The sequence below is a fragment of the Narcine bancroftii genome, chromosome 13 (assembly GCF_036971445.1).
Source record: "Narcine bancroftii isolate sNarBan1 chromosome 13, sNarBan1.hap1, whole genome shotgun sequence".
Classification (NCBI taxonomy): Eukaryota; Metazoa; Chordata; class Chondrichthyes; order Torpediniformes; family Narcinidae; genus Narcine; species Narcine bancroftii.
The window spans coordinates 19,765,921-20,054,278 of NC_091481.1; the positions used below are offsets into that span (position 1 = coordinate 19,765,921).

The following is a 288,358-nucleotide window of genomic DNA, read 5'->3' on the forward strand; positions in this document are numbered from 1 at the left end:
GTGAGGGGGATGTCTTTACTTTTAATATGATTATTTAATTGCATTGCATGTCTGATCAGAAAGAAAGTCCCATTGTCAAGTATTAGCACTGTTTTCCTTGATGAATATCCCTGCTCAGCAGCACCAGTAAATAAATAGAGTGGAATATCTGAAGCACAAAATGAATAGAATCCCACGGATGAGGATGTCATCCTGGCACCTGAAATATCACGATTAATTTAATCAGACAGTTATTACTTTAAAACATGTCTCAGAGTGACACATTTTTGATAGAAACTGCTCTCCTGGAAGCTGCATATACAACATTTGTTTTGAGACCTCCAACTTCGCTTTTCAAGATGCCAGAATTCAGGCACTTAGGCATTTATTATTTCAAAAAATAGCATCGCAAAATAAATGAGCTACTTGCTATTTTAAGATCCCAATCCAAGATTGATTACTACTTTAGTGAAGATTTCAAAATGCACACTGTGGTTAGTTTGCAAGATTGTAGGCATGTTTTGACTAGGAATTCGTATGTTCCTACTTTAGAGACAAATTGTAGTCATATCACTCCAATACCAATAATCATGTAGAAGCTTATTATTGTAGAAATACTGTGCACCTGTTCCCTTCCACTTATGCTTGTTTCCTGCAAGTTCCTGCAGCAAATGCAGTGCAGCCAATTCCTACCAGCCTCCTTGATTTCTTGCTGCCATATTTTGTCAAGGAGCCAGTCATTTTCACAGAATGGAGCTTCCAAGAAAATGAAGCTGATGGTTCAAATCATATGAGATCCCATCGAGGTGGAGGTGTTTCATCTCCAACATGCAAGGTAGTTTTGAGAGTCTGGCACCTTATTTACACCCCAAAAGGTAAGGGGGAAAAAAAAGTGTGTTTACATAGCACTGCTCATCGCCCAGAACATCTCTCTTGGGTGTGTTCGCACTGCTGCCTTGAAGAACATATATAGTGGCATCTAATTTCCATGAAGACAATGTCTAAGGAATGAAGAAAAATTGATTTTTAAGTTGGCTGTATTTGGTTAAGGGGGAACAATTCCAGTGTGTTGGAGAACCAGCTCTCCACAAACCCCCACCCCTCCCCCACCTCAATGCAAAACAAAACAGATGGAGGGAATAGATAGTGCAATTAATCTAAGTCAGGTTCTAACAACTCAGGCACATGGGTGAAGTGGTGCAACCTGCTGCCACACATTATCCATGTGAGCCATCTGCACTGCATACACTGTCTGTTGACTGCAGGCTTGACCAGGGGCCCAGTATCATGATTGCATGTTACCACTTTAATGCAGTGTGGTGGTACACCATCGGCCTACTGCAGGAAGCAACCTCTGTACTTGCAGGTGTGTAAGGGGACAGGACAACACCTGACCGGCAGCCAATCAGTCGGCCTGAATGGATCAAACCCCACCCGGTCAGGTGTCAATCACCCTCTGGGATCTAAGCCTTTGCCGGCCTCCCGAGGCCTCACACTGAGTTGGTGCAGCCACAGCCAGCCTGGCTCTGTGGAGGATTTTGTGGATTAAAGCCTGTTGTACAGTCTTTACCTTGTGTGTGTCTGATTCTGTCTAACAGTGCACCACATGCAGTTAGCAGTTTTTTTTTAACTGGTGGTAAGATTTTTCTCTTTGGTATTAAGAGTGTAGATTCATTTAAAGTTGTTATTTTAAATCATCCAGCAACAAAATAGACCCTTTGGCCTCCCAAGAGCATGCAGACCTATCAAACACCTATTTAAATTCATCCAGTTTTAGATTCTTATCACATTCATATTATCTCCTCCCAGATTACGTTACACACACGCACACACATTCGCAGGCACCAATTGATCTACAAGCCCACCTCCTTTGACATGTGGGGGTAAATTAGAGCACCCTGAGAAAAACCACACAGCCATGAGGAGATCGTGCAAACTCCACACAAAAGGCACATGATGAGATCGTGCAAACTCAACATAGAAGGCACCAGAGGCCAGGATTGAACTAAATCACCTGTGACTCAACTAACTGTGCCATTGCACTGCCCCCAAATCTGTGGGTCTTTCTTTTTCTTTTGAATATTTTATTTTTGATTTTACAGACTCATTTAAAACACAGGAGACGATTTGTCCCTTTAACAGACTATAATACACTGAGTCTTTTCCCCCCCCTCACCCTTCACCCCTCACCCCTTTCCCACCCCAAAACGATAAATCACCAAACATACTAATTTCAAAAGAGAATAAAACACAACAAAATAACAATGGTCTTTCTTAATCTTGTAGTTTATATACATAATGGTAAGCAAGTGTGGATTTCCAGTCACTTAGGTTAGGGGATAGAAATGGGTCATTGAATTTCCATCCATTGGGAACAACATGTAGCTGATGAAGATCTACAGCACGAAGATCCTTCCATGCAGAGCTGTTAATGATGCAGGGAAGGTCAGTGAGCTGCTCACATGACTCCAGATCTTACCGTACTAATGAACTTCCATCATCTCACCTATAGTGCACACTAGGCATTGACCACTCTCTGTGTAATAAATAGTTCTCTCACAAATATCCTTTAAACCTCTACCCCACCCCCCTCCCCCACCCCCCACATTAAATCAATGCCTTTTAATATTTGACATTTCCACCCTGGAGGTAAAGATTCTGACCATCTACCCTCTCTATGACTCTCATAGAGTTGTATTCTTCTATCAGGTCTCCCTTCAGCCTCCAGAGAAAACAATCCAACTTACTCTTACCTTTCCTGATAACTAACAAGCTTTAAACTAGGCAGCATCCTGGTGAAGCTCTTCTGCATGCTTTCCAAGGCAATCACATCCTTCCTGCAATTGGCAAGCAAATGTATGCATAATATATTCCAAATAAGATCTAATTAAAGTTTTATACAGCTGCAACTGCAAAAGCAAGTTCACCCTATGCCTTCTTTACAGCTGGCGGTGGTGAGGGCTTAACTAGCAGATTCAAATGTTTCAAGGAGTTACAACCCTGGACACACATTAATATTCTCGCTGATGTCCAAGTTCACTAAACTACATATACCTAGAGAATGTAGATAGAACTACTGAGGGTTAAAACAAACATTAGCTGCCAGCCCAACGTTCACCCGCAGCGCACAAATTAAATAAGTTGTCCAGCTACAGGTTAACGTGTACAAGTTAAATTAGGAGAACCATGATGGTCCCTCAGGTATGCACCAAAATCGAGACTCCCACCCATATGACACACAAATCACGAATGGTACTCCAGCACTGTCTGCAGATCTCAGCCGGGCATGGACTCGGGGTAAAGAAAGTCAAACACGTGTTGCTTTTTATACTTCTGGGGATTGAGTTTGCCCCAGGGATCAAGTCATATGACTTCAGATGAGGAGGATGACCAATTGGAAGGTGGCTTAGTCTGTGGATGGGTCTGATTTTGATTGACATGAACAAGTAAGCTTTCGCTTATTACCTCCAACCAGTGAGGCATTTCCTGTTTGACCAGTGAGGTGACCCTCCGTGTTACACTACCCTATCAACTTGTGTTGCCAGGAAGCTGGGAATTTGCACAACAAGATCCTCCCATAGAGCAATGCCCCTGAAGGTCCGGCATTTTCTGAACACCTGCCTTTTGTATTTGATCTCCCAAAGTTCAGCACCTTACACATGTCGGAATGAATTAGCCCACTCGAATTTTCATCTAAATAATTTATATACTGCATATATAATCAACAATAGAGGTCCCTGCTCTGATCCCTGCAGAATATCACAGGTCACAGACTTCCAATAAGAATTACATCCATCCACCTCAACACTCTGCTTTTTATGGCTAACCAAATTTGAACTAATCTTCCAAGTGTCAGTGTGGATTCCTCCATGCCATAGTCAAGTCAAGTCAAGTTCATTACCATCTGATTGTACAAGTACAAGCCGACGAAATAGTGATCTCTGGAAAACATGCAGACACTCAACCAAATGTAGCACACATACATATAGACACACAGTACATACAGTATACAGGACAAGTATTTCATGGTCCTCTGTATTGACCTCTGATCAGTTACTTTGCAGCAACCGTACCACACTGTGATGCAGTCGACCGAAATGCTCTCAATAGAGCTCCTATAGAAGGTGGCCATTATGGTGGCCAGTATTCTTTCCCACTTCAGTCTTCTCAGGAAGTTCAGTTGTTGCTGTTGTGCCTTCTTGACAAGTGAGGAGATGTTTGAATGTCCATGATGGGTCACTAGTTAATTGAACACCAAGGAACTTGGTGCTCTCCACTCTCTCTTCTATAGAGTTGTTGATGTGTAGTGGAGGGCAGTTGTCCCTGTCTTCCTGAAGTCCATGATCATCTCCTTCATCTTGTTCACATTGAGGTTCCTGTTGTTATTGTGGCACCCATTCATGAGATTTTCCACCTCTTCTCTGTGGTGGGACCCATCATTGTTCCTGATGAGACCAACTACTGTTGTGTCATCTGCAAATATTGTTGGAGCTGGATCTAGAAATGCAGTCATTGGTCAGTAGCATGAACAGGAGCAGGCTTAATCTTCTGGATCAGGCAAGCATGAGGGCTCTTGATGAAAGGTTTACCATAGTTTCTCTCTCAAAAGCAATAAAACCATGGAGCATCTCACCAATCAACCCTTGGGATACTGGAAGCAGAGTGTAGAAATTATAATGCTGTGGATTCTGGAAATCTGAATTGAAAACAAAAGTTACCTGCCAGGCCTGTTGAATGTTTCCAGTAAGTGATATTTTTATTACGAGGAAATCTGAATTGAATGTTAAACAAAAGTTCCATACTTACTCCTGTGTATATTCCTCAGATAATAAGCTTTAATGCACTGGGTCATGGGTTACTAATGTCAGAAAAGAAACCTTCTTCCGAACCTCTGAAACATTGCTATGATTGTGTCACAGTGGTTTGGAAACCAAACCACAAACCCAAAGGTGATGAGTTCAAATTCCAGCATTCAAGTGACAGAATTGAATTAATTAAGTTTAGTAATTTAAGGAGTGGCCCAGGGAAAAAAAGCTGCCATTGTTTGCCGAAGCAGCAAAGGTTGATGAGTGACTTTCAGGAAACAAAATGTTTCCCCTCTATTGGGGATACATTTAACTTCAGCCCCATGGTGAGTGGTTGACTCCAACTGTACTTTGCAATGTAATTTCAGGTCAATTTTATGTTTAAATAAACGGTGATGCAATGTGATTGGTCTCGGTGATTTATGCAGAATGCTCAAAGGATACATGAGCCTCCATTTTTAACTCCAAGATGGTTTGTGAGGGGGGCCTTTGTGTCAGGTTTAAGTGAAGAAATTAAGAAATTCAACGACTGGGCCAGAAAATAGGCCTGGACCACTTTAAATCCTTTACAATTATTAACAGGCACTGGGCTATTTTCCAGTTGAGTGTTGAGGAGCAGGGGGTTGTTGGTGCCAGAAAGAGGCTATGGAGGCATTTCGAGAGAAGCAGGGAGAGCAGCACTGAGAGAAGCAGAGAAGGGCTTGGGCCCGAACCATTGGTTATACCCCACCATTTTGTTTGGGCGCCTGGCTACATTCTTTTCATACCTTGATGAAGAACTCAGGCCTGAAATGTCAGTTATGTATCTTTATCTTTCCTGTATAATGTACACTGACCAGCTGAGTTTCTCCAGCATTGCGTTTTTACTGGAAGGTCAGGTTTCTGCTTTTGATGCAATAGGAGCTCTGGTATCAAATTGTACTATTCCATCCATGTGTGATCATGGTTCATGGTTCAAAGTTCTGGCCTACATCATTTGCTTAGTGAGAAACTTAAAATATGCCATGAATTGAAGTGAACATTCAGCAGTGCGTTATCTTCTTTCCTTTCCTTCTTCTGGGCCATTCAAATGCTGATGACACAAAGATAAACAGGGGAATAAATTGTGAAGGGACATTGGGAGGTTTTGGATATAGATGGGTTAAATGAGCAATAATGTGGGAATTTGTGAAAGCAACCATTTTGGCAAGTGTAATAAGAAAGTGGTGAGAGATTGAAAAATGCAGGAATTTGGGTGGCCACCATGGATAATGTCCAATCGGGCAATGTGTACATATCAGTATGTGATTGGAAAAGATAACGGAATATTACCTTTTATTGTGACATTGATTGAGCAGAGAAGTGATTCACTTATAAAGTATATTGGTGAGAGAGGACAGTATTGGCCACCTTATTTAAGGAAGGATGTGTGGTTCAAAGACACTTTTCTGGACTGTTATCTGGAGTAAGAAGTGTTTGTGCAATGAGGAAGACTTAAACAGGTTAGTTTTAATTCTTCTGGAGTGAGAAATGACCCATCTGTCATCCCCTTTTCCCAACGACCCTCACCCCCCTCCTTCTCCCCCAACTCCTACACCCCCAATTTAGGCCCCTTTTTAACCAATTTTTTTCCCCTCCCCCTCCTGGTTGCATCTGCAGGCTCTTGACCTGAAATATCAATGTCCTATTCCTGTCTCCAAGAGTCTCAGTGCAGCAGGTACATACAAGAAATTTCACCTTGTGGGAGAAACTTAAACTAAGGGTAAAAACAAGGGGATTGTTGATTTCAGAAGAAACAATGTCTTCTCTCTCGGAAGACCCAGAGTCTTTGGAATTCACCTTCTCAAGTGAATATTTTGAAGTTGGAAGGTAAAGGTTATCACAATTAGATGGGAATTCAGATTCATGTTGCACTCAGATCAGCCATGGTCTTTCTGAGCAGCAGATGTAGCTCAAAGGCCAAGTGGCCAACCAACCTCTGTTCTTAATTCTTAAGCTTGAATGCTTTGAGAAGCACGTAGACTAATTTGGCATCTTGGTCTAATTCTATTCAAATACTTAAAAATGGGGTTATCAGGAATATGATTGTAGAATGTAGCGTAGTTGCCAGTATTAGACAACACTACTTGGAGGAATGAATTTCTACGAAGCGACATCTCTGCTAATTTGGAAAGTTTCTGATGAATTGTACTGGTAAAATCAAAGCAAACCTGGAGATAGACAGTCGAAGAAGTTGGTAGAAAGCTACTGCTAAACTAGTGAAAATCAGGCAAGTAATGGGAGCTCTTGGTTAATATATCACATTTAATGAGATTTAGTTTGTAAAGAATTTGTAAACAACAATGTTTGTCATGAATCCTCAGTGGAAAAGAGTAAGATAAAACTCCTCCATTGTCAATCACAGGAATGTTCAACACAGATCTGAAGGAAGAATATTTTACAATGCTCAACATTCCATGAATAATCTTACAAAAATTCAACATTCATTATCAATCCATTACTCCTCCAAAGATAAATGCAACATCTTTTTTTACATTGAGTTTTCTCGATGTGTTATTTTGTATCTGAGGGCTTTTCTGTTCTTAGAAAATTAATTGTCCATGCCACCATGCATATTCACACATTTTGATCAGATTAAACTAGCAAGAAAGCAAGGATGCAATGCTATAAATTAATCCTTGAATGTTTTCAAATAATACTGCTAAGCATAGTTCAATTAGAATTATCTTTATTTTGCTTGTAAGCAAACAGAACCTACTGTGAAAATATTAATTCAGGAAATTCATGAATGCAATACAATGAAACAAATTTGAACTGTCACTTTAAATTCCTTTCCCTTTTATTTTAATGACGCTTGTTTTCAGTTTGTTAATATTAAAAAGAAAAAAAATTACAAACATTCATTATGTATTTTTCTATATAATAACTTAAATGGAAACGATTTCCAGTTTGTGGTTCTGCATTGTGAATGAACTAAATTGTCCTGGAAATATGCTTATGTTTAACTTTTTCTGATGGGGAAGACCACAAATATTGACTGTCTGCAGACTGGAGGTGCCCCCGCCTCCCCCACTCTCCAAGAAATATTAGGCATTTAAATGCCTCCTGATGAATTTGAAATGAGTATTTAAAACTCATTCAGATATATTTAAATTATTTTTAAAAATTGTGAAAAAACTAAGAGTAAAGACCTTGAAGTGAGGTAAACTAATCCAAACCCTGATTCGCCTTTAACCTTTTCCACAGATTGGTGACTCCATTCCAATGAGGAGGTCGTTGCCTCTCAGAGTTGTCCACAGATATTCAAAAGAAGGAGCTGGCCAATCATCAGTTCAAGTCAATCCAATGGCTGCTCACACTTTAGGGCAGCAGGGTTAACATAAACGTTAGTGGAATGTTATTATAGCACCCGCGACTCAGGTTTGAATCTGGTGTTATCTCTAAAGAGTTTGACGCATTCCCCGTGACCAGCGTGGATTTTCTCTGGGTGCTGCAGTTTCCTCCATTCTCCAAAATGGACAGGGTTGCAGGTTCATTGGGTGTAATTGGGTGGCACGAGTTTCCTTAGAGATAACACCAGATTCAAACCTGAGTCGCGGGTGCTATAATAGCATTCCACTAACGTCTATGTTAACCCTGCTGCCCTAAAGTGTGAGCAGCCATTGGATTGACTTGAATTGATGATTGGCCAGCTCCTTCTTTTGAATATCTGTGGACAACTCTGAGAGACAACGACCTCTTCATTGGAATTGGCCAGAATTGGTTTCTACCATGCGATAAAAAAATTTTTTTTTAATTGAATGATCTATAAGATGGAATGCTTTCTTTAATTTCATGTTTGAACTGCTAACTTATGGTATGTCTTGTTGGATTATCATAATGAGAAAATATCTTGATCAACCAGATGAAATTCATCCATTGGTGAAATAAAACATCAAATTGTGTCGACAAAGGGCATTTTACTCTCAAAATTCAATTGTGCAGAAAGATATTTCCCTGCACTTTCAGAGCAGGAACAAGAAGTTCATTTCCAATTTTCTCGAATTATTGGCACTGCTTCAGCCAAGAACAGCCTGGTCCACAGTAACTCTGTGTGATAGTACAGACCTATCACCAATGTATATAGTTACAGTATCTAGAGTGTAATGACTGTGCTTACAGCAATTGGCTGAGAGCTAAGCCACGCCTACAGTCTGGGCCTTATAGGGTTGTGTCCCTAGCCAGGTCGGATCATTCCGGACTGGTCGGCCACCTGTGAAGAGCTCCTGTCTTTTGCTAATAAAAGCCTTGGTTTGGATCAACAAGTCTTTGGTTCTTTCGACGAGCTCTACACTCTGCAACTGCGCTGAGGGCATTTCTGGTATATATGATTCAGCTGCTTCAGGGATAAATGCTGAGTCACTGCAAGAGTTAGTCTGCCAGTAGAATCAATCAATGTTTATTATATTCCCAGAAAGTTTGTTAACAAGTGAGCACTGCACCAAAAGTAACAGCAATGCCCCAATTATATCAGTTGTGTTTTCAAACCAAGATGTAATAATATCATCTTTATTAACACTATGTTAGCCATTGAAATTCATTTAAGTCGATCAATGTTGAAAGGTTGGTCATGTTCCACTTTAACACAAGCCTCCCAGTCAGATTTGTTTGATTAAAATTTGCCTGTCACTGCAACAGGTCCATGACAGATGCCATCTCAGAGAACCTGCACTCTACCCTGGAATAGTGGACAACAAGGACACTTGGACTACAGCTCTGCCTTCAACACTATAATCCCCAAAAAAGTCAGACCCAAATCCAGGACATAGTTAAAACACAAAGACGCTGGTAGAACTCAGCAGGTCATGAAGCATCCATAGGAGGTAATGATAAAAAATCTCTCTGCCTGAGCCATTCTTCAAAGTATGAGCAAAAGGCAAGCAGGTGCCTGAATAAAAAGACTGGGCAAGGAGAGAAGAAAGGGCAGAAGACCATAATTGGAGACAGATGGGAGGACAGATTATCCATGGCCAATTCCCCAGGATATAACTATCAGGATCTCCCCTCTCCATTCTGCAACCAAATCTTTGAGTCTCTGGCCTGTAGACCACAAGCAGTGAGAATTGGTGACAACAGCTCCTCCATGATAATCCTGAACACCAGTTCCTACAATGCTACATGCTCTGCCCCTTGCTAGATTCCCTATACATTCAATACAGTGTGGCCAAACACCACTCTAATCCCATCAACATTTGCAGATGACACCACTGCTGTAGGAGAACGTCAAACAACAATGAGATAGAGTATAGGAAGGAGAAAGAGTCAGGTGCCATGGCATCAGGCTAACAACCTCTCCCTCAGTGTCGGCAATGCAGGAGCTGGTCATTGGCATATCGATGGTGCTGACGTGGAAATGGTGGAAAGTCAAGTCCTTAGAATTAAATATCATCAATAACCAGCCATGCTAATATTACAATTAAGAAAGTGAACCAAAGACTCTACTTTCTTGGCAGCCTGAGGAAATTCCCTGAGGTCTCTTACCAACATTTGGAGATGCACCAGAGAGAGTATCCTGTCCGAGTGGATCACGGCTTTCCTGCTGTTGTTTGACACTTAATTGGATCTCTCACTGGCAAAAGATGATAACCATGGATTGTTTCTTTTAACTGTACTTTTCTCTATATCCTACCTTACTTGACTTATTTTAACACCACCCCCTACACTGTGACCTTATTTATTTGTTGGTTATTGTGCTACCTGCTGTATGAGTTCACTGACCTGAAGGTTTTTTTCACTGTATCTTTGTCCATGAAATAAGAAAACAATTCAATTTAATTCAATTTACAAGCACATTTTTCTTGCAGTCTCATCTGGAATATTATTAGACAGGATTTCTTTTCAATTTGTCCTGTCCACTAGCCCTCTCCACCCAATTGCAGCATGTGATCAATTAACCTACGCACCCTGTACCATCTGTGGAATGTGGGAGCAAACCCACGCAGACACAGGGAGAACATACAAACTTCTTACAGACAGCGCAGGATTCAAACCTGGATCACTGCATTCTAACCGCGCTGTACTAACCCCTACAGTAACTGTGCCACCCTTTTGAATGTTTTGAGACTGTAGAATAAATATTAATGCTATGGAACAAGCATGAATTAGGAAACAAAAGAATGATAAATACCAGCTGATATGGGGAATGAGACACATTGGACTAGAAATTATTGCATGCAGAAAAATGAGTTACCCACTCAAGTTACAAGGAAAGAGCACTGTAAGGGTGATCCACTCTAGGTACAACCATCAAGTGATGAAAAAGAATCCTTATGTACAACATCTACCACCTGCATTGAATTCGCCCATCGTTATTGAATGAAGATCTACCGGGACCAATGCCTGAAGAGGGCGCATAAAATCAGTGAACTGGTGCGGACTTGAAAGGCCAACATGGCCTGTTTCCGCTCCGTAAATGGTTATATGGTTATGTGCATTGAAATACTCTTATACATTTGGAAAACTCAGGCCTTCATAATTACATCATGAAGAGTGTTACTAAAAAATAAGTAAAGAAATCTCTGGCCCCACTGAGACTTCTTCAAGCATTTCCTCTCAAAGATGATGTATGATTATGAGAGCTAATTGTCATATACCTAAGTACATTGTACAGGTGAACTGAAATTCTTACCTGCTGCCGCCAAACACCAAGACACACGAACAAAAATGATCACCATGTGCCATGAGACAGATAAGGTGACAATAAATATTATATTTAATCTGCCAAAGAAAAATTGAAGACATTCTACCCATGCCACAAAATAAAATAGGAGCCTTTACTGTCACCTTCATAGCCAGTTTCAGTAGTATGTTCCGCATGGTGGTTCAGGGAAGAGTCTTTTCAGATAAATTGCATTCCTTAATTTTCTAATTAAGATTTTAGTTCACTAAAAATCAAAAGCATCAATATCAAAGTGACATTGTATTTTAATTCAGGTTTTATTTGCTAAGTTGTATTGGTTTCCAGTCTGAATTAGTTTTCCCTCAGAAGGGAATATTAAGACACTTACCCTTCATCAGTTTTACTAAATTTAAATATAAACTTTATTTTAAAGCATTTAATAATTTTCTGCAGTGAAAGATGGAAGCAAATTTTTTCAGAATTTTAAACTGTTTTCCATTCATTCTGCATTTCTTTTCCCTTATGTAATTCTCACCACTCTCTTTTCCAGAGCTCCATCATCTTCCCAGCCTCTCTCATTATTTTCTTGCATCTCGGACGTGGCTGCTATAGACTAGTTCGCAGGTGTCCTTGAAAAATGCACTCTTCCCAATGGGCTTCCGACTGTGCTCACAGGATAGCAAGAGTTGGAGTGGTGGCGTCGTACTGGCAGAACTAAAGGTTCTCTCTTGAACACAAACATTCCTGAGTGCATGAAAGAAGGAAGATAGGGTACACTCTTCATAGCAGGGCTAGGCATTGTGTTGGGGGGGTGGGGTGGGGGGGGGGGGGAAGCTGGAGTTAAAATAGAAGTAGAGTTAGGCCATCATAGCTAATGAAAATCATAATTTTGCATTCCTTGTGTTGGATCACTCCAAGTCCGTTGGGGCTATCAAGAATAGGAAATTCAAAGGCTTCACTGTGCAATTGTCATGCAATATCAATTTACTAACTTAGGTTTATGTCTTTGCCTGCAATCTGCCTTCCTTAAAACTATGCCAGGTTTCACCAACTGCTTCAAGTGACAAAGGTCTTGAGCTATGATTTCCGGCTCACGCTATCATTTAGCTTTATGCTGAACCATAATGCTATTCTCCCAGAAGCTATGGAAAGTCAAGTCCACAAGCAGGGTGACTGGAGGCAGTAACCCAGAGAATAATTAGCTCAAGAATCCAAAGAATTGTGGCAGTCAGCCATTTTTCAAAACTATCAGTTAAGTTCGTTCATATTGAATGCAAAATCATTTCATCCCATACGTTTCCCATTTATAAGGATTAAAAATTCATCTGAGAAATGAAACTGCTCTTAAGAGGGAAGATTGTGATGTAATATTTTTGATGTACAATCTGCACTAATTTAATTGCTCCTGGTGTTGAAAGGGAAAGAAAATATATTTTAGGAAAGGAAAACAAAATAAATAATTCCAATCATTAGGGGGTTTGAGGTACAGAAGAGAACATGCTGTCCTTTCTCCTCAGGCATTGGCACTTAAATTCCTCTCGGCTGAAGAGAAGACAGCATTTTTTTTCTGCAGCCTGTCAACATTCTACACAAAATGAACTTAGAGAGTATCAGTAAAACTGCCTGTGGCTGGCTGGGAAAGTAAAAAAAAAGACTCAAATGATTGCATCAGAATTGCTGCATTTTTCACTGTTTGATCTGAAATACTGAAATTGGTGAAAGCTGTAATCACGTGACAATGAGAAGCTGGAAGTACTCAGCGGATAATGAAGCGTCCATGGGTAGGAATGGTCAGTCAATATTTCGGGTGGGAAGCACTGAACAAGGCTAAAGTAGGAAGGAGTGGTATCAAGGATCGAACAAAGGAGAGAGTAGGGAAGAAATGTTGGGGGCCTAGGGTAAGAACAGATAGGATATAAGACAAAAGGTGGGAGTAGTGAAGAGACAGGTAGAGGGAGAGTCCACGGTGAGGCTGGGGTGAGGGGGGGAGCAGTTTGAAAGTCTTCCTGAGAATATGGCGACAGGGCCAGAGGGCAGTTTCTGCCCATGGCCGCTTCGCCCTGACCTGTTTGAGTTGCTCCAGCTTCTCATTGTTTGCTTCCCTAATTCCAGCATCTGCAATTTCAGAGCATCTTTTCTGCATGACTCCACTGCAAAATCTTAAGGCATGCCGACTTTGAAGAAGATTTCCTCCTCTCTCAGAAGCGAGTTCTGTGAAGTTTTCTCGCTCTGCACTTCTCCTGCTTTTTCAACTGCCCTCTGGCTCTGCAGCCACATGATAGCGCCGTGGATGACAATTCTCCTTCACCTTTCTGCTAATTGAGAGGGGACATGTTTTAACATTGTCACGTGATTACAGCTTTCACCAATTTCAGTAGCTGAGGTTCAGCACAAAGTTCAGCGATTGAGAGCAAGGGTGGATTATACTGACCTAAATAATTAACAATAGCTCTAACATTCTCTATTGTACATTGATGGTTATTTAAAAGCTGTTTTTGACTTTGGCAGGAAATGCAAACCAACTGTCAGTTTCTTCAAAGATTTTTGTAAAAGATCAAAATAACCCCAGAAGTTATTTGTTTTCATTGATGAACAGAACCATAGCACAACTACAGTTCAAACCTCTCTTTTACACAGTGATATTCACCCACCATTTGTCACAGTGGTGAACCAATTATATTTGACACGATGGTGGGATTTGATCTGCGTGACGTCAAACAGTTGCACAATGAGTTTGACTGTAAACCTGGTGATAAGGAAGTCTTAAAGACTAACAATCTACTTGGTGAAAACCAAAACAAATGAAATTAATCAGCTCTTACAATTAATAAAGATTGAGTTAAAGAGAGAGCAGCTTTGAGGAACTGAAGAGGTAGGATTGGACAGAAAAATCATGTATTCTTAAATAGCTACTCTCTGATTTTAAATACTCTTCCATGAAAATAATATAGCTCATGAATTTGTGGAATTTATGAATTCATATATCTACAAATTTTAAAAATAACGTTGAAATGTATCTCAAGTATCTCTAAATGCAACAATGGAGATGCTTCATTAATTCATATGTTTTGGACTTGTCAGGGTCTTGAGAAATATTGGAATGAAGTATTTCAAACTTTCTATGAACTTTTTAAACCTAATCCCTTAACTGCTTTATTTGGTATTGTTGGACATAACTTTAACAGCATCTGATCTTCATGCATTAGCTTTTCTTTCTCTATGGCTGGGCGGACGGTGTTGCTCAGATGGAGCCTTGTTACCCTGCCTACTCATGTTCAATGGCTATGTGACATCATGTCATGTGAGACGATTAGTGCTAAATTTCCGATTTGAATTCAAATTTTCAAACACTGTGGGGACCATTTTTGAATTACCTTCATAATCTTGGTTTGATATGAAGGTAAAATGAGGTAATTTATCATTCTGATAAGAAATCTGTCCTTTTTTTCTGGCAAAACAGCTTCTTTATTGGTTGTGGGTCTAGATTTTCTTTTTATAATAAAATATGAATACAATGTAATTTGTATGGTTAAAATATGGGATACCTTGGATGAAATAATATGGTTTAAGTGTAATATATCTTCCTGACTTTTAACATATAACCTTATGCACTCTGTAATTTTTTGATGTGAAATTTCATTGTTAATAAAAATATTTTATTCCAACCTCAGATAAATGAATAACCTCTGAGGTAAGATATGTGGCATTGTGGTTTAAATGCTGAATATGAATATGATATAATTGTTTTGAACTTTATATGACTATATTCCAGGAAAAAGTACCTAAAAGACACCAACCTAACTGAGGATAGAAACATAGAAGATAGGAGCACGAGTAGGTCATTCAGCCCTTCGAGCCTGCTCTGCCATTCAATGAGATCATGGCTGATCTTAAAGTTTAGTACCCCGAACCCGCCTTCTTTCTATAACCCCTAATTCCCTTAGACTGAAGAAATATATCTAATTCCCTTTTAAATATATTCCAGTGAACCTGCCTCTACTGCTCTCTGTGGCAATGGATTCCACAGATTCACCACCCTCTGGGTAAAGAAATTCCTCCTCATCTCGGTTCTAAATGGTTTGGCTATTATCCTCAAACCATGGCCCCGGGTTCTGGACTCCCCCACCATCGGAAACATCCCTTCCACATCCATTCTGTCCAGTCCTGCCAGAATTTTATATGTCTCTATGAGATCCCCTCTCAATCTTCTAAACTCCAGCGAGTACAATCCCAATTTGCGCAATCTTTCCTCATAAGTTATTCCTGCCATTCCAGGTATCAGCCTGGTGAATCGCCTCTGCACTCACTCCATTGCAAGAACATCCTTCCTTAGATAAGGTGACCTAAACTGCACACAATACTCCAGGTACTGCAGCAGTTCAGTTGAAAAAGCCTTCAGATGACAAAAGGAATGCTTCATTCAGAAATAAAAAGCTGGTCAACTATGGACTGTAGAAGGGCAGATAATGTGGTATCATGATGTCACAGCACAGATATGGCGACAAAATTCTTCCATGTCACACATTCTATAGATAAATCAAATTCATATTCATTTTCATGAGTAACCCAAGGCTGAAATGGCTTTGTTCTCTGTACTGCTAAACTGAAATCTAAATTGCAATCATGAAGCAGATTGATCCTATTTCAGTGCACTGACTAAATGGAGGGCAATTTCAGTCCGATAAACTGGTTGCTATAATTAGGCATTGAAAGAAACCAACGATTCACTTTCCGAATGAAATTCTGCAAAGTGGCCAATTACCTTATTGAGTAAAAATGAAGCAGTCCATAGAAAACCGAAGGGAATTGGTTTCAAAATCCCACTCTTTGCTGTTAAGTGTCTCCGAGTATCCAAACTGGAGAAGTAAAAAATTAGATGTATCCAACTATTCAAAGTCCATAACATTCAGTATATTAAGGGTAAAGACCGAACATTCCATGGACAAATAAGTTACCAGCATCTTTTTTAGAATCATTGCGTTGTTTGGGGGCTATAGGCACTGATTTGTTTCCAATGTGGTGTCCAATATGTGCCTGTGTATTTGTAAGATGAGAGTCAGTTTCCGTTACACTAGGATGGTTGTTAAAATGTACATTACGAGGTATGCAGATATACAGCATAGACAGATTTTGACATCAATCATCTTGCAACGGTTCCAAATTGGAGTTCAATATTGTAACTGATTTAACCGTGCACAGCTAACCATTCAAAAACACAATACTTTGATAAGGGCTCAAGCTCAAAATGCCAGTTATGTACCTTTACCTTTGCTTTATGAAGGACACTGTTTGACCTGCTAAGTTTCTCCAACATTGTGTTTTTGTTTCAACCACAGTGTCTTAAGACTTTCATATATTACTACTTACAATAGCAGGAATTGTCTTCAACCAGGACCACTGAAAGGGATTATCAGCTACCTGTACTTCACGAGAGGATTGATTTTTTTTTAATGCTGAGTACTGTTCTGATCCAACTGGTGCTTCCAAGTTGATTTGAAGTTTGCAGGGATAAATTTCTCAGGAGTTGAAGGTGTTTGTTTTGAGTTTAAGCATTTTGTAATGACTGGTTTCTTCCAAACAACAATGTAAAAGCAGTTCTTCCCTCTTAGGAGTGCAGTATATTAATGAGAATGCCTAGATTTCATGTTGATCAGGACAACCCTTTAGAAGAGGAGACAGGAAAGGAATATGGCCCATTGGGGAGGACATATCAACCTCAGGGAACCACTCTCCTGCCAGAACTTAAAGAAAGCAACCATGCTGCAGTAACCATGGTCCCAACTGAGGTATGATCCAGACATTTGCTTTATCTGCAGTAACTAGGAGACCTGCTTTGCTAAGCAGTAGCATGTTTTGATCATCACAGAATTACACTCTAAGGACAATGTACAAGCTCCTCCATCACAACCCCTGGAGATAACCTGTATCGGCAGCCGGACACTTCCACACAGGTGTGGCACCATGGTACTTAGGGTCCTTGGAGCATTATCTCCATCAAGTTTCAGGACACCAGTTGCAGGGACTTCTTCTGGTGATCACGGCTTACTGCCCCCACAAATCAATGCTTCTCCAAGTAGAAAGAATCTTTGAAAGTACAGGTGGCCTGGTTAGCATAGCAGTTTAATTTTAAAAAAAATGTTAGACATACAGCACAGTAACAGGCCAATTCGGCCCTACGGGTCCGTGCCATCCAATTTACACCCCATTAATCTACACCCTTGTACGATTTTAAAGGTTGGGAGAAAACCGTAGCCCCTCCCCAGGGAAAACCCACACCGACACGGGGAGAACATACAAGCTCTTTACAGGCAGTGCGGGATTTGAACCAGGTCCGGTCCCGATTGCTAGTGCTGCAAAGGCGTTGCGCTAACCATTATGTCAACTGTGCCACCCTACTGCAACACTGTTACAGCACCAGCGATCGGGACCAGGGTTCAAATCCCGTACTGTCTGTCAGGAGATTGTACATTCCCCCACCCCCCCCCCCCCCCAACCGTGTCTGCAGGGGTTTCCTTCTGGTGCTCTGGTTTCCTCCCACTCTTCAAAATGTATCAGGGTTGTAGGTCAATAGGGTGTAATTGGGTGGCACGGGCTCAAGGGACGAAAGGGCCTGTAAGCATGGTGTATGTCTAAATATCTTACAAAAAATTAAAATGTTAAAATATTTAAAAAGTACCAAGGACAGAGAATGTAAGGTGGGTGGAGTCAAAGTCCATCGCAAAGAGTAGCTCATTTGCAACCCCTTTGACTAAGTCCTGAAAAACTCAACTGCCCAATTGGGTCTGCTGCAGTTTGCAATTGAGTAAATGTGAGGGGATAGGCCTTGTGAAATCTCCCGCAAGAGAAATGCCTTCCAAAATAAAATCCCACAACCACATCAGAAAAATTCAGTTAGTGATCCTCTGAAAATGTAGAAACAGATCAAACGGAGAGAAAAATCTACCTTTAGTCAGTATTTTTCTCTATCCCTCTTTCTTTTTCTCCGTCTGTCTGTCTGTCTGTCTCTCTCTCCATCTGAGTTTCTCGACTGTCAACATGATAATATAAGCTGATAATTGAAGGGACCACTAGGTCTCAGTTCCAGATGGTAGGCCTGAGAGTATTTATAACCAGAACAAATGATTTGTGATCACTCCAAACCCCTCAGAAACAATCATTTTCAACACCTTTTGACATATTTATGCTTAAAGCAGCAAATTGTTCTACATGCGGCAAGTTCAGAAATCTGTGGGATTTGTCACAGGATGTTGTTCTGCATCAAATCACTTGTCCTATTTATAATCTGTGAGACAAAGTATGGAAAAAAGTGAAAAGTAAACTAGGTGCTAAACCATTAGTAATGATTTCAAGTTGCCACTGGACAAAAATAGAAGTGCACAGCTAAATGTGTAATGTAAGCAGGCCACCATTTGTTGCCTAAGGAGCTATAATAATGCTTACACACAACTAAATATTTGTATCTAGATGAGTCCTTTCTTCTCTTTTTCACTGATCACAAACATATGGGCAATCGGCCTCTTTAAAATTAGACTTTAAAGAGCATTGTTTCGAATTCAATGCAAGTTAAATTATATTTTCAATATGGATTATCAGAACTAGTGAAAATGTTGGACGAAAGCTGCCAGTTCCTCAAACTAGCAATGTAACTTCCTGGACAGGTACTTCTCCTTATTCTCCAACATCAAATTTTGGGAGGCTTGAATTAAAATATTATTTTATTTTGCTATGGCATCTTCTGTTGAAGGAGCCACAAAATAACATTTAAAAATCTACTGCTACTTCAGCCTGCTGGAAAGATTAGTTAGTGATGAGTAAAAAAGGTACAATTTGTTCAAAATGGCAACATCTAGATAACGAAGTATTTTGTGTAGATGTTCAGTACTGGACTGATAGGTAATGTCAATCCCAAGTGTCTGCCAGCTTTGCTGCACTTTGGACCCAGGTGCAGTTCCTTTTCAATCAGATTCCAGTTAGCCATTACAGGATATAATTAAGCAATTAAGAATTAAATGCTGAAAGGAAGATGTTTTCTGGTATTAATTGATGTTTACTTGGAACATAATCATACATGTTAATATGCAGTTTAATTTCCTTCCCACAGAATACTTCCAGATATTTTGATTAGACTTTATTTTAACTAAGACCCAGTTAATTACACAATTACAAATATGGAGATCATCATCTTAAGTACTCATCTGTAAATCCCCAAGGACTAATCCAAGGTTATCATTCTCTCAGCCGGTGATATGTTTTACTCACTGGCCATAATTCTGGAATTAGATAGGCTGTCTTTATTCTCAATCACTGATTTCTACACGGAACAGCACCTGTCTCTTTAACGGACCAAGATCAAGATTCAATTTATTGTCATTGTAATAAGACAGTGTCATATTACATGAAAATATTTTTGCCTGCTGTAAGGCAGACAGATTCGCCATTGGCAGAAATCGCCTGAAGCCCCTCTCACAACCAGAGAGAGAGAAGCAAAAGAGAGTTCCAACCCCCCCCACCCCCCGCCCTGTATATTTGCCTCCAGCACTCAAGCAGCCTCCGCAGCCTCACAGAGACCAGTCCAAACCATTGACGACCTAAGCTCCAGATCTGAACCTCTGACACAGTCAGGAACCCTACAGAGCCTTCGACGCCCCCTTGCATCTCGGTTCCAATACCTGGTACCAGTTCAGCCAGTTTCAAGCCAGCCTCCTGCAGTTCTGCAGTCCAGCACGAGTGTCCTGACAGCAGCCTCCAGCAGCCCACTTCCTCCGCGGGTTCCCCACCTCAAGTCACCAGCAACCTGCAGCATGAATTTGTCTTTCAGCCGCAGAGCCCCGTCACTGGTCTGCCACCATGGTCGCTGTCCCATGGGTCGTCTCCCCTGCTTTTTCTCCTCAGATGGAGAGTGGTCTTCCCTGTTTTCTGGTGCCCTGCACTAGTCTTTCACTTCCCCCGAGTCTGCAACCCATCATGACTGCTACCAATCAAAGGCACAACCATCTTGGGTGCAGACCCCATGGTCACGGATTTTAAATAAAACTACCATCTGCTTCTTTAATGGACCATCCAATGCCTGTGCAGAGCTGACGGCAGTTGTCTGGGCGGTTACACCCCGCGAGAGTGCTCCTTGCAAGTCTGCATCAGCGGCAGTGCTGCCATTACAGCCGCTCCGGCAGTTCCACCATTTTCAAAGATCCCTTGTGTTTCGAAGCTCCCATGTGTATCAAACCTCCTCCCATGTGTATCAAACCTCCTCCTATGTGTATTGAACCTCCCATGTGTATCAAACTTCCTCCCATGTATCAAACCTCCACCTATGATTATTGAACGTCCCATGTGTATCAAACTTCCCATGTGTACAAAACCTCCTCCCATGTGTATCAAACCTCCTCCCATGTGTATCAAACCTCCTCCCATGTGTATCAAACCTCCTCCCATGTGTATCAAACCTCCTCCCATGTGTATCAAAGCTCCCATGTGTATCAAACCTCCTCCTATGTGTATTGAACCTCCCATATGTATCAAACTTCCTCCCATGTGTATGAACCTCCCATGTGTATCGAAGCTCCTCCCATGTATCAAACCTCCACCTATGAGTATTGAACCTCCCATGTGTATCAAACCCCATGCGTATCAAACCTCCTCCCATGTGTATCAAACCTCCTCCCATTTGTATCAAAGCTCCCATGTGTATCAAACCTCCTCCCATGTGTATCAAAGCTCCCATGTGTTTCAAACCTCCTCCCTTGTGTATCAAAGCTCCTCCCATGTGTATCGAACCCCTTCCCATGATTAATGACATTTATGAAAGTACAGAAGAGATATATGACACATTCTACTCATCTAAGTGTGTAGACAGATAGCAGTCATGGACATGTTTATAAATTTGAATATGTTCATCTCCTTATTTGCAATAATTTTTATTTATATACAGATTTAATATGTAAAACAACTATTTTCTATTAATAATGATAGTTTATTATCAATGCAAGCAGATTTCATTTTATTTGCTTATCTGCTGAATTTTTACTGCACCTTTGGATACATTTAGTCCACACATGCTCATTAATATATCAATAAAGCATTTCCCTGTGATAGCTCAGAGAGTACTCAAAGAAATTCCTTCTGAATAAGATCTAAATAAATGATGCCATTCTAAAGAATAGTCTGAACTGTCCATGGCCAATGTAAATAGGAAGGCAAGTCAAATGCTTCTATAGAACCCATGTCTACAAATGGTACTTCAGTGTTTGTTGGGATCTTAGAATGTAATGAATTGCTCATTGTAGCTCTTCATAACATAGAGGTCAATTTTTTAAAAATATCTTCAGTACTAGTGAGTTTTCACTGGGAAGAACACTGTGCACTTCGTCACAAGGTAAAAGAACAGATAGATGTAGGCCATTTGGCCCATCGATTCCGCTCGGCAAATCCACCCTGAGCTAAACTGCTTTCTCATCTAGTTCCGAGTTCCAGCCTTTCCCCCATACCACTTGATACCCTGACTAATTAGATACCTATCAATCCCCCCCCCCCCCCCACTTATATTCTCCCAATGATCGGGCCTCCACAGCTTTATGCGGCATCGAATTCCACAAATCCACGACCCTCTGACTAAAGAAATCTCTCCTCCTGTAGTTAGGCTTAGTTTCTTCTCCTCTGTAACAACTTGCCATGAGGCTGTCTGACTTGCACAGTACTTGGCTTCAGAATACACTGTTCACCCAGAGCAAGCAGCAGAAATAAATCAGCAGGTAGACGTCAAACACCAGGCTTTTCAGATGCGCCGACTTGGATTATGGAGCCAAAGATTTGTCCTTTGACAAAGCAGGCGATCAAATTACTTCTTTTAAGATTATACAATGCAGCATAATTAAAATGCGTGCTAGGTATTTAACATAGGTACTCACTTGTCTCTGGCAACATCAGCATTTTAAGCCTGTGTTCATAATGTTTAAGAATAATTTTGTAGTTTGATTTCTCTCCTCCCATCCTATCAAACTTGACTGTTTCAGTTGAACCAGGGCACAATTTGAATTTATACTTCAACCTCTTGAAAGTCAACAACCAAGGGAGGTGAGGGGAGGGTGGGGGGTTGGGGTGGAGAAAACCTGGCAAAATACTTTGCAAATAAGCCAGTTTTTAAAATCCCCACTTGTAAGCATTTGAATTCTAAAGTTAAATGCCTTAGGCTCCACCATATCATAACAGAAGTTAACACTATCTTGGAATAACAAGAACAGGGATTTATATGAATGAATTGAGCATTCTGCAGTTTTATTTCGGCTGGACGTCGCTTCAGCCAAGTTCGGTCACATTGGTGTTTCCAACCATGCAATGTCCCTATTGTGGACTGCTTTCTGTAGGCTCTCTGTTTATGGGGGTGGAAGGGATTGGAAGGTAAATCCAATATGCTTGTGATGATGTCTCATCATTATGCCCCCTCCCCTCGATTTCTATTTTAAAGTGTGACCCTGATGCTGAAGATCAGCATGAATGGTCGACCTGAAGCCAATGTGAAGGAGTGAAATTCAACTGTGTCTATCTTAGAGAAGCAGATGTCTACGCAACACCTTCCTCTAAGTGCCAGTGGTCTGTCATTTGCCATGGATGCAGTGTGACCTGCTGAGTTTTCTGTGCACGGGTACTGGTTCTCCAACAACTGCAGACTTCGTGTTTGCCTTCTCTTTGCTACGGTGGATTTGCTGAGAGTGTTTGGAGAATGATGCAAGAATCAGATTTATTGTCAGCGTACATACATGGCATCACATACAAACCTGAGATTCCTTTTCCCTGCGGGCGCAGCAGAATTACCGCAAAAATAAACTGTACAGAGCGTAAACATATAAACAAATAAAAGAACTGTAAACTGATAACGAATGTAAACAAACTGTGCAATACAGAGAGAACAAACAAAATCAATAAAGTGCATAAGTAAGACTCCTTAAATGAGTCTCTGATTGAGTTTGTCATTGAGGACTCTGATGGTGGAAGGGTTCCTGAACCTTGTGACACCTATGCCTCTTTCCTGATGGCAGCAGCAAGAACAGAGTGTGTGCTGGGAGGTGTGGGTCTTTGATGATTTCTGCTTCCCTCCAGCAGCAGCGTTCCCTGTAGATGTGCTCAATAGAGAGGAAGCTTTTGCCTGTAATGTTCCGGTCTGTGTCCACCATCTTTTGGAGGGCTTTATGGTCAGGTGTTCCCATACCAGATCCTAATGCAGTCGGTCAGCACACTTCGTACCACACATCCGCAGATGTTTGCCAGGATTTTTGATGTCATACCAAGCCTCCGCAAACTCCCGAGGAAGTAGAGGTGCTGACGTGCTTTCTTCACGATGCCATTGGTGTGTTGGGTCCAGTAAAGATCCTCTGCGATAGTGAAGTCTTTGTCGTGGTTCATCCCCAGCAGCAATTTAGAAGAGATCTCTCTGATTTACCTTGAAGAGGGTCTCAAGCCTGTCGGTTATGTATCTTGATCTTTGCTACATAAGGATACTGTTTGACCTACTGAGTTCTCCAGCATTTCTGTGTTTTTACTTCATCCACAGGGTCTGCAGACTTTCGTGTTTTATTTTCTGATTCCCGAGTGGTTCCCGAGGATGCACGCTGAAACAGACATCTAGTGCTTCTGGAAGATCATCAGCTCTGTGAAAGACTTGTTGCTGTGCTGAAAGTATTGGTGGTCCAGCGCAGTGAGTTGACAGTGAGGGAATGCTGCCGATCGCACATTCCAGCGACCGTTTGAGGCTTTGTGCAGCAATTGCAAAGTCTTTGTAGTAGAATAATGTACAGTGACAACATGACTCTAAGAATGTGAAAAGACTTTGTAAACATTTTATTGTGAATAACGTTTGAACTTTAAAAAAAGGAGAGAGTCTTTTGCCCAGAGCAGGAAAGTCTTTAGCCGAGAGCAGAAAACTAGAGGAGATAATGTGAACAGGAAGCTCAGGGGTAACTTTTTTACATAGAGGGTGGGTGGGAGTATGGAATAGAAGGGTGGGCAGAGGAAGTGGTTGAGGCAGATACAGTTGCAATGTTTAGGAGAAAAATTGAGTGGATACATGGATATGTTAGTTATAGAGGAATATGGGTCAAACACATCCAGGTGGGACTAGTGTGGGGTGGGAAGTTTTAGTAAGTGTGGGGAAATTACTCAGAAGAGCCTGTTTCCACCATATATGATTCTATGAATCTATTCAGAACACTTAAGAAAAGATATCCAGATATTTCTTCCACTGAACCATGTGTGCTCTCCCTTTACAAATCAAGCATGATGCAGCTTGCACCAAGTCTTTCTCACATCTTCAACAAGGAGTAGATGGAGGGACTCAGAGGGCCAGACAGCATCTGTGGGAGGAAATGGTCAGTCAACTTTTCAAGACCCTTTAAAGGTGCTGAAACGCTGACTGGCCATTTCTCTCCATGGGTGCTGCCACACCCACGGAGTCCCTCCAGCTTCTCCTTTGTTCTCTCAAGATCCCGGCATCTGAGTTTTTGCATTTTCTCTGGATCATCTTCATTTCGCTCATGGTGTGTTTTTCTTCATTCCTACATTTGAAAAAGATTTTATTGGGTTTTGCATACTTTGGGTATGATGGCAGGGAATAAATAGAACAGTGCTCCCTTTTACCTTTCACAACAGTTCCTTGAAGTGAGAAAGTGAGCAAACTGATGAAACATTTTGGAAAGAGGTGTTTAAATGCCAATGCACAGGATAAAAAAAAAACTCCAGAGGGTTGTTAACTCGGTCGGCAACATCACAGGCACCAGACTTCACTCCATCAAGGACATTTCCAAGAGGCGGTGTCTTAGGGATGCAGGCCATGCTCTCTTCACTCTGCTACCATAAGGGAAAAGGTACAGGAGCCTAAAGACGAGCACTCAGCGGCACAAGGACAGCTTCTTCCCCGCTGCCATCAGATTCCTGAATGATCAATGAAGCAAAGACACTGCCTGACTTTGACTTTTCATGCACTATTTTCTTTCATTGTTGTAAGGTGGTGTATAAGAATGTTAGCAACGTGATGCAGCCGCAAAACAACGAATTTTGTGATTTGTTCATGACAAAAAAAAATTCTGATTCTGAAATGTTCAAACTCCATGCCTGTTCAGGGAAGTGATTTTAGGAAAATGTGTTAGGCAATTTTCTAACTCAGTCAAGCCAGATAACCAAATAGCTACTGAAACAAACTATCCTCCAGTTCCAAGCATAAATTTAACAACATGTTTCGGAGAATTTCGCATTCTTGCTCTCACTCCCCACTGTGTGCTTTTTCCATTTTCCATGATGGAAAAATAAATGACTTGTAAATAATTTAGCTGTCAAACATGCTCACGGTAGATTCTGCCATTCATAAAGCAGATTGACTTGTAATTATTTGGCTAACAAAAGTCATAATTATTGTTGCAACCTAGGGAAGCAAGAGCTTCGAGCTGTTGCCCACGCCAAGTTGTAAAGTACAGCACTCTGTGAAACATGGACATGGACCTATTATCTATCTTCTGCTGACAGATGATTAGCTCTGGGAAATGTATCAGCTGCAGAAATCACAGCAGTTTAAAAAAATGGATGCATTGAAATTTACATGAAATTATTTTTTTAAAATATGCAAAATCAACAATTTCATTGGATAATGTTGAATTTTATTCTGTGGATTAATTTGTACTTTTTAATGTTAATATAAGGAAGTAATTCTGGGAATAACAATTGATACCTACTTGTAGTTGTTAGAAAGTCCTTGTGCAAATATCGTCTGAGTGCTAAACTGCAGTAATTAATTCAAGACAAAATGTCAGTCTTTATTGAACAGCCATCATTGAAGATGGTGAACATAATCATGGCCAAGATCAATTGTTTACTGTGTCTCTGATCTTTTGTCAGGGGAGGGTCCAAAATCAGATGTGAATTGGCATTTGTCTCTATGAACTCTTCAATACAGTGTTTCTTATTCCTTGTACGTTTCTTGATTCTTATTGTTTTTCATTGAATCTGATTAATAAACAGGCTCCTCTATGTCAGTTTTCAGGAAGAAAGGAACTGGAATGTCTATAGCCCTTTTTCCACTGGCACCTTGTCCCAGGAATTAACAGCCAATTTACTTGTTAAGGGTCCAGTGAAAAGCAATTCAATCAGCACACTGGCGTCAAATCACGCTGGGGATTGACGGCCTCGACCCCTACTCAAATCCCCGGCATCAGCTGATGCCGGCGTGCTGATTAAACCAGCATAAAAAGGACAAGTTGCATCCCTGGACTATTGTTGAAGGTAGACGCTCCTATCCCCAGGGATAATTTGTTTTCAGTGTCCCGGTTAAAAGTGACCCAGTGGAAACAGTAAAAACAGCTTCTTTAACCGGGGACACTGCACAGCCAATTAACCGGGATGCCAGTTGAAAAGGGGCTAATGTCACAACTTTAGCACTGAGAGTAATGATTGAGACATCGAAGAATACTCGGTAAATCCACTATGTCCTGCAGTAACCTAGATGTCAGAATTAATCAGCTCCCCGATTCTGACACAGATTGCAGTTTTAAACAACGGAAACAGGGGCCTCTGAGTTGAAAAAAAGGGAAGAGGTGAAACTAGGGCATTCAGAACAAAATGAAACATGAACTGCTGGCCAGGAAAATGCACAGCAGTGTGGAACACCAAATGCTGGTCAATAGAGGAATTAAGGGATATGAAGGCAGCCTGATAGAATGAGGTCAAACTGTTCTTTCCAGTAACTTTAAAAAAAAATGCTTATTCATACAATTCCAATTAAAACAACAACCAGTACCAGAATTTTTTGCACTTCTCAAAATCAGAAAACATCTCAAGATTCTTCAAGGAACATTATTGAGCAAGAAAAAAGATTTCAGGGTCATGTATGGAAATGTTAGGGAAGTGACAAAAACCTCGGATGGAGATGTAAGATTTTGGGAGCTTTGTAAAGGGAGGAGGAGATTAAGTTTTGTGACATAAATTCCAGAGTTCAGAGACTTGGCAGCTAAAAGCTTAACAACTGAATGTGGAGAGATTGAGCTGAAGACTGACCAAGTGCCAAATTAGTGGAGCATTTTATCTCAAATGGTTGGTGTGATGCGCAAAAGTTCAATGGTACCTTTCAGAAGTGATCATACCACTCAGAATAATCCAGACACACTGATGTAGCTGCTGCTATTGTTTAGTTGAGAATGATTGCCTTCAATAAAGGATACTCTCTTGATAGCTCTACCTTTCTATACTGGCACTTTAACCCAGTAATTAACCATCAATCTATCAGTTAACGTGTAAACCAGCATGCAGCAGTCAGCTCACCCCGGGGATGAACCGTCTAGGGAGGGTGTATCATCACTGATTCATTTTGAATCAGCGTACTGGTTTACCCAGTGTGAAAGGAGCAGGGGATATGCAGGATGTCACCATTGGAGGATAGGGGCCCCTTTGCTCTGGGATGCCGGGTGGTGAGTGTGAAAGGGCACAGAGAACCGGATAACATTAGTCCAGTGTGAACACCAAATGCGTTATTTTGAAGTGGTTTGTTGAACCGTCAATTTACAAGTTAGCCAATGTGAAAAAGGGGTTTTATTTGCCTTTTCAAACAATATTACAAAAGGATGGTTGGATAGTTTTGTTTTGTTTAGTTTATATAGCACATTTAAAACAACTCACATTAACCAAGGTGTTGTACAGATCATAAATTACATCTTAACTTAAGCAGTTAAGTTAACTTAAAGTGCAGTATAAAATGGGTACCCAGGGTTCAGGATTGTACATACAACAAGGTAACAATCAACAATCACCTCAAAACACTTGTTACATTTGCAGTCAGAAAGCAGGTCAAGTAACTTAATGTAACTTAAAAATGAACAGCACATTGAAAGAGGATCTCATGTTGATGGAGAATTGAATGAAGGAGGCCATAAGTTGATTCTAGTGGTGGTAGAGACATGGATGAATGTTTCTGCAGCAAATAAATGGAGACAATTGAGGAAGCAGGTCGTATTGTAAAGGTGAAAATGAGCTGCTTTTGCAACAGCTTATCTAAGCTCACAGGCAGTCTCCTGTTCCATTTCAGTTAATTTCCAAGCAGGTTGGACTCTCCTGAATTGCGCACAGCTTTGTTAGATGTTTAAAGTTTTTAGTAGAATGATCGTTGGAATGTGAAGGTGCACAAAATTTCACTTCAGTGGAAGATCTAAGGTGTTGGTCAGTTAGATGGGGTGTTAATAACATTTTTTTTCTCTTTTTTGACTATTCCAAATTGACGAGAAATGTTCAATATGTTATAATGTTATACATTGTATTATGTATTGCAATATTTTGATGTTTCTGATTTTACTATTCAATTCTCCTCGTATTGTTTACATAATATATTTAATAAAATAGATTGAAAAGGAAAGAAAGGAAGATCTGAGGTGCATAGATGTTCACTCAATGATTCACTCAATGCATCAAAGTCCAGGGTATCTTGCTAGAAGAGGTCAAGGAGGAAGATGAGAAGATCTCTTTCCAAGTGAAGGGGTTATCTTCATGAATAGGTTCACTGCAATCTGTCCTGTCTTGCACAGTCTTGCGAATGGACTGGTTTGCTTGGAAGAGAAGTAGGAAGATGAAGGAGATATTTGCTGTGATGGCACGGTTAATCCAGCTGAGTTAATTCTATCATTCACAGCTGAGAGGAGATAGTTTTCACACATCTGCACCACCGCCTGAACAGTTTCCCAGCCTATGTTGATAAATGACATTACTTTTTTTTAATCATGAATTTTCTATGATCTAGGTGGGGCTAACAAAGCTAACACTTATTACCCATTCTTAGTTGCCCTTGAGAAGACAGTGATGAGTTGCCTTCTTGACCTGTTGCAGTCCTTCTAGTAAAGGCAGTTAGAGAGTCAGGGAACTACCAGTAACCACAAAGACAAGCTGAGGGAACGATAGGCTATAATACACAGAACAACCTTGCTTGCCCGGATCCCAGGATAGGAATGGCGGCAAGGGACGCTTTATGGCCCAGGACCATGGGGGTAGGAGTTATAGGGTATGAGTCATCCGTGGGTGGGCTAGCTCCATATATGCAACCAACGATGATAACTATATACAATGGAGGAAACATATCACCACAGAGAGTTCCAACATTTAGGGCCAGCAATGATGAAGGGCTGGTGACATATTTCTAAATCATGTTGGCATGTGATTTGGAAGGACTGCGTTCACAAATGTCTTTCTTGGTAGACATAGCTCACAGGTTGTGAGATGCTATTGAATTCAACTAGATCAATGAATGTCATTCATTTATAGATGACATACACTCAAGTCATTGTATTCCATTAGTGGTGGGGTGAGTGGGTTGTGCGGGAAATAAAGCAGAAGCATATAATGTAAATGATGAGAGAAGAAAGAATTCTGAGACATAATTCTCAAATGTGTTCTCCAAACATAACAATTAAGTGGGAAAGCCAACAAATATAGCCTATCGTTCCCTCAGCTTGTCTTTGTGGTTACTGGTAGTGCCCTGACAGCAATTGTGTGCTACCCTGTCCTGCAAAAGCCAGAGAGAATGTTAATGAATCTACCACCATGTGACTGGGATGTTGAACAGATGGATGAGGGTGTAAACTGTGAGATGTGAATGATGTACTAGAGCATCTATTCTTAACCTTTTTTTTTTGGCTATGGCCCCCTTAGCCCTCTCCTCAAATTTAATGAGCCCACCCCCTACCCTGTGAAGCAGTCAGGTTTAGTCAGTTTCCTCACTACTTCTTTCCTGCACACTATACACCTTGCCCCCCCCCCCCCACCGCATTCAGTCCATTCCCTCTCCCTTAAATGTGCTGTGGTCCCAGGGGACTGTGCGGCTTCTGTTGAGAATGGCTATATTAAGGGTAACTGCCTGAAGGTGCATGAATGTTGGGTCAAAGCAGAAACTCGTAGGGATTGGATGAATTCTAATGCTGCATCTATTGATCTTTATCATTAACTTCTCCCAAATAAACCTCCCTAAATTTTTAATTTTGGTCCTAATTATCCACCTAAATTTCTATTTCAAGCTTCAAATTGTCCTTTTTCTTCTGATTATTGGAAGCCTCTGCTTGTCTTGAAATTAATCTTGCAACATATTACCTTCTGATCTGGACTGACTCTGAATTACATGGACACGTAATCTCTGAATCTCACCAAAGATGGGCCAAGTTAACATATGGAACATTACAATGACAAATAATTGGCACAAGCAGATCAACGTTTGTATTTCTGTTAAAAAAAAAACAAAGAACATAAGTTCACGAACGTATTTGCTGTTAGATCGGAATCCTCCTCCCCGGCAAAACAAAGGTTCTCAAATTTGCTATTTACTGTTGCTTGACTGGAATAGTGAGGTCAATGTCTTGGTTGTTCTTTGAATCAAGAGTGTATAACAGGATGGCCAGTCATTCTCAATAAATGTTGCTTTTCAATTTGGGTTCAAAGCAAACAAATTGGACAAATTCTATCTCTGAATCACCTTACATTCGCCTTTGGAAAGCTAAATGCCAAACTGCTCAAAATAATTCTCTTGATATTATTGCCCTGAATCAGCATAAAAATCTTTTTTTTTTCTTGATATTTGTTTCCTGGAGTAGGATTAAGCTTTGTGGCTCTTTTGCTGCCATGCCTTGTCAGCTAAAAAGCAATTAACAAATCCAAGTGTTCCCCATGGAGAGCAACTGAGTTTTCGTTCAATGTTTCGTTCCTTGTGATACCTTGATCTTCCGGTCTTTATTGGTGGCCATTTTACGACTTTTTGCCAGGAAGAAATGCCATGTGTTAATCAATGTGGGTCTTCATATGAACTCAGGAGAATGAGCTTTGTTCATACCTATCTCTGATTACAAAAGAGTGAACATTTTGTTTACTCTCTGACACATTCATCATCTGATCATTTTGGGAAGATGTATCCCATGGATTCTTACAGAATACACCAAAACCCTGGAGAAACTCAGCAGGTTGCACAGCACCCATGGCAATGTTTCTCGACCTTTTTCTTCCACTCACATACCACTTTAAGTAGATCCTTACTAACCACATGAGTGGGAGGGCAGAAGAGAAAAAATGCTGAGAATTGATATCAGTGAGGGTAGCTCAGGCCCAAATATTTAGTTACCCTTTACTTCCTGTAGAAGCTGTGTGACCTTCTGAGTTCCTCCAGTGCTTTTATACATTGCCCTACAGTCCCAGACTTTCCTGTTCAACTCCATAGATTCTTCGACTTTGGTTTGATTGACACCAAATTTGAGAAATGAAATGTAATTCACTGTCACTACCATATAATGTGTGAGAATCTATAGAGGGCAGGATGCAGAGACACAGCACTTCCCCGTGGAGTCCATCTGCCCAATCAGATTGCCATTGGCTCCATACAGGCTTTAAATGGCCTGTTAAAGGAGCAGATGGTGATTAATTTTAAAATCCCACTGTAACAGGGTCTGGGCCCAAGATGATGACGCTTATGTAGGGCAACAGTCACAAGGGATTTTGGACTCCAGGGAAGCAGAGGACTGGTGTAGGACTCCAGAAAATTGGGAGACCACCCCCCCCCCCCCCACACCCCAGTTTGAGAGGGAAATACATAGGAGATGATTCATAAGACAGTGACCACGGCAGTGGAGCAGCGAGGGTTTCTAAGCTGAGGAACACTCGAGACGAGAAACCCACATGGGTTGCAGGCTGCTGACAACTGTGGTTCAGGGACTCGCACCAGACTGCGAGCTGCTGGAGACTGGCTCGACACCAGCTGAAGGGGCATTAGGAATCAGAATTGGGATGTGAGAGGGTGCCCGAGGTTTGGATCTGAAGCTCAGGTTGTTGATGGTTTGGTCTGAAGGCTGCGGAGGTTATGGGAATATTAGAGGTGAATCCATGGGCACACATTGACTCTGGGGGGGGAAGGGGGGGGCTCTCATTTCCTTTTATTTCACTGGCTATTGGGGGGGGGGCGCTGGGCAATTTCTGCTGATGCCGCATCTTTATCTGCCTTACAGTAGACTACATGAAATTTTCTCCATTTTATTGCATGACAAATGTGATAGCACAGATTCTATCACCAAGGTGTATATGTACAGATGGGAGTGTAGGATGACTGTGATTGGCTGAGAGCGTAGCCACACCTACTGGCAGGTCTTAAAGGATTGCTCCTAGCCAGACCAGGTCATTCTGGACTGGTCGACCTACTTGTGATACGCTCCAGTCTTTTCGTTAATAAAAGCCTTGGTTTGGATCAACAAGTCTTTGGTCCTTTCGATGCGCTCTACAATTTTATTAACTAAAAGACCGTATCACAAGTAGGTCGACCAGCCCAGAATGACCTGGTCTGGCTAGGAGCAATCCTTTAAGACCTGCCAGTAGGTGTGGCTACGCTCTCAGCCAATCACAGTCATCCTACACTACCATCTGTAGATAGACACATTGGTGATAGAATCTGTACGATCCCAACAATAAAAAAGTTCTTCCATATTACAGTTTCCATATATGAGTTATTACAATTTAATTTTAGACAATGGAATATCTATTAGTGGTAACTCCCTGAAAATAAAAATAAAGATTTAATTACAGAATTACAGTTTTAAATGCCAATTGTAAAATATTCACTTGAAAACCAGTTGATGTATTTTCTCTAAATAGTGAATAAAACTCATAGCCCATCTTCTTAAATAGAATTAAATGAAGAGCTAGTGAGGTGGTATGTAAACCTGTAGACCTTTAAGTTGTTTAATATGGAGAGTTGCCAAATCCTCGCACTTTGCACTGAAATTATATTATCCCAGCAGTAGGTGAGCCCTCAACGTGTACATATAATGATCACATAATAGCTATTGTTACAAATTAACGGGTTAAAAATAAACGATTGTAAAATAGCTGGAGCATCACACAAAGATATTAAGAATATCACTTATGCTGTCGGCTTTATTTTCAGATGTTCTGCTGGAAAACTCCAATGATCCTCTCTCTAATCCTGATCCAAAGACCAGAAGAAAATTGAGAGGCCTACCTGGTGTGTTTGTTCCACTAGTTAATTATTTTCTTTCCTTGGATCACTATGTTTTCTTCCCTTACTGGAAAACGCTCAATCCAGCAGTTCTAGAATCTTTCTCCCATAGAAACGATAAGCTGCTTCAGCTATGTAAGATTATCAAAGGTCCAAGATATTGCCCTGGAAATGTATCCTGTTTAAGGGCCATTCTATTGATCATGAGAGTGAAAATGCCATCAAAACCATTTGCCATGCATTTAAAATATTCCATTCAGTATTTCTGTACACGCTACATACATTTGCACATCAGTGCACCTTTCGATCCCTGTGCACAGTACAAACAGTGGCTATCACATGATAACGATTCGTGTGTTTTGAGTACACACTGTGGTGCGCTGTTCGCCAGAATCAGACGCACACAAAGATAAAGACTGTACGACAGGCTTGAATCCACAAAGACTTCCACAGAGCCAGGCTGGCTGTGGCTGCAGCAACTCTGAGTGAGGCCTCTGGAGGCCGGCGCAGGCTTGTATCCCGGAGGGTGATTGACGCCCGACCGGGTGGGGCTTGATCCATTCAGGCTGACTGATTGACAGCCTGTCCCCTTACACTCCTGCAGGTACAGAGGTTGCCCCCTGCAGTAGGCCGGTGGTCTATACTTGCATAGGAAATTGGACGAAGTGGTGGAAGCAAGCTCGACATCAGCTCAGCAAAGTGTCATCGGGTGTTTGTCCAGGCTGTAGACTCATGTAGTTGGGCAGGCAAACATTTGGAGATGCAAGAAGAAAGTTCTGAATAATACCGATAGGCTGCCTGACATTCTTCTTCATCAGTAAAAAGTTAGGGTTTTAGTTTTGAGTATTCCCTATCAGGGAAGATGGAGAAGGACCCCAGGCAGGAAGGCTCAGGCTCCAGAAAATGATACTTTCTCAGCCTATCTCAGTATGTTGCTTCAGGACCTAAGGTTTTTCAGGTGACAGAGTTCTGGCACTTTGAGCCGGCAGAGTTCCAGCCACTCACATTTCTCTGACACCTTTATCTGCAGTGCAGGTCAGTACTGCTCCAAAACTCTGCATCTCTGGATTGTACTGAAAAATGTGGTTGACATCACCAACGTGTTTCCCTTGACAGCTCACAACAATATACAAATCACCACAGGCATTCTAATTTAAGAAGGTTTCTTGCCAGGAATGTGATGCCTTCGACAAGGATGTGGTCTTCTTGAATATTTAGTGACTGCTTCCTATTAGTAAAACCTAGGGTATCTGGCACCTTTTTGAATTGGTAGATGCCAGATAAGTGCATTTTCCAGTTGCTTGAGACTTATGCTTAAAATGCCTAACTAATAAACCTGCAATAAGAATAAACATTTTAAAAGACAAAAGATAAAAATACTCCTCTATACTTAGACTGAACAAACTTCACTTGTATGAATATATAAACCTTAAAGAATTTTACTTTATTTTCAGTCACATTCTTTGACAACATTTAACCGGCGCTGCATCTGCAGGTTCCTCCCCTTCCACAGAGCCACCAAAAAGATCAAAAATAGATCATTAACCCCCTTCCTTCCATCAAATTTACAGATAAAGCCTTGAAGCAGGGATAAAGAGACAGTTTGAGGGTCACCCCAATGGTGAACGTCATCAACCCGCTCTTCATCCTGGGCGTCGTCATTGCTGTTTCACACAACTTTATTCAAACAGCTGCTCGAACTTTATTCAAACAGCTGCTCAAAGAACAACCAAGGCACTCCACTGGCTGAATATTTGCTCCCATCTTCACTAAGTTATCTGTATTACTTCAGAGGATATTTACTTGTACAAATTTAAACTTTATATATATTTTTACCTATTATTTTATTCTTATTTATTTTGATTTTTTAAATTTATTTTCCTTGATTACTTGAGGCTGCTGGTTGCTTGAATTCTGTCCGGATACCAAGGGTTTTACTGTATATAGCAATCTGAGTTCAACTTGTCAAAACAAAAATCTTTATCAACTGGGAGGATTATCATTCTATTGACATAATAGTTGTATGTGACCACCAGTAAAAAATCAATACATAGAGGCTTTCATCCAAGTTGTTTATTCATCCTTGTTTTATCTGCAGTACCTAATGAACCCTTATCTAAGGGTCTTTACTCCTGGTCGATCAGAACACAATTAGAAGGAAAGTCCCTGGGCTGTAGGGAGCAAAGAGGTTGTGACAGTTTTTCATAATCCAATGCCACTGCTTGAACTAACTGATCTAAGGCTACCTTGGTCATCAGAGAGGGCTCACACTTCCTTGTCCAGCCACAGACTTGTTAATCATATGGATATACACTTGCTGGATTCATGTTATAGCTCTGAGGTTCATATTCGTTTCCATTCCATCAACATATCTTATAACAGGCCACAGTCTTGGTCCAAACACAACTATCATCTAGGGTTGAGAGTGACAAGTAACTGATGAGTTCGCTGCAGCCTTCTACCCAAAATTCAATTACACTGGCATTGTGCATTGTTATATCAGAAAGATCCAGACATCACTGAAATCCAGAAATGCTGCAGTGCTTGCTTTAAGAGCTGGTCATCGAAAGATTTTAAACAGCTCTTCAATGCTTCCTCTGCATCTGAGGGCAACAGGTCTTGTCTGCTCTCACACCTGCAAGATGGATTCCAAATCACACAGTATACTTATCTGCAAGTGTGTTTTTCTTCTGCTGTGTGTTCTTGTGAATTTATTCAATATGTTAGAACAGTCCAGATTCGGGGGGTTTTCTCTACATTGAAAGCATGCAAACCTCGCCACCTCCCAACTCAATCATGTTCTCTTGAAGTCAAAGCATTGAATTCCTGTTGAGAATGCTGGAGAGAGTAGAGTTTTTTAAATAGATTTTATATCAATGTGGGGCCTAATACATTGGTGTACATCAGTGGTTTTCAACTTTTTCTTTCCACTCACATACCACTTTAAACAGTCCCTTTGCCATTGGTGCTATGTGATTAGTAAGGATTACTTAAGATGATATGTGAATGGGAAGGGAAGGTTGAGAATCACTGCTCTAGACCCAACTTTTACTGAAATATTTTCCTTGAGAAAAATTGTCATTGGTCCATTTCCTTTGGAGTTATGAAACCGTGCACATAACAAGTCAATGACGTATGATTAAATCAGTGGTTTTCACACTTTTTCTTTTCACTTACATACCACCTTAAGTAATCCATGACTAATCACAGAACATCTACCACATAGGGATTGCGTGCGAGTGGAAAGAAAAAGTGTAAAAAGTTGTAAACGATCTTCTTTACAATAATGACGTGAATAAATAGTTCTTGTTTAAAATCACTCTTTGTTCAGTTTTACTATTCAAAAGAGGGTGCGCAAAATCATTGAGGACCCCTTCCATCCCACACACAGCATCGTTCAGCTGCTCCCATTGAGAGAGAGGTATAGGAGTATCAAGCCAGCACTGCCAGGCTGAGGAACAGCTTCATCCCAAGGCCAGTGAGAATGGTGAATGACCAAAGGAACCACTCACACTAACCATCTGAAACTCTCATATTCTTTTTTTTTTTTTTTAAATTTTTTATTTTTCACACCATAAATCACAATAGCCATGATATACACTTTTTCTTTTCCACACATTTACAGTGACTTTTTCTCCCTCCCCCCTCCCTCCTCCCAAGCCACCCCCCCCTCTCATCCATTTTAGGTATACAATCTAGGTTGCATTAATTGAGACTCTCATATTCTTGAAACGATATATATTTGTTTATTTATTTGTAAAGATGAATACTTGTCCTGTATGGATATTGTTCGTCTATATGTGTGTTATGTCTGGTACTGTGTCTGCGTGTTTTGCACCGAGGATCATAGAACTTGTGCAACCAGATGATAATAAACTTGACTATTTGTTAAGCATTACTAAAAGATGTTTCTTTGACCATGAAGTGAAATTATCACTTATGCCTGTTTAGCTGGGCAGAAGGAATTTAACGTGAGTGAAAGCTTTAATTTAGAACAGCGGTTTTCAAAATTTCCTTTCCAACAACATACCTCGCTACTAATCACAGAGCACCTATGGCATAGGAGGTATGTGAGTGGAAGGAAAAAGTTTGAAAACCACTGATTTAGAGCATCTTTAGTGACTACAAATCTGCTGGATTGAGTTTATTTCAGTCAAGAGAAGTCCAGTGAAGCCTCTTTCAGAGAAAATCAGCAGTTTATGGGAAGGAAATCTTTTATCATGGAGAAATAAATATAGAATACTGCATTATTTTGTTTGCAGCACTGGAAGGATCATTTGCCAATTCATCAACAACAGTAAACCACTTCAGGGGGAAGAGTTTTCCCCTCTCATAGTCTCGGGGTCATGCAGCCCATTAGTTCATGTACTAAGGTGGTAGAGGTAGAGATTATCACTTGTGAAATATTGGAAGAGCTGAAGAATGACCTTAGTCGAGGCAAATGCCTGATAGCTGGCACAGACATGGAAATTCTGGTCAAATACTCCTTGATACAATCGTTTCCAAAGGACTACACAGCATTCGGGTATATCATTCCATCCACATTCCTTTTGTATTCAACGACATCACTCACAACCAGAAACTCATCCATCTCCAAACAGAATTCTGGTTGCAAGTCCAAATTCATTGCACAGACTGGCATTTTTCTCCAAGTGTCGATGCCGTTCTTCAAAAAGCAAAAGCACCCAATTGGCATCTCACCCTGATTAAAGCTTATGTAAATAATACCACTCTCACCTATGTGTAAGGGGGTTGTGGGACCAATACCTGCTCTAGTGATCTGAGCACAAAATCTTCAGTGGAGAAGTAAGGAAGATATTTTATTTTAAATATCAAACAGCGAGAAGTTGATTATGATGCCCTATCCTCACTTAGTTGTCGATACACCACGAAAATTAAAACAGAAAACTTGGTCATTATCAGATTTGTGCCTGTGAGATGTTACAGCGCACAAATTTGATGCTACTTATGGAATAGCAGTAAACACATTTCAGAATACCTAATTGGCTGTCAAGTTCTTTGAGGAATTCAAAGGAAATGAGAAATACATATTTCTTTTGTTTCACCTGCTCCCCAATCCTCTCGAACCTCATTAAGAAACTTTATCCCAATCTCATGACAGTTGAAGAAATGTATTTTATTAACTGCTATTGTATCCTAATTCATGAACAACACCATACAAATAAAAATAATCTACCAGTTACCTTCACTTTTATAATTCAAATCATCTATGAACTTAAATATGGTCCACTTATTTCAATATTTTAAATACCCCAATCAATTCAGAATTATATTAAAAAATAGCCAATGTTCCAGATCTATTATGGAAACTTAGGGTGTTCAAGCTGAACATCCTTCTTAAGATCTTCTTATGAACGATGATTAAAAAGGTTAATTTTAGTATCCTTTTAATTCACAAGGAACAAGAATAAATAAGATAATTAAATATTAAAAAAAATAAGATAATGAAATTTTAACACAAATATAATGATTGAGGTCAAGAGAACGATTTTCTGGGCTGCATCAACCATAAGAGAAGCATTAAGTTTTCAACAGGGAACATTGGGTTCAATATAGTGTGCAAACTGAAATAGCAGATTAAATTAGCACAAAAGAGCTTTTCCGTCCAATAATTTATCCCAACTCAGAATGCAGATGGTCCTACAAACATTTCATCCCACAAGACTTCCTCAACTCGTTAACAATGATTGAGAGGTGAGCTTATTTATAAAATGACTCCTCAGTCTAACGCTCTGTAAGATCACAGCAAAATATACTGTAGTGTCATTGACATCTCCTGACCTGTCTCATTGTCATTACTATTTGAACCAGTAATCTGGAGAATAATATAGTTTTATGTATTTGAGCTTTTTTAATTTTTGTTTTGTTTATTAATCTTGGAAGTTTTAGCATCAGGCATTCACAATTTGGTTCAAGTCCTGAGTTTAGTTCTCATGAGAACTTCAATCTCATTCTTCCTTATACTTTTGGATATATTTGACCTTTAGATGTTTAATTTGTTCCCTTAAGTGAAATAATTGATATGGTTGCAGTTGCCGCATGGTAGAGCATTCTATGTGAGAAGAACTAGTGTAACCTTCTTCGTGACAGTTCTAATCTGAAGATTATGTGGGCGCCATTGGTGCAAACTCAGTGGGCTATAGAAGTAATCATATGTTAGGTCTCCTCGCCAAACTTAATGATAATCTTCAAGATCTGGAATTGGTTCCAAAATTTATTTTCCTTGCCATTTCTGCAGTCAGATTGGGTGCCCTATGTATGTACCATGATGGAAGTTGATTGGATCTGTGAAGTGAGGGAAAATCCCAAGGGAAAACTTGGAGTGAGGATGCTCAGAAACTCTATCTCCTATGTTTTGTGATAATCCCACTGTTATCTTAGATTGCCAGGAGTAATATTGCAGCTGGAATCAGGTCAAGATTGCCAAATGGTCAGGCACAGTTTGCGCAATGCAGCTAAAGGGATGGCCAGTTTGAAGATGCCAGAATGGGTTGGAAAGGTTAAAGATTGTTTCATGATCCCAGGGAGCAATTTTGATCACCCAAGCATTCCAGTAAAGTTTTTGAACCTTGGGCAATTTGATATGTTTGAATTTATGGCTAAATCATGATTTTGGACTCCTATACATGTAGCTCTTCCACAAACTTAATTTCATTCGACTGAATCAGGAATGATGCTAATTCAGCCAGATTTTTACCATTTTAACAAATTCCAAATGTCCCATGAATAGATGGCAACCCCTGCCATATCCAATGTTTATAAGACAGTGGGGGAGGAAAATACAGAGCTATCCTGTGTAGTCACATTGTTCCCACCAGATGAGGGTGGTTTACATTTAGATTTCAATCATTTGTGGAATGAATTGGGCATATGATGTGGTGCCTTGCCATTACATGAGCTGCTGGTTCACTGCACCAATGACTCGAGCTCAGTCCTGACTTCCTGTTCTCCATTTGACTCTGTGGAGCATCAGTCTCCTGCGTGCATGTTGGGAGGTTAAATGATGGCTTAATTGCTTCAAGCACATGGTTGGAGGGGAGTTGAAGTGGATATTGGGAAATAAAGTGGGATTATTATAATTGTAAGTGTCGGATGGCCAGCATGGATTTGATGGTTCAAAGTAACTGTTTCTGTTCTTGAGGGCCATCATGCCATGGATGGATTTTATCTGAAATAATCCATGCTGCACAGTACAGGCTCCTGTTTAATTGGCCAAAAAAAACCAAACACAGGTAGATGATACAATTCAGAATAACAAATCAATCTCATCTTTGAGAGGGATAAAATTGTGCAGAATCAACACACACAAATGAACAGATGAAGTGGGGATGGAGAAATTTTTAAAGGCCTTTAAAATTATTCCAAAATGAGTTGTACTTGTAAGCATTAACCTCTTGCATACATCATTTTATCTTGTGGCAGTGACCTGGTAATATTACTAAATTGGCTGAAGTGAAGATAATGGTAGTTCTCAAGGCCTTTAGGATAAAAGACACCTTTCATGTCACAAGCACTAACTTTGAAACAACATATTGATCTCCCTGATGGCCTCCACTCGCAGATAAAGTGTTTGTTTGTGCTATTCCAGCCTTAGCCCTCCAACGCTGGTCCTTAGTGCAGACTGCCCTTCTCTGGAAAGGAAGCAACTGATTGTGATGGTTTTGAGATAGAGGGCACAAAGAGTAAAGGGTACATTAGCGCTGTAAATATATATCATTCCCACTGGATATTGAAGAGGATGAGAATAGTACTGAAACATTTCCCTCAACCGTCCACCAGAATGTTGTTAGATACATTTAGTTTCATCTGTTGATTTACTCTGCCAAAGAAGTCTGAGGTTTCAGAAAGTAGCAATCAATACCATATAATTTATCTCCATTCCAAGACAATTGACAGTTATTTTCATTGCTTACCTTGGCACTTTTCATACAATAGATATCTTCCGCATCTGAGTGTATGTGTATAGAGCTGCCTTCATTTTCTTTCTATAAATCTTCTTGTACTTTGCTTGTTGGTTGTGACTTCACCCTTTAAAGAGTAATTTAATGTTCCCTCATGCTGAGACCAATAATGTGGAGGGTTTCTTTTTAAAAATTTGCTTTTTAGGATCTCCTTTCTTTCTCAATAGACACTTAAATTTGATCTCAAAGCAGTGTGAGTAGCTGGACTAATTATACTATGTGTACCTATTGATACAGATAGATTTTGTAAATTATTGTGAATCTAGATGAATTCTCCTTGATGCCTCAATTGTAACATATGATTTTGTGAAGGAAATTAATTGTGCAAATAAGTAGAAATAAAAACTATTTTAATATACTCATTGTCCTGAGAAGAAATCACATGCTGATACATTAGTGTTAAGATTGGCCATGCATGGAAGTGCCCCTTTAAGTGGTCATAAGAAAATTTTCTTTGTTATTCATTATCAGTATCTGAGCTTAAGTGCATCTTTAGTCCAACGCTTTTCATTGAGTCCAATATTTCTGCCATTTTTTTTAGATTCCACAGTGATGTGTGTTGAATTATAGTTTGCTCAGCTAATATTTCTTGCATTTTCTGAACTGGAAGAGATTTCAGAAAGAAATGGTAAAGAAATGAAATGGGGAACTCCCACATCTACAGTGCCTTGATTACACCTCTTCCCACCCTCTCCCCCTGCAAGGATTCCATTCCATTCTATCAATTTCTCCATCTCCGTCACATCTGCACTCAGGTTGAGGACTTCCATGTCTGATCATCAGTGATGTCCTCCTTCTTCAAACAAAGTGGCTTTCCCGCTACCACCATCAACTCGGCGTTCACCTGAGTATCCTCCATTACCCGCACACCTGCCCTGACCCCTCCATCCCCACATGCAACAAGGAAAAGATTCCCCTCTCCTACCACCCCACTGCTCCTCCTCCACCATTTCTGCTACCTATTATGTGAGCCCACCGCTAGACATATTCCCCTCTCCTCCCATTGGCTACCCATTCCAATTCTCCACCTTATTCTTTTGCTGACATATCAGTCCATGGTCTCATGCGCTGCTGGGCTGAAACTACCTGCAAATTGGAGGAACAACACTTCATCTTTCGACTGGGCTCACTCCAACTGGATGTCATTAATATCAACTTCTCTGGCTTTCGTTAACCCTCCCCCCCCACCCCAACCATCACTTTCTCATAGCTCTGTCTCACACAGCCATTATAAAGTCTTACCCTGTCCCTTATCATATCCAATTAACTCCCTTTACTGGTCTGGATTCCTCCCCCATTGTTTGAATTCTGAGACTTTCTGAGATTTCCTGCTTCTGGCTTATTCTGCTTATCCCTTGAAGGAGCTCAGGCCCAAAAGCTCAGGAATATATCTTTACCTCCTATGGACACTAAAAGAGCAGCTCAGCTCCTCCAGCATTTTGATGTGGTTTTACTACAATCACAGCTTCTGCAGACTTTCGTGTTTCAACTATTCCTATTCTTCCAGAATTAAGATTCAAGATTATTTTATTGACATGTAATAAAACAGGTATAAAATTACATGAAATTTATTTTAGTCTGCCACAAGGCAGAAAGATTCACCATCAGCAGAAATTGTCAGAGAAAGAGAAGCAAAATTAAGTTCCTGGAGAGTCACCGAGTGACTGTGGATTCACCTCTAGTGCTCCTGCAGCCTTTACAGCCACACAGACTCCAGGCCAAACCATCGGCATTCCGAGCTCCAGACCTGAACCACCGATTTGATCAAAAAAACATCAGCACCCTCGGCACTCTCTCGCATCCCAGTCCCGATACCCAATACCTGGGTGTGCTTGTGCATGAATGACAAAAGGTTGATTTGCAGGTGCAGCAGGTTATTAAGAAGGCAACTGGAGGAGTCACGTGATGGAGTAGTGGCCGGAAGGAGAATACCAGCCCTCTCCAGAAAATAAGGAAAAAAGTAAAGAAAAAGCAAAGCCCCAGACACACAAACCATAACAAATAAAAAATAAAGGTGTGGAGGAAATGGCACCAAAGAAAGAAAAGCCAAAAACAACAGGAAGAAAAGAAGAAGGAAAGACACCAGAAGAGAAAGGTGAAGACCTTACCTGTGCGAAGAAGCAGGGACCCACCGTGGAAAGAGGAGCCCACTCCCTGAGGTCAGTGGAAACCCCTCAGGGTTGCAACCCACTGAATGCAGGACTACAAAGATGGCTCATGGAGCCAAACAGAGGTGCACAACCGCGCATGACAAAGACAACACCGACAGGAGGGGGGACCAGCTGTGGAGTGCACAGCTTGAGTAGCTGAGAAAGACCCGACAGCAGGGCTCCCAGTGGGAAGATATAGAAAGTAACGGGAACGGGAGGGAGGAGAATGAAAAAAGGAAATCAGAGACACAGCAGATGACCAGCCCGGAAGAAGAGGACCAACATCAAGACACCATAAAAAAAAACCCAGAAAACTGAGATAAACAGCCCAACAAGAAACTCAGAAGAGACGCAGATACAAGGAAGAGAGGACACATATGGTAGAGGACACAGGCCCTGGAGCGGACACAGGGGAAGAGGAGGGAGAACATCAAGCTCTGCACAGAGAAATAGAAGATAAAGGGAATGGACTGTACATAAATTTTAAAAAAATTCAAGAATATATGGAAGCAGTAAAAGAATGGCAGACACAAGAATTTAATGAAATAAAAAGAAGAATAAAATGTACAGAAGAAAATGTGAGTACATTAGAGATGGTCATGACAGAAATAGGGAAAAGAGTAGACAAGGTGGAAGAATGAGAAACAGCCGTAGAAATGGAAGTGAACGACTTAGAAAGAGAATTGGAAGAAACTGATAAAAATGTTAAAGAAACAAGCTCAGAAGATGGATATAATGGAAAACTATAATAGGAGAAACAATATAAAGATAGTGGGCCTTGAGGAAGATGAAGAAGGCAAAGATATGAAAGAATTTATAAAGGAATGGATCCCCAGGGTCCTAGGAATGCCAGAAATACAGGAAGGAATGGAAATAGAAAGGGCACACAGAACATTAGCCTCAAAAGCACAGCCACAACAAAAACCAACATCCATTCTAGTAAAATTCCTGAGATATACGACAAGAGAAAATATATTGGAGAAGGCAATGAAAAAAAGGAGAGAAGACAAAAAGCCACTGGAATACAAAGATTAAAAAAAAAATTTCTACCCAGACACAAGTTTTGAGCTCCAGAAGAAGGGAAAGGAGTTTAACACAGCAAAATCGATCCTATGGAAGAAAGGCTATAAATTTATGTTAAGATATCCAGTGGTGCTTAAAATAGTTATCCCGGGGCAGCAAAGCAGACTGTTCTCAGATCCGGAGAAAGCACGAGAATTTGCAGAACGCCTGAAGAGATGTAACAAGAACAAGAATGACGACAAACTTCATATAAAGAAGAAATATAATGTATAAGTCAGAACTAATAAGGGGAAGAAAGGGAAGAAAGGAAGTAGAATTAAGAGGGTGAGCTTTGTTATATGTGAAGATAAAAGTCTTTTCTGGAGGGGGCTGGGTGGGAGAGAATAACAGTCACTGTGAAATCAGTTGACGCTTGGGAGCAGGTTCGTAATCCAAATGGAGAGGGGAGTTCTGGTTGCCCGGCAAGGGACAAGGGGCAGCTTAGAGAGGGGGGGGGGGTCATTTGGGATTAAGGGAATTTTAGATGTGGGAATAGTGGAAGTGTTGTCTTACAGTGCGTTCAAAAAAAGAAAACAAATGGATATGGGGGAAAGGTGGAGATGAAGAAGCAGAAATGAGAGGTAAACAAAGTATGAAATGGCCATGTTGAACTATATGACTATAAATATTAACAGAATACATAACCAAATCAAAAGGAAGAGGCTGTTAAATTTACTGAAGAAAGAAAAAATTGATATAGCATTCATGCAGGAAACACATCTAACTGAAGTGGAACATTATAAATTAAGGAGAGAGTGGGTAGGGCACGTAACAGCAGCATCATATAATTCAAAAGCCAGAGGAGTAGCTATATTAATCAATAAAAATGTACCAATCAAAATAGAGGAGGAAATAATAGATCCAGCAGGGAGGTATGCAATGATAAAGTGTCAGATATATTCAGAATTTTGGAATTTGCTCAATGTATACACACCTAATGAAGAGGACCAAAAATTTATGCAAGATATCTTTTTAAAGATTGCAGATACGCAGGGGAATATACTGATTGGAGGGAACTTTAACCTTAATTTGGACTCAAAGATGGATAAAACTGGACAAAAGACTAGCAGAAAGAACAAAGTAACCAAATTTATGGTTAAATCAATGCAGGAAATGCAACTTTTGGATATATGGAGTAGACAGCACCCAAAGGAGAAGGAACACTCATATTATTTGGGTAGACATAAAACATACTCAAGGATAGACCTATTCCTGTTGTCAGCCCACATCCAAGGGAGAGTTAGAAAAATGGAATGTAAAGCTAGATTGTTATCGGATCACTCACCCCTGTTATTAGCAATGGAGCTGGAGGACATCCCACCAAGAACGTATAGATGGAGATTAAACTCCATGCTACTTAAAAGACAGGATTTTAGAGAATTAATTGAGCGACAAATTAAAATGTACTTTGAAATAAATATGGAATCAGTGAAAGATAAATTTATACTATGGGATGCAATGAAAGCATTCATCAGAGGGCAGATAATAAGTTATGTAACTAAGATGAAGAAGGACTACAATCGGGAAATAGAACAGCTGAAAACGGAAATAGCAAGTACTGAAAAATAATTAGCACAAGGGAAGATACAACAAAAAGAAGAGAATTGGCAGACAAAAAAATAAAATACGAAACACTACAAATATATAAAGTGGAGAAGAACATAATGAAGACAAAACAGAAGTATTATGAGCAAGGAGAAAAAAACACACAAAATACTAGCTTGGCAGCTTAGGACAGAACAACTAAAAGAACGGTATTGGCATCAAGGAAAAAGGACAAACAAGTTACATATAACCCAACGGAGATCAATGAAAACTTCAAGGAATTCTACGAGCAACTATATCGAACTGAGAACGAAGGGAAAGAAGACAAAATAGATGAGTTTCTAGCTAAAATTGAACTACCAAAATTGCAAGGAGAAGCAAAATAAATTAATAAAATTATTTGAAATAGAGGAAATACAGGATATATTAATAAAACTACCGAACAATAAAATGCTGGGAGAGGACAGACACCCAACAGAATTCTATAAAACATTTAAAGACTTATTAATTCCTCCTATCCTGGAAGTAATGAACCAGATTGAAGAAACACAAAACATACCAGATTCATGCAAAACAGCAATAATTACAGTAATACCAAAGATGGGAACAGATCCACTAACACTAGCATCGTATAGACCAATATCTCTACTTAACACAGATTATAAGATAATAGCTAAACTATGAGCAAACAGATTGGCTGACTGTGTACCAAAAATAGCAAAACTAGATCAAACTGGGTTTATTAAGAAAAGACAAACAACAGACAATATCTGTAAGTTCATTAACTTATTCCATGCAGTACAAGGAAACAAGAAGCCAACAGTGGCGGTTGCCTTAGACGCAGAGAAAGCCTTTGACAGAGTAGAATGGAATTATTTATTCAAAGTACTACAGAGGTTCAACCTACCAGAGAAATATATTAAGTGGATTAAAGCATTATATAAGGGACCATTGGCGAAGGTGACAGTAAATGGATATATATCAAACCAATTTAAATTAAGCAGATCAACTAGGCAGGGATGTCCACTATCTCCCTCACTGTTCGCGTTAGCTATAGAACCACTGGCAGAACTGATAAGAACAGAAAATAAAATAAGAGGGATAAAAATAAAAGAGAAGGAATATAAAATCAGTCTATTTGCAGATGACATCATAGTATACTTAACAGAACAAGAAATATCAATAAAAGAATTACATAAGAAATTGAAGGAATATGGAGAAGTATCAGGGTACAAGATCAACGCAAATAAAAGTGAAGCGATGCCAATGAATAATGCGAATTTCACAATGTTTAAGAAAGAATCACCATTTAGATAGCAAACACAAGCAATCTGATACCTAGGTATACAACTAGATAATAATCTAGGCCATCTATACAAACTAAATTATCAGCCATTAATGAAGAAATTACAAGACGACTTAGAACATTGGAAATATTTACCACTAACACTGATAGGAAGGGTAAATTGCATTAAAATGAATATCTTCCCAAGAATAAAATACCTATTCCAATCGTTACCAATTCACCTAACAGAGAAATTCTTCAAGGAGCTAAAGAAAATAATAAGGAAATTCTTATGGAAAGGGAGGAAACTGAGGATAGCGCTAGATAAATTAACAGAATGGTACAAACAAGGGGGCTTTCAGCTACCAAACTTTAAAAATTATTATAGAGCAGCACAATTAAGATACCTATCAGATTTTTATCAAACAAGTGAAAAACCAGATTGGACCAGATTCGAGCTAGATAAAATAGGGGAGAAGGTACCTATATTCACTGAACATATACTATATAAGTGGGATGAAAAGCTGGTGCAACATAAGAATTCACCAGTTCTGCACCATCTGCTCAACATTTGGAAGAAGATTCACGTAGAAAGGAATAAAACAAATTATCAACTACCAGAATTAATATTGACGCAAAATCAACTAATCCCTTTCACAATAGATTACCTTTCCTTTAGAGAATGGGAGAGAAAAGGGATCAAAACAATAGAAAATTGTTTTTTAGGAAATAAATTATTATCTTTGAACAAATGAAGGACAAATATGGCATGACTCATGGTACAATGTTTGCATACCACCAACTGGAAACCTACTTGAAGGACAAATTGGGAAGCAGGCTGAGGTTACCAGAAGGAAGAAATTTTGAATATGTGATTACAGACACAATGATAATTAAAAGATTTATAACAAACATGTACATCAAACTGCAAGAGAAAGAGAACGAGGAAACAAGCTGTAAACCCAAACAAAAATGGGAACAAGATCTAAACATAAAGATAAAGAATGAAACATGGGAAAAGCTATGCTCCGGAACTATGAGAAATACAATAAACATGAGGTTACGCATGATACAATATAATTGGTTACACAGGATATACACCACGTCCTAAAAGTTAAATAAATGGGACCCAACAGTATCAGACAGATGTTTTTGCTGTAAGAAGGAAATGTGAACAACAGTACATAAAATTTGGGCATGTGAGAAAGTGGAAAAGTTTTGGGAGGATCTAAATCAGGTATTAAATAAAATCACAAAAAATAACATACCAAAAAATCCAGAGATCTTTCTTCTAAGTAATATAAGAAATAAAGAACTTGGACTCGATTTGGATGGAGCACAAAAAAGATTTATTATGATAGCCTTAGATGTACCAAAAAAATTATTATGTCAACCTGGAAATTAGAAGATAGCCTGAGAATACAGCAATGGTACATAGAAATGAATAAACATATTCCATTGGAAAAAATAACATATAATTTAAGAAATAACATCATAGTATTCGAACAAATTTGGGAACCGTACATGGAACACAACAGAGAAGTCCTACCGCGGAACTCCACCACTTAAAATGACAGAAGGAGAAGAAGACGAAATGAACTGACCCAGTGTGTAAAAGTAGATGACACAAATTTCTTGTTTATTTTCATTGTGTGACGACATTGTTTAATGGGTTTAATGTATCGTATATGTTGAACATTGAGTGGGTGGGGAGGGGGGTGAAGGAGGGAGGGAAGGGAGGGGGGAAAAGGGGAGAAAATGACAACTTGTATATTCAAGAGGGAAATATTGTGTGTATTTTGGTCAGTATGGTTCTTAGTGTGAAAAATTTAAAAAAATTCAAAAAAGAAGGCAACTGGAATGTTGGCCTTCACTGCTAGAGAGATTGCATTTAGGAGCAGGGAAGTTATGCTGCAATTGTACAAGGTACTGCAGAAGCCGCATCTGGAGAACTGCGTGCAATTCTGGTCTCCTTACTGATAGAAGCGTATAAAATCAGGAAAGGCATGGTTAAGATAGAGGTAGGTAAGTTATTCCCATTGGTGGGGGAGACTAGAACTAGAGGTTATAACCTCAAGATCTAAGGTAGTAGACAGAAAGTGAGGAGGAGCTGCTTTTCCCAGAGGGAGGTGAACCTGTGGAATTTGCTGCCCTTTGAAGCAGTAATGGCTACCTCAGTGAATATATTTAAGACAAGGTTGGACAGATTGTTACCTAGTAGGGAAATGAAGGGATATGGGAAAAAGGCAGGAAGGTGGAGATGATCCTATCATCAGATCAGCCATGATCTCATTGAATAACAGAGCAGGATTGACAAGCCGGATAACCTTCTCTTGCTCCTATTTCTTATGTTCTTATGTTCTAAAATGATTTTTTTCAGCTTGTAGAGTCTCCTCTGGTGCCTCCTTTAATTTGTATAGGACGTGGATATCTGGTGGCCTTCCTACTGTAGCCTCTTGCCTCACCTTCCTGCTCAAAGAAGGGAAGTATTCTGCTTCCTGGACTGATGTAAGGTGATAAATCCATTTCTTGTTAGTTCAGATAAATGCTATGGGTATGACAGCAGTAACCAGGTGGACTTTAGAAAGAGTGTCAGGCAGTAGAGTCCTAATGATGTGTTTTGCAGAGACTTGGAGAATGATGGGGTAGGGTGGGAAGCCAGAGATAATTAGGAAGCAAAATAAATTAGGTTAAAATTCAAAAAGTATCTCATTGACTATTAAGCATTTGGAATATCCTGAGGATGTGACAGGCAATGACGTAGAGAAGAGAGGTAGATGGTGAGAGGGGAATTTTAGCACTTACTCTCTCTGCTATTTCACACTTCAAGCTGAACAGTAAAGCCCTTATGTTGCCCACAAATGTTGTCTCATTTCCCCACTATCCCTCAGACAAGTTGACAATGGATAACACAGGTCATGCGGACACTCATCATCTTAATCCATTGGGAGACAAGGATTCTTATCTCCCATGTGTCTTTGTCCCATGTGATTTGCATTCTGTCCATCTGCACTGTCTATTTTATGGCCTGGTTCTAGTGCCCCTCGAATATTATGCTGCACCCCTGACTGAGATGTTTTCAGTGACCCAGTCAGATTTCTAAAAATCAATAATTCTAACCTGGAAGTCTTTTACTGGAATGATAATACTTTAGTTGAAAGAGAGTGAGGCATGTGTATTCTGGCTACAAATAGCTATTTCTGACCCAGTTTGTACCTCAATCACTTTGAAGCCTTGCAAAGCTATTCTGTTGAAAATATGTCTCACTTTAAACAAGTGAGTTTCTGTTTATATGGAGGATTGATTTGGTCTGGATCCATATGACAGTGGGGGGGGGGGGGGGGGGGTGGATTAAATTGATGCCAGATTAATTTGACTGAAAAGCATAAGATTACAATCATTCAAAAAATCCTTATTTTATAATGATAATAGAACATGTACTTAGATGATACCTTAGACATTTTATTGATGGTATGGAGAGACATTTGAGAAGCATTGGATGAGTACTTCTAATCCAAGTGCCTTAGTGGCAAGTGGTTACGTTGAAATGTTCTTGAAAAACTGAAGCTGTTTGTGGATTGTTTCGGTCTATATATAGAATAATTGACGACATTTTACAGTTTAGCCAGTAAATTTGGGTTTGTGACAGTTTTATTTAAAAGTGCACCATAAATAAACTTTGACATTTGATCGCTACAATTGTCATAAACATTATTAGTATTGCTCAATAAGACACTATGCTTCGGAATTTATTTGATTTACTATGTCAAGCTTTATGCTTTAGAATGGACTTTTGCTTACAAATCTCAGGGTGTATGATCTATATCTATATGATTCAGAGAACACTGAACCATAATATATCACGGTATAAATATTTTAAGCACATTCTCCTATAAATTATTGTAGCAGACACCACTAAACAGAGCCTACCTTTTTGGAGCCTACTGTGTGAGGTACAAGTTTATCCCAGTTAAGTGATTCCAAAAATTGCAAGAACTTATGGACTGGAACTTATTGGCTATTGCCAGCAGAGGTGTGTCAAGCTGCCAGCATTTTTACCACATTAGTGCCAGCAAGTCTGGGATTCCTCTGCAAAGTTAACAGCATCCATCAATGAATGAACCAAATGACCTGGGCTGAATTTGTGTACAAGGGCAATTGTAAGCCTAACTTTCCTGATTCAGGGCAAAAATCCTAGGACTAAATAATTAGGCATCGAGTTTTAATTCTTTAAGCATGGACAATCGTGAAATATTTCAATGTAAATTTCAATAATGAAATTGTTTCTGTTGTCTGGAACAGAAGATGTGTTACATCAATGAGCATCAGTAAATGTGGAAAGTATTACAACTCGTATACTTCCAGATCAAGTGAAGTATCATTAAGTTTTTGTTATAATTATCCAACCATAGTCTGTCTCATGAAGTAGTACAGTGCAGGAGTCTACATCAGGGCCTTTGAAGACCATATAGTCTCACTACTCCAACCTTTCACTTATTTCTGGATTTTTTTTTCACTTTCGGGTATACGTCACATTGTTTGACAAGTACATTCAATCTGTCTCTTCCAAAACATCAAGCAGTGGATTTGAAATTTCAACTGTTTGTTCCTGCACATATCACTTTTCCGCAAATTCTTTTCTGTTGAAAACTATTCCGCTCCATCATGTCCTCAAACTACAGGCTTATAAGAGATATAAAAATACTGGAAATGCTCAGTAGGTCAGGCAGCATCTGCGAAGAGAGGAACAGGGGTACATTGCAGCCCTTTTACCTTTAAGCAGAATACCAACTTCTGCTCAAGTTTTCAACATCCACTGCGTCAAAGGAAATTCACTTGAGCATTTTCACTATTAATAACTTTCAACAACACAACTTAAATATTTGGAAGGATGATTATACCTGAGCTGTGTCGATAAGCTGTGCAGTATGTTTGATGATCAGTCAGTACTTATGTAACTTCTTCATTATGCCTGTTGCCTACTCTAGTTAGTTTCAGAAAGCATGTGCTCACTACACAGGCCCTGAAGTTTAGAAAAGGCAGCATTGATTCTGGCCAACATGTTCAAGGGAAACAATCCACTCCTTATTTTATTTTTTGCTTTCTAAATAAACAGCATGCCTTCTCGCTCAACATTAAATGGGACCTTTTTCCTTTGTTTACAAACACACAAGGCAGAGATCTAATTTGCACCAAAAAAGCTTAATTTCATCTCTATGCATGACGTCATTGTGGTAAAAATGGCACTCAGCTTTTCTGGCTCTTTTTCCCTCTCAACAAAGAGCTTTGCCAAATGATTTGATTCATAAAGATAATGCCCCTTTAAGTAACATTTCCAGCAGAGAAAGTACTTTTTTACCCACACGGCAATCAATTACAGTTGCGTGTTTGTACTGCTATTTTCTTTGCGTCTATGTTCCAATCGTCAAACACCAACCTCACATACAAGGCTGTTAGTGTTAAAAATATGCATTTGCATAACATGCTTTTGCTTCTAAAATAGTTGCATATTTATGCCCTTTTATATTTTCTTGGTGGCTATAGCATTCTCATCTTAATGCTGCTTTCTGCAAGATACTCAATTTTATATTATAAAATAGATTCTAATAGTTGATCAGACAGGAAAATAGAGATTTCCTTATCTCATTGCACCTCTGAACACACAGAACCATTTTGTAATTAATGAATGCTTCATTAATAAAAGGGGTTATCATTGTTGAGATACAATGGAACAATCACAGTTGGGTGTTCCGTTTATTGAGTCAGGAATAGTTCCAATGGGAATATTCTGAATGTATTGCAGTTAGGTGGGTGAGTTTTGTTCACTCATGCCTCAACGTGAAAGGGTAAAGAGATGAGGCATAAATTAGATGGATAAAAAACACTCTGAAGTAAAATGACCATTGCCAGTTTTAATTAGCCCCTGATTAAATGCTTGACGATCCCATCAAAAAATGCATAGGCTAAGGTATCCTTGTATCTTCAAGGATCGTAAGGAAAGTTAGAGCTGTTGCTTCAACTAAATATAGAATTATCAAATCAAAGGGACCAATGAAAGACAATCAGAAACCATGACAACCTACATATCATCCTATACCTTCTTTTCCCCCAATAGAAATGTGCTGTGGCTGCACTGTGCACCAGCCTCAAAATCACTGCAGTTCATCACCTGGTTTAATCCAGGGGCAACTCCCAAGCCCATAGCCTCTGCCAGCAAGAAAATCAATGTGTGCAGGATTATGGGACACACAATCACTAAGACAGGGGGAGTTCTGACTCAGAAAGACATTGCTATTGCTCCAGTGTCACTGGATCTCCACAATCTTGAGAGAGGATCTTACCACAGACTATGAAAAGGAGGTTCACTGCCGCAACCTCAAGGGTAAATAGAGATGGACAATAAATAGTGTGAATAGAGAGCGTATGTAATGGGAATGAATGGACATCAGAATCATGTTTATTGTCATGAACGTGTCACAAAATTTGAAATCACATGTCAATGAGAGTGCAAAGAGATTTTGGACAGTTTTTCTTTTTATAAATAATTTACCATGCATCGGGGTGATGCGGTTCGCATTGTGGTTAGTACAATGCTGTAGCAGCACTGGCGACCTGGTTTCGAATCCAGCACTGTCTGTAAGGAGTTTGCATGTTTTACCTGTGTCTGAGTGGGTTTCCTATTGGTGCTCCAGTTTCCTTCCACCATTCAAAAGGTCCCGGGGTTGTAGGTTAATTGGGCGGCATGGGGTCACGCTATACGTAACAATGTACATTGATGGAAATGTATGGATGAGAAAAGACTTCGAAAAGTTTTCTTTTTTTTTGTAAATAACATTGCAAATAAAGTTTATTTTTGGAAAAAAATGTGTCTCAAACTGGAGTAAAAAATATATTATTCTCTTGCTCTATGTCTGTCCAGACAAAAGGGGAATTAATTTTCTACTGAACTGGGACCCCTGTGCAGCACTGTAGGAATGCAGCCCTGTTGGAGAAATCACCCTTGGGATGTGACATTTGCTCAATAAGGTCAATGTGTAGGACCCCAGGTATCATTCACAAAGGGGGCAAAGGAGTTCTTCCAGTGTTTATCTCTCAGCTCTTTATCTCATTCATCAACATTTATCAAATGTCAAATTAGCAACATTTATCTCTCAGCAATCGCCCAAAGTCAAAGAAAATTCCAATCAGGACTATTTTATTACTTTTAAAATGTTTTGAGGTAGCTATGGAACCAAAAGCCATGACAGCTGCCTAATTTGCCCAGTTCAGAAATATTAATGTTATGCATGTGACCATCCTCCCGTCCTGGGTTGTAAAAAACTGAATTAGCATCACACAGCATGGAGTTTTTGGCTATGTTTGCTATGTGAAGATAAGCAAAGTTGTCAGTGTCATTACAGTTCTAAATAGGTAGCCAATATGTATGGCTTTGTGCTCTAAACATTCAAATGGCTGTAAAAATACTCCGTAACTTGAGCACCCATTGGTTTGGAAATCAGCCTCACTGTGGAAAAGATATATGCCATAAGAATCATTTGGATCATCTTGCCCTGTAAACATTTTTCATATTTTAAAAACATTTTTAAATTTAGACATGCAGCATGGTAACAGCCCGTGCCACCCAATTACATCTAATCAAACTGCAACGCCTGGTACGTTTTGAACAGTGGGAGGAAACTGGAGCCCCAAGGGAAAACCATGCAGACATGGGGAGACCGTACAAACTCCTTACAAAACAGTGCAAAATTCGAACGCCGGTCCCGATTGCTGGTGCTCCAATGGCGTTGCCGTAACCACTATGCCAACTCTGGTGCCCTGACTGAAGGATCTACCAAACTCATCGGGGAGGAGGATGATAGGAAAACACACACCAACAGGCTTAGAGGCAGTTTCCTCCCCACAGTCATCAGGATCCTTGAATGAACTTCACAACCATACAATCACACTGCCCTTGCTTGACACCCATTGATTCTTCTTTTCATCCTTTACTTTGTAAACAGTGCTCTTTACACAGGTGAATGAATGTTGGGAGTTAACTTGCTGGACAGCTTGCAGAAAAACCTTTCAAACTCTTCTGGGTAGAATAAATAAATTTAATTTGGTACAGTCACAAATTTGTACAGTGAGTGTTTTCTTCTTTGCTGTTGGTGCCATAATATTGCATTTTATTGCCTTGAAACTCCCTCCACCAACCCTGCCCCCAACAAAGCAGCATTTCCTCTGAACAGCACGAGAGCATGCCCACAACAGTTTTGATAAAATGGCCTTTTTAAAGATTATTTTAAACCCATTCCCTCAACTGCTTTATTTGATATTGCTGGAGAGAATGACATAACTCTTAACGGCATCTGAGCTACATGTATTGCTTTTGGCTTATGGTTATGGCTAAGCGGGCAGCGTTGCTCAGATGGAGGGGCGTTGCCTCACCTACTCATGCTCAATGTTTAAATTTAAAGAAGATTAGATGCTCAATTTCTGATTTGAATTCAAAATTTCAAACACTGTGGGGACCCTTTTTTGAATTACTTTCATAATCTTTGATTTGTTATGAAGGCTAATGAAGTCATTTATCATTCTGATAAGAATTCTGTCTATTTTTTTGGCCAATCAGCTTCTTTCTTGGTAGTGGGTTTAGATTTTTTTAATAATAAAATATTAATACAAAACTATTTGATTGAATGAAAATGTGGGGTACCTTGGATGAAATAAAATGATTTAAGTGTAATGTATCTTTCTGACTTCTAATATAACCGTATTCACTCTGTAATTTTTGATGTTAATAAAAAAATATTGGAAAAAAAAAGACGAGGTGGCTGGGGTGACCCTCACTCCACCCTATTCCCCCACTCCACTGCTCCCTTCAACTCAGAAGAAATGCAAGGGGTTGTTATTGGTTACTTTTGCCGACTTCCACAAAGCATCCACTGTGAGAAATGGGCAGCTTCTTCATTTTAAATGAAACAGCAGTTTTAATTCCAATGAGTTAATGACTAGAATCTGAAGTTCATTTTTTTTTGTTACTTTAATGGTTACGTCTTTGAAATATAATTGTTTCTTTTACAATTTGATATAAACTGTTTATTTTAGCCAATATGAAATTAATATTGATCAAAGTCCTGAAAATTCAATATTAATACAACATAAATAACCACAGCTGCGAAAATGTATACCATGTAATTTGTCACTCTTCATGTACAAACTAGGTTCCCATTCTTCTCTTTACCATACATTTCATTAAACAGCATGACTTACAATGCCACTTAAGTTTTATTTCTAAATCCATAGATTTAGAGGTCAGGAGGAGTTTCATTTTCTGTATCACTTGAGACTCTCATTTGACGTAATATATTTATAAAGCAGGAGCATATTTGTAAAACTAATTAGGTTCGTAATAAGCAGTAACAACTTCCAATAATTTAGTACTTTTAACATAGCAACATGGCCCCAGCAGGAATAGCAGTATAGACTTTAATTTGCCGGCATTCTAGCTTCTTAGTTGTGAACGTTTGGAAATTAAAAACAATTACATTCTGAACTAACAGGGTGCAATAATTTTGGTAATATGTAATCATGATCAGTGTACTTTCTTTTATGAAGTGTTATGATTTGTATCTCTGACTACAGTTTCCCACAACCCGTTCTGGTTTTCTGTTATATTCTTAAAGATGAAGTATTGGGCAAAGATGTTCCATTTGCCACTGAAGAAGAAATTAATCCTTTCCAAGAGATATTAATTCTGGTTGTAGAATATGACAAAAATGAAACATTTATATTCCTCCTGCTAATATATTATTTTGCATACTTTTTGGCTGCAGCGAGCTGGGTTGCCTGCTGTCCATATTCACCGCCTGTGGTGCCCACCATTCTGTATCACCCTACTTTTGATGAGATAGTTGTCACAGAGTCATACCACAAAGTAGAGTGTACACACACCGAAGTGCTGGGGAAACTCAGCATCTATGGGAAGCAAAAGTTAACCAACGTTTTGGGCCTGAGCCCTTCATCAAGGTATGAGCAAAGGGAAGGCAGGCCCCTGAATAAAAGTAGGGGGGTGGGGTTGGGGGGTGGGGAGATGAGAAGAGGGAAGGAGGAGCACAGGCCAACATGCAATGTCAGAGGTCGATATGGGTGGGAGGAGAAAAAAGACAGGTGCTTCTTCGGAGGAGCTGGCTCTCTGAATGGAGAGGGTCAAGGTAGGGAGCTTGAGGAAAGGAGGGGGGGATAGAGAAAGAGAGAGGCAAACACAGGGGTGAGCCCTAATAGAAACTTGAGTTGATGTTAATGCTGCCTGGTTGGAGAGTGTCCAGATGGAATATTAGGTGTTTTTCCTTCACTTTGTAGTTGTGTCATCAATGACTTGCAAGTCTGAGGTCAGTCATCCGGGAATGCCCTGACACCATTGTGAGAGAGTGACATTGTCAAAGGGCTTCCAACTATTTATAAATGCTTCTCACAATCAAAATCTGCTAAAAAAAAAAGACAAAACCAGGGAGTCCCCACATTACAAACAAGATCTGTTCCCACATCTGTCTTTGTCGAATTTGTAGATAAGTCAAAGCAGGTACATAGGGTCCTTATTTAGCATCAGTTAAATGTTTGCCTTAGTACTGTAAAAAAAATGTAAAGAAACAGTTCTTAAAACAGTTTAGAGAGAGAAAAAAAAGAAAAAAAGATAATGATTAAAAGTTAACACTTACTCTCGTTCCTTCAATGCCTTGCATATGAGAAGGAGCATTCGTGAGGTAACATTATGTGCAGGCGTGAATTGGGGGCAGAATTTGTTCATAAGTACAAGTTATCCCTAAGTTGGATGTTCGTAACCCAGCGACTCCCTGTAATACAAAATGTAAACATGATACATAAAAAAAAGCAAAATAAATAAATGTAATTAAAATTGCTTAATAAAGTGCAAGCAAATATCTGCAACTGTTAAGGTAATATAAAATAAGTAGTGTTTTCTCAGGGCGGATGATCCATTCCTTTGCTGAGTTCAGTGACAGTAGTCTGGGGGGCTTGTATAGACTGATAATGGCAGTTTTCTTCATGTGGAAGTTAGAGGCAAACTGACCAGCAGCCAACACCCCGAGGAAATGACGTGGTCCTTGTCGAGCAGTGAGCAGCGGAAAGGATTACGTAATTCAGGAGAATCAACATCTCTGAAGATCTGTTCTGGGGTCTCCATGCAAGAAGAAGAAATGCAACCACAAAGAAGGCTCACCAGTGAAGAGTTTGGTATGTTAGAATATTGTGTTCAGTCCTGGTCACCTCATTACTGGAAAGATGTTTGAAGCTATGGAGAGGGTGGAGAGGAGATTTACCAGGATGTTTCCTGGATTGGAAAATACGTCTTATGAGGCAAAGTTAGCTGAGCTGGGACTTTTCTCTTTTGAATGTAGAAGGATGAGATGTGATTTAATGGAGGACTACAAAATGATGAGAGGCATAGAGAAGGTAGACAGTCGGCATCTCTTCCTAGGGCAGGAGTAGCAAACACCAGAGGACATCTGTATAGAGTGAAAGAAGGCAAGTTTAGGGATACACCAGGGATAAGTTCTTTGCACAGAGAGTTGTAGATAACTAGATTGCTTTGCTAGGGGTGGTGATGGAAGGTGGAACAATAGGGGTATTTAAGAGACTCTTAGGTACATGAATGAAAGAAAAATAGAGGATTATGAGGTAGGGAGGGTTTCCTTTTTTGAGGGAGAGGTAGGTCGGCTGAAGGGGCTGTACTGTGCTGTAATGTCCTATGTTCTATGTCACCAAAGACTCATGCAAATTTCTACGGGGTTTTTTTGTGGAGGACCCTTCTGACAGGTTGCATCACTCTCTGGTACGGAGGTGCCAATGCGCAGGACAGGTTAAAAAGCTACAGAGAGTTGTAAACTCGGCCAGCGCCATCATGGGCATCAGTCTTCACTTCATCAAGGACAGGTTAAGAAAGCAGCCTCTATCCTCAAGGACCCTCACCACTGAGGCCATGCCCTCTTCGCACTGCTACTATCGGGAAGGAAGTGCAAACACCCAGCAGCACGAGGACAGCTTCTTCCCCCCCCTCTGCCATCAGATTTCTGAATGGACACTGAACCACAGACACTTACTTACTTTCTCTTCTTTTGCACTAGTATATTTTTATTTTTAAATGTAATTTATAGCAATATTTGCTATACCACCAATCAACAAATTTCCCGATGTGTTCATGACAAAAATTCTGATTCTGAAACACCGATTAAAGTAATTTTACAACCTTGCTGTCTTTAGTCTTAGTTAAATTATTCATTTTTAAGTAATACATGGTATGGCCTGGTGTAAATATATTTAAAATGTCAATATTTATAAATTGTCAGGACTGTGACTGAATCTATAAGAATCTCTGATAGTTGTTTATGGCAATTTCCTCCCATTACAGTTTTGGAAATAATCTATCAGCTATTCCATTCAATTTAAATAATCTGATATGAAAATTCTAACTTGAAAGTTTTATTCTGCTGTTTGAGAAAAGCAGCCATGATTCTTCAGTGATCTTTTTGCTAATTGTACTGAAGAAAAAAAAAAAAGACTGTATCCTTCATCTACAGATGATGAATTAGAAATCGCCAGCTTTGTAGTCAAAAGCAATGAGTGCATTCTTTAAAGAATCTTTGGTAGTGGAGTGTTATACTAGAAGAACGAACCAGTTTTATTTTGACAGCTCAACCATACCTATAAAACCTTTCACATTGACAGTATATCCCAAGGATTATTTGAATTAATGGAATCAGAAGCAGAATTTATTGTTCATGAACATTGTTTTACGACAGCATCACGGTGCAAATATTTCTATAAATCACATTTCAAACTAAATAAAAATAGCACAAGAAAAAGACGAGTGAGGTAGTGCCTGTTGTTCATTCAGAAATCCAATGGCAGAGGGGAAGAAGCTGTCCTTGTGCCTCTTTGCCCTGATGGTAGCAGAGTGAAGAGGGCATGGCCTGGGTAGTGCGGGCCATTGAGGACAAAGACTGTTCTCTTAAGACACTATCTCTTGAGATGTCCTTAATGGAGTGACCACTGGAGCCCGTGATGTTGCAGGCCAAGTTATCAACCCTCTGGAGGTTTTTCTGTCCTGAGCATTGGCACCTCCTTACCAGACAGTGATGCAACCAGACAGAATGCTCTCCATAGTACACCAATAGATGTTTTTGCGATTCTTTGATGGCATATAAAATCTCCTCAAACTCCTCTCAAAGTAAAGCTGCATCTGAGCCATCTTCATGATTGACATGGAGGCTCCAGGAACTAGTCTCAGAAAAGTTGATGTTCTTAATCCTCTCCATGCCTGACCCCTCGATGAGGACTGGTTCATGTTCTTCTGATTTCTTCCTGAAGTCCACAATCATCTCCTTGGTTTCGCTAACGTTGAGTACAAGGTTGTTGTTGTGAATAATATTGAAGTGCCATTACTGTAATTAGGAAGTTAGTGTGACAGCTAATTAACGCACATCAAAACCCAGAAAGCAGCAAGTGAATAAACATCCAACTCATTTGGTGGGAAAGGTTGAGTTAACAGTGAGATCTAGAATACTGGGCATTGGTAAAACATATCAATCACAGTCAGTAGCCCTTTTTCACACTGGCTAACCTGTAAATTGTCCGTTCAGTGAACCAGTTTAAAAAAGTGTTCTTGCCGTTCAGACTGGACCTCTGTTAACCAGTTCTCTGCGTCCTTTCACCCTCACCACCAGGAATTCCCAGGGAGAGGGGCACCTATCCTCCACTGGTAATGTCTGAGTGATGCATCTGCTAATTATTTAAACAAAATTAATCATGCCTGATTAAAATATAATTAAGCATTATGTACAGCACAGTATGAACCCTTCAGCCCCTGTTGTTGTGCCAACCTATATAAACCTTTATAAATTTATAAAAGACCATGGGAAACTCAGGGATGAAATACACACATCAAGCAATGGCAGATGTGCCCTCCCAGAATTCCATGCGGCAGAGAAAAGCCTCCATGAGTTCTCCATGCCTACAGCCCTTTCTCTGCCACATGCAATTCTGGGAGGTCAGGTCTGCCATCACTCAATGCGTGTAACTTATCCCAGACTTTCCCAAGGTTTTTATAAATTATGCGACTACTTGTTTTATTGCTGCTACCACATTCCCATGGACTTTTATAAATTGTTTTATACTGTGCTGTACTGAACATGAAACTTAATTATGTTATAATTAGGCATGATTTATTTAGTTTAAATACAAGATCATAAAACATTGATCAGGATTTAGTAAACTGAATGCAAAGTTTATACATTCCTTTTAATCTTTGGTTTTCTTCATGTTCCTTCACTCACGCAAAAACATCACTACTTTGTTCCTGGATAGTCCAGGGGGTTTAATGGATGAGGAGAGAATCAATTGGAAATCTTCCAGCTGAAGGGAGGGGAAAGAAAATCGTCACAGTTTGTACCAATGGATAGTCACACTGAGCTAATCAGCACATAACTGTCTGATGACCCTGGGATGATACTACCTACCTTGGTAGTCCACCCCTGCCGTGATTTGATGCCTGTGTGGTGATTAAGAAGCTTTCACACTGGACCCTTAACCTGTAATATTGGCCGTTAATTACTAGGACAAAGTGCCAGTGAGAAATGGGCTAGTGAAGTTCTCAGGGAAGTGCAAAATGAGATTATATGCTCTTGTCTGTATTAGAGTTTAGAGCTGTCCTCTTCCACACAGGAGAATGTTCTACCAACTGAGTGAAAAAAAAAATACATCTAAATTTGGCATGAACAGAGGTAACCATATGTAATTATTGTAACTTCGTTCAGTTGCACTGAATATTATTCTTTATTCTTGAATGCGGAATAATATTTTTCTGATGTATGGCCTGCTAATTTGATAATATAATTCTCACCAAAAATAAGGCAAATAGTGGAATATGATATATCCAGTGATCTTGTCAAGCAGTGGGAGCACTTTATTCAATCTTTAGATTAGCTATATTTGTCTTGATACTGAATAGCATTCAATCATAATTCATAACACTTACAGATACAACTGAAGAATATATAAAACTTAAGAATAGATGTAGAGTTAAAATTCAGAATAAACAAAGCAAGTTAAAATTGCGATTCAAATACACTGCAGTCACTGTTGAATCAGGATTAATTTTTTTATATATGTTAGAAAATCGTCTAACTCTTCTTATATTGGATAGGTTCTCAGGTTCTAAGTCGCAGTAAACAGCTCCCAATTGATGAAGAAAAACTGATGCCAAAAGTCAGTGAAAAGATTGAAGATTATGGTTTGAACTGACCCTGTGACTTGAGTGGACAAATGCAATTGCCATGGTAAAATCAATTCTCAATCAGTCCGCTAACTCGAGAGGCAAAATACTGAAACAAGGCATTGAAATGAAAGGATCTCTTCAATTTTTCCTGTTCTCTTAGCTGCCATTTGGGCAACTGAATGGGCAACATAAGCGTATACAGAGCCGTTGTCATACCCACACTCCTGTTCGGCTCCGAATCATGGGTCCTCTACCGGCACCACCTACGGCTCCTAGAACGCTTCCACCAGCGTTGTCTCCGCTCCATCCTCAACATCCATTGGAGCGCTTTCATCCCTAACGTCGAAGTACTCGAGATGGCAGAAGTCGACAGCATCGAGTCCACGCTGCTGAAGATCCAGCTGCGCTGGATGGGTCACGTCTCCAGAATGGAGGACCATCGCCTTCCCAAGTTATATGGCGAGCTCTCCACTGGCCACCGTGACAGAGGTGCACCAAAGAAAAGGTACAAGGATTGCCTAAAGAAATCTCTTGGTGCCTGCCACATTGACCACCGCCAGTGGGCTGATAACGCCTCAAACCGTGCATCTTGGCGCCTCACAGTTTGGCGGGCAGCAACCTCCTTTGAAGAAGACCGCAGAGCCCACCTCACTGACAAAAGGCAAAGGAGGAAAAACCCAACACCCAACCCCAACCCACCAATTTTCCCCTGCAACCGCTGCAATCGTGTCTGCCTGTCCCGCATCGGACTTGTCAGCCACAAACGAGCCTGCAGCTGACGTGGACTTTCTACCCCCTCCATAAATCTTCGTCCGCGAAGCCAAGCCAAAGAGCTGCCATTTGGAATGCCCCACCTTGATAATGTCCATGAGTTGAAGCAACAAATGATAAGTGAGGGTTAATGGTGGAAACTCTTATCAAAGTGATATTATTTCACCATCCTCTGGTTATTGACTATTAATAATAACACAAATACTTTCTGTAAAAACACAGAAACATTTTTGTGTGGAGAAGCCATGTAAGCGCTTGTTTTAAAGCATTTGATTACAGATAGTTTTTTTGTTTAAGTATCTGCAAGAATATTTTGAGTTAGTATGAGTAACATCATTTTTCCTCCCTTGAATGTCAGGTACTTACTGAGACTAACATTATAGTTTATGCCAGTCATCAAACAAGGGTGATCATTGTTAGAATTGCCCTGACAGATCAATTACATGTAAAACTTGTGTATGGCCCGAAACCTGCTGACGCCTAACAGCCTCAGACTATTTTTTTATAGCTGGTTCCGCACTCTCTTTGTCATGTAGCCATGTCAGTGTTGAGTCATCAGATTGCTCCTACTTCAAGCACATCCCTTCATGTTGATCTGACATCATCCTCACAGCGGGGTGCTGAATCAGATCAGTGCCTCCAGTCAAGTACTCAGAAGCAGCATTCATGCCTTGATGTAAAATAGTCATAGGGAGCTCAAAGGATCATCTGACTCAGCATCAAACAGGTCCTTCTTTCACATGGATGGGATACATTTATCATCAGGTGGGGGTTTAATGGATGAGGAGAGAATCAGTTGGAAATCTTCCAGCTGAAGGGAGGGGAAAGAAAATCGTCACCGTTTGTACCAATGTGAAAGTTAATTGGCACATATCACAGTTTGTTTACCAGATATACTTGACTGTAGACTTTCATGGATCGTATCTGGATATCGAGTGAAGCACAAAAGTCTGCAGATGCTGTGACTGTGGTAAAAAGAAAAGACACAGATATGCTGGAGAAACTCAGCCAGTCTCGCAGCGTTCATAGCAGTTAAAGCTATATTACCAACATATTGAGTTTGAGCCCTTCTTCAAGGAATAACCTACAAATCCCCTGTGTTTTTGGAGAGTGGGAGGAAACTGAAGCATGTGGAACAGTGGTCCTCGTCCATTTTTTCCCCATGCTATAGGTATTCTAGGGTAAGTAAGGAACTACTTTAGATGAAATGTGCGTAGGGGGGGGTGGGGGGGAAATGATGAATACCACAATGATCAGGAGGAAACCCATGCAGACATCCGGAGAATATACAAACTCCTTACTGACAGTGCCAGATTCAGACCACTTCACAGCACAAACTGCTAAGCTAACTGTGCCCCATTATGATATTATTTTGGTGAGTTTCAACAGTCCTGTCATAATTTCTATAAAATCAGGTCTGAAAGGAAAACAATTCTCACAGCTATGCTTATTGAATTTCTATTAGTCTTTTTAAAGCAACATTAGGTGCACAACTGAGCCCTTTTTTTTTCTATTTTTGGCCAAGCAGGTAAAAATAGACCAGTCCCTCTTAATTTACTGGGAGCAGGCAGTGTGCAATGGCACCAATTTGACAACTCAATTTTATAGGACTTGCCTGCGCACCAACACATTTTCAGAATTAAGTGCTTCATTGGATCCATTTTGCAGAAAGTAGCTCAGCAAGATTGAGTTTATAAGCTTGGACTGAGTTAAAGCTTGATGGAAGTTTGTCTTACATCTTCTTGTGCTACATTAACAGAAATATAACACGATGTTGGCAAAGTCAATAGGAGGCTACAGTTTTACGCAGTCGTGATAATTTACCTGGGATTTCACTGATTTGCTGTTTTCCCAGATCTGTTCAAAAACACTGATGTAAAAGTCTTTATTCCATCATCTTCCCCTCATTCCACCATTGATGGACAAGTAATCAGCTATTTTAGCCCCAGTCTCCTCATTTCCCCTTTTTTTAATTTTGAATTTCACAGTAGAAGGCCATTTTGACCCATGAAAACCACGTCAATTAACCATAGGTTTATTTGGAGGGTGGGAGGAAACCGGAGCACCCGGAGAAAACCCATGCAAGCAATGGAGGAGAATGTACGAGCATCTTATGGACAGCACCAGATTCGAACTCGGATCGCTGGCTCTGTGAGAACGTTGCACTAACCTTGCCCTCTTCAGCAGCTTCCCTAAAACTTACCTTTTGTTTTAAGTTTTAAATTTAAATTTTTAGTCATCAATTTCTTTTTAAACTATTTTAATTGATTTAGTAGAGAGAAATATTATGTTTTATACTGTCTACATATTAGATACATAACTTCAAGAGAATGCAATACAGAATATAAATCATGTGATTTATACATTGTCTTGTACACAATGCTCAAATAAAATGGAAATTCCCTTATGGAAACTTCACCTCATATTCTAATATTATGACATATTCATTGTTGGTTATCTCATTGGACTAATCTCTTCTGCTTATAAAGGAAAATAGAAAAAAAGAAAAAGAAAAATCCCCACCCCCCATTCTAATCCTACCCTTCCCACTAAACACAGTCACCTGCAAATAATATGTAAAGAATCGAGTCGCGGCTCCTGGACATCGGACAAGACACCCCCCAGAACACCCCAGCCCATGTATTCAAATTATAATAGTCATCCATAAATGGGCTCCCTATCTTGTCAAATTCCTGATCTCTGTAACGTTATATTTTATCAAAACTCAAGCAAGACATAATATCTTGCTCCCATTGCATATGAATTTGTGCTAAGCTCTCGTTCCATTTCATCAAAATTGCTTGACTGGCCATCACTGAAGTAAATTCTACTATTCTTCATTGAATTAACTTCAAGGAAATATTCTCCCCTTGAGAATAACCAAACAAAGCAATAAAAGGGCACAGTTCCAATTTAATCCGAAGAATCTCTCATAAAGTTCTGAAGAATTGTTCCCAAAATTCTTTTAGTTTTGGACATTCCCAAAACGTATGAATCAGAGAGGCCTCAAAGATTTTACATTTATCACATAACGTCAGAATAAAAACGAGGTAGTTTAACTTAGGACATATGTACCACTTTAAATTGTAATAAACAATGTTGTGCACAGAATGAGGTATTATTAATCAGATCGAGCGTGGTAGCCCAGTCTTCGTCTCGAATTGATATATTCAAATCTCATTCCCATTCATTTTTAATTCCACTCCCTGAACATGTTCTTAGATTCATCAAGTTATAATAAATAGCTGCTATCAATCCCCCATGAGAAAATTAAATCAAGGATATTGGTTTTGGGAATTCAATGAAAATTAGAAAGTTTGGACTGAGCTAAATGCCTACTTTATAGGTATCTAAAAAAAAAATGCCTATTAGGAAGCTTGAATTTAACTGTTATATGTCATTGATTTCTAATTATTAATTTTGTGCTCGACCTGCCTTGCTTTTCCCTGCTAAAAGACACCAATAAATGGAAGTTTGCTGTTGTGTTGCTAGCCATGCTATTTTCTAATGTGCTCACGTTTAAAAACAAGCCAACTCAATAGGAAGGTGTAGAAACCATTAAACAGTGGCATTAAATGCAAAGAGGGATTTCAAAGGGAAAGGAAAATAAAAATCAATTTGGGTCTTAATAGTTCTTTTCCATCATATTCATTGTACTTTTGGACTTCAATAATGGGATGTTGAGACTTCAGGAGTTGTACACAAGAGCTTATTTCAAAGGGATTCATTGATCGTTCTTCATTTTCAGTCAGAACCTATGCACAATTCACCCTGAACTGCTTGTTGACCTCTTTAGTTCCTCAGCTGTTCAGAAAAGTCCCTCAAGCATCAGTAAGCTGAAAGTAGGCTTTACTTAAAAACGCGAGGCTGGAGAAACTCGGCAGGTCAAAGTGTGTACTTTATATAGCAAAGATAAAGATACATGACCAACGTTTTGGGCTTGACCCCTTCATCGAGGTCTGAGCAAAATGTAGGCGGGGGGGCAAACAAAATGGTGAGGGGGCAAGAGGAGGAGTACAGTCACACAGGCAGGAGGTAATAGATGGATAAGGCACATCAGAAAATGAGGGGGGGAGGATGGTTCTGTGAAGGAGAGAGGAAGAGGTGGAGAGCTGGAGGAAAGAAGACAGGGATGGAGAAGAGAGGGAGAACAGGGAGTGGGCTAGCAGAAACCAGAAAAGTAGCCATCAAGTTGGAGAGTGCCAAGATGTAAAATTAGGTGTTGCTCCACCAATTTATGGGCGCAGAATTGAAATGATTGGCCACTGAGAGATCCCTGCAATTGATGTGGACAGAGCAAAGGTTCTCAGCAAAGTGATCTCTCAGTCTGCATCTAGCCTCTCAGATGTAGAGAAGGACCCACCGGGGGAGCACAGGATGTAGTAGTCGACTCCAATAGGTTCACAAGCAATGATGGTGAGGAAGGAATTGTGGCTATTTGGAATGGTAGTGAGGGAGGAGATACTTCCTGTGGCTGCAGGGGAAGGTGCCAAGGGGGCGATCAATAGGAAGGGATGAGTGGACGAGTGAGTCACCGAGAGAGCAATCCCTAAGGCGAAGAGGGGAGAAGAGGAAAAGATGTAAAGTGCACTGTTTGACCTGCTGAGTTTCTCCAGCATTCTGGTTTTACTTCAATCATGGTGTCTGTAGACTATCATGATTTACTTGTTCACTTTTTTTGGAGTTTGCTAAACCAGCTAGATCTTAGTTACATCCAAACCGGCTGGGAAATTCAACTCAAGAATATTATTTTACATAATTTCTAAGTTTAAATTTATTTGTCACATTATACCTGTCAAGGTGAGAGGGAGGCTTCTGTGAGCAAACCAGTAGATCCACGGAAAATGCAGAGCATGTAGTTTCAGTGAGTTTTTAAAAAATATATATATATATATAAATTAGTCCAAAGCAACGGAAGTATGAGATGGTTGGGTTCATTTAGGAAGTTGATATCTGGCTGTATTTAAACTTGATGATGCACTGTTTCCTATCCTGAGCCTTCTTCCCGATGGGAGAAGGGAGAAAAGAGTGTGTCCAGGGTGTGATGAGTCCTTCAGTGTGTAGGCTGGCTTTCCTAAACAGAAAGAAATCTAGAAGGAGGAAAGGAGAGAAGTTTGTATGATGTCCTGAACTATATTCACCACCTTCTGCAGTCTTCCTCTGATCTTGAGTAGAGTATTTCCCATACCACACTGTGATGTATCCAGCAAGTATGCTTTCACTGGTGCACCAGTAGAATTCATTGGGGCCTTCCGAACATCCATTGACTTTGAAGAAAGTTGGGGTGTTGGTGTGTTTTCTTGATCACTGCATCAACATGTTTGGTTCAGGTCATTGAGTGGAAATGTTTACACCCAAGAACTCGAAGCTGTCTACTCTCTCTTCACTTAAGCAACCTCGATGTTGACAGGCATGTAATCTCTACACCCCCCCTCTCTCCTGAACCCGTTGATTGACATTGAGAGAGAGAGAGAGAATCATCTTGGCATCAGCCTTTCAATCACCTTTCTATTTTCCATCTCATCATTATTAAAAAACACTGGAAAACAATTACTTTTTGAAAAGGTTGGCTTCCTGAAAAAATTGCGGACTATGATAAACAACTTCAAGCTGTACACAAAGATAATTTCAGATTTGCTGAATCACGTAGAAGTTGGAGAAACACTAAATTAACTTTAACTTTTATTGAATTTAGCATGATTAATTGTATAATGATGTTGACACATTGTATCAGTTCAACTGACCTAAAAATGTTTTGCTGTTGATTTTTGTTCGTATTCAGCATCTGATGTCTCTTGTGTCAGTGTCCAACAATAGTTGGCCAGCATTGATGGATTCTATTTGCCCTGATAGTGTTTTTCCATGGCCTGGTGAAAACTTTCACCTTGTTCATCACTGACTGAACCAAGATCGGCAGGGAAGATGTCCAAGTCCGGACGCAGAAAATGAATTTTCAATGACATGTGGCACTTTGTGGTTTTGTATGCTTGAAGTAAACTCAAAATATGATGGGAAATCCAAAAATTGGCTATATCTTAAAAGAAAACGGTACATGATAGGAATTTTTTAAGGTGATTTTCGTGATACAGCAGCCCAAAATCAATAAAATACACCCAAAAGTGTTCAGGAAGCAAATTCTTTGTTGACCAGTGTTATTGAGTGCCACTGACAGATTCAATATATTGGTTTATGCATTATTAATCAAGGACAGAACTTGTTTCAGAAGTTCCCATAAAGTTGCGTGACCGTACATTTATTACAAAATCTGGGGAAAAAAAATGGAATTCATTCATTCAAAACATAGAGTTAAAAAATATGAAAGGTATGTTCAGTTAATGAAAAATGTTGCAGTTGATTTGCATTAAGAAATGGTGTCTGATCTGTGACAGCTAAATTAGTGTTTAAAAAGGGAGAAGGAGGCAATTACTGGAGACATGCGCACTAAAGCATTGAAAAGTGTTCACGTTGCACATAGAAGCAGACATTTAATCCTAGTGTCACTAGTCTGCAATCTGCCTTATGTTTATTTCAGGGATATTCCACATTGATAGTAAGCAGGAAGCCCATTCAGAGAGGAACTCAAATAAAAAAACCTCTGTGAAGAGAGAGAGAGACAGAGAGAGCGAGAGAAAACCAGTGTCTACTGGAACCTTAGTGACATCTATTGACAGATTAATAAACTGCACCTTCTCTTTTTTTGATGACGATTCTCATAAAACTTGTGGAAAATGACACAAAGGGACCGTAAGAAAAGTATTAAGCATTCTATTTCACTTGAGAAGTTGTTGGGGAACCATTAGAATCAGGGTCATCCTGTATATTTTGCTCCTTTCTCTGGCAATTTGTTCATTACATGTGGACACAATCCTTTACAAATTGCCCAGAGAAAGGAGCGAAATATCCAAGGTGACCCTCATTCCAATGCTTTTCAACACATCAGATGTGGACACAATCCTTTATGGATCTCAAATGAAATAGAACACGAGTGTGGTAACCAAATGAGTAGAATATAGCCAGGCCTGCACCACACACAGCAACTTTGGAGCAATTCATGAAAATGGAACGCTGGTCCCACACTCCCAGTTTCTCTCATCCACTCCATCCAGTGATTGGGACATCATGTTCCAGGTATCTTCAAATTACACAGGACAACAATGTTTTTCCTGGAAAAAAAAATTGGGGGTTACAATAATATGAGCTGAACACAAAGGTAACTTCAGATTTGCTCTATTGTGTAGGAAGTTGGAGAAACGTTAAATTAACTTTTATTGAATTAAGCATGTTTAATTGCATAATGATGTTGACACATTGCCTTAGTTCAACTGACCTAAAAATGTTTTGCCACTGATTTTCAATTGTACACAGCATCCGATGTCTCTTGTGTCAGTGTCCAATAATAGTCGGCCAGCATTGATGGATTCCATTTGCCCTGATATTGCTTTTCCATGGTCACAATGTACCGGTGAAAGCTTTCACCGTGTTCATCACTGACTGCACCATTATCAGCAGGGAAAAAGTCCCAGTGCAAATGCAGAACATGAATTCTCAATGACACGCTGCTCTTTGTGGTTTTGTATGATTGAAGTAGACTTAAAATATGACAGGAAATCACAAGAATAGGTTGTATCTAAAAAATGGTACAAGATAGGCAATTTTAGTCCATAATCCATAAAATACACCCAAAGGTGTTCAGGAAGCACATTCTCCAATGCAATCAAACACAAAGTATTGGAGTGGCCAGTTGCCAAAAAAAAGTTTTTGCTGCAAAGGTTCCTCAAACTGATCCTGCAGTCCTCTCAATCCCTGGACAGGCGTTGGATTCCAGTAGGGTTCAGTGATGCTGTTCATGTACAGGGAGACTTTGACTAGTGATAGCCTGCCATTGTGATCCCTCCTATGCTTGCACCCCTTCTGAAGGATTCAGATGAAGGCAAAGGAGAGAAGGCAGCCCATCCTGACTTCAGGTTTGATCAGGAAACTTTCCATTTCCCACCTGGCATTTTGAATTGTATCAATGCAGAGCAGTTCTATTCAATTACAGATTCCTCCACAAAGCCCATTTTGAAGAATTTGTCATGTAGGTGTGCGATATTCTATCAAAAGCTAAGTTCAGCAACCAAGTATCCATCATCCCCCCCCCAACCTGCAGAGAGGCGAATGGATTCCCAAATCTGTCCGGTATGACACAGGTGAAGGCCCTGTCCAAATGCATAAATTAGAGAATAACACAAGAGTAAATGTAAAGAATGCACAGCAGAAGTCTGAGAATCAGGACTGTTCAGATATTGGGTTGATCTGGATTTTTTGCAATATTCCGGATTCTTGGGCAGTATTTTTAAAATTCAAATTTAAGGCAGAGATGACAGGTACGTTTTGATAGTTTATTCATTAGCAAATACAGCATGCTTCACTTATCAAAATGAGCAGTTTAAAAAATATAAAGTCAACAAGTGTGGTCACTTGTTGCTGCTGTGTACATCTGTGGTGCTTTCGCATGCTTACATGAACACAAAAACTTGCTAAATTTTTTTTAAAGTTTGACAGTTTTTGAAAAGTCCCAATTCGCGGGAGTTTCGCATTTCTGGCACCTAGAATTTTGGACTTCTTACTGTACCTACCCAATGAGAGAACCGAAACTTACAGATGTTCATTACCTACAAAAAATGATGGATAAGTAAGTAAAACAATATTAATATAAAGATATAGAAATGTAAATTGTCCTTCACAATCATTGCTTTCAATTTTCCCTACTTAGTTTGCTCATTCTTTCCAGTATAAAGCAGATGCAAAATTTAATCAGTTTTTTTCATATTTTGGGATATATTATATCACTTGACAGAAGCAAAATGTGTATATTTAATTTCTGTAACATCATTAGATCAGGAAAATCATTCGCCATGACAACAATAAAAGGCTCAAACTGAGAAATAGCACATTTTATTCATGGATATAAAGCATTTTACAACATAACTGTAAGCAAACATCATTGCCTTGTAAATCTAAAGAAGACTTGGATGTAAAAGAATCTCAATTAATTAATTTGCAATAAATGTAGCATAAACCCATATAAATGCATATCCTGGATTGTAATTTTTAGAGGGAATGTAGAAGAATCTCATTACAAAAATAGATGGATTGTACAGCCTTTAAAGACAAATGAAAAATACCAACCATGCCCCAAGGTTGGTGTAGTAGTTTGCGCAACGCGTTTACAGCGTCAGCGACCGGGACCAGAGTTCGAATCCTGCTCTGTCTGTAAGGAGTTTCTACGTGTCTGTGTGGGTTTTCCCCAGGGGCTCCGGTTTCCTTGCACTGGTCAAAAAACGTACAGGGGTTGTAGGTTAATTGGGTGTAATTGGGCAGCTCTGGCTTGTGGGCTGAAAGGGCCTGATACTGTGCTGTATGTCTAAATTTAAACCTCCAATTTTTTTTTTGAAGATCTGGTCTCTCCAAGATATAACACTAAGTTTAACAAATCACAAATCTAGTCCCATTAATATAAGGTAATTAAACAGTTGTTATAAAATCTTTAATTCATAAATCTCAGAGAAATGGTATCTAAATTCTATGCATTATTGAGAAATTAGGGGGAAGTCACAGGTAAACTGAAATTATCAAACCTTATCTGGCTGCCTTTCCTCAAACAAGAGATGTTGACACAAAATGTAAACAAACACTTCCAGATTAACACTGTTACTCACTTTCACAATGCATGAGGACTCCAGCTAATTGAGGTATAAATTCACAGGTTAAAACTCAAAGAACTGTGGCGGTGATAATTTGAAATAATATGGAAAATGCTGGAAGCACTCATGAAGTCAGGCCATGTCTGTGGTAAGAGAGAGCCTTTGACCTAACACGTTGCTATTTCCGTAGATGTTATCTGACCTGCTAAATATTCTCATCTTTATCTGGATTTATTGTAAGTTCACTCATATATTTCATAAACCTACCATGTATAATTAAGAAATGGTCTTCAACAGTTCATGAAAAGTCGACAAAAAAAAATGCTGCCTATTGCGCAGAGTGCACGAGTGCTCATTTTCCCTTGAGAAACAACAAACAACTCATTATTCCATAGCGTTATTTATATGGAGGAAGACAAAACTGATTCAGAGAGCAACATGATAGGCAGCAGATGCTGCGAATGTTGTAAAAACATCAAAATGCTGGAGGAATTCAGCTGGTCTATTCAGCTGAGACAAAGTTATATTGCTGACGTCTCAGGCCTCTTCAAGGAAAACAAAATCCAAAAAGGCGGAAAGCAGTCTATATCTGAAAGTATCAGAATTCAAATCCAGGCCAACAAAATATGTTAATCAGAGAGCAGCCTTTGATGGGAAATGAGATAATGGGGAAGATGAAAGTGGGAAGATACTCCTGAAAGTAGATTTTTATAGCTTGGGGAGTAGCATTAATGTTGGTTTAGAGGAAGGGATCAAAACAAGAGATCACTAAGAGAGGGAAAAAGCCATGGAAGGAATTAACGGCAAATAATGAGAATTTTGAAGACAATAATCTGGACCCTGTAATGAACCAGTAAAGCCTGGGAAAAGAAAGGTGATGGGCATGTGAAAGTCAAGAGAGCCTATTAAGTAAATTGTGAGTCTCCTAGGATACACGAGGAGGAGAAAAGCATTGACCTGGAATTTGTGGTGGTAATGATGGCATCTTCAATGTTCAATACATTAATCTGTGAAACTGACAGTAGCTTCTGGCATCTGAACATATACAGTGAACAGAGAAATCGATAAGCTGTTGTGTGTAATACCTGCATGTCTAGAGCATTCACAGTTTGACATGAACTTTGACTTTTCCCAAACTATTCTCATTTTGAAATCCTTTGATATTTCTAATGCTTGTTTAATGAGGTGCGCAATAGAAATGTTCGTGGAGTACTTAAACACAATGACTGCTGAACAACTTCATGGCTCTGAAAAGCTGCTTTTATTTTCTAGATTATCTTCCACCCAGATACTGTTTAATATTTCAATAAAAATAGATATGAAATGCTGTTAAACTACTGTTTTCATTTTACAACTTTTTAAATCAATCTTGAAGTTATTATTTTCATTTTATGACTTATTCCTTCAAAGTAATTCACATATACCATATATGCTGGCACACAAGACAAAATGTGCATAAGACCACCCCTTGGATTTTCACCTGAAATGTAGGTTTTGAGCTATTTTCACTGTATAAGACGACCCCAAGTCTTAACACTGACCAGTGAAGTGTTGCTACTAGGCACATTTAATATACTAATTCACAATATTTTAAAAGCAAATTACCCAGTAAAAGACTTTTTCTTTCTAAATATTTTAATGAATTTTGAATTTTGCATAAGTAAACAGATATATACAGTAAATTTGTAAAATACACAACTGAGATGTCAAATATATAGAAATCAACAGTTATCTAATTTGTAAAGTACATCTATAAAGAAACAAAATATCTTACAATTTTATTCTGAATGTTGTATTTTATTTTTCCCTCCAGCTTGAACCCATTACCAAGTTGAAGTGCTATAATTAAAGTATGCCTGTATCTACAACCCGGTAAAGGTTTACATTTTATTAGCATATTTTAAAATAAACCACCGTCATCTCTTTTAACAGGACAGTTAAACCCTGTACAGAGCCGACAGCAGCCAAACAAGGATGATGGATCCCACAGTTAATAATCTTCGCTGTTTGAAGGTTTAAACTTTACACTTGGCATGGGAGAGCACTGAGACATTGGTGTTAAGGTTCAGATTTTATACTTGATATTGGGGGGGGGGGGGAGCACTGAGGCTTCACTGTCAAGGTTCAGATTTTAAACTTGATGTGGGAGAGAGCACTGAGACTCCACTTTTAAGGTTCAGATTTTAAACTTGATGCGGGGTGGGGGGGGGGGAGCACTCAGACTTCACTGTCAAGGTTCAGATTTTAAACTTGATGTGGGAGAGAACACTGAGACTCCACTTTTAAGGTTCAGATTTTAAACTTGATGTGGGGAGAGCACTGAGACTTCACTGTCAAGGTTCGGACTTTATACTTGACGTGGGAGAGCACTGAGACTTTGCTGTTAAGCTTTGGACTTTATAGTTGATGTGGGGGGGGGGGAGCACTGAGACTTCAATGTTAAGATTTAGACTTTATACTCGGCGTATAAGACAACCCCCAGTTTTGGGGTGATATTTTTAATGTTCAAGGACTGTCTAATATGCCAACATATATGGTATTCAGAACCATAAGACTAATTCCTGCTGCCAAGCACATCACAATCACCAAAAGCTGTAACATCAGAAGCAACAGATTTAGAAAGCTTGCAAACATTTCCGTAAAGCACCATATTTTGTTAAGATAAAATCAGTATTAGCCACAGAAAGTTGACTGATAAATAAAGTATTTGCAGAAAGCAGAGAAACACCTGGAAGAACTGTGTTTTTTATTCAGCACCTTAATTGGAGCATTCCAAATTGTGTTTTGAGCGATAAGACAGGGCCCCCACAACCCAAGAGCCTGGATGTTCTTCACTATCAGAGCTCCATGCTGTTGGAAGGGTCCTTGATTTAACTGGTTTCCCTGTCAGCAGATGACTAAGTTCTTTGAGCATTTACGTTTGGACCAATCCTGATATGAGAATGGTACATGCAGTACCAAGCTGTCTTTCAACACTGAAATGTCACGCAAGTTCCCTTTCTGAATAGATGCGGAGAAGATTTACAAGGATGCTGCTGGGACTTGAGGAGCCGAGTTACAGGGAAAGATTAAATAGTTTAGAACTTCATTCTCTGGTCCATAGCGAGAATGAGGGAGAATTTGATGGACGCTTACAAATTTATAAGGGGTATAGACAGCAGGTCTTTTCCACTGAGGTTAGGTAAATAAAAAGTGGAAGTCATGGGTTAAGGGTGAAGGGTGAATAATATGAGAGACTTCTTCATGCAGTGAATGATGAGAGTGTAGAGTGAGGTGCCAGCTGGAGAGGTGAATGCAGGCTCAATTTTGACATTTGAGAATATTTTGGATAGGTATGCATAGGAGGGGTATGGAGGGCTCTGATCTCTTTGGCATGAGGCAGAATAATACTTTGGCAAAGACTTGATTTGCTGAAAGGCCTGTTTCTGTGCTTCAGTGTTCTATGGTTCTGTTCATTGAAATTTGAATAGGAGGAATTTCCCACTTTATTTCTGATCTGTGCCATGATTCCTAACATGGGATAATTGAATATTAACATTAGAAAAATAAATAATAAGAAAAGTTTTGGAATTTCCAGCATAAACATTTCACACATTGGTGAACATAATTTACTGTGGAAAACTCAAAATTCAAATGAAAGAGCAACAAATGGACAAGTTGATGACAAAAAGAAGAATCACTGAGCATTTTAAATCTTCATATTATTTTCCTTTGTTATTATTTCCACACAGGAATAAAGTATCAGGCATCCGGCAAAGTATTCCGAGTCACACTCCCACACTCACATGTCTGTCCACGGCCTTATGTACTATCCCACCCTGACCACCTGTCAAATTGGAGGAACAACACCTTGTCTGGGCACTCTCCAGCCAGATGACATTAACGTCGACTTCTCTGCTTTCTGCTAACCTGCTCACCCCCATCCCCTCCTCCTTTCCAGTTTTTCCAGTTCTTCCCTCCCTTCCCCTCTCCACCCACCCATCCATCCCTCTTCCCCTGATCATCTCCTGCCTTTGCCACCCCCCCTTTCCCCTCCCTATCCTTTTGTTCAGATGCCTGCCGACACATCTTTCATACCTTGATGAAGGTCGGTTAGGTATTTTTACCCTTGCTACATACTCTTTGACCAGATGAGTTTCTCCAGCATTTTGTTTTATTTTACCCTAAAATAACAAATACTCTTCTGAGAAATCCCCAGTTCAACAAAGAAGCGAAAATTATTCTGAAAGTGAAAGCAAACTTTATTTGGCAATGTTACAGAATATCTATGTCTTTATTTCCATTGCCAATTACTTGACAGCAGATGAACATTTAACATCTGATACTTAATGAGAAATGGATGTTTTTATGGAGTAATTATGAACGAATGATTCAAATGAATCTTTATTTTACATGTACAAATGTGTAAAGATTACCACAGTATTTAATAATAAAAGTGCCAAACAAGTTAACAACAGGGACACTGGAAAAATAAACAACAATAATTTTTTTTTTCTTTTTTATGCTTATTAATATGTTCATGGTCTGCCTACTGACTGTCTTTAAGTCAGCAGGTCGCAAGTACTTTTGACAATCAGGTCCTTCCTGGGGACATTCTTAGATTTCTGTTCTGTTATTTTGCTGAGAGTTTGAAAACAAATCAGATGTTTTGAAGGGCAAGTCCTAGAGCAAATGCAAATGCAGGGGTTTTTTCTTGTTTCAAGAGTACAAAAGCATCCACTCTCGTGGTGGAAGCGAAACTCAAAAAATATTCAACGTCATGAAGGCAGTTTCAGGTGGCCAAAATACCCCGATGTAAAGCCACATATCCTACCCCTATGCGGCTGTCGGGAGGCCACCTGAAAGCGGAGAACTCAGCCAGGAGGAGCACTTACCTAAACCTCTTCCTGTAGGTATAATCTCTGGCTCCGAGAATCCCCTGTTGCACCTGAAAGCAGCAGTGGGACTACAGCCACAGTCTACAGAAACCGACGTTCGCTCGGATGTGGCTCTTCTTCAGTTGGCACATTCAGGTTACAGAAAGGGGTCTTCTCTGTGGCCACCTGAACGTCCCAGCTGCACTCCCCCAGCCGCGTCTGCCGGCACATTATCTGCATCTGAGCACCTGAAAGCGGCTTGAGGTTAAACAGCAAAACTGCAAAGATTCATCAGCAATAAATGAAGTTTTATTGCCACATATCCTGTTCAGGATGAACAGGCATGGCCCGATTGCCAATGGCCTTCAATGGGATTTGGTGATCAACGTTCAACAATGAAAGGGGTCTCCAATTTCTGATATGCTCCTTCTGCCTGTAGATGAAGGTGATGTTGCCCTTCTTTGTTGATTTGCTGCCAGCTATAAGCACAGCAATGTGTACTTCCAGCAACTCTGGGGCCATCCAGTCCCACAGAGCCAAGTGCAACGCATTTGATAAGCCCTCTTTTTCAGGAGTTTCATTCAAGTGAAAGGAACAAATGGAGACAGTCCGCTCCTCCAGGTCAGCGACTCATCCAAGCTCTCACACTTTCTGTCATCTAAGATCTCCATGATAGAGGACAGGAAGTTCTGGGTGGCTTTATGTTCACGCAGACCGACATAGATCCGTCTACAAGGACATAGGTGAGTTGTCCTCTTCCTTAAGGCTGTGGATCACATCCCTGACAGAAAGTCAAAGGTATCATTACAAAGCCAGCATTGATTACAGACAAATGGTCTGCTGAAGAAACTTAATTTTATTTCCTGATTTACCTGATTTCCGACAAGAAGCTAGGCTCATTCCTCTCCCTGGCCCAAGGATATTGCACTCACTTATATTTTTCCACATTCGCTTCATCGATCAGATAACACACTACCAAAATAAATCATCTTTGCTACCCCACTGCATTGCCTCAGAGTCATATTGTGTTATGCTACTTGGGAAGCACCTTAATTATTAGCTTAATTGGTCATTTCCTATGACCACTAAACTCCATCTGCCATTTCATTTAATTGATCCAGACCCCCTGAACACCCATAAATCTTCTTTATCCTTGTCATTTGGTCACCATGCAGGCATCATTAAAAATATTATAATCCTGTACAAAAATTCATCTCTTTAATGTCATTCCTCCAGTGGACTATCTGTATAAATTAATGGCACAGCGAGTAAGATTTTTAACAGGTCGATGTACCATCAATAATTCATAAAAGACTGGAACATTATCAAACAACCATCCACCTCCTTGACTGATCGGAGCAAAAGGAAAGGGGTAGTCTGCAGGGGATTATGGGTAGGATCAGTCTTGGAAGGTGTATCCAGTCGATAGCAGCCAATCACAGTGTAACAGTGGTTTACTACGCAGAAGCTGGACAAATATCAGGTCAAGGGCAGGGTGAACCTTTAGAGTAGTTATCAGGCCTATCTTGCCAGCTTTACAGTAATTTGGAGTAAACAGAAAGAGTATCAAGGGGTTGGTTCCATCAGGAACATTTAATGTTGGACCCTCAGTCGTATGTTGGGATTTTTGTTTGTGATTCCCCCTACTGAATAATGCAAGTCACCTGGTTTCCCAAAATAGCTGGATAACTAAATTATGAAGCTCTGTGTTGAAGACTGAATTTTCCAAACTATGGTCACGTCTGAGGATGATTCCGGAATAAAAAATCTGTGCTCAGCACATTGGTAATCAGCTTTCCATTTGTGAGAGTAACTTTATATGTCCAAGGCCATTTGAGAAACAGAAACCTTTGGATTACCCTTACACTTGGTTAACCAGTATACTAGGCTGAGCCTTTTAGCTCAAATTAGTTACGTTAGAAACCTTGGTGTGTGAATCTTTTAGATCGGAGATGGAGATGATATCAGTAAAGTTATTTAGCAGTCATTGAAATGAAAGGCACATATCTGACTGCAGAGTTTTGGCAAAGGGTTGAGTTCCTAAGTCTAACCTAAAGGACATAGGTGGGACTAGAGTCGATTGCTGCAAAAGATATTATGGAAGATATATTGGTTAAATATAGATGACTGTGCAGCTCCATAGGCTACAGGGACACTGGAGACGAATCCAGGAATATTCAGTGACTCTGAAGGGGCTCTCTTTTATGTCTCTTTCTCTCGCACTGTAATGGGAGCCGGGCGACGCTAATGGCAACTCTTTGTATGCCTTACCGCAGGCAGAAGGCAATTTCGTGAAAAATGACATGTTCAGTAATGGTACATGACAATAAAGGAATCTTGACTTACAATGGAAAAATTGTTTCAACAAAAGGGAAGTGAAAGGCATCTTTTTCTGAACAGAGGGTAGTGGGTATATGGGACATGCTTCCTAAAGAAGCTGCAGGGGCTGATATAATTATGATATTTAAAAGATATTGAGCCAGTTACATGGATAAGAATATGGGCCAAATGCATCAAATGGAACTTGTCTAGGTGAGCAGCTTGGTAAACTTTACTGATTTGAGTTGTTCTATGTGTTGCTGTATCTTGCCTACCTGTGGCTTGTAAAAGCAATAAGAATTGCAGCACATTTCTATATTACAATAAACTCTCCACTCATGCTCATTCTTGACTAATTGTGCTGAGCAGAAATTTGCTGATTTTTTAAAAACTAGACTGAGAAGGGGTGCACAGTAAGAATGCTTCATTCTACTTGAGGAACCAATTGGAGGAAGATTTAGTTAATTAAAATAAAAAGGAGTTCTCATAAAGACAAACTGCTTTATTAGATATTAAGCCAGTCAAGATCATTCTGCTGTGCAGTAACATTGAAAAGGCTGGCCATTACTTGAGCAGTACCCTCTACCTTAAGATCGGCCTACCAAAGTTTCTGCCAATTGGGCGTGTTCAATGCATGTGCTCAACTGAGGGTGGATAAGAAATGCCAGAGATTTTTGACATCAGTCCATCAATAAAATCAATGTGGGAGAGGAGGAGAATCCCTGCAGAATTTGCATGGTCTCGTTTAAATTTCTATTCCTCATTACATCATGTCACGATAAGCTCTTTGAATTTACCTGTAAAACATTAAAAAATCAAATATCAAAACATGGTGACTAAGATAAACAATCTTTCATTAAGATTATTCAGTTAACATAATACTAAATATATCAATAGAGTTCTAAATGTAATTCAAATTCAAATGTTTTCCATGGTCATTTAATGAAATATAACATTTTTAATTTATAAAGAAGTTGTCTTAATGTGTCCTGTATATTATAGAACATCCAGTTCTTTGTTCCTTGGACTTCTTCAGTTTTCACAAAATATTTTGCAGATAATCAGTATGTACATCCAAAAAGTACATAATTAATGCTCTCAGTTATGTCTTTCCTGAATTGTTCTCTCCTTGTCATCTTCACCGCCTCAGTCCATCAATACAGTTCAACCTACAAGAAGAAAATAACTTAGGAAATAAAAGCAAGAGTTGCTCTTTCAGACTGTTCCACGTCCTCTCAATACCATTTTTCTGCTCCATCCCTGTATCTTTTGAATACTTCACCATCCAGAAATTTACTGTATCATAATACTCTTTCTGACATTTTGCTGGCCATTCTTTTCGCTTGCTTAAACTCTCTTTGGGTTTCTCTGTGTCCTTTTCACTCAACCTCTGATTGTTGACTAACTTGAAAATATTACATTTGGTAGGGAAGCAACTGGAGAGGAAACTCAGAGATGATATTAATGCACATTCAAGTGATGGAGGTGGATGATGGGGGGTGGTGCAGGAAACTTTATCTACGTGGACTTTAGGAAGCCATTTGACAAGGTCCATCATGATAGTTACATTTAGAAGGTAATAATGCAAGGGATTCATTGATGAATTGATGGATTAGGTTAAGAATAGAAGAGAAGGAGTTGTGGTGAAAGGTATTCTGTTTAGATCAATGTCTTCTCGAAAGTAGCCATGTAAATACATGGGGTGGTTAATGCCGGCCTTCATTGGGGCAATGAGTACAAGTAGAAGAAGCTTATTTTGTAGCTATTTAAAACTTTGGTTACACTACTCTTGGAATATTGGTTGCTCCATTACAGGAAGGGTGTGAAGGCTTTGGAAAGCATACAGAAGAGGTTTACCAAGATGTTGCCTGGATTAGAAGGGATAGGCTACGGTGGGGAATTTGGAGAAACATGATTGTTTTCTCTGGCACATTGAAGGCAGAGGGGAAACCCAATGGAGGTTTATAAAATGAGGAGAAGCATGAATGTAGCAGACAGTCGGAAGCTTTTCTTGCAAGGGAAGTATGTGACATAACTCGATTGATTTAAGGGAGATGTGGAAGGGTCACGTTTTTACATAGAGAGTGGGATGTGCATTGTTCCTGGGCTTTGGCTTGAAGTGAAGGTTGAGCTTGCAGCGAACCAGCCGGTGGTCAGTGTGGCATTCCGCGCTAGGCATGACCCTGGTGTGGAGCACATCTTGTTTGTCACTTTCTCGCACCAGGATGTAGTCCAGCAGGTGCCAGTGTTTGGATCGGGGATGCATCCAGGTGGTCTTAAGGCTGTCCCTCTGCTGAAAAAGGGTGTTTGTAATGACAAGCCGCTGTTCTGCGCAGAGCTCCAACAGGAGGCGCCCATTGTGGTTGCACTTGCCGACGCCATGCTTGCCCAGGATTCCTGGCCAGGTTTCTGAGTCTTTGCCGACACGAGCATTGAAGTCGCCCAGGATGACAACCTTGTCGGCTGTAGGGGTACGTTGGATGAGGTTGCGCAGGTCGGTGTAGAACTTGTTCTTTTCTGCTGGTTCCGCCTGGAGGGTTGGAGCTTAGACACTGATGAGGGTGATGTGACGCTTGTTTTGAAGTGGGAGTCGCATGGACATGATTCGGTCCGAGAGGCCTGTCGGAAGGTTTTCGAGTTTGGAGGCAATGAAGCTCTTGACCATGAAGCCTACACCAGATAGGCGTCGTTCATCCGAAGGCTTTCCAGACCAGTAGAGTGTGTAGCCCGCGCCGCGTTCTTGGAGGCTGCCTACATCTGCCAGGCGGACTTCACTGAGAGCGGCTATGTCGATGTCAAGTCTGAGGAGTTCATGTGCAATGAGGGCAGACCGACGTTCAGGTCGGTGGCTGTCAGCCTTGTCTAGCATGGTTCTGATGTTCCAGCATGCTAGCTTGAGTTTGTGACCCCAGAAAGAGGTTCAATGTTGGAAACCTGCAGTCAGACGAAGCGAGAGGAAACTTCCAGGCAAACCTCAAAGCAAAGCTCGACGTTGCAACCCGCCTCACGGACCCGTCCCCTGAAACCCTCTGGGATCAGTTGAAGACTACCATACTGCAATCCACTGAAGAGGTACTGGGCTTCTCCTCCAGGAAAAACAAGGACTGGTTTGACGAAAACAGCCAGGAAATCCAGGAGCTGCTGGCAAAGAAGCGAGCTGCCCACCAGGCTCACCTTACAAAACCGTCCTGTCCAGAGAAGAAACAAGCCTTCCGTCGCGCATGCAGCCATCTTCAGCGCAAACTCCGGGAGATACAAAATGAGTGGTGGACTAGCCTCGCCAAACGAACACAGCTCAGCGCGGACATTGGCGACTTCAGGGGTTTCTACGAGGCTCTAAAGGCTGTGTACGGCCCCTCACCCCAAGTCCAAAGCCCGCTGCGCAGCTCAGACGGCAAAGTCCTCCTCAGCGACAAGATCTCCATCCTCAACCGATGGTCAGAACACTTCCAATCTCTTTTCAGTGCCAACCGCTCAGTCCAAGATTCCGCCCTGCTCCAGCTCCCTCAACAGCCTCTAAGGCTAGAGCTGGATGAGGTTCCCACCCTGGATGAGACATATAAGGCAATCGAACAACTGAAAAGTGGCAAAGCAGCAGGTATGGATGGAATCCCCCCAGAAGTCTGGAAGGCTGGCGGCAAAACTCTGCATGCCAAACTGCATGAGTTTTTCAGGCTTTGTTGGGACCAAGGTAAACTGCCTCAGGATCTTCGTGATGCCACCATCATCACCCTGTACAAAAACAAAGGCGAGAAATCAGACTGCTCAAACTACAGGGGAATCACGTTGCTCTCCATTGCAGGCAAAATCTTCGCTAGGATTCTACTAAATAGAATAATACCTAGTGTCGCCGAGAATATTCTCCCAGAATCACAGTGCGGCTTTCGCGCAAACAGAGGAACCACTGACATGGTCTTTGCCCTCAGACAGCTCCAAGAAAAGTGCAGAGAACAAAACAAAGGACTCTACATCACCTTTGTTGACCTCACCAAAGCCTTCGACACCGTGAGCAGGAAAGGGCTTTGGCAAATACTAGAGCACATCGGATGTCCCCCAAAGTTCCTCAACATGATTATCCAACTGCACGAAAACCAACAAGGTCGGGTCAGATACAGCAATGAGCTCTCTGAACCCTTCTCCATTAACAATGGCGTGAAGCAAGGCTGTGTTCTCGCACCAACCCTCTTTTCAATCTTCTTCAGCATGATGCTGAACCAAGCCATGAAAGACCCCAACAATGAAGACGCTGTTTACATCCGGTACCGCACAGATGGCAGTCTCTTCAATCTGAGGCGCCTGCAAGCTCACACCAAGACACAAGAGAAACTTGTCCATGAACTACTCTTTGCAGATGATGCCGCTTTAGTTGCCCATTCAGAGCCAGCTCTTCAGCGCTTGACGTCCTGCTTTGCGGAAACTGCCAAAATGTTTGGCCTGGAAGTCAGCCTGAAGAAAACTGAGGTCCTCCATCAGCCAGCTCCCCACCATGACTACCAGCCCCCCCACATCTCCATCGGGCACACAAAACTCAAAACGGTCAACCAGTTTACCTATCTCGGCTGCACCATTTCATCAGATGCAAGGATCGACAATGAGATAGACAACAGACTCGCCAAGGCAAATAGCGCCTTTGGAAGACTACACAAAAGAGTCTGGAAAAACAACCAACTGAAAAACCTCACAAAGATAAGCGTATACAGAGCCGTTGTCATACCCACACTCCTGTTCGGCTCCGAATCATGGGTCCTCTACCGGCACCACCTACGGCTCCTAGAACGCTTCCACCAGCGTTGTCTCCGCTCCATCCTCAACATCCATTGGAGCGCTTTCATCCCTAACGTCGAAGTACTCGAGATGGCAGAGGTCGACAGCATCGAGTCCACGCTGCTGAAGATCCAGCTGCGCTGGGTGGGTCACGTCTCCAGAATGGAGGACCATCGCCTTCCCAAGATCGTGTTATATGGCGAGCTCTCCACTGGCCACCGTGACAGAGGTGCACCAAAGAAAAGGTACAAGGACTGCCTAAAGAAATCTCTTGGTGCCTGCCACATTGACCACCGCCAGTGGGCTGATAACGCCTCAAACCGTGCATCTTGGCGCCTCACAGTTTGGCGGGCAGCAACCTCCTTTGAAGAAGACCGCAGAGCCCACCTCACTGACAAAAGGCAAAGGAGGAAAAACCCAACACCCAACCCCAACCAACCAATTTTCCCTTGCAACCGCTGCAATCGTGTCTGCCTGTCCCGCATCGGACTTGTCAGTCACAAACGAGCCTGCAGCTGACGTGGACTTTTTACCCCCTCCATAAATCTTCGTCCGCGAAGCCAAGCCAAAGAAGAAAGAAAAAGAAGATGTGCATGGAATGAACTGCTGAGGTAATGATGGAAGCCGATGTGGTAGCAACATTCAAGAGTCTTCTAGATCGACACATGGATATGCAAGGAATCAAAGGAAGTGCACGATGTGAAAGCAGCAGGGTTTTTAATTTAATTTGATCATCATGTTTGGTGCAGACATTGCGGGCTGAAGTGTCTGTTCTGTTGTTGCACTGTTTTGTGTTGTTTTATTTTATTTACAACATTGTAGAAGCTGAGTTCAGCTATTTTAACCCGTGCCAGTATATTGTATTTAATTAACCTACATGCCCGCATGTTTTGGAGGGTGGGAGGAAACAGAAGCACCCACAGAAAACCCACATAGACACAGGTAGAACATACACACACCTTACAGACAGCATCAGATTTGAACCTGCGTCGTTGACACTATAATAGCCTTGTGCTAACTGCTGCTCTAACCATCCACCCCACTAGTTTCTATGTAGAAGAAGGCTATTAGGCCAATCATGTCTATTCCAACATACAGAGCAATCCCATTCCCCTGCTAATGGCTCCTGAAGCTTAGTCTCCCTGTAAATCCATTCATTCTCTAGTACACTTGGATCCAGGGTAATTTAATTTAGCCAATTAACTTGATCAACCCACACATCTTTGAGATGTGGGACAAATTGCAAACCCACACAATCACAGGGAGAATGTACAAACTCGATACAGACAGCACCAGAACTCAGGACTGGACATGAACCCATGGAGTTGTTAAGAAAGAGCTGTATCATTGTGGACTGCTCTTAAAATAGATCATTTATCAAAGAATTGTATGTGAGAACCATGACCAGGGCAAAAGCAAGAGTGTCACACTTAATGATCTGTACTTTGAAAAATACACAGTGTTGTAAGTAATAGAAAGCAGGAAATATAATTCTAAAGAAGGTGCAGTTTTTGTCGAAAGGAACTTTGTGATGGTTGCCTGCCGAGTTGTGTGAATTAGCTTAGCCAAACCATTTGTGCAATATGTTCATGGGAGTTTCCTCTACATATGGTTTAAGATACCAAGTGAAATAGATTCCATGCTAAATTAAATGACAAGTGAGAACAATTTAGATAGAAGAATAAATGAAGTTAATTTTCAGACTTTGTTTTTGTAATCTGCACTGATCACATTAGAGTGTTTACATCCAGGAAGTACCTAAAGTGGTCATTTCAAAATGAGATGTTTGCTGCAAATATAAAATCAATCATATCAGAATAAGGCCAGATGAGACCAAATAAGCTATTTTTGTTTTTACAATGGAAACAAAAACACTACTTTGCAACTTAAATTTTTACATCTGCAATGTAATGGTGATTTTATTGACATGCTCGGACGAAAATGAAAGAACAATCAGTCGTTGTTTAGCCCTGCATCTTGCACTCATAACATGTCCAGTACAGGTAGAGCATGTCTCCAAACTTTTCATAAAACTGGCTCCATTTGCCGTTAAGACTTTAATCATCCTCAACGTGCCAGATGTGAATTGGAGACGAACAAACACAGTACAGATGTTTATAGTTACCTCACACTGTCTGGATTTGGTTTATTCAAATAAATAAAGCCAATAACTCAAACTAGCCTGACTGAGAGGCCAGGTAGATTCCAGTGGTTACTTAGTAGATGATGTTGGCCATGGGCTGTGAAGGCCATGCCAGAGTTCAGTCCTCAATGTTTGACTCATGCAGTAGAATATTACATTTTTACCAAGGGATTGGACTTCACCCTCTTTGGCAGAGTTCTAACGACAACTCAGATCTCCCAAAAGTACATTAAAGTAATACTCCGACAAGGATACATGTGCCAAAAGAGGATCTCTGCATTTCCCAATGAGAACTGGTTGCAGGGCTACCACTGAAATGTTGACTGCTGGGAAGGCAGTCAAACCCTCAAGAACCTCTCTCTATGGTGGCCATAAATCTCTGACAGAAAGTCCTGCCTTGGAGATAAAGGAAGACAGGTGTTGGAGGTGGGAGGTGGCGGTGGGTGAGGGGGGGGGGTGCTTGAGGAACAGCAGTTTCCAGTGTGCATAGTCCCACCCTTACATTATCCAATGTTCTATGAGAAGCGCTGATTCACCAACCTATCACAAACCACAGCCACTGAAAGATACCACATTGAGGCTTTTGCTGGTATAGTGAGAAATAACTCGGAGGAGTGCTGTGGAGACATGTCAAGGGAAGAACATACAAACTCCTGGCAGACAACACTGCTATAATGGCATTGTCTTAATCACCCCACTAATTATGCCACTACCTGCCTCTTGCACTTCCTCTATCAGCTCACCCTCATGTCTCCTTTACATCATTACCCTCTGCCTTAAAAGTATGCCCTCTAATTTCAGACTCCCCCATCCTGGGAAAAAAGACTGTGAAAGTCCATCTTATCCATGCCCCTCTTACTTTGGTTAACCTCAACAATGTCATCACTCCAGGGAAAACAGTCCTGACCTATCCTGTCCCTCCTTATCACTCAAGCCCTCCAGACCTAGCAACACCATTGTGAATGATAAAAGTTATCACAGACCCTCAACGAAGTAAAATGACACAAACGTGTTTTAGGGGCCCTGCCTGCGTGGAGGAATTGGGATATTAAATAAATAATCAAAATGGTCCTTGGCTTTTTCGATATATATATATACACACACACACACACACACACACACACACACACACACACACACACACACACACACACACACACACACACACACACACACACACACACACACACACACACACACACATAGATATATATATATATATATATATATAATTGCCCCAAGAGTGATGCAGTTCGCACAACACTGTCACAGCGCCAGCGACCGGGGTTTGAATCCAGCTCTGTCTTTAATGAATTTGTTCCCTTGGGTGGTCTAGTTTCCTCCCATCATTCAAAAATGTATCGGGGGTGTAGGTTAATTGGGTTTAATTGGGTGGCACGTTTTTCGTGGGTCAAAAGGGCCTGTTACTGTGCTTTATGTCTAAACTTATATTTAATTTTTATATATATATAACATGCAGATTGAACAATAACTTACAGTGTGTGTGAATACACATCCCACTCTCTAGTAACCAGTTGCATAATTGTATAATTTGTACCTGGTGACTATTTTTGAGAGAACTAAATCCAATTGTCATTTTGTCACAAGTCAGTTGTGTCATAATTGTCTCAAGTTTTCTGTACATAATAGAAGTAATTAAATAATATCTGAAAGACTCACTTATTTCAGTTCTGGGTTACTCAAAAAGAAGTAAAACATTGCATAGATCAGAAACTATATTTATTGTCATGTATTAATCAGAAATTTAATATTACACAAAATTATCTTTAGTCTACCACAAGGCAGGCAAAGTTTTGCCATTAACATTGCCCGGCACCCCTTACAGGCAGAGAAAGAGAAGCAAAAGAGAGTTCCCCTAGCGTCACTGAGTGTCCATGGATTCCCTTCCAGCGCTCCCGTGTCCTCTGTAGCTGAGCAAGACTCCAGTTCAGTTCATTTCAAACCATTGGCAAACCGAAACCCAGGTCCAAACCTCTGACAAGATGAAGAAGCCCTTTGGGAGCCATCCTTGCCTTCAGCAGACTCCTGAATCCCATTTTCAATACTGGTTTTCATAAGCCAGTGTCCAGCAGCTGACAACCTGGTATGAGACCTTTGACCGCAAGTTGTCGGCGGTCAGCTGCCTGCGTGGGTGGCACTCCTGTAAGCCATTAACCACCCACAACCTGTGTGTGTGTCCTCAACCACAGAGCCCCTCGCTGGCCTGCCCCCGTGATCACCGGCCTTAGGGTCATCTCTGCTTCTCCTTCTCAACAGGGGGCATTCTCCCCTTTACTGGTGCCCTGCGCCAGTCCACTCCTCCTCCGGAGTCGGCAACCCTCATGGCCGCTGCCAAACACAGGCACCATCTTGGGCCTATACTGCTTGGTCGCTGGATTCTATATAAAACTCCATTGGCTCCTTTAACAGGCCACTTAAAGCCTTTTGCGGCTATCAGCAGCCGGACATTTTTGGGGAGCACTGTTCCCCACTCTCCCCCCCTGGGTCCGCACCAGCAGCTGTGCGACCATTACAACAGCTCTGTGACACCACCATTGTAATATAACCTTGGATTACTGATCTGATAATTAACATCATTTGATTTATTGTATTCACCAATTAAAACACAGCATGAAATATTATTATGGTATCATCCGTGGATTTTAAAAAGGACATTGTCCAATGAAAGGAAGCATTGATGAGAACTGAATTTTCTGCTTTACCTTATTTGCACTGAACAAGACAGGAGGCCAAACTCAGGGGTGCATTATCACACGGTGTCACAATGCATTATTTTCCAGATTTGTCAGGCTTCCCCATGGACTGCAATGCTTTTTGTTCTTTATAGGCCTTATCAGCCAACATATGTTTTTAATCTTTCATTACAAATTAAAAGCAACATGTTTCCCACTCTGCTACTGAGGATATGGTTTGTGGTACTTTTTGTCCGCACCCAGGATGCAAGGTAAAGAAAGCTTGCTTTGCCATTTCACGGGCAGATTTCGGCATAGTGACCAATTGTTTCACTGGAAACTAAAAGACAGGGCAGAGCTGGTGAAAATCAAAGAAAAAAAAAATTCTTTCTGATGAAGAGAGGCAAACACCCAGTTTTCCATCTATTGCAAGAAACTCTGAAGCAGTATTTCCTCTCTTCCAAAACATCAGCTATATATATATATCTTTGTCTCCTATGGATGTGGAAAAGACCGGCTGAGTTGCTTCAACATTTTGGTGTTTCTACTACAATCACAGCATCTGCAGACTTTCGCGTTTCACTCTTTCCTCTCTTTTTCTGCAGGGATAATTTGACCATCATATATCATTGCAGTTGTTCTTTACTACAAAAAAATACCTGTCTGACCACAGCAAGTAAGAATTTCAGTGCAAAAAACCATAGAACTTTACAGCGTAGAAAAAAGGTCCTTTGGCCTATCTAATCTGTGGTGAACTATTGTTCTGCCTACTCCCACTGACCTGAACCCAGTCCGTTGTACTCATGTGTATGACAATAAACTCATCATTATTATCATTACCATTAAAGCTCTATTACAGATAAAAACTGAGATGGATGTAGAGGTGATTCAAATTGACAGCAATAGTCTGAGAGACCTTGAAGTAACAATTCATGAAATAAAGGAGTAATCTGAATTATATTTTGGAGGAAGAATTTTACGAGTATTTTTACAAATTAGATATCTCTAATATCTTTCTTCACCAGGTTCAAACCAAGGCACACCTGCCTCCAGCTAATTTTACTGCAAAGTTGTTGTCAGGGAAAGAGAAAAATCAATGAAACATGTCACATGGTGCTCTACCCTTGCTCTCCCAGACAACTTGCACTGCTAACATTGCCAATGGCTATAACCTGGAGTCAGTACTGCGCAATTGCTCAGCAAAAGGAGATGTAAGGCGCTCCTTCCATCCAATAACCTACAGGTCACCCTTGGGCAAGGTGCAGTGCCTGCTTAGCCTCCCAGTCAGGGTCACATGAAGCTAAGGATTGCAGACGGTAGATAGTTTATACAAGCAGATTCTACAAATTGGAATTGATAGTTGTTAAACTAAAAATGCTATGTAGATGAATCTGCTGATCTATGGCCAGGGTTACCCATCCAGCATGGACACTGCAACTGAAGAAGTCAACAGGAAACCACATCAGTATTTTTTCCCTTGTAAAATCACGAACTCAACATCGACTACGGTCTCAGCTCAAAGATGGAGCTGTCACCGAAGGAGAACAGGGGAGGTAACAACTACAATTCGGAGGGTCGGAGATCGTGATGGATGGAGAGACCTGACCATCCACACTGAACAGCAAGGCACCTGAATGAATGAATGAATGAATGAATGAATGGCTATAAAAGTCACATGCATTCCCCTCCCTCCCCAGTGAAACTGCTCAACCGGATGAGTTCCAACAGCAGATTTGTTTTTTACCATGCAAGTTACAATGGGCCTAGGCCAATCTGTTAGTCAATTCACTGGGTGACCAAGGTAGGTATCTCTAAAATTAGCCATACTTGTTCAATTATTGTTTTTTTGGAATATATCAATTCATCCTCTTTCTCATTGAAGCCTATGGCAAAACACTGCAATTTAACTGAATAGAAACAATCCCCAGGTCTAATGCAACATTTTATGGACCTGGATTTGATTTATTGATTTTTTTCCATTGTCAGCATTTAAATAAATCTATTTTTAGACATTCATATTCAGATTTATTGTCAGAGTATTGTCAGGCTGCCATCTGCAATGTTTCGGCAGTTAGGAACCAGTGCATTGTGGAGCGAATATCCTGATAACCCAATTACTTTCCAAAGTGTCGAATGCATTGCTCCTTTCAAATGTGATCTTTGGCACCTGCTTGAATCAACCTTGGACTGGCAATATACCATCAGCTGACATTGCCGCTTCCCTGTAGTTATTGGTGGCATTTGGGAGAAGCCATCTCTGTGAAGCCAATTACATCCTGCCCACATTCTAACAGAGATCTCAAAATTTGCCAGCTCTATTGTGAATTTGTTACGCATGCGGTTTTACTCATATCATCTCTTCCAATCAGCGGTGTCTACAACTTCTAGTATTTTGTTGGTCTGTCCTTTTAGAAGAAAGGATTTATTTTACTGCAGTCAGTGAGAGCAGCACACCAGTGATGTGTGGGCTTAAATGCAGTGTGATATATTTGACTCTAAATACCTATGAATCGCTTTAAAGATGAACGTCTGTTCTAGATAATAACTACATTGTTCAGTATGTCATTTTTCTCTGCAGAAATGAGCACCTTATGTTTAATCCGTTGCCTCAACTGTTTATAAAATTGCCAGCATCTGGATTCAGAAGTGGTAAACTCTTCATCACTGATAACTCTTCAAAATCAGCTGGAGGAAGACGAACCAGTGACTGTCGGCTAATGGTAGGACTGCAGCATTCTAATACTCATTAGATTAGGCAGACCAGCAATGCTCATCGTACACATAAAATGGTATATGGGACAGGCTGTTTTAATATCTGTATTCATCTATCCATCAGTTTCTGCTAATAACATTCAAGTCAACTGAAACCTTTATCTCAGAGAGCTAAGGTTCTCTGAATCACACACACACACACACACACACACACACACACACACACACACACACACACACACACACACACACACACACACAGACACACAAACACACACACACCTCTGCAAAGCCAACTGAATAGATTGCTAGGCATTACTCGTTCTCTCTTGGAAACCAGTAGAAAGTTTTTGAATCGTTAGTGCGGAGATACATACTTGATAACTAAGTGGGGGGTGGTGGTCATACTCTAAAGTCATATAATCTTCAGGCAGTGCTCGTTGGTTGGAAATTTCACAGGGGGGTTAGGATTTATTAGTGTGAAGCCTAACTTAGATACTGAGTGGATTTGCATCTTTCTTTGCTAGTTCACCCTGCAGAAACACTTTCAATTTACAGATATGAAGAAACAACAGCTAAAGTCAAGCTCCAGCTTTCAGCATTCATGCATAGGTCTCCTGTCGAGGCCTGGCTGTATTTTGTCCACAGTGGCATGTGATGCCATAAATTAATGATTTTTACCAGCAAGATGACCGTGACATTTTCAAATGAAGAAATGAGAGTGCAGGCTTGCCCTAAAGAACTTTTATAAATAATGATTTTTAATTTTACCTTTTTTCCACAGTGTTAGGGGGAAACCATATGTAGTTCACAATGACATTCTATGTGTGTGGATATTATTAAAATATCTGGCTTTAATGTACAGGCGTGTGGAAAGCTGAACAGAATTAGTGATTCCTTTCTTGTAAGATATTGGGTTTTAGATGCTTATTTATCATTGAGAGATATGGTCTAAAATTCTAGTGCGTCATTTTCAAGTTCAAGTTCATTATCATCAAACAATTGTAAAATACAATTGGATGAAACGGCGTCCTTCGGTACTCAGTGTAAAAACAGATACACAGACAGAGCACATACATTTACATGGGAGTGACATGCAGTATGTATATAAAAATGAATAAATATTGTTAACTAATAGTAGATTCTTAGGGGGATTGGATGAGCAACCTGAACAATTCATCAGTCATTCAGTATTCTCACTGCCTGTGGGGAGAAGCTGTTTCTCAGACTGGTCGTTCTGGCTCTGATGCTCCTGACGGGAGTAGCTGAAAGATGCTGTGCGGGGTGGAAGGGGCCCTCGATGATTTTGCGCACACTCTTCAGACAACAATCCCGGTAGACCACAGCGATGGGGAGGAGGGAGACCCCCCCCCCAGTGATCCTCTCTGCCAAGGATAATGACTGTGAATTTGGAGCTTTTCTCCCAAGATACTCTGAATTCTGTGCTCGGAAGACGAAGGTAAAGGAATCTCCTGCAGCAATGCTCAAATCTCCCTTTGGATCCTTGGTCATCAGCCCTTTGGAGACAGCTGTCCTCTCTCTCTGTCATGACCAGAAACGTTTCTCTTCAAGCAGTGATTGTGAGGCAGGTCAGAATTAAAATGCATCTTTATTCATTTATTCATTTTCATTGGGCAGAACTGAAATATTCAAATTCAGCAACTGAATCAGTATCGGTAGCAACAAATAATTTATTACTTTAATAATTCTGAAATGAACGAACCAACAAAGAAGTGAACCATTTACGAAAAGATTTGCACAGACACTTGCCAAGTCTTAAACTTAAAAAACTGTGTTGCAATCTGTTCCGACGAATGTGCAAGATGCGACTCATCATAGACCAGAGGCACCTCCTAGGAATGATTGAAGAATACCAAAGATCCTTTTATTATTGCAACAGTTATTATGGCGATAATTCATTTAAATTCAAATTATTTTACTTAATAAAATAGAAGGATGTTTCTGAATATTATATGGAAAACACTCAGTGGAAAATCTACAGGAGTTTAGCTTGTCCATGGGAAAAGCATATGTAATAAATTCTGTATCCCACTGCTTTCTGTTGTGTATTGTCTATTTTTATCATTGCTGTCGAATGTAATGATTAATACAACTCTGATCAACCTGCAGACCAGCTGAGCCAACACAAAGTAGACGTGAGTTCTAAAACTGGCTCCAAGCCCGCAACCATGTCATTACGCAATACTGGATATTAATTCATTATGAACGAGAAATCTCGGGCAATAGATTAAACGTGGTTGAAAAAGTTTTTTCTTCTTCTTTCAGTCGAGGTTCCAGTGCTCGCTAAAAGCCATTAAAATTCGGACAGCCAATCTAACAGCAGCATCTTCCTATTTATAGAACACATTTATCAATGGAAAATGTTCCAAGGTGCATGAAGTAAAACGTGAAAGTCTGCGGGCACCGTGGTTGAAATAAAAACACTGTGCTGGAGAAACTCAGCAGGTCAAATAGTGCACTTTATAAAGCAAAGTTAAAGATACAGAACCAACCTTGTGGACTTGAGCTCTTCATCCTTGATTATTTATCTTTATCTTTGCTCTATGAAATACACCTGCTGAGTTCTCCAGCATTGTGTTGTTATTTTTATTCCAAGGAACATCATGGGAGTGTTATCAAATAATATTAGGAACATCAAGGTACACGAAGAGAACAGGAAGCCTGGAGGATTTTTTAAAAATGGTTGTTTTACAATATAAAAGTGAGTTTATAAAGAAAAGGTTTTAGTGAGGGAATTCTGGATGTTTTAGCCACGTCAGTTATGTTTGACAATAGTGGTGCGATTAAGTTCAGGGCTAGTTACAGTGGCAGCATTACGGAATGCGGACGCGTCAATAAGTTGCTGGGCAGTGGAGTTTGTGGAGACGGGGAGGGAAGGGGACACAGAGCAAATTGCAAACTTCCATATTTCCTCAGAGTGTTGACAGAGTAGATGAAGTGATCATGCTTTCCCTGGCTGCAATGTTCCCTCTCATTTTTAGTAGTAAGTGTGCATAAAAATCTTTAAGTTGTGCATCTTTTTTCCCCGTGACAGAAGTGTGCGTGCACTGAATGCTTGTGCAAATGTAACTTGAAATTTTTTTTCAAGATCACTTTGGCACAGCCTGTCTCTCGTGGCTAATAAAACTGTATTGGCATGTTTTAATCTACTACAAGGATGATTACTTAATTGTTTAATCACCTAACTAGTTAACAGAAACAGTTAGCTAAGAGATTATTTTCAATAAGACTAAATTTTAATGACTACATTATTTTAGATAACTAACCTTTTGTGGACACATTAATTTCCTTTGTGCGCTGGTTGCAAAATGCGCATGAGCGCGCATACCTTAGAGGGAACAGTGTCTGGCTGGCTATTCTGAATCAGGAATCACAGTCTCAGACCTTCAAGTCTGCGAAATTTCTTCACCCAGAGGGCAGGTTTTTGTATTCTCTGCCAAACAGAACAGTGGAGTCTCATTTATCTAGTACATCCAAGGTAGAGATCTTTTAGAGCAGTGGTTCTCAACTTTTTTCTTTCCACTCACATACCACTTTAAGTATTCCCTATGCCAGAGATGCTCTGTGATTAAAAAGGCATTGCTTAAGATGGTATGTGGGTGGAAAGAAAAAGTTTGAAAACCACTGTTTTAATTGTACCTAATTGGCTCATTATGTGCACGGTTTCATAACTCCAAAGGAAATGGGCCAGTGACAATTTTTCTCAAGCAAAATATTTCAGTAACAATTGGGTCAAGAGCAGTGATTCTCAACCTTCCCTTCCCACTCACATCCCACCTTAACCAGACCCTTACTAATCACAGAGCACCAGTGGCACAGGGATTACTTAAAGTGAGCAGAAAGAAAAAGGTTGAGAACCACTGTTTTAGATTATAAGAAAATCGGAGGATTTGTGATTAGTACTAATAAGGTGCAATATCAATGTGGTTTTATTGGCCAGTAGAGCAGGCAGGTGGAATTAAATATTTTTGCCCATGTTTCATTTTCTGCGTTCTTATTTTTATCTAAAACAACAATGACAATTTTAAAATCAAGCTGACATTTAATTAGGAGACAATACATTGCATCAAGAATGGGTTAGTTGGGGAAACTTGGAACACCGTAGATTTTGCTTAAGGCTGAGGTGCAGAACTAACAAACAAGGCAGCGCGTTCTGGGCACACTATATTTATCCAGCCCAAACTTAAAACCATCAATAGTCAGCACTAGTAGGGAAGATCCTGAAGTATCTCATTGGCATCACCACCTCTCCCAACTTGTTAACGTCTCATTGGAGAGATGTCATCCTGAAACGTAGAGTTGAATCATAAAATCTAACAAGCTGACAGCTCTTGCTCCCGTCTTGAGTAAATTAAAAAGAACTTTCACTTCATTTTGCTCCGCTGACCTTATCACGGGCAGTTTGGAGATGTCTAATAATGGGTCCTAATGAACAAGAAGCCAAAAAAAAATAGATGGAATTAGGTTTAAATTTCACGGAAACGTAACACTGCTTCCATAAACTGTGCCCATCTGCACAGAGCACATGAGATGTTCCATTACATTTAATAATCAATATTACAATTTTAAATGCAATGTCAGCCACAGATCTGTTGCTTTGTGCACTGGTCCTTATCACCAGAAGGAGATATTCATGTTTTCCAATTATATTTTGACAACAAAAATGTAGAATGGAGGGCAAGATATTTACCATCTGTTAGACAAGCTGCAAAATTATAGGATTATCATTTTCTGAAATAGTCACCGATTCATATAGCACGGAAATAGGGCCTTCAGCTCAGTAAGTCCATGTCGACCATTTATCCACTCATTTATGCCTATCCGATTTAATTGTCGGACTCATTGTTTGATTTAAATTATATCCAGCTGTGTTAGCATTTTTTTGAGTATGTCAACACTGTGGCGGAAAAGGTGTGCCACTCATTATGTATGCTGGCTACACAAGCACAGTGCTGACATGGCCAACATTTCAGTGTGAGAAAGGCTATGATCAGCCTGACACTGACTCATGCGAATCGGCCTGAGGAAGCGGCAAATGAAAAGGCAGACGCTGTTCAATTCATTGCGGGCTACTGAGGTCAGACCTGGACCTTAGAGGCTGAAGTGGATCTTAGAGGCTGATGGACTGATGACTTCCGAAAGGGCCAGTAACCTCTGGAGATAACCTTCCGAAGTAGGGAATGATGTTCTGCCCCAAAGAGTGCTGGGCACAAACTCCATTCTCCCTCCCTTCCCTTTCCCTGTGTCTTCTTTCCTCCAGCTCTCCACCCCCTTATTCCTTCTCTATTGACAGAACCATCCCTCCCTCCTCCCCCTGCTTTCTGGTGCACTTTCCCTCCCTTATCCACCTATTACCTCCTGCCTTTGGAACCGTACTCCTCCCCCTCCCCCTCCCCCTCCCATTTTGTTTGGGAACCTGTTGGCATTTTCTCATGGCTTGATGAAGGCCTCAGGCCTGAATCATTGGTTATATATCTTTATCTTTGCTATTTTAAAATACACTGTTTGATCTGCTGAGTTAATGAATAAGAATTTAGAAAAGAGAAGGGTGATGAGTTAACTGTAAGATCATTAAGGTTTTGAAAGAGTAGAAATAGATTTTCTGTGTTTTGATGGAGACCAAAACATGGGGGCCAAAATTTCAAAGAGGAGCTGGATGACTGAAAACCCTGGCAAAATTTCTACGATGTGTGGTGAAAAGTGTGCTGACCGGCTGCATAACGGCCTGGAATGTGGGACACCAGTACCCCTGATCGTAAAACCCTGCAAAGGGTAGTGGAAACAGTCCAGGAACGCTGCTGTCGGAGGGCAGCAGCAATCATCCAGGGATTCACACCACCCAGCAATAGCTCTGTTCTCACTGCAGCCATTGGGAAAGAGGGAGAGCTGCCACAAGACACATAGCACCAGGTTCAGGAACAGCTGCTACCCCTCCGCCATCAGACTCCTCAACAACAAACTCAACCAGGGACTCATTTAAGGCTCTTACTTTTGCATATTATTGATTTTCTTTTCCTCAACAGTCAGTTTGTTATTAGATTTAGTGTGTAAAAGTAGATGACACATTTTTCTTGTTTGTTTTTCCCTTGTGTGAAGACGTTGTTTTATGGTTTTATTGTATTGTACATGTTGAATATTTATTGGTTTTGGAGGGGGGTGGGAAGGGGGGAGGGAGGGAAGGGGGGCAGAAAGGGGGAAAATGTCACTGTGTATATTTAATGAGAAACGTTTGTACATATTTTGGTTAATATGGTTCATAGCGTGAGAAATAAATTTTTTAAAAAGTCAGTTTGTTTACATTTCATTATTTGTTTCTGTGTACATCTAGTACAGTTTATTTTTGCACTGCTAATAAGGTGTAATTCTCCCTCACCTGCAGATTAACAATGAATCTCAGGGTTGTATGTGATGGCATGTATGTACTCTGACAATTTATCTGAAATCTGAGCAAATGATGGCATATTCCAAAAATTTAATCTGGCAGGAATGCAAAGAGTTGGTAAAATGATGGACCTCATGAACACAAGGAGTAGTTGAGGGGCGAGCAATACATGTTGGGGGAAGGCACAGAAGGTGTGACGACTGAACTGGGAGGACACGTGCCTTGTGGCCTGTGCTGTGCCAAGTGTTTTTTTTAAAAACATTACCAATAAAAGAAAAGCACAAATCCTGGCATCTTGTAACATTAATCTCTGGAAAACCCCACTACTGCACAATAACATCAATGAACCTGATATTCTGAGAGCTGTAGCATTAGCCCATTAGTGAGATTCTTGTTAAATAGGCATATATAAACCGTTTTCAGCCTCATTTTCTGAAGCGATATTGAAATTTGATTAATGTAAACTTAACTGAAAACAAAAACCAACTCAATTTACTGAGTTTCAACAGATTAAAGAGCATTTGGCAGAATTTTAGCCTGAATCAGATATTGTATATTCATAATACAAGCTATTATTTCAGTGGTGTACTGAGTCGCCCTTAGATAGCCAGAGGTGCTGGCTTTTAAATGAGATCTTAAATCAAGAACTTGTGTGCTTGTTAATAAGATCCTTTGAAATGTTTTAAAGAGAACAGGCCATTCTGTAGTCCTGGCTGCACAGATTCTCTAACCAAGCCAATCAAGATATATCTGCTGTTATTCATCTCATTTGCTTTCGATCAGATCTTGCTGCAGGCAAACACTACTGCACTGCATAACAGTTAGGGAGGGCTACGACCAACACACGAGGCTTTTACCTGACCTTGCCTCATAAAACCAATTTAAGAGGCCAGGACGTATTACCGACGCAGATGATGCAGGTCCGAGATAAAGTCATGGAGCAGATCGACCATGAAGCCTTTTGCTGTCATTGTTCATTTTCTTGTCAACTGGACAGCAGGAAACTCAATTTGGAGGCATTTTAAAATTCCCTCGTTAATTGCTGGAATGAAAGGATGGTCTTGTGAAAAATAATTGAATTATTGGAATTTTAAATTTAGATATACAGAACGGTAATGCCCCCTTCCTACCCACAAACCCGTGCCCCCAAACTCCCCAATTAACCTAAAACCCCTGTACATTCTTGATGAGTAGAGGAAACTGGAGTACTCAGAGGAAATCCATGCAAGCTCGAGGACAATGTACAAACTCCTTACAGGATTTAAACCTGGGTCGCTGGTGCCATCTCACTGACTCTACACAAAGCCCTGGGACACCAGGTCACCAAAGATGCATACATCAGGATCAGCATTTAACCCCATCAGCCTTTAAAATTGATCCGCGAACTCCAGGACCTGGGACTCCACACTCCACTGTGTAACTGGATCCTGGATTTCCTCATCTCCAGACCACAATCAGTGAGGATTGGCAAGAACATCTCCTCCACGATCTCCATCAGTACCGGAGCACCACAGGGCTGTATTCTTAGACCCCTGCTCTACTCACTACACCTATGACTGCGTGGCTCGGTAGGCGATGAATCAGCACACAGAAGGAAGTTTGAGAAATTGACTGAATGGTGCACCAGCAACAACCTTGCACTCAGTGTTACCAAACCAAGGAGACGATTGTTGACTTCAGGAAGGGAAAATAAGAAGTGTACGATCACTGGCAGATCAGAGGTGAAGAGGGTGAGGACATTTAAGTTATTGTGGATTACTATCTCAGAGGATCTTTCAACACACCAACTTCATCATGAAGAAAGCACATCAGCACCTGTACTTCCTCAGGAGTTTGCAGAGGTTTGGTGTTTGCTAGGGCTTCTAAATTTCTTGATGTGTGGTGGAAAGTGTGCTGACCAACTGCTATAGGGACACCAATACCCCTGAGAGCAAAACCCTGCGAAAGGTAATGGACACAGCCCAGGACATCACAGGCAAAACTCTCTGCACCATCTTCTGGGAATGCTACAATCGGAGAGCAGCAGCAATCATCAAGGATCCACGTCACCCAGCACACACTTTATTCTTGCTGCTGCCATCAGGAAAGAGGTTATAGATGCCACATGACTTGCACCACCAGGTTCAGGAACAGCTGCTACCCCTCCGCCATCAGTCACCTCTCAATCAGGGACTCATTTAAAGACTCCTAACCATGACTTGAATGGGGAAGTCAACAGAGGTGGAGTTCCCATAAACTTCTGCCCCCTGCCCTTGGTGATGAGGTGCAGTTGGAATAGTCAAGGAGAGTAACAGAATGTATTTGGTTGATTGTTGACTTTCAGTGCTCAGTCCATACATCAGCTTTTGTTGGTAAAACTTTTTTCTACACTCATTTTATTTGGTTCAGTCATTCCTGACACTGGTTTCCTTTTGACTGGAGATAGATACCCTTCAACTGGGCACATAATGGTTTTCCTGGTGACTATTTTATTTACATTTTGACTGTCTCCTGATTCAGTCTGAATCATCTTTTATGAAATGCACTGGGCAGCTGTGCTCTGAAACACAGGGCATGTCTGCCACCATGTGGTCATTGGGGGATGTTGCAGTTTTCCAATGCAGAGCCTATTTTCATGGTCTTGCTATGAATATCTTCACAGTTCTTTTATCGACTAGTAACTTTAAAAAAAAAATAAAGAATTGTCTTTTCAGTAGCAGAAGTTCCAAACAGCAAATCTGGCTATGGTGATAATTAGTGTTCAAAAACTGCCTGTGTCATGAGGTTTAGAAAAAACATTGATAGTTACATTTGTATTCTTTGGCTTGGCTTCGCGGACAAAGATTAAGGTAATGTCCACGTCAGCTGCAGGCTCGTTTGTGGCTGACAAGTCCGATGCGGGACAGGCAGACACGGTTGCAGCGGAAAATTGGTGGGTTGGGGTTGGGTGTTGGGTTTTTCCTCCTTTGCCTTTTGTCAGTGAGGTGGGCTCTGCGGTCTTCTTCAAAGGAGGTTGCTGCCCGCCGAACTGTGAGGCGTCAAGATGCACGGTTTGAGGCGAGATCAGCCCACTGGCGGTGGTCAATGTGGCAGGCACCAAGAGATTTCTTTAGGCAGTCCTTGTACCTCTACAAGGTACAGAGGTACCCATGGATATACAGCAAGATCAAAATGAACTTATGGTGCTTTTTTTGTTTCAGACCTGGTAGATGGTCACTTAGGAATCTCCAAAGATAGGAGAAAGACTGCTCACATTCAGTGTGTGGTAACAACTTGTGAGAGTGCTGGGTGCGGAGATGATCAGTGATATTTTAAAGGACTATGGGAATGGTGCGAGTGGCAGGTGCTCTCTGGAATGCTCCCAGACACTTGGCACTGATGGGCCAAATGGCTTTCACCTGTTCTGTGGTGATTCCACGGCATTACCATTTCCAGCAGGGTTCTGCATTCCGTCAGTCAGTGAACTTTTCCAATTGCAGGGCGCCAGGCGAGTTCCATCGAGGTGATCTCCAGGGCGTCAGGAGGGCTCTGTTGTGTTTTGTTTCGTATTGCAGGACCATTTCACGTACATCTCACCTCATCATCTTGCATTTGTCCAATCAAGATGATATCTTCTATCTTAACCAGAGTCTTGAGCTTCGCTTGCTCAGTTTAACGGCTCGCCTTGTTAAGGATCAGAGTCTTTGCTCCTGTTGCCTCTATTTTCTGTAACTTAGATTTCAGATTTATTGTAGAGCACGTACATCAAATACCACCCTGATTCATCATTTTCTTGTGGGTGTGGCAGAATTATCCCTAACTGGTAGTGCAAAAATAAATTGTAAACAGTGTAAACATGTAAGTAAAAGAACTGTAAACAGATAATGAATGTAAACAAACTGACTGTGCCATACAGAGAGGACAAAGAAAAATCAATCAATAAAGTGCACAAGAGTCCTTAAAAGAGTCCCTGATTGACTTTGTGGTTGAGGATTCTGATGGTAAGAGGGGTAGCAGCCGTACCTGAACCTGGTGGTGCGAGTCTTGTAGCACCTGTTCCTCTGCCCTGATGGCTCTTCAGTGCCAAGTGTCTGGGAGCATTCCAGAGAGCACCTGCCACCCACACCATTCCCATAGTCCTTTAAAATATCACTGATCATCTCGGCACCCAGCACTCTCACAAGTTGTTACCACACACTGAATGTGAGCAGTCTTTCTCCTATCTTTGGAGATTCCTAAGTGACCACCTACCAGGTCTGAAACAAAAAAAGCACCATAAATTCTTGTTTTATTTTGTCCTTAAACTAGTCATTTTAGCCATTGTTGCTAATACTTTTCGAAGATCATCAATGCCCTTAACTAGGTTTTATATGTATTCTTGTCAAATGCTTTCTTAAAATCTAGGCGTGCAACATTCACTGCACTCCCTTCACTGATCCTCTTTGCTCGTCTGTCAAAAGGTTCAGTCAAACAAGATGAACGTGCGAACTTCCCCACTTTATCACGTCTTGTCTCATTTTTTTTCCCATTCCACTATTACTTTCATGAAGTAGATCCTGGCTTTGAAAGTAATCCTAACTTATGAACTACAGTATACATATTAAAGGGTGGCACAGTTAGCTCAGTGCTGTCACAGTACCACCGATTGGGACTGGGGTTCAAATCCAGCAGTCTGTCAGGCGTTTGTACATTTTCCGCATGTCTGTAGGGGTATCCTCTGGGTGTTCCAGTTTCCCACCTGCCTCCACCAATCAAAACAAAGCAGGCACTACAGGCTCATGGGCCAAAAAGGCCTGTTATTGTGTTGTATGTCTAAATTTAAATTGTATAATAAACATAATTATAGTGAGAACCAAATATTAAAGCTAACTCAAAATCTATGGGAATCGCATTGTAAACCTTGTAAAATAATTTGATGCATAATGGGAGCAGAGTCGAGTCCTCGGTCACGCTGACCTTTCTCCCCATTAAAGATGGATTTTGCAAGATCTCTGCCATGGCAACATTAGGGCAACTCCGTTTAGAGGTTCATCATAAACACAACCGATGTTTGATCATACTCAAGACTGAAAGTTGAATCAATTTTACCTGTAATTTGAGATTTCATCTTCACATTTATGGTAATCCAAGAACCTACACTGATATAGATCTAAAATGTCAGAGGACAGAAGTGAAACAAGGAGCAGTAATTGGATCCACCTCTCGAGTTTGTTGCAGAATCCAATAGAATGTCAAGGTTTCATGTGTTCTTATCAGGAGTCACATTGTCTGGGGGTGGGGGGTGGGTTGGTTTGATGCTCCCACCACAAATCAATATCAACAGAACTTGCAGTCGTAACCAACAACCAGACACAGAAGTTTCTTGTGCCTGATAAACAACCTGACCCCTCGTCACAAGAAGACCACTTAGCTGGTTAAAGCAGTGCCATCTGTCAAAGGGTCTCAAGAGAACAAGGCCTTCAGTTCACATTTCCACTCTGGGAATTATAGGCCTGTAAGTCTAAAGCTAGAAGGACTTTAATTAGTGCTTTGGTTGCCACATCATCAATGGGAGAGGAAAATGATTGTGGATAACTACTAGAGGCTTACCTCCGGAAACTAATACAGGACTAAAAGGGCGTAACAAAAAGCTTGCAGGCACTAGCTGGAGAATCTCCCAGGTCCTGCAATGTCCAGAGGAGGCAAAGATACATAGCAACGTTTTGGGTCTGAGCTAAAGGGAGCGAGCAGAACACAGTGTGTGAATGTCAAATGAAATTCAGGAGGGAAGATGTCATTCAACACAAAGATTTCAGTCCCTAATTGTATTCAATTTCCACTTGCGTGGAACTCCGAGTTGGCAGATGTGGATCAGAGATCGCACTCCCTCATGAAGCAACCACAAAATGCAAGGAAAATGTCAGACATCACTCACGTTCCCCCACACCTTAATGAAGGGTTCAAGCCAGAATAGAGTGCTCACAACATCAGATTCCCAGAACAGCCATTCTTATCATAGCTCTGTGGTAGGAACAGATTACCAGGCAGAAACGGATTCTTGTTATTCTCAAAGCCACGTTGAAAAAAAATGCAACATTCCCATTGACCACTTACCAAGGAGCATTCGGGAAAGGACCAATAACTTTCAAGTCCACATGCTGGACAGAAGCTGTTCTTAATAGGCAGAACGAAATGACTCAGCCCCGACCTGGTTAGGTACCTGGAGTTCACAGGAGAGCTGATATTGGCCTCAGTCATCTCAGATCCCACAGCACCCATCGAAAGGAGTGTCTACTTAGGCTTGGTCAGTCATCTCGCAACACAGAACACCACAGGCTGTTAGTGCAATGCCAGGAATCGGGACTGAAACCTGGGTTCGCATCCTGTACTGTCTGAAAGGAGTTGGTACATTCTCCCCGTGTCTGCATGGGGGGGGGGGGGGGTGGAGGGGGGAGGGGCTCCAGTTTCCTCCCACCATTCATGATGTAGGTTCATTGGGCAGTATGGGCTAATGGGCCAAAATGGCTTGTTAATGTGCTGTACAACTAAATTTAAAAAAAAAATTGATTTGAAAATTGAAAAAAAAATTTAAAAGACCAGAAAATGGGTTCAGTTCAGGAAATATGGCTGAAGTATAGAGATCAAAGTCTCTCCCCTGTGGAATGCAGTTGGCAAATGAAGGCCTTTCAAATCTTGCTTCTGAAGTTAAAGGTCCTTGGGATTCAACAGGCATATGTTAATATTTTAGGCAGTTATCATGTAGAATAGGGTGAAATCCTATCTCTTTGTCTTTCTGGATTATATTACAGAGATACTGCCTCATTTAAAAAAAACACAAAAAAAAATGTAGTGTAGTGTGTCCAAACTAATGTTTCCCATTACATAAAATCTAATAAGGATAGAAAATTCACAAGAACAGCGTAACCAGATACAAGGGTCAATGTCATTACACAAATGTTGTCTTGATGTTGATGCACCATCATTCTGGAGGGAATTCCAAGCATCTGAAGTATTACAAAATGTTTTCTTTTATTGACAACTTGTTCAGATAAAATAGGCGAAAGTACCTATCTATGACAGGTAGAAATGAGCAGTGAGCTCATTTTAGAATAGAAACGGGTTAAGAAATGATGGCTCCTCATGTAAACAAATCACATTGGCAAATTGCGTAACATCAAAAAAAAAGATCATTCTGCATCGGCCCCTCTCAAAATATACAAGAAAAAATATTAAATCATGGGTCAAAGGTCTTCATGAATAGCATCATCTGCTAACACTTCAGGCTCGTTCTTGGTCTCTTCGACTACAAAAAGAGAAATAAAATAAATGATCAGAAGGAAACAATCCTCATTAACATAGCCATGATATATATTTGGAAAATGATGTTTCTCCAAAATAATTAAAGGACATTTTGACTTTATGCTGCACAACTTTTACTTCATCCTAATTTGATTTTAAAGTCAATGCAAAAATCTTATTTGAACCACCCTGTAAAACAAAATAAGATTTTGCTTACATTAAAAAAAAAATTAAGGTTCCAATTATATTTCTACAAGAAGGTAACACATGCCTTTTTAGACGGTGGAACGGGCTGCAGTATTACTCTTCCTTCCCAGCTAAATCCAGTGGGATCTCGATCTTTATAGATCATACAATTCCCTTTGTTCAACATAATGTTGTCTCAAACAAATGGTTGCTCTGTTATTGTAAGAGGGAAATTATATAATAAATTGGTGGTGTTTGCTAATGTACATGCTCTAAATATGCTTGACATTGGATCTTTTGAAAGTTTTTTTTCCCCCACTCTTACCTGATTTAAGTCTTTATTCATTAATGATGGAGGGAGACTTTAATTGCTGTTTAGTCTCGGTTTTAGATCATTCTCCTGAACTAGCCACTTTGAATGAATAAAAATGTTTTGTTCAATCTTTTTTATTAAAATGTGGTATTATTGATGTCTGGGTTTTTTACCCTATCCAGTAGACAGGGAATATTCACTATTATCTTCTGTTCATCATACATATTGACAGATTGCTTATTTTTTAATTGACACTCAAATTATCCCCATTAACTAGTTCTTGTGAATACAAAAATATAGTTATTTCTGATCATGCTCCTGTGTTACTATCTTTAAATTTCCAGGTCTTCCTCAAATAAATAGTTCATCTTTGCTATCTGATAAGGAATCTTTAAAACATTTTTGGAGGAACAAATTACTCTCTTTTTTTGTAAAAATACTGTGGAAGAAACTTCTGGTCTTATTGTATGGGACACTTTTATTTGGGGACAAATCATTTCTTATACCGCACGACTCTGTGGGTTTCCTCCAGGGGCTCTGGTTTTCTCCCGCCATTTGGAATGTATCGGGGTATAGGCTAATTGGGTGGAAAATGGGCGGCACGGACTCAGGAGCCAAAATGGCCTGTTACCGTGCTGTATTTCTAAATTTAAAATTAAAATTCAATCAAGCTTTGAAATCACCACATGAATCACACAGTTAACCATCTCTCTTTGTGAACTACAAAATGCCCTGGATTCTTGCACAAGTTCTTGCACAGTTAGTGCAACACCATTACAGCAGAAGTGACCTTGGATCAAATCCAGCACTGTCTGTAAGGAGTCCACACATTCTCCCCATGATGCATAGGTTTCCTCCGGCTGCTCCTGTTGCCCCCACTTCCCACCCTTCAAAACGTCCAGGGGTTGTAGGTTAATTAGGGTATTTGGGTGGCATGGGTTCGTGGGCCAGAAGGGCCTGTTACTGAGCTCTTTGTGTAAATTAAAATTAAAAGATTTAACAAAGATGTTTCTGGATCAGGTTTAAACTGACGCTGATTGTTAATGTCCGTGCTGAGGAAATCTTTGTCTACAGATTCTCATAGAGAGCTCTGTAGCAGACAACAGGCACAGAATCACCGTCTCCGAGTAATTCTGGATTTCCATGGCTGTACAAGGCCAGGGAAATCCCAACGATGCCGACACTAAGAAGGATGTTTCTCCGTAATATTTAGTCCATCGATCAGTTCTGCTGTTATTCTCTGTAGGATTGTGGTTGGAATTTTGGGCTATTTGCTTTCCTACTAAAAAAAAATGCCAAGAAATTCCATCTGCACAACCTTACATTTGAAATAAAGTGGACGGATTTCAAGCTTAATTTTAATCCCTTCATGGAGAGATATCAGTGTTAATCCCCACTTTCTACGGCACAGCTACCTGTGCATTGATACATTCACAGCAAGTACACTCGAGTTCACAGTGGTGGTGAATGCCAAGTATATAACCCAAGGTGGTCTATGGCCAAATAACTGGGACGAAATTAAAATGAGCCAATAATTTCCAATCTTAAAAGTTTTTTCCAGGATTGAAGTAATTAACATTGTGACTGCATTGAACACCAGCAAATGGTTTTAAAAGTGAGATAAGTTTTCATTGAATCGTCGGTGAAAAGAGTTTCTGCTCTGTTCATTCTTGCGACGCAGCAGGATTGTGTAAACTTCCATAGTAGTTAACAGGGCAACACCTGAAGCAAATGGAATTAACACTCCTTAGCATACCTGGTGCTTTTATTTCTACACAGACTCCGTCGTGGTCTTCATGACCTGCTGTGCAGACACATTTAAAGCTGCCTTCTGTATTAACACAGTCTTCATTTTCACGTATACACACTTTACCAGGAAGGCTGCATTCATTTATATCTAAAGAAAAGAAAATATTTCACTTTGGCTCAAACAAACTACTACTTCTTAAAGGCCCTGTAGCTATTTTATGGTGCTTAATTATCCAAAGGGAACAGAACTGAAATGTATTACATTTAGATTTATCAAGATTCATATCTTGACAAGGCTTGCTTCTCATTCCCATGAGAAGGGGAAAGTGAGAACAATAGATTGTTGATTAATAGTGTAACTACAGGCCTCATCAGGGTTCCCAGATAACTAACCATTGGATTTCAATAATTATGCTGGGTAACCTTTTTGTACAATTATGGTAATGAGGTTTAACGAAAAGCAGAGATTGTCAGTGGCTCATGATCATTGCCAAGTCCCCAACTTCCTTGGTTATTCGTTGGTATTTGATAATTAGACAAATACAAAGTGCATTTATCTGTACTATACAATGCACAAAATATAGTTTTAGTGAAATCACCAAAACTGGTCCAGAATTATATTTACATCTAATCAGCAATTTCCATTTAAAAACATTGGGTAACACAGTTCCAAGAGGCTACACGCTGGAATAATACACAACAATATTATTCATCCCCCTACAAGACGACTATTACAAGATCAGTTAGCGCCCATTCATATCTGAGAAAATGATTGAGAGCATCCTGCAAATTTCAAGGTGAGGAAGTCCCACACAGCTGGTCAGAGTGGAGTTCCTGGATTTTGCCTCAGTGATGAAGGAACAAGGAGAGATTTCCAAATCAGGCTTGTATGTGACCTGGAAGTGAAATTTGCCTCTGTTTTGGATTCCTTCTACCTGGTAGAGGTTTCATGTTTGGAGCTGCTGTTAAACAAGCCTCCATCAGTTCCTGCAGGGAACCCTATACATTTAATCATTTTACCAATCGACTTTCCTTAGCCAAGCGAATGAACAGAGAGGTCAGAAGCCAATAACAACTGCCAACATTAAATCTATGGGTAAACTTCAGTACTTCCTCAGAATTGTCATTTGAGCTCTAAAACTATAGACACTTACAGTCTACTTAATCTCTCAATGGCAATAAATCCAATTCTTATTCCCTCGAATTCGAGGCACATTTGTAAGGAGAAGGTGGCAATGAAGAATATTTTTCACTCCATACATTTTGACATCCTACAGTAGGCTAAAGCAAGGAAGGGTAAACATCCAAACACAGGAAAATAAGTTTGGTGTGATATTGCATGCATTCAAATGGATCCTTGCCGTCATACTGGCCAAGCTTTGGATCAATGGTTTCTTTATTGGCCAGCAGGAACTGACCATGAGGTACTCGACCTGTATTATTAAACTGTTAACCAATAAGACCCTCCATTACTTTCAGAGTCAAATTAAAAAAAATACAAATGGTCCTCCGTTGCTTTCCCCTCAGTTTGCAAGCTGCCTGTGAGAATGGCCTTGGATCTAGAGTAGGAGATTTTTCCTTGTGTACTTGGTCTGAAAAAACAAGTCGACATCATTCACATCTGACCTCGCAGGACATCAGCACCTACCGACACATTTTTGTCCTTCCCTAGAGTATCCGGTAGTACAGTTGACACATTTTTCTGAGCCTTCACCAGTACACATATCGCAGGAATTATGACAAGCTGAAAAGTGCAATGAAAAAAAAAACACTTAAGGATTACAGGATATTTTAAATATGCCTCATAATAGCAGTGGTACATGCCTGGAGGCATTAAAAAAGCCCTTGCAAAACACCAGCTATGATTTTTTTTAAAAAAGAAATCTGCATTTTGCTTGAATGGCTCATTTTGTTTCTTCCCAAATTAAAACAAAACCTCTCTGATGAATTAATCTCCAATTGGGAGTAAAGAGAGTAAAAGATGGCACATAATAATTCAGAACATTAGGGAGCATTTAAAGTCTATGGTTGGGCTTTGAGACAGAGATTCAGTAAAACCCCAGTATCTTGCACCTCTGGGGATTGGTAGATGTCGAATAAGTGAATTTGCTGGTTGCTTGGGATTGCATGTTGCATGCATTGGCTAACTGACCACAAAGGGTGGGTGGTGGGTGGGGGGAGGGGGGGAAAGAGGGTGCTGGGGAAGGTGCCAAATTTAAACCTGTATTTTTTACCTATTTACTTTCTGTGAGGTTTTGTTTTGCCAGTTGCTTGAATTCCAGATAGTGGGGACGTTACTGAATTTAACCAGTTGCTCTAGGGGTCATGTAGTCCAAAATCTTGGAAATCTAAACTCCAAAACATTTGCTCAACACTGTATTTTGCAGTTATGTAAATCTTTTGACTTTGTGGGGTTGAAGACTATTCTCCTCCACAGGAGTTATACATTTCAGATTTAGTGTGACTATAGGTAGCTTATGCTGCATTTTATAAATTATTAAAACAAGTTGCCATTTACAGTCAAGTACTTCCAGAGGTGAGAAGAACATCACCATAATTCAAGATCTGTGTTCACTCCTATGGATTCTTCTAAATTTAATTTTCTGGCTTAGATGCTTTAGAATACCACCAGTTCCAAATATTTCGATTAGAATAATCTTCACATCTGGTTGCCATCAAAATTTAAAAACAAAACATGCAGGTGTACATATTTTTGTTATCTTCTCTGCTCCAATTTTGCAACCTCATCTAAATGACAAGTCGATCATGTTCACATGGTTATTCTTCACAGAAAGCCCGAACCAATTGGCACCCAGTCCACAAATAACCTGTACTTTTCTTCTCCTCTAACCCCAGTTTCCTCATGACTCGTATTGTAATTAGAAGGTCATCATTATTCCGGAGGCAAAATGTAGCGCAGTTTATCAGAGAAGTGGACGCTCAAAAGTTGTGAGCAAAGAAAATAGACATACCTTCACAGGAATAAGATCCTTCCACGTTTGAACAATACTCGTGCTGTTTACAAGGCAAAATTTCTGCTGTACATTCATTGACATCTGGACAAAATTGGGAACAGTAGATAAGATAGTAATTGATCATCTAATGAAAACTTCAGATACTGGAAATCTGAAATCAAAACCTAAAGATGGAACAGAGTTAACATTTAAGGCAGATGACCCTCAAACAAAATTTGGGAAAACAGCCACATTTAAGGGGGGAGAGATGGATTGAACAAAAAATAAAACAAAAGCACAAATTAGTGTCAAGTTGGAGAGGATGCTGAAGCCATGTTGACGGAAGCTCACCGAAAGGCAAAGAAGTAAATAGAGGGGAGGACAGAGCAGAAAATTCAAATGGAGAACGGAAGTGGCAAAATCTGAAATTAATGAGGATTCTGGGGAGCAGGGGGGAGGGGGGGAGAAAATAATAACTAAATCAGAGGTTTGGAAAACTGAGTCACATCACAACAGACCAAAGATCAAAAAACCAAATGCTGTAGATGCCAGATATCTGAAATAAAAACTGTACTAACTGGAAGTCCTCAGCAGGGCTGGTGACACACACACATATAGAGGAATCAAGCCAATGTCCCAGATTGATGGCCAACCAAACCCTTAGGTGATTGCCAATAACTGTCAAGTTGTACATCCCAGTATTATACAGTAGGGAAACAGGCCCTTCATCTCAGCTCATCCATACTGACCAAGGTGCTCTCTCAAGTTACTCCTATTTGATTTTCCTCTTTGCAAGTGTTTTTTATATTTAAAAAAACATCTCCTGCTCCCATTTACACCTCTTTCAGACAGATTATCTGGCATTAAACTTTCAGAATGACCTCTACATTCAACACCAAATCTGTGTCGTCATCATTTCTCACTCCTGTTCTGCTTCCCATTCCACCCTCTTCCCTCCGTTTAAATGCATGCATTTCTAAAATATTCCCAATCTGAAGAAAGTTCAGCCTTAAACATTACCCCTGTTCATCTCTCCACAGAGACAATCTGACCTGCAAGTATTCTCAGCATTTATTTTTTTTAGGCCAAATACCAGAGTAATGGTGTCCAATATTCAATTTGACAAAAATCTACACTGGGCAAAAGGCAAAGCAGATAACCCACTTTAACCCCATTATAAGCATGATTAGAGCAGGGTACTCTGTAACAAATACCACAATTAATCTTTCTCGTGGGCATTTTTAAAAAATGCACTTCCTAGTGGGCACAAACCCAAATGTGAACGTGACTTCATTGTCTCTAAATTTTCTACTTTCTGAGGCTTATGCAGACCTTTGTAAAATTACAGTTGGGGCAGGATTAGCTTTAAGGTTCATATGTTGAATTCAATACTTCATTTTACCTTATTATTGACTCAAGCACACAGGATGTGCACGTGAAGCTGAATGCATTTTGCATCCCACTTAAACCATATTGAAATGAATTAAAATATTTAATTGGGATTTTCTCAGAGCTCTTGCCATGGATGTGTAAAGAGCAAGTAAAATGTCAATACTGATCTTATATGTGACAAGCTGTATTCAATTTCAATGTTACTTAATTGGCAATTTTTCAGAAACCTTGCCCAATATTCCATACAAAGTGCAACTAAACAAAGGAGATCACAACGCTTGAAAAGATTTAATTGTTCCCTCCATCAAGTCTCCAATAAGCCATCATTCCATCAAGGACATCTACAATATGCGGTATCTTAAGAAAGTAGCCTCTATCCTCAAGGATCCCCAGTACTCAGTTACCATCAGGAAAAAGGAACAAGAGCCTGAAGACTAGCACAAGGACAGCTTCTTCCCCTTTGCCACCAGATTCCTGAATGAACAATGAAATATAGACCCCTTACTTTGTTTATTTCTTGCACTATTTTTTATTTATTTTGTAAGGCAGTTTATACAAATGTTTGCATTGTGATGCTGTCGCAACTAATTTTGTAACAGGTTCATGACAATACTTTCGGATTCTGAAAAGACGGGCAGACCAGGCAGGTATTTTGCTGGGGGGGTGGGGTGAGGGGGAGGAGAATCATGAAACAATGCTCAACAGAAGTTTATCTTGTTATTGGGTTTGATACAAAAGTCCAAAATTACTTCTTAAATTCTTCATTACACTAAATATTATGACTGTTAGAGGTCTAATTTAAGAGAACATTTGTTATTTAGAACCTCTCTTCAGCCATCTGCTGACAGGAAAATGGTAATGGAACTATTTCCCAATCAGTTCATTTAACTCGATGTGAAAAATTTATCGTCATACAATGACTAATGCCTCTGTACTTTGTAAAGTTCTTATTTGCTGCCTGTGTATGCGCAGTACAAATGAGGTAATTGACTCAGGCACCAGTCATAATACTCCATGCCGCTATTAATGAAAGTATTGGGTGGAGAGTGGAAAGAAGATGACATTCGCTTGCAGGTTTTACTGAAAGTTTAATAAATTGTGTGAAAGGGTTAGTCAGAAAGGACAAATTTGTGGATTATAGAAACTCATAGAACCTGCCAGCGGGAATTTTAGTGATTGAATTTTTTAGAATTTACAATGAGAGGTAAGAGAGGAATAATCAGGCCTCATCATCAGCACTGAAGAACTTCAGCTGCCTGTGATCTGATGAGGAAAAAAAGGCCGTTGAAAGGAACATACCAGTCAGTATTCCATGCACTGTAACACAGATGTGCTTACCAACACAGATGACTCCATCCTCACCAGTGCCACTTGCTACCCAGCCACTTGCGCATTCACTGCAGTTGCGGATCGATGGACCAGTGCATATTTTGCAGGCAGGATGACAGGCTAGGCAGGGAAAAATAATTGTTAGACAATCAACTGCAACCCCACTAATTCTTTGGTGAAAAACTACTTGCTATTGTTGCACATCTTTGTTACCTCGTTGGTTTGGAGCTACAACAGTGCAGTATAGGAGGCTGTTTGGTCCTTGTCTGCATCTAAAGCCTCTTCCCTTTGTAAGGTAAAACATCATGAGATGGGAATGTGTAAGGAGTTACCCTGTACAGGGCTGTAACAAGATGTGAATGCATCCTTGTACTTACAAGATAAGAGAGACATTGATGGATTGAGAGGCAGGAAGCTAGCAGGGAAAGGATAGCAACAGTTTTAGTCATTGGACAAGTAATGATATGATGATGTTCTAAGCACGTATCCAAGGGTATAAAAAAATCACCATTTTGCTGATAACGGCAGAATGCATTCTCCGACTAACATGGTTAGTTGCAAGTGTTACAATCCGGTAATAAAGAACAAAGAACCCTGATTTCGACTCAGTCTGGTGTTTGTCTCACTCATTCATGAACAAAGCAGACCTAACACCTTGCAGGCATTCCCAACATCAGCTTATGGAAAGGCTTTTGACATTCAAAGTTTTCTCAGGACCATTGACTGGGAAGGAGAAGCGTGAAAGAGGTGACCTGGTCTTGTCGGGAGCCAGCTGGAGGAAAAGTGCTTTAAAGAGCAATTAAGGGTTAAACAGTAAATTGATTGATGGGAGTTAGTAATTGAGATAATTGGCAGGAACAATTCAAAGGGAGGGGAAGCTAAAGGCATAGCAAGTGAGGAGCGGAGCTTTGACTCCAGAGGGTGAGGAAGAGCTTGATCCCGCAAAGGTAAGGCCGATGTTTATTTAACTGATTTAATTAACTTAGGGGTGGGTAATGGAGGCAGTGGTTAGGGCAGTCCAGAGTTCTGTTTGTAGGGTGTGCTCCTGATGACTGCAAAAAGTGCATCCAACTGCAAGTCCTGAAAAACCGAGTTAGGGACCTGGAGCTGGATAAACTTTGGATCTTAAGGGAGGCAGGGATAGTGATGAACAGGAGTGTCAGGGAGGCAGGAAACTGAGTGATTGTCAGGAGAGGGAAGATGCAAACTGTACAGAGCATGCCTGTGGGCATTTCCCTCAACAAGTATACTGTTTTTGATATTGTTGGGCGGGGAGAAAATGACCTCCCAAGGACAAGTAAGTCAAGGTGGTCACATCTGCAGCACAGAGGCTGGCACCCTGGCACAGAAGGGAAGGGAGAAGAGGAGAGTGAAGGTGACTGGGGACTTGTTGTTCTGTGAACAAGATGGAGTCTCCCGGATGGTATGCTGTCTCCCAGGTGCCAGGGACGTCTCTGATCAAGTTCATGGTATTCTGGAGGGGGAGGGGGAGGGGGAGCAGCGGATGTTGTGGTCCATGTGGGGACCAATGACATAGATAAGAGTAAGGATGAGGTCCTGAAGAGGGAATATAGGAATGCTAAAAAGCAGGACCTCTGGGGAAGTGATCTCAGGATTGCTGCCTGTCCCAAAGAGGGTAGGAACAGGAAATTGTGGCAGATGAATATGTTGCTGAAGAGATGTAACAGGGGTTCAGATTTTTGGATCATTGGGATTTCTTCTCGGGAAGGTCTGATCTGTATAAAAAGGAGAGGCTGCACGTGAACTTGAGGGGGACCAATGTCCTGGCAGGCAGGTTTGCTAGAGCTGTTAGGGGGGATTTAAACAAGTTTGATGGTGTGGTGGGGAGGAGGGGAGAAAGAGAGGATCAGAATGTGAATGCAGAGATTAAGGTAGAAGGACGAACGCATGATACTATGTGCTCTGAGCTGGTGAGGAAGGACAGGCAAGGGACAAAACAGTTAGAGGGGTTGAAATGTGTCTATTTCAATGCTAGGATTATTAGGGACAAAGGAGATGAACAAGAGCATGGATCAGTAGGTGGAACTACGTTTTGTGGCCTTTACTGAAACTTGGCTGGAGGAAGGGCAAGATTGACTGATGCAGGTACCTGGGTTTGAGTTTTAAAAAGAATAGGATGGGAGTTAGTTAAAGAGGGGGGCATTACTGGTCAGGGATAGTATAACGGTTATTGAAAGGGAGGACACTGCAGAGGGAGTGTCCACGGAGTCGATGTGGGTGGAAGTCAGAAATAGGAAGGGACCTATCACTGCTGGGAGTAGTCTATAGGCCTCCTAAATAGCCCTTGGGACCCTGAGGAGCAGATAAAGCAGGCGCAGGAAATGCAGGACTGTAGATATGGGTGATTTCAACTTCCTGAATATGACTGGCATCTACTGACTGCAAGAGGGATTGATGGGGCTGAATTTGTCAGGATTCCTGATACAGTAGGTGGGCCGGCCAACTAGAAGAGAGGCCCTACTGGATCTGGTTCTGGGGAATGAACCTGGTCAGGTGGCGGACCTCTCAATGGGGGAAACATTTTGGCGAGAGTAACCACAGCTGCCTCAGCTTCAACATAACTATGGGAAAGTATATATAAACAGTCAAACTGGGAAACTCTAACTGGGGAAGGGATAATTACCAAGTGAGGAGGCAGGGACTAGCAAGAATAAAGTTGAGGATGAAATCACAGAAGTGGAAGTAGTTTAGGGACAACTCGTCCAAGGTTCAAGATAGGTTTGTCCCACTGGGATAAGGAAAAGATGGCAAGAAAAGGGAACATGGGCTGATGAAGCATATGAGGCAACTACTCAAGAGGAAGAAAGTAATAGGAGGGCTCTTGAGAAGTATATGGTAGCCAGGAAGGAGCTTAAGAAAGGACTTGGGATAGCTCAAAGGGAGCAAGAGAAGGCCTTGGCATGTAGGATTAAGAACAACCCCCCCCCCCCCCAAGGCTTTCCATGCATGTGTGAAAAACAGAATGAAGGTGGGGCCGCTAAAGGATAATGGAGGCAACATGTGCCTGGAGGAGGCAGAGGAGGTGGTGGGGGGGGTGTCCTTAAATGAATACTTTGTCAGTATTCACAAAAGAAAGGCACCTTGATCACGGAGAAGTCGAAAATGAACAGGCCTATGTGCTGGACAATGTGGAGATTAAGGAAGAAATGTTGGATCTTCTTTAAGAATATCAAGATTGACAAGTCCCCAGGGCCGGATGTGATATACCCCAGGTTGCTGTGGGAAATGTGGGCAGTAGCTATGATCTTTGATACCTTTTTGGCCACAGGGGATGTGGCGAAGGATTGGAAAATGGCAAATGTAGTCCCCTTGCTTAAAAAAGGTAATGGAGAATCCTGGGAATTATAGACCGATGAGTTGTAAGTTAGTGGTGTGTAAACTAATGGAGAGTATTCTTATGGATAGGATATGAACATTTGGAGAAGTACAATCTACACAAGGATAGTCAGCATAGCTTTGTGAAGGGAAAGTTGTGAGTTTAATTGAGTTTTTTGAGGAGATAACAAAAGAAATTGATGTGGTCTATGTGGATTTTACCAAGACATTATTATCTGTTCTGGGACCCCTGATCTTTGTGATTTTTATAAATGACCTGGATGAAGAGAGGATGATTGGGTCAGTAATTTTATGGATGACATGAGGTTGGAGGAGTTGTGATGGAGCTGAAGGTTGTCAAAGGTTACAAGATCATCTAGACAGGATGAAGGGCTGGCAGATGGGTTTCAATCTGGCTAAGTGAGGAGGTGTATATTGGAAGGATAAACCATAAGACTGAGTATAGGGTTAATGGTCACTTAAGAATGTGGATGAACAAAGGGACTCAAGGTTTCCACGCAGGCTGACAGGATAGTTAACAAAGCCTATGGGATGCTGGGATACATTAATGGGGGATTGAATTCAGGAGTAGAGAGGTTATGTTACAATTCTACAAATCTTTGGTAAGACCACACAGAGTATTAGGAACAGTTCAAGATGCAGCAAAGGAGGACAAAGGGATTAATCAACAGAGCAAAAATAAATTACGAAAGTAAGCTTGCAGCAAACATAAAAACCAACTGCAAAAGCTTTTATAGATATGTCGAGAGGAAAAGATTGGTGAAATCCAGAGTAGGTCCCTTGCAGACAGAATCAGGGGAATATATAATGGGGAATAAGGAAATGGCAGACCAAAGAAATTCTTACTTTAGTTCTGTTTTCACAAGAGAGGATACAAATAACCTCCCAAGGATGTTGGGAAACAGAGACTAATGCAAGGGAGGAGCTGAAAGAAATCAGTATCTCTAAGGACGTGGTCTTGGGGAAATTGAAGGGATTGAAGGCCGATAAATCCCAAGGGCCTGATAATCTACATCCTAGGGTACTTAAAGAAGTGGATATTCAAATAGCAGATGCTTTTCCAGAACTCTATAGACTCAGGATCAGTACCCATGGATTGGAGGGTAGCTAATGTTACCCCACTATTTAAAAAGGGAGGTAGAGAAAAATCGGGGAATTATAGGCCGGTGAGCCTTACAACAGTAGTGGGCAAAATGATGGAATCCATTATTAAGGATGTAATAGCGGAGCATATGACTAGCAGAGAAGGGATCGGACAGAGTCAACATGGATTTACAAAAGGTAAATCGTGCTTGACAAATCTATTGGAATTCTTTGAGATGGTGACAGGTGAAATAGATGGGGGAAGAGCCAGTGGATGTTGTGTACCTGGATTTCCAAAAGGCCTTCGATAAGGTCCCACATAAACGACTGGCATGCAAAATCAAGGCTCATGGGATTGGGGGCAAGGTATTGATGTGGATTGAGAACTGGCTGGCAGATAGAAGACAGAGCATTGGGATAAACGGCTCATTTTCTGAGTGGCAGGCGGTGACCAGTGGGGTGCCACAGGGATCTGTACTGGGACCCCAGCTGTTCACAATTTACATTAATGATCTAGATGAGGGGATTGGATGTAATATCTCCAAATTTGCAGACGACACTAAGCTAGGAGGGGTTGTGTGTACTGAAGAGGGGGTCAGGAAGCTCCAGTGTGATTTGGATAAATTGGGGGACTGGGCAGATACATGGCAAATGCACTACAATGTGCATAAATGTGAGGTTATCCACTTTGGTAATACAAACCGGAGGGCAGATTACTATTTGAATGGCAATAGATTGGGAGATGGGGAAGTGCAGAGAGACCTATGGGTTCTTGTGCACCAGTCACTGAAGGTGAGCAGGCGGTTAAAAAGGCAAATGATATGTTGGCCTTCATATCAAGAGGCTTTGAGTATAGGAATAAGGATACCTTACTGCAGCTGTACAGAGCCTTGGTGAGACCACACCTGGAGTATTGTGTGCAGTTTTGGTCGCCTTATCTGAGGAAGGGTGCTCTTGCAATGGAGGGAGTACAAAGGCGATTCACCAGGCTGATACCTGGAATGGCAGGAATAACTTATGAGGAAATATTCCACAATCTGGAATTGTACTTGCTGGAGTTTAGAAGATTGAGAGGGGATCTCATAGAGACATTTAAAATTCTGGCAGGACTGGATAGAATGGACGTGGAAGGGATGTTTCCAATGGTGGGGGAGTCCAGAACCCGGGGCCATGGTTCAAGGATAAAAGGCAAACCATTTAGAACCGAGATGGAGGAATTTCTTTACCCAGAGGGTGGTGAATCTGTGGAATTCATTGCCACAGAGACCAGTAGAAGCAGGTTCATTGAATATATTTAAGAGGGAATTATTATATTTCTTCAGTATAAGGGAATTGGGGGTTACGGAGAAAAGGAGGGGACGGGGTACTGAACTTTAAGATCAGCCATGATCTCATTGAATGGTGGAGCAGGCTCGAAGGGCCGAATGACCTACTCCTGCTCCTATCTTCTATGTTTCTATGTTCAGTTCTGGTCACCTCATTAAGGAGAGGGTACAGAGGAGATTGACCAGGATGTTGCCTGGATTAGGGAAACCAGTCTTATGAGGCAAGGTTAGCAGAGCTGAGACTTTTCACTTTGGAGCTTAGAAGGCTAAAAGAAGACTTGATTGAGATCTACAAGATTATGAGAGGCATGGATAGGGTGGACAACCTGCATCTGTTTCCTAGGGCAGGATCAGCATACACCAGAGGACATCTGTACAAAGTTAAGGGAAGTTTACGTGAGACATCAGGGCAAGTTTAAAATAAATAAATAAATAAATAAAAATAAACACAGTTGTGGATGCCTGGAATGCCTTGCCAGTGATGGTTGTGGAAGCTGAAATATTTAAGAGACTCTTAGACACATGGTTGAAAAAGAGAGGGTTATGGGTTAGGGAGGATTTTGTACTTTTTTTTTTTAAAAGGAATGGGATATGGGTCAATACAACATTGAGGGCTGAAGGGCCTGTACTGCACTGAATTGTTCTATGTTTGATTCTGTTCAAAACAAGCTCCTACTCCTAATAATGGCCTGTACTTTCTAACTGTTTCTATCCTTCCCATTTGTTTAGAAATTTCAGATCTTTGTAAACTGTATCTGCAGGAGTTTGTGTTTTCCGCATGAGATTCCTCAGGGTGTTCGCATTTCCTCCAATAACAGAGTTAGTCTGTTAATTAGTCACATGGGAGTATTTGGGACCACAGGATTGCGAGCTGGAAGGGCCTGTTGCCGTGCTGTGTCTCTAATTTCTAACCTAAATGGTCAGGATCCCATTTCTGCACTCAGGCCCTCATTTTGCATGAACTGGCTACGTTTACCTGGATATTAACTGATGGCATATCTTGTGTGGGGAGCGCAATGCAGTGCTAGAGACCTGGGTTTGAATCCAGTGCTGTCAAGAGTTTGTATGTTCACCCCGTGTCTGCATGGATTTTGCTCAAAGTGATCCGGTTCTCTCCCACCCTCAAACATATGGCGATTGTAGGTTGATTGGTATATTTGGACACCCATAAGGGCCTGTCACCATGCTCTAAATCCAACTTAATTTAGAAAATATAGTGATTAATTATGAGACAATTTAGGCTACTCAGTCATGAAAGAGAACCAGATCATTAGTGAAGAATGTTACCTGTGCAGAGCGAATGGGTTTCATTCTGGAATTCACTGTAGTAGCCATCAGCACAGTCCAGACATTCTGCTCCCTTGTACTCCTTTGTACAGCTACACAAGCCATCACCTTCCCGTGTACCATCACCATTGCAGGTACCATGCCCACTGCAGGGCCTGTCCGCTGCACCAGGACATCCTGAAATTGTTCAACATAATTAAACACAGGATGTCACTTTGACAACATAATCACTGGATATACCTGCCCTAAATGTTGACCTTTCCTCAAAGAAAATATTGTGGTGACCCATTTAACTACTTCTGAATGATGCCAATTATCTCATGCAAGTTTGCAAAAGGATTAGTGGCTACGAATATGAATGTAGAAGATGTGATAACTTCATCCCCAAACATGTATCAACCATAATTAAATAATCAAAAGGAGAAACTCTGGATGTTACATTCACACCAAAGCCAACCAACTCAATTTTCATTGCTGGAAAATGTGAAGTTATGCACTTGGGAATCAGGAATTCAAACAACAGATTCTTAAATGGAGAAAGATTGTAGATGAGTGAAATGGAGAGAAATCATCAGGTTCTTGTACATAAATTCCAAGATCTTAGCAGGCATATAACAAAAGGGCAAACAGGCAATAGCCTTTATTGCACCAAGGTTAAGTTTAGAAACTGTATAGACTTGTTACAATAGTAGAGGGTAATAGCGAGACCATACCTGCCAGACTCTGCAAAATTGTGGAGCTTTATTTAAGGGAGGATATGCTGTCATTGGAGGAAGATTGAAAGAGATTCACGTGGGTGAATCCAGAGACAAGGTGGTTGTCCCATCGCAAGCAGCTGAGATACAAATTAGAATTAGGGTAACCTGGATTTTAGGGGACAGGTACACGATCCTTTATCCAGACATCTAAAATCAGGAAAGCTCCAAAATCCGGTAAGTGGGGAGGGAGGCGGCCGAGGGACCGGCGCTTGGGGGTTGGGGGGGGGGGGGGGGAGGCGGCCAAGGGAGCGGTGCTTGGGTGGGGGGGGGGGGGGGGAGGGGAGGCGGCCAAGGGAGCTAACCCCTGAAGAATTGGGAAAGCTCACTTGTCCCATCAAATCAACATTGGTCAACTAAACAGCAACAAGCAGATACATCTGTGGAGTCATTAAGTTTTACAGAATAGAAACAGGCCCTTCACTCCAACATTCCCATGCTAACTCACTGTTCATCTAAGCTCGTCCCACTTACATAATATTTGGCCAACATCCCTCTAAATCTTTTCTATCCACGGACTTGTTTAAAATGACTTGTAAATGCAACTTTAAAACGTGCTCCTTTATTCACCTTTACATCTCTCCACTCTCACCTCAAACCTGTACAGACTTTTTTCAGGCCCCGCACCCTGTTTTTTTTTTTGGGGGGGGGGGTGTAACTGACTTTTTTTTTAAAATACCCTCATGATTTTATACAACTCTACAAGGTTCCCCTCAGCCTCCTTCACTCCAAGGAAAACTGTTCTACTTCATCCAATTTCCTCATCACTCAAGCCCTCCAATCCAAGTAATATTCTCCTGAATCTCTTCTGTACATTTTCAAGCTTAATAACATTCTTCCAACAACTGAGATAACAGAACTGTGCATAATATTCCAAGTGTGGTTTCACGACATTTTGTACAGTTAAAACATGATGTTCCAGCTCCCGTATTCAATGTCCGGACCAATGAAGATGAGCATACCAAATCTATTCTTCACCACCCTGTCTTTTTCATGGCACAATGCACTTAACATAGAACACAACAGCACAATACAGGCACTTCGGCCCCAGTGTTGCACAGACCTATATATTCCTACCAGAAAGTTACTAAACCTTTCCTACCCTGTAACCCTATATTTTTCTTTCATCTTTGTGTTTGTCTAAGAGTCTCTTAAATGCCCTGAATGCTTCAGCCTCCTCCACCACCACGTGCCCCCCCCCACCCCGGCAAGGCATTCCAGGCACCCACAATTCTCTGTGGGTGGGGTGGGGAAAATGGAACATACCCCCCATCATGTTCCCCCCTAAACCTTCCCCCTTCACTTTGTACAGGAAGGCTAAAAGAAGACATGAGGTTGCTTTGGCAGACAATGTGAAAGAAATTCCCAAGGGTTTCTTCAGGTATATTAAAAGCAAAAGGGAGAAAATTGGTCCTCTTGAAGATTAAAGTGGTCAGCTATGCATGGAAGCAAAAAAGATAGGGGAAGATATTAATTATTTTTCCATCAATATTTACTCAGGAAACTGGCAGAGAGAGTCAAGGAGAGTTAGGAAAAGAAGCAGTGAGGCTATGGAACCGATAAAGATTGACGAGATGGTTGCTGGCTTGAAGCAAATATGGGTTGATAAATCCCTAGGGCCTGAAAAGATATTCCCTCTGACCTTGAGGGAGGCTAGTATAGAAATTGCAGGGGGTCTGGCAGAAATTTTTAATATGCCCTTAGCCAGGGGTGTGGTATCAGAGGATTGGAGAGTAGCTTATATTGTTTTATTGGTTAAAAAATGTACCATTGTTCAAAAAAAAAAATCTACTTGTTCCCCAAGGACTCGATGTCCAACCACATCTTTCGTTTACTAAGTACTGCTCTGGTTTAACCCACCAAAATGCAACACCTCATACTTGTCAGAATTAAATTCCATACAACAATCCTTGGCCCACTTACCTAGTCATTTTGATAATCTTCACTGTGCACTAAATCACCTATCTTGCTGTCATCCGTAAACTCACTCACCATGCCAACTACACTGTCATTCAAGTTAATAAGTGGTGGACAAACACCAGCAGATGGAGCACTGATCTATGCTGAACATCACAGGACATAGGCCTTCAATCTGTGTAACAACCCTCCCCCATCACGCTCTGGTTCCTTCCACCAAGCCAATTCTGTATCCAAATGGCTTGCAGATTGCAAGAGCCCATGTAATATGACCTTCCAGATAGCAGCTGATGTTAACATTTCATTTCAGAAGTTGATTCCCAATCTCTTTTATATTTTATTTACATTTAGCCTGTTAATAATTTTATTTTAGCTAGACTAACAAGTGGAAGTAGCTCTACCTGAATCTCAATTTGGGAAAATATTACAATGAAGTTCTAGAATAAAATTTTAGCCGGCTGCTGCAGTTGATCTGAACGCAAGAGAGATTTAATTGACACGAGTACAATTGTCAGTGAATAAGAACTGTGACATGATCCAGATAAACTTATATCGGTGTCTCAGGAAAAAGTTTTTGCTTTCGCCACATCGATAGCCAGACGAGTAATTTTATTGAAATGGAAAGATGACTAATCCCCTACTCATAAACCGTGGTTATATTATGTAATGTCCCATTTAAATTTAGAGAAAAATTAAATATTAAAGATAGAAAATTTCAATTTATGAAAATGTGGGGCTCATTCTTTGAATTTTTTAATAAATGGAAGAATTAATAATTATTATATGTTCCAGTGGTTGTTTGGCTATTCTCTGGAGGTTGCCAGAGGTTCCACATTATTGATTTTATTCTTCTTTTATTCATTCAAAAGGAAATCTTGATGACAGGGAGGGGTTAGATTAGAGTTAGCTTTAGTTTTTAGGTTTTTTTAAAATTCATGCTGTTTCAATAAATGGGTTGAGCATAGTTGTATGGATCAATTTGAGGTATTATGAGCATTACTGTAGTTTTTATTTTTTCATTAGCTTTTCTTGTGTCTGTTTAATACAAGTTAATTATTTAATTGTCAATTTTATATTATGTCAATAAAAATATTTTAAAAAGAAAGAACTGTTACATGGATTCAAAGAACTCCAAAAGCTAATATCATTTTCCTTTCCCAAATTCATACTGACGCTCTTCGACCCTCTTTCTTTTCTTGGTATTCTGTATTCTAAACATGCTTACCATCATTGTTTAACTATTACAACTACTGGAACTGAATATACAACCTTTACTCTGGTCAGAAAGTGCCATGTTTTGCATGCATCTCAAGAGAAGCCCTGACAAAGTTATATACAACGGGGCAGCATGGTTGGCATAGCAGTCAGCCCAATGCCTTTACAGTAACAGCAATTGGGACCGGGGTTTGTATCCCATGCAGCCTGCAAGGAATTTGTACATTCACCTTGTGACTGCGCGTGCTTTTTTTTTTCCAGGGGGGCTTCGGTATCTTCCCACCCTTCAAAAACTTACTGGTTAAAAAATGTACCATTGTTCAAAAAAAAAATGCACTTGTTCCCCAAGGACTCAATGTACTGGGGTGAAGGTTAATGGGGTGTAAATTGGCCAGCATGGACTCGTAGGGCTGAAATGGCCTATTACCATGCTGTATGTTTAAATTAACAAGTCCTATAAAAGTAAGGAGGCTGGTACGTTCAAAACAAAAATACAAAATAAACCCTTTACCTCAATGTAAAAACAAGCATTCTTTCATTTTTAAGTGTACACATTGATATCAGATTAAGTGCATGCGGGGACACTGCACATTCATTACATACCAACACAGTCGATACCATAGCTCCCAGCTGGACAACAAACTTTAATAGTGTCCACACAGAACCAGTGGAAGAAATCAGAATGATCTTTCTGCCTGCAATGAAAGTAAAGAATTTTACAGGCATGTATTGATAGAAATGTAAACTGATCTTGTTGTTAAAACATCACAGCTTAGAAACTCTTTGGCACAATGTGACAATGAATGGCAAGTTGCTCCAAAATTCCATTCCACCCCTTCCCAATATGGTTACAAATGTCTCTCTTTCAACTGTTAGCACAATTCCCTTTTGAAAATTATTTCACCACTCCTTTTTACTCTCCATTTCCCACCATAGTAATAAAACTGGCATAATCACTTGCATGCAACAATGGGTCAGAATGAGCTGATGGCTAGCCAGCAATTCCAAGCATGCAGGCCACCCTGATGCCAATTTCTAGGCCCATGTACTGCAGCACAGAATGAGATCAAGTTGAACTCCAGGACTCTTGGATTCTTGCTCCCCTGCCAAGCTTGACAGTGAATTGGGTGGCCAACCTGGATTGAAAAGTGCAGGTCATGGCTTTGATGACTAAATTTCAATTCTTGGAGAATTTAGAAAAAAAAGTTAAAAGATCATTTTCAGAGCAGTGAAACCGTCAGGGGAGGAACTGTGGCCTCAAAGTCTAACACTGAGATCAAGTCACATCTTGTGGAGTGCTGCACTTCACAGAATAGCTGCAGTAATGACTCCAAGCTACATTCGATGATGGGGGTGGAATGAAAGGATAGCACAGGGGTGGGTGGGGCTGCGAGGGCCGCTGACAAGGAGTTGACCAGATTGAACACTTGACCAATGTTACCAACAGTCCCATCAGAACAAAAAGCCTGGACCAAAAAAAATCTATTCTATTTGATGCAATGTAAATCAAATTGCTTTTGAGTTCTAATATATTGTGGATCTGGCTAATTTCAAGTGGAGGGAACAATCTTCAAATCTAAACATTGTCAAAATGAATTTCAAAGGATTTAATAATGTATTGAATTCTTGCAACTCAGATAGTTCAGAACTACAAACAACGATATCAGCCAAAATAGCTGATCATTAGATTGATCCAATGAGTTTCTCATGCAGATTGTTTGCTGTTGCAGCTAGAAGTAAAGATCGACTCCATGTGCAGGTCAGCAAAACATGACAATCAGGTCAGGAGATTACACTGCTCATTTGTTTTAAGATACACATCATTCTTCTTCCTAGAAATAGTATATAACTCTAGCTGGAAAGTAACCAAAGAAAAGGCCAGGCCAAGGCAGGAATATTTTTGTGCACTTGCGTATTTGGAACATGATTCACAGAGTCGTAATATATTTTTTCAAAATCTTTTAGAATTAGGATTAAAAATATTGACATTCTGAGTGTGCCAAACACAGAGGCACAATTATAAAGCAGAGAGACAGGGAGGAAGGAGAGAAACAAAGGGGCCATATCAAAGATTGTGGAATCTGAAGTAGTGCCAACAGAGCAAATCCACCAGTTCCTACATTGTTTAGGAATAAAGACAAAAAGGAGTGAATCAGATCCATCAATTCTTATATTTTATTAAATTCAGATATAGTAAGAAGGACAAAAGGGAGTAAATGAGAAAGTCACTTACATTGTAAACCACCAACGCTCAATGTGTTCTTCATTGGTTTCCACCATGAGATTACATTCAAATTCAGAATTCTCACACAGGGATTCCATAATTTCAACAAGACGAGTCTCACTACATTAAAAAAAAATTCCTGTTTTACTCAATTAAAATTTTAAAATCGAGCATCACTTTAAAATTCACTGATGCAGACACTATAACTCCATAAATTATGTAATAACCCTTTGAGAGGGCAAGCAGTAAAATATTTTGTTTGCATATCTTTTAATCTACAATAACTCAAGGCGCAACACAGTTGGAGTAGCGGTTAACACAACACCTTTACAGCCCCAGTGATTGGGACTGGGGTTGTCTGTGAGGTGTTTGTACTTTCTCCACATGTTTTCCTAAGGGGCTCTGGATTCCCCCCCCACCCCCCCCACCATTCAAAACGTACCAGGATCAATCGAGTGTATTTGTGCAGCACAGATTCATGGGCTGAAATAGCCTGTTATCATGCTGTATGTCTAAAATTAAGTGAAACAAGTCCCACTCTCTGTTAACAACAATGAGCTATGTAAGAATAATCAGTAACCTACACAATAGATCGCTTCACAAGGGACAATTTTCAAAGGTGATATTTCAGAATTAATTCAGGTAGCAAGTTTCCAATAGTTGGCTAGGCAGCTGTGTGGGCTTACTCATCAAATCCAATATTTATTACACTAATTACGGTCACTCAAAGCAATAAATATCTTCCTGAATCCATGATCTATTCTAAAAATGTAATCTCTGTTATTCACAATATTTTTTTTTCTCCCACTGATTGGCTGTTCTTTAACTTACCTGGAGTTAGCTGACAACAACCACTGCTAATGTAAAACTTCCCACACTCAATATAAATTCCTCAATATTTGAGACAAAATGCTATTTTGTTTGCTGGATGCTGATAAACAGGGAGCTACCCCTTCAGTTCTCTCCATGCTCCTGGCCTGAATTTTATCAGCCGCCCTGATCCTTAATTCAGGATCATAGTGAAGAGAAAAATCAGCACCAAGTTCATCTTTTGTCCCACTCATAATACTCTATTACCAAAACATCTTTCTTCCTTACATACTAAAAACCTTTATATTAAAAAAAACGTCCTTACTCACTATGAACTTCTGTCATAAAATGTTAGGTGAACACTTGTGCTCCAGGACACATCTTCAATATTTTAAATAAAAATCACTTTTCAACTTTCAAAATGCTAATATTCCAAATTCTTATCCTTCATTTCTCAGCATTCCAGGAATAAATCTGATCAACTTCACGGATCCCCCTCATGTAAAGGGATCTTTGTTAGAAAGAGACTAGAAGTAGGCTGTGATGTTCAGATTTGATTAACCAGCAAATCAAAAGGACAGTCAACCAATCAACTCCAGTTGGCACCGTGCACACAGACTTTTGATAGGTTTTGATGAGTGAAAACACAGGGCATCCCATCAAAATTAATTTTGATGTCTCCCAAGCCATAGTATTTCTACCATAGTAGCTCAGCCAATTTTCCACTCAGATTACAGATTAGGAGATGGTGCAAAATTTGTATTCTCTGGGGTGCCTTTCATCATTTTCTGGGGCAATAACAAGAACAATTTTCTTTCTTATTGGCTTCTCTCTAGGGTTATGATGGTGGGAGAAGGGGAAAGGTGAGCAGACAGGTGTAGTGAACTGTCCAGGCATCAGGAGCATTAAGAACGCTTGCTAAATCAACTTCTCCTGTTTCTCAACTTTGAATGCCCATAAGTAATGCAAAAGGTCAATGCCCTCTAAAAGAATTACTACAAACTGCATACACACCTGATTTCATATTTTGACAAATATCTTTCTTCCCAGTCGGTATTTCCACCACCAAAATTCTTTCTGGATGTGTTTTCAACACCCTAAATTTGAAAAATAATTTTGAAAACTTTCAGTGCTCTTGCTATGGATTTTAACCATACAGCATCAGACAGAAAAGAGTTCAAGAAATCCTGCTTTCTAGTTTATGAGCATACATTGTGATTGAATCAAATTCCTCACTCAGGCAGATAATTTTGAAAGCTAATCAACTCTGAGTTCAATACCTCTGCAATTTATGCCGAATTTGAGAAAAACCTATACATTTTATTTTTCAATTGCAAAGGACATGTAAAAATGTAAATGTAAACAGCTGAAAACATGCCCAAAAATGGGATCAAAATATTATATTTAAAGATTTTCACCCCTCTTCACGTTCATACACTGGACATGATAGATTATAATTCAATTATCATAATCATCAGGTATAATTACTTTCTACTGCCCACTGACATTTATTTCCCTGCTTCAAATTAGTCTGCATTTCGACTACAAAGTTTAAAATGCTCAATAAACTAATGGAAGCCAGAATTTCAAAATTTCACAAAACATGTTGAATTCAAAACTTCTGCAATATAATAAATTACACTTTAAAAAAAACACAAAAAAATGCTCACGTCTATTTCAAGTAGTATTAATTATTCAACATTTGGCCTCTTCAACACCTATATATAGAGTCCTACCTCTGAACAAATATTAGCAGGCTAATTTTGGTTCAAACAAAAGTTATTTGTTTACCCTGGAAACACAAACGCTCACCAACATTGATTTTTAAACTATTCTACTTAAGCAAATTAGTTTCGAAGATTAATTGACACGTACTCACAACTACAGTAACGGCTGACACTATATAAGGAAACAGACGTGCATAAAGTATTTTTGGTGTTCAGTTAACTGTAGCCTTCAACATGTGAAATATGGAATGACAGAAGAAGACAAAATGAACTGACCCAGTGTGTAAAAGTAGAAGACACAAATTTCTTGTTTATTTTCATTGTGTGATGACATTGTCTAATGGGTTTAATGTATCATATATGTTGAACATGAAGGGAGGGGTGGTGAAGGGAGGGGTGGTGAAGGGAGGGGTGGTGAAGGGAGGGGTGGTGAAGGGAGGGGTGGTGAAGGGAGGGGTGGTGAAGGGAGGGGTGGTGAAGGGAGGGGTGGTGAAGGGAGGGGTGGTGAAGGGAGGGGTGGTGAAGGGAGGGGTGGTGAAGGGAGGGGTGGTGAAGGGAGGGGTGGTGGAGGGAGGGGTGGAGGAGGGAGGGGTGGAGGAGGGAGGGGTGGAGGAGGGAGGGGTGGAGGAGGGAGGGGTGGAGGAGGGAGGGGTGGAGGAGGGAGGGGTGGAGGAGGGAGGGGTGGAGGAGGGAGGGGTGGAGGAGGGAGGGGTGGAGGAGGGAGGGGTGGAGGAGGGAGGGGTGGAGGAGGGAGGGGTGGAGGAGGGAGGGGTGGAGGAGGGAGGGGTGGAGGAGGGAGGGGTGGAGGAGGGAGGGGTGGAGGAGGGAGGGGTGGAGGAGGGAGGGGTGGTGGAGGGAGGGGTGGTGGAGGGAGGGGTGGTGGAGGGAGGGGTGGTGGAGGGAGGGGTGGTGGAGGGAGGGGTGGTGGAGGGAGGGGTGGTGGAGGGAGGGGTGGTGGAGGGAGGGGTGGTGGAGGGAGGGGTGGTGGAGGGAGGGGTGGTGGAGGGAGGGGTGGTGGAGGGAGGGGTGGTGGAGGGAGGGGTGGTGGAGGGAGGGGTGGTGGAGGGAGGGGTGGTGGAGGGAGGGGTGGTGGAGGGAGGGGTGGTGGAGGGAGGGGTGGTGGAGGGAGGGGTGGTGGAGGGAGGGGTGGTGGAGGGAGGGGTGGTGGAGGGAGGGGTGGTGGAGGGAGGGGTGGTGGAGGGAGGGGTGGTGGAGGGAGGGGTGGTGGAGGGAGGGGTGGTGGAGGGAGGGGTGGTGGAGGGAGGGGTGGTGGAGGGAGGGGTGGTGGAGGGAGGGGTGGTGGAGGGAGGGGTGGTGGAGGGAGGGGTGGTGGAGGGAGGGGTGGTGGAGGGAGGGGTGGTGGAGGGAGGGGTGGTGGAGGGAGGGGTGGTGGAGGGAGGGGTGGTGGAGGGAGGGGTGGTGGAGGGAGGGGTGGTGGAGGGAGGGGTGGTGGAGGGAGGGGTGGTGGAGGGAGGGGTGGTGGAGGGAGGGGTGGTGGAGGGAGGGGTGGTGGAGGGAGGGGTGGTGGAGGGAGGGGTGGTGGAGGGAGGGGTGGTGGAGGGAGGGGTGGTGGAGGGAGGGGTGGTGGAGGGAGGGGTGGTGGAGGGAGGGGTGGTGGAGGGAGGGGTGGTGGAGGGAGGGGTGGTGGAGGGAGGGGTGGTGGAGGGAGGGGTGGTGGAGGGAGGGGTGGTGGAGGGAGGGGTGGTGGAGGGAGGGGTGGTGGAGGGAGGGGTGGTGGAGGGAGGGGTGGTGGAGGGAGGGGTGGTGGAGGGAGGGGTGGTGGAGGGAGGGGTGGTGGAGGGAGGGGTGGTGGAGGGAGGGGTGGTGGAGGGAGGGGTGGTGGAGGGAGGGGTGGTGGAGGGAGGGGTGGTGGAGGGAGGGGTGGTGGAGGGAGGGGTGGTGGAGGGAGGGGTGGTGGAGGGAGGGGTGGTGGAGGGAGGGGTGGTGGAGGGAGGGGTGGTGGAGGGAGGGGTGGTGGAGGGAGGGGTGGTGGAGGGAGGGGTGGTGGAGGGAGGGGTGGTGGAGGGAGGGGTGGTGGAGGGAGGGGTGGTGGAGGGAGGGGTGGTGGAGGGAGGGGTGGTGGAGGGAGGGGTGGTGGAGGGAGGGGTGGTGGAGGGAGGGGTGGTGGAGGGAGGGGTGGTGGAGGGAGGGGTGGTGGAGGGAGGGGTGGTGGAGGGAGGGGTGGTGGAGGGAGGGGTGGTGGAGGGAGGGGTGGTGGAGGGAGGGGTGGTGGAGGGAGGGGTGGTGGAGGGAGGGGTGGTGGAGGGAGGGGTGGTGGAGGGAGGGGTGGTGGAGGGAGGGGTGGTGGAGGGAGGGGTGGTGGAGGGAGGGGTGGTGGAGGGAGGGGTGGTGGAGGGAGGGGTGGTGGAGGGAGGGGTGGTGGAGGGAGGGGTGGTGGAGGGAGGGGTGGTGGAGGGAGGGGTGGTGGAGGGAGGGGTGGTGGAGGGAGGGGTGGTGGAGGGAGGGGTGGTGGAGGGAGGGGTGGTGGAGGGAGGGGTGGTGGAGGGAGGGGTGGTGGAGGGAGGGGTGGTGGAGGGAGGGGTGGTGGAGGGAGGGGTGGTGGAGGGAGGGGTGGTGGAGGGAGGGGTGGTGGAGGGAGGGGTGGTGGAGGGAGGGGTGGTGGAGGGAGGGGTGGTGGAGGGAGGGGTGGTGGAGGGAGGGGTGGTGGAGGGAGGGGTGGTGGAGGGAGGGGTGGTGGAGGGAGGGGTGGTGGAGGGAGGGGTGGTGGAGGGAGGGGTGGTGGAGGGAGGGGTGGTGGAGGGAGGGGTGGTGGAGGGAGGGGTGGTGGAGGGAGGGGTGGTGGAGGGAGGGGTGGTGGAGGGAGGGGTGGTGGAGGGAGGGGTGGTGGAGGGAGGGGTGGTGGAGGGAGGGGTGGTGGAGGGAGGGGTGGTGGAGGGAGGGGTGGTGGAGGGAGGGGTGGTGAAGGGAGGGGTGGTGAAGGGAGGGGTGGTGAAGGGAGGGGTGGTGAAGGGAGGGGTGGTGAAGATGACACTGTATATTCAAGAGGGAAATGCTTGTGTGTATTTTGGTCAGTATGATTCATAGTGTGAAAAATATTTTTAAAAAATGTGAAATATGGTATCAAAACAAATTAGGGACCCAGAGATGTTACAGGTAAATCACAGAGAACCTTGGTCGGGCCTTTTCTGACATTCATCCAATGTACATTTCAACTGCATTTACCCAGCTTGATTCCTTAGTTCTCCACTAATCTTCTAGTTAAAACATCCATTAATCTTATAGTTTGGAAAAAAAAAACCCCAGCATTTTAAAAAGTTCCAAGCTTTCACCATCTCGGAGAAGTGATTCTTACAATATTACCTCCAAAACCCTATCGGCTCACTTGTTGCCCCCCCATCCATATCCCCCCCCATCCCCCCATCCCAGCATCCCCCCATTCCAGCATAGGTGACTGTTTCTCCAGCACCCAGGAGAGTTCTGCATTACAATTAACGTCTTCAATACAAGGATTTCCCTCCAGTGTTTCTGCTTAATTCTGCAGTTGTGAAATTACATGTTCAATAAAGTCAAATGCTCTCATGGACTAATGAAACAATTTAAATGCTGGAACCATGAAGTCACTACTGGAAGAGGTCTTCTCTCTAGGAGGCCCAACTGCCTGATACTGACCCAACTGCTGAGACAGAAAAAGAGGATCACTACTGACCTTTAAGAAGTTGCTCACTATTCTTTGACATGTCGAGCACCCCAATTTGTCACTGCCTGATGAAAGGCAACACAATAGCAGCAATGCAGCCAGGGCGAAAGGGAGACCTTTGCAATCCATGTTATGTGCCCAAATAGACATTAAATACAAACTAAGTCGCAGACCGTGAGGTGCCACAAAGCCAATGCAAGAGGCTGTAACGTTGAGCTATACTGCTGAAGTTGGGGCTCTTCTTGTCCAATGCCAGTGCTGAGAACGAGTCGGCTACTGCTGCAGTCCCCGGTCCGTCCTCCACTGACAGGTGGCCGCCCCCGTGTCTCCAGGTGAGCCCGAGCCCTCACAACATCGCCGCCCGCAGGACAGGTACCAGCGGTTCGCCTCCGGCTCAATCCCGGATATCCTCTAGGTCCCGCCTCCCGCCCCCCCCTGCCGGCCAACCGTCCGGCCCATTGGTTGAGGCGGCTGTCCGTCAACGCAACCGCCAACCAGGGCTCGACACGCCGAGAGCGGTCGCTCACCCACGTGGAGCCCGGCGAGCTCCGCTGGACGGGGGCCTGGGTGTTGCATGCGGATAGGAATGGAAGCAATCTGAGCTGGGCGCATGAATGAGCGTCATCTCCAGCTTCTCCCGTCTGTCCCCATCGTGAATGCAGAATCCTGGGCCGGGCAAACGTGCCCACACGTGCTCAGGGCCGACCCCCCCCCCCCCCCTCCCCACCCTTGGACGCTGCAAGACCGGAGGAGTATTGTGTTTTTACTACAATAACAGCGTCTGCAGACGTTGGCGCTTCACTCAGATTAATGCAGGGAGCAATTATACATTAATAGGCACGTCTACAGTATGCATCAGGGCATACAATCTAGCATTAATGGAGTAACGAGCCTTTCCATGAATTCAAGCAAAACATCAATCCATGCTTGCTTTCATATGCAGAAACGCATCAGTACACAGACATCATACATCCAGACATGAGCTAACAGCACCAATGCACTGACAGACAGAGCAAGGGCAGACTTTTACAGACATCTATAAATGCATGGGTTAACAGCAGTTATCATACATCCAGACACGAGCTAACAGCATCAATGCACTGACAGACAGAGCAAGGGCAGACTTTTACAGACATCTATAAATGCATGGGTTAACAGCAGTTATCATACATCCAGACACGAGCTAACAGCACCAATGCACTGACAGAGCAAGGGCAGACTTTTACAGACATCTATAAATGCATGGGTTAACAGCAGTTATCATACATCCAGACATGAGCTAACAGCATCAATGCACTGACAGACAGAGCAAGGGCAGACTTTTACAGACATCTATAAATGCATGGGTTAACAGCAGTTATCATACATCCAGACACGAGCTAACAGCACCAATGCACTGACAGACAGAGCAAGGGCAGACTTTTACAGACATCTATAAATGCATGGGTTAACAGCAGTTATCATACATCCAGACACGAGCTAACAGCACCAATGCACTGACAGACAGAGCAAGGGCAGACTTTTACAGACATCTATAAATGCATGGGTTAACAGCAGTTATCATACATCCAGACACGAGCTAACAGCACCAATGCACTGACAGACAGAGCAAGGGCAGACTTTTACAGACATCTATAAATGCATGGGTTAACAGCAGTTATCATACATCCAGACATGAGCTAACAGCATCAATGCACTGACAGACAGAGCAAGGGCAGACTTTTAATCATGAATGCTCAGTCTCCTTCTCTATTTCACAGTAGCCATATCCTGTGGAGTCTCCTTTGAACTGGATGTTGTTGAGCGGCTTCCGCTGTGTGCTGGCGTGAAATTCAAGGTTCTGACCCTCGATTTTTGTTGGACACTCCTCTCCTCCAACAGGGACCCCCCGAGCGTCTGTGCCATCAGCCGGTTTGGGCGAAGGTGCTGGGAGGGCTGCAGCCAGCCACTTCAAGGCTGATTGCGGAGTGCAGGCGGTGTTTGTGATTGCTGAAGCATGCAGTGGTGGAGCCGATCGATGCAGAGGGAACTGCTGGTCCTCGTTCTTGTGGCTGGTATCCACTTGTTCACCTGTCCTTTTACTAAAGTGGAAGAAAGCTTCAACTTGCAGGCGACACACGACTTACTGTACCATCGCTTCCACCTGGACAAGGTACTTGGGTCACCTGTTTACAAAAACCCCCAAAATAGACTATTCACAATGAAGGAAATAGTTCAACATCTCTTCCCACCCTCAGTTTAGTATCCATATATTTCATCACTGTACATTGTTACATCACTTTCTATTTGGCACCACTGTCGTTACTGTTACTCCCCTGTTTTTGGGGGGAAGGTGGGGGGCATTGATTGTGCCAAGCCTCAGTGCATCCCTCAGCACCTACTCCTGCTGCCTGGAATGTGCCAAGTGGCGGCATTCCCTCACTGACATCTCCAGGTGTTGAAAGACCAACAGGTTTCAGGCAAACCAAAATTGAGGGTCTTCCAGCAGTGCATCACTGGGAACTTTTTTTAAAACCAAAAAAAATAGACTTTATTCCCAATAAATTATTTACAAAAGGAAAACTCCCACCCTTAATCTCCAGGAACTCCTGTGGTTGCAGTGTACGACTTCAAATGGTTCTTCATTTTACTTTGTCTTCATAATCAAGATATAACTGGCATTTACCCCCTTTGCATTTCAGTACGATCATCATCAGTTCCCTGGCGTGGTTCCAAGGACCTTTGTGGGACCGCTTTTTATTTCATTGCTGTCTGCGCCAGCCGCTTCTGTCTTCTCAGTTCTTAACATGTCCAAGTTTTACTCACAGCTTCTAGGTATGACTGGATTATTTAAGTTAAATTGTATCACAGTTGGTTGAGAAGCCTGTGGGTGGAGTACATTGTGATCATTATTTGCATAAAACCTGATCAAGAAATATTTTTATAGATCACATGTACGTTAATACAACTGAGGTTTTATTTTAATTTGCTACTTGGTGTAAATTGCAGTTATTCTGCCATTTTTGGAGTCATCAAGTCCATCTCACTCCTTTGTAATTGACACTTTATGGAGTGTCACTAGTTTTATTCATACAATGTCTGCATTCTCCTTCTATCCAGATTATTGTTAAGGTTGACAAATCATTGGATGGTAATGTTATCACTCTGTGTGTTGCATGTGAATAGAACTGTTAAGTTTGGTGCATTAATACCAGCAATCTGAAAACTGCACATTAATGGAGACCAACTTCACCCGTCCGTCTGTCATATGATCTTCCATTTTGAATTAGAAATAATTCTATTTATAGTTTATTTGGCTTATAACATAGCCTAAAATTTAACCTGGTTATGTATATTGGCACAAATAATGAAAGATAGTATTTTGAAGTGTGCCATCTCTGTGAGATAATTCATGGTAATTTTGGTGTGAAATTTGATATTGCACATTTTTGGACATGTGCAGATGTCTTCAAATAGGGAAATCTGTAAGTCACTGGTTGTTGAGCAGCGTCGACTGTGGCTATTGAAGCCGATCCTGGAATGGCAGGCTCTGCCACTCAGTTGTTGCATGTGTAAGCTGGAGTGGCCACTCCAATATGCAAGTTGGGGCAGAGTTGGCATGGAGATCCATCTGTTGTCCATGCAGTGGGACCCCCCCTCCCCCCCATGCTAATGACGTCCAAAGAAACAATGAAAGTCGATGCAGTTTGGTGCCAGCATCGTGCTGTGTGCAGCAGTCAGCCACCTTCGGGACTTCGACTCCGGGTTTTTCCTCAGGATTTACTCCCAAAGTCTTTCCCAGGAGTGGGTATAGCCACAAAGCAGTGGAGGTTTGAAATCAGAGTTTTCCTTCTCCAAGGTGTTATTGTCCGTGGTTAACAAGCTTAATCTTCCCGAAGCAACTGGTTTCAAAGTGCCAGTGGCCTGCCTTTGCTTTTTCTCCTGTTAGTGAGAACCGCTCTTCTGGGCATAAGAACTATGCCATACGTGAAGGCCAGGAGTTAGACTTGGTTGTCAGAGGCTGTTTACAACGCGCACACCATGAAGAGTATTTGTGTAGCAGTGGGAGCTCGTTCTCATTATCACCCTTCAGCTATGACAATCTTTGGAGTCAAGAAGCCATTATGAGACTGAAAAACAAGAATAAAACAGTAAAAGACATTGTCTGAATCTTAAGATTACCAAAACATCAAAAAGAAGAAAGGGCCTACTGGTGAACTCAGTAATCGCAAAGGAACTGGTAGGCCAAGAAAGACCTCCACTACTGATGACACATTATAATGAAGAAAAATCCTGAAACACCTGTCTGACAGATCAGAAATACTCTTCAGGAGGCAGGTGTAGATATGTCAATGACTCCTGTCCTCAGGATACTTCATGAAACAAAAAACGGAGGCTACACTGCAAGATGTCAAGCCACAGAAAGGACGGCCAGATTACTGTTTGCCAAGAAGAATTTAGAAGAGTCTGCAGAATTCTGGGAAAGGGTCTTGTGGACAGATGAGACCAGAATTAACCTGTATCAGAATGTTGGCAAGAGAAAAGTGTGGAGATGTCAAGAACTGCCCAAGATCCAAAGCATACTACTTTTGTCATACTCTGTATTTCTGTTCCTGGAGTATTCCAAGTACAGTAGTCATTGCCACATCCACACCTACCTCTTGAAAAATGTTTCTGATCTGTCAGACATATGTTTGGGGATTTTTCTTCACTATGATGGAATACCAGTCCCTTTGCAATTACTGAGCTCACTAGTATGCCCTTTCTTCTTAATGATGTTCCAAATAGTTGATTTTGGTCATCCTAAGTTTGGGTGATGTCTTACTGTTTCATTCTTGATTTCAGCCTCATAATGTCTTCTTTGCCTTTCATTGGCATGACTCTGGTCCTCACGTAGATTCCTACAGAATCCAAAGGTAATCTCAAGCTTTGAAGCAACCCTAGTCCTCTTATACCTGCATCAATGAAGCAATTAAACATACCTTGTTACTCATATCTGTGAAGCCAAATGTCCCAAACATTATGGTCCCCTGAAATGAGGGGACTCTATATAAAAAGAATTGTAATTTCTACATGGTCAAACCAAACTATATACAAATAATAGAATAAAATCTGGAATGTTGTCTCATTCTGCCGTTAGTTTAGCAAAAATGGCCTGCTGAGTTTCTCCAGCATTTTTTTTCACATCAACTACGTTGTCTGCAGACTTTCATGTTTTACTCCCGTGGGGTGGAATTTGTTGAAATGCGTCCAAGAGAGCTTTTTGACACGTTGAAGGACTTCTGTCTTGAAAAGGTGGCCAGACCTAAATCATTGACTGGCCATTTTTCTCCATGGCTGCTTCCCGATCTGCTGAGTATCTCCAATTTCTCATAGTTTGTGCTACTTTTAATTTTATTTACTTTCTCCTCTGTTTTAAATAGTTAGAGGATGCCTTGGACTTTCTGTGATTTATGCACTCTGGAAGTTTCAGAATGAAGTCCGGAAACAATTTGGCACAACAGTAGCCATTTTTAACTGTTGGATCTCAGCCACTCAATTTCATCTTCTCTTTTACTGCACAAGAACTCTCCCAAATATACTTGCATTGCCAATTGGTAAGTGCAACTTTGCCATTCATTCCTTGCTTATTTTGGGGGAAATGGGCCCTTTTGCTACAGCATACAATAAATTTAAAATATGTTAATATGTTTCATATTTAGAGGTTAATAAAGTCCAGAAAATAGAATGAATTTCTGTATTTCAGTTACTGCTATTTTATTTTACTAAATGTGAGAACTTTTATGACATTTTTGTTTTAATGCAATAACAGTGGGGGTAGAAATGCTATTATATCTAGTAATTTCAAAATTAAAAAAAATTAGGACAGAAAATAATGAAATGTATGAAATTTTTTTAAGACATGTGGTGTAAATCTTATCGAATCCTTGGCAGAACCAGTGAGGTGACGAGGCACTGAAAGCTCAAATTGAATAACTTTGTCATCTTCCGTTTACCTCGAAATTGAACCATTGTGATGGTCAGAATTCAGTTGATTCTAAAACTAGTCAGACACATTTTGAAGCTTCCTTTGAATGACATTTTCCACTACCCCATATTTTTATGCACATTTTTCTGTTCCAAAAATGATTCAACTCACCCCCCAACACAAATATCAATTTATGACATTTTCCAAACTGAGCATCACTAGACTCTTGAATTTAGATTGTAACTGTGACAAATAATTAAGAAGTGAATTAAGAAATAAGGTAATTTTACACAGAGTCTTGTTTTAGTTCACTTGTCATGTTATACCTCTTTTAGTGAGGTTCCCTCTGTGAGCAAACTAACAGATTTTCTCCAGCTTTCATACAGCCATATATAGAGCATAATTTATAGAGTATATAGTTGCACTAAAAGGACTATAGCAAGCTCTCCACTGGCCACCGAGACAGGTGCACCAAAGAAGAGGTACAAGGACTGCTTAAAGAAATCTCTTGGAGCCTGCCACATTGACCACCGCCAGTGGGCTGATATCTCCTCCAACCGTGCATCTTTGCGCCTCACAGTTCGGCGGGCAGCAACCTCCTTTGAAGAAGACCGCAGAGCCCACCTCACTGACAAAAGACAAAGGAGGAAAAACCCAACACACAACCAACCAATTTTCCCTTGCAACCGCTGCAACCGTGTCTGCCTGTCCCGCGTCAGACTTGTCAGTCACCAACGAGCCTGCAGCAGACGTGGACATACCCTTCCATACGCCAAGCCAAAGAGAAGAGAAAAGGAAAGATTAATTAGCACCAAATAAGGACAGCATGATAGCAGTGTTTTGGGGATCATTCAGGAGCCTGATGCTTATTAGTGCCCACTTTCACACTCTTTAGCCTTCTCCCCAATGGGAGAGGTCGGAAGAGAATGTCTCCGGAGTGTGATGGGTCCTTCAGTATGTTTGATGCCTTTCCTAGGCAGTGGGAGATCTACATAGAGTCCATGGAGGGAGAGAGGTTCATGTTATGTTCTGAGTTGCATTCACTGGCTCTGTAACATTAGCTGACAGTGAATTTCAACCGATATACTGTATTATTTACATAAACTACTCAATGGCTTGGCTTGTATTTATGAGGAAACCTTTCACTACTTCCCAAAGCACCATGTGAACAAAAAAGTACCTTTTGGAGGTGCAGCAATGGTTGTCAGTTAGCAATAGCCTATTATTCAAGATTTAAGATTCCACTTATTGACATCTGGACAAAATAGACAAAAAGTTTCCTTTGTTTGCCCTGTAAAGGAACAAAAGAGTTCAACAACTATTCCAATATCACTTGAAACAAACTAAGAAGCAAAAGAGAGCAATCGAGTGTCCCTGGATCTCACTGCCTCCTGTAATGCTGCCACGTCCAGCGACCTTGTAACCTAGCCATACAACATTGTTCAGCTTATGATATCCCAAATCACACCTCATTGACTCCTGGTAATGAATCCCTGAAGTGTTAGGAAGTGGCACAGGAGGCCTGTGCCTTTGCAGAGCCGGTACCTGATTCTTGGTTGCCATTAGATGGTCACTAGCCATCTCACCTACAATCTAGTGAGAGGCTTTCAGCCAATGAATCCCGAGCTGCATTTAGCTGTAACCTGTTGCTACTGAGAGAAGTCTACCTGTCACATCATTCCTGCAGCTCGGCACTGGCTGACCTAGTCACTGATGCGGTTTTCCTCCTCTGTCGGGTTCCCTTCAGGCCTTCTGCTTCTAGCTTTCTAGGTGGTGGTGGTGGGGGTTTCCTGCTCTGATCCTCCACTTTTCTACCTCCTGCACCCCTTGATGTCTGGCTGTTAACTATGGGTTTTGCAATCTTGTAGACAGAACCCCAAGGACATTGGTGGAAATAAAATCACCATCAACCTCACTCTACTGGCAATGAAACCTCCACTGGGACCATCGGGAATTACAGCAGGCAGTAGAACCCTGTGGAAAACCCCCGCTTGCCCTGTTCTAGGCAATTCAATCTCCACTGGGGCCATCGTGCATGTCAAGCAGGTAGTAGGACTCTGTGGAAAACTCCTGTTGGCCCTGCCCCAACCAGTTAAACCTCTACTGGGACCATTGTGCATGAGGTGGGTAGTAGGACCCTGTAGGAAAATGCAGAAGTGAGTTTCAGTAATCATTTTAGTGCTATTGGTTCAGTCAACAGTCACAAAAACAAACAGGAGAAATTATGTCTAGAAGATAATGGATAGAGTCTTGGATGAATATTTCATCTAAATGTTAATGTTATAAGTTGTGTTGATCAAACACTTCTGACTACTCCAGAGTCAATCCAGGTTCTGCACACAGATGCAGTCATGAAGCATGAACCTACATCTTCTGAATCAGAGATGAGTGCTGCAGCTGAGCCAAGAAGGTAGCGAGAGAATATACAGTGCGTGAAATAAGGAAACTCTGCTAACTTCATTATATTTTTAAATAATGATACACAAGTAATTTACTTCCAGGAAAAACACTTGAAACTTTATTTTAGCATAATCTATGAAGAGGAGATGAATTTGTATATTTCATCTTTTCTGAGTGAAACATGGAAGACTGCAGATTTTACCTGGCTGCTTTTATCGCTTGGACCTTGAAGGTTATATCTTTACCTCCCATGAATGCTGCGTGACCTGCTGAGTTCCTCCAGCATTTATGTGTTTTTTCACATATGTTTATTTTTTGACTTTTCCTCCAGTTCTCTTGGCATTTACTGCCTGGATGCAGCAAGACCTTGGTAAATTTATCTGGCTTTCTGCTCTGTCCATCATTGTGTTTCGATCTGAGCTTTCCATATTCTTGGGTCTCATGCTCCTGTTATCATTAATCAGCCGACGTATTTCACTTCTCAGAAGTCTATGCCATGCAATTCCAGCTGGTTTGGTGTGGCTGGGTAAGTAACATATAGTTTGTTTTCAGAAAACAATGTGATTGTAAACACTTGTTATTTCATCATTCGACAAGTTCATTAAGCATTCCTGTACATTTCTTTTTCAGCCTTAACCATGTCAGTGGATTCTATATTTTGGGGACGACTCCTCTGGCCTGAGGGGGAAGTACTTTGGTACAACACAGTCTTGAACAAGAGTTCCAAATGGGGATTATCCTTTTCACAGTCTTCAGATTACAACAGGAAAATTCAGAGCATATTCTGAGAAAACTTGAAAATGTGATTGATTTATATAATTTGAAAAGTACATTCCATCTAAATATTAGCCTAAATATAGGATATATTTTATTGTTTCAATCTAATCAATGGCTGTGAATTTGTAATGGCACTTTTGTTCATCCAATATATCATTATAAATTGATAGGAAAATCAGTAGCAGTAACAACAATTGATCACAAAAAGAATCCATGTGACCTAGAATTATTTCAATATTGGGAGTTCTACGAAAATATATAAACCACAGAACAGGGATGACATCAGGTTATATGTTCAATTAGATTATTATTCTTTGACATCCATTATTTCTATATTGTATTCAATTCATAATTTTTTCCAAATAATTTTTTGAGGATCATCAAGAAATACAAAACTATTGGTGGGTGGGGGGGAAACGTGAGAGTAGATTGTCTAACTGTACAGGTATGCCGTGGTTGTTATTGTTGAGAGTTATTTTAGGCCGTGGTTGTTATTTGTTGGGAGTTATTTTAGGACATTTGGTAAGCAATCCATGATTTACCATACACTTAAATTAGCAGGTCAGAAATCTCAAGTGCACGATTTCTTATAGATGAGACTCTATGCTTAGTGGTAGTATATGTCCTTTGAAAAGCTGCATTATTTCTTACTGTGGAGGGCAGATTCATTGAGTGATCATGCTTTTTACATTGCAGTTCTTTCCCCCCCCCCCCGCCAAAAAAAAATTAGCGGAACGCGTTAAACATAGACCTTTCACCTCGCATATGGTTGAAATCTTATTGTACTTGATTTTACAAACTAATTGAGGCCTTCTGGCTCTGTGCTTGCACATCATAACATGTTATTTGTCACTCATGGACAATCTAACTTGAAGGAGCCAGAACAACATTTGGTTTGAGTAATGTGACAGAGCTGTCAGTTGTACGGGGTGTGGTTGTGGAAGGGTAATATTTTTTGTAAAAGTCAAGAGTACTTACTGCATCCAAATTTTCTGCTGAATAAGGGGTTATTGGAAATTGCGTTTTGAAGGAATTTTAAATGTGACTAACTAATTTGAGAATCAGCTCAGTTCACTTAGTATTCTTGACTAATTTCAATTAATTTTCCCAAAGATACCATGCAAAACTGCACAGCATTAATTGAACTTGTTCGCTATTTTTTAATGTGTATATATTTTTGTGAGTTTGATTTGAATGTGTTCATGTGTGTTTCCTTGACTGAGAATCCATTCAGACGTCACCCTTTTTATGGTATTTTTACTCGGCACTACCTCGAGCTCTCGGTTGTAGTCTTGTTTATTTACCTCTTGGAGCAAAAGACAAGAGGAGCTGGAGGCTGCTCTTCCCATCGCTTGGTTTCATCTTTTTGTATTCATTTCTACCTCACAAAGAATTGCGCTTTATAATCTACACTTTTCCCATTTTGAATGTTGTTGCAGCAATGGGATGTTCCTACCTGTAAGTATTGAAGGACATTTTCCTTTTAAAGGTCAGTTTACGTTAATTGTACTTGTGAAGCAAATGTTATACAGATGACTTTGGACTTTAATGCAAATCTATTTTTTAATAGGGTTAGTAAATAGAAATGTAATTACGTGTGTAACACTGAAGAGGAAGTTTAATGTGTTATTATTGTTACTTAAATAGTAATTGCTCTCCAAATGTATTTTTAGCAGAACACAGATATGTCCATTTAATGCAATTTGGAAAGAGTAACAAAGAATAAGGTGACTCAAGGACTTCAGCTGGGATGTTGAAATACTTTATTTATACCTTTGATTGTGTAGTCATTTGTATTCAGTAGCATTTGCCTCACATTAGTAGAGGGTTCTAGAATTTCAGTGTGCAGAAAGACATGTTCAGAGCTGCTATCATTAAGAGAAATTAATTCAGTCACGATAAATCTATTTCAAATGTGTTGTTGATGACATGGAATCATACTCAATGTATGTGAACTATTATTATACAAAGATAAAAAAGAGTATGTGGAATTGCTGATGACCTTGAGCAATTGGATGGAAGACAGAAATCAGACGGTGGAGATTAAGCCTCCAATGGGAGGCCTTGCCTGCTTATTATTTCTGTGGTTGGAAGAAACCACAGAAATTAACTAAAGTGGGAATTGTTTAACTAAAAACACCTTTTTGACCAAGGTTTTGATTCGTTTGCATTAACAGACCACATTATCTGAGGCAACATGCAACTGCAGCATGTACTACTTGGGGATGGCTGATGCACCTCCCCAAAATCTAAGCTGGTGATCTCAGCATGTAAGCCAAGTACCCAAAATCTTCCTTTTTAACTTGGCAGGAAGAATAGGGTACCTGAATACCTTTTTTAAAAAAAGTTATGTGGGAATAAAAACAAAAATCAAATGCTGAAAAAACTCAGTGGGTCAAGCAATGTTTATGGAGGGAAAGAAAGAGCTGACATTTCAAGATCTTGCATCAGGACTGAGAGAGAGGATAGCCAATATAAAGAGAAGAGGGGGGTGGCAAGGTAACCCTTGGGTTACCTTGATGGTTGGACTTTAGTGGAGTGTCTGTCAGTGGTAAACAGTAGAAGTGCTAATAAACATTACCTAAGATGCAAGTTTCAATTGTCAGATACTGTTAGAATACTATAACGGTTCAATTTCATTGATTTACTTATTTTTATAATATTGAAAGTTCAGAGTTATTTAACGTATTTGTTGGATATTATTTAGTTTAAAAAGACAACATTTTTTTCAAAAGCTTTGCTTCCTGAAAAAAAGTTGGGGATTATGATAGACAACTTCAAGTTGAATTCAGGAAGATAATTTTAATTTTGCTTTGTCACATAGGAAATTGGAGAAACATTAAATTAACTTTTATTGAATTTAATATGTTTAATCGCATAATGATGCTGAGTCAACCTCTCAGGTTGACTGCACATGTTGCACAACAAACGTGAGGAACCCAGAGTTAATTATAATTTATCAATATCTTTAAGATTTTTATTAAGGATTTCCACAGGTTAATAAACTATGAGTGCAAAGGGGAGGTTGATGGTTTACATGGAAATGGGGACTGAAGGGCCTATTTCTGTACTGTATTTCTCCATGACTCAATCAACTTTGCGTAAAGGTGGTGATGTTGTATTGTAACTGGATTGCACAAAGAGCGTAGGCAGGTTATGGGAGTGGGCAGATGGAATGATGCAAACGTATCCACTTTGGATTCAAGAGAAACAATAAAGAGATTTTGGAATGCAAAGGAACCAGCCTCTGTGCAGGAAATAAGTGGTTAACAAAACCAATTATAAAATTACATAACTTAAGAGATAAATATATATTTTGTAAAATATGGAGCCCATATTTTACAAAATATTGGTATAAATATTTAAATAAAACTGACATTCCCTTTCTCCTAATAGGTCTCCATGTATTATAAAAGTTTTGTGGTATGGAGTACTTCTTTTGAGGGTCTCTATATCCTTTTTTTTGTAGGGGGTGTGTGGGGGGGGGGGGGTAAGATAATAGAGGGGTTCTTTTTTCTTTATATAGATAGATACCACATATATTTGTAATGTTACATAATAATTGTAACTTCTTTTGTATTTTCAAAATTTATAAATAAAATTTTAAACAAGGCTAATGAAGTGCGAACTTTTACCAGGTGAAGGTGAGGTGCATCAAATGCATAGAATCTTAGTTTGAGTACATCTGGATGATTTCATTAAAAGGTGATGACTGAATGAGGGGGACCTCATAGAAGCATTTCAAATGTTGAAAGGCCTGGACAGAGTAGATGTGGCAAAATTGTTTCCCATGGTAGGAGAGTCTAGGACAAGGCACAACTTGCGAATTGAAGAGTTCCCATTTAAAACAGAGATGCGGATTAATTTTTTTTCAGCCATTGAACATCTGGAATTTGCTGCCACAGGTGGCTATGGAGGCCAAGTCATTGGGTGTACTTAAGGCAAAGATTCATAGGTATTTGAATAGTCAGGATATCACAGCTAATGGAGAGAAGAAGGGGGAGTGGGGCTGAGTTGGAGAATGGACCAGCTCATGGAATGGCAGAGCAAACTTGAAGGGCACAATTATCTATTTCTCCTATATCTTATGTTATCTCAGTAGAGATTTTTAGGCCTTGGAAGTGATATAGGCAAAATACTTGAATGACATCGAGATCTAAAAGATGAAATGATGAGGACAGGAAATTTGAAGGGAAATCTCTGTGTGCTGTTTAATATGATACTGAAATTAATACAGTAGATGGAGAAATGCAAAATAAATTCTAAAACTACAGTCATACAATCTTGAAATAGTTTTAGGAAAAGTACAAATTATAGCTTCCTGGAACATCTCTCTTGCCATCTTGTACTCGCCAGGGAAAAAAAAATATTTTCAGTTAACGTGGAACACAATAGGCAGGAGAAGTTTGAAGTTCTGTATAAATATCCTATATCAGGATTGGCAGGAGGGCTGAATAGCCTCCTGTACCCATATTCCTAAATGTGATTTTCAGTAAATTAACCTCCTGCTTCTTCTATTGCACAGAATCATCAACTGCCACAAATCCTTATTTTTTAAATTAGGATTCTTCGCTGTGATTGCACATCTAGTGGCAAATGCCTGCTACAGTGGGTTGTTACTGTATGTGTCCCACAATAACTACCCAGGTGGAGTTGCTATGCAAAAACTACATGAGATTGTACCTCCAACAACAGGTCTGTGATATTTTATAGTTGTGTTTTCTTTTAAAATACAAGAGTGATTACTTTCAATTTAAATCAGTTGTCCTTTTACTAATGACCTTTGCATGGATATTAGAATTATTCCAGTTCGATTGTTATTACAGCATTAACAAAAGGAAATGCTAAATTTTGTTATTTCACATTAACATTTTCTGATTATTGTAAATAATGTGGTGCATATTGTATATGAATCATTATTTTGATATATTTAGGAGTAACCTTGATTTTGAATTCAAGTTTCACTAAGGACTGGTGGATTTTTTTTTGGTCTGACGCTGGTATTGAGGAATTAAATGGTCCGAGTCACCATCTTTACCCATTCCCTGTTTACCCCTTTCAAATATTTAAAAAGCATTGTTCCACTTTCACAACACCGTATAAACAGCTTTTCATTAATTTGCTCTCCGTAGGATACTGCCATGTACAAAAAAAAATGCTGTTCACTTAATTAAGAATACAGATGTGGAATCTCTATTTTAAAATTCATCTAATTATACAGTATTTCATAATCCCCACATTTATATTGCTTATTTTAAAACCAAGTTGTAATGATGTTGGAGGGTTGATCATTTATCTACTTCCTGACTTTAGATGTCAATTTACAATTCTAGCAAATTCGAAAGCTGACATTGTATACTTCGTGTTTTACCTTCAAAGTAGGATGGGAGCTGGAAACAGACCTGCAGTCAGGATTAAAATAGGAAAGAATTGAGAGGTTTCAACTGTGCATTTGAGTTATACATTCTGTTTTAAAATTAAGCTGGGGACAAAGAACAAGGAAAAGGCAAGCCCTTATTGAGCTTATCAGTAGGTCTACTTAATATTGCAAATATTTTACTTTGTTTCCATGCTGCAGTGTACTGAAAAACAAATATTGGCTGGCACAAAAGGCTGTAATTTCCTTGAACTGATGCCAGTGTAAAGGCTATCATGCATTGTGTTAAGATTATAACCAAACAACTATTCAGTCTCACCTTTTCATAAGCAAGTTACGTGTGTGCTTGGTATTATCAAGACTTAGACCATGGCAGAATAGGAAAAATAAGTGTTCAATTACATTTATTTGCATACAGTAAAATACCCACTATTTGAAATTCAAGCAACTGGCAGCCTCAAGCAACAAGCAAAAAAAATTTGCAGAAAATAAAAATGAAAAAAAAAAGAAAGTTTAACATTGCCGTTAGTTCGCCAATCGTGCAACATGCAGTCTCAAGCAACCGTAAAATTCACTTATCTGGCATCTATCAATCCCCATAGGTGCTAGATACTGGAAGTATTTACATTACTTGCATTTCATTTGTTTTAAAGAACAATCAAAAAATTGAGCTTTCACTTCAGTTATATCAACCAAGAGAAGAATTCAGTAAAGAAGTAATCAAAATGTGATAAATTACTGTTATTGTAAAGCCCGTTGGCTACAATAAAATTCAAATGAGTTGGACAAATATCAGGAGTAAAATGTCTCATTGATTTGACCAAGCCACTTCAAATTTTGCACAGTGGAAGTTACACAACTTAAAGACAGAATTTTCTGGAATGAGCCTCACTGGATATCAATTAGAACATTGCATTGTTACATTAATAGAGTTTTGCTTTTTTTGTGAGATTTTTTTGATAAAGAAACACTTACTATTTATTGCAGTACTTTAAACAAAAAAAATATTAATTTATACTCTAAGATTTTCCTGATTTATTCGGGATCACTAGTGATTGCAATCAAACGGTTTTGCCTTTGTTGTTCAGACTTTAAGGTGAGGAGCTTGCTGATGTAAAAGTGGTCAGGTGTAACTATGCGATTTCCCTCAAGTCAATTTATTTTGTGTTCCCATCATCAACCAATTGTGAGGGGAAGAGAGAGAGACATTGAATATCTCTTATGGCGTTACTTCAAGTCTCAATCATATAATGATAATAAGATTGAAAGGGTGCAGAATGTTTCTAGAATGTTGCCTGGACTTGAGGAATTGAGTTATAGGGAAAGGTTAAACAGGTTAGGACTTGAGGGGAAATTTGATAGAGGTATACAAAGTTATGGATATGGGTTGTCAATTGAAGTAGGCTTTTTCCACTGAGGTTAGATGAGATACAAACAAGAGGACATGGGTTAAGGGTGAAAGAGGAGGTTTAAGAGAAACATTTAGGAGAATTTCTTCACACACAGAGAGTGGTAGGAGTGTGGAACAAGCTGTCAGCTGAAGTGAGTGCAGGCTTAATTTACGTACATGGATAGGAAGGGAATGGAGGGATATGGAATGGGTGCAGGTCAGTGGGACGAGGCAGAATAGTCCAGAGTCTAGAAGGGCTGAAGGGCCTGTTTTTGTGCTCTTAATGTTCTGTGGTTTAAACTATTAACTTTATGAAGATCTATATTCTGTGAATCTTTGAATGCATGTTGGAATACTCTTCTGAGTAACTCAACTTGCAGCCACCAAGTCGCCCTCTATTTCAATGTGGTTGTTAACTTTATCATTTAAAGGATCTTTGGCTTGGCTTCGCGGACGAAGATTTATGGAGGGGGTAAAAAGTCCACGTCAGCTGCAGGCTCGTTTGTGGCTGACAAGTCCGATGCGGGACAGGCAGACACGATTGCAGCGGTTGCAGGGGAAAATTGGTGGGTTGGGGTTGGGTGTTGGGTTTTTCCTCCTTTGCCTTTTGTCAGTGAGGTGGGCTCTGTGGTCTTCTTCAAAGGAGGTTGCTGCCCGCCAAACTGTGAGGCGCCAAGATGCACGGTTTGAGGCGTTATCAGCCCACTGGCGGTGGTCAATGTGGCAGGCACCAAGAGATTTCTTTAGGCAGTCCTTGTACCTTTTCTTTGGTGCACGTCTGTCACGGTGGCCAGTGGAGAGCTCGCCATATAACACGATCTTGGGAAGGCGATGGTCCTCCATTCTGGAGACGTGACCCATCCAGCGCAGCTGGATCTTCAGCAGCGTGGACTCGATGCTGTCGACCTCTGCCATCTCGAGTACTTCGACGTTAGGGATGTAAGCGCTCCAATGGATGTTGAGGATGGAGCGGAGACAACGCTGGTGGAAGCGTTCTAGGAGCCGTAGGTGGTGCCGGTAGAGGACCCATGATTCGGAGCCGAACAGGAGTGTGGGTATGACAACGGCTCTGTATACGCTTATCTTTGTGAGGTTTTTCAGTTGGTTGTTTTTCCAGACTCTTTTGTGTAGTCTTCCAAAGGCGCTATTTGCCTTGGCGAGTCTGTGTCTATCTCATTGTCGATCCTTGCATCTGATGAAATGGTGCAGCCGAGATAGGTAAACTGGTTGACCGTTTTGAGTTTTGTGTGCCCGATGGAGATGTGGGGGGGCTGGTAATCATGGTGGGGAGCTGGCTGATGGAGGACCTCAGTTTTCTTCAGGCTGACTTCCAGGCCAAACATTTTGGCAGTTTCCGCAAAGCAGGACGTCAAGCGCTGAAGAGCTGGCTCTGAATGGGCAGCATAATTCGCAGTTAATTCACATGGTGCCTGCAGTTTAGCCAATATTGTTGCAATTGCACCAAAGCTGTCCAAGTATTTGTTGTTTTAAAAAGCTGTTTCACTTTCCTCTAAAGTTGGATAGATTTTTACATAGGGGAATTTTAAGAGATATGGGTAAAAGGCAGATAAAGTGGAAATGAGTCTATCATCAGCCAGGATCTCATTGAAGAACGGAACAGGTTTGATGGGCCCTCCATTCCCTTCCTGCTCCAATTTCTTATGTTCATCTGTTCAAAGGATTGCACTCACCAATCAGTGTCTTTCCCTATAGCTGTTTCAGTGCACATCGATGTTGCTTCAGCTCAGACTGGTGTTTCCCGATTTCTTGAACTCAATCAAAATTGGAGGTGCGTTATTTCCAAATGGATGTTCAATACACTTGTAATATATGTATGCATATACTTAAATGATAACATTCTGACCAGACAACCAAATATGTAATATCCCTGCCCACATTAGAAATGGTTAAAAAAAAAATCAAATTGTTGGAGTAATTCAGCAAGTCAGGCAACAATTGTGTAGGTAAAGGGATAGTCAACATTTTGGTTAAAGGCCCTGCATCAGGACTGAAAGTGTAAAGGGGGAATATAAAGAGTTGAGGAGGAGGAGTGAGGCACGAGCTGGCAGGTGATAAGCATTGCTGGATAAGGAGGGGTTGATGGAGGCAGAGAGAAGGATGGAAATTAAATTTAAATTTAAACATACATCATGATAACAGGCCCTTTCGGCCCACGAGCCCGTGCTGCCAAATTACACCCAATTGACCTACAACCTTGGTAAGGTTTTGGAGGGTAGGAGGAAACCAATGAACCCAGAGGAAATCCATGCAGACACAGGGAAAATGTACAAATTCTACAGACAGCGCCAGATTCAAACCTCAGTTGTTAGTGGTGTAACAGGGTCATGCTAACCATGCCACCCATATAGCAACAAGATAGGAGGTGATAAGTGGAGACAACAAAGTTTCAATGAAGATTCTGATTTGTAAGGAAAGTAGTGTGGAAACAGATAAGGGAGGGATGATGATGAGATGGATCTAGTTGGCAAAGAGGATTGGAGACCCAGTGGGCTGAGTTTGTGGGTGAAAGGTAGAAACGAACATGAGATGCTGGTTTCTTGAGAATTGAAAATTTAATGTTCATATCATTGGACTAAATTATTCAGGTGGAATATGAGGTCCTGTCATTTAGTTTGCATAAAATTAATTGTTATCAAATGTTCCACTGTTCTTAGTGGAAAACTAAAAGTACAAATCCTGCATAGCAATAAAGATGAAAAAAGTGTCCTTAATTTTGAGTGAAATATATAAGAAATAGAGGATAGTATAAGGGATGATGGATGGTACATCTAGTCATTCACTTCATGGTTCGTCTCCTGATCTGGTTGAGACCATGTGATCAAAGACAAGCACTACTTGAACAAAATGATGCAGGTTTCTTTACAAGAACTTAGTACAGAGAATATGAAATGCGAGAGTGACTCCCTCTCAAAAGTATCTTCCGAACTATCTGGAGTCGGACAAAATCGCTGAAAATTGGTGATTATCCCAATTCACAATGGTGTAGAAAAAAGATGATTTTCAGTTCAAAGATCCTGGGATTTTAAAACTGCGCATGTGAGCTGGTACAATTACAAGGGGCTGAATGACTTCTACAGATGCATAAATTTCCCTATTGTATACTATTGTGGTTTGTTTTTACAAAAGTATCTGTTTGGCTGTAGTGAGTAAGAGTTTAGGTGCATTTTAACATTGTACGTGTGTATGACAATAAAATCATCATCACTCTTGAGCTAATTTTCAGTTAACTTACCTATAATCAGGTAGTTGCAGATCAGCTGCAGTTGGGGCATTCTGTTTAACTTTTAGTTAGTGGAAAAGAAAATTATGTTGAATAGTTGGAGGCTGACCAGTGCACAATGGTTCAATATCAGAATGTTACACTGAGGTAAACAAGAAAGACTGCATATGCTAAAAAAATGAAGCAACACACAAAATGTTGGGAGGAACTCAGCTGGTTAGGTAGCAGGGATGGAAGGTAATACATGGTCAACATTTCAGGCTGTCACTTCATCGGCAAAGTTTTAAGGATTTTTAAAAAAATACAGAGCTCATGTTTTTAGATTTAAGGATTCCATTATCTGAAAAATAAATAAAAGCAAAGAATCAGCATTATAAGGAATATGCCAGAACTGACTTTTTAAATCTTTTTGATAGATATGACAAGAGGGAAGACCTTAAGTCGGGAGATGGTGGAAGCATTGAATATACACACAATCTAATGGAGATGGATCCAAATTATATCTCGCAGTACAGAAACACACATAGGATATTGTTTAATGTTTCTGGTTTCAGTGGAATTAGTTTAAATTTATCTTGTTTACCTCCATTTTATATTAAAATTGAAACAAAATTAGTGGCATTAGAAAAAATATTAATGAGAAAAAAAATAGATAATAAAATTGGCTAGATTTTAATACTCCAAAAATATTCTAATGGTTCCCGATTATTCAGGAATCTATCACTTTTATTCCAAAAAATGTCTTAATTTACAGTGCTAAGTGGCAGTATGAAATCATGTGATGTGAAGATGTTCTTTAAGTTATGCCAAGCTAAAAAAATAATAATAATTGCTCATATTTGCACTTGTTCTACTTGGTGTTTCTACACCTTTGAATTTCTTCCTGCTTTTAAAATTGCCTATGTCCTCATTTTCATGATCAAGAAAATGGGGATAAGAATGATACTTGGGTGTCTGCCATGTTTTTACAAACATTAAAGAGAAAGGAAAGAAAATTGCATGAACAAGTGTAATTTCAATCAATATTTATCGCTAACAAGGGCAGTTTTATGGCACAATATGACAATGATCATTCTATTCTTCTTTGGCTTGGCTTCGTGGACGAAGATTTATGGGGGGGGGGTAAATGTCCACGTCAGCTGCAGGCTCGTTTGTGGCTGACAAGTCCGATGCGGGACAGGCAGACACGGTTGCAGCAGTTGCAGGGGAAAATTGGTGGATTGGGTTTGGGTGTTGGGTTTTTCCTCCTTTGCCTTTTGTCAGTGAGGTGGGCTCTGCGGTCTTCTTCAAAGGAGGTTGCTGCCCGCCAAACTGTGAGGCGCCAAGATGCACGGTTTGAGGCGTTATCAGCCCACTGGCGGTGGTCAATGTGGCAGGCACCAAGAGATTTCTTTAGGCAGTCCTTGTACCTTTTCTTTGGTGCACCTCTGTTTGTAGTATTAGAAAGAAGATCTCTATAGCTATTTAATCATGTTTCTGATTTCATTTGCTGAAAAAGAGCAGGGAATCAAACTCCTGATCTAATGAATGAAAATGAAACCATTAAATCATTTCACATGTCCTTTGCTATAAGAATCATATTGATTTTCTGCTAAACCAATTAAGCTGGTAATACATTGGACTAAAACATGGCAGAATGTAGCATGGTCTTAAGTTGCAAAAGTATGCATTTTTTAATCTTTTTACTAATTTTCCACAAAAAATATATACATTGTCCTTTAATATAACAATCAAGTGCTTTCAAATTAATTCAAATTTCCATATTGTGACTGTTACATTGAGTAAGTAAATTTTTGTTTTTAGCTTCAATGAAAAAAAGATTTAAATAAAACAAAAACTGATCCATCTATTCTAAGAGTAATTTCAAAGTAAGTAGAAAAGAGATTCTTCCTGAGTAAACACAATGCACTTGGAGAAGAAAAAAAAACAACAAACTGGAAGTGGTTCAATTTTGTTTATTAGTTTGAGTCGTATACAATATTGAATAAATGGTCGTCAAGTTTTTTCGGTTAAAGGTAGTGTCAAATGTCCGACCTAATTTTTTTCAACAACTAGGCATGACATAATGGAGGAAAGCAATGGAAGTCAAGTAAGCGGATTGCAATCTTTCCATTTGAGTAATTAGCTCTTCTTGCCATCACTGTTGAAAAGGCTGCTATCCTTTGGGGTGAAGCAGGTACAAAACTTGATCCCAATACTGTGATCCCAAAAATAGCTGAGAGTACATTTGGCTATAAATCTAGGTCCAACACTTTAGCTAAAGTTTCAAAAACACCTTGTCAAAAATTATCTAACTTTGTACAGGACCAGTGTTGGCATCTTCTTGGACAAAAACAAAGATTAAAAAAAAAAACTGTTATTGTAATCAAACTGGCGCCAACAAAGCTTCAGAGCCCCACGTGGGCTCTGAATTTTTTCCCACTTGTGACGTCACGTTGGTGACAAATAAATTTTAAAATTTATTTTAAAAAAGTTTGGTTTTTGGATCTTCGGTAAGAGGTACTCTTTAGTGAAATACATAAGCTGCCTGTGGAAATAAGACAATATTCCAAGCAGCTTGATGCAAACCAGGCCAATGCAAACCAATTGATCAGCATCTGAATATTAATGTCACCATTTTGGCTGCAAGGTATACCAAATCAAAGAGACCAAAACCAATATAAGCACACCCCAAATTCTGCCAATCAGGACATCCAGCAGTAATGTGATAGCAACACTCTCTCCTACAAATACATCTTCCTGATTAGAGACAAACATTAAACTTTCTTGTCACTGTTAAATTTGCCTTTACCAGACACATTAATATAGCTGAAGAACCAAGACAAATAGGCAGTAAACAAAGCATCATCATATCCCATGAATAAATATCTTCCCTGAAAAAGGCTCCCAAGATTGTTAAATACTTTATGGAGTGTGTTAAACATTTTTAAAACACAAACGAGGTAATTTTTTAAAGACTGAGCAACTGACACATCAGTATGATTATTCCATGCCATTCATTAGTACATATTTGATGTACTAAAATGAGCAAACCCTGCAAATATATTTTGTTCTTAACATCTTTTCAGTTATTGCAGTTTAAAGAATCAGAAAATTAATATTAAACTTGATCCATTTTCTGTTATAGTTATAATAATGATCATTAGAATGTGATGTGCATTTTTATTATTCCTTGTTTATATTTAGACTTCTAAGCTTACAGCCACTGTACATGTTGTCTCAGGTGATTACGGAGACAAATGGTTTTAGAATTTGATGTTATTTCATGCAGCCACAGTGAGTTGAAGAGTAGTTTAATTATACTCTGAAGGAAGGAGGAAGGACTAACAATTAAGCTAGCTTTAAAGAATCTAAATATTGAAATCATTCTGAATTGAAGAAGGGAGACATATTTAATATTTATATGAGAAAGTGCCTGTTCTCCATTTCTCGTCTCAAATACATAGCCTTATATATTGATGAGATATATAGTAATGAGATGTTAAATATTTCACTGAAATATTACAGTAATGAATATTTACTATAATAAAGTGCTGAATTTCATTTTAGATTCTTACAGTATCTTGAAACTTTCACCTGCTACATAATAAAGATGCTGTTGAAAGGAATAAATTGAAAGGTAAGCATTCACAGTGTCATCTCAGAGATCAAGTGACTGTTTTGTGACAAAGCTGTGTTCAATCATCAGGGTTGGTTCCCTGTGCAGACTGACCGGGACATTTGGAGGAATGCCTGATCAGACATGGAGCATGATTTTACCTAACTGACATAGGACCCCTCCCAGTCAGATCTTTCTTGCATGATAGAATATCACCCACAACAAATGTTGTCCCCAAGACAACTGCAGTGCAATGGAGACAGCTGGTCACCTCTTTGCAGCATGTGGATTTGAGAGTGTGTGTGTCTGTGTGAGATGGAGAGAGAAAGATGCAGCAGCCCTTGCCATGGTTCATCTCCAGCAGAAGACAGAAGACTTTCTGATTTTACAGGCTGTTCTGGAGTGTGTTAAACATTTTTACAACACAAACGAGGTAATTTTTTAAAAACTGAGCAACTGACACATCAGTATGATTATTCCATGCCATTCATTAGTACATATTTGATGTACTAAAATGAGCAAACCCTGCAAATATATAATTTTGTTCCTAACGTCTTTTCAGTTATTGCAGTATAAAGAATCAGAAAATTAATATTAAACTTGATCCAGAGAGATTTCCAGAGTTGCTGGAAGATCATAAACTTGCTAAAAGACGTTCTTTGGTCTGCCCGAAACTTCTTGATCTTCCAGCACAGTGAGATGTCAACAAGGAAAAGCTGCTGGAGAATGTAAAAACACAGGAGCCAGTCTTGCGGCATTCATAGGTATTAAGTCGTCACCTTTATTTATCGTTCATACCATGCTTGCACGGTAAAGATGAAATAGTTTTTCTCCACGACCATATTTGCATAAATGTAAGTCAGAAGAAGTTAAACACATTGAAATATTAAAATGTATACAGTAAAAGTCCACAATACACTATCCATATAAGTTCTGGGAATTTAGGAGTCTAATGGCTTGGGGAGGGGGGGGGGGGAAACTTGCCTCATCTGGACGGAATGACCTGAGTGCTACGGAACCTCTTACAAGACGGCAGAAGGGAAGAACAGTTTACACGAGGGGTTGCGCGTGGAGTTTATTGCCCTTCGCCTGCATCAGGGGTGGTCGATGTCCTTCAGGGTAGGAAGAGAGCCCCCAGCGATCTTTTCCGCCGACTTCACTCTCCCCTGCGGGGCCTTGCGGTGGTCCACGCCAGGCGGCGACGCAGCCGCACGGGATGGCTCTGCAGAACGTGGTGAGGAGGGTGGAGCGTGGGAGACTTCGCAGGAGGTAGCGGCTCTGCTGGACTTTCTTGGCTATGGAGCTGGGGTGTGTAGGGGGGGGGGGGGGTCATTCTTCAAGAGTAGGTGGGGCAAACAGGTTTGATGGGCCACAGTGGTTCTTAGGCCACCTGCTCCCTTGTGAAGCAAGGCCTTCCTGGGTTATGCCCAGACCTTGATGGAGGGTTCGAACCCCAAACGTTGTCTATTGATCTTTGCTAAATTGACCTGCTGAATTTCTCCATCATTGTTTTCTTGAAACTTTAACCATAGTTTCCTGCAGGAAAGCGGGGGGGGGGGGGGGGCTGCCAATGGGCGGCGGAAACCCACCCCCTCCCCTCTGTTCCCGTGACCCTTCCACGTCCCGGGGCGGTTGGGGGGGGGGGGGCTGCCAATGGGCGGCGGAAACCCACTCCCTCCCCTCTGTTCCCGTGACCCTTCCATGTCCCGGGGCGGGGTGGGGAGGGCTCCCTCCTCGTCCCAATCGAGGGCTCGCAAAGGGAGGTGGCCCTTGCCGTCAGGGCTCCGACTCCCTCCTTCCCGCCCGCCCGCACAGCCCGAGAGCGGCGCCTCGCCGGACCTCACCCCGCGCTCTGATTGGCGGGCCCGGTCCCCGTCTCGCGGACCCCCCCCCCCACAGCCAACGGCGATTGGCTGCCAGCGGGCGGCCGCGTGACGTCGGCGCCTGGGACGTCTTGAGCAACCGAAACGGTGCATTGTTGTTGAAGAAGCGCAGTCCCCCCCCCCCCTTTCCATCCACCCACCCCCGACTCCTCCTCCTCCTCCCTTCCCCCCCCCCTCCCCAGCACCGAGTCACTCACTCGCGGCACTGGAGCGTTCGAGAAAGAAGCGGAGGGGCGACGGGGGGTGGCGCGGGAAAGCAAGCGCCCGCGCGAGCCGCGGCCGGTTCGGCGACGGTTGGACGCGCGGTGGGGGGGGGGAGGGAGGAGGCGGGAACCTCGAGCGCGCGCGCGCGCGCCGTCCGTTTCATGAGCGCCTCTCAAGCGGAGTCGGGGGGGGCCTGCTGCGTGGAGAGGCGCTTCGGCTTCCGACCCCCCCACCACGGACTCTCCGCTCTTCCTGATAGCCGGTAAGTTGAGCCTTTGAGGGGTCGGGGAGGAGGGGGAGAGGTGCCCGTCACCTGCTGCCTGGGTTCGTTTTGTCGGGCGCCATGTTTTCAGTCGCGCTGACTGAGAGGGACGGGTGTGTTCTGGGGGTGGGGGAAGTGCCCGAGGTCAGCGCGTTCTTGGCGGCGGCGGGGGAGGAGGGGCGGTGTGTTGGGGGGGGGGGGGGAAAGGTGCGAGTGGCGCCGAGGGGGTGGGTGATGGCGGGCGTGTCGGCCGCCTCTCATTCAAACAGGCCCGGGTAAGCGCCTGCCGCAGTGACGTCACGGCGCCCCCCCCCCGCGGATCCCGGCCGGGTCCCACTTCCGGGTTGGCCCAATGGCACCCGTCAGCGAGAGTGGCCGCCAGTGGAAGTGAAATTGATCTGTTCTCCCTTTGCTGCTGATATATGGGTGGCATCTTCCCACTTGTCCCAAGACCTTTCCTGGTTTTCCCCAATCACAGGACTGGAAGCATAATTTGAGATGCTCGTGGTTTTAATAAACCTTTGGGAAGCAAAGATTTGAGTGTATAATGCCTGCCGGTGCCTTTTCTTCGTCTTTGTTCTGTGAGCGGTAAAGGCCTCTTCCTCTCGTGCTTCCAAATTATTCACCAGTGTGGCCAAACTTTAAAGCATTTTGTGGGAGTTAGAAATGTCAGAAATAAAACTTCTCACACATGAGTCTCTTTAAAACTGATGACACGACAAGCTTTATTTACAAGTCTGCAGAGTTGGACTCAACTGGTTTCTCACCAGTTAAGCCCCGATACATACAGTGCATTGATTTTTATACCTTTATTATTTGCCCTTCCCCTTCTTATTAATACTGTTTTAATTGGTTAGTATTACAAAAACATTCTAAGTATAACTGCATTATTAATTATCACGTTCGTTACGTACGCTGTGAACTCTACATTCACTGAATTCTGTTTCTCACACTTCTTATCAATCCTTTGTCTCCTGCATGTCTCTCACTATGACCATGAAAAGATAGGTTTAAAAAAACATATTCAGCAGCTCCTTCTGTCCTTGACTGCTAGTAAACTCTCTGTCCGTTCTGGCTTCCCTGTTTATGATTAATCATCACATTTTAACTTAAGTCTTTTTTTAACCTAAATTCTCTATATCACAAGAAATGTTTTCATTTTGGGGAGAAATAAAGTTCAGTGTTGTGAACATCCACAACAGTTGCACGTGATGGACGTCCGATTTGTGCCTGTTCCGAGTTATTTTGCGACTTGGTTTTCAGTTTGTTGATTCATTGTAATTTGAAGATTACGAAGGTACCTTACTTGGGATTGTTTTATCTCTCTCTGCTGACCTGCCGATAAGACCACGTTGTTTTTTTGTTATAGAATTTTGCCCAATATGATTTGTCTTTGCAACCTGTCTCTGGACTTTAAGTGAATGAAAGGGTCTAGAACATTCATTCTAATAATCTGTAGTTTTGTTATTTGAATTTTAAATAGCCTTCTTGTGGTTGAATTTACAGTAAAACTAATTGTAAAGACAACTTTTTTTATGTTACTCCTTTACATATCAAATCAGGTGAGGTGGTGGGGGTTTAGATCGAATTGAGTCACAGAATTGTTAAAACATGGAAGTTGGCCATTGGTCAGGTCAAAGTGAAATTTGGCTCTACTAAAGCAGTACATTCCTGTGTCACCTGGTCAAGTATCCAGATGCTTGTCCAACTGCCCTTTGAATGCTACAATGGAATCAATCTCCATCACTATCCCTGATTGCTGATTCTAGACTGTAACTTGGCAACCCTTTTATTTTTAATATATTGTCCTCCTTCAGTTTTTGTCAATCACTTCTGTGCCCTTCAACAGATATGAGCAGTTTCTTACTGTGTCGTTTTACAAGCAAATGAGTATTTAAATATCAGATCCCTTTACTATCTTCCTCTGCTCCAAAGAGAATTATTCTAATTTTACCAATCTGTATAAACATCCCTGAGATCATTTTGGTAATAGTTGTTCCCCAATTCTAAAACCTTTACATCTAATGCAATTCCATCTTCTCCATTTGTCGTCATTTAGTAAACCAGTTCAATCTTTGCTGTAATCCCACCCCACCCCCATCTTTGGATTAAGTTCTCTAAAACTGAATATTGCTCCTAAGTGTGGTCTCATTATATAGACTAGCATGGTGTTTGCCCTCAATTATTTGTTGCATCCTTAGTACAAGCACAACTAAGTCCATTTGAACTTCAGTTGCCACTCAATCTCACACCTTTTAACAAATGCTTGGATTTGGTAAATGTAAATGATTACTGAGTCATAATTTTATGTTGTTTACTTTATGATGTACTTGTTAAAGCATGAACAAAATACAAATTTCTGCTTTTTACAGGGGGATCTTAGTACAGTTAATTTTTTGCACACTATTGATTAGACTGGTCAAAGTATTATACAGCATGCATTAAAATCAGAGAAGGGAAATTGTAGTACCTGTAATGAGATATACTGGTATATAGTCATGGGAGTGAAAAGTGTAATTTATAAACTCAAATATTTATAAATTCACAGAAATCTTCAACCAATAGTCAATAAAGAATCATCAATTTAAAGTTACCACCAAAGAGTTGAGGAGAGAAGAAATTGTTGTTGGAGCATCAAATGACCTTTTGGAATATTCTGGTAGTTTTATTGGAGAAAAATGAATAAATGTTTAAAAACAAGGACTCTAATACTTGAAGGAGAATATAAGATAATGAGATATAAATTGAGAAGCTCTGGGTTTTTTTTAAAAAAGCCAATACTAGACTGAATGGCCTCTCAAGGTGCTATAAGGTTTGATTGCTCCTATTAGGTTACTGCTTAGCATAATTTAGATTTCACAGAGATCATAGAAAATGAATGACTGGTTTACATTTCAGAATTACTATCAGTGCATACATGACATCACATTCAACCCTGAGAATATTTTTCCTGCGGACGAGGAACTTATTTGTAGTGCAAAAAAAAACTACTCAAGAAAAGAAACCTGCTGCAGAATTTCCCATGATCAAAAACAGGTTTTGATGTATTTGGCACATTTTAACTTCAAACATCTTGCAATGTTTTGTTACTGACTTGCTTAGGAATGGGTTTTGATTTTATGAATTTTTTTCAGCTGTCTTCCTTATTAACAATGAGAAGGAAAGGAAGGTGTCAACGAGGGACAGCAAGTCGTCCAGCTTCACCTTGCAAGCTAAAACATTCACCAAGCCGTGAAATGCTGACATATGCTCAAGCTCAGCGAATGGTTGAAATGGAAATTGATGGGCGGCTGCACAGAATCAGTATTTATGATCCTTTGGAAATTATATCAGAAGATGACTTAACTGCCCAAGAAATTGTTGAATGTAATAGCAACAAGGAAAACAGTGAACGTCCGCCTGTTTTTGCAAAGAGTAAAAGGTGCAAATCCAATAAAGTTAAAAAAAAGGATGTTATTACTCAGAGTACCCATGGTGCTCAAACTCAAATAAATGCATTACCAGAACCACGGTTTAGAATTGTAGATTATGAACCACCTTCTGCTCCTCGTCGACCTTCATCTTATTACAGGCTCATTGAAAAGTCCCCAGAGGAGCTCAATAATGAAGTTGAGTATGATATGGATGAGGAAGATTATGCCTGGTTAGAAATGATTAATGAAAGGCGTAAAAGTGATGGTCTGAGTGTGGTTTCACAGAATGTATTTGAATTTCTTATGGATAAACTAGAAAAGGAATCTTACTTTGAAAATTCTAATCAAGGCGATCCTCAGTCTTTAATTGATGAAGATGCTGTTTGCTGTATATGCATGGATGGAGAATGTCAAAACAGTAATGTAATATTGTTTTGTGACATGTGTAATTTAGCAGTGCATCAGGAATGCTATGGAGTTCCATATATACCCGAAGGACAATGGTTGTGCCGTCGTTGCTTGCAATCATCATCTCGGTCTGTTGATTGCATCTTGTGCCCAAATAAGGGTGGAGCTTTCAAGAAAACAGATGATGGTCAATGGGGACATGTTGTATGTGCTCTCTGGGTTCCTGAAGTTGGATTTGCGAACACTGTATTCATAGAACCTATTGATGGTGTCAAAAACATTCCAGCCGCCAGGTGGAAACTGACATGCTACCTCTGCAAACAGAAAGGGCTTGGTGCTTGTATTCAGTGTCATAAGGCAAATTGTTACACAGCATTCCATGTAACTTGTGCTCAACAAGCAGGTCTGTACATGAAAATGGAGCCTGTTAAAGAAACTGAATCAAATGGAACAACGACATTCAATGTGAAAAAGACTGCTTACTGTGCTGTGCATACACCTCCAGGGTGTGTGAGAAGGCCACTAAACATTTATGAACCAGCTGAACTAAAAAATGGCATATGTCGAAAGGATTCACCTAACAAGGCAACAAAAGCTAAGTGTAAGACAAGGCAGAAGACAAAGAAGGCACAGAAAGTCTTAACTGAAAAAAGTACTACTGTACCTATCATATCTGTTCCATGCATTCAGCCAGATAGGTGAGTGGCCTGATTTTCATTTGAAAGATTTATGTTAAAATCTGTAGACTTAAAAATAAGATTAATTTCATTAATAACTGTCTAAAAATAGTTGTATTGTCTTTTTGTTGTTGAATCCCTAAAGCTAAATTGTTGGAAACCTGAAAGATTACTTTAAAGTTTTTGGTCAGCCATTTAAATCAATGCCACAAAAGGTCAATCTGATTCTACAACACACTTTTTAATGCCAATACTGAATCTGTTACATTACACATAAAATGTCAGAGAGGAACCTATCCAATTTTTCATTTTTAACATAATGAGCATTCTAGAATTAAATTGCCTATGCTAATCAAGCACCCATTATGCAAACCCTACATTAATCCCATATTCTCATTAGCTCCCTCCCAGATTCTACCATTCATCTGCTCATTAGGAGCAATTTACAGTAGTCAATTAATTTACCAATCCACACATTTTTAGGATATGGAAGGAAACAGAATGCCACAAAGGAAACACACATAGTCGCAGATCATGCAAACTCCACACAGGAGGCACCTGCGGTAAGGATTGAAACCAGTTCTCTGGCATTGAGGCAGCAGCTCTATGACTGTGTCACCCATCATGTTCACTCATGGTCTTGTGTTCCATGGATGTGTGAGAAGAGAAATACAAAAGGAAAAATACCTGAAACAGAGAAACAATGAACAGTGGCTGAAAATAAAACATGAAAGTAAAACAGTAATTATATTGGAAGAGAATGAGATAATTTCTCTGAATTATCAGGAGAACATCGGCAAATGACAAACTGAGTGCCAGGAAGCTTTCAACTTTTTTGATTTAATCCCAAAATACCAAGTATCACCAGCATTCATAAGCTACAGCCTGATTAACTGTTTCCCTGGCAATCACATATTTGCATTACCTAATCCTTTTGTATCTAAAGTTACTTTTCACTCTCAGAATTTATTGTCATAAACAAGTCACGAAATTCAGTGTTTTGCAGCAGCGTCGTAATGCAAACATTTATATTATAAATATCTTAAATATTTAAAAAGAGTCACGAAAATAAGGCAGTGTCTTGGTTCATTGATTATTCAGGAATCTGATGGCAGTGGGGAAGAAGCTGTCCTTGTGCTGCTGAGTGCTTGTCTTTAGGCTCCTGTATCTTTTTCCCATGGAAGCAAAGTGAAGAGGGCATGCATGGCTTGGTGGGGGTCTTTGAGGGTAGATGCTGCTTTTTTAAGACTCCACGTCGTGGAGTTTTTTTTATTGTCCTGAGATTTAGTGCCTCCATACCAGAGAGTGATGCAACCAGCCAGAGTGCTCTCCACGGTATACCTGTAGAAATTTTCGAGAGTCTTTGGTGACATACAGAATCTCCTCAAATACCTCACAAAGTATAGCTGCTACTCTGTTATGGATTGAGAAATTACTAAATGACCTGACATAGTGACAGCATCTGTTTGGTGAAGATTAGTATTTAGTAAATGCTGGGAATATGACTATTCTATGTTGGTGAGAAAACTTCAGGTGACTTCTGCATGGGGGGGGGGTGTTGCATTCTGAGAAAGCCAGCCACATTGCATGCTTCCACAGCACAAAATGATGTCATATTGTCATATCTCCACATATGTCAAAAAAACTAACTGATAGAATACATTTTGTTTTATTTGCCTTTCTTCCTCTCTTTCCCCCCACACACATACATATACATTTTGTGAGAGCAAATTTAATTCCACCTCAAAATTTTGGGTAGTGGTTTGTAAATCAACTCGGGGTTCACCTGTAGTAGTATAACTATAAAGCAATCTCCAATGGCATGACAAAAGAAAAAAATAATTAATAGTGGTAGAGGAAAGAGGGAATGCTTTTTTATAGATAAATGACTTTAGAACCACTAGCAGAAAAAAAATCATTGCTTTTAGGATTTTTAAAATGTTAGTGATTCTTTAGACTTTAGTGGTTCTAAAGTCATCAGTTACTAAACAGGTGGAATATTTCACCTGTATTATACATTCTGGGTTAATTCTTGGATGGTTTTAAAATCTTACAGATTTATAATGGGATTCTCAATAGAACAAATATAATTTTAATTTGAGTGGCATCTTTTGTAATGAAAACATTAATGGCTTTCCGTAGTAACAAAACAGACATTTCTGAAACATATAATTGAATTACCATTAGTGAGTATATCCCTGGAGGTTGTTCACTTTCGAATGCAAGCTAGAAACTGCCATTAAGCCAGCTTTACTTGTTTACACTGAACAACACAATGACAGCATAATGCGATTCGGCGCTGTGACTACCATTACTGCTGACTTAAAGGCGGGACTACAATGACCCCCACCCCCTTCCATGTTTGTACTTTTTTTTTTACACAGAACGGCGTGGTGCAGTAAAGGCTCAATATTCCTGCTGTGTAAAAGGGGCTTGTGTTTCTCTCCACAGATGTTGATTTACTTGACTATTTTCAGCATTGCATTTTACTTCAGATTTACTGTATCTGCCCCATTTTACTTTTATAAACCTCATGGTTTATCCTTTAACAAAATAGCTTTGTAATCAGTATCCATGGATTGGGTTTTCTATTACATATATACACCACTTTATGAAAATTCGCTTCTGCAAAGAAACCTGTGTTCACTTTTATGAAAGGATTTGAATGGGTTTTTGCTTTTATGAAAATGGCCTTCAATAGTAGTGAATGGGTCTTCGCCTCACGAGAGGTTTCATATGAATGTTCTAGTTTCGTAAAGCGGGGTATACCTATACTTCAGATCAAATTTAGGCTGAATTCTATATTATAAATGCAAAAATAAAGAGTATTAGCATGTACTGTAAGACACTAGCATTCTTCCATCACCTTCTAACTCTTGTAGTATATTTGTGTTGACAGTAAATTAACACTTTGGCTCTGTGAGTGGGATTGACTGTGAACCAATGTGGGCCTTTGGTACTAAAATCCCAACTAATAGTGAGCTGGGGCACTCAGAAGATTTTTAAGAAGAAAGTAACAGTTTGTTTTGCAGCAGTTACCTCAGTATTTGGAAAAATAACCAATTTTGCATTGCATGTGAAAATGCAGTTGTTAATGTTACAGTTTCTATTTCAAATGGCAGCCAGACCTTAATGTTTTCCGTTTGGTAAAACATGCATAACTAGAGTTTGAGAGCTATCAAAGAAACTAATGATTAGTGCAGATGATAAAAAGCTTGGGCAAAAAGTTGGATTTTCAGTGTAATAAAGATGCTTGTGGAGGGAATGTAAAGTATTTATTTTCTGTTCCTCTCTGTTTTACCTACCATCAGATAATTAAAATAATATTGGACTTCATATGAAACTGAAAATAAATTTGTGGGGTGGGTGGGAAGAGAAAATACATCATTATCTCCTAACCACTTGATTATTTTTTTTTCACATCCGTGTGAATAAAGTATACTATTCATTCCTCAGTAGTAATAGCTAATAAGTCAAAGATTATTTAAATATATGGGTCAAAATTTGTGCTCTTTTTAAAATTTCAGTATAATTAAAAACTTGCAAGATATAAAATTAAATAAGACAAAGTTACTAATGCCTTACTAATTAAAGGTGTGGCCTAGACTTTGGAAATGTTTTGGCAAACTACCTTGTAAGAATAGAGCTGACCCATCTTTTCAAAGAAAGTTTATTCTTTGCTGATTTGTGTTCATAAGCCCAGAGGACCCCAAAACCCAGCAGCAATAGAAATTCACCAAGACAAATAGTACCTTAAACAAAAGTTACTTTTAATTATCTTTAAACGTAAAAACAGGATTAAGCTCTAACTTATTACTATTAACTTAGCTTAACCTAATTTAACCCCCTTTTAATTCTCAGCGCACATATATGTAATGTGTATACAAGTTCAGAAAATTTATTTGATTCACAGTCCAATCTCACTTCTCACTCCTCCATGTTCACTGGTATCAGGCATTTCTTAAACTGCACAGATTTTAACATTTATGAAGTTCACCAGGCTTTGGTGCTTGAAAGGTAAATGGTTACCACTCAGGATGGTTCTTGTTGATTTTCAGAGATTTGTTTCTCATTGGACACCCACAGCTGATTCCTTCTGATGAGCCACTTTAGGGTCTTGCAGAAGAAACTTGCCCCATCAGGATTTTCCAGATGATGACCTCTTTCTTTCAGGTCACTACAGAGTTCCTTTTTGTTTCTCTTATTTCAAGTGAAACATTAGGCAGCCAGTCCTCTCCTCAAAGGCTTTGAACAGGCTGAACTAAGCATTCACAACCCGTCTTCCAAATGTTTTTTTTCCATAAGCTTGCCAGCTTGTCCTGTCCCAGTCCCAGCTGCTACTGAACTGTAAAACTGAATCCTCCCTCTCTTAGCGAAAAGTCTGTTTTACTCTCTGCTTGCAAAAACCACATGACCCTCTTAGAACATCAAGTTCTACTCCAGGCAGCTCAAACAAGTTCTTTTATCTGTTGCCTTTTTGTAAACAACTATCTATTAGTGAAACCTCTTGGGCACTCTCCAAAGCTTTTGCAAAGGGTCTTGGAGCCGGAAGGTCTAGCATGAGCAGAGCTCCAGTATTTTAAATAAGATCTGTTTTAAAGTGTTTGTATGTGACCTACTAAAAAACCTGCCCCAATTTATCTCCCAAAAATTATCTTTACAAGCACACATTATCTGTCATATTTCCTTTTAAAATTTTCTTGACAACTTTTATCTACAAGTATTGATATTTTTATATAATGTACTTACTGTGCATAAATTCAAATGATTTTAGTAGTGATTGCATGCATTCCTTGAGGTTTCTATTATAATTTCCTTGAAATTAGTATGCAGAAAACTGTAGGTAAACAAGGATATAAAAGATGGCTTTATTTTCAAAATTAAAAATGAAAATAAAAAAAACTAAATGTTTGAAGCTTTATTGCTTCTTTGATGCCCATTAGATTTAGAAAACAGAGACATTGGACCTTGTTCCATTTTCTCCTTTTGTATAGTCCCAAAATACTTAATTGTCAATTAAATAACTTTGAAGATGCCATTACAACAAATGGCTTTCAACATGCCAGGATCTCTCATATAGTGAGAAGATGAGCAAATAATTTAAAGTTCTGGTGTTAGTTATGTTCACTTGAGGGGCCATGTGAAAAGTTTATTTTCCATTTGTGCAAAGTTTCATTTTATGTAATGATTTCAGTTTCACTTTCTATTCCCCTGTTATGATTGGTATGAAAGAAGTGCTTGATTTAATAAGATTCATATAATGTCAGGTGTTATGAGCCCAGAGGACCCCAAAACTCAGCAGCAATAGAAATTCACCAAGACAAATGGTTACTTAAAGAAAAGTTGCTTTTAATTATTTTTAAACACGAAAACAGAATCAAACTCAAACTTATTTCTATTAGCTTAGCCTAACTTAACCCCCTTCTAATTCTAAGTGTATGTAATGTGTTTACAAGTTCAGAAAAGTTCTTTAATTCACAGTTCAATCTCATTTCTCACTCCTCCAAGTTCACTGGTATCAGGCAATTCTTATACTGTGCACAGAATTTAACATTTATGAAGTTCCATATAACCCAGTAATACTGTTGAATAGTCAGGTGGTCGGCGACTAAACCAACTTCCCCAGCAGGCTTGCCAGTTGAGGAGGGTGGCTAGACACCCTGCAGGATGATAAACCCTCTTGTAGGGTCAACGGACATCTAGCAAACAAGCGTCGTGAAGCACAGAAAGAGCATCTCTTGCATCAAACCTCGATCTTGCCATTCACTGCAACAGAACTTTCCCCAACTGTCTTGGACCTCACCATGCTGCTGAATCCAGGAGGGGATGTCGAGAGTGTGGGTCTGGACCTGTGAAACCCCTACTTGCCTAAATCTGAGGAGTGGGGTATCCTTGTACCAAATCCCCCAAACTGACTGAAAGGTTCCATCATCATCCTATAGGATGAATAACCAGAAAGAAGGGAGGAAGATTAATTTGCTGAACAAGTAGTTTAATTGTAACAAAATTGGTAATTGAACAACATTTGGTAATGATAGGATTGAAAGCCATTGTTTTCAAAATGGATGTTGACAGTTAGGTGGATTTGTAGTTAGAAGATCAGTACATGACAATATGGGGCCCTGCAGTTCCAGACAATTTGATTCATTTATCAAGAATTGCATGGCATTCCTATCAAGAGTACTGGATTGTTCTCTGAATTTGTGATGATGTCAGTTGATTGAATGCTTAGCTGGCAAAAATCTGGATTTGTTAAGAAATGGATGTCAGAGAACATTAGGCTCCTATTCTGGGTAGGGCGTCAAACTGATTTTGAGTAGATCTTAATGGATTAATATTGGTACTTAACAAAACTATCCAATTAATGAATATACGAGTCATATCTGTACTACATTGTTGCATTGTACCTTTCCTATACTCTGGTCATGTAATGAGATTAAGGTCTTTTTTTTTACTGAAGTATGTTTTATGGTTATAAATAGAACAGTAATTACTGAATTATTAGTGGAGTTCTAGGCTGTAAATTAGAAAGCACATTCTATTACAGACTGATTTTCTTTAAAGTAGTTCCACTAAAAGTGCATATGATTACATTCTAAGTAAATGTAACCTGCAATTTTGTTAAGATATTTTTAAAAGATAAACTTGCCCTAATTCCACAAACTATTTTCCTTGTAGAGTCATAGAGTTCAGCAGCATGAAAACAGACTTTTTGGCCCAACCTGTCAATGCTGACAGAGTTGTTTTCCCAAGCTAAGACCATTTGTCTGCATTTGGTCCATATTCCTCTGAAACTTTCCTATCATGTACTTGTCTAAATACCCACCATTTCTTCCTCTGGCAATTTGTTCCACAGACCTACCACCCTTGGGGGCATGGCAAGACGTCTATTCCACTTTTTCCCAGCTGGAACATTAAATGCCTGACTTTTAAGTTGTTTAAAATTAGTTAAAAATACGTTTACAGCCTACGTTTACAGTGGAAATCTCGGAGTCGATTTCGGCGATTCCCAAGGCCCAGAGGACCCCAGCCCGGCTGATTTTGACACCGGCACCGACCTTGCTCCCGCAAGATGGCGCCGGACCCTTGGTGAGTTCGGCCACAGCCGATCCGCGCGGATGACACGGTCGACAGGGACACCTGCAGCCCCACGATCTTGCCGGGCAGCCTAGGGACCCGCAGAGTAGCGTCGGAAGACACTCCAATGCACCCCGTGGCTTTGCCCGGCCTGCGTGGAGCGTCACGCGTCAAGGAGCTCCATGATAAGGTGTGGGCTGCGGGGGAACCTGAATGCCAGCGCCCCAAAGAGGTCGGGGTGCCAGCATCGGGTGTCCAGACCCACAGCCGCACTGCCAAGGCATTCACACCGACAGAAGAGGAATTGCTTACCTTTGCAGAATACGTCCAGCAGGGGGAGACAGCAACCTATGAAGGTGAACCTCAAAAAGCGGAATCAAATCCTGGAATCGATTCAGTATTTACAGTTTTGAAAGTGATTGCTTATCAGATGGGTAATATGTCAAAACAACTATCAGATCAAATGAATCAAGGATTTATGGAGTTGAAAATGAAGATGCATACTTTATGTGAAGAAATGTCAAATATGAAGCAAGATATGAGTGTAGTCAAAAGTGACATTAATAGGTGTATTAAATCTGTTGATACTGTACAAGAAAATTGAGACAGCTTTTTCTGAGTGTCAAAGTGGTGCGTAATAGAGAAAAAGTGGAAGGATCTTTTGTAGATTGGGGAATTCAAAAAAGAGACATTGAAGAAGGTTGATTCTTTGGAAAATCAGAGTCGGAGAAATAATGTGAAGATAGTTGGTCTCCCAAAAGATATTGAAGGCTCTGATTCTATAAAAGTTTTTAAACACTGGATCCCAGAAGTTTTGGGTAAAGAGTTCTTTCCTGGAGATTTGGAGATGGATAGAGCTCTGAGAAGAAAACTGCTTCCAGGACAACCGCCGAGAGTATTTTCGATTCGTTGTTTAAAATACCAGGATAGAGAAATGATTTTGCGTATGGCAGTACAAAAAGCACGACAAAACCAATTCCCATTAATGGTACAAAATAACAGAGTGCTTTTTTATGCTGATTTGTGTCAGGAAGTTCAATATAGCTAAAGATGTTCTGTGGCGAAAAGGTTATAAGTTTGCTTTTCGTTACCCTGCAATTTTGAAGGTTTTTTATGGAAACTTTCAATCTCAATTTTTTGAAAATGATCATGATGCCTTAGTTTTTGCAAATTCCCTACCGGAATTGAGAAGAAATGGTCATTTTCCACCTTTGTCTCCTAAAAGGAGATTAAATAGAAATGGCAATGACAATGGAAATGGGAAGAATGGAAAGAAAGAAAATACAGAATCCTCTTGATATCGAAGATCCAGAGCAATCGTTGGTTTTGGAGTTACTAGGTTGAAGATGTGGACTATATTTGAATGTGTTTATCTATTTCATAAATATGTATCCGGCTGGGGGGGGGGGGGGTGGATGACACCGAAAACTTTGTAAGTCATCTGCCACCAGTGGGTTTCCCATACCCAGTTTTTAGGCTAATACTGCCTTTGGGTGGTTTTTTATGTGTGTGTTTTTTAATTTTTGTTTTGCTTTTTTTTAAAGAGGGGTTTTTCCTCCTTTTTTTTTATTTTTGAAGGATACAAAGGGGAGCATTATTTTATAAAGTTAATTTTTTTAGTGTGTGTATTTACTAATAGTTAAAATTATGTTTAAATTGAACTTCGGAACTTTTAATGTTCAGGGATTAAACAATCCAATAAAGAGAAAGAGAGTATTGGCATATATAAAAAAGATGAAAATTGAAGTTTTTTTTTACAAGAAACACATTTGACTGAGAAAGAACATTTGAAATTAAAAAGAGACTGGGTTGGTCAAGTATTTTTATTCTTTTAATTCTAAAACAAAAGGAGTTGTGATTTTAATTCATAAGAATTTACCATTTGAATGGGAATCTACTGAAGGGAATGCTGGTAGAGTTTTAAGAGTTAATTGTAAAATTTTTGCGGAATTTTGAACGCTGCTTAATTTATGTGCGCCTAATACAGATGATGAGCAGTTTATTTCAGAAACTTTTTTCTTGTTAAATCAGGCTAATGAGAATATTTTAGTGGGTGGTGATTTCGATTGTTTTGGATCCTTTACTAGATAGAAATCCGAAGAGTATAAGGAAGGAAAAAAAACCTACCACCCTTTGGAAATAGTTGCCTTTGGGTCCCTTTTTAAATCTTTCCCCTCTCACCTTAAATCTATGCCTAGTATTAGACTCTCCTCCCTGGGGGAAAAGTCTTATATGCATTGTATATGTCCCTCATGATTTTGTACACCTCTGCAAGATCACCCCTCAATGTCTACACTCCAGTGGAAAATACCCCAGCATATCCAACATCTCCTCCAATTCCAGTAACATCCTTATGAGTACTTTCTGCATTTTTTTCCTCTGATATTATCTTTGATTTGTTGTTTCTTGCTCTTATTTTAACCAGATGTAGTCTTAAGTAAATACAGTTGTACCTTCTCTAAATTCACATACGGCATATCATATGAATCAGTCATGATTTTCAGAGTTTAAATTACCAGAATGATCATAGCTGCAGTTAGTCTTTTCCTTTTACCTAATCTACATATACTTTTATGATACAAAATCCTGGAGAATATGTTATTTCTAAATATCTAGTATAATAAGCTTAGCAAAAATTGTTAAAAATGAGCTTGGTTTCCAAATTATTGTTTGTTGGATGTCTGAAGTGACTAATAAAAGAGACATTATCGTTACAGACTAAATAAAATAATGAGTCAAGTATCAATACCACGAAAAAAGCAGTTTATACAGAGGTTATATGTTTACTGGACACTTAAACGACAATCAAGAAATGGCGTACCTCTCCTTCGTCGATTACAGTCACACTTGCAGTCTCAGAGAAATTCACAACAGGTATCTGTTACTGCCTTTCCCTTATTGAAACTTGTATAAGCTCATTTTATATAAATAATTATGCCTGATTTTGTGATAAAGGAAATTTAATTTATTTGTTTCATTTTTTTGGGGATTTTTGATTACCAAAATCTTCAAACAACCATATTGAATCTATAAATATCTATATAAATAGATGTTTATAGATTTAGTGAATCTATATATATATCCACAAACTGCTTTGCCTGGCACAAAATACTGTGGAAGGTGTCTTTTCTAAAAAAAAATAAACTAAAGCAAATATTTAGTTATTCCAACACTGCCTTTATATAACAATATTAATTTTTAAATTGTATTGTTATATTACAGCATGTTTGAAATCACAGCATGTTACATGGTAAATTACAGCAGATCTTTCAAATTCCAAGCCAGCCAGCCTCACCAGGTTCTTTGTAACTATACTTCTGAAGCTGTCTAATCATTATGACCATGTCCTGAGTAAAACACTTAATATTTCTAGCTATTATGTATGCTATAATCTCAATTTTTGTTCCCCCTCCTTTTAAGTCCAGGGTAGTAAATAAAGTAGTGCAAAGTCGGTTTAGCCTTTACTCTGGCCATTTTTTTTTCCACTGCCAAAATCAGTCATTGTTCTTGAATGAAAAATAAATAGCAACTCCTTCACTTACAACAACACACCTCACCTCTGCACATATGCAAAAACACTTTCAGGTAAATTATTAATTACAATTTCCCTCTTAAACCTTCACTCTAATGCCCCTCTACTGACATATCATCTATTTTCTAAATTTGTATTGTATATTTCTACAGACCACCCATATCCTGGTCTAGCCCACTTCAGGTTAGTTGATGTTATGAATAATTCTTTATTTAGCGACCTATCTTTATCCACTTTTGAATGCACCATTGACTTCTTTGTAAGAATCTGAGCTTTCTGAGCTTTGAAGAGATGTTCCCAAATTTTAGTTTGACTTTCCTGCATCAACATTTTAACTTCTCAGTTGTAATTTTCCCATATGCCATAGCCACTTAACATAGTTGCAAAGTAATCTCTGTCTTGGTTCTCTGAACCAAATTCTCTGACTAGGGATCCTCCCTCCCCTCATCCACCTATCATCTGCATTTGCCACCCCCTCCCCATCCTTTTGTTCAGATGCCTGCCAGCATTCTCTCATACCTTGCTGAAGGGCTCAAGCCTGAAGCATCGGTTATGTATTTCCACCTTTGCTACATAAAGGACGCTGTTTGACCTGCTGAGCTTCTCTAACATTTTGTTTTTTTTTACTTCAACCACGGTGAACACAAATTCTCGTGGTTTACTCTCTGACTGTGATTGCTTTCCCCGTTTGACAATTCAGCCTTTAAGATAATCAAACTGTCATCATCCATGAATCCAAGTTCACATCCATGTATAACAACCCATAATCAGTTTACAAATGTTTAAAAATTCTGGAAGGAGATGTGAAATGCAGTTGTGATAACTGATCTGTCACTGGGATGGAAGAATCGTGAAAAATAAACTTATACAGTTAATTGGGAAGAAAGATCAATAAAGGCAATAAAATATAGGATCAGGTGTCGGCCATTCAGCCCATTATGTCTTATTTCACCCCCCAATTAAAGAACAGGATGGAGAGTGAGAAGTATCAGCATGTGTCTTGATGCTCCATTTTGACTGTTGGTGAAGCCTGAGGCAGGAGTGCATAGACCTGTGCATACCAAGCACATGGGGTCAGTGGGAAGGCTCTTCTGGGGCAAGTGATGGGTTAGGTTAGGAATTTGGCAGGTGGCAAAGAATCCAAGTGAGGATAAATAAATGGAGGACAGTGAAATGGTAAAGAAGAATTCGAGAAAGTACAAAAGAAATCAAGTCAAGGACTTGAGCATAAAATAAAAAGACTGCCAGTTTGTTATGGATGTATTGATTTTAGTTATTCTTTGAAATATTTGTAAACAAAGATTAAAAATAGGATTGAAACTCAACTGCAAGGTTGTTTTTACTCAGTCTCTACAGTATGCTTTAAAATAAATTCCAGAAGGAAAGAAATTCTATCATGGAGTGAATTGTAATTTTTTTTGACGGCTTGCTCAATTTTGTTAAAGAATTTTTTTGTTGGTACTAAAAGAGGAATTAGCAAGAAATGGTTGATCTTTGTATTAAAGATAATACTATTGCATTTGTTGCTAGTCAGAATTTAGGATAAAGAAAATGCTTCAGTTTTTAAAGCTCTCCTTTCTCATTCCCCTTGTATTGATAAAGAGAACAAATGATGAACAGAAAAATGGTTTGAAAGAGCAACTGAAATATTGGCAGAGGCTCCGTCATGACCTTGAGAGAGCACGTTTACTAGTTGAACTTATTCGTAAACGCGAAAAACTAAAGCGTGAACAGGTATTGTATAGTATACCATTTCAATTTAGAGGGTCTTTTTCAATTTTGGTTTGTTTTACAGTGTAGCAGTTGATGTTTAAATCTATACAATTAAATGTTGGCAGGTCAAAGTTCAGCAGGTTGCAATGGAACTCCAGCTGACACCATTGACTGTCATGTTACGTTCAATTTTGGACCAGCTTCAGGAAAAGGATGCAGCACGGATATTTACTCAACCAGTAAGCTTGAAAGAGGTACAAATATCTTTTCGTTGGTTACAAAAATCTGTGCCTTGCTTTGACCAGAATCTCAATATTCTACCTTGCCATCCATTTCAGAATGTTAGCTTTATTTAAAATAGGAACTTCAAATTACAAAGAACTTTCAATATATTGAGAAAGTGGTTAAAAGTCGTGTCAAATCAATTTCTATGTTGGAAGGAATGATATTATTTGCATGGGTCCTTAAAAATTTGGAATAGAGTATACTCTAAATAGTTAAAAAGCTCAAATTCAGGAAAACCAACAAAAAAAAATGTATGGCCATGTTCAATGTCAAAAGGTCATGAACAGATACAGAAAATACTCAAAAGTGCTGAATTTGAATGTTCACTCTATCTAAAGGACTGGAATATTGAAGAACAGAACATAACATTGCTATCTCAATTAGCACTCGGTGTTTTCAGGCACAAGAGTGGTGAGTTTGCAACAAAAAGGAGTCATTATAGCACTATAAATGGACATGCAGTGCTATTGAAAGCTCATTCTCCTGTTGGTGCTGCTGGAGAAATGATTGCATGGTTTAATGCAATTTTGTTTGTTAGACTTAATGTTGTGTGGGCCCAGGGCTGCATCTTAGCTGATGCATCTTTCTGGTAACTAACAATGGCTCCTCCATGTTCGGCCAGATCATTTGAATCCTACAATTTCTCAGAAACTTTGCTAGATGTGATGGAAGCTGCCATCCCTTTTTTTTGGTTGTGGTCAGGTATACAAAGGTATGAACGCAGCTAACTAAAAGGGGAATTGGGCTTCCATCACATCCAAAAAGGTTGATGAGAAAGACTGTACTATTTGGATGAATTTGTCCACATATAAAACAAATGGTTCCTGTTTCCAACAATGAACTTCATTCATCCTGACAGGCAGAGTGTATTGTGTTGTAGTCCTGTGCGACCTTACTGCTCGCTTCAGCTCTCACCGGCAGCCTAAATGGTTCACTGCACACTGGTAATTTTATTGCTGCATGAACACTTGGAAAACAGGGTTTTGAAGCAGATTTTTGAAACACAGCATGTAGCCTGAGTGGATTTTTTTTAATGAAATGCAGCAGGATAAATATACTTTTACTTTGTGAACTACAGGCTCAAAAGCAACATAACAAACCATTGCTCTGCATATGTTGCTAAACATGATAGCAGTGTATTATGCAAATATCTGATCTGGCTACACTTGGAGAATTCTGAGGCATTCTGTGCACTGCACTTTGGGCAGCCTGCTTTGGCCTTGGAGGAAGTATAGTTTATATTTAACCAGACTCAAATTTAAATTATGAGAGGAATGTAGACAATTGAGATTAAATTGTTTTTTAATTTGTAAGTTTAAAGATTATTTGATTGAAGTAATTAAGGAAACAAAACTATTCTTTTCATTCCTTTGGCTGGTAAATTTTGTCCAAGAAGGTATTAGTTTCTGATCTCTTTAGAGAGGAAAACAAATCAAAACATAGAAGGTACTAAAATTAGGAGTTACCATTCTCCTGCCAAACAAAAAGCTAGTGACAGTAAATGAAGAATACCTTTGAGTTTTTTTTAATACATCTCTTTGTCTCAAAGCTACTTTAATGATATTTGCTAAACTATGGATATTTTTTACAGAACTAAGATTTGATTTACTTTACTCTTTTTCAGAAAAATGAATCTAGGAAATAAAGACTGACCTAGTGGGCTCAATATCTTTATGCTGCTGATGGGAGGGCGATGTCATATTTGTCACATCATTTGTGATTTTTTTTGTATGTACTATCTGACCTTTTATAGAATATTCATTAACCAATTCATAACTATGCATAACTGCAGATGTTCAGGGGGCAGTACTGAAAAAAAAAGTAACTCCTTTTAAACTTCATTTTTTCATTTTCTAAAATTCTAAGCTAATGTTAATGTATGTACCTTTAATATACTTTGGCAAACATTTATCATTCATAATTGAAGCATTTAGAAAAATTCATAACTTATTAAAACTTTATCTTTCAGGTTCCTGACTACTTGGATCATATAAAACATCCAATGGACTTCTCAACAATGAGAAAAAGGATAGAAGATCATGGGTATAATAATTTGGATGAGTTTGAAACTGATGTCAACCTTATTATTGATAACTGTATGAAATACAATGCAAAGGACACAATATTTTACCGAGCAGCTGTGCGATTAAGAGATCAGGGTGGTGTCATATTAAGACAAGCTCGCCGTGAAGCTGATCGAATTGGTTATGACCATGAAACTACAATGCATTTGTCTGAAGCACCAAAGAGCGAAGCAGCCAAGCCTTTGACATGGGAAGATGGTATCTATCTATTTATTTATTTATTTATTTTTCTTCCAAGGCAGACTAACTGCAGAAATGATCTGAAGAAGAAAACAGTGTACCAGGGTGTTCGGTCCATCATATGAAATTACAGTTATTATTTTGTTCTATCTCTGGGAAAGTTGTAAATTTGTGTAATTGGAGTAAAAGGCAGATCATGTAAATCTGTTTTTAAAAATTCTAGAAGGAGGCTGATTAAGGGTCAAGGTCCGAAATGTTGGTTACTCTTCATTTCCTATGAATGCTGTGTGACCTGCTGAGTTTCTCCAGCACGTTTGTGTATTGAACGCAACTCCACAATTTTTGGACAATAAATATAAGTATTCAGTAGTAATTTTACATTAGTCCCTTTTCTTATTTTTTTAATGCTTCCATATACTTCATAAATTATTTTAAAATATAATGCAATCCAGATGTAACAGAACCTTTATCTTCTGCGTTTGATTTGGCATGTTTGTCGTTTGTTCCTGCCTTTGTTCAATACAATTTTAAATCTTTTCCATTGTTGTAAATTGCAGTTTTCCAGTATTTTGCCTTTTTTTTTAAAAAACATTCTCAAGTATATTCTGGGGCTCCCATCGGGAGTCCAGTACTCTACCTAGAAATTATTTCCAAGCCATTTTAATGGTTTAAACCACCCATTCTCAATAGGGACCCCCCCCCCCCCGGGGGGCCACAGCATATTTAAGTATAATCTTAATTTTATTTTCATCTCGCTTAACCTAAATTACTTTATTTAATGTTGTCAGTAGAAGAGAAGTACAGAAGAAACCAAAACTTGACTACTTCATAGGGAAGGGGGGGCCTATAAACTTTTAGCACAGACATCAGGGGGCCAGAGGTGAAAAAAAAGGTTGCAAGAGAGTTTAATTGGTGTGCTGTTAAATAGTTCATTTTATTAAATATTTTTTAAACATTAAAATTGTCTGTGGATCCTAGAGAAATTTGGCAGAAGTTGCAGGAATCCCGATGTGTTCAAGCTTTTGAGGGCCAAGGATGCATTGGGAAGCGTGTGTAAAAGGTTGACTATTTTGCAAGTAATGACTTTCTGGCAAACTGGATTGTAAATATGCATGAAAGGAGGTGGAAAATGTAGAAGATCACTCTGGGAAAAATCTTCCTTTTGATCTCTATTCCTAGCCTGTGCTGCTGATTCAGTTAATTAGTTTGGGATTCAGATTCTAAGAAAGAGGTTTCATCCCCTTATTTGTAGTTATCAAAATAGCAGAAAATGTTGGAAACAGTAGGTTGAGCAGCTTCTGTGGAAAGAGAGAACACATTAACAATTTTTTAGACTTTTAGCATTAGTAGTAATTTTTTTAAATATTTGTTTGGTGATATTTTAAGAGTATTTGGACCTCTTGGTTTCTGTTTTTTTAAAAAAAAATCACCTGTTTCTTTTCCTTTGTAGTGGATAGATTACTGGTACCTGCAAATAGAGAGCATATGTCTTTAGAAATGCAGCTCAAAGAATTGCTGGACAAACTGGACATGACATGTGCAATGAAAGCCTGCAATGCAAAATCTAGGCGTATAAAGCTATTGCGAAAAGAAATTAGTAACATCCGCTCCAAATTGAGCCAACAGAAGATTCAGAGTGAATGTCCACAGAATGAACATAATGTAATTGATGATGGGGCAAAGTTGGAACAAGATGGTGAGCTAAACAGTGAATGTAATTAGAATATATTTGATGCAATTTTTTTTAAATCCTTGTTTTGAAAGAGAAATATTTGCTGAGAGAAAATAAAAATATTCCTAGCTTAAAGTTATTATTTATATTATTTCAGGTGATTCTAAGTCTTCGGTGCCACCTACTCTTGAACCATCTGATTCTTTGCCTCTTCTGCCAACTTCAGATACTCCATCAGAACCACCCGTACTCAAACCAATAGAACCTAGTACTGACCAGAGTAGATTAAACAAAAGAGTTAAGTTTGATGGTGAGGCAAGTAATACTTCATTGCAGAATGTGACAGTGAATGGACATACTCCAGAAGAACTGAATAATGGTGATGTCAGCAGCTCAAAATCTACGGTGGCTGATCTGTCGGCAGACATTGGAAGACGTTCTTCTGTTCTCTTCCGAAAACCCAAGAGTGTGAACTCTCAAAGCCAGGTGAAAAATCCAGAAATTCAACCACATCAAGGGCAGTTGGGAACAAAAACCTTTTTATCGGTGGTAATTCCCAGGCTGGAGACATTATTACAACCAAGGAAAAGGTCGCGCAGCTTGTGTGGTGACTCGGAAGGAGAAGGTGAAAAGTTACCTCTCAAAAAGCCTGGCCTAGGTAAATATCTCCAAAACTTAGTATTCATTATTGTTTGAATATTTTGAGAAATTAAAATAACTCGTGCGCTCTAGTATTGGATGGTACAGATGTCTAAACTGATCCTTTATAAAAAGATAGAGATTTTTACAATTAATAATTAGCTTAAGGATCAATGGTAAATAATATTTGTGCAGAAACAAAGAAAAGTCCTTGGGACTTGAGTATTTCTACTGATTTAATGACTATTTTTACTTGCTTTTCTTTTACACCTTAATTCCATTTTGTAAAAGAAAATTGGTTATCTTGAAATCTCATTTATACTGTTTTCATCCTCACCTATGCTTGAAAACTTTATTCTATTGGATTAATAATGTTGGAGTACAATACAAAATGGTTGTGCTTTGATCCAGTAATGTAGGTAATTAATGTACTGAAAATATGAGTGAAACAGAGCTAGAGTAGAATCTTGTGATTTTTGGCACTTGTTTTGAGTACTTTGTGTTAGATAATTGTCATCTTTCATATGCAGATACAGGTCCTTTCTTTAATTGAGTTTTAAGAACTTGTATCAACCCTGTTTCATGGAAAGTTGATGTTCTAAATTTGCCTTGAGCTTCAACCTTATGGGACAACTAAACTTCATTGATTCAGATTGACCCGTTTACCTCGATAGGTAAATCAGGAAGAAGAAAGCAGTAGTAGATTGAGGGAATATTTAGTGGGCTAATAACTAAAATGTATGCTACCATGGGCAATGCTTTATAAGTTGATTCCTAAAACTTTGTTTTGTCACCTTTAGAAATTATTTAAACTCTCTTTCTTCACTTAGTGACCTTGCCATAATATTTGCACATCCTAGTTTTGTGGGATATAGATCTATCCAGCTGTATCAATACATTTTAATTTTTATTTCAATAATTACTCCTTGTCCATAATTGCAACTGGGATTTTGTGGAAGTATGGTTGTTCACCATTAGAATATAAAATTCAATTCCAACAATAAGATTTTCTTGAATGTATCATTTAATGTTTAAATCCCAAAGTTGCAGTCAATTATTCAACCTTCTGGCTAAGATATTTGTGGATATTGTGCAAGGTCTTCTATTACTTTGACCATGCAGCATCTGTGGAGAAAAAAAGGTTTCCGGTTGATGACTTAGAAAATGTTGACCTTTCGTATGAGCTTTTAAAGTCATGCCAAACCTTAATCATTCCTCTGTGAAAAAATTACTAGTTTTATGAATGCATAAAGTCCTCAAAATTTAATATAAAATGCATTTAACAGTCTAAAATTTCCCAATTGGTATTTGATGTTCTGTTAAGCTATAAAATGTTTAAACATTCTTTATTGCTTTCTGGTTCTTGTCTGACAATTCTTTAATATGATTGATGGCATAGTTCTGAGCAGCAGCTTGTTAGTGAAAGGGAAATCATATGACTATCAATTGATCTTCGAGCACCTTTCTTTCAGTAGGTGCTATCACTGCAACCACTTTGATTATTTATAGTAATCTGACTTTTGGTCCATTTCAGCAGTGTTCAGCAGCTTTTTAGCTACAGATCTGTCTTCATTTTGATTAAAGTAGCATCTCAATATATTTTTGGAAACCATATTGTCTTATTGCTGCAGTTAAATTTTGTATTCTAATAGTGAACAACCATACTTCCACAAAAGCCCAGTTGTAATTATGGACAAAGAGTAACTGTTGGAATACCATTTATTGATACAGCTAGATTTATATCGGGTAAATCTAGGACAATATGGAATTTTATGGCAAGGTCACTAAGTGAAGAAAAAATGTTTAAAAGTTGAGGGGTGGGGGGAGGTGGGGAAGAGATTTATTGTACATAATGGCAATATTCTCGGAGGAATAAAGAATCCACTAAGTGTAGATATGCTGCACAGTAACAGGCCCTTCTCACCCACGAGCCCGTGTCATCCAAATATGCTAATTAACTGACAAACGTCACGTGTTTGGAGGGTGGAAGCAAACTAGAGCACCCAGAGGAAACCAAGCAATCATGGGGAGAGTTTGCAGGTGCCTTTCAGTCAGCTCTGGATTCTAATCACTAACCGCTGTGTTCGTCAAGTTTATTGTCATCTGATTGTACCAGTACAACCCGACAAAACAGCGTTCTCCAGTCCTCTGCAAAAACATGCAGATGTACAATCAGACATAACGCCTGTACGGACAAATAATACATAATGCTGGACAAATATATCTAAAAATAAATAAATATTGCTTTGTACAAATAAGAGTTTCAAATGGTTAGTGTGAACAGTTTCTTTGGTCATTCAGTGTTCTCACAGCCCATGGAAAGAAGCTATTCCTCAGCCTGGTGGTGCTGGCTCTTATACTCCCGTATCTCTTCCCTGATGTGAGCAGCTGAAAGATGCTGTGTGCAGGGTGGAAGGCGTCGAGAGAGGGAGACTCCAGTGATCCTCTCTGCCACTCTCGTGGTCCTGTGGATTGAGCTCTGATCCTCTGCTAGCCATGCCACCTAATGTAATAATTTTATAATGCAATAATTTGAGCACCAACTCTTTGATCAAGAAAGAGCTACCGATAATTTATCAAATTAATTGGATTTTTGTTTTTTTGAAAGAAATCATTAAATCCAGGAGCTGATTTGAAAGTTTAAAGTTTTGATGAAAGTCCTTGTAATGAATAACAATTTAATTTTCTAGCATTATCAAATGGTTTTGGAAATGAGGAAAAACCAGAAACCCCACAGACCAATCCAACTGATCACCAGCGACGTCGTTGTGCCTCAGAATCAAGTATATGTACCGCTGCCAGCACAGTTTCCAACCATGCAAGGTAAGTTCATTGCTCTCTGAACCCAAAGAAATTTGATTTATATTTGGGAGGGACAAAGAAATTATTCAAAGCAAAATTTAAAGAAAATTTAATTACACTATTATGTTTTCACATAGAAAGGTCTTGTAGGCAAAACCTGACCTTTTTTTCTTTGCAGGCAAACAATACTGATTCACATCATTTAATGTAGGGTATCTATGAATTTAATTTAATTAGAGATTTAATGTATGTCTCAAGAGCTGTGGGAACCAGGTTTACTTTAGGGTTAACTATAACCCGAACCCTTGCATGTTAAGTTAGAAATAAAAGTTGCAAATAAGAAGTAGAAGCCATATACCTAATAGCATGAAACATTCTTAACAAGATTACTGAAATTAATGGTCCAGATAGATGGTACTGTGGCCTTAAGCCATTGCAGTGCACGGAATTTTCTCTTGCATCTAAAATGAATTAATCCTGTCTGGGTGCTGTCAAACTAGTTGAGGCTCATACATCACCATAACCTAGAAATTTTAAATTCATTCAACCTGGAAATGTTCCACAATTAGAATATCAATAAATATGAACACTACAAAAATAAAATACGAGATGATGTATGAAATTACCCAAAATTATTTGGAGTAAAATACTAATGTTAATCATTAATATGACCTTTCATCCCAATATGTATTCAGTTAATTTTCTCTCTGCCTTCAAAGGCAGTCAAACTTGTCTGTAATTCCTTTACAAGCTGAGGTTTAACATTAAATACTGCTGCCCTGAGTCTGAAGAGTCTCTCTGAGTGTGGTGCAGTTTCTACCAGTTAACATTCAATTAGAGCAAGCCATGTATTTGTTGCAATCAGAAAAATACTTTGGAGGTGGTGCAGTGTGGATTCCGAAGATTGATTCTCATGACTAAGTTGCTTTCTGTGAAAAGAGAGCAAATACCATTGGATTGTATTTAGCACAGTTGATGTTGATAGGCTGTTTGTTAAGACATAGGAGCAGAGATAGACTATTCAGCCCATTGAGTTTACATTGCTATTTAATCATGAGGTGATCCATCTTACCCATTTAGCCCCAATTGCCTGGTCTTCTCCCCATAAACAAAATTCCCTGACTAATCGAGACCTATCAAACTCTGCCTTAAATACACCCATTGATTTGGCTGCCATAACTGCTTGTGGCAACAAATTCCACAGATTTACCACTCTATGGCTAAATAAATTGCTCCACATTTCTGTTTGAAGCAGATGCCTTTCATTCCTGAAGTTGTGCCCTCTTGTCCTAGACTCTCCCACCATGGGAAACAACCTTTCGACATCTTCTCTGTCCATGCCTTTCAACATTTGAATGTTTCATTGAGATCCTCCTTCATTCTCCTAAATTCTCATGAGTACAGGCCAAGATATGATAATCCTTTCATTGCCAGAATCATCCTTGTGAACATCCTCTGAATCCTTTCTAACATCAGCACATCCTTTATTAAATGAGAAGCCCAAAACTGCTAAGATGCTCCAAGTGAGGTCTCACCAGTGCCTTATAAGTTTCAACATTACATCCTTGCTCTTATATTGTATTGGTCTTGAAAGGAATGTCAGCACTGCATTTTCCTTCTTAAGCCCTGACTCAACATGCAAATTTGCCTTCAGGTTATCCTGCATGAGAACTCTCAGGTCCTTTTGCATCTGGGTATTTTCAATTTTTTTTTCCCTTGTTTAGAAAATAGTCTGCCTGGTTTTTTTTCTACCAAGGTGCATGACCGTACACCTTCCGACATTGTATTTCATTTGCCACGTCTCTGCCCATTCTCCTAGATTGTCTCAGTCCTTATGCAGCTTCCTTGTTTCTTCAGCACTACATGCTCCTCCACCTACCTTAGGTGCCTAGTTTCATAACTCCAAATTTGGCCACAAAGCCATTCATTCCATAAGATAAATCATTAATATACAACATAAAAAGTGACCCCCAACATCGACCTTAGCATGTTTCCTGTTATACCATGGAGTCTTATCTCATTAAGTAGCTTCACATGCAGCTCCTTGTCAAAGGCCTTATAAAAATCCAAATACACAACATCCATTGCATCTCCTTTATCTAGCCTGCTTTCACTTATTCTAAAAATTACAATAGGTTTATCGAGCAAGATTTTGACATGTGCCTCCAACTACTCCCTAACTTAACCTCATCCTTGACAATTGACTCTTTCCAACCACTGATGTCAGGCTAACTAGTCTATAATTTCCTTTTTTTTTTTGCTGTGTCTCTCCCTTCTTGAATAGTGGGGTAACAATTGTGATTTTTATAGTCCTCCTAGATCAGGGGTTGGCAACCATTTTTTTAAAAACTCACATTCTACCTTGAGTATTTCCTGTGCCCTAAGTGCTCTGTGATTAGTAAGGGATTGCTTAAGGTTGTATATGAGTGGAAAGAAAAAGTTTGAAAACCATTGTTTTAATCATACCTAATTGATTCATTAGGTGCCTGGTTTCATAACTCCAAAGGAAATGGGCCAATGACAATTTTTCTCAAGCAAAATATTTCCGTAACAATTGGGTCTAGAGCAGTGGTTCTTAATCTTCCCTTCCTGCTCATATACCACTTTAAGTAATCCCTTATGGTATAGGGACTAAAGTGGAATGTGAATTTTTTTTAAGTTTGCCCACCCCTAACGTACGTACTCCTTACAGACAGCACCAATTTCTAACCCTGTTCTGTAACAATGTTGTGCTAACTGCTACACTAACCACGCCACCTACTATCGTATTTCATCTTTTCCATCCTTATGATTTTTTTAAAAGTTATCTTCTGCAAGGTTTTTAAAACTTCCCAATCCTTTTTTTCCTACTAATGTTTGCTTCATTGTCTGCCCACTCTTGCTTTTTGTATTGGTTTTGACTTCCCATGTCAGACACAGTTGAGGCATTTTTCCATTTCAATATTTCCTTTTTTTTTGGTATGTATTTATCCTGTACCTTTCTCATTTTTTGCAAAAATTCCATCCATTTCTACTCTGTTGTCTTCCCTACGAGTTCCCCAATCTACTCTAGCCAGTTTCTCTCTCATGCCACTGTAATTCCTTTATACTCCACTGAAATACCAACATATCAGACTTTAGTTTCTCCTTGTTAAATTTCATATTGAACTTAATCATATTGTGATCACTGCCTGCTAATGTTTCCTTTAATCTAAGATCTCTAATTTCCTCTGGTGCATTCATTACACAACACCCAATTCAGATCTGATCCCCTAGTGGGCTCATCAATAAAAACCATCTCATAAGCATTCTACAAATTCCCCCTCTTGAGATCCATTCCTAACTTGGTTTTCCCATTCTATTTGCATGTTTAAAAACCCAGTGCCCTTCTGACAGATCTTTTCTGTTCGCTGTTGTAATTTGTTGCCAAATGTGATGAAATGCTTCGAAAGTCTTGTCATGACCAGAGTTGACACGTATCTAAGTAAAGGTCTGGACCCACTGCCATAGGCCTATCGTCACAATCGCTCCACAACAGATACAGTATCGCTGGCTCTCCATACAGCTCTGGATCACCTCAAAAACAGCAACTCGTACACATGGCTGCACTTCATAAACTAGAGTCATTATTTCCTCAGTGCTGGTTAAGAAGCCACATACACTAGGCCTCTGTACCTCCCTCTGCAACTGGATCCTTGACTTTCTCATCAGAAGACCACAGTCAGTACGAATTGGAAATAACATCTCCTCCTCACAGGCCTACCCCAAGGAGGCGTGCTTAGCCCACTGCTCTACTTGTTATACACCTATGACTGTGGCCAAGCAAATTCCAATACGATCTACAAGTTTGCCGATGACTCCACAGTTGTTGGCAGAATCGCTATTTGAATGGAACAACTACAACAACTTTGCGCTCAATGTCATCAAAACCAAGATGATTGTGGACTTCAGAAGGAACTCAAAGAACACAACCCAGTCCTCATCGAGGGCCCAGTAATGGAGAGTGTCAAGAACTTCAAATTCCTGGGTGTCAACATCTCTGGATCTGTCTTAGAGCCTCCATATTGATGCAATCACAAAGAAGGCTCGCCAGCGATTATACTGTGTGAGGTGTCTGAGGAGGTTGGATGTGTCACCAAAAACACGTGTACTTCTACAGGTGTACTGTAGAGAGCATTCTGGCTGGTTGCATCATTGCCTGGTATAGAGATGCCAACTCTCAGGACAAGAATAAACTTCAGATGATTGTTAACTCGGCCTGCGATATCAGAGGTGTCAGACTTCACTCCATCGAAGTCATCTATATAAGGTGGTCTTTTTTTAAAAGAAAAGTGCAGCCTCTATCCTCAAAGACCCCCTCCAGCCAGGCCATACACTCTTCACTCTGCTACCATAGGGAAGGGGGGAAACGTACAGGAGCCTTTAGACGAGCACTCAGCGCCACCATGTGATTGCTGAATTATCAATGAGCCAAAGACACTGCCTTATTTGGCGCACTATTATTTTATTTTTATAGTAATGTCATAAGATGGCAATACTATGCATGTTTGCACAGTGACGCTGCCGTAAAACACTGAATTTCATGGTTTATTCATGACAATAATCCTGATTCTGAATTTAATGATTTAATTTTATTCCTTACCAACATAGCCATGCCACCCTCTGTTTACCTGCCCGTCCTTTCGATAAACTGTGTATCCTTGGACCTTAAGCTCCCGATGATGTCCATTCTTTGGCCATGACTATAGCTGGACTGCACAGACATCCACTGAATTGAGAACTTCTTTCAACATGTTGGCATTTTCTGTCCAGCTTCTATTGTAAACTGGTTAGGTGCTCAGCCATTGAATCTGTTCGATACTTAGTTTAAACTTTCTGGAATCAAGGAAAATGGATGAGGTATTTCTCATTTTGCTTGACAAACAAGCTCTGAGATTCATATTGCTCATTTCTACTACTTGTCCTTGGGAAACCAGGAAAAAAAAAATCCAATTTAGTTCTCACTAATATTAAGCAAGATACTTAAGAATTGGTGGTCTTAAATTTGAGTAGCAGATTAATTAATTGTGCATCATTCAATAAAACCTGCCTTAAACTTTACACTGGCCAGAACCAGCATTCTGGATACTATTAGTTATTATATTGAACATTAGTGGATTCAATTAATGTTGGTATTTTTAATGGCCAAAATTTTAGTGTAATATATCCTCTAAAATTGCTGCCATTTTTCAGTAGAACAGTGCAATGTGATCTATTGATTTGTTGCTTCAGATCTGTTCATGTATTAAAATTAAAAATGTTGGTATATAAATGTTTGCTCCTTATAGTTTTCTATTTTGGTTTAATAAAATCGCATTTTAAAAATATAATAATTATTTTTCTGTCAGCACAATAAGTCTTCCTAAATGTGGCAAAGGAAAGCCAGCACTCGCTCGAAGAAACCCCTTAGAAGACAGAAATGAATTGATTGCTTGCATCAAAAATGCCAACTTTGCCAAAGCAGCTAGAATCTCAGCAGGTCAGTGATCTTGTAGCATAGCAGCATATGAGTCTTCATTTTTTTAAAACTACTTGTAGTACAATATGTTGGTCACGTTGATCTTTTATCTATATTGATGTCATCTGGAAATGTAAAAATTTTAACATTTATAAATCCATGATTACTGAATACATTTGTACCTTTCCTAGTTTGAAGTCTGGAATTTAAATTCTCATACAAGATAGCGTTTCTCCAGGATCACGGAGCATATTTGCGTAGTTATAAGTTAGGAGGGCAGTTAACACATTAAGATCTTAAGACATATACACTGAAAGTCCACAGCGCTCTGTTCATATCTATTCTGGGAGTTTGGTCTTGGGGTGGAGGTGGGAAGCTGTTTCCCACTCTGGATGTAAGGGCTCGAGTGCTTCGGTACCTCCTGCCAGATGGCAGAAGGGAGAATGACTACTTATTTTAAAGTTTCCACTCTGCTACTTCAATAAAGTAGCATTGTAATAAGACTTTTCACATAAATATACAGGTACTAGTATTTGATTTTAATTTTTTGTATTGCTGAATTTTGTGTAACAGTTTGCAACACATGTTTGTTCCTGATGAAAAGTTCATTATCTTTTCCAAATTTTTTTTCTCTAGAAGTTGGCCAAAACAGAATGTGGACGTCTACAGATTCCAGCTCTGCTTTGGATCCTTTAAAGTTAATTTGGGCAAAGTGCAGTGGTTATCCATCATATCCAGCCTTGGTGAGTTAAATTGCTTTGAATACTCAATTAGTTTGCTTCATGGGTAGATTTAATTTGCTTCATGGGTAGAATCATAGCCTGCAATGTAAAGATTCTAAATCAGCATGCCCAAATAGTGGAAATCACTTTTGACATATGCCTTTTCAAAAAAAGTGAATGTCTGATATTTCCCATGTGCAGTGAAACCCCTGGTATCCGACACTTATGGGTTTTGGAAGATTCTGGATAAATGTATTTTCTTGTTGTTTGATACTCTTACAATGTCTGACTAACATACCTACATAAGAATAAACAGTTTAAAAGACAGTAATACTATTGTAATTTACACTGAACAAACTTGCATGAATATATAAACTTTAAAGCATTTTACTTTATTTTCAGTTATGCATCTGCAGGTTCCTCCCCTTCCACGGAGCTGCCTGTAAGGCAAAGAACAACATAATTGATCATCTCCAACCCCCCCCCCAAGGTTATAGATAAAGCCTCTTACTAAGCAGGGATAAGGAGACACTTTAAGAGCGTCCCTCATTGGCAAACAGCTCTTCATCCTGCGTGACACCAATTTATTCAAACACAACTTTATTCAAATAGCTGCTATGAGTAAAGCATAACCAAGGCACTCCACTGGCTGAATATTTGCTCCCATCTTCACCAAAGGGTTATGTGTTACTTCAGAGAAAACTTACTTAAATAATTTTTATAATTTTAAACTTGTGTATTTTTTGTCTGTTATTTTATTCTTATTTATTTTATTTTCCTTTTTTTTGCTGGTATCTTGAGGCTGCCAGTTGCTTGAATTCCAGATACCAGGATTTTTACTGCATAAATATTAGAAAAGATATTTGACAATTTTGCAATATATCGGCTTGCCAGCAGTCTAGCCTCTGCATTCCTTATTTCTCACCTTTTAAAAAAAATTTGCAGAGAGTAAGACCATGGGAAAAGCAAAAGTTATTTTAATAAAACATTAACCCATTGATACAATTATGAACTTGAGCATTAAGCCACAGGTATTAATGACAAGCAGGCAGTCCCTGGGTTTAAAAACAAGTTCAGTTACCTTGGTCTGTCTAACTTAAGTCGGAACAAGTACATATGATCCTTATTTAGCACCAGTTTGTCAAATGATTATTTAGTATATAGCATATATAGTATATATTTTACCTTTCTCTGCATGTAAAACATTTAATAAACACTTTCAAATACATTACAACATCTTAAACATAATAATACAGTACATAATTGAATGATGTAGCAGAAGATGTTAGAGAGATGGCTACTGTTGGAGAGGAAGGACCCAGTGGTGGAGAGTCAGGGATTGATTCTGCTGCTGGGGAGGGGGTTTAACTACTGGAGTCAATTTCTTGAAGTAGGCATCAAGGGAGGTTTGTACAGAACTTTTCTTTTTCTTGTCATAAATGGCCTTAAATCCCCTGGTAGATTTGGTGCAGTACAAATACAGTACAGGTGTATTAGGATTTTGGCCACGTGAACCTTGGAGGTGGAATCAGCTGCAAAGAAGCATCTGTTCATTTCTAGCTGCCATTAACCCAAGTAGGTAGTAAAGATTCACCAAACTATTGGTTCACTAGTCACTTGTAAACCAGATGAAGTAGGAGTATACAGTATTGTACTGTTGTGATGTTCAAATCCGTTCTTTTCAATTTCAAATCTGTTCCCAAGCTTACAATATGCAGTACGCTACTATTTTGTGATGCTAGGCGGTGGCAAGTAATGCTGACTCAACCACTCTAGAACCAGAAGTTGACAGCATTCTACTAACAGCTGGCTTGTTGGTTCGTGAGTACGAGTTGTTCGTAAATTGGACATTTTTAACCTGGGGGTTGCCTGTACCTAAAAATATAATTTCCTTTTGATAAATTACCGTTCATTCATCTCAGCTGGTTGTTGGGACACAAATTAGAATTATGCAAAAACTGCTTAAAATTGTTGAGCTTTATCAAAATATTAACTTAATTGTAAAGTTTATTGGCATTAAAGCTATTAGATAGAAATGTTTTTTGTGTTTCTTGTACATCTGGAAACTTCAGAACATTCACTTGAAATATTTAAAATTTTAAAAATTAGCATGTATAATCTTTAAGCTATTTTTGATCTGGCTGTCCATTGTTAGTGTTACTGAATGATTTCTGTTCTTGACAAATGCAATGTCATTGTGATTCTGAGAAAAATGGTTGGACAAGTAAAAATCAGTTACAAACCTTTTCAAAAAAAATTGAGACTGCAAAGTTAATGCCAGTTACATTATTAAAAGGGCCTGCTTAAACTTTTAAAGTCCAGCATTCCTCAGCTTTGTTCCAGGATTAAAGTTCATATTGCTTCTCTAAAAGTTTGATTATAATATTGATTAATTTTATTGAAAATTAAGATTTGAATTTTTTTAATTAAATAAAAACTATGGAAAATGTTTGCTTTTTAAAATTAGGTAATTGATCCAAAGATGCCTCGAAGTGGTTTTCGCCACAATGGAGTGCCTATCCCTGTACCCCCTCTGGATGTCCTGAAAATAGGAGAGCAAATGCAAAGGAGGGCTGGAGAGAAACTTTACCTTGTTCTGTTCTTCGATAACAAACGAAGTTGGTAAGTGTATTGCCAAATGAGGTTTTTTTGTAATAAAGTTTAAACTACAGTAGTCAGTGTCTGTAACCTTCATGTAAAAGAGTAGAATATGATTTCATGAAGTTGGGAAATTTCAGTCAAGTCCTTTAAAAGGAGAAAAATCTTGCATGACTTCATGTAAGTTGATGATTTTGAGAGCCATTTAAATGTGTTTGAAGTTGAAGACTGAATGGGGCTTGATTTACTGCTGCCCTACCTGAAAGATAAGTGTGGTGCTTTCAGTTCTGCATTGCTCATTATTCCATAATGTTATGCTCTAATCAGACTCCCCAACAACAAACTCAATCAGGGACTTGTTTAAGACTCTTGCACTTAATTGATTTTTTTTTCTCTGTATCGCACAGTTTGTTTACATTTCTTTATTTGTTTACATGTGTACGTTGAGTCGTTGGTTTTTTTTCAGTACCAGTAAGTGGTAATTCTGCTTTGCCCAGGAAAAAAGGAATTTTAGGGTTGTATGTGATTTCATGTATGTAATCTGACAAGAAATCTGAAATCTAATCCCTGGAGTGAGACTTAAGCCCACAGTCACTGAACCTAAGTGAGAATACTGCCAATGAGTCATGTAGTATTAGAAATGTGAAGTGCGTTTCCATTTTCACAAAAATGAACTAAAATCCTGCAAGAGGACTTTTGGAAACTTCATTTATGCTTTGTCCTTGAAATGTGGCACACTGTTTATACAGACCTCTAAAATGTATGTATATTCTTGGATATTTGTGATCCTCCAGCAAATAAAAGTCTTAAATTGAGGAATTTGAAGCCAAGTTATTTTTCAGCCGTGTAGATTTTTGTGGAAGGCCTTTGTTACTCACATCGTACCTATTGTAAAATAGGAGAGTGGCTAAAAGTTTTGTTTTCTCTTTTTGGTAGTCTGCCATTATCCTTCATTAATGCATCAGTTAACTAGCCGGACTGTAATTTAGCAACCAGTGATTGAAATTATTGCTTATTTCCAACACTTCATTTCAGCTGCTGGAAGTTTTGCTTTGCAGTTCATGCTCATACGAAGGATTAACTTTCACGCACAATGACATTATTTACCAGTATCTAAAACTCCGAAACACTTTTGGATTTTTATTTTTTGTAACTGATCCATTCCTGATCTTTATTAAATATAATTTGTAGTTTTCACAGTAAGTATATTTCAACATAATTCCAGTTCTTGTATTTTTCTAGTAATTTTGCTACATTATCCAATGCTGAAACTAAATTACAGTTGTTTTTCTCTCAACTGAGTAAAATTCTACATGGCTGATGCAGAAATTTGTAAATTAAATTGATATATTATCCTTAAATGTCATATTATGGTACATCAATTGTAGCATTATAGCTGACCACAAAAATGAATTCATTTATATTGTGACTCTGGGACATTGATAGTGCAGTACCTCAAAAGAAAACATTTTTTAACTTTCTAATTATTTAAATTCTCAACAGGCAGTGGCTCCCAAAATCCAAAGTGGTCCCCCTTGGTATTGATGAAACCATTGATAAAATAAAAATGATGGAGGGTCGAACTTCTTCCATTCGGAAATCTGTCCGCATTGCTTTTGATCGAGCAATGCTCCATCAAAGCAGGGTCCAAGGTGAACAAACGAGTGATTTTAGTGACATGGATTAAGAATGTCAGGCTTGAGAGACAAACCCATCTGGTTGAAGTAAAAACCGAGGAAGTTTTGCAGAACCATTGCTCAGAAAGAATGTACTTTCCACTGTAATCTCAATCATTGTTCCAGTAGTTGTGCTTTGAAGTAATGGCACCTACTGATTCACTGCCAGCTGTAATAATGTTTTTCATACATCATTTTCTTCTCTGTAAACATTCAAAGTTTCCTCTATAATTTTTCAACAGGATTAACTTGTTCATAGTGTTTATAAAGTCATAGAAAAATGCTGTAAATACTTGTATATTGCTTTGCACCGTAAATTATTCTGTTAGTTAAAATCTGTTGCCATCTGTTCTGGTACTTTGTTGTTTTTTTATATAATCTAAATGTTCTGTAACTTATTGAATAAGCAGAAAAAAAGTTGTTCATGTAACCAAGTACCATGCAGTCGGTAATTGTCGTGCAGAGTATACTGTACTGAAAAAGTTAATGAACAAAATCAAGATAACTTTAAATGGCGTGCAATAGAGCAGTAAAATGCGCTTTTATATTTCTCTTACCAAAAGAAACTTTGACTCCTAAGTTGGTGTGTTTCATAATAAAAAAAATAAAATCAAACACGTGCCTGTTTCTTGTAATACACTTGCCCTGTTGCTAGGTTGCTAGGTTTTAATCAAAAATTCCTTCAGAGAAATTTCCTTTAAACAATATTAATTGGTGCTCATTGCTATTTGTAGCCTATCAAGGTAATGTGATGGAAATAAATGGGGCTTCCTGATTTTAACCACAAAGCCAAATTTCTTAGCTTTTGGGTTTTTCAAGCATCAACATTAGGAAATTGATATTCTTTTATCCAATTTGATCAGTTTAGAGAACCCAAACCAATGTTGTACTGTGTATGAATGACTCAAAATATTGCATTCCATTACTTTTTTATTTTTTTTCATTTTTCTATCTTTTGAATTTGGCCCAAGTCCCACCCTTAAATAAACATCTTAGTTCTATCTTGCTGCTTTAGGTTGATTCAATTCATGGTGCTGAAGAAAACAATTTATCAAAATGTAGCATTATCCAAAATAGCATTTGAAATGATACTGGGTGAAGGTATGTTGATACGGGAACTGGGATGCTGATTTGATTTTATATATTTATGAAATGCTGAATTTTTAAAAAAAAACAAGATCTTCATTTACTGCCTGGAATACCCGAAATGCAGGAGTGCTTGTGTACTAAGTGGTTTTGTAGCCTGTGTATAATTGTATATGAATTCACTTCAAACTTGTAACTTTTTTACTTTGTTGGGAGGGGCATTTTAATATTACATTTCTTTTCTTTATTGATTTATTATGGGACCTGTACACAATTTTTTAAAGACGATTTGTGCCTGCATTTGTTTCTTAATTTATTGTAGAAAGTGTACAGATTTGCTTTGTAGTAACTTTTATAAACAACTGAACTGGTTTGAAACTGAAGTTTGTAAAGTGTTAAAACAACAGAACAAATGTTGACCACAGGCACATCAGTTTAAAACTGTACTTTGGGAAGGAATAAATGTGATGCAATCTATTTGTTGCATATTCCCTAAATATGTGTTTAGTGACTCTTGAATTATTTGAAATGACACAGCAAATATATTGGATAGAAATCAAATTTTGATGTTTTATACAGTGTTTGTAAATTGAACAATATTAATTTTCTGTTGATAAAAGATGCATTTTGGATAAAAATTGGGGTAGGAGAGACCAAAGGTATTATTTAAATCATATTTTGATCTGTGAACAGATGCATAATATCCAATGGCTTGAAGTAAAATAATTGTATAATAATTTGGGAATTAAATTGCTGAAATTATTTTCACTGGCAATCTTGAGGATTCTCAGACCCAAAATGAATGATTTACTGTAAAAACATTTGTATAATTATAAAAATCAGTTTTTAGGGCTCCATTGGGCTTAATGACTACCAGATAATGAAACAAATTAAGGATATTGAGCAGTACAGATCCAATAGATTCCAAACATAATGAAGTAGACATTTAATGTGGATCGTGGATTAAGTAGAGGAAAAATAGCCATTGCTCAAATTCTAGTCTTTTACTTAATTACACATTGCCACAAAGATTTTTTAGTATGCTGTTGGGATTAATTTCAGTTACAGTACACTTTTAAAAAAAACACTACTGATGTTGATGGTTGAGCTGAAGCAAAGTGTTGGTTGGAAAAACTGCTAGAGGATTAATAGCAGGCACGAAATTGTTAAATTATTAGGCCAAAATGAAGCAAAAATCCATTTGACCTCATCAATCCCACTTAGTTAAGTTGCACCATAACAGTAGTAGAATGAGAACTCTGTTCATTATTAAAGGGTGCTTTTTTGTGTTGTCTCGCCCTTCTGCCATAACACTGCACCGTAGTGGCATTGGAGTTGTATTCCTCAAATCTAACATGATGGCATGTCATATCACTTCCGTTGCAATCAAAACAGGATAACAAATTCTGTTTTCTTAAATTAATAGACCAGGCACATTGAAACATGTTTGCATTGATTCTGTTCTTTTCATGTTCCCTGAAGTAAATTTAAAACCAAAATTAATTGTAAAAGCAATATAAACCACCAGAAACATTATCAACAGCACCATATTTCTTGTATATCAATTAAAAAGGAAATGTAAAATTAAATTTATATTTTTTTATAATACTGTAGATTGGAAGTTTTCTAAAACCTAATTGCAAGTTGTAATTGTCACATTGTATTCCTAAGGGAGAGCTTTATACGTGTTTTAATTTTACGAAATGCGTTTTGACTTTTTAGACCAAATAACCTTTGCACTCAATGAAATCAACTTGTTACTGATGAAAGTAGCTCCATCCACAATGTAATCAAGTAGCTCCTTGATAACTTTTCTGGTTTTGGTAAAATTATCATCAAATTTGGGTTAGATATAATTTTGATACAATATCTAATGGTCACGATAATTTAGATTGACATTATATCTCTTACAGCATAATGGCATTTACAGATAGTATATCGTTCATTTTAATGTATTTAAAAAGTAACTATTCACTAAATGCAACAAATGCAAAATGGGAATTTAAGAGTTATGAAAAGAATGGCTAAATGATTGAGCTTACAAGGTGGGCCTTAAAATAAAATAAAGGGTTCTTGTGGGTGCAAACTGGCTGAAAGCTTAATGAAAAATTATAGGCCAAAAATTTGCAAGTAAAGAGCCAAATCAAACAAATGAAGAATTAGGATGGAATTTGTGAATTCAAAAAGTTGTTGAGTTAAAAGGTTTAATAATTAAATTCAAGTGGAAGAGGAACTTTCAGGCAATTTCATTTATGTGATCTGGTCATAAAGGCAGGTGGATTTGGAATGGAAATTGGCCAGGTCTCAAAAATATAGACTGCCTCTTGCTAGTATTGGAAACAATTACTACTTAACCCGAGATTGAAAGGCAAATGAACAGCCTGCTCCCATGTAGTGTTGTTCACTTACTGGTACATATTTTAATAAGGTTTCATTGTCTTAGAATTATCTTTCACATTGTGTTTAAACCCTGCTGTGATAGGTTTCCAAGCCTAGGGAATTTGATAGCTCAGGGCAGATGATCACTACTGCACAGAAAAGTTAATAGGCCATGCTAATCTATTTTCTAACCCACTTACATTCAAAAATTGCCCTTCCTGAAACAGTTTACTGCTCCACTGCACCTTTCCCTTCATCTTCATTGCAGCATCCAATCTTCAAACCCATCCTTCCAAACTCTTGCTAAAATTTGCTTTTAGTCTGCCTTTTAGCATATTGCTGCCATTCATCCCTCCCAAGCATTTCTTTTGTAAGAATTGTGGAAAATCCATTCTCATCAACATACAAAATCCCATCTTGTCTACCCCAACTACCCACCACCTTCTTGCAACCTTGTTGCCAATCACTTGCACTGTGTGTAATCTCATCCACAAACTTATCAGAATCTTGTTGCATGAGAAGGTATACCATTCTGCAGCTTGGCATTGAGATGGGCTCGAGGTTGGATCCTTTCAGTCATTTATATGCTGGTTCATTGCTCCCAATGGCATTGATTTCCACCGAACTTGCATGTTCCATCTGATCTGACATCACCATCAATCAATCTCGACGAGATCTGCATGCATCTACCAATCACTCAACCACCCAGTGCCAAACTTCCAGCCAACCATCAGCTCACCCAATTCCAAAAATGCCTCTTCTACCATTAGTTAGCAGTAACTGACCTATCACCTAATCTAACCTCACAGCAAATCATCCTTTTCCCTTCACCTTTGGATCCACAGCACTTGTTAATGGGCTCTTTTGTGTTATACCACAAATGCATAGAGGCCATTGTATAATCAACTTATTTCTTTTTCAATATATAATCAAAGTTTATTGCATTGGAGATTTAATGGTGTGGAAAATGTGGGAGATTGTTTTAAAGAGGGTAAGTTTTTATCTTTTAATCAGATGAGGGAAGATTTCGGTATTGATAAGAATTCTTTATTATCAAATTTGATCTTTGGTAAAATGTATGTTTGGTAGAGAGATGATTTTATCTAAAATGACTAAATTTGAGACTTCTCTTATGAAGGTACCAGAGAAAGGTTATATTTCATTTATGTATCAAATATTACAGGATGATGTGGATAAAAATGGTTGGGATAGATCTAAAATTAAATGGGAAGCGGATATTGGTTTTACTTTTTCTGAAGAGGATTGGTTAGATATTTGTTATGATAGTGTAACTAGATTGATAAATGCACATTATGCAATGATTAATTACAATTTTTTTACATCAATTATATTTGACACCTGAAAAATTTAAAAAATATGGTTTTAATGAATCAGATTTGTGTTTTAGATGTGATACGGTTGGAATTTTTTTTCATGCCGTTTGGTCATGTATACATATACAATCTTTTTGGAAGAAAATTCAATCATTATTAGAATATCTGTATAAGATTAAAATAGTTTTAGATTCAACAGTATTTTTATTGGGTAGTTCGCAACCTCTGAAAGGCTTGGGATTAGATAGTTTCAGCTTGCTTTTGTATATTTAGCTTTATCCGTAGCGAAAAAATGTATTTCTAGTACATGGAAAGATACAAATATGATTGATATTAATAGATGGCATAATGAGATATTGTTTAATAATGGAAAAATTGCGTATGTTTCACGTGATAATTATAATTTTTTTAATTAATAAGTGGTTGTTATACTCAGAATATTTACATTTCAATTTATATTGATTAGATTTTAATATGTGTATTTAACATTTTTTAAATATATTTTCTTATGGCTCTCCTTAGAGTTGGCTGAAGGGGGGGTGGGATCTTTTCTTTTTTTTCTTTAAAAAAAAGATCATGTTTAATTGCTGTATATGTCATATTTGTTTTTTTGAACGAATAAATAAAGTTTAAAAAAAAAATGCATAGAGGGAAACATGGAAGTCTGCAGATGCCGTGATTGTAGCAAAAATGCATAGCAAATGCTGGAGGAACTCAGCTGGTCTCAGTGTTCATAGGAGGTAAAGATATATTACAGATGTTTCAGGCCTGAGCCCTTCTTCAAGGTACAAGCAAAAGGCAGGCAGATATCTGAATAAAAACTGGGAGAGAAAAGGGGAAGAAGTCCAGACCAACAAACAAAGGTTGTTCCTTGGACATAAGAGGAAAGATGAGAATTGACTGTGAAAGGAGACAGATGGAAAAGTGAAGAGAGAGACAGAAATAGAGGAGATGGGTCAAAGATGGGGAGGGGGTAACAGAAAGCAATTAACACCTTTTGTTTGTTCTGGATTCCTACCCCTCCCATTCTCCCAGTCTATTTAGACACCTGCCTGCTTTTTGCTTATACAGTAAAACCTGTTTTTCAGAATTCAAGCAACCGTTAACCTCAACCAGCAAAAAATCAAGGAAACTAAATTAAAAATAATTAAAACAATAAATTTAAAAAAAATAATTAAAAGTTTAAAATTGTAAAAGTATATGTTCTCTGAAGTAGCATATAAATCTTTGGTGAAGATTGAAGCAAATATTTAGTCAGCGGAGTGCCTTGGCTGTGCTTTGCTTGTAGCAGCTGTTTGAATAAAGTGTTTGAATAAAATAGTATAGCCCGAGATGAAGAGTTGGTTGATGCTGCTTGCTGTAGGGCAACTTTCTTAAAGTGTCTCCTTATTCCTGCTTAGTCAGAGTTTATTAGGCTTTATCTGTAATCTTGAGCGGAGGGGTGAAATATCTAAAATGTTATTGTTCTTTTTTGGGCAGGTCTGTGGAGGGAGAGGAACCTGTAGATGCAGCGACTGTTAAATCTTTTCAAAGAATGTGACCGGCCATAAAGAAAAATGTATTAAGGTTTATGTTTCATACGAGTGAAGTTCAGTGTAAGTATAGTATTTTTGCTTTTTAAACTGTTTATTCTTAATGCAGGTGTATTAGGCATTGTAAGAGTGAGACTGAAGAAACCTGAAAACTTGCTTAACCTGCATCTACCAATCCCCTTAGGTGCCAAATACCAAGGATTTTACTGTACCTTGAAGAGGAGCTTGGGGCCAAAACATTGGTAATATTTATATTTGCCTCCTATGGACGCTGTGAGATGGCTGAATCCCACAATCGTTTACTGTGTGTTTTTATTAAATTCATAGAAGAACCCAAATGAATATCTAGTGATCCATGCTGCAAGACTTTTGACCACATTTTTCATATATAACAGGAGCTTGAAGCACAAAAAGTGGTGCTGTGCAATCTAATTTCTAGTTAAAATCTTTCACTGTAAAGGAAAATGGTAAACCAATGGGAAAGAAATTGGTAACCAATAGAAATTGCTCAGGAAAATCCCGACAGGTAACCCAAAAAAGGTCATTACTCATTTCCAGTTATGAAAATAGAGTTTTAATGTCTAGCTTTAAAACAAAATCAGAATTTCCAGCCTACAACCATCATTACACTGTCTCCAAATAGTTACATTCCATATTAGTCCATAATTCTTTCTCAGATAAGAAGTTGGTGTGTGCGGGCCTTGTTACTTAATTGAATACATTCAAGTGCAAAAATTAAATGAAGGGGATAATTGGGGGTAAAATAATTCTTATTTCTCGTGATGCCTAACCACATGGGTCAATTTTACAATTAAATATGCCTTTGTTAATCTCTGTCCATTCCATCAGCACAAGGGAAATTACTGTCCCACAATTGTTTTGAAATCCATGATAAACTCCCAAGGACTTTCACGTTTACATCATTATTCATATCCTAATTCTGGTAGAAATGTAACTGGCATGCCTGAAGGTCAATCTTGTGGATAAATTTCATCAAAAGGCATTGACAACAGTGCCTAATTATTAACAGCTTCAATCAAAATAGTTTTGTCATGAAACTACAGATGAGTCAGCAGGTGATGTGGAGATGAATTGAAGGTGGCTCAATAAACGGGTGAATATTGTTGCAAACTGTTAAGATATTAATAATAATTTCTTGGCCTTATTTTCTTATAGGTTGACATAATCACTTTAACAACAATAAATATCCATGCTTTGCTAACAAATTGTACTTGGAATTTATTCTTGATGGAATTATAGAATAAATAATCAATTCAGTCTCCATTAATTATGAAACAGCAGTATTGTACCCAAGAATAAAAGTAGAGACAAAATTCTGCAATAAAATTATATATAAATGTGATTCTTGATGTATTGTCAACATTGTTAATATTGGTGTCATAATCTGGATATTTCTCACATCCATAAAAACCAAGCCTCAATGAGGTTGTAAAAGCACAAGTATTAGTCTTCAGATTTTCTGAATGAATTAAGGCAAATGCTTGCCATTGACATCACTGAATGATGTTGACCTCATTAATGAGGCCTCCACTCTTTTGAAGGGGGGGAGGAGGGTGGGGAGGATGGGGGGGTGGCGGGGGGGTGGGGGGAGGATGGGGGGGAGGAGGGGGGTTGGGGTGGGGGTGGGGGGGGTGATAAACCATACAAATAGACTGGATATGAGGAGAATATTGCCCTAGCTGAGGGTTCCAGAATGAGTTCCAGGGTGTCTACTAAGAGATTTACCAGTGAGATTAGGAACAAAAAGATGTGAAGCAATGCATGGAATTGCTTCACAGAAAACAGAACTCAAATTGAAGTAAAAACACAAAACTGGAGAAACTCAGCAGATCAAACATTGTACTTCATTTAGCAAATATTTTTTAAAAAATCACATAACCAACATTTTGAATTTGAGCCCTTCATCCGGGTAAGTGGAAGTCAAGTTGTTGAATCTAATGTATATAGGAATAAGATAGATTTCCAGAGATAATAAAAGGTATCAAAGTAAATGGGAAGAAAGCAGGAATATGATGTTAAGATGGATGGTCAGTTGTAATCGTAATGAACAACAAGATTTGAAGATCCTTCTGGCTGACTAATCCCATTTTCTATGTTTTTTTAAAAATTCAATCAAGTCATGCTATTTGTTTACTTCAAAAGCATTGAAGTATTTAACACTTACAGTGAAAGTGTGGAAATCAACTGCAATTTAGGATTTTCAACAAAATTATTGAAGCAATAACTTAAAGCTATGGCATATTTCACTTAATTATTAACCACAACAATTTTATCATTATGCAGGTAGTAGTTAGAATTCAGCAATTCATGAATTGGCATTTTGGCTGGCAGTCGGAAACATCCAATCTGAGGGATGCCTGTTCATTTTCCGAACGGTACAGATAATTGAAGACGCCACATCCAGAAGGTCTGTGAAAATGTGCCAGGAGGAGATTGTGTGAATAATTCTCCAGAATTTTTTTCCGAATAGTTGGAATTATACCCATCTTCTCACGTTCTGCATATTCAGCAATGGTTTGTAATTAAATTTATTTCTACTCCAAGGAATACAATCACCCTTTAGTTCTATGGAATTGATACAAAGCAACATGAAAGTTTTCAGTGAGTAATATAAATCAAATTAACTTTCTTTGCTATTGAACTGGTGAAGTTTAAATAATTAAATAATTTTTTTTATTTAATATATAAAATATAACATAACAATTACAGCACGGAAACAGGCCATTAGGCCCTTCTAGTCCGCACCGAACCAAACACCCCTTTCTAGTCCCGCCTCCCTGCACAATGCCCATAACCCTCCATCTTCTTCTCATCCATATACCTGTCCAACCTTTTCTTAAATAATACAATTGACTCCGCCGCCACTATTTCTCCCGGAAGATCATTCCACACGGCTACCACTCTCTGAGTAAAGAAGTTCCCCCTCATGTTACCTCTAAACCTCTGCCCCTTAATTCTTAACTCATGTCCTCTTGTTTTAATCTTTCCTCCTCTTAATGGAAATAGTCTATCCACATCCATTCTGTCTATCCCTTTCATAATCTTAAATACTTCTATCAAATCCCCTCTCAACCTTCTACGCTCCAAAGAATAAAGACCCAATCTGTCCAATCTCTCCCCATACTCCAGATGCTTAAACCCAGGTAACATTCTGGTCAACCTTCTCTGCACTCTCTCCACTCTGTTTATATCCTTCCTATAATTATGCGACCAGAACTGCACACAGAACTCTAAATTAGGCCGCACCAACGTCTTATACAATCTCAACATCACCTCCCAACTCCTATATTCCATGCAATGATTGATAAAGGCCAGCATACTAAAAGCCTTCTTCACCACCCTATTCACGTGAGTTTCTACCTTCAGGGAACGATGTACCGTTACTCCTAAATCTTTCTGCTCTTCTGTATTCCTCAATGCTCTCCCATTTACCACGTATGTCCTATTCTGATTCTTCTTACCAAAATGAAGCACCTCACACTTATCAGCATTAAATTCCATCTGCCATTTTTCAGCCCACTTTTCTAAGCAGCCCAAATCCCTCTGCAATCCTGGTAAATCTCTTCTGCACCCTCTCTATAGCTCCTGGTAAATCTCTTCTGCACCCTCTCCATATGGCTGAGAGGAGATTGTTAGATGAACATATCCTAACATTATTCTCTGTGATTTGCCCTCTTAATAAATAGATCATGTTACTCATGCAAATTCCAAGTACAAGTAGTTGCTCCCCCCCCCCCCTCCACCCATCACCCTTCAAAATTGGGTTGTAGGTTAATTAGTGTATTTGGTGACACGGGCTCATGGGCTGAAAGGGCCTGTTACCGTGCTATATGCCTAATTTTAAAAAAAATATTGTACAAATGCACTTAAGGGCATTCTTGAAAGATTCACAAGAATTAGAAATTTTCAGTGGATGAATCAGCTTCTCTGGAGAAACCAGAGGTTATTGTTTACACTATTGAATGCTCATTTTCAGAAATATACTGACTGATATGCTGAATACTTTCAGAATTTGTAGTTTTGGACTTGTTTTGAAATTGTACTCATTTATAAATTCAAGCTCTCAGTAGAGTAAGGATATTGTTATTTCTCAAGTGTCAGTCTTAACAGAACAAATTGCTCCTTGATGCAGGATGGACAGGTGGATAGAAAAGTGTTTTATGCTGAAGTGCAAGCATGTCTACTAATGAATGGAGAGAAGGAGAAAGAGGTAAGATAAAAAGAGATTTAGATAAATGTAGCAATTCTAAAGTTTCCCAAAAGAATACTGTTTAGTAAATGGTGCAAAACACAGTCCTGTTTTCAAAAGAGTGGAGGCCTCATTAATGAGGTCAACATCATTCAGTGAGCCACCAGGGATATTGCCCACACAGACCTGCTATTGTAAATTGAGTGTCATCCACTGCAAGAACTGATCCAGTTGGATGCAGGAGGTTTCATTGCACTTTAAACTTCTAAAAGATTTTTTCCAGGTGAAACCAAATTGAACAGTAAAAGTCCTTTACAGATATTGCAGGTTTCTTTGAGATAAAATAATCATTGTGTTTTTTTTTGGCTAATTGGAAATCAAACCTGCTGTTGGATGGAGCACTGGTGATATTTTACTGTTAGCATGGCCTATTCATTTCATTAATCACTTATTTTTTGCAACTCCATCTTTTACCTGCAAGGTTATAGAAACTGACAATGACACATTAATCTGCATGAGACCTATGTGTAGTTAATTAACTACACGAGCCTAATACTTTATTACCTGTCATCCTAAAATTAGCATGGGGAAAACAATTAATTTACATGATATTTATTGTGTGTTTTATTATAATGTTCTTTCTATAATGGTTCAGTGTTGTCTGATTGGCAACAATTAGATTTGCCAATTCAATTTAAGTTTCAAAAATTAAGATTCACTGAACACTTTGAGTGATATAAAGAAGTTTTCATTCACAACTCAATAATGTATTAAAATAAAACAAACATGCTTTGAATGATTTAGTATTCAAAGAAATACAAATTTCAAGCACACATGCCTTAATTTTCAATTAACTGTTTGGCATGTGCTATGGAGAGATGGCAGGGTGACTGGTACTGGCTGTACAAATTTATTTTAAAAATGTGATATTATGCAAGCACAGTATGTATCAAGGTGAAATGGTTCCACATCGCCAGCAAGATTTATGGACCCTCATTATGCTGTCGGGAAGTAGCTAACATTGCTTTTCCTTTTAAAATATTTTTATTGATATTTGTACAATTATGATGTGCTATAGAACAAACAAAAAAGTTGCAGTAGTGATCAGGTGTAAAAAAAATTAACAAAAAAAGGATTTATTGTCAATAACAGGTCATGAAATTCGGTGTCTCATAGCAGCATCACATTATAACCATCTTGCAACATTGCTATAAAAATAATCAAGGTTTAAGGTTCCCCAAAGCAAGGTGGACACTTAAAAAAAATCAAATGCAATCATCTTGGAGAGAGAGAGAAAGCCATGCCAAAATTTCAAATCAACCCTAACTCTTGAGGTTATCATAGCAGTCCATAAACAAGCCCTATATCATTTGAAATTTGATATTTGAATCTATGACAACACACCTTTTTTCCCAAATTTAAGCAAGACATGATATCCCTTCGCCATTGTCAATATGTTGGTGAAACATCGGCTTTCCATTTAATCAAAATTGCATGTCGGGCCAATAACGAAGAAAAGGATAAAATATGACATTGAATTGAGGTAGCTAACATTATTTAGTTGGGGGGGGGGGTGGAAATAAGGTAAGGTTCCAGATCTTGATAACTAGCCAGTGGTCCTGGTGCAAAGTAACAGCATGTGTATGTGTTTGATTTTATTAATTAGTTAATTCTGGAACCTATCAGAATCCAGGTTCAGGATTCAAATGAACAAATTTCATCATACCAGGAGGTACTGGAGCTTGTGAACAAATAAATTAATGAAAAGTATCCACAGAGAAGGGAAGAACCCAAATAGCCATTGGCATACATACATCTGGTAAATATGAACAATTCTGGAAGCAATCACAGCAAAAGAAATGGAACCAGATAATCTCCTGGGTGTCTGCAGAAGTGTGTTGGGGGTGGACCTTAAGCTAGCAGCTGATAGGTGGATCCATATCCACTCACCTACTAGTCTGTGCTCCTTCCCCTATCCCCACCCACACCTTTGGCACTCCTGAAGAAGGCTTCAAGCCTGAAATGTTTCCTGACTTGCCGAGCTTCTCCATCACTTTTGTGCACTGAAATAAATTTCCGGAGAAGATTGTACACCTATCACAGAATTCCATTATTAAACCAAGATGTTACCACAAAGCAAGCACACCAAGCCGCAATTTTCTCAGAAGCCCAAGGAAATATGCCATGTTCCTGAGGCCTTACCAAGTTTTATGGATGCACCATAGAAATAACTGTGTTTAGACATATCACAGCTTGGTGTGGGAACGGCTCTCCCCAAGACCACGAGAAACTACATGGAGCTGTAAATGGAGCTCAGGCCATCACACATATTAAAGGACGCATCCAAACATCCTGTCCATTGGCAGAATTGCTTGTGCTTTATAGCAGAAACCTGCAGATTGAAGGAGAGTATCTTTCCTGCTGTTATCATAGGTTTAATGGTCTCTTTATCTCTCACTTGCAAAAGATGATGCTCTTGTAGTTTGAATTATATTTCTCTCTATACGCTGCACTATATAACTTATTGTAACACTGTTTTGCATTGTTTTATGTACTTGTTTATTTGTCATTATTAAACTATACTGCAAGAGTTGACTTTTCTAGATTGCATACAAAATTAAGTTTGGTACACTTGACAGTAAAACAATTCAATTCCACTAATTTGAGTTAAAAAAAATTTGGCAGACTCTGCGATCGAAGTTTACACAAGGTTTCTGGAGAAACTCAGCAAGTCACACAGTGTTCTTTATGCAGCTAAGATAAAGATACATCCCACTCCCATCCAGAGACCTATCGTGTCCCCATCACTCCTCAGCTATTTTCCTCTTGTGCCCTCCCTCCTATATCCACCTCTTGTCTGTTCCCCATCCCCACCTTTTTATTCATGCTCCTGCCTTGCATTTTACTCATACCTCGATGAAGATGTATCTTTCGCTTTGCTGACTTCCTCCAACAGACTACAGTTCCATCAATTTGTTCTGTTCTTAGAAGTGAGAACAATGTTTCATGTTCAACTTTTTAAAAAATAACACGTTAAAAAAAAACCCTTGTATCTGGGGATTAGTGGATGCTGGATAAATGAATTTTCCGATTGCGTTTTGCGTGATTGGCGAACTAGTGGCGAAGCAGGCCAATGTTAAACTTCTTACTGATTTATTTTCCGCAATTGTTTTGCCCCGTGGCTTGAGGCTGCATATTGCTTTAATTTGGGATAACAGGGGTTTTTCTGTACCAAACACCAAAAAGTTGCAGCTGTTGGAAAATTGAAATTAAAACAAAAAATGATGGAGATACTCTTGAAGCCAGGCAACATCTCTGGAGAAGAAACAGGTCATTGGGTTGAAATGCGAACTCAATTTTTCCCCTCTCTAGTTGCCACACGAGTTGCTGAGGGTTTCCAGCATATTTTATTTTTATTTTTAAAAATGACTGCAGTTACATTGGGGAATATTGATAATAACAATTGTCAAGTCGTTAATGCAACAACATGGGGAAATGTAAATTCCTTCCTTCATACACCCATGGTTTGCAAAGATGGAGAATGTACATTAATCAAGTGTTTCAGTACTAAATTAGCACATAGTCTGCTAGGGACATGAATAACTCCTGCTGATGAATGACGTGCCCATCTAATACAAACATGGAAATTCACCAGAGATTTGCAATCGAGTTGCTCGCAAAATAAGTTTGCCTATTCATGTTGCCGCACTTTTAATTGCAGTATCTTGATCTACACTTTCAAGGCAACAATCTTCAATATTTTTTGCCACAGACAGCTGAAAATACATATTGCTAGCCGTGCATCCACCTGTGATCTATCAGCCTGTGTTCCTTCCCCTTCCTCTCTCCTCCCCTCCTCACTTTTTAAATTTAGGTGCCTGTCTGTTTCCTTTCCTCATAGGGTTCAGAAGACCCAAAACGTTGCTTATTCTTTCCTTCCTGTCGATGCTGCGTGACCTGCTGAGTTCCTCCAGCGCCTTTGTGTATTCTACTACGATTCCACCGTCTGCAGACTCTCTGAACTTTCGTTGCCGAGCTAATCAACAGTGAATTGTCATTGGTATATTAAGATGGGATGGGGGTAACAGATAGGGGTTCCGGGAAGTTGATTGCAAAACATGTACATTGGACAGACAGTCAGTGGCTCTGTCGTGTGCCGCTCAGGTGGAGTTTTTACTGTGACTCCATGGGTTATGTGAGGATGCTTCAATTTTTTCCTGCATCCCAAAACCATGCAAGTTTGGGAGGTTAATTGATCACTGTAATTTGCTCAATTATCTGAGTGTTGGAATTAGGTGGGGGGAGTCATGGGGATGTGGGGAAAATGAAATATCTTAAGCCCTGGATTAATGTAAATCACTGTTTGATGGTTGGTGCAGACTGATAGGTCTGTGCTGAATGACTCTATGCCTTAAATATATACAGTAAAACCTCCGGTATCCAGCACCTATGGGGATTTATAGATGCTGGATAAGAGTAATTTCCAATTGCTTGAGGTTTATTCTTAAAATTCCTAACTAAAACATCTGCATTACGGATAAACAGTTTAAAAGGCAAAAAAAACCTATTCTGTATTTTACTTGACAAACTTTACTTGCATAAATATTTAAACCTTAAAGAATTTTACTTTATTTTCAGTTACATTCTTTGAAATCATTTAACCATCGCTGCATCTGCAGATTCCTCCCTGGAGCCACCTGAAAGATGAACAATAATATTATAGATAATTAACTCCACCTTCCCCCAAGTCTACAGAGAAAGATTCTGACCGGGGTGACTCTTACTTAGCAGGAATAAGGAGGCCCTTTAAGAGAGTCACCCCGACGGCGAGCGGCATCAACCGGCTCTTCATACTGGGTGACGCCATTGCTGTTTCACACAACTTTATTCAAACAGCTGCTACAAGCAAAGCACAGCATAGGAACTCCACTGGCTGAATATTTGCTCCCATCTTCACCAAAGATTTGTGTGTTACTTCAGAGAACATTTACTTTTACAATTTTAAATTTAGGTATGTTTTACCTATTCAATTTTTTTTTAAATTTCCTTTTTTTGCCAGTTGCTAGAATTCTGGATATCAGAATACCTGTATGTTAATGCGTGTACATGATCAAGTCAATGTGAAAACATGTTAATATATGTAATACTGTGCATGTAAAATGTCAAGCTACACTGTAAGTGGATAAAAATTTCTTGCATAACTGTTTATATTATTGGTATCCTTTTGGAGGTGGATGTGGCAGTTTAGTTCAAGCTGGCTTTATAAATTAATTGTTGTTAGCGACAGACCTACTGGGTAGTTCATTTTTTTTAATGTAATCGGTGAGATGATTGAGGGAAATTATCTAGTCTTCAATAGTAAAATTTATTTCACTTTGTTACAGACCACAATACTTATCAATGCAAAGACGTGCTCCATCCAAAAAGTTCACATGCCTGTAATTTACTTTCTAAAGCAATTGGTACAAGTGTAAACTGGGCTAAAAGAGTTTCTAATTGATGAAATTCCTTCAAGCAAGAAGTACAGGTAGATGCTACTGCGTGTGGGTCAACAAGACATTCCTGTGAACTATTTCATCTGCAAAAATTAAGACAGTGCTAATCAGACGCTGGAAATACTCAGCAGGTCAGGCAGGTCACGTCAGTTGGTCAGTTTTCAAGACAGAATCTCCAACTTGGTTTCTCGCTCGATAAATGCTACCTCATTTGCTGAGTACATCCAGAATCTTTTTTTTTCCAGATTTGCAGCATCAGCTGCTTTTTGTTTCTTGACAGTACTTTGACTGAGCCACAGTGCAAAGCCTTGGGTTTTAGACTGATCCCAACATAATTGGGTTTAAGCCTTCATAAACTAGTTGTTAGTCTGGCTGTGATGATCTGTCCTGCCACATGTTGAGTAATGAATATGCTTCCAATTCCAATCAAATAAAATAATGTTGTTAAAAGTATTTGGTTTAAATTTTTACAGTTCATTTCATTGACCTTCTGTAGATTTTCTTCTATAGTTACGGCAATGTATCTGGAGAACTGCTATGACAATTCAGTTCCAATTGTATAACATATTATCTATGTTGCTCCAGGGTGTGTGAGCACCAAAGAAATTCCATCAGTTAAAGTCAAAACTTCTACAACAGTGGCTCTCAACCTTTTTCTTTTCACTCACATACCATTTTAAGTAATCCTTATGCCATAGGTAATCTGTGATTAGTAAGGATTAAAGTGGTAAGTGAGTGGGAAGGGAAGGTTGAGAATCACTGCTCTTGACCCAATTGTTACTGAAATATTTTGTTTGAGAAAAATTGTCACTGGCCCATTTCCTTTGGAGTTCTGAAACCGTGCACATAACGAGTCAATGAGGTACGACTAAAACAGCGGTTTTCAAATTTTTTCCTTCCATCCACATACCACTTTAAGCAATCCCTTACTAATCACAGAGCACCTATGGCATAGGGAATACTTAAAGTGGTATGTGAGTGGAAAGAAAACAGTTGAGAATCACTGCTGTACAATATTGTTGCAAACTTATGAAATTGAAGCTAATTGGTTACCTGGAATGATAAATGTGCACTACCTTTTAAAGACAAAACATAGAAGAACATTAGCTTCCTTAAATTATTTATAGGATAATTTAGCAAAATGAGATGATGCTTGCATAAATTTTAGATCAGAATATGGACTCCACCAACCATGATTCAAACACTCAGAAATGAACTTAATTTTAATTGTCTTAGTACAACACAATGGATATTCTTTGCAGCATTGTGTAAAGAACTTAAACCATATAAAATATGTAGAAACATTTCTATTCAAGCATTTTGTATTAAGATGTTTTAACAGAGGGATAATTCACAGAATCTAGATGATGGAAGTTGAATTTGATACCCCTCCACCCTCAGACTTCTCAATAACAAACTCACTCAGAGACTCCTTTAAGGACTCTTACATGTACTTAACTTATGGCACTTCATTGATTTTTCTCTTTTTTGCACAATCAGTTTGTTTATGTTTGTACGCATTTTCTTAAGTGCAGTTTTTTGCACGACCAAAAAGTGGGAATTCTGCCTTGCCCACAGAAAAAAAAGAATCTCAGGGTATGTATGTATGTACACTCTGACAATAAATCTGAACTTTGAATTTTTGAACTTTGATGTTAATCTCTGGTGCCTGAGAAGGGTGTGCAAAGGTTAGATAGAGACAATGTGCTTCCCTCCACAATAGCATGTGTGTCTATGTGCCTCACACACTCATGTCATTGTTGCAAGTGTGCTTGGGATAGTTATTGCAATCAATGGGCAAAATACCACACTCAACATTGGTATAAATTAAAACTGTATTTGCACTTTTGATGTGTACGTGTCCAAAGCTGATTGATAAGTTAGCCCCATCATACATGAGTTTAAAAAAAAAATTATGATCAAAAATACAAGTAGTTTTGAGGTACACCAAACAATATTTGCTTTTACAAGTATGTGCTGCTTAACGTCCAAGATACGTTCTGTGAAATTGGATATTATGTGACGTGGATGTTGGGCTAACACCATATTGTATACTTGGCAAAGCTATACCATGTAAAACATGTAGAAACCTGTAATTTTTTAAAAATTTGTAAGTAATTAATTCCTTATTATCATAATTCTAATAAAAACAGTGTCCCTCATGTGTTTCTAATCTTTGGCACCATTTAATGATGATGGAAGTTTGGGGCCTGCTTTGCTACATTATTTAACAGACCCTTATATTTGTCGCCGAGAATATTCTCCCAGAATCACAGTGCGGCTTTCGCGCAAACAGAGGAACCACTGACATGGTCTTTGCCCTCAGACAGCTCCAAGAAAAGTGCAGAGAACAAAACAAAGGACTCTACATCACCTTTGTTGACCTCACCAAAGCCTTCGACACCGTGAGCAGGAAAGGGCTTTGGCAAATACTAGAGCGCATCGGATGTCCCCCAAAGTTCCTCAACATGATTATCCAACTGCACGAAAACCAACAAGGTCGGGCCAGATACAGCAATGAGCTCTCTGAACCCTTCTCCATTAACAATGGCGTGAAGCAAGGCTGTGTTCTCGCACCAACCCTCTTTTCAATCTTCTTCAGCATGATGCTGAACCAAGCCATGAAAGACCCCAACAATGAAGACGCTGTTTACATCCGGTACCGCACGGATGGCAGTCTCTTCAATCTGAGGCGCCTGCAAGCTCACACCAAGACACAAGAGAAACTTGTCCGTGAACTACTCTTTGCAGATGATGCCGCTTTAGTTGCCCATTCAGAGCCAGCTCTTCAGCGCTTGACGTCCTGCTTTGCGGAAACTGCCAAAATGTTTGGCCTGGAAGTCAGCCTGAAGAAAACTGAGGTCCTCCATCAGCCAGCTCCCCACCATGACTACCAGCCCCCCCACATCTCCATCGGGCACACAAAACTCAAAACGGTCAACCAGTTTACCTATCTCGGCTGCACCATTTCATCAGATGCAAGGATCGACAATGAGATAGACAACAGACTCGCCAAGGCAAATAGCGCCTTTGGAAGACTACACAAAAGAGTCTGGAAAAACAACCAACTGAAAAACCTCACAAAGATAAGCGTATACAGAGCCGTTGTCATACCCACACTCCTGTTCGGCTCCGAATCATGGGTCCTCTACCGGCACCACCTATGGCTCCTAGAACGCTTCCACCAGCGTTGTCTCCGCTCCATCCTCAACATCCATTGGAGCGCTCACACCCCTAACGTCGAGGTACTCGAGATGGCAGAGGTCGACAGCATCGAGTCCACGCTGCTGAAGATCCAGCTGCGCTGGATGGGTCACGTCTCCAGAATGGAGGACCATCGCCTTCCCAAGATCGTATTATATGGCGAGCTCTCCACTGGCCACCGTGACAGAGGTGCACCAAAGAAGAGGTACAAGGACTGCCTAAAGAAATCTCTTGGTGCCTGCCACATTGACCACCGCCAGAGGGCTGATAACGCCTCAAACCGTGCATCTTGGCGCCTCACAGTTTGGGGGGCAGCAGCCTCCTTTGAAGAAGACCGCAGAGCCCACCTCACTGACAAAAGGCAAAGGAGGAAAAACCCAACCCCAACCCACCAATTTTCCCTTGCAACCGCTGCAATCGTGTCTGCCTGTCCCGCATCGGACTGGTCAGCCACAAACGAGCCTGCAGCTGACGTGGACTTTTTACCCCCTCCATAAATCTTCGTCCGCGAAGCCAAGCCAAAGACAAGAGACAAGATATTTTCTGGAGGAGAAAGGTTTTACCTATGCATGATGAGTCCTGCCATTGGCCACACTTTGCGAGGAACTTCAGGAGATTCACTATGTCCCCCGAAGACTTGAAAATTTCTACAGGTGTACCGTGGAGAGCATTCTGGCTGCTTGCATCACTGCCTGGTATGGAGGTGCCGACGTTCAGAACAAGAAAAAAGCTCCAGAGGGTTGTTTGACATCATGGGCATCAGTTCTCCCTCTACAAGAAGCGGGATCTTAAGAAATTAGCCTCTATCTTCAATAACCCCAGCCATCATCGGGACCAAGGTACAGGATCCTGAAGACGAGCACTCAGTGGCACAAGGGCAGCTTCTTATCCTCTGCCAACGCATTCCTGAATGATCAGTGAACCACAGACCCTGCCTTTGACTCTCTTTCTTCCACTATTTTTTAAAATTTATTTTGTAAGGTGGTTAATATAAATGTTTACGCTGTTAAGCTGCTGCAAAACGATGAATTTCATGACATGTTCATGACAATAAATTGTGATTCTAATTCTGCAGGTTTATTTCAGGTAGGCCAGAGATGGACGATAACATTCTTCCTGTCTCATTTTACCAGGATGGCCCTAATCGGACATCCCTTATCAATTTGACCAACACGCCAACAGGAGATGGGAAGGAGAGATCCTGTTAAAATTCTCTCTCCCTTTCCAATAGGTTATTTTCTCTTTCTGTTCAAATGGTGGTCATTTTGTAGAAGGTGTGAAACTGTTTGCCTTCCTTCTGATTCCCCTTTAGAACTGGGATTCAGTCTAATTCAGAAGGTCACATTTCCAAGTTATCAGGTTAAATCTTTCATTTGTGTCTTGTAAGGTAAAAACATCATGAGATGGGACCGGAGAAGGAGTCACCCAGTACTAAGGAGTAACAGAATGCAGATGTGACCTTGTACACTCAAGATAAGCTTGGCACTAACAAGAATGATGAGCAGCAGACTAACAGAGAAGGGTAGCAACAGTTTATTCATTGGACAATGTCATGGTATGATAATTTACTAAGTACGTATCCTGAGGTATAAAAAAAACACCACTTGCTGATAATGGCAGAATGCGCCTTCTCCAACTAACACTGTTAGTTGCAAGTGTTACAATCCAGTAATAAAGAACCTTGATTTCGACTCAGTCTGGTGTCTGACTCACTCATTCATGAACAAAGCAGACCTAACAGTCTTTAGAATTTAAGGAATCTAAGCTCTTCAAGTGAATATTTTTAATGTTTTCATCAAACAACTCAAGGGTGTGATGTGTTCCAGGAAGTAGAACAAATGCTTTCATTATTTGGAAATAGCTGAAGTTTGCATCTTTGTGATGCTAAAGACTATTCCTGGTTTTGCCTGTTATAGGGAAATGTTCCAATTTCCAACAGAGTTATTGGTTGCTCACAATGTTGCCATCACTCCAGTTTTAACTAGGACATAGCAGCTGAGGGAACAGACAGCTTTTATTTGGGGAGCCACCCATAAATTATAATCACAGTGACACCAGCAGGCTTATGCGCTGTGCGGCAGAATCAATCTCATGCTGGATACGTTGGAAGAGAAACAACTGGAGATTGTGCCCAGGTAGTTTCAGAGCTAGATGAGCAAACAGTGGCAAAGATGCTAATAGTATGGGGTACAGAGCTGTGACCACCACCTGGAGAGGCTGTAATGCTGCAAGGTTATTTGACATTTTTAAAATACTTCTGAGAACTGAGCAATGAATGTTAACCAAACAACTAATATAATGATTAAAAGGGGGGGGGGGGGGGGGAGTAAGGTCATTCTTAGCTCACAGATATTTGCTTGCAGACTAACTTTTTTCACAGGATTTAAAACCCCAAAGACCAAATTGATATATGATTCCAGAAGAACTCAAAGATGCTTGGAGTCCTCACTAAGATCAGTCAGAATGCTGTCCTCCAGAGATGTTACAGGTGCTCTTTTTCAACTTGCTACTCCTTTATTTACAGTTCAACAACAGCGACCGGACAAAACTCTCCCAGACATAAGGGTCCGTTGGTCACAATCACTTCATGTCCAATAATAAATAGAAAGAGCGGAAATGTGAGAGAGAAATACAAAATTATAATATACAGATTTAATTTTATTTATTAAATTTAATCATACACCGCGGTAATAGCCCATTTTGGCCCACAAGACTGTGCCACCCAATTGTGCCCCATTAACCTACTTGCCCAGTACAGTGGGAGAAAACAAGAGCCCCCGGGGAAAACCCACATAGACATGGGAGACAATACAAACTCCTTACATATTGTGCGGGATTCAAACCCATGTCCGGCGCTGTAAAGACGTTCAGCTAAGCACTATGCCAACTGTACTGCCCTCAGTACTGAAATTTTTGCTTGCTGCAGGTGGAGAGAATATATATATATATAAATTAAATTACTAATAATGTGCCATGAGACAGAAAAAAGAGGTAAGAAATATATAGATAAATAGAGTTGCAGTTAGTGTGAATAAAAGTGATGTTTCAATACTCTAGAGCTATTGGTGGTCCTCGAGTTGTACCTTGTTGAGTGAAATATTCCTTAATTATTAGGCCAGTGATGAATATTGCACAGAGATCACAGGCTGCAAATGGATGCTATAGTCCACCCTGCAGGGCTTCAAGGAAGGAGAAGTGGAGGGGGGGGGGCGGAATAAATATTTCAGCAAAGAACACTTAAACATAATTCAGATCTGATCCCATTTCAACTGTATTTTTCTATGATTTTATAATATTAAGTTATAAAATTAAATTTAGACATACAGCATGTCTGTCCGTGAGGCCGTGCTGCCCAATTATCCCCAATTAACCTACATCCCCATTCATTTTGAAAGATGGGAGGAAACTGGAGCGCCCAGAAGAAATCCATGCAAAGGTGAAGAACCACTGACTTGGAGTAAAAGAGCAAGAAAATCTTTATGAACCTTTAAGTAACAATCATCAAGGATCCACACCACCCAGCATATGCTCTGTTCTTGCTGCTCCCATCAGGAAAGAGGGAAGGTGACACAAGACTCTCACCTCCAAGTTCAGGAATAGCTGCTACCCCTCCACCATCAGACTCCTCAACAACAAACTCAATCAGGGACTCATTTAAGGACCCTTACACTTTATTGATTTTTTTTCTCTATTGCTCAGTTTACATTTCTTTATTTGTTTAGATGTGTACATTTTGTACAGTATTTTTCACAATCATTAAGTGGTAAATCTGCCTCACCCACAGGAAAAATAATCTCAGGGTTGTATGTGATGTCATGTGTGTATCTGACAACAAATCACCCATGACTGTGGCCAGACACGATCCCAATGCTATCTACAAATTTTCTGATGACACCACAGATGTCGGCAGAATCACAAACAGCGATGAGGAAGAGTACAGGAGAGACATAAATCAGCTCGTTGCGTAGTGTCACACCAACAGCCTTGTGCTCAACATTAGCACAACCAAAGAGATGATTGTGGACCCAGTCCTCATCGAAGGTTCAGTAGTGGAGAGGGTCAAGGATGTCAAATTCCTGGGTGTCAGCATTGCTGAGGATCCATCCTGCAGCCTCCATGTCGATGCAATCACGAGGAAGGCTTACCAGTGGCTATAGTTTGTGAGATGTTTGAGGAGATTTGGTATGTCACAAAAACTCATGAAAACTTTTACAGGTGTACCGTGGAGACCATTCTGTCTGGTTGTATCACCACCTGGTAAAGAGGTGCCAATGCTCAGGACAATAAAATGTAGGAAGCAAATACCTCATTTTTTATTTAAGCTATCTCTCCATTATATTCCAATCAAGCATGATTTCCAACTTCGTTCTGCAGAAGCATCAACCCCAAGAGCTGATTGCAACTGTGGAATTGATAAAATTGTAAGTACCCATTTTCTCCTGATCATTTCTATTTGGATTTCTTAGTCTGAATTTTATTTTTGCTTTTTATTTGTTATGTTTGGAATACCTCCCATTAACCTTTGGCATTGAACAAGAGAGTCTGTCGTCGCTTTCCTCGAAGTATGAGCAAAAGGCAGGCAGGTGCCTGAATAAAAAGATGGAGGGGTGGGGTGGGACGAGAAGTACAAGTTAGCAGGTAAGAGGTCATGGAGGTGGGAGGAGGGTAGAGGAGTAAATACAAAAGCTAAGGTAATTGGGAGAAGGGTAGCTCTCTGATTGGGAAGTGATGGGAAGCTCAAAGAGATGGGGAAAAGGGAAAGAGAGATGGAGAAGGGGTTTAATGGAAATTAAGCAAGTTGATATTGATTCTATCCAGTTGGAGAATGCCCAGATGGAATATAAGGTATTGTTTTCTCAATTTGCAGGTAGCCTTGGTTTGGTGGTGCATGAATAGACGTGCCATTGTGTGGAATTAAAATGGTTGGCCTCTGTAGTGGACAGAGGGAAGATGTTCAATGAAACAATCTCCCAGTCTGCATCTTGTCTCACTGATGTATAGGAGACCACATTGGGAGCACTAGATGCAGTAGATGACCCCCTGCAGATTCACAAGTGAAGAAACTTCAGCCCCTTTCAGGTAGTTTTGCCTGGGAAATGCGGCTGCGGACCTTTCAGGTGGCAGCGCTGAAGGTGCTGTTCTGCCACCTGAAAGGTCTGAGGTGGGGAGAGGTACTGCAGAGCAAACACCTGCTCCTGGGGCTGGGGCGGGGCATCAGGGCAGGGGATGTTGGGGCTGGGGCAGCCAGCGCGGGATTTCAGGACGGGTGGCCCGAACCGGTCACGTAGTCCCTCGCCGGCCGCCCCAGCCTTGTAGTCCCTTGCTGGCTGCCCCCGCCCTGTAGTCCTGCACTGGTCTCTCCAGCTCTGACGTCCCACGTCAGGGGGCTTTCAGGTGCGAGGAATTGGGTCGCCAGCTGACTGTCATCAGCCCGCCCCTTGCTAGGCACCTGAAAGCGCTTTGCCTTGCTGCTTTCAGGTGCCTAGGGGGAGCCTTCGGAAGTGGAGAATATACCTCCCTGAGGTTTGTTGAGTAAGTGCACCTCAGGGACGTGTTTTCTGCTTTCAGGTGGCCTCCCAACAGCCGCATTCTGGTATTTTAGGCGGCTTTACATTTGGGTATTCTGGCCACCTCAAAGCGGCTTTTGACTGACACGAGCTTGCAGAGTGCCGCTAAATAATCCTGTAGATTCAAGGCTGTTCACACTGTCTTTACCCTGTTGTCTTGAAGAATGATTTTAAATGCAAAGTACTGTTAACATGAAACAATGTTAGAATAGAATAAAACTTTCTGTGAACTGTTGAGAAAAAAAGTGACCTATGATGAATACCGATCCAGTTCCGGGAGTTGCAACAGAAATAAAATTTTCTCACCAGGATCCACATGATGGCACTGTTGCATCAGTCTATAAAACACTGTGGTGTCAGGAAATAACTGGTTCACAAACCGTTGGCCAAACGCTTGGATTTATTTACAATTCAATTTTTTGCAAATAATTATTTATGTTATGGAATAATACTGGGGGATTGTAGCTTTGTAACAAACAAAATGACTTAGCTTACTGTATATTTATACTATTTGAAGCTGGAAAAGAGATCGTTGGCTCTTTCAAATGAAGCAAGGGTGTAATGTGTTCTTGGTGAAATCCAAACTGATAATCAGTGAGTGGGATATTGGTGAATAAAAGCTGCCTAATTATACACCTACCATTAATTTACTGATATTTGAGAGTAGGTTGATGGATGGGTCATTGAAATTATCTGTAGGAAGTCTAACCTGGGTAATTAATGATCCATATTGTCAGTGAGATGACTACACAAGTAGTCTGACACCTATGGGGATTGATAGATGCCTGGTTGCTTGAGACTGACCTTAGAATGCGTAATACATCTGTATTAAGAATAAACAATTTAAAATACAAAATAAAAACAGAAATATATATACTGTACTTACAGAGAACAAACTTCCCTTGCATGAATATATAAACCTTAAACCATTTTACTTTATTTTCAGTCATATCTTTGAAAACATTCAACTGTTGCTGCATCTACAGGTTCCCCACCCCCTCCACAGAAAGACAAACGATAATATTCCAGTTAATTAACCCCTCCCCCTCAAATTTACAGGCAAGACCCTTGCTAAGCAGGGATAAGGAGACACTTTAAGAGAGTTACCTCAATGGCAAGTGGCATTAACCAGATTTTCATCCTGGGCGAGCCAGTTGATTCAAACACAACTTTATTCAAACAGCTGCTGCAATAACTTCCTCAGGAGTTTGCGGAGGAGTTAGTGGAGTTGTTCAAGTGAACCGGTACGGACTTGAAGGGCCGACATGGCCTGTTTCCATGCTGTATATGGTTATATGGTTATGGTTAAGCAAAGCATGACCAAGGCCCTTCACTGACTGAATATTTACTCCCAAATAAAACAAACTCTTAAGCATTACTTCAGAGAACATTTACTTTCACAATTCTAAATTTACATTTTTTTTGCCTATTCTTTTAAATTATTTTAATTTTTTAAAATTTATTTTGCTAATTTTTTTGCCAATTGCTTGAATACCAGGGGTTTCAACTGGATATTGGAACAGCTTAGTAAAAGAACAACCAATTATAATGCACATTATTCAATATCACAGCCGGAGTGCTGAGGTGAGCCAGGATCTTGGCTGTATTCTGTTTTTTTTATATATGTATCGTCTGTGTGGGAAGCTGAATCAGCTGAAAACTGGGAGCTGCGGAAAAAGCCAAGATGGATCATCTGCTCCGGACTTCTGGCGGAATGCTCTTCCAAATGCTTCAGTCCTATCTGCAGGATTCATGAGCTAAGCTCCACTGATAATGGGAACAGAGATCTTCTTGGAGCTCTCTCCTGCTAATGTTTAATTATCCTCCACAATCTCTAGCTGAATTCAGCAAGAATGTGGAGCTGTGATCGGATCCTTTGGGGGCTTATACGAGCTGACTTCTGTCTATTGCATTCTATTTCATTGAATAGCATGCAAATTGTCCTCTGATGCAATTGCATTCATTTGGCCTGCCAAGTGATGGTCACCCTGATGCTACTCTGTCTTGCCAGTCTGCACTCCTCCCAGGAGGGATCTCTTCACTTGTTAGTAATGATAAAACACTGTAACATGCCGTGAGGATACGTAAAAACCCCTGGTATCTAGAATTCAAGCAACTGGCAGCCTCAAGCAACAGGCAAAAAAATCGAGGATAATACATTTTAAAAATTAAAATAAATAAGAATAAAATAATTGTTAAAAATATGGAAGTTTAAAATTGTAAGAGTAAATGGACTCTGAAGTCACACATAAACCTTTGGTGAAGCTGGGAGCAAATATTCAGCCAGAGGGGTGACTTGGTGGAGCTTTGCTTGGAGAAGCTGTTTGAATAATGTGAAACAATAAACTGTAAATTTGAGGGGGAGGGGTTAATTAACTGTAACGTTATTGTTTGTCTTTCAAGCAGTTCTGTGGAGGGGAATGGGGAACCAGCAGATGCAGTGATGGTTAAATGTTTTCAAATAATATGACTGAAAATAAAGTAAAATTTATATATTCATGCAAATGAAGTCAACTTGGGGGGGAGGGATTTATCTGTAATGTTGTTTGTTTTTCGGACGGCTCCATGGAGGTGGACTAACCTGCAGATGCAGTGACGGTTAAATGGTTTAAAAGAATGTGACTGAAAATAAGGATTTTATGTTCATGCAAGTGAAATTTGTTTAGTCTAAGTACAGTAGATTATTTTTATTTTTTAAAATGTTGATTCTCAATGCAGGTATTAGCTAGGCATTGTAAGAGCAAGTCTCAAGCAACCAGAAAATACACTTATCTAGCATCAACCAATCCCCATTGATGCCAGATACCAGGGGTTTTAACTGTATTGTGCTGGAGGGCTCACAGTCTCTAATGAATGCCCAGTTTTAAGCAGCTAAATCTGTGCAAGATTTGTTCAGTTTGACCCTGGGATGATGTCACAAGGTGTGAAGGAGGCTTATTCTTGGCATGGAAACATGTTGCTGTCTTCATAACCACTCTGTCTGGGAACTTGTTATCAAAACAGTCTTGGAAAGGTCCATCTGCGGGTGGCAGATTGGTGAGGATGAAGTCAACCCAGTGTTGGCCTTCTTAACGGCCTGCTACTACCCAGTGCCTCTGAGCTCAGCTATTATGACCTTCCTTGCAAGGTCATCATTCGGACTGGTAACAAAAAAGGGCTCTTAGTTTGTTCCTCACCCAATAGCTCTTCGTGTGAAAATGAGCACCAGAGTATGCGTGGATGAGAGTAGGACAAATAGAAATGGGTGCTCAGTGAAGCAGGTGAGCTGAAAGGCTTGCTTCCATGACTCTAAGCTTTTATGTGGTTTGCAAAATAAGGAACAGGTGTGAAGGAAAGTGATTATATTAAACGTAAAAATCCTGGCAGTCGAGCAAAATTAAATGAAATTTAATTATCTAAATGAAGATACGTATACATTTCAAGTAACAAGATCTGTTCCATGCTTAATGTTGCATATTTACTCATCCAATGAAGGTACCAGTACATGAACTGTAAGAACATTTCTTTAAAATTTCAATTATGCACCGAACTAGTGTTAATAAATCCTAAATCCTGCTACAATGAAAGTGGGAGGAGTTTGCTGGCTGAATAAGTTTGAAGAGAGACTTTGATCTGCAAGATAATTAGCTTTGTTGTGTGTTTAAATGAGGATACATTTAGCTTTATGATAATATTCAGTGAAGACCTCAAATAGACTTATCAATCTCTGTGCATGAAGCACATAAAAGAGATTTGTTTAACGTTCAAATTAGAACGTGACTGGAACTAATAGGATGGGATATCCTTGCATTTATAGCAAAATCCATTGGTAAAACTGCTAGATCAAATGCTTCCTTTTATAGTTCAGAGACTAAAAGGAACAGAAAAAAGATAGATGATAAAAAAAAGATCATATCCCAGGAACTGCAAATATTATAGTTTACTTTTGCTTAATGTATTCAAGAAAGAATTGTGTGTATTTTCCCCCTTCAATTCTTTTCCAGTGTGAATGCAAGTTGGCCATGAATTTTGTGGGGAAATGCTGGCATCCACCAATGTCGATTTGCAGATGGCACAACAGTAGTTGGCCTCACCAGCCTCAACGATGAGTCATGCTGCAGAAGAGGAAGATCTCATGAAATGATCGTGCACATCCACAACTCTGTGGTGAAGAGGGTGGAGAGCAATCACTACAGGACCATAAGAGTGGCAGAGAGGATCACTAGGGTCACTGATGTGATCTATCACAATCGTTGTCTGAAGAGGGTGCTCAAAATCATTGAGGGCCTCTTCCACCTTGCACACAGCGTCTTTCAGCTGGTCCTGTTGGGAAAGAGACACAGAAGTATCAGACCCAGTACCGCCAGCCAGTCTACATTTCAGAGGTACTCTCTGAAAAAGTAACCGTTCTGTGCTTAATGTTGCATATTTACTCATCCAATGAAGGTACCAGTACATGAATTGTAAGAACATTCCTTTCAAATTTCAATTATGCACCGAACTAGTGTTAATAAATCCTAAATCCTGCCACAGTTTCTTCCCACGGGCAGTGAGAATGCTAAACGGCCAAAGGAATTGCTCTCAATTACCATCAGAGAATCTCCTATTCATGAAGGAACATTTATTTATTTGTATAGATGAATACTTGTCCTGAATATGTATGTATTGCCTGTATGTGTGTTACGTCGGGTCGTATGTCTACGTGTTTTGCACCAAGGACCGGAGAATGCTCTTTTGACTAGTTGTACTTGTAACCATTTCCCTTTAAAATCGCTCGAGTTTTCCACTGTTTATTTTCACTTTAAACAATAAACTATACTTTAAAAATGATAACTGCACCAACGATAAGTTATTAATACATTCAGAGGTTCACGGTCAAAGAAATGGTCTGTTCTAACCATATCCTGGCTTCTAGCGGCACAAAGCCATTTTTAAATGAAACTATTGTATCTTTAAGAATGCGGCAGGGTCCCTTCTGTAATTTAAGAGAAGGTTGGTTGTGTACATGGATGTGAAGGGTTGGAGGGTTATGGGCGGAGAGCAGGAAGGGAAAGCTAGTGGAGTTGTTCAAGTGAACCGGCGTGGACTTGAAGGGCCGACATGGCCTGTTTCCACGCCGTAAACAGTTATATGGCTATAGTTATATGGTTGAAAACTTATTTTTTTGACCTTGATAAGGAAGCTTTAATTATAGAAAGAGTCAAAGGAATGCAAAACATTCATTTGGACTGCTCCAGATTGGCTGACTGACCATAGAAGTGATTTTCAGTCATTTTAACCCTTATACTTGTACAATCAGATGACAATAAACATGACTTGACTTGATGTAGTCTTGGGCAACGTTAAGACTTTCATGAAACACAATGCTCAAAAGAAACAGTATGTGGTTTGCTGTGGTGCATCGAACAAAGTCAAAACTCGAGAAGACTGTACTACAGCTTGAAGTTGAACATCAGGTGAACACTGCCTGGTGTGAGGTGCTCTGGTTCCACGTGCCCTACTGATTTAGGAAAGGGCTGGCTCGAGTCTCTATATGGGCTGGTGATTGACAGTTGACAGGTGGGGCCAGCCTCCCAGGTTGCCCCCTGCAGTAGGCAGGTAGGAGAGTGGCTACAGTAGTGGTTGAATCACCACATAGTTTACCGAAAGAGGCTCAGGCTTGTGCAGCAGTGAGCTGTCAGAAGGGTATCAGTGTTTCCTGAGATGGAACTTGAAGCTGAGGTTTGGAAATCTCCAAATACTAAACCAGTGCGTTGTTTGCGGAAACATAAGCGTGTGTCCTGAAATAACAATGTAAGGAATATAGAGGAAAATCTCTGCTGATACTATTTTGTGCAGACATTAAAAATAGTTTTGAACTAAAAAAGAGAGGCTTAAAACGTGCTTTGTTTTTTTTGGTATAGCTCTGAAGTATGGGTTGTTCGCTCAGCTAACACCTGTATGCAGTATTGCAGGAGGTAAAACATGAAAGTCTGCAGACACCGTGGTTGAAGTAAAAACACATGCTGGAGAAACAGTAGGTCAAACAGTGTCCTTTATGTAGCATATATGTAAGGGACACTGCATGACCTGCTGAGTTTCTCCAGCAATGTGTTTTTACAGAGATATTACAGGGGGGCTGGGACAGTGAACCAGATTGAGGACGATGTGTCTCAATTTTCCAGGCCAATACCCCAAACCCAACATCAATGTTGAATATTATCTTTCATATTATGCTTCTCTCACAGTTCTCACAAATTGGAGTCTGGTCTGTATTATATGACCTTATGACTTTAATTGATTGGTCCCATCATGATCTAGAAGCCTAATACCCTGAATATACCAGAGATTGTCTGATCTCGGAAGCTAAGCAGGCTCAGGCCTGGTCAGTTCTCAAAACACCAGGTGTGGAAGGTGCTGGATAAATAGATGGTTCTCTGTCTTAAGTAGACAAAAATTAAAGAATTTCATGTACGTTGCATTCTAAATGTAGTATTATGTGCCAATAATGGATCCTTTACCTTTAACCTTTTACCTACAGGTTTTTTATTTTTAAATTTTTTAAATTTTTTATTTTTCACACCATAAACCACATTAACCATGATACATACTTTTTCCTTTTCAAATATATACAGTGCCATTTTATTCCCCCCCCCCCCCACCCTGACGATGACACCCCAGTTGTCGGCAGAATTACAAAAGGCAATGAGGAAGGGAACAGGAGGGAGATAGATCAGTTTGTTGAATGGTGTAATGACAACAACCTTGCACTCAACATCAGCAAAACCAAGGAGATGATTGTGGACTTCAGGAGGAAGTCAGGGGAACATTGAGGGCTCAGTAGTGAAGAGGGTCTACAACAGCAAATTCCTGAGTGTCGACATGTCTGAGGATCTGTCCTGGAGCCTTCACATTGATGCAATTACAAAGAAGCTTCGCCAGCCGCTATACTTTGTGAGGTGTCAATACATCACTGAAGACTCTCGTAAATGTCTACAGATGTACCGTGGAGACTATTCTGGCTGGTATGGAGGTGCCAACTCTCAAGAAAAGAATAAAATCTAGAGGGTTGTTAACTTGGACTGATCACAGACACCAGACCTCACTCCATTGAGGACATCTATGTGAGTCAGTGCCTTAAAAAAAGCAGCCTCTATCTTCCAAGACCCCCAACCACCCAGACCATGCCCTCTCCACTCTGCTACAATTAGAAAAAAAGGTACAGGAGCCTAAAGACGAGCACTCAGTGACACAAAGACGGCTTCTTCCCTGCTGCCATCAGATTCTTGAATTGTCCACGAACCAAAGGCACTGCCCTTCTTTTTGTGCACTCTTATTTTAATTTTTCTTATATAGTAATGTTGTAAGGGCTATAATATGAATATTTTGCTGTGCAAAACATTGAATTCTGATTTTGCTTCTATCTTTTTCTGTTTGGTTTAGTGAGTCTGCAGGTAGAAAGGAACACAAGAACACACCCTCAGATGTACTTTATTGTGTGTGGGTCGGGTGGCCCATTGAGCTTGATAGCGTGCAAGAAAGATTCATGAGGACGTTACAAGGACTGGAAGGCTCGAGTTATAAGGAGAGAATGAATAAGCTGGGACTTCCCTACCGTGGAGAGTCGGAGGCTGAGGAGGTAATAAAATCACGACGGGCATAGACAACAAAAATAGTCAGAGGCTTTTTTCCCCAGTGAAGGAGAGTTTAAAACTAGAGAGCATAATTTTAAGCAAAGAGGGGAAAGGTTTATAAGGCTCTGAGTAACACCCTGAATAGGGGTGGCACAGTTAGTGTAGCAGTTGGCTCATTGATGTTACAGTGCCAGTGACCAGGGTTGGAATCCAGCACTGTCTGTAAGAAGTTTGTCCGTTTTTTCCGTGTCCGTATGGGTTTCCACCAGTGTTGGGCGCTACCAGTTGGTCCAGTAATTACAAAGACAAAGTCTGAGGGGAACAATAGGCTTTATTGAACATAAGACTTGAGCTGGCCTGGATCCAAGCTAGGGAAGTGCAGGGAAGGGAGAGATGGCTCAACCTTTATGGCCTAGGCCTCAGGGGAGGAGTGCAGGGGAGAGTGTCATCAGGGGCCGGGCCAGCTCATGCCTTTACCGGCCAATGACTATCTACAATCCATTCCATTACAACCAGGTGCTCCGGTTTCTTCCCACCCTTCAAAAAAAAGCATACAGGGGTAGTAGGTTGATTGGGTGTAACTGGGCGGCACGGGTTCATAGGGTGAACTGTTACCGTGCCGTATTTCTAAATTTTAATTTGAAATTAGGCATGTGGAATGAGGATCCAGAGGAAGTAGTAGAAGCAGGTACAATTGAAATGTTAATAAGACATTTAATATGGGTAGGAAAAGTTTGGGCAAACGGGACTAGCTTAAGTAAACAACTTGGATCTGTTTTCATGCTATGAAGAGTTATTCCAGTTCGAGTCAAGTTCTAGATCATGTCTGGCTGGTGACTCAAATTAGCTACAAACTGAACTAAAATTACTCAAATTAATTTCACTCAGATAGAAGCAATATTCTTCTCATTAATCCTGAATTTATCTTAACCAATTCATCTCTTCCCATTCATATTTTAAATTGTTCCAACAGATTTATTAAAATTAATTTTATTAAGTTAGTTTGTAAATGTTAAAGAATTTTTTTTTAGAATCTTGGATCTTGTTGGATTGATATTGCCATAAGTTAGAGGACTATTGTGATGGATCATGAGGTAATAGTGCAATGCTCACGCCATTAATTCTCCATATTGATAATGAATCAAGGTAGTTGGTGAAGCTCAGGCAATTCCCTATTGGAAGAGAGAACCAGCAGGGCATGAACACTCCCAGTGATTGATTACAACTCAGACTTAACTGCAAAGACCAAGAGACCCTAGTGTCTGAATATTCTGAAAGTAGAGGAACGGTCATATCCTGGGGAGCCCTGGGTGAGGAGAAGTATGTGTTACTAATTCTGAACTTTTTTTTTTACAGAAAACTAAGTTTATAAAAATATTACTCATTTCTGATGTTGCTGACAATCAATCATTGATACTGAGCCGGCAAACAATGCAGAACAAAATGCTTATTGTCCTTCAATCTACCAACCTATTTATTTGAATTAAAACCAACCCTAAGTTTATTTTCAGCAAATTATTGGCTCTTTAAAACTATTATCTCCTGCTTCTGTCAATTTCGGCAAATTAAAATAGATCATAATTCTTACTCTGTGTAAATCGAAGATTTAATACCACTGTTCTTCAGAATGTGCCATTTTTACACTATCTGACATGAAACTCAATATGGCTGACTCTTAATTGTCTTTGGAAAAGGCCTAATTAGCTACTCCATTCATGGGGCAATTAAAGATGAGTTTTAAATGCTCATCTAGCTAATGAAGTCTGCAAACTGTGAACTCGAGTAAAAATAATTCAAATGATAATAATTACATTGCTTCCTTAAAATATAATTTTCTGGTTTCCAATAAGTCATTCAAATTTAGTCATTTGGGCCAGGTTTGTTTCAATCTTTGTAAAAGAAGGAAGGTTGTGACAAAATTTTCAGTACATGGACACATTTACTCTCTCACCTCCTGCAACTGTTTTAAAACAAACAATTGTGCCACTGCAATCAAGGAATACCAGAAGTTATTTAGAGGAGCTGTTGAGGCCTGTTCCAACACCTTTGATCCTCACCCAGAGAATGATTTGCTTTATGGGACTGAATTATGTGGGATTAGTCAGAAGTAGGTGGGGGGCATGGTTAACATAGTGGTTAGTACAACGCGGTTACAGTGCCAGCGATCGGGACTGGAGTTCACATCCTTTGCTGACTGGTCTCTGCGTGAGTTTCCTCCAGGTGGGAGGGGGGCTTTTGGTTGATTGGGTGTAATTGCGTGGCATGGGCTTGTTGCCGTGCTGCATGTCTAAAGAATGAGATGCAGGAAGAGTTTACATTGCTAATTCCCAAGAAGGTGACTCAGTTAATGAAATGAATTAATTTTCTTTTCGATGATTTTTAATTTCACTTTAATAAATGGTAGCAATAGGGTGACTATCATGGGGTATTTGAAGCAACAATTAACAAACTTGTTTTTGGTGCATAGTTTCTAATAATTGCAATAATTCTAGCGATGAGTTTTACAATGAGCTTGGACTAACATGGAGGAATCTCGCAGCAAGATGCTATCGTTCAGTAGCTGGATGTGGAGAATGCCAAAAACAAAAGAGCGTCATACAAAAGATCGAACCCAAATGGCTGCAGAAGTTTGTTTTTAATTCTCTTTGCAGTACTTTTGTTGAAAGGACGAAAACAAACAGACCTGGTGTGTTAATACTCTTACATTTGTTTCATTCCTTTCCTATCTTCTCCCTTTACCCTTTTAATAACAAGGTCACACGAAGGAAGTTGGCAGTAAGAATAATGAGGTCACCGTTTCAACCTAGCACCAGGAATAGTAAGGCCAGCGGGTGGGAACACCAGCAGGACAGCATGGTGCCCAAGCCTATGCAAGGAACAGTCAGCGAGGTCCTGACTCACACATAACAAGACAAGCAAAATCACAGGGCCACAGCATGGAACTTAACATTAACAGTAAATAAATCATTCAAATCATCTGCAGTAATTAATAAGGAAATATAATATTTGCACACAGCAGACAGAATGGAAATACATCAGCAAAGGGAATGCAGCAATGTCCCAATTTCCCTACCCACTGTTACAATGTTCAGGAAAACAGGAGTTAATTTGTGCAGAGTGAAGAGGGGTAGAAAGTGACAAACAAGATGACAAGGCAACATACATTTTTTCTGAACGGTAAACATGGGTGAGGATTCTGGAGAACCACATGCTCTTGAAAATGAGCTTGGACCTTATACATTCATCTTAGAGGAAAGATATGGCCTCAGCTAAAAATTCTTTCAAAATGTACTGACAATGCTGAACCCACTGGTCAGGTTTGATTTTGTGCTCAGGGGTGGATTTGATGATCCGCCTTGGGAGCAGCTGCAGGTGTCCTTGTCACCTATGAATGACCCTTCTCCATACAGGAACACTGGCCGCAATGCCATTCATCATTCTGATTAATTTCCCTGTGATCTCATGGAATAAAAAATCAAGTAGTCACTGACCACACAGCAAAGGGTAACATCGACCTCTCATCTTTCTGCCAATTTTGGGAATGGACTTCGAAAAACCATCTCATCTCAAGGACTGATATTCTCTGAAAGCTGCTCTGTGTAATAACTGGAATGACAGACCAAAGTAATCTGACTTACTTTTGATACGAATGGCTGGACTGCCACTGCTATGGTGTAGTGATTAATAGAGGGTTAAAATTTGAGTTGGCAGTGTTTTTACGCATCATTCCAAATGCCCTCCTTGTGATCGTACAGATTCTATCACCAATGTGTATCCGTACAGATTGTAGTGTAGGATGACTGTCATTGGCTGAGAGTGTAGCCACACCTACTGGCAGGTCTTCAAGGATTGCTCCTCGCCAGACCAGGTCATTCTGGACGGGTCGACCTACTTGTGATACGCTCCAGTCTTTTTAGTGAATAAAAGCCTTGGTTTGGATCAACAAGTCTTTGGTTCTTTTGAAGTGCGTTACACTTCTTACCAATGAACGTCACAGATTAATTAAGCTTTGTGTCATGGCCAGTTGACTGTTTGTGACATCCATTCAGAAGCCCTGAAGTATTAAAGGCACTGGATTCACTCATAAAACAATGGTGACGGTGCTTTTCCCCAAATAAGCAAGATTCTTAGAAAATTGCTTTCTCACAAATTGGAGATTTAAAGCCATTCATTCTGCATTTTTAATTTGTCTTTTATTGTGGACAAAATATGGAGTCTCTCAGGTTTTTGGTTATTTTTAATACTTTATTTTAAAGCACAAAATAAGCAATTACAATATTTCAAATACCCCTGTACATTCCAAATACATGTGGTGTCTGTGTTGTGTGTATATAGGAAGAAAAGAAGAAAATAAGAAAAAAAAAAATCCCTGCTACTTCACCCCCACTCTCCTCTCTCCCACCACCTACGACACAAAAAAGGGAAAAAAAAAGATTAGGATTAGAGAACCACAACATGAGGGCACCTTCAATACCTTCAAATATATATATAAAGAGAGAGAGAGAGAGACCCATAAGAGAAAGGGATTGTCTGAGATTTATCTAAATGGAGGACCATCGCCTTCCCAAGATCGTGTTATATGGCGAGCTCTCCACTGGCCACCGTGACAGAGGTGCACCAAAGAAAAGGACTGCCTAAAGAAATCTCTTGGTGCCTGCCACATTGACCACTGCCAGTGGGCTGATATCGCCTCAAACCGTGCATCTTGGCGCCTCACAGTTTGGCGGACAGCAACCTCCTTTGAAGAAGACCGCAGAGCCCACCTCACTGACAAAAGGCAAAGGAGGAAAAACCCAACACCCAACCCCAACCAACCAATTTTCCCCTGCAACCGTGTCTGCCTGTCCCGCATCGGACTTGTCAGCCACAAACGAGCCTGCAGCTGACGTGGACTTTTACCCCCTCCATAAATCTTCGTCCGCGAAGCCAAGCCAAAGAAGAAATTATAAGTAATTTTTTCCAAGTGGTATACAATCCCTAACTTCTGCGTGCCAATCATCCAATCCCAAATATCTTCTCAGGTTTTTTTTTGTTGGCCATTTATATTCTCTTTCAAAGTGATCGTAGCAAACCAGTAATGGGCAAATAATGTGAAGAAAAATATTCTCTTTTCTTGGCTAGTGGACTACTTCATTGGAATGTTTGAAACAATTCAATAGAAATGTAAAAACGACCAAGGAAATTTACAAATTGCAATACAACTCATTTTATTGTAACGTTAACACACAGCAGGATCAGGTCTTTGAAATATGGAGAAACTGTTAGGATCTCCAGCCTGGCCAGACAGTGGAGGAAGTTAGTTCATGGCGGGACTGCAGAATGAAAGAGTTTTTGCTTCCTAAAATATTTTTTCCTATCCTGGTTAATACCGTGCAAGAAACATTTAAATGAAATTCAGTCTCCATTGTTCCCCCCCCCCCCCCCACCCCACCACTCATATCACCATTCAATTTGTTAAGAATGATCACAAAGTTACGTTCTTCTTTCTTGAAGGCTTTATGACTTTTAACAGGATCAACAAAGAGCCAAGGATATGAAAATCTTCATATATGCTCTCTGTCCCTTTAAAAACAGTTCAGCCACATTTTGTTGCAAAGCAGATGCACAGAATAATGTAAAATAGATGCACAAAAATTAATTGGCATGCTAAATCTGCTGCTCCTTGCATTATTGATAGGATGCTAAATAAATGATCATGTGTCAGTATGGTTAGTCATTTGGGTCGTGCTTATTACTGGACACCTGCCAATCTACCATCATGGGAGTTAATTATTTTCTAATTTACAATGATGTTCGGAAGTGTATAAATATAAATATTGCAGTGCTCCTTTTTGTTTTGGCTTTGATTGATTGTTTCCTCTCTCATGATCCAGTCTATGGAGAACCAAGATCCTTCTGTTGCTCACAAGCAGAGACCATTTTTTTGGGGGGTTGCTTTTGTGGCATCCTGTATGTATTTGGGGATGGATTTCCACACTGACATGTAGGTCATGATTCACATTTTATTTTTCATTTTTAACTTGCAGCTCTTCCCCAATCTTATTGCAAAAGTTTGGGTTGGAGACAGAGAGATATATTTTTGTCAGAAATGTTCTTATTAGATATCGGTAAGAATGTCCTAATGGCTCATTAGCAGAATACTGAGTTAGATAGATTCGGGAGGTCACTGTTTTAATACCTATTTGACACGGTTAATTGTAGTAAAAACACACAGAAATGCTGAAAGAACTCAGCTGGTCTTGCAGCATCCATAGGAGGTAAACATATATTACTGATGTTTTAGGCCTGAGCCCTTCCTCAATGAATAAGCAAATGGCAGTTGATTGAGCTGCTCCATCACATTTGGCCTGTTGACTCCAAGAGTAAAGGTACAAAAAGCCTCAGCTCCTACACTTGATTGCTATCTAGTGAATGCTTTTGAATAGGATCAAATCAGGCAACAATATTCCTATGCATAAATAATTTGCTAGCTGGTGTCAAGGAATAGCCAGATGTAGGAGACCAGATAAATCTGTCCAGCTGACACTTGAGCAGCCTGGCTCTGTCTGCCGCAATAGCGTGGATCTTGCAGTGGCCACCCATTTCAATTCCCCGTCCCATTCCCTTGCTGACATAGCTGTCCACGGTCTCATGCATTGCCAAATTGGAGGAACAACACCTCATCTTCTACCTGGGCACAATCCAAACTGTTGGCATTAATATCGACTTCTCCGGTTTCCATTAAACCCCTGAATCCCCCCCCCTTTCTTCTTCCCCCTATTGCTTTTCTCCCAGCTGTCTCCCTTTTCCCTCTGTCTCCTTTTTCCCAGACCTAAAATCAATTCTCACCTCTCAATTAACACCTTTTGTTGTTCTGGAATCCTCCCCTGGCCAGCCTTCAGTATCTTTGCTTATTCCCTGAGGAAGACCTCAGGTCTAAAACGTCGTTAATGCATCTTTACCTCCTACGGATGCCGTGAGACCGGCTGAGTTCTTCCAGCATTTCTGTGTTTTTACTTGAATGCAACCATATGAAATAAAAGAAAATATATTTAAAAAAACCTTACATGAATCTGAATGATGAGTTTCCCACACTAAACAATACTGCCAATTCTTAATTTGTTATTCAGCCTTTACTGATTATAACGTCTAAATATATAATGCATTATTGTTCTGAGATTAATTTTTACTTCCCTTTTTTTCCTCCGCTCCCCAAACTATTCTCATGTCTGGTCAGAAAGCATTTCATTCTATCAAATACATTGAATGACTTGAAGGTGCTGATCAGGAAATTATGTGTTGAATTGCCAATGCAATTGGCAATTACCAGGTTAATGTTTATTTTGTGCATAGCCTCCCCCCCCTTCAGTGACTGAGGATTTTTTTTCCTGTGCAGTAGTATTTGCCTTGCCTAACTAAATGCACATAAAGCTCTTTAATCCCCAGCTCCATCATTGCAAAGGTGGCTGAGAAACCCAGATTGTTTGCAGGATGAGAGTTTCATTGAAGAGGTGTGGAGTGGGGAAAGTTGCCACTTTGGTTGTTGGTGGCTTGGGAGATGGGGGGGGGGGGTAATGTTAATCCACTCTGTATTTGAGTAGGGAGTGAGTTGCATTAGGGTCATGACCACTTGGGTGAGGGGAGAGAATTGGGCATGACTTGCTTGGGTGTGATGTTGGAACGCTGCATTAGAGTTACGGTGGGATAATGTTGGTGAGGGGTGGGGGAAAATATAAATTTTAAAGAGGTTTTTGATCACTGAAGGAAGGCTGTTCACAGGACACCAGGCCAAAGAATTTAAAAAAAGGCTTTCAAAGGTCTTCTTCTGCATGTGTGGCCTTCGTCCTTTGCAGGCCATCCTTGTACATTTGATCTTTAAGCCAGTTATGCTCATGTGTGCATTGCATGTGCCTGGCACGACAACACATGAACAGATACTTGTCTGTGTTAGCACATCACATGGGGAAAGGAAATGGAACCAACTCTGGGCCTATAAAACCATACTTATATCCATAATCGCATTTAATGATTGTGTTTGGTGAATTTCCTTTTTGTGAAGCATAAAAAAATTATACATGTGGAATATTTAATCTGCTAGGAAAATACAAGATTTTGTAGCAGCGCTACAGATAGATTACAACTCCCAGAAGTCCAGTGAACTGGCACAGGAAGTCATAACATCCTGCATGCATGGTTCAGTGTGACTTGAGTAAACGAGTTCTGATTTACCTGCATCTGTATGTGTCACTATTTCACATTCATCAGCCACCACTGCATTTTCAGTGGCTACAGTTGGTGACCCCAATGGGTCCAAAATGAGCTTTTTGGGCCATATGGATACTCCTGTTATTGTTGTTAAGCTAACACCCTTCTGGACGTTGGAACCAGAGCTGTGCTTTCGACAGGCTGAGGCACAATTTCACGTTAGGAAGATCGAAGTGGACGCAACTCGCTATTATCTCCTTGTCAGTGCTTTGGACCAAGCACTATCCACCAGAGTGCAAATAAGGCCCTCTAAGAGCGCTCCTGCTGCAAATTTGCGGCATGTCCCACAGAGAGAAGGCTGCCACACTATTAGACATGGAGGAGTTGGGTGACTGCACCCCATCCAAACTAATGGATGACATGCTGTACCTGGCATCCAGCCATCGGCCAGATATGTTATTCAAATAGCTCTTCCTGGAGAGGATGCCAGAAGACTTTAGGCTCTTATTATTGCAGAGGTCTTTGGAAGATCCCAGGGCAGTAGCTACAGAGGCAGACATCCTGTGGCTGGCAAAAAAAACCCCTCCAAAATGTCTTCAGACAATGTCACTGCATCACAGCAATCTGAACCCAGCACTTCTGTTGTTGACACTACTTAACATACCAGCTCCTATAATGAGGCAACATCTCAAGTCAAGCAAACAGCCTGTTGACACTTCCACCTGGTGTTTTTGCCACCAACATTGGAGAGTCAATGAGCGTAGGTGCCTGCCATCCTGTGTGTCTTTGGGATATGGCCAGGCCAACTGTCGTTAATGGATGTGACAGTTGGCCAAAAATCTATGAGCCTTCTATATGTTTGGCATCAGTTGTCCAAACGTAAATTTGTCCCCATGATGGATGCTTCTACAGACTCTTGTGCACGAGCACTCCTTATTTCCTGCGTGACTCGCTTCAGCCTCCCGGTGCCCATCACTTCTGACAGAGGACCTCAATTTACATCTTCGTTATGAATGGCCTTATCTCGGATGCTTGGCTCTAGACTTCATCATACAAGTGCCTATCACCCGCAGTCCAACGGGATGACTGAACAATTCCATCGTCACCTTAAATTAGCCTTGATGGCCCATTTGGACGGTCCCAACTGGGCAGACGAATTACCAGAGGTTTTGCTTGGCATTAGGACAACTCCAGAAGAGGATCTTCACACTTCATCTGTGGAGCTTGTATACAGCGCACCTCTGGTGGACCCAGGGGAATTTTTTCCACATGGATCCAGTAAAGATGAAGATTCCAAAGAGCTGCCAAACAGACTAAGGGATACCATAGGCAAATTATCACCTGTACCACCATCACCACATGGCAAACATGTTTTTTTTTGTACCACACAAATGAAAGGACTGTGAATATGTGTTTGTACGTAGAGGAACACATGGACAGCCTTTACAGGTGCCATACGAGGGACTATAAAGGGTACTAGGATGATCAAGGTCAACCTGCACCTTGGACATTGGCGGGAAGCCTCTGTCATTCACAATTGATGGGCTCAAATCTGCCCTTGTTGACGAAACTGCCCCATTTCAACAACCAGCAGTCTGATGCAGGGGTGGACCTCCCAAATACCTACCGGGTGATAGTGCGGGTTTTGGTGGCGGGAGGTGTAACGGCACTATAGATAGACTCCCAGAAGTCTAACGAATCAGCACGGGACGTCATAAGTCATGACATAGCTAGCGCACATGGTTCAGTGTTTTAAAAGAATATGCCCGTGACTCGAGTCAATGTGGTCTGATTTACCTGTGTGTGTGTGTGTTGTTATTTTGCTTTCATCTGCCACACGGTGCTTTCAGTGGCTACAATTTTATAATTTATCAGAGTGGCAAGCTCCTGCACATTCTGTGTGCTTGGTGAATGACTCAAAGGTAAGGTTATAATTTACAATTGATGAATGTCTAAAACTATTTGAATCTTTTCAGTGCCTTCAAAGGAAAACATATGCAGGACCAAAGTCCTTAGTAAAACAACTCAGGTGTAAACTTAGAGATGATGAACAGACGTATTATAAAAGTAATGTTGCATTACTGGGTTTCTGACATGATTATTAAGACTCACAATCACAAAGGTTTATATGAATGGATGAAGAGTGACACTGTGACTGAAATCTTTCTCACAAATTAAGTACTTCCAGAAATAAACCAGACCTGAAAGTTCCTTTCAAATTGATCACTTATACAAAAAAAAGAATTAAATATTTTATAATTCAAATGGATACTTTTTCTTTAATTATATATATATATATATATATATATATATATATATAAAGTGTTCACAAACTAGTCCCTCTGTGATGAATGCAAATAGAGAAGCTTTGAAAAGATAGATATTCACGGGATTTGAAAGCTGGTGAAAGTACATGTGACAAATTAGTTGCTGAAAATAGAATTGCTTTGTATTAAAGAGATAACTTAAGCAATTTCAAACCTTTTAAAATGAATAGTTTCAAAGTACATTAAAAATATTTTGAATGTCCTTTGACGCAGTTAAGACCCCAATTGAAAATTTCAGGGCTGCATTGATGGAGTTTCCACTTGACGTTGAAGTTCCGATTGATATTCCAAAAAAGTATTCTGAATAATCTAAATGTACAAATAGAAAGAGAGCATATAAAACCAAGAGCCAACCTCTGCCCAAATGGCAAATAACAATAAGATGGAAATAAATATATTTTCAATGTTTTGCACTTGAGGGATAATAGAGGCAATTTTGGCTTGTGGCATAAACTCTAAGCTAGTGATTGGAAATTAGCTTCTCATTGTATGTCAATTTTTTATTTATCTTTATTAACCTACACGTCAAAAATCTATCTAGAGCTATTTTATGTGCATTACCGTATAATCAAATCGGAGAAAAAAAATATTAAAGCTACTGGTACTTCAAGAAAATTCTAAAATTCTTTGGTCATTCTTTCAACATAGAAACAAGGAACCTATGATAGCACATAACTGCCATTCAATTAATAAATAATTTATTTCCTGTAATTGGAAGTGTCTTCTTTGTAAAGGAGAAAACTTGTATGCTTATTTTTGTCCCTTTGTATTTTTCCACTTTCATCTTTTTCCTTCTCTCAGTTTTTCTAACTTCAATTTCTCCTCTCTATCAAATTTTGTCAGCATTTGTTTCATATTTTTATAGTAATGATTCTCTTTTGTTCTTCTCTGCTCCCAGTGATATTTTCCAATGATTCTGCTTCTGCCCCTCTGTCAGAGGCTCCAAATCAAGCGAGGCAATGCTGCATCATGAGCAGATCCTGTGCTCAGCAACCTCACCTCAACAGTATGACTGAGAACTTGCTCTACAGTAGCAAGTTGATCTACATGAGCCTAATCTCACATACAACTAGTCCCTTTAACAAAATGACTCTAGAGTGGATTTCACGTCTTCCTCACATATTTCCCGTTTCCTTAGTTCAATTGTTTTCTCATTTTTCAACTAATCGGCAACCACATTGCATCTGTCTCACACTCAGTCAGTTCTGACTCTATAGGTCTTGTGATAGTTTACCAACAATGGCATTTATTTTGTGTTTGGTAATGGTTATAGATTTAACGTTTCTTGCAATTTAATTTTACTCTTTAATTCTTGGAAATGGAAGGGCTATGAAATGGAGCAGAGAGCTATCAGAATGGATAAAACTCCAAAGTTTAAAGTTAAGATTTATTGACATCACATACAACCCTGAGATTCTTTTTCCTGTAGGCCAGGCAGAATTTCTACTTAACAGTACTGCAAAAAACTGTACTCAAAAAAAGATCCATATACAAAAGAAAGAATAGTAATCAATAATGAAATAATTGATAGCTTCACACATCTTCTCTCATCTTTACTTTTAACCTCTCTTCACTAGCTCACTCTCTTTTTCTTCTTTGGCTTGGCTTCGCGGACGAAGATTTCTAATTCCTCACTTACTCCATGCTTTAGCTTCCAATCAATAGCACATTCGGTTCCAGACAGGAGAGGCAGATTAGTACCACAGAAGACAGGGTTCACTGTTCCTGATTAATAGACATGTACAGCTCTGCAAGACACAGAATTGCTTGGCTTCTTCGAAGTAGATGGTGTAACTTCGGCATGCATAAAGGTTAACCGAACATTCCAATGGTAGAAGGCAGAGGGAAAGACACCAAAATAAATCACAGCAGTTGAGACTAAAGAGAATCAAAAACAGATCTGGAGAGCAATTAATTCTTCTGAGACATGGCTTTGAATATCTTTTGTAATAAAAGATCTGACAACAGCATTTGCCTCAAACACATTTCTGTACTCTCAGAAAAGCAACCTTGTTAATTTCTTTTAATTGAACTATTTATTGGTTAATTAATAGAATTAATTAGTCCAGTTAATCAAGTATGAAGATTAAAACTAATGTTACGTCATAAGTGGATCACAGTGGCACATGACTTGTCAGTCTATCTATCCTTGGCTTCTCGTTTTGCAAAAAATATCACAAAGAATTTGCAATTGAAATAATCAAATGAGAAATGTTAAATTCCTTTCCAATCTAAAGCTTTTTTTCAGTTCTCATTGGTTATACGATATTTCTAAATAAATATTCTGTAAACCTTGATATTTCAGATTGTCTTTTAATACGAATTGAGGTATTTATTCAGGAATATGGAATGAAAGGCCACCGTAGTAACTGGCATTCAAAGGTCAAAATATGGCATGAAGCTTCATTAGGTCTGTGAATGATTAATTAATGATCCAATTATAATATTTCAGCAATTATTACACATTTGTGATCTACTGGTATATTCAAATTAAAATGAGTGCTCCCATATAATTTGTGCAATTTGCACCAAGTGGACCCACAATTGTGGTTAGTTACCGCCTCGCCATTACAGTGCCAGTGACCCGGGTTTGAATCCAGTCCTGTCTGTAAGGAGATTGTTCATTCTTCCTGTGTCCGTGCGGGTTTTCCACCGGTGCTCTGGTTTCCACCCACCCTCCAAAACGTACGGCATTGTGGGTTAATTTGGCTGAAATTGGGTGGCACGGATTTAAATGGCTAGAATCAGCTTCTACCATGCTGTGAATACAATTTTAAAATTTAAATTTAATCTGGAATTTTTCTTTCAGTTTATTTCTTTCACATTAAGAAATGCTATGATTACTTTAGAAATTGTAAAGGCTGTCAAGATTGAGAAAGTATTGACGTGCCATTTCTTCGTCCATCATAAAAAAACAATAGGAATTAGTGAAGTTGACTGAAAGGTAATTACTCAAATAATGAACCTTTTAGTTTCAAGTAATAATGCTATCAGCTTTCTAGCTTGCTGCTGTTAAATTGGAATAGTTTTATTCAAAAACATAATATTAACCAGCAATATTTTCATGTACATACATGCACTTTATTCAAAAATGATTGAAAATATTATTTAAATATTGTGAAATATGTTTACTCTCAGTGTGGTTCTGCCTGATTCACCAAGCTCTATTCCTATCACCTTTAAAGTATGCACTGGAACCCTGCAGTGAAAGCTCTGCTCTGAACTAGTCAGGTTAGGCAAACAAAGTATGTCACTGGTGTCAGCAGGCAACCGGTTCTCTGAACCAGCAGAAAACTGTGTTAATCTTCCTCCAAGACCTTAATCCCATTCTCAGTGCAAATTATCATGTAGACAATTTAAGAAGATTTAATATGTGACTAAAATTGAGAATGAGGGATAGCGCTGAACACTGGAGCTGATGGCCTGGAGCTGACAGCAAATTCATATGTGTAGAGAATTAATCTTACAAATCTAACAAAAGGAGCCCTCTGGCCCAGGCCTGAGGATGAAATCCAATTCTCGAAAGATACACATTAAGTCATGTCTATCGTGACTTGTCCTTGAAAGGAAGAATAATGATTAGATTCTCCTCTTTCTACTTGTTACCTTGGAGAAGGAATAATAGGATCTTAACGTTTGGATTTCTTATTTTAAAAAATCTGACAATGTGAGCTTTCTTATTCAGGAAGGTTTGAAAGGACTTAGTGCTAAGCTACTTCCATGGCATTGTAAAATATCTTTGCAACTTAATGGTTTCAAATAGATAGCATTGCAAAATACCCATGGGGACAGCAATGGGCAATGAACACCAGGCTCAATGCAGACAACACAGAAGCTTTATATTACTTGCTCCCTATTGTGTTTCAGCTCAAACTGCACTATTAGGTTCAGTGGTACCCCAGCAAATGTGCTAACACCAGTTGAAGCTCGCCTGATTTTTTAAAGGTAGCCTGGATCATCTAAAGGTGCTGTGAATGAGTGTAGAAGTACATGAAATTATTTAAGTGCACAGCGCACCCATATACCTTTTGTGGCAGTCATTGTATACGCTTGTCCTCAAGATGACACAGAATTTAAAAAAAACAGGAGGAGGACCAGATGCAGCCGCAACACATTACCACCATGAAGGAGGTATTAGCATTAAAAATCCACGCGGAGTTCTTGACTCAAAATAAGAATGGAGCAACATAAGTATATCATATATGCCAGCATGTAAGCCAGACCTTGAACATTAAAAACATCACCCCCAAACCAAGTATAAAATCCAAAACTTTACATCGAAGTCTCAACGCTCCCCGCGCCAAGTTTAAAATCCAAACCTTAACTGAGAAGTCTCAGCGCTCCGCCGCATCAAGTATAAAATATGAATCTTAACAACAAAGTCCCAGTGCACTGCCACGCCATGTTTAAAATCCGAACCTTAAAAGCGAAGTCTGAGTGCTTCCCGCGTCAATTATAGAATATGAACCTTATCGGTGAAGTCTCATCACCCCCCTGTGGTGACAATCCGCCCAGTCCGACAGCCGTTGGCTCTGTACGGGCTTTAAATGGCCTGTTAAAGGAGCAGACGGTGATTTATTTTAAAATATGCTAATAAAATTTAAACCTTTACTTGGTAAGTTGTTTTTAAAATATTGTGAATTAGTATATTAAATATGCCTAACTGGATCAATCCACTTGTCAGAGGTAAGCGCCAGATTTGGGGTGGTCTTAAACAGTGAGTATCGAACAAAACCTCCATTTTAGGTAGAAGTTCAGGGAAGTCATCTGATACATGAGACATCTTATATGCTGGCATATGAGGTAGTTTTGAAGATGAGGCTATTTTAAATGTTACATTATTGTACGTGATTAGTAAAGGATTGCTTCTAGATAGGGATAGGGTATTGCACTGTACGTCAGTTGTTAAATTTTCAACAGTGTTAATTGGTAAATTTGAACTATATTCAGGGGAATCTGTGAGAAGTGCTATCTCGAATTTCTACAACCTGACAAAGGACTTGTATTTTACATTTGGGATGGGTTAAAACCATGGGAGTTATTGTGGGCCACTTTGTCGCAACCCAGAATCTCTCCTTTGTTACAAGTTTTTGAGAACCATTTGCTTCACCCTGCCTAAACTCTCTCTGCATCAGCTCCCTTCAATCAATGGCAACTGACTGGTGAATCTAATAGCTTCTGTTAGTTGAACCACAGCTCCGATTAGCGTGACTGCAAATTTAGGGCCAAATATAACAGCAGCAGTAGGATTCAATCTATTTTATACTAGTTTGCGTAGATTGGCATCCCAAGCTCAGAGCAGGGCTTAACTCTCATGCAAAATGGCTCGTGAAGTAATTTCAATTCTTTCAGTCTGCTTCAGCCTGTCAGCAGGAAAATTATGGAAGAAATGGTCATTTTTCTTCTTGCTATGCAAAACTCATCAGAATCCCCAGGACTCGAGTAATTTTCCTCACAGTACATTGAAGCAGGAGTTTAAAATGGCATTATCCTCTCCTGGCCTAAAACATAAATTACAAATCGCAGCCAACTGGACGCCAACCCCCTTTATTAAAAGTTTCAGTGGCTGATTCCAGACCACAAACCATTTCTTTAAAAATTCAATCACTTTTCGAGATTCCATCCTCTACCTAATGCTAATTTTTGTTATTTCCTGTGATAATATGAATCCTGCTGTTTTTATTTCAGATCGTGATGCCATCATTTAAATGTAAATCAAAAGGATCCTTAAGAATGCAGAGAATACTATTGAAAATCACTACATTATGACTGACCTGGATTGCCTGAGAAGGTTTAATAATTTTATGAGAAAGAAAATGGAACAACAATCACATCCATGGCATTGCATTTCTTAGTTCAAAATTTAAAAACAATTAAATATTTTGACCAGAAACTCCTATGATGCTGTGTCATTGGTATTAGATCAGTCACTGCGGATCCAATGCAATTCAACTGCAACTCAATTCACTTCAACTCAGACCTACGATACAATAACCTGGTAATGTATTCCTGGTCGCTGATGCTCAATCTGCTGTCCAGTCGTATAATGCTTTTGTGTTTTGCCTCTCAAATGGATTTCATTGACTTCAACAAAATGAATTTCAGAGTCAATTACTTTTAACTATAAAATTACCTTTAATGCTACCAACTGGAAATGAGTTTCCTGGTAAATATTGCTTCACACTGAAAGCCAGATCACGTGGCATTACACTTTAAATACAAAGTCACAACAATTACACTGGACAACACATTTTTTCAAAAGGTTTGCTTCCTGAAAAAAAAATTGGGGATTATGATGGACAACTTCAAGCTGAACACAAAGATAATTTCAGATTTGCTGTATCATGTAGGAAGTTGGGAAAACATTAAATTAACTTTTGTTCAATTTAGTATGTTCCATCGCTTAATTCTGCTGACAGATTGTATTAGTTCAGCTGACCTAAACATGTTTCACCACTGATTTTCATTTGTACTCAGCATCTGATGCCTCTCATGTCAGTGTCCAACAATAGTCGGCCAGCATTGATGGATTCCAGTTGCCTTGATGCTGCTTTTCCATGGTCGCAATATGTTGGTAAAACCTTTCACCGAGTTCATCACTGACTGCACCAAGACAAGCAGGGAAGAAGTCCAAGTGCGAATGGAGAAATTGAATTTTCAATGACATGTTGCACTTCACGGTTTTGTAGGCTTGAATGAGACCTAAAATATGTGGCAGAGATTATGGTTCACATTGGTGTCATTCCTCTCCTTGGAACCCACAGAACTGGATGAAATTCTTTACATTATAAACATGATGGAGTTGTTTGAAATGATGTAGTCTTAATCATATTGCAAGATAGTTGGAGATAATTGTAGTAATAATTAACTTTTAAATAAACATTTATTGACAATAATATGGTCCGTATTAACATTTCCACCACTGAGCATTTTGATAAATAAAAATGACTCTGTGAAGTATATAAGTTTTTGCTTTCTATCTCATAAATTATTTATTAGTTTGTTAATTTTGACATATGCAGAAGAAAACAAACAGTCATTACCATAACTCTGAGAATTTACTTGAAATCTGTATGATGGAACCATTACTGTAAAACAAAACTGATTTGGCATTTCAAGATGAAAGATGTTAAGGATTACTTTGGAGCAGAAATTAGCACCAATTTCACACCAAAATCTATTTTTGTAATATCTAATATCTGTAAAATCAATACATGTCTGTTGTGTGATTTGTCTATCATTACACTATGATGAGGTATTGGATGATTTCTCATTTTACAACCGTGTACCAATGAGGTGAAAAAGATCGGTGTTTTCAATAATATTTAGCACTGAACATAGAGGGGATGGGGAGGGGGGGGGGAGGGAAACAACAGTGGTGGTAATAGTGTAAATAGAATTGAACAAAGCAAGGCACAGTGGTGGGAATGGTGGGATATGGAAGTAAGGGTGGGAATGGACTCTGAACAGTTTTCCCTTTGCAAATGATTTATTGTCTATTTTTGGTTATAAAAAAAACCCAGAAAGCTGAGTATATCAATAGTTTAAATAGCTGTAAATAACTGGATCACATTATCTTTTCTTCCAAGTTAAACCTATAATAATGTGGCTTTGCTCAAGATCAGTCATATTGTTATCATGTTTATTTTTGTCCCTGTAAAACTAACTCCTATGGGACAGCAGGATCATTAAGGACACATTCTTTCTCCATCTACAGCCATTATTCCAATGCCATTATGGAAACAAGTGCCATGAGACCCCTTTGAGGAAGAAGTCTCACACCACTTAAATTTGACATCATTGAGGTGCCAACCCTGATTTAACATGCGCTCAGGCGAGACCGCTGCTTCCTCAGCAATTTGTTTAATGTTTAAAGCAAGAATGCACCTATCCCCTAAACATTTCATTTTGGACTTCCAAAAGGAGAGCTTTGTCCACCACAGAGATATACGTAAAACAAAAGCAATGTTATAAATGCATGACTTATTCCACACGTCAATCAACCAGGTCCAGATTTGAATTGAAGTGGGAAATTCACAGAACTAAATTAGATAGTGTATTTGAAAGCTACAATCAAAAAGCACATATGGCTAATAGCACATATTATGCAGTATTTTCATTGCGTCTATCTTCTGCCATTTTCACTGAATTTAAAGTCAAAGAGGACTGATCATAACGTGAAAGCTTAAATACAGTAAAATCCCTATTTTCCGGAATTCAAGCAACCCTAGAACTATATAAAACTACAGCACCAAAAACAGGACCAAAACCGGCAAAAATATTGTAGATAATGAATAAGTAAAAAAATAGCAGCTCCCTGTGGTCAGTTTGCAAAACATAATCCCAAGCAACCAGCAAATTCACTTACCCAGCATCTACCAATCCCCATAGCATTCCAGATCATCACCATTAACCACTGATAAATGTAAACATATCATAGATGGACAGGCAATTAGCTATGCTTCAAACCAACAATCTCAGATCAGGGCTGCATAGAATGGCAAAGTCTAATTCAGCCTTGGATAGAAGCCAAAAATGGGATCGAACCTGAGGCAAAGGTGTGCAGTTTGACTGAGCAAGTTAATGCCGGAGATGTCAACATTCGGTAGGGCAGCACGGTTGGCGTAGCGGTGAGTGCAATGCCTTTACAGTGCCAGCGATTGAGACCAGACCTGGGTTAGAATCCCACGCTGTCTGTAAGGAGTTTGTGTGTTCTCCTCGTGTCTGTGTGGGTTTTCACTGGGGGCTCGGATTTCCTCCCATCCTTCAAAAACATGTAGACGTGGTATAATTTGGGTGGTGTGGACTTGTAGGGTCGAATTGGCCTCTTCCCGTGCCGTGTGTCTAATTTAAAACAAAATAGAATTATTTCCTGGCTAGGAAATTGTTTTAATCACTGGATTGTTTTAAGTCACTGGATCACGTGACCATCATACATTTTAACCTTTTGAATATGAGCTATGCATTATCGATCCCCACTACTATGGTGTTCTGTGCATATTATTTCCAAATGAATGTTGAGTTTTACAAACCAAAGAATAAAATGGAGCTAACTTTGTAAGTTCAATTTTTGTACCGCATATTACTTTAGTCAGTGGTTTTCAACCCTTTTTAAAAAAAATGACATACTACCTTAAGTAATCCCTTACTAACCACAGAGCACCTGTGGTATCCCAACATGTTATGTGAGTGGGGAAAAAAGTTTGAGGACCACTGTTTTAGACAATGCTGTCTTTTGTTGTAACTATTTTGCTCTCTCTCAGTATTTACTTAAGTGCTTGGTTACTTCTTCATTATTAAAGCTCTGATGTCTCAAGGTAATAATGAAAGCAATTAAATAGTTTAGCCAAACATATTTAGCATTGGAATAATAAATTATTAAATTTGTTTCAGAACTATATTTTACAAGGACAGTATTTTAAGACGAATCGATTCAAATTGAGGTTTACTTTCAAAAGTAAGCATTACATTTCCCATTAATTCTAATCAGCATTAAATCATTTGACATTAAAGATTTATGGTGATCATTGCCTCAAATTTACCAGTAATTTAAACATCAATTAAGAAAATATGATTTACAGCTTTTGAGACTGATATTGGATTGTATCTTTAATAGTCAAGAATCTAGACTCTAGATAGAACACATTTTCTACTCACAGCAAATCCATATTGAATGATAATTTAACTATATTGAAAACAAATTATTTCCAATGCATTTTCTAGCTTTCACATATTTCACTGGACAGCAACAATTTTGCTTCCTGAACATTTTTGGGTGCATTTTATGGATTTTAGGCTGCCGATCAAGAAAATGATAACATTTTCCTCTCGTGTATTGTTTTGAGGATATAACCTATTTTTGTGACTTCCTGTCATATTTTAAGTCTACTAGTGTATAAACGTCCACAAATCAAGCTGGTTTGGTTAGTCCAAGCATGCCTGGGCATGCACTCAGCATAGGTGCTCTGCAAATGTCACACCAAAACCAGGGGTCATCTTATAAGCCAAGTATAAAATTGGAACCTTAACAGTGAAATTTCAGCACTTCTCAATGGGGTCCATCTGCCCAGTCTGACTGTCGTCGGCTCTGTTCAGACTTTAAGTGGCCTGTTAAAGGAGCCAACAGTGGTTTATTTTAAAAATATGTTAATAAAATTTAAACCTTTACTAGGTAATTTGCTTTTAGAATATTGTGAATTAGTATATTAAGTTTGTTTTTACAGTGAGTATAACTCACTGGAATTTCTGAGGGTCGTCTTATTATGCCAGCATATACGGTAACATTCATTGGAATAGTCATTCATTGGAGCGACTTCATCACCAACATCGAAGTACTCGAGCTGGCAGAGTCCGCAAGCATCGAATCCATGCTGCTGAAGACCCAACTGCGCTGGGTGGGTCACGTCTCCAGAATGGAGGACCATCGGCTTCCCAAGATCGTGTTATATGGCGAGCTCTCCACTGGCCACCGTGACAGAGGTGCACCAAAGAAGAGGTACAAGGACTGCTTAAAGAAATCTCTTGGTGCCTGCCCCATTGACCACCGCCAGTGGGCTGATCTCGCCTCCAACCGTGCATCTTGGCACTTCACAGTTCGGCGGGCAGCAACCTCCTTTGAAGAAGACCGCAGAGCCCACCTCACTGACAAAAGACAAAGGAGGAAAAACCCAACACCAACCCACCAATTTTCCCTTGCAACCGCTACAACCGTGCCTGCCTGTCCCGCATCGGACTTGTCAGTCACCAACGAGCCTGCAGCAGACGTGGACATACCCCTCCATAAATCTTCGTCCACGAAGCCAAGCCAAAGAAGAAGAAGAAATACGGTAAACATGCCATGAGCTTCCTCATGAATGAAAGATCAAAAATGTTGTTGCATCAGTCTCTGGGTCATAAATTCAGTATGGATTGAATGGCTTTACATTAGACTTTAACCAACCTCATTGTCTTATGTAACTTGATCTTATTCTTTTTGATGAACATGAATACAAAATGTTTTCAGATATTTACTTTGTCAAAGGTAATAACATAGAGTTTGTTGTTACATTAAAATATAAATCAATTGTTAAAATTAACCAGAAAAAAAAGCATGCTTCTCCAATTTATTTATCTAAATTTTGATTGGTGAATTAATATACCAATATCTGGCCAGGAACTACTTTGAGTTTCACCACATGGAGAGAATGTTTAGAAATTTCTTTGTTAGTGGCAGAAACTGGGAGAAGGATTCATGCTGACTCATTTTAATTCCGAGGCAACAAAATGAATAATGGAAAAAACTGCAGAAATAAATACGAGGTGGTGGAGCTAATGTTAGCATTTCAAAGAGGATCCTCTTATCAATATTTGAAACCACAACCATGAAGTATAATTTTGAAAGTCAAGGAGAGAATGCCAGCTCCGAATTCGACTAGAATTTAAAGCATTGGATGCAGGTCATCTTAATGATACCAAATGTGTGCAAGGTTAAGTGCTTGTAATGGATTCCTGTGAGACGTGGTATAATTTATACAGCTGAGGACAGCACGTGCCTGTATCCTGTCGGGTGACTATTATCTCCCAGCTCTTTGTAAAGACAAAAAACGCACACCTGAAAGATATGCAGAATATAGAAAGCATCATTGCAGCAAGACGTTTGCTCAAAGGATAAAATATATGTTTTAAAAAGCAACATCCAGGTTAGAATTGTTATTAAGCTGTCAATTTAATTGGAAATGTACTTCGCCCAAATTTAAAATGAGTAAAATCTTCCATGGTGAGAAATTTTTAAACTCTATTTAAAACTTTATTTGCCACGAGCCATTAGGAAATGATGAACAAGCAGGTTTTTCTTTCCATAGGGAGATTTATTGCTATTCACTTGACATATAAATGGATAAGAAATTATGTTATCAAAAAAAGCAGCATGTTGGCTTTTAGACCTATGATAGCTGATTAGAAATTTTCCTCTTAGAATTAAGATTGCAGGCCAGAGTATCTTAAATCTTGGACCTGATACAAATGACTTGAATGGACATGAGGAAGATACTGAGCAACTGTTGACATCTCCTTAACTTACCAACAAAAGGAAAAGAACAGTCCTGCATGAGGAAAAACATAATGCTAGAGTAACTCAGCAGGTGAAACAGCATACTTTTCATAGATCACAAGAAAAAGGAACAGGAGCAGGCCATTTGGCCCATCGAGTCTGCTCCATGAAACCTCCCTGAGCTAAACTGTTCTCGCATCTAGTTCCAAGTTCCGGCCTTGGCCCCATATCCCATGATACCCTGACTAATTAGATACCTATCAATTTCCCCTTTAACTTCCCCCAATGATCCTGTATGTGACAACAAATTCCACAAATCCACTACCCTCTGGCTAAAGGAATTTATCCTCATCTCTGATGTAAAGATAAAGTTACATAACCAATGTTTCAGACTTGACCCCTTCATCAAGGCATGAGCAAAATGTGGACAGGCACCTGAATAAAATGGTGGGGTGGGAGAGAGGCAGGTGAAGGAGCACAGGCCCTCAGCCAAGAGGTAATAAGTGGATAAGGAGGGGAGGGCACAACAGCAAACAATGGGAGGGGGGATGGCCCTGTGAATGGAGAGGGAAGGAAGTGGAGAGCTGGAAAAAAAGAGACAGAGGGATAGGAAAGAGAAGGAGAATGGTGAATGGCCTAGCAGAAATCAGAGAAATATTCCATGAGGAATGGAGTGAGAAGAGCTCAGTGACTATTAACCAAAACAGAGTCCCAATTTGATTAATGTTTATATACTTGAAACTCCTGAATTAAATGGGTGACTCATTTGCCACAGTACTGGAAATGTGTACATCTTTAGTTCATATATATGGCTGGCCTGCCTTCCCTCAGTGGCTCCACCCCCTGAAATCCCCTAATAAAGGCACCAAGCCAAGTCCCTCTCTCAGTACGAGTCCTGGGATTGGGCCACAACAGGAGCATGGTCCAAGTTTTATGATATTAAAAGCTTGTCATCCTGAAACTCCAGTCTCTTGTTATTATTGAAGTGTATCAGTATTAAAATAGAACACTAGCATGGAGTGGGAAATAGCGGAGATATTTCAATCACTTATTTTTACGTTCATGTTGTTTAATTCTGAGTTGGAATACTTACATTGGTTTATTAAAATGAAAAGGAATTATAATCCAAAGACTGCATGATAATCCTAAAATGCTTGAAATTCTACACCTTGCTTCACTGATTCTTTGGCTGATCTGTCATTATACATGAAAGCCAAACCCAGGCTCAAGATTCTTGTAACCATTGGAGCCCCTTGGACACAGCCACATGGTTTTCATTATTGATCCTTGGGCTGAGTGGCCCCATCCCCCCCTCGAAATAAATGCAACCACATGTTTCTGGAGTGTACCCTTCCCTGTACTAATCAGTCCACATAGATGGATGTACAATGACAATAAATCTGAAATCTAAGATGTTTTTGCTTCTGAAAGGTTAAATCGGCTCTATAAAATGTGCTAAATTTTAGAACCTTAATTTGGATATATTTTTTCAAGAATGTAATTCCATTCAACCAAGAGAATAGTCTTTTGAATATTTTATTTTTTTATGTCCTGAATTTTGTGAGGAAATGTTGACCAAAATTACAAATGCACAAATCTTGAAGTGCTCTAGTGAAACGAGAAAGTCTGCAGATGCCATGATTGCAGTAAAAACTCAAAAGAGGTGGCGGAACTCATGAGATCTCACAGCGTCCAGAGGAGGTAAAGTTATACAACCAACGTTTCGGGCCTTGAGCTTGAAGAAGGGCTCCTTTTCCTCCTGTGGATGCTCTGAGGACCTGCTGAAATCTTAAACTGTCTCAGCTCTCCTGCTATTGCTTTCCGAACTGTGGCCTGCTGCAATGTTGCGTTGATGCATGACCACTGATAGTAAGAGACCTACATTTTGTACTAGATTGTCTCCAGCTCAGATAGCATTCCTCATTTGGCATGCATGAATTAATTCAGATTTAAAAAGTACTTCCATGTTTTTAAATGCTTCCTGGGATTTTATGTTTGATTTTTCATTTTTAGAGATACAGCATGGCAACAGGCTCTTCCGGCCTGCGAGTCTGAGCCTCCCAAATACACCCAATTAACCCTGTATGTCTTTGAACGTGGTAGGAGTGTATGGGGAAAACACCCGCAGACACAGGGAGAAGATACAAACTCCTTACAGACGGCGCCAGATTGAACCCAGGTCGCTGGTGCAATAATAGCATTGCACTAACCACTACCACTAGTTTCATTTGAGCATTTTTCTCTGTATTATACATTTTGAATGTATAAAAAATTCAGGTGACTTCACACACTTAACCTTTCCCATCTTAGTCTGCAGTAGCCTGTTTCAGCAATATACTGGAATTTATTATTACAAATATGACTGGGAGAAAACTGAAAGTAAAATTAAAGCAGTTGCTGAAAGTCTGAAATGATAGTAGAAAAAACTGGAAACACTCATCAGGACAGGCAGCATCTGTGGAAAGAGAAAGCAGAGTTAATGTGTCAGGACAAACGCAGTTCATCAGACAAAGAATCTTTGACATGAAATGTTAACTTCATTTTGCTTTTGACTGATGCTGCCATACCTTACTAGCGTTTCCTATTTAAATCTAGTTTTTGTAAGTAAGACAGACGCTACTGTTCTACAGTAGCATCCAATCTTAGTCTGTTGAATTTTACAGTGACCCAAATTAATCAAATTGGACAGGATAGGAGTTGATTGACAGTTATATTGCTCTCAGGCAGGATAATTTAGATGAATGTTTTTAATGGATTTAACTGATCTTTTGTCATGAATTGAAAAAATCTATAAGGAAGAGATGGAAAAAAAAAGAGTGCTACAGATAACACTTCAAATATCTTGGATAACCTGGAGGAATCTTTTATAATTCCACATAAATTTTTCAATAAAAATAACTATTGATATGATGTTCGGAGAAAAAATGGTTTCATGAATAATTCTTTAGTTTAGATTGTATTTGTGATTTACAATTCATAAAAGAGTCAATAGATTTTAAGTTTGGATAGGTCTTTCCTGAACATTGTTAATCTCATTAACTCGTTCACTGTTGCTGCGCTACCTCTTCTCCGCAGTCTATATCCTCTGTGGACTACCCTGATAATGATGCCATCCATCATCATCCCAAGGCAGAGGTTGCGGTGGGAATTATGCCAAACTCTCTCCTGTACCTTGAATATGTTAACCCTTCAGAATGGTAGCTGTGACATTCCACCTTCCCAGAGACAAAACAATATTTTGAATTGCTCTAACGTCACTTTGAGAGTTTAAACAGTCCGCTATTCTTCTACAACCATTATAGTGACGTGTGATACATTAATGAGATCCTGTGATTAAATCAAATGAGGCGAGAGACAGGAAGCTAATAAAAGATTGCTTTTATCCACAGAAGTTGAAAAGTGTAGAGAAGGAAGTGATGCTTCAATTGTTCGGAGTTTATTTGGACTCTATATGGAGAATTCTGTTAGTCACTCCATCTAATATGGAAGTGCTAATTTGGTAGGGAGTACAGCATAGATTAACCCAGGTTTTAAAAGATTAAATTGCAAGGATAGATCAGATGAGGTTGCTATGTATGCCTTTGCATTTAGAAGAATGAAGGGTATTTGACTTGAAGTGTCAAAGATATAATGTAATGGGGTACACAGAGGGAAGTTTATTTCCTATTATTATACTCAGGATAAGGAGGCTACATTCTTTAATGGGATTAGTCATTCAACAGTGAAAATAGAAAAAAATAGTTTCTCAAAAACTAGCACAAACACGAAATTCAGAAAGGGGGATTTGACTGTAAAATGTGGGTATCAAGTGAACTGAAACTTTAATGGCTAAGAACAGGTTTTTTTTAATAGTTTAAGGATTATCCATCAAATTGATTTGAGGAACTAATCAGCCATAATATAAATGAAGGGAAGAACATGCTCAAGGGGCTGATTTACTAACTCATTTTCTGATGTGCATGTGAAACAAGGAAATTCTTGGAAAACATTAAACCAATTGTCACCAATTAAGAATATTTCATTTCAGCCAAAGCTTAATTCGCAGAAAACATTCATAGTACTGTGGGAGGTTAATTATATGTGTTAGACTAAGTGGTGGGATTTAATCTGTGCATATTCATGACACTATTTTACTTCAAAACTTCCAAACCTGTTTTACTCCAAAGCAAAATGCATTATTGTTAATAAGGATTTGCCCAATAAGCTATGTGTTGGGGAGAGATAAAAGGTTTGAGGAATTAATTTTGGGCATGTAATTTCCATTGGAATTCGTGACTGCAACATTTTGGTAATTATTGCACTAGTAAGATTGTATCACCTGGTGTTCTTATCCAAATAGTCATGCCCCATCACATTGGACAAAGTACATGCATCTAATCAGAACCCCTTGACTGTGCATCTTAAAAGCATCCTTAGATACTTGCAGGTTTTTTTGGAAATTGAGTTTGAGGTCTTATCTAAATGTTGGGAGACACAATTGTTCTGTCAATAGAGCTGGTGCCTCACGAGTTCAGTGATCGAGATTCAGTCCAAACATCAAGTGCAGCCTGTGTGGAGTTTGCACAATCTCAGGTTTCCTCCCACATCAAGAATGCATGCGGGCCAGTAGGAAACTTGGCCGCTATAAATTGTTGATCATCTGGGTAGGTTGCTGAGAATGCAGGGAGAGAATCAATTGGAAGTAGCATAGGAATTAGAATCAGAATCAATTCAGAATTTATTGTTATATGCCATGAAATTCATTGTCTTGCGGTTGCATTACAGTGCAATATTGCTGTAAAATTACTTTTAAAAATAAATAAATTATTGCAAAAGTAAGAGAAAATGAGGTAGTACTTGTGGTTCATTGTCCATACAAAATCTGATGGCAGAGGGGAATAAGATTTAAGATTAATTTATTGTCATATAATAAAACAGAAAATGTAAAAGCACATGACATTTCCTTCAGACTACCATAAGGCAGTCAAAGATTCACCATCAACAGAAATTGCCCGGTGCTCTTTACACAAGCTGTTCTTGTGTTGCTGGGTGTTCATCTTCAAGCTCCCGTTCCTCCTTTTCAGTGTGAAGACAGCTTGGCCTGGGTGGTGAGGATCCTTGAAGATAGAGGCACCACCTCTTGTAAATGTCCTTGAAGAATTAGTGCAAATCCACTAATGAGCTGAATAGCCTGTTTCCTTGCCTATCCAACTCTAGCTGCAAGCTTAGTACAGAGGTAGAGGCTGCAACATTTTTGGTCGATACTAGAGATAGTAGATGAGTACCAGGAAAAGAAGCCCAAAGCCACTGAAAAAGACTGTCTGCACCTTTGCAAAGTCACTATTTTTTGCACTAGGATTAGTTGTGAATATTTATTATCTATTTTTTAATTTATTGTCTCTCTTGTTAGTTCTATTTTCCCCTACAGCCGCTGCAACCGTGTCTGCCTGTCCCGCATCGGACTTGTCAGCCACAATCGAGCCTGCAGCTGACGTGGACTTTTACCCCCTCCATAAATCTTCGTCCGCGAAGCCAAGCCAAAGAAAAAAAGATCATTGTAGTTATTTTTTAGTTGTTTTTAATCACTGCTTTTTATTTACCAAGTACTTGTTTGGCTGCAGCAACTAAGAATTTTGGTGCATATGTATATAGCAATAAATTTATTTCCCTGAACAAATGAAGGCTTACTTACAGCAGGAGCGTGATGGGGTACAGGCTTTGTCAAGGATGGGCTAACATCCCAGAACCCTCAGGGAACAATGGCTAGAGATGACGATTTTAAAATAAATGGCTTCCCTTTCTTTTTAAAATATTTTTATGGAGTTTAACAAAAACGATTGACACAAGGTAATATTAAGGATAACAAATCAAATCTAAACTGCTTACCAATTAGAAATTAGAAACATAACCATAATTATGCAGAGCATTTACCATTCAGTACATCTAATTCTATAATTATAATAATTAAACAATTAAATCATAACATATTATGACCAAAATAATATTGAATATAACATTTATACCAATAGTACATATAAAATTCCATTATTCAGAATATGTTATACTTCACTAATGTAATCCTGTTGTTCTATGATATGATCCATAATCCATAGTTAAATCCCCTTTTTCTTATTAATCTTAATTAGTCGACTGCTCTGGCTGTGGAAGTGAAGGCCAGGTGGCCACGAACCATGGATAATCTATGGGAATCAGTGTCTGATACATACAGCACTCAGCAGCAAGATGGTGAGTCTCTCCAGCCATCAGTAGGAAAAATACTACCTCTTGGTTACTTAAATATTTGTGTCTGAGTCAGGTCACTCATCTGAGTGCTACTGGTACCATGTAACCCAGTACTACCTGTTGTGTGGTCGGGTGGTCGGTGACTAAACCACCAGGCTTGACTGGTGAGGAGGGTGGCTAAACAGCTGGCAGGATGAAAAACAAGACCTGTCAAAGGGCAGATGAACCCTCTCGTAGGGCCAATGGCCATCTTGCAAACACGTGCCATGAAAGGTGGAAAGGGCATTCCTTGCCTCGAAGCTTGGTCTGGCCATTCACTGCAACAGATCTTCCCCCAGCCGTCTTTGACCTCACCGTGCTGCTGGATCTGGGAGGGGATCTGGACCTGTTGAACCCCCTACTCACCTAAAATCCATTCACGCACACGCTGATCCTTTCTGAGGAGTGGGGTATCCTATCAAACCCCGCAAATTGACTGAAAGGAACCATCATTATCCTATGGGATGGACAGTCAGAAGAAGACGAGCCTTCAATCTACTGCCTCCAGAGCTGCCTTTGCTATTGTTCCATAGCTAGGCTTTTGCTTGAAATTGTCCTTCATAATGTTCTGCAACCTCCACCATAGTGTCGAAGGAATCTCCCACTCACTTTACTACAGCCACTTGGGGAAGCAATGTACAGAATTCATCTTCCTCTGCAGTTCCTTATTCACCATGTTGCAGTAATGCACATAATATACTATAGGAATTGTTTCACCTCATACACTGTAGCATGTCATTAAGAAAGCTCTTCCATAGAAATAGATGAAGTCCTCTCATAACGCATGAATAAATAACAGCTTGGCAAGTTATGGTGCCAAAATTTGACATTTTTTTTTGCTGTCAATTATTCTGGCATACTTTACTGGCTTCGGGTTCACTAGCCCTCTCTCCTCTAGGCATTTCACCTGCGTTGAGGCATCCTGTAGGGCATAGAATTCAACATATTGTGTCTGCATGTTCTGACATTGTGTAATAACTAAAAACAACTGAACAATTAAAATGCCACTGCATTCTACTAAAATATTAATATAGAGATGAAAAGTCATCTAAGAATAAATGTTTGAGTGTGTCAATTGGGATTTGCCCATGAAATTTATGACATATTTTCTTGCTAGGCATTTCTAAACAACAGCCCACAAGCCTACACAGATTATGACCCCAAGCTTTGCTTGTAAATCCCAGCAGTTTCATTTGGAATTGGAGGCATTAACCCATTTATATGCCAGCAAGCTCAGGGCATCTGTGCACGTGAAACCAAACTTTGAAAATCCCGAACTTGGTCAGTGCCACCCGTATCAATATGCTAGATTTCGTATCACCTTAAAAAAAAACTAGCAGCATTTGAGTAGGGCGATTCCAACTGGATCTGGCGCAAGATTTGTGACTTTGATAAATTTCGATGAGTTGGGGAAAGACAGACGAGGAGAAGGCAAACTGTGGCAAAATGGTGTTTTTTTTAACTGCTCTTAATAATTTTAAAGTGATTTTGTATTGAAATGCTCTATTTCATTTAATTGTTTTTAAATGTTTTTCATCCCACTTGAACTCAAAATTACAACTTATAAATGCAAAATTAACATAAAGATAAGGAAAAGTAAATTTATATTTTTTTTACTATTTTTTCTTCCTGATAAATATCCTGCTCCCCTATAGTCTTCCAGAGATCCATTTTTTTGGATAGTTTTTGCACAGTCATAGAGAATTCTGGTTCATCTGGACATGGACATGTAACCACAAGCTTTCTCTCTCTCATATGAACATCCATACATTTTCACACATGGAAAGAAACACAAAGTATATTTCTTTTTTTCATTTTTGAAATCATATGAGCAACATTGAATAATGTGTCTCTCCAGTACAGGGCAGAAATTTTGTTTGCAACATAATGTTAGTGATCTCCTTGATGCTTGAGAGGCCACAAACAATCAGCTGCAGGAAATTATTTCAGATTTTAGATTTATTGTTTGTCAGAGGACATACATGACATCACATACAACCCTGAGATTCCTGTTTCCTGTGGGTGAGGCAGAATTAGCACTTATTGATAGTGCAATAAAAAAAACTGGATATAATGTCCACATGTAAACAATTAAAGAAATGTAAACAAACTGACTGTGGACACAGGAAAAAAAATCAATCAAGTAAGAAAAACGAGTCCGTGATCAAGTTTATCGTTGAGAAGTCTGCTGGTGGTGGGGTACCAGGTGTTCCTGAGTCTTGTGGCACCTTTTTTTCTGATGGTAGCAAGAGAACAGAGCGTGTGCTGAGAGGTGTGAATCCTTCATGATTGCAGCTGCTCTCTGATAGCAGTGTTCCCTGTAGATGTTCTCAATAGTGGGAAAGATTTTGCCTGTGATGTCCTGGTCTGTGTCCACTGCCTTTTGCAGGGTTTTATGCTCAGAGGAATTGGTCCTCATAGCAGATGGCAATGCAGCCACTACACATCCGTAGAAATTTGCCAGGATTTCTGATGTCATACCTAACCTCCACAATCTCCTGAGGAAGTTGAGGTGCTGATGTACATGCTTGACAATGTGTTGGGTCCAGGAAAGATTCCCCAGGACAGTGACTCCAGAGAACTTAAAATCGCTCACCCTCTCAACCTCTGATCCCCCAATGACCACTGGATCGTACACATCTGGTTTTCCCTTCCTGAGGTCAACAATCAGCTCCTTCGTTTTGGTGACATTGAATGCAAGGTTGTGTTGGTGCACCATTCAGTTATGTTTTCAATCTCCCCCCTCCCCCCCACCCCACCAACCCACTGCCACTGTGTGCTCACTTATCATCCTTTTTTTTATACAACCACCGTGCCATCGTCAGTGAATTTGTAATTGATGTTGTTGTCGAACCCATCCATATAGTCATAAGATTAAAATGGGGGCTAAGAACATGAGGCATTATTTAAATGGTTAAAAGGTGATCTGGAGTTTATGGGATAAAGGGGACAACATGTATAAAACTAATGATTTATTGTTTACATTTGTGAAATATATATTTGCAGTTTATTATATTTTGTGATATTCTAGGGAATCCCACAGGGTCCAACAGCCATCAGCTCTGCACAGGCTTTGAACAGCCCCTTAAAGGAGCCGAAGACAGTTTTATTTAAAATCCCGCAACCGCGGGGTCTGCACCCAAGATGGCGCCACCTTTGATTGGCAGGAGTCACGAAGGGTTGCAGACTCAGGGGACCGACGGTCTGGTGCAGGGCACAAGAAAATGTGAAGACCATCCCCGTCTGAGAAGGAGAAGCAGAGGAGATGACCCAGAGGACGGCAATGACGGCGACTGACCAATGAGGGGGCTCTGTGGCTGAAAGACCCGTGCATGTGGTGGGCTGCTGGAGACTCAAGGCGAGGATCCTGCGGATGCTGTGGGCTGCTGGAGACTCGAGGCAAGGATCTCACGGAGGCTGTGGGTTGCTGGAGATTGCAGTCGGGAGGCTCATGCCGGGCTGTGGACTGCTGGAGACTGGTTCGAAACCGGCCGAAGGGGGCACGAGGTATTGGAACCAGGATGCAAAGGGGTGCCAAGGCGCTGAAGGGTTCCTGGCCATGTCGGAGGTTCCAACCTAGAGCTTGGGTTGCCAATGGTTTGTACTGTGTGGCTGTGGGGGCTGCAGAAGCGCTGGAGGCAAATCTACGGACACTTGGTTACTCTGGTGGGGGGGGGGGGGCTCTCTTCTGCTTCTCTTTCTCTGACTGTAAGAGGCACTTAAGGCAATTTCTGCCGATGGCGAACCTGCCTGCCTTACAGCAGGCAAGAGCGATTTCATGAAATATGACACTCTTTTATTGGAATGACAATAAATTGAATCTTGAATTGATCATTTAGTCTATATGATCAAATAACCTCTTAAAAACATGTTAGCTGACCAGATGCAATTCTGAGACTTTTTAAAAGATTAAATTATCCTTCAAAGTTGCAACATAAACACCTGAATATTCTTGGCAATCAGTCACAATTTGTAAAGGCAAACAATGGCTCTGTGCTTGTTTTTACCCTGTGCTCACATTTTATTATTTGCTGCATGTAACATCTATATCCCGCAAGTTTTTAGAATGGAAAGTTAGTCACTGTTAATCATTTTGGAATTTGTTTCAATCTGATGATCTCCCTGATTTGCAATAAAAATCTCAAATGAACCTCTAGATGTCACTAAAGATACATGACAGATGATTGGGTCCCTTACTATCACAGATGAATGTAAGTTAAGAGGCAGCTCCTAAAGTCAGGATTATTCAAGGAGAAAAGCCTGTTGTCTTTAACCTTCTTTAGTTTTCTATAATGCATAGAAGCAACACAAAATAATCCTTCAGTTTGTGAATCAATAGAGATGTTTTGCTTTGTAAGAATCATCAATAACTATGTACTTTTAAATACGTAATTTTAAATACAGCCCATATATACGATAAATGAATGTTTATATACGATAAATGAATGTTTATATACGATAAATGAATGTTAAGAATCAGTGGATTAAGCTTCATAATTATAACATTGAAAGAATCCATTCTATAATGCATTTGAAAGAAATAGATATGGTAGTGAAACCAGCATCAATTCAATTGCAAATACATGAGATTTAGGTCCTTAAATGTTATTTTTAAATTTTAAGTACAACTTACAGTGACCATTTAATATAATTGGGAAAATTTTCCTTGATAAATAAAATCCTGCTTTCCATAATTAATGCACAAATCATCCAGCAAGTTCAAAGAATGAAAAGATATTGCCAGATGCCAGAACATTATGGTTGATTTTGACCTCTTGATTATTTCTCTTCCATGACTGTTTATGTACCTGAGACCTGGACACCATCAGCATGCATCTCAAGGTGTCTCAAAGCAATCACCAACACCGTGTCTTCAAAGTCCTCCATGTTCACTGGAAGAATAAGGAAACCAATATCAAACTCCTCTCTCAGGCCATCCTCCCTAGCAGTAAGGTCCTCACTGCATTTAGTTAGCAACATTGAGGAGACCACATCATTCACTTGACTCCCAGAAAAGGCATATTAGAACAAGCTCCGTCATGGATTTTACCAGACACTATGAGAAAAAAGTCAAGGATACGTTCAAAGCCTTACTAAGGATTTCAGTATTTCTGCTGAATCCGGGGTATCTCTTGTCTGTATCATTCAAAGTGGAGAAAGAGAATTCAGGGTTACATTGAGGTGTTTCTTTGGGAACAAGCAAAAGCTTGATATAAGGAGTGTGCTATCCATTCCCCACACTTAAGCCCCTTTTCACAGTCACTTCAATATGGGAATATTGTGCCTTTAATGCGCCACACCTTCTGTGTAAAAGGTACGAACACAGAATGGGAGGGTCGTTGCAGTCCCACCTTTAAGCCGGCAACTGAGGCAGTCACAGCGCCGAATCGATATCTGTGTAAAAAGGGCGATTAATTTTGATAATACTGCTGCAATTTACATGAGAAAAAATAACTTTCACTGTCGGTCCCCATGGTGGTCCTGCTCCCCCGTCAGCCCATTACCAGTCTGCACCGATAGATGGCGGTGATGCTAGTGAGCCAAACAGCAATGATGGGATTACTCACCATTATCACCCAAATTTCAACTTTGCACACAAGACCCAGGGAATGTTTTTGAGCCATATTTTGGGGAAAAAGTGGGTCTTGTATGCTGTCAAATACGGTATGTTATATGTCACACTAGATGTCAATGCTGACACAGTTGTATTTCACGTCCTGCCTCTTTTGGTCCCAGAATACACCGGCTTGTTATGCAAAATGACACACTGGCCCAGCATTATGTTGGGTTCAGTGTAAACTAGCAAAGCCGGCTTAATTACCAGTCTTCTTTACGGCAGCATTGCGTGATTTCTGTGTAAAATGTCCTTGAGTAAGGCACCTCCAGTCCGCCTCTGCCAAAGAGTCTGCCACTTGCACATCAGTCATCATCAATAGCAGGAATGTGGAATGGAAGCAAGGTCTGCCTGACAAAGACAAGAATTCTTGCAAGAGAAAGAATCACTCTATGGTATGGAGGCGCCAATGCTCAGGACAAGAAAAATACACCAGAGGGTTGTGACATCACGGTCGCTAGTCTGCACTCCATCGAGGACATTTACAAGAGGCAGCCTCTATCCTCAAGGACCCCCACCACCCAGGCCAGCTCCTCAACCATCGGGAAAAAGGTACAGGAGCCTAAAGTCAAGTACTCAGTGGCACAAGGGCAGCTTTTTCCCTTCACAACATTTACTTTGACTATTTGCGCATTATTTTTCCATTTATTCTGTAAGGTGGTTTCTGCAAATGTTTGCGCTGTGATGCTTCTGTAACACAAAGAATTTCGTGACATAACAATAAATTCTGATTCTGAAATACATGTTGCTCTTAGTCAGATATCTTGCATATTAATTGCTTTACCACTAAGAGTCATATCAAAATTTTAATATGTCAAAATGAAGAGTATTTCTTGCCTTTAACACAATATTTCCTTTTTGGTGCAACTTGCTCCACAATGTACATTGGATTCCATTGGGAACCCAAAGGTGTCTGTGGCATTCCAAAACCTGCACTTCAGACATGAGCGTTGCATCAGTTCTCTGTCTGTTGAAGCAAGTCATGATCCCATCTGATCTCGGAAGTTAAGCAGATTCTGGCCAGCTTAGTACTCAAACCAGAGATTACTGTGCATCATTGATTTTTCCCAGGAGAGGAGATGCGTGTTTCCAGCTCACTGTGCTTGAGAATAATCTCTGATATTGCATTACCTAAAATGTCTTGGTCTGTTTGGCTAGACCAGTAGCTTTCAAATTGCCCTCTGCTTTATGAGCTCCTGATTAGTAAGGGATTGCTGAAGGTGGTATGCGAGTGGGAAGGGACCCAATTGTTACTGAAATAAGTTGCTTGAGGAAATTGGCCCATTTCCTTTGGAGTTATGAAACCATGCACATAACGAGTCAATTGGATACGATTAAAACTGTGCTTTTTAATTTTTTTCTTTCCAATCACATACAGCCTTAAGCAATCCCTTATTAATCACAGAGCCATTGTGACAATAGAGATTGCTTAGGGTGGAATGTGAGTTTAGGGGAGCAGTTTGAACATCACTGGTCTAGCACAAGCAAGATAGTCTACTCTAGGTATCACCTTCCTGTCTACTGCTCCATGCAAACACAATTCTTTCTCGTTCTCTACTATTCCTTTGATGAAGATCTTACAACTGCCTCTTTGGAACATATTTCAAAGTTTGCTGAATGCTTTTGCTTCACTTCAATTGCAAATTTTTAAAAAAATGAAAAGAACATCTCAGTTGGTTGCAAACATTTCTTTTAATCTTATAAGGATGTGTTCGTTAGTTGCTTGTCTTCCAGTGTTGGGCTTCATGATGCAGAAATATTGGCACAGTAGGCAACGTCAATTCCCGGTAAGAATTCTGAGCTCATATGTATAATGAGTGGGTTAACAAGAGATCTTTTATTGCTTAAAATGGAGTTGTAGGCATATAAATTGGGGAGATAAGCAAGACATACAGCCTTGATTAAAGAGGTCTATGAGGCCTTGAAACCTGCAAAGGGACATGGGATGAAAAGATGTATTTGATTTTGGACACGAGTAAGACTGTTTCAGCTGACAAGTCAACGTTGCCTATCACTAAGAATATTTGATTATATAAGTGGGAGTAATGTGTGAGCTCTTGGTCTTCTCCTTGGATTGGAATCATGATCGGTGCCCAGGACCTCTGAGACTCTCGAGGCCAGCTGAGGTAAACCAGAGCCCTTGACTAGCACAAGGGCTTGAGACTTGCTATTAATTGATTTTTTTTTCTGGATCTTAGGCTTAATGTTTTGTTAATCTTTCATATTACTAATTACACTTTAATAAAATAGCCTTGAAGTGTTCTTTCTCCCACATTGATCTGAATACTCGAAAACCTGCTAATTTTTTTTTCCCATTAAAACATGTTGGGTAATCAGAAGTTCACTTCATTATAAATGTATAACAGTACACCATTTACATTCTTTGCATCAAAATATTACACTAATTACTATCAACCTGCAAGAATAACACATTTGTTCAGTCTCAAAGATATGATTACACTTGTTTCTTTCTGCAACACATCAAGTCATTGATTAATGTTTAATTTTAAAATCACTGTATTGAATCTATTTTGTTCTGTCAAGAGGAAATGGCCTCCTCAAACTGTCAGAAGAATTGCTGAGATTTGTAACATTTGTTTCAGCTGCATTAGCCTCAAAATCAGCCATGTAAATTGCGTACGTGTTCCAGCTTCCTTGCCTCATTCCACAGGTCATTCAACATTTGACCTTTCAATTACTTGTATGTCCAAGCATAATATACTCAATTGAATTGCAATATGTACAATTAATTGAAAATTGATTTCAAATTTCAAAGATATTACACAATTTAGACAGTGAACCAGTATTATTTATGAATGCCCATTGATCAAATACCCTTTGTGGTAAACCACTGTAATACTGTGCTATCGACTGGACACGCCTTCCAAGACCAATCCTACCCATAGCCCCTTGCATGCCACCCTCTTGCTTTGATCAGTCAAGGAGGTGGGTGGTTGCTTGATAGTGTTCCAGTCTTTAGCTATTAAAAGCCTGATTGCTTCACTTCTCCGCCTTTTTTGAATTACATCACATTTATAAGGAGTAATGGTTGAAAAGAAAGTCCGAGGCCACATTTGCAATCTCATTGCACAACCCTAAATCCAAAGATCATTAAATCTACAAAAAAATCGGATGACCAATACCTATCAAAGCATTAAATGTGATGAACCCTATCTGCTGAAATATAAATTCTGTGTTTTATTACAATTGTGAATGATGAGGTTTTGGACAGATATTGTGGCTCATCATATGGTAGTCTATTTTATTTCCCTTCTTACATGTATTTCTATTTGTAGACTGTTCAATAAAAACAGACTTGGAACTCTAATCCCTTAATACTAATTCATAGAGCTGTTGTGACGATCATTTCAATCCAATAAGATTACTATTATCTGTTACCAAGTGTAATTCCCTTCCCCTTATCCAAAGCACTTAGTAAATTATCTGAAGAAATGACATTTAGTATTGAAGGGCATTGACAGAATGCATGGAATCATTTGAAGGATTTGTTATAAAAGGCTAATTCAGATCTTCCCAAATTACAATAAAATGACCATAGTTATACATTTACTCCCATTTTTATTAAATTTTACATTGTCAACAGGATCATATAAATAACATAAAACTGGTTTAAAAACATGGTTTTGCACTCACAACATCATTTTATAAATGAACGAATACAAGAAGCTCCATATGATAAAACCTTTAAAAACTTGTACGTTAGATAGAAACTTCATTGATGGAGTTGGTTATAATTACGATATATATCAAGGTCAGGCTTTGGACGTCAGTCACTCATGATAACATGTTCTATCTGAAGAATAGACTAATATAATGCATTGAAGAATTAAAGGATAAATTCCATTCACTGATCTATGCAATGAAATTGCAATGGTGAATCTGCATCTTTAACTCAACTTTTGAAATTACATTAACTTTATTGGAAGTGGAATTCAGAAGAGAAATTCATTGCACATGCAGTTCAAGTTTAGTACATACAATAATCAATTAATTTTAATAGGAATAGGGCCATATTGTGGTCTTCATTCAGTTCTGGAACACTATTCAATTTTTAAAATCAAACAAGCACTATTCTTTACTATGCAATGTTTAATAGTTAATTTGAGACACCCTAATCATTCGAATTTTTTTTTACAGAAACTATCAGGGTTTAAGGCAGCAGTATTTGGGACGGGGTTTAAGGCAGCAGTATTTGGGACGGGGTTTAAGGCAGCAGTATTTGGGACGGGGTTTAAGGCAGCAGTATTTGGGACGGGGTTTAAGGCAGCAGTATTTGGGACGGGGTTTAAGGCAGCAGTATTTGGGACGGGGTTTAAGGCAGCAGTATTTGGGACGGGGTTTAAGGCAGCAGTATTTGGGACGGGGTTTAAGGCAGCAGTTTTTGGGACGGGGTTTAAGGCAGCAGTATTTGGGACGGGGTTTAAGGCAGCAGTATTTGGGACGGGGTTTAAGGCAGCAGTATTTGGGACGGGACTCCAAGTGAGGAAAATGGAATTTGCACACAGGTATTAACTTATGGAATGTGAGTTTCACAGGTGGGGAATCATACTATGCCCATTCCTAATCATGCTTGAATAGATGGCACTAGAGTTTCAGAGCTGACATTCATGAAGTCACACTGCATAGAAGCAGGTTCTTCACTATGATGTTTCTGTCAAAAGCCACTAAACACCCAGTTCTATTAATTCAATTTCCTAGCATTTCGCTCATCACCTTCTGTGCTATGGTAACAAAAACTTCCCACAGCACTTTGGGCTAAATAATAATTTTTTTGCTGCTCTTATACATTATGCTCTGGCTATCCAGTGTGTTTTCTTTGTTACCTTACCTTCCTGCTCTGGTGCCCACAGGGAACTTTTGAAAATCAAGTTCCCTCTTTTCCTCAGTATGTCCTAAGGTTCTACCATTTGTCCGAGCCTTATCAGTCCGCTCAAAATGTATCACCTCATCTTATTCAGGATTAACTTCCCTCTGCCATTTTTCTATCCATTTTACAAATTGATTAATATCATTTTGCAGCTGGACCACCTTTCTCACTGACAACAATGTGACAACTTTTGAAACATTTGCAAATTTAACAACTACTATTTCTTACATTCGCACCCTAACCATTAATGTGTATAACAAAAAAAACCATGCTCCCTGCAGTATAGCATAGCCTTCCATCACTTTTCAAAGCCAGAAGAAACTATTCTGGCTCTCAGAGCACATCCATTAATTCCCTATTTATCTCTATTTTTCCAAAATACGCCCATCAATTCCCTAATTCTTCTGCTTCTCACCACACCAGGGGCAATATACAGCAGTCATTTAATCTACCAACATATCTTTGTGGTCTAGGAGGAAACCAGAGCATGGAAGGAGATCCATGGAGTCTCAGGGAGGACATGCAAATTCCATACAGATCAGGATTCCACCTGTGCTACTGCAGCCATATCTCAACAATTCTAGCCATAATTTTAGTGATCTAATAATAAACATGTCCAGCTCAGCATCAACAATGTCAATAGATGCGAAGTGGCAAGGATTAAAGGTGAAACTATAAACCAGCTAAGGTGTGCTGAAGATTGATAAGCATGTCTAGTTGTCCTGGCCAAGAAATTATAAACACGTTTAAGTGTTGGAATGGACATTAGGAAACAGCAGTCAGTTTTGGAAGCATTTGATAAGCTACTTGGTTTGGCTGGGAGTCGGAGGAGGAGCTTGGAGAGAGTCGGGCTGTGAATCAGAGGAGGAGGAGTTTGCTGAAAGTGAGGAGAAGGTAAGCTATTAAAGTCGGGGGCCTACCGGGGCTTGGGCCGACTTGGTTCAGCTGGGAGTCGGAGGAGGAGCTTGGAGAGAGTCGGGCTGTGAATCAGAGGAGGAGGAGCTTGCTGAAAGTGACAGGGTTAATTGGTCAAGGGGTCAATAAAAGGAGTGAAAGGGGAGGGAGCAGCCAGCGAGGAGTGGCTCAGCGAGTGAGTGGAGCAGTGAAGGAGTGAGACTTCCTGGCTTTGGCTTATCAGGCTTCGGCGAAAGCAGGCAAGGAGAAAAGGTAAGCTGAGTTATTTGCCTTTGTATTCAGAGTCATGCCAATAGGGTTAGTGCTCTGTACTGGGTGTCAGATGTGGGAACAATGGGTGACCTCCACCCTCCCAAATGGCCACATCTGCACCAGGTGTACCAAGATACAGTTACTAAGGGACCGAATTAGGGATATGGAGTTGCTGAATTAGGGATAATGACCTACGGCTTGTAAGGGAGAGTGAGGAGTTAATCAACTCAACTTTCAGGCCGATAAATACTCCAGAACCCATGTCAGGTAAGTGGGAAACCGTCGGGGGGAAAGAAAAAAGCGAGAAAAATGGAGAGCACACCAGTGACTATCCCACTCAGCAACAGTTATGTTGTGTTGGATTCTGTTGAGGGAGATGACCGGACAGAAGATGGCCACGGGCACCAGGTCAATGTCAATGAGCCTGGCAGAGTGGTGCAAAAGAAAAGGAAAAGGAGAAATGCAGTAGTTATTGGGGACTCCATTGTCAAGGTTACAGACAGGAGGTTCTGTGAGCCAGATAAGTATACCCGCATGGTGTGCTGCCTCCCTGGTGCAAGGGTACAAGATATCACAAATCGGGTCCAAAATATTCTGAGAGGAGAGGGAGAGCAGCCTGATGTCTTGGTATATGTGGGTTACAAACGACATTGACAAGAAAAGGGAGGAGGTAATGAAAAGGGATTACAGTGAGCTGGGACGAAAGCTGAAAGACAGGAATGCTAGGGTGGTGATCTCGGGATTACTACCTGTTCCAAATTCAAGTGATGAAAAGAATGTAAGGATAAGGAAAATGAACGTGTGGCTGAGGTGCTGGTGTACAAGGCAAGGATTTGGCTTCTTGGATCATTGGGATCTCTTTTGGGGAAGGCATGATCTTTACAAGAGGGATGGGTTGCACCTAAATCCAAAAGATGTCAACATTTTGGCAAGTATGTTTGGTACAGCAGTGGGGCAAGATTTAAACTAATTTGGCAGGGGTATGGGAACCAGAGTGATAGGGAAAAGGGTAGGGAAGATAAAGTAATGGCCAGGAAAAGTAAAATAGGAAAAGTAATGTTGGGAGGAGAAAGTAAAACATCAGATGGTGCAGTGATTTTTCGGGTCAATGATAGTGTTAAGAAAATTACAAAGGAAAATAGTGGGCAGAAAAATCAAAAGAAAAGGTTACAGAAGTCACTAGATATTAAAAGGACAAAGAGCATAAGGGCACTTTATCTGAATGCCCACAGTATTAGAAATAAGGTTAGTGAACTTGAGGCGCAAATCGGTACCCATGCCTATGATTTGGTCGCCATCATGGAAACATGGCTACAAGGTGACCCTAAATGGGAATTAAACATTCAAGGGTATCCGATGGTGCAAAGAGATAGACAGGATGGTAAGGGAGGTGGAGTTGCACTCTTAATCAAAGATGAGCTCCAGGCAGTAGTGAGGAATGATATAAGATCTAAAGAGCACAATGTTGAGTCCATTTGGGTAGAGATAAAGAATAACAAAGGGAAAAAATTATTGGTGGGTGTTATCTATCGTCCACCAAATAACAATAGTTTAGTGGCACAGGAAATAAATAGAGAGATAAGTGAGGCATGTAATAATGATACGGCAGTTGTCATGGGGGACTTTAACTTCCACATAGATTGGGAAAATCAAGTTGGTCGTGGGAGTCTGGAAGAGGACTTCATAGAATGCATCCGCGATAGCTTTCTTGAGCAGCATGTTGAGGAACCCACAAGAGAAAATGCTCTCCTGGATCTAGTTGTGCAATGAGATAGGTAGAGTAAATGATGTAATAGTCAGAGACCATCTGGGAAATAGCGATCACAGTATGATTGAATTTCTCATTCAGATGGAAGGGGAAATAGTTAGATCTAAAACTAATATATTATGCTTAAACAAGGGTCACTACCATAGCATGAGGGAGGAATTGGGCAGAGTGGACTGGGAGCACAGGCTAATTGATGATACAGTTGAGGAACAGTGAAATATTTTCAAAGAAATATTTTGTAATGCTCAACTAAAATATATTCCGGTCAGGAAAAAGGGCAGCAAGGGAGGGAAAAATCAACCGTGGTTAACAAAGGAAATAAAGGAGAGTATAAAATTGCAGGCGCAGGTGTACAAAGCTGCAAAGAGCAGTGGGAAACTGGAAGATTGGGAAAACTTTAAGAGACAACAAGGGGTTACAAAGTGGGTAATAAGAAATGGGAAAAAGGATTATGAAAGTAAATTGGCACAAAATATAAAAACAGAAAGCAAAAACTTTTATAAATATATAAAATGGAAGAGGGTGGCCAAAGTTAACATAGGACCCTTGGAGGATGAGAAAGGAAAACTGGTAGCAAAAAATGAGGAAATGGCTGAGGCATTAAACAAATATTTTGTGTCAGTCTTCACGGTGGAAGACACGTCCAGCAAGCCCAAGTGCGGAGTTAAGGATGAGAATGTTGGGGAGGCCCTTGATAAAATAGTTGTTACAAAGGAAGTAGTGATGGAGAAACTAATGGGACTAAAGCCAGACAAATCACCTGGTCCTGATGATATGCATCCAAGGGTTCTGAAGAAAATGGCAGAAGTTATAGTTGATGCATTGGTGGTCATATACCAAAATTCCTTGGATTCTGCGCAGGTCCCGGCAGACTGGAAGACAGCAAATGTCACGCCACTTTTTAAGAAGGGATGTAGGCAGAAGACTGGAAATTATCGGCCAATTAGCTTGATGTCTGTAGTTGGAAAAATGCTTGAAGCCGTCATTAAAGATGAAATAGTGAAACTTTTGGAATGTAAAGGTTCAATCAGGCAGACGCAGCATGGCTTTAGAAAGGGAAGATCTTGTTTGACAAACTTGTTAGGATTCTTTGAGGATATAATGGATAGAGGGGAACAGGTTGATGTTGTATATTTGGATTTCCAGAAAGCGTTTGATAAGGTGCCACACAAGAGACTTCTCAGTAAGTGTAATGGAAGATTCTAACCTATTTTTTAACCTGTTTTTTCTTAATTTCCAGCTCTTGGTTCTGCAGAGCTGAGAACCTTTTATTTTAAAACTTGCAGCTCTAGGTTCTGCAAGGCTGAGAACCTAATTGTTTTTAGAATCAGCAGACATAAGCAAAATTCCAGAGATGCTGTTATCTGAAGAAAGGACATCTGTGTACCAAGAACATTTAATCTTCCTGCTTGTTTTGGTCACAGACTGTCAGGGGCCTAGCCTTGATGTAGAATAAACCATTGTATTAAAAATGATAAGCTGAAAATTATGTTATTCATTAATTAACCTAGCATGCTAGCTTGCTTGCTTATCTTTCTTGCTGTGCTGGGAATAGGTGCTTAGGTAAGCAGTTTTTGGGTAATATAAGGCATGGTCCCGCTGCTGAAGTTAGAGACTCTCCGAGAGGTGGCAACATCTCTCAGCAAGAAGAAGAAGAACTTCTGGAGTCCAGCCAACGTCCCGGTCAGGGGAGGTAGAGAAGCTGCTACCGGTGCTCTGACAACCTACTACAAGTGTGCAATCGTTGCCTCGCTTCGGCAGTTGGGACCAGTCTGAGCATTGATAAGTATAGTTGGGAAGGGCTTGCATATTGTAGTGTGAAATCAGCTTTTGAATTTGTAATAAACATTTGTATAATCTGAACTGCTCTCGGTGTGTGTGTCTATTTTCTTTCGGTAGTTCAAACACTGTGACCAATCTAAAACGAACAAAGTGAGAGGTACAAGTTTACCCAAGACAGTAAGTTACAGGAAAGTGGAGTCCGGGGAGGTATATTGGCCTGGATTGAAAATTGGTTGTCTGACAGGAGGCAGAGAGTCGGGATAAATGGGAGTTTTTCAGGTTGGCAGAGAGTGGTAAGTGGGGTGCCGCAGGGGTCAGTGTTAGGCCCACAACTGTTCATCATTTACATTGATGACTTGGAGGAGGGGACAAAATGTGGTGCAGCCAAGTTTGCGGATGACACCAAATTGAGTGGAAGAGCAAATTGTAATGAGGATGTGGAGAGTCTGCAGAGGGATATAGTTAAGCTGGATGAATGGGCAAAGGTCTAGCAGATGGAGTACAATGTTAGTAAGTGTGAGGTTATCCACTTTGGCAAGAAAAATAAAAGCTGAATATTATTTAAAAGGTGAAAAACTACAGCATGCTGTTGTGCAGAGGGACTTGGGAGTGCTTGTGCATGAATCGCAAAAAGTTAGGTTGCAGGTGCAGCAGGTTATTAAGAAGGCAAATGGAATGTTGGCCTTCATCGCGAGAGGAATTGAATTCAGGAGTAGGGAGGTAATGTTGCAACTGTATAAGGTACTGGTGAGACCGCACCTGGAGTACTGTGTCCAGTTCTGGTCTCCATATTTGAGGAAGGATATACTGGCTTTGGAGACGGTCCAGAGGAGGTTTACTAGGTTGATCCCTGGGATGAAGGGGTTGACTTATGATGAAAGATTAAATCATCTAGGATTGTATTTGCTCGAGTTCAGAAGAATGAGAGGAGATCTTATAGAAACATATAGGATTATGAAGGGTATGGATAGGATAGATGTAGGAAGGTTTTTTGAGCTGGCCAGGGAAACTAAAACGAGAGGACACAGTCTCAAGATTCGGGGGAGTAGATTTAGGACAGAGATGAGGAAAAATAGTTTTTCCCAGAGAGTAGTGAATGTTTGGAATTCTCTAACCAGGGAAGTGGTTGAGGCTGCCTCATTAAACATATTTAAAATTCGGTTAGATAAATTTTTACGTGATAGAGGAATTAGGGGACATGGGGAGAAGGCAGGTAGGTGGAGTTAGGTCATAAATTAGATCAGCCATGATCGTATTGAATGGCGGAGCAGGCTCGATGGGCCATTTTGGGCCTACTCCTGTTCCTACCTCCTATGTTCCTATGTACCTAATATGATTTACGTGCTGCCAGAGGGAGTGGATACCGTTGCAATATTAAATAGACAGGTTATGGAAAAATGAAAGGGAATCTTATAGAAATGTATGAAATTATGAAAGGATAGGTAAAACAAAGGTAATTATGTTGTTTCCATTGGTGGGGGAGGCAAGAACTAGGGGTCATAGCCTTAAGATATAGGATAGTAGTTTTAGGATGGAGATGAAGAGGAATTACTTTTCCCAGAGGGTGGTGAATCTGTGGAATTTACTGCTCATTGAAGCAGTGGAGGGCACCTCAGTTAATATATTTAAGACAAGGTTGGACAGATTTTTATATAGTAGGGGAACTAAGGGATATAGGGAAAAGGCAGGTAGGTGGAGATGAGCCTATCATCAGATCAGCAATGATTTCACTGAATGGTGGAATACATTTGACAAACTCCAAGCCACCTGTCCTTTTACAGTATGGGAGTCCCCAGTCATCTGCAAACTTTCTGCTTCAATTTACCACATTATCATCCGGATCATTGATACAGATGATAAGCAATAATGTTCCCAGTTCCAATCCCTGAGGCACTCCATTCATCACAGGCCTCCAAAATGAGAAGCAATCATCCACCAGTACTCTTATTCAACTTTACCATAACATGTGTAAAATTGAAATCCTTACTAACACAACCGTGTGTGTCCTGCAGCTGTCTGCTATCTCTCCTCCAATTCTCGACTATTGGACGGTCTATAATACAACCCCATGAGTGTGGTTGGACCCTTCCCGTTCTTCAGGTATTGGTGTCCCCATACCAGGTCATGATGTAGCTGGTTAGCACACTTTCCACCACACCTCTGAAGAAATTTGCCAAGGTTACTGGTGTCATACCAAACCTACGCAAACTCCTGAGGAATTAGATGCGCTGACATGCTTTCTTCATGATCTCATTGGTGTGTTGGGTCCAGGAAAGATCATCCAAGATGGTGAGTCCCAAAAGCTTAAATTTGCTCACCCCCTCCACCTCTGATCCCCCAATAATCACTGGATTCTAAACCACCGACTTTCCGTTCCTGAAGTTAACAAACAGCTCCTTAGTTTTGGTGACACTGAGGGCAAGGTTGTTGTTGGTCCACCATTCAGCCAAGTTTTCAATCTCCCTCCTCTATGCTATCTAATCACCCTTTTGTATGCAGCCCACTACCATCGTCAACACATTTATAGATGGTGTTATTGTACTGGGCCACAGAGTCATAGGTGTAAAGTGAATAGAGGAGGGGTCTACTCCGGTACTGATGGAGAAGATGTTCTTACCAATCCTCACTGATTGTGGTCTAGAAGATTGGATAATACACCTTCCTACTGTCAGGGAGGGAGGGAGGGAAGGAAGGAGGGAGGGAGGGAGGGAGGGAGGGAGGGAGGGAGGGAGGGAGGGAGGGAGGGAGGGAGGGAGGGAGAGAGAGAGAGAGTGTGAATGAGAACATGTACAATATTCCTATCTTCTCGGTTTGTTTTTTAAAATCAGGTCACAGCTTTCTCCCCTTTCACCTTGTAACACCAAACATAGAGAGGATAATGGCAAGCAACAGTTTGACATGAATAATTGCTCATGGGTTAAACTGAAGGAAATGTTCTGAATAAAGGGATACTTCAATAATTTAGGAGAAGAGTTCTTCTGCAGGCACAAGTCTTCTGCTAAATTTGTAATCTTTCACTGTTTGATGTGCAAATTGACTACATGGTTGTGAAACAATGAATGTGCTTAGCTGCAGTGCAAAAGCCCACATGGGAAGAGCTTTTGGTTGACAATGTGATTTTGCTTTATCTGCTACATAAATTGATAACTGCATGAAATTGATAGATTGCTCCTTGACTGTTATATTACAGCACCTTAATCTGTTGGTCTGAAATAAGCTACTTGAAGATGCGGAGAAAATTATTTGTGAAGCTTAAGAATTGAATCCTCAAATCAAATTATAGAATGTTAACAGATAATGTAAGCACTAAGTTTGCATGTAAGTGCTAAGGTCTATCATTTGATTTGATTTGATTTAGCAATTCAAATCAACAATGTTCTGCAATGGTTGTTGGGATGTGTGTTCACTGACATTTTGTTGAAAGCTGCTTCATAGATCCGTGATAGCTGAGAAATAATTTGGACTTTTTCAACACTTCAACTCTGCCATTCCTAATTTAGGGTAAAATATCTGATTTTATTTATTTCGATACTGGCAGGAATGCCTTCGGTTACTTAAGCCCTTAGCTCTCAAATGTCTTCACTAAACCTTACCTCTGCTTGTTTTTCTCTCTAGTTCTCTGGTTGAGCTCTTGACCAGTTATCACCAAGTCTCACTCTTCATTAGTGCTACATTTTGTTCAACAAAGCTCCTCTAATACTTTGAAATATTTTATATTATAAAAAAGAAAGGCTCCCTTTACCATCCCCTTCAATCAAAGTACATGGAAATGCAATTAGAGCAACAATTTGTTTCAAACTACTGTAAATAATACATATAATGTTACAAAGTCATTGAACAGTGCACAATGATGTCAAGCCACCTTGCAACCAAAGTAATTGGAGGAATCTTCTTTGCTTCCAACTAGAAGAGCTAACTGGTGAAACAATTTGCTTTCAATACTTTGGAAGCCATTGGATGAATTGATAGAAACATAACTTTAAAAATAAATAGAAAGTATAGTCAATGGAATGGTAGCATCATTAAAATATAGAACAGTGTAGGCGGTCAAATGAGTTGACTCAGTGCTCACTCTTTCAACAGGCAATCTTGTTATTTCCACTCATCTTTTCCTTAAGCACACTCATGAATTTATCCCAACTTCTTGAATTCCATTGAAACTACATCCACTGACATCATTCCAAATCCTGTTTATTCTTTGCAGAAATAAAGCTTTTTTTTCTTCAAGTTGCCTCTGGTTTTCTTGCCAGTCGTTTTAAATCTCTGCCCACTGATAATTGTCCCTGAAAACTGTTCTGCCTTATTTATCATATCAATGTTAATTCTCTTCTTTATGTTTCGCAAATCTTAGGAGAATGATCCAGCTTCTCTAATCTACTTGCCTAAATGTAATTCTTCAGCCTTTGAACCATTCCAGTTGATCCCTTCTGTACCTGCTCCAAGGCCTTCACCTCATCCTAGATCCCGAGTACATTTAAGCCTTGTGATAGTACAGATTCTATCACCAATGTGTATATGTACAGATGGTAGTGTAGGATGACTGTGATTGGCTGAGAGTGTAGCCACACCTACTGGCAGGTCTTAAAGGATTGCTCCTAGCCAGATCAAGTCATTCTGGACTCATCAACCTACTTGTGATATGCTCCAGTCTTTTAGTTAATAAAAGCCTTGGTTTGGATCAACAAGTCTTTGGTTCTTTCGATGCGCTCTACAAGCCTGAATACAAAATAAAATGCTTTCAGAAAATCTAAAATAATCACAGATGAAAGTAAAAATGCATTGCTGGAGAAACTCATCAGGTCAAACTGTGTACTTTATCTTTGGCTTGGCTTCGCGGACGAAGATTTATGGAGGGGGTAAAAGTCCACGTCAGCTGCAGGCTCGTTTGTGGCTGACAAGTCCGACGCGGGACAGGCAGACACGGTTGCAGCGGCTGCAGGGGAAAATTGGTTGGTTGGGGTTGGGTGTTGGGTTTTTCCTCCTTTGCCTTTATACAGCAAAGATAAAGATACATAACCAACATTTAAATACCTTCATCAAGGTATATAAAATACACACATAAAGGGCTATATAAAGTACACTGATCCGCTGAGTTTCTCCAGCATTGCGTTTTTACTTCAACCACAGGGTTTGTAGTCTTGTACATTTTACCACATGTAAGATTAAATTTGGGTCTTTGCAAAATATTTGTCCTCTTTCCAGAATACTGGGTGACGTAATGTAGTGCTCTGCCACACGGTAATAAATCATCCCTTTACCGTATATAACAGCATAAAAGATCTCCCCCCCCCCCAGCTTTAGTGGAGAAAATTAAGATTTTTTTAGTGTATTTATGGGTAGAAATGTAAAACTTGGACCAAACCTAGAACTAGGACAACAGGAAAACCTTTTATTATAATGAAACTACTGCAATTCACAAGAGAAAACAAATAGCAGCTGGGCTGCAGCAGAACATACAAACTCATACACCTATGGAATGGAGGGTCATTTCACTCTTCCTGCTGTTGTGAGGTCATGGTCTGAATCTCCCATCCACTTGTTCCAATTTTCTTGCATGCTGCTTTTAATGGCTTGTCTACACACGCATCTAAAGACTGCAACTGACTGTGGACCACCAGAAATGACAGCTGCCCGGCTTTCAGCTGTGCTGCTTTCACTTTAACAGCTTCAGTTCTGTGTGGCCTGAACTGATCCCAGACCAGATGTGAAGTTTTTCCTAAGAGTCCACTAGGACGCCTTCTCTATATTCTCTGTAACCATAAATTTGTTCCAGCTTCGTCCATCCAACCTTTTGGATGAACATGAACAAACACATCACATGTTTTTTTTCTTTAGGCTGAGTTTTTCTTTTAAATATTAAAAACAACGGCAGTTTTTCACGAGCAGTGGTTTTTACTAGCCCCTTTGACACTCAGCAGTCCTGTTGGATGATATATCGAATGTTATTGCAACTTTGTGGTGCTACACCACTGGCCTACTGCAGGGGGCAACCTCTGTACCTGCAGAAGAGCATGGGGACAAGACAACATCTGGCTGGCTGTCAATCAGCTGACCTGAATGGACCAAGCCCCACCCAGTCGGATGTCAATCACACTCCGGGCTATAAGCCAGAGCTGGCCCTTTGAAGAGTTTATAGCAGCACTCCTCACAGCTGGCTATGTGGAAGTTTATGTCGAATAAGCCTGTTGTACAGACTTTATGTTTTCTGTGTTTGCTGTCGGGAGGGAGCATGGCAGTGGGATCAATGTGGGGACTGGTGTCTGGCTGTCAGGAAGAGTGGGGTGGTGGAATGGATGTTGGAGCTGGTGGCAGGCTGTCAGGGAGTGATAGTACAGATTCTATCACCAATGTGTATATGTACATATGTACAGATGGTAGTGTAGGATGACTGTGATTGGTTGAGAGTGCAGGTCTTAAAGGATTGCTCCTAGCCAGACCAGGTCATTCTGGACTGGTCGACCTACTTGTGATATGCTCCAGTCTTTTAGTTAATAAAAGCCTGGGTTTGGATCGACAAGTCTTTGGTTATTTCGACACGCATCACACAGGGGTCACAAAACCAGTGCGGGGACCGACAATGGGCCGCCAGGAAAATCTCCTGACAGCCCGCCACCAGTCCCCAGCGTAAGATGGTGAGCCACGCAGTGCCATTGATCACTGTTGGGATTATTCACCATTATCACCCTAATTTCAGCTTTGCAAAGAAGATTCGGGAGATGTTTTTGAGCAATTTTTGGGGAAAAAAGTGGGTCTTATATCCTGTCAAATATGGTAATTAGAACGTGAAAATTTTTAAGTGGCCTTCTTTATGATTTAGAGTGTTTTGGAAACATATTCAGACTGTTTAGTGAACACTGGTGTGTACTGATTATGATATGTAAATCTGAATTCTCCCTGAGAATGAATGGGTCACTTTAAATTTTGAGTGCTTGGTGAAGGGGTTGCAGTGGTGGAGAAGGGAGGAGAGGACAGCAACAATATCACAGGAACAACCTGAGCTTTGAAGGTAGATAGAAAAGTCTTGGAATATAGAGAAAAACAGAAAGCTTGGTGTAGGCACACCAGTGAAAGGACAGCAGGAGTAAAGACTAGTCTCCTCATTGAGTTTGTCCCAGTGAGCAACAATGCACAAATGATGGTGCGGAGAAGCTTCCTGCCCAACACCAACATGGAACAGTCACTGAGGGACAAAGAAAAAGCCAACATAATAATATTTGAAGACAATTCAGGAAAAGTTAGTTTTCAGATATATATCCCTGATTCTCAAAAGTGGTGAAACCTGAATTCAATAAGGTAAGCAAGACACAGTGGTTCAGGGGTAGAGCTACAAACTCTCAGCTCCAGTGATCTGGGTTAACCTCGAATTTTGACGTTTTCAGGATTATGGAGTTTGCACAATCTCTCAGAGATCATGGAACCATAGAGCATTACGGCATAGAGAACAGACCCTTTGGCCATTCTAAACTGTGCAGATGCCTTGTCCCACTGACCTGCACTCAGTCCATAGCCCTCCATATCCAAACTGATCATGTTGGTCCTTGGGCTTCCATCCACATCCTAAAGATGTGTGGGTTAGTAGGTTAATTGGACACTGTGGTGAGGTTGAGGGGGCAGTTGATGGGATATGACCAGTATGAAATGACAAGGATGGGATCAAGGGTGAAAATCGGTGGTTGCGGCTAAATGGTCTGTTTCCATGCTGATTCTCTCTATCTCTGATATGAAGAACATCAATCTACATTTGAGTGATAGTGGTCACCTCTGGGAATATGGTTTATATTCTTTTTAAACACTGAGAATGAATTGTCTTTACTCTGTGAGCTATGAATCTTTTCCAGAGATTAATAATCTTGACATCCAAACTTGCTCTATGTTTACACAGTTTATTCACACATTCTAAGTCAAATTATCTGTCTACATGTACACTGTCTCATCTCTTCAATCTTTTTATATATTTCAATCAAGCCTCCCTGAAGTGTATACTTTCTAAAGAGATAACATTGCTTTGAATCTGCAGTGATTGCCAAGGGCTATTAAAGGAGATATCAATCTACTGAACTATTTTTAGAGTCTTTGTATCTCCCATCAGGTAAAGAAAATAGACTGGACAATATTCCAATCGGGGCCCACATCTGCTCTTGTATGTGATGCTCAGGGTACACTTAACAAGAGGAACTTAGAGTACCGAAGTGTACTGATTACTTAAACCATGGTTAACATGACAACAGGAATAAAACTTGAAAGTCTTCAGACACCACGATTGAAGTGAAAACTCAATGCTGGAGAAACTCAGCAGGTCAGTGTACTTTATGTAGCAAAGATAAAGAGAGAAAACCAACATTTTGGGCTTGAGCCCTTCATCAAGGTATGAGCAACTGATCAAAATTGTTGGTGGGTCGGGGAGAGACAGGGCGGGGGAGGAGAATAGTTCCACAGATAAGGGAAGGTGGTGGGGGTGAGGGGGTGGGGAGGGGAGAGAGGGAAAGGGGCAATGAGCTGGAAGAAAGAGGGAGCAGGAAGAAAGGGAGAATGGGGAGTGGGCTAGCAGAAACCAGAGATGTCGATGTTAATGTCGTCTGGATGGCGAGCGCCCAGATAGAATATTAGGTGTTGTTCCTCCAATTTATGGGCAGCCTTGGTTTGGCAGTGCATGAGGCCATGGACAGACATATCAGCATGGAACTTGGGAGCAGAATTGAAATGCTTGACCACTGTTACTGATGAAGACAAAGCGAAGGTGAAGCAATCCCCCAGCCTGTGTCCAGTCTTTCTGAGATAGAGGTCACATGATCACAGGACAGAATCCATGAGAAGAACCCATGAGAGGGAGGTAAGGATGATGAATCTGTGCATAGGGAAATGAGAGTAACTACCAAATCACAAGGAAAGTACAGGCAAAGGTTCTATTATTGTCAAGTAATACTACATTTAGAATGTAACCTACATGAAATTCTTTTAACTTTGTCTACCATAAGGAAGACCGAGAGCCGCCCCTCACAGAAATGAGGGCACAGAGAGGGACAAACTCACGATCCCTGGTTTACAAGACCAGCGCTCTAACCGCTGAGTTATCAGAGCCTCTAGTGGTTAGTTATTTGCCGGAACATAAACTTAGAACTTTTGAGCTCCTGTTACAAATCTGTTGGCCTTTCCTATTCATAATTATTTTTTACATTCCTATATAATCTTGATTAAAATAATACCTGTTTTAAAATATAATGTGCTAAAGGGAGATCAGGGTGTTAAAATATTTCTTATAAGCAGTTGAATATAAATTCAATATAAATTGCTTATACGTGTCACTATTAGTTAAAGATCTCTATCTCTGCAAGGAGTTTTAATGATGCTGTTGGTCAAAAACAATTTAAAAAATAATCGAAGTTTCACGTAACATAATTAGTTTACAAATTGTTCAAATATCTTCCTCCATTGCTTCCATAAAGCTGACTGGAAATATAAGCAAATTGAACTATTTTGATAAAAGGAATAACTAATCCCAGTTACTTAGATGTGTGTTTTGTGTGTGTGTGACACCTCCCAGAATGTTCTTTACTGAATGCGATTAAAGTACCATATTTGACGGGTACATAAGACCCCATTATTTCAGCAGGAAATATTAGAAAAAAATATTTTAGCATAATTACGGCCTGCTCAGGAAGTGAGCGGCAGCAGCGACTTTGGAATTAGATGGTTTTCTCAGAGCTGGACTGCTCTGGAGCCTTTTCCAGCAGCAAACACCGTGCTCCCTCTGCACCCTCGCACTGACTATGCTTCTCTGGTCACCCGCAGCTCCTTACCTCGCTGCCGAAGCAGCCCTGATCACGCTGCTGGACACTTTGCAAGCCACTCGGTATAGCGAGCAGCTCATCTGCCACCAGGCCCGGGTCAGGCCGCTGCTTCTCCCGGCAATGTTCAGCATCCAGTTCCCAGGGTCCGCCGGGAAAGTGCGGCCAGAAATCTGGAGCCATGCACAGGATCTGCTGGTAAACTTTCAAAATTTCAACTTCGCCTATAAGACCTGGGGGATGTTTCCCCAGTTTTTGGGGAAAGAAAGTGAGTCTTGTATGCTGTCAAGTACAGTATGTAAAACATCAAGTTCAAGTTCACGTTTATTTATCATCCGATTGCACGAGTACAACTCGACGAAACAGGGTTCTCCAGTCCTCGGTGCAAAAGGTGCAAACACACAACCTGATATAACACAAAAGTGATACAAATGCCAGAAAAATAGACGTATAAATAAATAAATATTGTTTAATAAATGGTATGGTCTCGATCGGTTAGTGTGAGCAGTTCATATAGTTGTTCAACATTGTCACTGGTGTGGGAAGAAGCTGTTTCTCAGTCTGGTCGTCCTGGCTCTGATACTCTTGTATCTCTTTGCCGACAAGAGTTACTAAAAGACGCCATGTATGGGATGATAGATGTCCTCAATGATTTTTGCATGGCCTCTTCAGACAATAAATCTGGAAGATCGCGTTGATTGTGGGAGGCAGACCTCAGTGATCCTGTCTGCCACTCTTATGGTCTTTTGGATTGACGATTAACAATACTTCTTCACCTGCATTAAAGATGACTGTGATTTCTTTAGGATATCTGACTACAAATGATCTTATAGAGGAATTATATCATGACTGGATCACTGGAACAGTTTGAAAATAAATTTATTGGATAATTTTTAGTAGATCAACAAGTTAGCTCCACTCTTCAAATGTGGATTGTTTGACTAAAGCTTGAAATAAAATTTTGGTTTTGATGAAAGTAGACAGAAAGTAATTCATGGGTATTCTTTCACAAACATAGTTCCCTCCATTAAGCAATGACAAACAATGATACTGAGGCAGGAATCTCTCTTTTTTATTGGCATTGCAGGCTGGGAGTGTCACAGTGGGTGCCCCGATATTCATTTACATTGACTGAGGAATAAGTGATTAATCAAGATTAGATTTCTAATTAAGCTGTTTTCTGTATTATACAAAACTCCTGATTCACGAACAATCTTTTAATCTTGGGCAAACTACTGATCTCTTTCCATTGATGTTTTAAAGCAAAGCACACGTTATCAGGATGAAGAATTAAAATTCTCTTTTGCTATGGATTCAATAATTTGTATTAAAATAGCTATAATTGCAGCTTCTAAACATTGAAGGTCATTTGTAATGATGGACTTAATCAAACCAAGTAATCAATAGAACAAACACAGAATCTAACTACGTTCTCTGTTCAACTCAGCCAAGGTTATATCACATATTATTGGAATTACAGATGACAAAGCAAGTAATATTTTGTTAGAGGCCTATGAAAATAAGTTGATGACATTAAATAGCTAGGTGAGGTGCAAGTCAAGGACTAACCTTGGAATATGCTCCTCTTACATATGTCCTCAAATTGTGCATTTTTTCATGTTAGAAACAAAATATTAGCATTCACTAAGGCAATTTTATTGGTATCCTTTTCCGTTAGGGTGATAGATGATTTTTTTTTCCCCAGTTGCAGCACTCCAGGTACTTCTGTTCCTGCATGTGATGCTATGAATTTGCCATTCCTCTTTGATTTTATAGACTTGTACATCTTGGTAAGTCTAAATGATTTGAGGTTCAAAATATCCTGGGTGGTGTGGAATGATTGCCGATTTCAAGCTTAATGGAGGGAACTATGTTTGTGAAAGAATACCCATGAATTACTTTCTGTCTACTTTCATCTCTTGGTGCCTGCCACATTGACCACCGCCAGTGGGCTGATAACGCCTCAAACCGTGCATCTTGGCGCCTCACAGTTTGGCGGGCAGCAGCCTCCTTTGAAGAAGACCGCAGAGCCCACCTCACTGACAAAAGGCAAAGGAGGAAAAACCCAACACCCAACCCCAACCAACCAATTTTCCCTTGCAGCCGCTGCAATCGTGTCTGCCTGTCCCGCATCGGACTGGTCAGCCACAAACGAGCCTGCAGCTGACGTGGACTTTTTTACCCCCTCCATAAATCTTCGTCCGCGAAGCCAAGCCAAAGAAAAGAAGAAGACTTTCATCAAAACCAGCATTTTATTTCAAGCTTTAGTCAAACAATCCACATTTGAAGAGTGGAGCTAACTTGTTGATCTGTTAAAAATTATCCAATAAACTTGTTTTCAAACTGTTCCAGTGATGCACTAACCAAGAAGCTGGCTGTGAACCCAGTGATGCACTCATGATATAATGATATAAGATCATTTGTAGTCAGATATCCTAAAGAAATCACTGTCATCTTTAATGCAGGTGAAGAAGTATTGTTAATAGTCAACCTAAAAGACCATAAGAGTGGCAGACAGGATCACTGAGGTCTGCCTCTCACAATCAACGCGATCTTCCAGGTTGATTGTCTGATTGCTGCTGCTCTCCAAAGGCAGCATTCCACACAGATGTTCTCAATGGTAGGAAGAGTTTTGCTTGTGATGTACTGGGCTCGGTCCACTACCATTGCAGGGCTTTCTGCTCAGAGGCATTGGTGCCCCCATGCATGATGCAGCTGGTCGTCACAATTTCCACCACACATCTGTGGAAGTTTGCCAAGATTTTTGATGAAATATTGAACCTCCACAAACTTCTGAGCAAGTAGAGACACTTACTTGCTTTCTGCATGATGGCATTAGGACGGCATTAGTCCCCTCATGATCACTGGATCGATCTCAGGTTTTCCCCTCCTCAAGTCTACATTTAGCTCCCTGGTTTTGGTGACATTGAGTGAGAGGTTGTTGTTAGTACACCACAGAGCTAAGTTTTCAATCTCCCTCCAGTGAGTTGCCTCATCACCCCTTTTCCTTCTGCCCACTACTGTAGTATCGTTAGCAAATTTGTAATTGGTGTTAATATCTTAACGTCTGGTTATAGTGCCAGTCAACCTAAACCTGAGGTGTCTCTTTTTTAACCTGTCCTCTGATGGAAATAGTTTAAACTTATGTCCCATGTCAAGGTTCTCAGGATTTTTGAACATCTTTATAAGATCTCCTCTCCACTTCCAAGTCTTTAGTCTCACCGTAGAGCTGACGTCAGTCATCCACAGTACTTTTATCAAACCTTTTCTACCAAGTGGATGTAATCACCATGGCTCAATACTCCTTAGACCTTTCTTTTCCTTAGCAGAATCAGCTTTCATTGGTCTAATGTGTTCAATGAACCTCAGGTGTTCACATTTTAAGGCATTGTTAGCATAATGTAATATCAAGAGATATTAATAACAGAATTTTTTTTTCTTTTAGTTTTACTTTATATTATGGGGTGGGGAGGGTGGTAGAAAACAGGGATAAATGTCACTGTGTATATTTTAATGACGAATGTATATATTATTATTGTAATAGTTCACAGTGAAATATTAAATAAATAAACAAAAAATATCAAGAGACAATGCATCTGAATTCATGTTATGAAATCATCATGTTAATTTGAGTATGAATTTAAAGCAGGAAATATGCATTGAAGATAAATGTTAGGATTTAGTCAGTCAGGATTTAAACTCTTGGTCAAAGTTCTTTGTGGTCACTGATGTTTTTACAGCTATAACAAAAGAATCATCAAACAAACAAATGATTAAATGATTCAGGTTCCAATGAAAGGCCATTAGCTCTCCTCTGTAAAAAATATTGCCAGACTGTAAATGTCTGGACACCCTCCAAATGAATGGTATTAACATCAACTTCCCTGGTTTCCATTAAATCCCCACCCCCTTCTTCTTCTCCCATCACCTTTCCCCTCTCTCTCTCTCTCTCTCTCTTCCCTTTTCCCTCTGTCTATCTTTCACTCTCCCGCTCTTCCTTTTTCCCTCTCATTCACAGAGCCGAAATCAAATCTCACCTTTCCTCCTATCATGTCAAATTAACACTTTTTAGCCTGTTACTGTAATGTATGTCTAAATTAAAAAAAAAATGCTTTAGAATCAGAATCAGAATTTATTGTCTTGAACATGTCACAAAATTCGTTTTGTGGCAAATTTCTAGGCGGCATTTGAATTGTGCGATAAAATTACAGATAAAATAAATAAATTAGTGCAAAAATAAGACAAACTGAGGTACTGTCAATTGTCGATTCAGTAATCTGATGGCTGAGGGGAAGAAGCTGCGCTTGTGCTGTTCGTCTTCAGGCTCCTGTACCTCCTGTACCACACATAGCAGTGTGTAGAGGGCATGGCCTGGGAGGTGAGGGTCCTTGAAAGATTGGGGCTGCGTTATTGTAGATGTCTTCGATGAAGTGGAGACTGATACCCGTGATGGAGCTGGCACTACGTTCACAACTCTTTGTAGTTTTTTTCTTGTCCTGTGTACCAGTATCTCTGTACCAGAAACTGATCCAACCAGTCAGTATGCTCTCCACAATATACCTGTAGAAATTTGAAAGAGTCTTTGGTGACATATCAAAACTCTTCAAATTCTTCACGAAGTATAGATGTTGGTGAGCCTTCTTCATTATTGCATTGACATGGAGATCCCAGGACAGATCCTCAGAGATGTTGACACCCAGGAATTTGTTCTTAACCCCTTCAACTCCTGACTACTTGATAAGGATTGGTTCATGTTCTTCTGATTTCCCTTTGTGAAGTTCACAGCCAGCTTCTTGGTTAGCTAACATTGAGTGCAAGGTGGTTGTGACATCACTCAACTAGCTTATCTACATCTTTCCTGTGCGCTTCCTCAATGCCATCTATGATACTGCCGACCACCGTGGTCTATTCGGCAAATTTCTTGGCGGCATTTGAATTGTGCCAAGGCACACAGCAAGTAGAACAGTGGGCTAAGCACTCATCCTTGAGGTGTGCCTGTGTTGATCGTCAGTAAGGAGATGTCGTTTCCGATTCGTGTTGACTGTGGTCTTCTGATGAGGAAGTCATGTTACAAATAACACAATAATAAATCCTCTTTCAGCTCATCAGAGATTTAATTTGGGGTCATGACTTCATTTATAAACCCATGAGGTGGAAATTGGGCTGAAATTACTTCTTTTGCCTGTTAAATTTTGACTTGTAATTGCAGCTGTCTGTTGCTCTCTAAACTAACGGCCGTAGCCGAACATGTTAATTTAGCTGTGGTAATTTAAATGAATAGAATTTACTGAAGAACAAACGATCTATGAGGCAGTGGAATGTTTCTTTTCAAAACATGCCCCAATCATATTCTGCAGGGTAATTTATTATTAATAGCTTGAGGATTACATGACGTGCATCTCAAGTCTATCTTCTAATTTGTCTCACCTGATATTTGATAGTTCACTTCAGTTATGATGAGGTGCCATTCTTACTCTACAAAAGATACATTAGGGAGCAAATTAATAAATTGTTCTGATAGGATTGATCACAATTCATACAGCAGCCAATGCATAATAAAAATTACTCTATATAAATAAGTGTCAATCAAATTACTGTAGATAGTGAGTTAAGAAAATAGAGGTGGGAAGAAAGGAAGGCACCTTACTTTAAGACTGAAATTAAGGACTGGCTTAAATAAATGCTTACTTATCCTATGAGGGTGTTACTACACCAAAATGTATCTTTAGCTAATGAGTTATCCTGGACACATTTGGAGGAAAGTTGGCTTTCATACATCTGTTAAAGTTTTTTGAGACTGCATCACGGCCTGGTATGGGGGTACCGATACCTCAGAGTGGAAAGGCCTGTGAAAGTTAGTGGACACAGCCCAGAAGAGCACAGCAAAACAATAAATCTGAACTTTGAAGTCTTTAACTGCATTCCACAGCATTTTGCTGCATTATCCTATTCAACAGAACTTTTCCCAGTAAGTTTGGCCTCAGTTCTCCTTTTTTGTTGCGAAGGGAATATTAGCCAGGGTTTCTTCACCAGATCTGTATCAGGTGACAACTGGCAGATGCGAGCATAAGACTGAACCAGCTGTGACAGCTCCGTGACTACGTCTTGTTCATTGCCGAGGATGACTCCGGGACAATAACCAATGTGGCAATATGACAGAATAACTGGCATGGGTGCTCCTTTTTTTAAGCACGGTAATGGGACCTTCTGGCCCAGGAACCTGTGCCACCCAATTAGACCCAATTTACCAAGAACTCCCTGTTTGTTTTGAAGGGTGGGAGGAACACAGCACCTGGAGGAAACCCACGCAGATGCAGAGAAAACGCACAAACTTACAGACAGTGCCAGATTCGAAACCAGGGTCGCTGGCACTGTAACAGCGTTGTGCTAGCCACTATACACTCTGTTATCCACTTACCTGATGCTTCTCTCTGCTTATTTTCCTTCTTTATTCTCATAAGCCTTCCCAACTTTTATTTTTCCACAATTGAACTTGCTTTAATATTCTGATCCCAATTTCTTTAGTGATTGGGAGTAGTGATAATGTTTAACCCTGTCAGTATGGCAGAAACAATGCTGACACAAGCTGAATTCACTAAATGCTGATGTGCACTGTTTTCACTGACAGGAGCAATCCAAGTGATTTCACTCAAATTCACCTGTAATGTTTCAGCAGCTGATGCAGGAAGAGGCAGGGATTTCTCACCAGGAATTGCGGTCAGGAGGAATGGGAATGCTCTCTGAACTCCGTTAGGAGAACAGATTTTTCTTGCCTCTTTCCTTTTCTGTTCTATTGGGAACAGGATCACTTCTTGCTGATTGTCCTTCAGTCTGTTCACTGCCTTATTTGAAAATCTTTTTCACTGTGGCTGGGTCGAAATCCTGGAACTCTCTACCCAACATTATTGTGGGAGCTTCTTCATCAGAATGACCACAGCAGTTCAAAAAGGTTGCTCACAATGTGCTTCCGAAAGAATGTTGACCTGATTACCTCTATAGAGTGTCAATTGACACATCGAGTAAAAGAACCAAGGTTCAATACAACTTGATTTTCATTAAAACTCAAGTTAGTTAGCCGTACGTGCATGCAGCTGACTTCCAGTACATTTATTTACTGTTTCAACTTATAATTTCTTTTATTACATCGTGAGACTCATGGCTTGGACTTAAACATTACCCATGAGACCTGAGCTGTCCCAGACTCTTTCCAACAGGGGGGGGGGGGGGGTTTGATTTTTCTGAGTTCGGAACCCAGGGCCTTATTTCTTTGGATAGTTGCTCTCCAGGGATTTGTTGCTCATTGGATAACCCTTTATAATATGTGGTTTCTCCTTCTTTTGTGGGTTCTTTTGTGTTCTTACACTGACTCAGGATGTTTATGCCACCAAAGCCAACCATTCAATTGTCACTTATTCAAGGTCTGTGTAAACAGAACCAAATCTAGTGCATTCGTTGTACATAGTACTCCAATTGGAAATTTATCTTTAAAAATATCCAACCTGTTAGCAATGAGGCAAATTCTCTTGTAGTGAGACTAGTGGCAATGCTTCTTGCTGTAATGGAGTTCTCATGCTTTGCAAGGGAATTTTTTAAAAAAAGGATTGCAGCTGCAGTGGTGTTTATCAAGAAACTTCTTGTCTACCTTAACACCACGACATTGATGAGACCAAATCCAGATTGGGTAACTGCTTTGCTGAACACCTGTGGATCGAAGCTTGAATTGCCAACAATTTTACTTCCCCTCGCCACTCCCACACATGTGTAACTGTCCTTGTCCTCATACATTGCCAGGGTAAGGCCAAATATACACTGCATATTCTGCCTGGACTACCTTAAACCCAATGTATGAACATCAATTTTTTTCACATTTAGGTAAGACTGGATAATGAAGGTTTTGCTTCCTGAACATTTTTGAGTCCACCAGTATTTTGCCCACAGAACAAGCTGCTTTGGTCAGTCCAAGCATGCCTGGAGATACACTCAATGCAGGTATATGCAAATTTTTTCTTAGGCCTGGGCATGCTTAATCAGGATAGATTTAGACAGACTATAAAAGCAGCTCACATATACAATGTGCATAACATTGATTATAGATTGAATCCATGTTGGTGCACATATTCTTCAGGCAATAGCATAGTGAGTGTACATAACAATAGCATTTATTGTTGTCAGGAAGGTTCAATACAGCAGAAATGTCTCATCAATGTCACATCAGCTGTGATACATTCTGTTACATTTGTGGTGAGTATATGCTTAATGCTAAATTAAATAAAAGTTCATTTAAAATTTCTCCAATTTCCTATGTATTCAGAAAATCTGGAATTTTCTCTGTGCTCAGCTTGAAGTTATCTATCATAAAACCCAATTATTTTTCAGGAAGCAAACCTTTTGAAAACAATTGTTGTCGACTGTAAACTGTACCTCTATCTGGTTCCACAATTTCAGTTTCTTCTTTATCTTCTCACATTCTTATTTTTCTCTCTAATCCCTTCCCCAACCATTCCCTGTTCTTCTGCATATCTCTCCACCTCTTCCAACTTCT

The 288,358-nt window shown here is 40.0% G+C and overlaps 3 protein-coding genes and 2 long non-coding RNA genes across 16 annotated transcripts; 3 read left to right on the plus strand and 2 right to left on the minus strand.

The window, feature by feature from the left end:
• Positions 1-106,010: 106,010 nt before the first annotated feature.
• On the minus strand, positions 106,011-133,987 carry LOC138748916 (cysteine-rich with EGF-like domain protein 2-A). The gene is made up of 10 exons (XM_069909838.1): positions 133,590-133,987; positions 129,210-129,292; positions 127,395-127,505; positions 125,765-125,856; positions 121,275-121,451; positions 114,232-114,342; positions 111,520-111,603; positions 110,196-110,291; positions 108,555-108,695; positions 106,011-106,303 (listed from the first exon to the last, which is right to left on the minus strand). Exons 1-10 carry the CDS (start codon positions 133,728-133,730, stop codon positions 106,242-106,244), a joined length of 1,098 nt encoding a protein of 365 aa, XP_069765939.1. The 5' UTR covers positions 133,731-133,987; the 3' UTR covers positions 106,011-106,241.
• Positions 133,988-135,371: 1,384 nt separating this feature from the next.
• alg12 (ALG12 alpha-1,6-mannosyltransferase) lies at positions 135,372-154,559 on the plus strand. Its single transcript, XM_069908222.1, has 9 exons — positions 135,372-135,732; positions 136,262-136,394; positions 138,983-139,156; positions 142,259-142,453; positions 142,558-142,663; positions 143,941-144,162; positions 147,230-147,399; positions 151,185-151,260; positions 153,129-154,559. The coding sequence occupies exons 1-9, from the start codon at positions 135,577-135,579 to the stop codon at positions 153,379-153,381; spliced, it is 1,485 nt and encodes a 494-aa protein (XP_069764323.1). The 5' UTR covers positions 135,372-135,576; the 3' UTR covers positions 153,382-154,559.
• Positions 154,560-154,651: 92 nt separating this feature from the next.
• LOC138748296 (uncharacterized) lies at positions 154,652-158,811 on the minus strand. The gene is made up of 2 exons (XR_011347922.1): positions 158,391-158,811; positions 154,652-157,029 (listed from the first exon to the last, which is right to left on the minus strand). It is a non-coding gene; the product is annotated as an uncharacterized lncRNA (long non-coding RNA).
• Positions 158,320-210,102, plus strand: brd1a (bromodomain containing 1a). Of its 12 annotated transcripts, none has more exons than XM_069908212.1 (20): positions 158,321-158,659; positions 161,794-163,178; positions 172,952-173,108; positions 175,369-175,500; positions 175,605-175,733; positions 177,734-178,046; positions 179,479-179,724; positions 179,858-180,358; positions 183,030-183,162; positions 188,508-188,638; positions 189,254-189,360; positions 191,807-191,961; positions 193,441-193,589; positions 199,892-200,007; positions 200,129-200,186; positions 202,249-202,566; positions 204,098-204,175; positions 205,821-205,973; positions 208,793-209,165; positions 209,539-210,102. In XM_069908212.1, exons 2-14 carry the CDS (start codon positions 161,812-161,814, stop codon positions 199,915-199,917), a joined length of 3,546 nt encoding a protein of 1,181 aa, XP_069764313.1. In that variant the 5' UTR covers positions 158,321-158,659; positions 161,794-161,811; the 3' UTR covers positions 199,918-200,007; positions 200,129-200,186; positions 202,249-202,566; positions 204,098-204,175; positions 205,821-205,973; positions 208,793-209,165; positions 209,539-210,102. The 12 variants fall into 12 exon arrangements, with proteins under 12 accessions (XP_069764318.1, XP_069764319.1, XP_069764320.1 ...); XM_069908215.1 differs by lacking the exon at positions 205,821-205,973 and having other exon boundaries at positions 202,249-202,372; positions 202,510-202,566; XM_069908211.1 differs by lacking the exon at positions 205,821-205,973.
• Positions 210,103-225,093: 14,991 nt separating this feature from the next.
• On the plus strand, positions 225,094-243,375 carry LOC138748224 (uncharacterized). The gene is made up of 3 exons (XR_011347877.1): positions 225,094-225,502; positions 225,822-226,017; positions 242,212-243,375. It is a non-coding gene; the product is annotated as an uncharacterized lncRNA (long non-coding RNA).
• Positions 243,376-288,358: the final 44,983 nt, after the last annotated feature.

Bases quoted from the DNA above. Each gene is read 5' to 3' on its own strand.
- LOC138748916 (XM_069909838.1), bottom strand. From the start codon at position 133,730: ATGTCTATTTGGGCACATAACATGGATTGCAAAGGTCTCCCTTTCGCC. The intron at 129,293-133,589 runs GTCAGTAGTGAT...TTTCAAATTTAG, and splicing joins TAGTGAGCAACTTCTTAAAG to GGTGTTGAAAACACATCCAG. The intron at 127,506-129,209 runs GTGTGTATGCAG...TTTTTAATGTAG, and splicing joins TTGTCAAAATATGAAATCAG to TGAGACTCGTCTTGTTGAAA.
- brd1a (XM_069908210.1), top strand. From the start codon at position 161,812: ATGAGAAGGAAAGGAAGGTGTCAACGAGGGACAGCAAGTCGTCCAGCT. The intron at 173,109-175,368 runs GTATCTGTTACT...GTATTGATAAAG, and splicing joins CTCAGAGAAATTCACAACAG to AGAACAAATGATGAACAGAA. The intron at 191,962-193,440 runs GTAAGTGTATTG...AATTCTCAACAG, and splicing joins TTCGATAACAAACGAAGTTG to GCAGTGGCTCCCAAAATCCA.
- alg12 (XM_069908222.1), top strand. From the start codon at position 135,577: ATGCAGTGGTGGAGCCGATCGATGCAGAGGGAACTGCTGGTCCTCGTT. The intron at 136,395-138,982 runs GTATGACTGGAT...TGTTTTAAATAG, and splicing joins GTTTTACTCACAGCTTCTAG to TTAGAGGATGCCTTGGACTT. The intron at 147,400-151,184 runs GTCTGTGATATT...CTTTCCCTATAG, and splicing joins GATTGTACCTCCAACAACAG to CTGTTTCAGTGCACATCGAT.